Source organism: Saimiri boliviensis, chromosome 1 (assembly GCF_048565385.1).
Source record: "Saimiri boliviensis isolate mSaiBol1 chromosome 1, mSaiBol1.pri, whole genome shotgun sequence".
NCBI classification, from domain to species: Eukaryota; Metazoa; Chordata; class Mammalia; order Primates; family Cebidae; genus Saimiri; species Saimiri boliviensis.
In genome coordinates this window covers 175,292,027-175,541,183 of record NC_133449.1, presented here as the reverse complement: position 1 = coordinate 175,541,183, position 249,157 = coordinate 175,292,027, and the positions used below count along the sequence as shown (strand labels likewise).

General features: G+C 45.4%; 5 protein-coding genes and 1 non-coding gene across 16 annotated transcripts; 4 read left to right on the top strand and 2 right to left on the bottom strand.

Annotated features, from left to right (window-relative positions):
* The first annotated feature begins 14,927 nt into the window (after positions 1 to 14,927).
* On the top strand, positions 14,928 to 27,873 carry C1H5orf24 (chromosome 1 C5orf24 homolog). Of its 4 annotated transcripts, XM_039467300.2 has the most exons (3): positions 14,928 to 15,217; positions 23,083 to 23,512; positions 25,518 to 27,873. In XM_039467300.2, exons 2-3 carry the CDS (start codon positions 23,086 to 23,088, stop codon positions 25,637 to 25,639), a joined length of 549 nt encoding a protein of 182 aa, XP_039323234.1. In that variant the 5' UTR covers positions 14,928 to 15,217; positions 23,083 to 23,085; the 3' UTR covers positions 25,640 to 27,873. The 4 variants fall into 4 exon arrangements, with proteins under 4 accessions (XP_039323234.1, XP_039323147.1, XP_010336934.1 ...); XM_039467213.2 differs by having other exon boundaries at positions 14,931 to 15,217; positions 23,083 to 25,611; XM_010338632.3 differs by lacking the exon at positions 14,928 to 15,217 and adding an exon at positions 15,242 to 15,686 and having other exon boundaries at positions 23,083 to 25,611.
* Positions 27,874 to 48,889: 21,016 nt separating this feature from the next.
* Positions 48,890 to 71,623, top strand: TXNDC15 (thioredoxin domain containing 15). 4 transcript variants are annotated; one of them, XM_039467375.2, is made up of 5 exons: positions 48,890 to 49,114; positions 60,281 to 60,762; positions 66,109 to 66,272; positions 69,404 to 69,534; positions 70,916 to 71,623. In XM_039467375.2, the coding sequence occupies exons 1-5, from the start codon at positions 48,901 to 48,903 to the stop codon at positions 71,110 to 71,112; spliced, it is 1,188 nt and encodes a 395-aa protein (XP_039323309.2). In that variant the 5' UTR covers positions 48,890 to 48,900; the 3' UTR covers positions 71,113 to 71,623. The 4 variants fall into 4 exon arrangements, with proteins under 4 accessions (XP_039323309.2, XP_074237502.1, XP_074237511.1 ...); XM_074381401.1 differs by lacking the exon at positions 48,890 to 49,114 and adding an exon at positions 49,188 to 49,369; XM_074381410.1 differs by lacking the exon at positions 48,890 to 49,114 and adding an exon at positions 49,328 to 49,396.
* Positions 71,624 to 71,711: 88 nt separating this feature from the next.
* Positions 71,712 to 127,043, top strand: PCBD2 (pterin-4 alpha-carbinolamine dehydratase 2). Of its 2 annotated transcripts, XM_074381425.1 has the most exons (5): positions 71,712 to 76,290; positions 80,603 to 80,734; positions 114,690 to 114,812; positions 123,854 to 123,934; positions 125,328 to 127,043. In XM_074381425.1, exons 1-5 carry the CDS (start codon positions 76,207 to 76,209, stop codon positions 125,421 to 125,423), a joined length of 516 nt encoding a protein of 171 aa, XP_074237526.1. In that variant the 5' UTR covers positions 71,712 to 76,206; the 3' UTR covers positions 125,424 to 127,043. The 2 variants fall into 2 exon arrangements, with proteins under 2 accessions (XP_074237526.1, XP_039323312.1); XM_039467378.2 differs by lacking the exon at positions 114,690 to 114,812.
* On the bottom strand, positions 103,396 to 103,536 carry LOC120365407 (U4 spliceosomal RNA). Its single transcript, XR_005580352.1, has one exon. It is a non-coding gene; the product is annotated as a U4 spliceosomal RNA (small nuclear RNA).
* A 107-nt stretch (positions 127,044 to 127,150) lies between the features above and the next one.
* CATSPER3 (cation channel sperm associated 3) lies at positions 127,151 to 189,268 on the top strand. Of its 3 annotated transcripts, XM_074381397.1 has the most exons (8): positions 127,151 to 132,420; positions 134,244 to 134,397; positions 176,866 to 177,105; positions 179,198 to 179,380; positions 180,096 to 180,236; positions 180,615 to 180,734; positions 181,587 to 181,744; positions 182,703 to 189,268. In XM_074381397.1, the coding sequence occupies exons 1-8, from the start codon at positions 132,326 to 132,328 to the stop codon at positions 182,803 to 182,805; spliced, it is 1,194 nt and encodes a 397-aa protein (XP_074237498.1). In that variant the 5' UTR covers positions 127,151 to 132,325; the 3' UTR covers positions 182,806 to 189,268. The 3 variants fall into 3 exon arrangements, with proteins under 3 accessions (XP_074237498.1, XP_074237496.1, XP_010336924.2); XM_074381395.1 differs by lacking the exon at positions 127,151 to 132,420 and having other exon boundaries at positions 132,427 to 134,397; positions 188,577 to 189,268; XM_010338622.3 differs by lacking the exon at positions 127,151 to 132,420 and having other exon boundaries at positions 132,427 to 134,397.
* Positions 189,269 to 197,520: 8,252 nt separating this feature from the next.
* On the bottom strand, positions 197,521 to 209,477 carry PITX1 (paired like homeodomain 1). 2 transcript variants are annotated; one of them, XM_039472107.2, is made up of 4 exons: positions 209,312 to 209,477; positions 203,572 to 203,808; positions 201,132 to 201,349; positions 197,527 to 199,119 (listed from the first exon to the last, which is right to left on the bottom strand). In XM_039472107.2, the coding sequence occupies exons 2-4, from the start codon at positions 203,738 to 203,740 to the stop codon at positions 198,577 to 198,579; spliced, it is 930 nt and encodes a 309-aa protein (XP_039328041.2). In that variant the 5' UTR covers positions 203,741 to 203,808; positions 209,312 to 209,477; the 3' UTR covers positions 197,527 to 198,576. The 2 variants fall into 2 exon arrangements, with proteins under 2 accessions (XP_074237487.1, XP_039328041.2); XM_074381386.1 differs by lacking the exon at positions 209,312 to 209,477 and having other exon boundaries at positions 197,521 to 199,119; positions 203,572 to 204,168.
* Between the last annotated feature and the right edge of the window lie 39,680 nt (positions 209,478 to 249,157).

The window sequence follows — 249,157 nt, the reverse complement described above, 5'->3', positions numbered from 1 at the left end:
TTCTTTGCAAAGTCCCCACAATATTGATGGTTTCCCCTTTAAAAGTGCCTTGTGGTTTAGCTGCTATGTGTGTGTGAGTGCATACTTTAAAGTTACAGGACTGGTGAGGAATTTACTTTTGATTATTTTTCTTGAACTTGTTTTCTTCCAAATATGGCAGCAACTTATAGGAGTTCATTTTTTTTTCAAACTTAAGCCTTAAAGAAGAAATTCTAACTTTGCATTAACCGTGTTCTTTTGGGAAGAAAAAAAGTAAGTATGAAATAAAAAGGGAAGTTTAACCTTTTGGGGGAATTGGAACGCAACATTACTCTCACATGTTAGGATTACGTTAAAAGCTAGAATTTCAGAATTTAAAAAAAACTAATTATTTTTAATATATAGAAATACCTAGTTGTCCATGTTTTGAATATGAGTCTCTTGACAACTTTACATACTATGGAATAGGGGTTTGATGTGAAAAACATGTTCTTTCTACAGAAAAAGCTTTTCATTTGAACTTGGTAGTGATTAGATTTTTGACAGCCTGGCAATTCCAGGCACTTCTGTAGCACTTTTGGATGTTAAAAGTGTCCTTGGCCTTTATCCTTGAATTCCCAGGAGGCTCTCAGGTGCCTTCCAGCCAGTCCCAGATTCCTTGAAAGCAGCGTCTTTTCTCCGTGCCTTTGTCTAAGGGAGTCTTCTGGGAGCTGAGATTCCCAGAACTATACTGTTGACTTTGGGAAAAGAGTCTTCCTCATTCCCAAACCAGCGCTGGGCCCACATCTCTGTTACAGGATTTGGAAAGCTGGGCATGGTTGGATGCTTGGAAGCGTCAAAGAGAGCATAAGTTCCTCTGTAACTTTTTAATGGTCTAGTTTTGCTTCTAAAAATGTGTCTGGGGCCAGGCACCGTGGCTCACATCTGTAATCCCAGCACTTTGGGAGGCCAAGGCAGTTGGATCACCTGAGGTCAGGAGTTTGAGACCAGTCTGGCCAACATGGTGAAACTGTGTCTCTATTAAAACTAAAAAAAGCCAGGTGTGGTGATGTGCACTTGTAATCTCACCTACTCGGGTTGCTGAGACATGAGGATTGCTTGAACCCAGGAGGTGGAGGTTGCAGTGAGCCAAGATCATGCCACTCCAGCCTGGGCAACAGAAGACTGTCTCAAAAACAAACAAAAAAGTGTGTCTGGGGGTAGTAATCATTCTATGATATACACTTAAGTTTGAGAAATATTGGTAATCTTCACTTTTGCTCTTGGACTTTGACTGTCCATAATTAAAGATATGGTCTCCAAAGTGGGGTAAATGACAGTAATTAATTGAAATTACTTGAAAAACAGGAAGAGGCCAGGTGCAGTCGCTCACGCCTGTAATCCCAGAACTTTGGGAGGCCAAGGAGGGCGGATCACCTGAGGTCAGGAGTTCCAGACCAGCTTAGCCAACATGGAGAAACCCTGTCTCTACTAAAATACAAAATTAGCCAGGCATGGGGACAGACACCTATAATCCCAGCTACTTGGGAAGCTGAGGCAGGAGAATCACTTCAACCTGGGAAGGGTAGGTTGCAGTGAGCCGAGATCATCCCATTGCACTCCAGCCTGGGCAACAAGTGAAACTATGTCAAAAAAAAAAAAAAAGAGGCCAGGGTCGGTGGCTCACACCTGTAATCCCAGCACTTTGGGAGGCCAAGATGGGTGGGTCACTTGAGGTCAGGAGGTTGAGACTAGCCTGGCCAACATGGTGAGACCCAGTCTCTACTAAAAAAAAATACAAAAATTAGCAGGTCATGGTGTCACACGCCTGTAGTCCCAGCCACTTGGGAGGCCAAGACAGGAGAATCGCTTGGACCCAGAAAGTGGAGGTCACAGTGAGTCCAGATCATGCCACTGTGCTCCAGCATGGGTGACAGAGTAACTTCATCTCAAAAAAAAAAAAAAGAAAAGCAGGAAGAAAATTTTGAAGCTTTTTAAATTTTACTTTTAGAGACTGTCTCACTCTGTTGCCCAGGCTGGAGTGTAATGGCATGATCATAGCTCACAATAATCTCAAACTCCTGGGCTCAAGTGATCCTCCCTTTTCAACCTCCTGAATAGGTAAGTAGGGCTATACAGGTGTGTGCCACCATGACTGGCTGAGTTTTTATTTTTTGTAGTGATAGAGTCTTGCTCTATTGCCCAGGCTAATCTCAGACTCCTGGCCTCAGGCCATCTTACTGCCTCTACTGGGATTGCAGGCATGAGCCACCATACCTGGATCTATTTTTCTTTATTTTTTTTTTTTTTAAAGTTTCAGAATATTTATTTAAAACTAACCCATATGTGTTAAGTAAATATTTTTAAATGAAAGGTTTATTTTTCAAAACAAAAATAGCTTAGAAGACCGTTCATTTATTTATTTTTTAACATCCTGATGTCTGACTGGTCATTGAGAAGCTTATTTTTCTGTATATTTTTTTGAGAGACAGTTTCGCTCTTGTTGCCCAGGCTGGAATGTAATGGCACGATCTTGGCTCACTGCAACATCTGCCTCCCGGGTTCAAGAGATTCTCCTGCCTCAGCCTCCCAAGTAACTGGAATTACAGGCACCTGCCACCACACCTGGCTAATTCTTGTATTTTTAGTAGAGACAGGGTTTCACCATGTTGGCCAGGCTGGTCTCAAACTCCTGACCTCAGGTGATCCACCCACCTTGGCCTCCCAAAGTGCTGGGATTACAGGTGTGAGCCACTGCACTGGCCTTGGTTTCTTTTTAAATCTCATACTTTATTTAAAATTTTACTTTGTGTAAGTTTTTTATAATATGTTGCTACATAATATGTTGTTACAGTATTGATATAACAGTTCATATATATAATCATAAATACATATGTATATTGGGAGGGTACTTGAACAACCTTGGGCTTGCTTAAATGCTTTATCCATTTTTTTTATATAAAATTGGGATATAATACCTCTATCTTAGGATTGTTTTGAGCAGGCGTCCCCAAACTTTTTACATAGGGGACCAGTTCACTGTCCCTCAGACCGTTGGAGGGCCGCCACATACTGTGCTCCTCTCACTGACCACCAATGAAAGAGGTGCCCCTTCCTGAAGTGCGGTGGGGGGCTGGATAAATGGTCTCAGGGGGCTGCATGCGGCCCGCCCCTGCGGGCCGCAGTTTGGGGACACCTGGTTTTGAGGATGAGGTGAAATAACATACTTAAAGCATAAATACATTTAAAGCACATAAAAATAGTGCCTGGCATATGGTAAGCATTCAGTAAATGTTGGCTGGCACTATTATTATTAAAATGCACGAATGGGTAGATTTTCTTAAGGTCTGTGCTATACACTGAATGTTTATATTCTCCCCACCCAAATTCATTATGTTGAAACCTAATCCCCAATTTGATAGTATTTGAAGGCCTTTGGGGGGTGATTATGTCACGAGGGCTAGTGGGATTACTGCCCTTATAAAAGAGACTGCAGTGAACTCCCTTGCCGGTTGTGCATGTGAGAACATAGCAAAAAAACAGCTATCTGTGATAGACCGGGTGCGGTGGCTCACGCCTGTAATCCCAGCACTTTGGGAGGCCGAGGCGGGTGGATGGTGAGGTCAAGAGATTGAGACCATCCCGGTCAACATGGTGAAACCCCGTCTCTACTAATGGTGCAAAAAATTAGCTGAGCATGGTGGCGCGTGCCTGTAATCCCAGCTACTCCGGAAGCTGAGGCAGGAGAATTGCCTGAACCCAGGAGGCGGAGGTTGTGGTGAGCCGAGATCGCGCCATTGCACTCCAGCCTGGGTAACAAGAGCGAGACTCCGTCTCAAAAAAAAAAAAAAAAAAGAAAAAGAGATCGAGACCATCTGGTCAACATGGTGAAACCCCGTCTCTACTAAAAATACAAAAATTAGCTGGGCATGGTGGCGCATGCCTGTAGTCCCAGCTACTCAGGAGGCTTTGGCAGGAGAATTACTTGAACCCAGGAGGCAGAGGTTGCAGTGAGCTCAGATCGCGCCATTGCACTCCAGCCTGGGTCACAAGAGCAAAACTCTGTCTCAAAAAAAAAAAAAAGAAAGAAAAAACAGCTATCTGTGAACCAGAAAGCTGGCACTCTGCCAGACACCAGATTGACCAGTACTTTGACCTTGGACTTTCCAGCCTCCAGAATGGTGAGAAATAAAATTTTGTGTTTTGTAAGACATCCAGCCTGTTAATTTGTTACAGCAGCCCAAATGGGAAGTATTGATATGACGTATATTTAGCAGGGTCAACTGCTACTGATAAGTTAAAATCTAGAAAGCAAGATTCATTTTTTTCTATGTATAAGAAAGTATTTAAGAACACTTGGGCTGGGTGTAGTTGCTCACACCTGTAATCCTAGCACTTTGTGAGGCTGAGGCAGGAGGATTGCTTGAGCCCAGGAGTTCAAGACCAGTCTGATCAATACAGAGAGACCCTGTCTCTATTTTAAAAAAAAGAAAAGAACACTTTTACCCTCAATTGCAAGATCTTTAGAGGCAGCCAAATTCCATATCTGGACAAATATTCCTATTATTCACATTTATATACTCACTAATTCACTGGTGATCTGTCTCTGTGATGTTGCCTACCTGGGGCCAGGCTGAAGCTTTTGGAGAAGCAGTTGAAAAATATATTGAGTTCAAATCGTGTTTCAAGGTTGTATGCTTTTGTGGAAAAAATGTTGAGAGATAAGTCTAATAGTGTGACATTTCAAAGTGTATTCCAGCCTGTGTGTGGTGGCTCATGCCTATAATCCTGACACTTGTGGGAGGCTGATGCAGCCAGATCACCTGAGGTCAGGAGTTTGGGACCAGCCTGGCCAATATGGTGAAACCTTGTCTCTACTAAAAAATAGAAAAATTAGTGAGGTGTGGGGAACAAGGCTGGTCTCGAACTCCTGACCCTGAATGATCTGCCTGCCTCAGCCTCCCAAAGTACTAGAATTATAGTCATGAGCCACCACACCTGGCTTAGAGTAACTTAACCTTAAGAACAGGTAAGTGGCCAGGCATCGTGGCTCACGCATGTAATCCTGACATTTTGGGAGGCCGGAGCGGGCAGATCATGAGGTCGGGAAATGGAGACGGTCCTGGCTGATATGGTGAAACCTTGTCTCTACTAAAATACAAAACATTAGCCAGGCATGGTGGCATGTGTCTGTAGTCTCCAGCTACTTAAGGAGGCTGAGGCAGGGGAATGCTTGAACCTGGGAGGCGGAGGTTGTAGTGAGTCGAGATTGCGCAGCTGCACTCCAGCCTGGCAACAAAGCAAGAATCCATCTCAAAACAAAAAACAAAAAACAAAAAAAAAAAACAGAACAGGTAAATGATGTGGCCTTGGCAGCATCCTATTTATTTATTCATTCTTGAATTTTTTGAGTCCAGGTCTTGCTCTGTTGTCCAGGCTGGATTGAGTGCAGTGTCACGATCATGACTCATTGTAGCCCCAGACTCTTGAGCTCAAGTGGTCTTCCCACCTTATCTTCCCAAAATGCTGGAATTTCACAAATGAACTGTGCCTGGTTTATTTTTGGGGGGACAGAGTCTCTTGTCATTCAGGCTGGAGTACAGTGATGTGATTACAACTCACTCAGCCTCAAACTCCTGGCCTCAAATGATCCTCCCATGTCTGCATCCTAAGTAGCTGGGACCACAGGCATGTGTCACCATGATTGGCCTTTTTTGTTTTTGTTTCTGTTTTTGGTAGAGGCAGGGTCTCCCTATGTTGTCTAGGCTGACCTCCAATTCCTGGGCTCAAGCAGTCCTCCTGCTTTGGCCTCCCAAAGTGCTGGGATTACAGGTGTAAGCCATTATGCCTGTCTGAGAAGCTTATATGAGCCTTGGTACCTAGAGTTCTTATTGGCGCTCATCATGTAGACATGATTAATTAGCCATATGGCTGATTTCAGTTTCTAGTCCCTCAGGAGTTGGAGGTCAGCCTAGACAGGAGGTGGAGCTAGGAGAGCCCCTAGCAGAGGGACAGCGACAGGCCCAGGAGTACGAGAGCCTACTGAACATCAAGGTCAAGCTGGAGGCAGAGATTGCCACCTACCACCACCTGCTGGAAGATGGCAAAGACTTCAATCTTGGTGATGCCCCGGACAGCAGCAACTCCATGCAAACTATCCAAAAGACCACCACTCACTGGATAGTAGATGGCAAAGTGGTGTCAGGAGGCGGAGGTGGTAGTGGAGGTGGAGCTGATAACATGTGACCCAGCTCTTTCATACTAAATCACATTGTTAGACTATCTGGCGTGACCCAGGGCCCCAGGTATGCAAAAATAATATGAAGCATGACATTCCAAGGATTTAGAGATTGCCTGCAAGAAGCCAACAGTAAAGGCCAGACTGTTATTTGGGCAAGGTTAAATTATTTACACCTGTCCCTCTATATTGCAGAAGGGCCCAATTCCTCAATTTTTTTTTTGGATCATGTTATTTCTTCAGTTCTCTCTTAGATTTTCATCAGAGGTAAAAATAACATTTGTAGTTTCTAGTTACTACAGGTAGATCATGCTGTAGTAACAAAAATCTCAGTGATTTTTTTTTTTCAAGTTTATTTCTTTGTGCCGGGCGTGGTGGCTCATGCCTGTAATCCCAGTCCTTTGGGAGGCTGAGGCAGGCAGATCACCTGAGATCAGGAGTTCTGGTCAGCCTGGTCAGCATGGCGAAACCCCGTCTCTAACTAAAAATACAAAAAGCCAGGCATGGTGGCTCATACCTGTAGTCCCAGCTACTTGAGTGGCTGAGACATGAGAATCGCTTGAACCCGGGAGGTGGAAGTTGCAGTGAGACAACATCGCGCCACTGCACTCCGGCCTGGGTGACAGAGTGAGACTCTGTCTCAAAAAAGTTTATTTCTCATCTATGCTAAGTTATTGTCATGTGTTTTAAGAGGGGAAGCTCTACTGCCCTTTTATTTTTTCTTTTTTGATCTCTGAACTTTTTATTGGCCTCTGCTCCCCAAAGGGTACCCTGCTTCTGCTGGCTTAATGTCTCAGAACTTTGGTGGTGTTGGTTTCAGACACCACTTTGCCATCTACTATCCAGTGAGTGGTGGTCTTTTGGATAGTTTGCATGGAGTTGCTGCTGTCCGGGGCATCACCAAGATTGAAGTCTTTGCCATCTTCCAGCAGGTGGTGGTAGGTGGCGATCTCCACCTCCAGCTTGACCTTGATGTTCAGTAGGCTCTCGTACTCCTGGGCCTGTCGCTGTCCCTCTGCTAGGGGCTCTCCTAGCTCTGACTTCAGGTACGGCAGGATCCCATTGTGCTGCTCCATCTGCAGGGCATTGTAGGCCTCTATCTCCCTCAGGCTGTCCTCCAAGCTGGTCTTCAGATTTTTCATGGCGTTCCAGTTGATCTCCAAGGACTGGACTGTACATCTCAGCTCCGTGAGCATCATCTCAGCAGCTCCAACCTCGGCAGACTGTGGAGACCACTGTGGTGCTCTCCTCAATCTGCTGAGACCTAATACTTGTCCAGCTCCTCTTGGTTCTTCCAAGCCATCTCATCATTTTAGGCCCAGATGTCTGCCATGATCTTGGTGAGGTCCTGAGATCTGGGGGCATCCACCTCCACAGTCAATCACTCCGAAGCTGGCAATCTGGGCTTGTAGGCCTTTTACTTCCTGTTTGTGGTTCTTCATGAAAAGCAGCTCCTCTTTGAGAGCCTCGATCTCTGTCTCCAGCTGCAGCCAAGTGACATTGGTGTCATCAGTGACCTTTCAGAGCCCATGGATATTGCGCTCCACAGGCTGGCACATGGCCAGCTCTGTCTTATACTTGATTCTAATGTCATTAGCAGCAAGATGGGCATTGTCCACAGTATTTTCGAAGATCTGAGCCCTCAGGTCCTCGATGGTCTTGAAGTAATGGCTCCAGTCTCTGACCTGGGGTCCCTTCTTCTCCAGGTGCTAATGGATTTTGCTCTCTGGCTTTCGGTTCTCAGTCTCCAGGCTTCCCACTCTGTCCAGGTAGGAGGCCAGGTGGTCGTTCAGGCTTTGCATGGTCTTCTCCTTGTTCTGAATGCCTCCCATTCCTGCCAGACCCCTGGCTAGGTCCCAGACCCCATGCCGCCCTGGAAGCTGTTGGAGCGGGACACGGAGATCCAGGAACCAGAGCCCCGGGCACCTGCATAGACACTGGCAGCGCTGCTGGCGAGCCCAGTACCATAGCTGGGCACTTGGATAGAACCCAGGGACTGGCAGTTGGTGGAGAATATGGAGCAAGTGGTGAAGTTCATGCTGTCTAGGGAGGAGAGCAAGAGGACAGGACTCAGGCTTTGCCGACAACTACTTCACATCTTTCTAACCTCAGGATCCAGGATCCAGGATCCGGGATGGCAACTCTAACATCACAGTCCTAATGGCAAAGAAGAATCTTGGAGAATCTTGAATTTGGCAAGATTGGGCGTGCCTGAGTTTGGGGGAGGGGATGGCCGGAGAAGTACGGAGGATTTACATAGTGGAGATTAGTTACAATGTTTGTAATAGATGCAACTTGAGTTTTGTTCAACTTGAGTCTAAAAAACTAGGACAGTGGATAGACGTTAGTAGGAGGCTGACTGCTTTAATATGAGGTGAAACCGTAGAAGTTAGACCTGGCCCATGATAAGAGGAGCTGCCTAAAGGGCAGCACATTTCCTATTTAAAAAAATGAGTTGGCCAACTATTTCTTTCATAATGACTTTGTGAAGATAGTTTAGATTTTGTTGAAGAGCTATTTTGCATGGTTATAACATTTGTCTGCTCCATTGAATCTAAAGTCGGCCAGGCATGGTGGCTCACGCCTGTAATCCCAGCACTTTAGGAGGCTGAGGTAGGCAGATCACCTGAGGTCAGGAGTTCAAGGCCAGCCTGGCCAACATGGTGAAACCCTGTATCTACTAAAAATACAAAAATTAGCCAATCACAGTAGTGCACGCCTGTAGTCCCAGCTACTTGGGAGGCTGAGGAAGGAGAATCACTTGAACCCAGGGGTTGGAAGTTGCAGCGAGCCGAGATTTAGGGACAATCCAGTGACCCAGCCTGGGTGACAGAGCAAGACTCCATCTCAGGCCGGGCGCGGTGGCTCAAGCCTGTAATCCCAGCACTTTGGGAGGCCGAGGCGGGTGGATCACGAGGTCGAGAGATCGAGACCATTCTGGTCAACATGGTGAAACCCCGTCTCTACTAAAAATACAAAAAATTAGCTGGGCATGGTGGCACATGCCTGTAATCCCAGCTACTCAGGAGGCTGAGGCAGGAGAATTGCCTGAACCCAGGAGGCGGAGGTTGTGGTGAGCCGAGATCGCGCCATTGCACTCCAGCCTGGGTAACAAGAGCGAAACTCCGTCTCAAAAAAAAAAAAAAAAAAAGACTCCATCTCAAAAAATAAATAAAGTTGACCAGGCACAGTGGTTCATGCCTATAATCCCAGCACTTTGGGAGGCCAAGGCAGGTGGATTGCCTGAGCTTAGGAGTTCAAATCCAGCCTGGGCAACACGGTGAAGCCCTGTCTCTGCTAAAAATACAAAAATTAGCTGGGTATGGTGGCATGCACCTGTAGTCCCAGCCACTCAAGAGGCTGAGGCAGAAGAACTGCTTGAAACCGGGAGGCAGAGGTTGCAATGAGCCAAGATTGCACAACACTGCACTCCAGCCTGGGTGACAGAGCGAGACTGTCTAAAAAAAAAAAAAAAATTAAAGTCAACATATAGAGGGCCAGACGTGGTGGCTCACGCCTGTAATCCCAACACTTTGGGAGGCCGAGGAGGGTGGATCACGAGGTCAAGAGATTGAGACCATCTTGGCCAACATGGTGAAACCCCATCTCTACTAAAAATGCAAAAAATTAGCTGGACGTGGTGGCACATGCCTGTAATCCCAGCTACTTGGTAGGCTGAGGCAGGAGAATTGCTTGAACCCAGGAGGTGGAGGTTGTGGTGAGCCGAGAATGCGCCATTGCACTCCAGCCTGGGCAACAAGAGTGAAACTCCGTCTAAAAAAAAAAAAAAAAAAAAAGTCAACATATAGCATAAATGAGTTAGATGTTTCAGAGGGTGAGTAAACCTGAAATGGATCCTCTTTCTTGATCAAATACCCACTAGCTAGTGGTTCGCCAAATGGCTGGGGCTGTTTTAGTAAGGTCATCAGCTGATAGGACTGTGCAGTTTCATCTTGAGCAACAGTGAGACTGTCTTAATAAAGAATGTATGGGGATAAATATTCATCAGTATTCATCATTAGAGTTGAAGGGAATAACTGAGGAAGACTTGCAAAGGATTTGAGTTTTGAGTTTGGCTGTATCTCCCTCTAAAGAGAGTTAGGTAGAGATTTCTTGCTGATATTTCCTGGCTCAGACTGCTTCTGTGAAATATTTCCAGACTAAAGTGGTATTTAAAGCCCACTTCCAACCTCTCCTGGAGCATTTGGTGGGTAAAGTGGTTCCACCATTGTAAATGTATTTGCTGTTGTCTTCCCTGTAGCCACCACAGCTTCTACTCCACCAATTCATGTCTGGCACTTTCAAATCCAAACTCAAAACTCAAATCCTTTGCAGTTATTCCCTTTGACTCTAATGATGAATACTGAAGAATATTTATCCCCATAAATTTTTTTTTTTTTTTTTTTAATTTGAGACAGTCTCACTGTTGGCTAGACTGCAGTACAGTGGCCAATCTCAGCTCACTGCAACTTCCGCCTCTGGGGTTCAAGTGATTCTTGTACCTCAGCCTCCTGAGTAGCTGGGATTAGTGTGCACCATCACTCCCAGCTGATTTTTCTGTTTTTAGTAGAGACGAGGTTTTGCCACGTTGGCCAGGCTGGTCTGGAACTCCTGTCCTCAAGTAATCCGCTCGGATCAGCCTCCCGAAGTGCTGGGATTACAAATGTGAGCCACCATGCCTGGCCCTATTACCATGAATTCTTATTCAAGATTTCATGGGAATATTTATATTTGGTTATTTTCAAGAACAATATAACTTGTATGAGCTTAAAATCTTTTATGGAAAATGGTAAATTTTGAAAATAGAATAGTATAATGAACATCTAAGTAGTGTTGAATATTTTATTTTTTGTTTTTATTTTTTGAGACTGGGTCTTTGTCGTCTAGGCTGGAGTGCAGAGGCATGATCTTGGCTCATTGCAATACCTGCCTCCTGGGCTCAAGTGATCCTCCTGCCTCAGCCTACCAAGTAGTTGAGTGTTGAGGCACCTGCCACCATGCTTAGCTACCTTTTTTTGTATTTTTTGTAGAGACTGGATCTCACAATGTTGCTCAGGCTGATCTAAAGCTGCTGGGCTCAAGCAATCCTCCTGCCTCAGCCTACCAAGTAGCTGAGTGTACAGGCACCTGCCACCACGCCTAGCTACAATTTTTTGTATTTTTTGTAGAGACTGGATCTTACAATGTTGCCCAGGCTGGTGTCAAGCTGCTGGGCTCAAGCAATCCGCCTGCCTTGGCCTCCCAAAGTTCTGGGATTACAGGCATTAGCCACTGTGCCTGGCCATTGGTGGATATTTTGTTTTATTTTATTTTTGAGACAGAGTTTCATTCTGTCACCCAGACTGGAGTGCAGTTTCATGATCTCAGCTGAGATCTCAGGTGGATCACCTCCCAGGTTCAAGTATTCTCCTGCCTCAGCCTCCCAAATAGCTGGGATTACAGACATGCACCACCATGCCTGGCTAATTTTTTTTTATTTTTAGTAGAGATGGAGTTTCACCATTTTGGCCAGGCTGATCTTGAACTCTTGACTTCAGGTGATCCACCTGCCTTGGTCTCCCAAAGTGCTGGAATTATATGTGTCACTCTGCCTGGCCACTGATGAAAGTTAAAATAGTCCTATTAGCACCAGGCGCGGTGGCTCACATCTGTAATTCCAGCACTTTGGGAGGCCGAGGCGGGTGTATCACAAGGTCAAGAGATCGAGACCATCCTGGTCAACATGGTGAAACCCTGTCTCTACTAAAAATACAAAAAATTAGCTGGGCATGGTGGCGCGTGCCTGTAATCCCAGCTACTCAGGAGGCTGAGGCAGAAGAATTGCCAGAACCCAGGAGGCGGAGGTTGCGGTGAGCCGAGATTGTGCCATTGCACTCCAGCCTGGGTAACGAGCGAAACTCCATCTCCAAAAAAATTTTTTTAAAATTAAAAAAAAAAATAGTCCTATTAGCTTATTTAGTTTCACAGCCCTACGAGGAAGACATTATCTTAATTTCACACATATGGGAACTTTTGAAGGAGCAATGACTTGCCCAAAGTACCATGGGAGGCAAGTGGCAGAAAGGCATTTAAATTCAGGATTGTCTGACTTCCTCTGTTATTCTGGCTACCCCTCCATTGGGCCTCCAAATTACTTGACCTTGCTAGAATGAAAGTTTCTTTTTCCTTTTCTTTTTCTTTCTTTCTTTCTTTCTTTCTTTTTTTTTTTTTGCCGCAATCTCTCTCTGTCACCAGGTTGGAGTGCAGTGGTGCAATTTCAGCTCACTGCAACCTCCGCTTTCCAGGTTCAAGCAATTCTCCTGCCTCAGCCTCCTGAATAGCTAGGACTGCAGGTGTGCACCACCACACCCGGTTAATTTTTTTTATTTTTAGTGGAGATGGGGTTTAACCATGTTGGCTAGGATGGTCTTGATCTCTTGACCTCGTGATCCACCCACCTCGGCCTCCCAAAATGCTGGGATTGCAGGAGTGAGTCACTATGCCCAGCTGAAAGTTTCTTTTTCTTAGGTGTTTTTATGTACACATGTCATTTCAGACAAAAGTTTAGAGTTACAGATTTGGAATAGTCATTATATGGTATGGAAGTGCTGTGATACATTCTCAAATTCTACTACAAGAACAAAAAGACCCTGCTTAGAAAAAAACTTGTTTTTTGATAGGCTACTTAATATGCCTTAAAATCTGTGTACATATTTTAACTTTTCTTTTCTTTTCTTTTTTTGAGATGGAGTTTCACTCTTTTTACCCAGGCTGGAGTGCACCTCGACCTCCCAAAGTGCTGGGATTACAGGCTTGAGCCACCACACCCGGCCCATATTTTAACTTTTCTGTATTGCTATTTTCCTTTTATGTGTAAATAATACTAGCATAATCAGTCCTGTTTTTTTAAGCATTTTATTTTGTTTTTATTATTGTTTTTATCATACTAGTCCATTATTATTATTATTATTATTTTTGAGACGGAGTTTTGCTCTGTCTCCCAGGCTGGAGTGCAGTGGCTTAATCTTGACTCACTGCAACCTCCACCTCCCAGGTTTAAGCAATTCTCCTACCTCAACCTTCTGAATAGCTGGGATTACAGGTGCACGCCACTACGCCTGGCTAATTTTTAGTAGAGACAGGGTTTCACCATGTTGGTCAGGCTGGTCTTGAAATCCCGACCTTGTGATCCGCCGGCCTTGGCCTCCCAAAGTGCTGGGATTACAGGCATGAGCCACTGCTGCATTTTATTTGATTTTATTTTTTTGAAACAGGATCTCATTCTGTTGCCCATAGTGGAGTGCAGTGGCACAATCACAGCTTACTGAAACGTCAGTCTTCTGGGCTTAAGCAGTCCTTCCTCCTATCTTAGCCTCCCTAAGAGCTGGCCCTACAAGTACTCATCACCACACCCAGCTAATTGATTTTTTTGTAGAGACAGAATCTTTCCATATTGTCCAGGCTGGTCTCAAACTCCTGGCCTCCCTGCTTTGGCCTCCCAAAGTCCTAAGATTACAGATGTGAGTCCTTGCACATAGAATGATGTTTAGAATCAAGTTACGAAACTCTTGTCTGCCAAAAATATCCTACCTTCACAACCAGGGAATTCCACCTGAGCTTTGTGTCCAGAGTTTTTATTGGTGCTCATCAGGTAGGTTTGATCAACTGTTCACATGGCTGATCTGTCTCCAGTCCCTCAGTGGGTTGAATGAATGGACTTGCCTGTTTCGTGTGTTGTGTTTGATTTTCCTCCTGGCTTGTGTGTTTGTCCAGATAAGTTGTTGCTCCTCCTCTCTTTCCTACTGGCAGAGCAGTACCTAGCCCAGGGCTGTGCTTATGGTAGAACTCAGTACTGTGAATTGCCCATCCTCAAATAGCATTTTTTTTTTTTTTTGAGACGGACTTTTGCTCTTGTTACCCAGGCTGGAGTGCAATGGCACAATCTTGGCTCACCGCAACCTCCGCCTCCTGGGTTCAGGCAATTCTCCTGCCTCAGCCTCCTGAGTAGCTGGGATTACAGGCACGCGCCACCATGCGCAGCTAATTTTTTGTATTTTTAGTAGAGACGGGGTTTCACCATGTTGACCAGGATGGTCTCGATCTCTTGACCTGGTGATCCACCCGCCTCGGCCTCCCAAAGTGCTGGGATTACAGGCTTGAGCCACGGCGCCCGGCCAAATAGCCTTTATCACATGGAGGAAAAGGACAAGCACCCTCCTCTAGCCTCTTCCCACTGCTTAATAAAGTGTCTTCCTTTCAGTAGCTACCCTAATTTTGGATTGTCTCCATTCTGACATCTGGAAATTCACAGGAGATAGGAGTGAGGAAATGAATGCCTTCTAAGTGGGTTTGTGTGAAGTGACTGATACGTCAGATATCTCACAAGAAAAACATAATAGCGGTAGTTTGTTGTTCCTTTCCTGTGATGATGGGATAATGAATATGACAATCCTGTATTTTCACTATCACATGATCCTAGGCATGAGAGTCCTAACTCCAACTTGCATGAACTATTAGTTCTGTAAGAAATAGGGTCAATAGGAGTTCCAGCATCTCAGAATTAGGGTGAAACCCAATACAAGTAAGAAAGTGATTAATTTTCCTTTGGTGGGTCCCTCAACCCCAGCCATTGCAAACGGTCCACACCGGACCCCCAGCAGTGCAGGCCTAAGGCCACGACGCGCAAGCGCAGCCTGCTTGCCTGGCTCCCTCCCTAAACGTCGGCTGGAGATCGGGTCTCGCGATGCGTGTGTGCGTGTGCGTGCGCGGCCCTCGCGAGCTCGCGCACGCCGCCTCTCACACTACAGGGTGGTAGTGGCCTTTTCCTACTGCGTCCGGGGCAGGACTGTGCGCGACGGCCGCGACGGGAGCTGGGAGCCAGCGTCTGCCTTGCTGCCGCCCTCTCGGCTTGCCCCTCCACCTAGGCCCGTTCCCCGCACCGTGCAGAGGCGGCGGGCTGGGGAGGAAGCGGCGCCCCCGTGAGGTTCTCAGCCGCTGGGAAGCCCCTGGACGCGCCGAGGGGTCGGGCTGCAGGCGGCTGAGGTAGGTGGGCGCGCGCGGGCTGGTCACCCGGCGGTGAGCGGAGTCGGGCGGCGGCGAGAACGGCGGCTGGCTGGCGGGGGAGAAGAGGCCTTCGACCCGCGCCTGCTACGGGGCCCTAGCGTGGCCGGGAGCGAGAGGAGGGGCCTCGGACGTAGGCTGCTCTTCCCCGGTGTGGTGCCATTACTGGGGGACATTCCTCTTGCGGCGCGGGGAGGAGGCCCCCTTTCTTTTCTTTGAGGGGTCAGAATCCGCAGTCCGCCCTCCGCCTTTAAATAAAAGCCTGCCGGCTCGAGATTGGCATCGCGATGGAGTGCCCGTGGACTTCTCCGCTTGCGGAACTCCAGGCGACGGACAGCGGCTTAGGAATTTTGCTTTTTAGAGGGTACACAACCCTTTCTGTAGGGTGGCGTGCATCTTCCGCAGACTTGTTATTGCTGGTACGCTAATAGTCGCTTTCGGCACACAACAGGTAATACGTTCTAAACGCCCCGTTTCAAAATAAGGAGACTCCTTATTTGTGAGCCGTGGGGCACGATTAAGGAGTAGGAAGAAGACAAAGGAGGCCGTTATTTATGTGCCGTCCTATTATCAAAACTTTCCGTGGTGGGGCAGGGTGCGTGGCTACTGGCCTCTGCCGTATGGACTTTCAGAGTGATTGAGGTGAGTTGCAAATCCTCATTTAGAATTACGAAACGTATATGATTATACGTAATTGTTAGTCAAATGACCTGAAATAAATACCTGAGAATTATGTGATGTTTGATCTTTGGAGGAGAACAGAACTTGGGTTTCTTGAAAGGAAGCTTTCTCCATGTTTAGAAAGCTTCAGGGATGCTTTGTGAAGTTGCTAAAAATAGTTACTGTTCTTTATGTTGGCAGTAATGACTGCCACATTCAATAGAAGAGAAAGGAATTGTTCTATAAAGAGCAGCTCATTTTAGGGGTTAAACTTCAGGAGTTGAGAACAATAAAACAACTTCAGGGATAGCAAGTTTTAGCTTATACTTTAAAAATTCAAATTTAGTCACAGTCCAAATATACAGAAGCTCTTAGTTGACTCTTGTATATTCAGTGAACTATTTAAAAAGATGATCTTTAACCTTTGTTAGTCTACACAGCCTGTTCTATAACTCTTGGCTTCCATTCAGTCCACCGTGTCTAGAAATGTAGTATTCATTCTGACTCTTTTTTTTTTTTTTTTTTTTTTTGAGACGGAGTCTCACTCTTGTTTTCTAGGCTGGAATGCAGTAGCATGAGCTCGGTTCACTGCAGTCTCCACCTTTCAGGTTCAAGCTATTCTCGTGCTCCAGCCTCCTGGGTAGCTGGAATTACAGGCACCTGCCACCATGCCCGACTAATTTTTTTGATTTTTAGTAGAGATAGGGTTTCACTGTGTTTTCCAGGCCAAGCTGGTCTCGAACTCCTGGCGTCAAGTGATCCGCCCACATCTGTGTTTTTTTTTTTTTTTTTTTTTTTTGACTCTGCGGCCACAATACATTTTGGCTTTTAAGAAATGTGGCTTGCCAACTTTAAATGAAAGAATCTTTTGGCCTGGCATAGTAACTCACACCTGTAATCCCAGCACTTTGAGAGGCCCAGGCAGGTGGATCACCTGAGGTCTGGAGTTTGAGACCAGCCTGACCAACATGGAGCAACCCCGTCTCTACCAAAAATACGAAAATTAGCTGGGCATGGTGACACGTGCCGGTAATCCCAGCTGCTCAGGAAGCTGAGGCAGGAGACTTGCTTGAACTCAGGAGGTGGAGGTTTCAGTGAGCCAAGATCATGCCATTGAACTCCAGCCTGGGCAACAAGAGTGAAACTCCATTTCAAAAGAAAAAACAAAAACAAAAAACAAAACGAAAGAATAGTTTGCCCTGAGGTGTGGAGGAGGAAGGCATCATGGAGTACAGGGTTAAGCTCGTCTTATGCAAATACTTTTTTTTGTTGGAGGTGGCGGGGGCAGAGTTATGCTCTTGTTGCCCAGGCTGTGCAGCGACACGATCTCGGCTCACCGAAACCTCCACCTCCCAGGTTCAAGCGATTCTCCTGCCTCAACCTCCTGAGTGGCTGGGATAATAGGCATATTCTACCACACCCGGCTAATTTTGTATTTTTAGTAGAGATGGGGTTTCTCCATGTCAGGCTGGTCTCAAACTCCCAACCTTAGGTCATCCGCCCACCTCAGCTTCCCAAAGTGCTGGGATTACAGGCATGAGCCACCGTGCCCAGCCTGCAAATACTTTTTATATAAACATAAATATTCTGCATGTAAATATATAGTGATGGTTATGCACACAGGCTCTAATGGTTCTGATTCCCAACTTAATAAAATTGAAGTCAAAGTAGGAAAGGATTGGTTTTAGTTCTCTTTTTTTCTTTTTCTTTTTTTTTTTTAAATCATTTTCTTTAACACACATCTCTTTCTGTTTTTAGTTAATATTTATATGAGTAATTGTCATAGTTAATTTCTTGTTTGGCTTGTTTATGAATTATTGAGTAAGCAGAATACTGTACTGATTTCTTGGCAGTAACAGGGAAGGAATATACAGAACATGTAGAAGCCCTATGCTTTAGAAATGTTAAGTCAGTGTCTTTTTTTGATTTTTTTTTTTCCTTTTTTTTTGAGACAGAGTCTGGTTCTGTTGCCCAGGCTGGAGTGCAGTGGTATGATCTCCACTCACTGCAACCTCTGCCTCCCGGGTTCAAGCAGTTCTGCCTCAGCCTTCTGAGTAGCTGGGATTACAAATGCATGCCACCATGCCCAGCTAATTTTTGTATTTTTAATAGAGAAGGGGTTTCTCCATATTGGCCAGGCTGGTCTCGAACTCCTGACCGCAAGGACCCACCTGCCTTAGCCTCCCAAAGTGCTGGGATTACAGGCATGAGCTACCACACCCAGCCAAGTCAGTGTCTCATTATCTTTCCATTGGAATAAATAGCTTTACTCTTGTCCATTTGTTCTTAGAATAGTGTTTTGCATGGAGTTGGCCCTCAATAAATGTGAGCTACGTCAGACGGAGTTTTGCTCTTGTTGCCCATGCTGGAGTGCGGTGGCTCTTTTGCCCATGCTGGAGTGCAGTGGTATGATCTCAGCTCACCGCAACCTCTGCCTCCCAGGTTCAAGCGATTATCCTGCCTCCGCCTCCCGAGTAGCTGGGATTACAGGCATATGCCAACCATGCCTGGCTAATTTTCTGAATTTTTAGTAGAGACGGAGTTTCTTCTTGAATTCCTGGCATCAGGTGATCCACCGGCCTTGGCCTCCCAAAGTGCTGGGATTATAGGCGTGAGCCACTGTGCCGGGCCGCACATCTGACTTTTTCTGTGTTTTTTTTTTTTCTGAGACAGAGTCTTGCTGTCACTCAGGCTGGAATACAGTGGTACGATCTTTGCTTACTGCAGCCTCCACTTCCCTAGGTAAAAGCGATTCTCCTGCCTCAGCCTCCTGAATAGCTGGGATTACAGGCACATGCCACTACATCTGGCTAAATTTTTTATTTTTAGTAGAGACAGGGTTTCACCATGTTGGTCAGGGTTGTCTTGAACTCCGGACCTTGTGATCTGCCTGCCTCGGCCTCCCAAAGTGCTGGAATCACAAGCGTGAGCTACTGTGCCCAGCCAGTGTTATGTTTTTTCAGTGTGGACTGATACCTGAGTCAGAGATAGTGGCATTTTGCCTCTAAAAGCCTAACATAATGTAAGCTAAGACTGTATATCCTGAGTGCTGACAGATTATGAATGTCTCTGTGTGTGTGTGTGTGTGTGTGTGTGTGTGTATATATATATATTTTTTTTTTTTTTAATTTTTACTCTCCTGGTAACTCAGAACATTTTTTCTTTTTTAATTTCAGACAGAGTCCTGCTCTGTTGCCAAGGCTGGAGTTCAGTGGCCTGATCTCAGCTCACTGCAACCACTGCCTCCCGGGTTCAAGCCATTCTTCTGCCTCAGCCTCCTGAGTAGCTGGGACTACAGGCTCGAGCCACCATGCCCAGCTGATGTTTGTATTTTTTTTTTTTTTTTTTGAGACGGAGTTTCGCTCTTGTTACCCAGGCTGGAGTGCAATGGCACGATCTCGGCTCACCGCAACCTCTGCCTCCTGGGTTCAGGCAATTCTCCTGCCTCAGCCTCCTGAGTAGCTGGGATTACAGGCAGGCGCCACCATGCCCAGCTAATTTTTTGTATTTTTTAGTAGAGACGGGGTTTCACCATGTTGACCAGGATGGTCTCGATCTCTTGACCTTGTGATCCACCCGCCTCAGCCTCCCAAAGTGCTGGGAATACAGGCTTGAGCCACCGCGCCCGGCTGATGTTTGTATTTTTAGTAGATGTGGGGTTTCACCATATTGGCCAGGCTGGTCTCGAACTCCTGACCTCATGATCCGCCCCCCCCCCCCTTGGCCTCCCAAGTGCTGGGATTACAGGTGTGAGACACTGTGCCTGGCCAAAACATTTTTTTTTTTAAACAAAATTTTTGTCCGTTTTTGTATTTTTAGTAGAGAAAGGGTTTTACCATTTGGCCAGGCTGGTCTCAAACCCCTGACATCAGGTGATCTGCCCAGCTCCGCCTCTGAAGGTGTTGGGATTGTAGGCATGCGCCACTGTGCCTATTTTGGTTGTGTTTGCTAAATTCTAGAATTTGCTTTTCTTCCATTTGGAGATCAAATCTATTTGACTTTGCAGTCAGAAAGATTTTTGTGGATATTTGGTGAGGAAGAGGCTAAAACGGTGAATAAAAACTTAAGCAAGAATATTTTAAGTTCGGTCTTGTGTTTTCATTTTAGTATAGTAGAGTGATTCTCATGGTAAAAGGTGGATTTTCATCACCACCACCACTCCCGCGCCCCCACGAATATTTGGCAATGTCTGTAGAAATGTTTGATTGTCACATATTTTGGGGGAGGGAGAGAGGTATCGCTACTGACATCTAGTGGGTAGAAGCCAGAGATGCTACTAAATATGGTACAATGCAGTGGACAAATCACAAAAAAATTATCTGATCCAAATGACAGTGCTGCTATTGAAAAGCCATGATGTACTGCACTGTAAATTTTTGGTTCTGAAGTTGAGTTATCAAAAATCATATTTGGTTTAACCATTTCCTGATGTGTGACCCTGGCAGAATGCTTAATGTCTGTAAAATAGAGCTATAATATAATATTGTATGTTCCCTATAGGCTTGTATTGAGGATTAGATAATGTGCAAAGAACCAGGCTTATTACCTGGCACATACTAAATGCTAAAAAATAGCTAACTTTCAGTCAGTACTGTATTTGGAACTCATCTTGAACTTTGAGAGTCTCCTTTTTTCTCATCTGAAATTAGAATTTGAGCTAGTGAAGTGATACTGTAGTTCTTGTATTGGTAGGGAATGAGTGAAAAAGTCATTCCACTTAATATTTGTGTTTATCCCAGTCTTGTTTTATGTTCTCAAGTCTAAAAAGCTTCTGCCATAAACGAGTAGCTTTTCACTATAGATATTTTTCCATCAAGTTGAGACTTTAAACCAGCTTGCCAATAAGCTCTGTATCTGTTGATTTTCAGCAAATATTTCATAATTTAACAGAATTTGATTCTGTGACTTCATTCTCATTTCCTTTTGCCTTTATAGACTAAAGTAAGTTTACAGTGGTTTTGGCTAACGTTATTACCTGTTTGCAGCCTCTGGGAATAACTGTTTTCTTAATTGAGGTTTTGGTGCATTTTTACATTTATGAAGGGTGCACGTAAATATCTCTTAACAACTTGGGGCTAGCCCTTGATATACATTTGTGACTTTTTTTCTGAATACGAATTGGAACCCATATCTTTATTTCTCTTATCTGATCACAGCATAATATCGTAGTCACTATAAAACTCTCATTTCCTCTAAGTGATATGGCTATTTAGAGCCGGTTTGTTGTGGTGATGGTTTTAGTAAGTCCTTTATTTAAAAAAAAAATCACAGGGATGTCCTTACAGACAAAACAGAGACTTTGGCCCCTCCCCGCCCCATTTTAAGAGCAGGATTCTTGCTATGTTGCCCAGGCTGGATTCAAACTCCTGGGCTCAAGTGGTCCTCTCACCTCAGCCTCCCTAATAGCTGATGCCACCATGCATGGCTGGACTGTTGAAGAAGTCACAGGGCTTGTGTAAGGGAAGATGATCCACATTATAATCAAGGGAGAAAGCAATGTTGTACTTTCAACTTTTTTTTTCTTTTTTTTTTTTTTTTTTGAGACGGAGTCTCACTCTGTTGCTAGGCCAGAGTGCAATGGCATGATCTTGGCTCACTGTATCCTCCACCTCCTGGGTTCAAGCGGTTCTCTTGCCTCAGCCTCCCAAGCAGTTGGGACTATAGGCACCTGCCACTACGCCCAGCTATTTTGCATTTTTAAAAGTGGAGATGGGGTTTCACCATGTTGGCAAGGATGGTCTCGATCTCTTGACCTTGTGATCTGCCTGCCTCGGCCTCCTAAAGTGCTGGGATTACAAGTGTGAGCCACCGCACCTGGCCATACATTCAATTATTTGTCTTGATAAATATACCATAAAAATAGGAGGTATTGGCTAGGTGTGGTGGCTCACACCTATAATCCCAGCACTTTGGGAGGCTGAGGTGGGTAGATCATAAGGTCAGGCAATCGAAACCAGCCTGACCAACATGGTGAAACCCTATCTCTACTAAAAATACAAAAATTAGCCGGGTGTGGTGGCAGGTACCTGTAATCCCAGCTACTCAGGAGGCTGAGGCAGGAGAACCGTTTGAACCCGGGAGGCGGAGGTTACAGTGAGCCTAGATCATGACAGAACAAGACCTATCTCAAAAAAAAAAGAGATATTTTATTATGGTTGTTACCTATATTTTTGTGGTATAAGTCTTAAGCATTTGTATAATGAGTGAACATTATACAAATGCTGGGTGAAAGAGCAAGACTCCATTGCAAAAAAAAAAAAAGGTATTTTATGATGGTTGCTACCTATGTTTTTGTAGTATAAGTCTTAAGCATTTGTGTAATGTTCACTCATAATACAAATGCTGGGCGACAGAGCCAAGACCCCCATCTCAAAGGAAAAAAAAAAGGAGGTATTTTATTATGGTTGCTACCTGTATTTTTGTAGTGTAAGTCTTAAGCATTTGGGTAATGTTCACTCGTCTTAGCTGCTGGAAACCCTTGTTTACCTTTTGTATGGGTACTGTCTTCTGTTTTGATGGAGGATGTTTGAAGTGAGTCAGTACCTTGGGCCAAGAGATTGTGTTCTTTATACTTGATCTTAGCCAAAAGGCCAAGAAGTAGTTGAGATTGTGTTCATTGCTTGGCACATTCTGTCTTTTGTGAAGTGTAACATATACTCAGAGTTGTGCATAAATAATAAATTGCAATAATGATGGAGTGTCCATCTTGTGGAAACTGTGGTCAGTTCAGAAGTATACGTGTGAGAAATATAATAAAAGACCAACCGGAGGCATTCTAAAGAGTATCAGGCAAATGGAAAAAAAGAATTAGGTTCATAAGAGTTCTTGGCTTTGCTATTCTTTTGAGGTTTAGTAATCTTGAAGAGAAAAGCTCACAAAAGAGAACATTTGTTTTTGACTTACATGCTTTTCCAGTTCCTAATCAGAGAACATTATGGCTATGAAATCAGTATTATAATTGAGTTATCTTGTATGATGTTTGTCTCATGATTACATTGAGAACAAGAAGTATCCTTGAGTCTGCTGATGTGTGTTTGTTTATAAGTGGTCTGGAATCCTGCCTGTCAGCCTAATTTTAGGTAGTCTGCATAGTTGTTGGAAGACAGACTGTTTTCCCACTGAATGCTGCATACAGATATATATTTGTATATGTGTATTTATACATACTTGTCTTTTATTTTTGGTAGAAAATGATGCATCCTGTTGCCAGCAGTAATCCAGCTTTCTGTGGGCCTGGCAAGCCTTCCTGCCTAAATGAAGATGCCATGAGAGCTGCTGATCAGTTTGACATATATTCCTCCCAGCAAAGCAAATACAGCCACACAATCAGCCACAAACCAATGGTTTGTCAGAGGCAAGACCCACTAAATGAGTCACACTTGCAGACTACAAGTGGTAGAAGCATAGAAATAAAAGACGAACTAAAGAAAAAGAAGAATCTCAACCGATCCGGTAAGCGTGGCCGGCCTTCGGGAACCACCAAATCAGCAGGATACCGGACCAGCACAGGCAGACCCCTGGGAACCACCAAAGCGGCTGGATTTAAGACAAGTCCAGGCAGACCTTTGGGGACAACTAAAGCTGCGGGATACAAAGTCAGCCCAGGGAGACCTCCAGGTAGCATTAAAGCTCTATCCCGTCTTGCCGATCTTGGTTATGGCTGTGGCACTGCTGCTTTTCCTTACCCTGTGATGCATAGCAGAGCAGTTCATGGGGTAGAGGAAACTAGCAGTGAAGTCAAACCACCCAATGAATGAATGAGGCAGGAAAAGACGGCCAGGTTTAGAAGGAAGATTGTGAATAATCCCAAAGCTTGTTGGTTTTATTTTGATACACATAGTTTTATGGTGTGGGCTTTCCAAATTTGTTTTCCTATTTGGTTTTTTGGTCCTGCTTTAGCTCAGAAACTGCCATATGCTGACAAATGCACTCAGGGCATGAGCAGTGGCATTGTATTTGTACATAGGTTCAAGTGTAACACCTAACTAAATCATTTTTGCTTTTTCTTTAGAGTTATGATCATGTCTCATGTTTCATTACTACTTTGAGGCCATTCTAAATAGATGCTTTATGTGATAAACAACTGAAACCATTATACCTTTTAGTTTGTGAAGTAAGCCTACAATATAATAAAGATACTATCTAATGCAGTTTTAACTGATGGAGTAAAAGAGCAAACTAATGAATCAGGATTACTTCAGGTAATGGCTGTGTGAGTTTTTGTAACATTTATTTTCACAAGATGGGACACAGATATTTGTATGCTTTGGCATTTACATCCACTTCAAAGGTTCAGAAATTTATTTTTAATGTTCTAGGTTTAAGCAGCTTGTAATTTATTGATCTACATGGCATTAATTGATTTAACCATTATTCCTAAAATAATTTTTTAGTGTTTGCCTTTGAGCAGTTATAGGTTGTGTATTTTTTAATTGCCTATGAGCATATATACCAAACACTACAAACAATTCATATTTACAGAAAATTTAAACTATTTTATAAAAACTGCACATTACATTTTTGGTGAAATACAGTACATTCTGAGGATAGCATATTTCATGAAAAAGAAACATTCTCTAGGTTTGCATGTTGCTATAGTTGCTATATTTTGCCTTTCATATAGAAAGTTGTAAAGTATTATGTTTAAAAGCATTTATTGGCTGGGCATGGTGGCTCACCCTTGTAATCCCAGCACTTTGGGAGGCCAAGGTGGGCAGATCACTTGAGGTCGGGAGTTCAAAACCAGCCTGCCCAACATGGTGAAACCCCATCTCTACTAAAAATGCTAAAATTAGCTGGACATGGTGGCGGGCACCTGTAATCCAAGCTTCTTGGGAGGCTGAGGCAGGAGAATTGCTTAACCCCAGGAGGCAGAGGTTGCAGTGAGCTGAGATCACGCCACTGCACTCCAGTCTAGGCAACAGAGTGAGACTGTGTCTCAAAAAAAAAAAAATTTTTTTTATTAATGTTGCTCATTTATTTGGAATTTTTTTAGTTTTTCTCAGAAATTGTCCCATTGCATTAGCACTTACTGTGTTTTCAGGTTTATATCTACCAAAGGACACAAATTGAATGGTAGCCTGTAAAACTGGTATAAACAGAATGCATTTCCTGACCATCAGAACCAAAATATTAAAAAACATTAGGAATTCATCTATGCATGAAACATGTAAAAAGTATGTTGGTTAGTTTAATTAAAAATCTTATTCTGGCTCCAGTGAGACCATTTCATCCAAAATATTTTTTTCCCCCCAATAATGTTTGCTTTAGAAGCAAGATAGGAAGGAAAAATAAGTATTAACTAGTTGTGTATAGTAGGGACAGAGAATCTTTCTTCTTTTCTTTCTGAAAGTAATATTTCTTGTTACACATTTTATTTATTCTGAGTTCTAAATAAAATATTATAAACTTCAGACTTGAAAAAATTCCACTGAACTTTAAAGTTACAATGTTTGTATTTGGGATTTTAAATGCCTTTGAGATTAAAATGTAGAATTGCAGGACCCAAAAACCTTTAAAATACTTACAATTTTAAAAGGGCACATGTGTTTTTTTGGGCTTGCTCTCATTAATGCAAACTCTGATTGCAAATGGATGTCATGTTTCATACCTTTTTTGTCAGGAAAAAAGCAGCAAGCCTTCAGGTGTTCCAGTGATGCCCGACACAATGAGCTGGACTTTATGCTGCTCTTTACAGTCAGAGGTGTTGCATTATATGTGGGGACTATGTGCACTGGCATCTAAGACAGTGACCTCAAGAATATTAGCTTTGCACAAACGTAGAGAACGATGTTGGATCACTACATTATCAGTTATAACATTCTGGCAGCTAAATTGCTACAAGAGCTTCTTCTTGCAGAAACTTAAAATACAAGATTTTTAATAATTTACTCAGAAGAGTATAACTTCTGACACACACAAATGCTTGCCTCTTTATTCATATGTTTGTTACCTACTCTCCATATGTATCTGTCATTTAGCTGTTTCTCAAGATGATGTTTAGCAGTTGGCTGCTTAGAAATCTCTTTCAAGCCAGTTTCTAAAGACAGTTGTTTAATGTTCTGCCATAGAATAAGGCATACCATTGTCAAAGATTTGATTGTTGTGTTTTATAGTAAGTCCATTTGACATTTCCCTTTCAGTTTATTTTCCTTCCTTATTTTGTTATACATACTCTACCCTTTCTTCCCTGCCTTTCCTACATTCATTCCTCTTCCTCTGCCCTCCAGCACATCTACTTACTGGTGCTGTGCTGTGTGTCAGAAGATAAAACAGGTGTATTATTGTATAATGATTTTTTATACATGTTTATGAAATGGTGAGATCAACTAAAGGAGGCATGTTCATAACAGTGTTTATTATCAGGAGCTATGTCCCAGGAAAAAAAAGGGAGGGGCAAATGGTTATATGGAAATGGATAACATTGTTTAGAAAGCTGAACTTACTGTTCAACGGAGCGGTTACCTGGAGTATTAGATCTATGCACTGGTGAGCATCTCCTGATTCCACTTATTTTTCTCCCTGTGAACAGTTTACTGGTGCCATGCTGAAGAGAAAGACGTCTAAGTAATAACATGAATGAAGTCTTAAAGTTTAAATATTTTTACTGCTATATAACCTAAAGACTACATTGTACATCTTCTGTAACACTGTCTCTTGTTATGATACACACTGAAATAGCATGTTAAACAGTTGCCTATACTTTAATATAATCAGTTGGGGAAAACTGGCCTTTTCTTCCCCACTGTATGTTTGTTTCTTGAAAGGTAAATTGCTAATTTTATACTGTGTAATTCTGTTCTTCACAAAATAGGTTTCATTATTCTATATTTAAACAGTTGGTCAGAAAATGATCTGCAATTCAAGTAAGTTTGCATTACTTTTTTCTTTGAAAAGTATTTTAACATGCCTTATTTATCATATTAGCAAATAAGGAGCTAATAACATGAAATTTTCATTTTTGACAGCTATAACCTTGCATAACTAATATTTAGGATGATTTTGATACTATCTTTAGAGTTTTGCACTGGGTATTTATTGGCACAATGTATTGGAAGAAAATGAGTATCTGGTTTAAGTTTTAATATTTAGGGACATTTAAACAAGTCAGTGTTTCAATTAGACTAAAAATCTTTATATTTTTTATTTACTTTTTAAAAGAAACATCTGTCAGAGTAATATTGATTCCAAACTGATGTTTGTGTGAATTTACATGTCTATTTTCACGAACTAAGAATGGAGTTTCTTTGAGTTAAGGAGAAAAAATATATATATTTGGGTCAATTTATTAGGTTAAAGGTGACCCATTCAGTGTAAAAACAGACACTATGTGTGAGCTAAAGAAAAAAAAAGTAAATTTCTCCTTTATATTCTAAGACGCTTTAAAAGAACAATTCAGGGGATATCGATAACTGCTACTCTGTCAGTCATTGTCTGTATATGCAGTAAAATTTTGTGATCCCTTTATAGTAATATAAAGAATTCACAATGGCTTTTCAAAACAATTTTTTCCTTGGACATAAAGAATTTTGATGCTATTCTATTTTTATTTTTATTATAGCTTAACTGTATGCTGTTAAACTCTAGGATGTATCTGAATCTTTCCTTTTTTTCCCCATCCTCCTCCAAGTATATAAATCTGTGTTCTCACATATAATGTATTTAATTTTTGGAAAATTTATGCTATAGTAAATCAAGTGTGTGATTTAAAGTAATCAGATCACTTTGATTCTTTTAAGTTTTCACAATTTCTTTTTTCCACAGGTAATTTTGGAGAAAATAATTGACAATTAACTGATAATAAGCACGCTGTCCTCTGCTGTAAAAAGTCTGAATAGATACTGTGTATGTTTTTATGTCCATGAACTTGAGCTACTCGTGTGCAATTATGTGTATGGGAATGGAGTAGTGTTCATGATTCGTATCTACATCATCATATGGATGTATATTCATTAATAAAGTCATGACTTTGAAGCCAACTATGTTTACTATTTTGTTTTTAATTATGGTACTTTTCAAGTACTTAAGTGGTAAGTGGTAGACCTTTTTCGTGAATGTAGATCTTGTATTTTTCTTAGAATTTTGCTTGTTTTTTTTTTTTCTTTTTTAAGACAGGGTCTCCTGTTTCATCCAAATTGAAGTTCAGTGGCATGATCTTAGCTCACAGCAGCCTTAACCTTCTGGGCTCAAGCAGTCCTCCTGCCTTCCTACCTCAGCCTCCTGAGTAGTTGGCACTAGTACATTCCACCATGCCCAGCTAATTTTTTCGTTTTTGTAGAGATGGGGTCCCCTGTGTTGGCCAGGCTGGTCTCAAACTCCTGACCTTATGATTTGCTTGCCTCGGCCTCCCAAAGTGCTAGGATTACAGGCATGAGCCACTGTGCTCAGCCAGTAGTTTCCATTTATCATCTATAATTTTTTTTTGAGACAGGGTCTCACTCTGTTTCCCAGGCTGGAGTGCAGCGGTGTGATCACAGCTCACTGCAGCATCAACTTTCTGGGCTCAGGCAGTCTTCCCACCTCAGCCTCCCTGGTAGCTGGGACTACAGGTGCACGCCACCATGCCTGGCTAATGTTTTGTATTTTTTGGAGAGACGGGTTTTGCCACATTGCCCAGGCTGGTCCTGAACTCCTGGACTCAAGCTGTCTGTCCGCCTTGGCCTCTAAAATGCTGGGATTACAAGCATGAGTCACCATACCTGGCTTAGTAGTAGTGTTTTTGTACTCACTCTGAGATAGATAAATGTGACCATGGAAAACTGATACATTTCATCTCTGCGGCCATTCTTCTGTAAGAACTTAGGAGCTTTGAAGTAGCCTCTTAAAACAGTGACAGAAAAAAATCAGTCATTTAAAATTTTCTCTGTCATTTGTCTTTCTTGTGACTCTCTTAAATTTTTTTTTGCCAGGCACGGTGTCTCATGCCTGTAGTCCCAGCACTTTGGGAGGCCAAGTTGAGTGGATCATGAGCTCAGGAGTTCAAGACCAGCCTGGCCAAGATGGTAAAACCCTGTCTCTACTAAAAATACCAGAAAAATGGCCGGCTGTGGTGGCTCACACCTGTAATCCCAGCACTTTGGGAGGCTGAGGTGGGCGGATCACAAGGTCAGGAGATCAAGACCATCCTGGCCGACGTGTTGGTGAAACCCTGTCTCTTAAAAAAAAAAAAAATTAGCTGAGTGTGGTGGCGCATGCCTGTAGTCCCAGCTACTCAGAAGGCTGAGGCAGAAGAATTGCCTGAACCAGGAGGCAGAGGTTGCAGTGAGCTGAGATCACACCACTGCACTCCAGCCTGGGTGATAGATAGAGTGTGACACCATCTAAAAAAAAATTTTTTTTTCTCTGAAGATTTTTAGTCCATTCTGTTAGGTATTTATTTCCATATGGGCTTGGCACGTTTTTAAGTATGGAGTCTGCCCATTTTGTCTTTAATTTGCCTGGTGCTGGCTTGTGATAACTTAAGAAGCTGGTTTGTGATTTATTGTCTATCATTTGTCTTTTTCCTTGGGCTAGTTTGTAAAGTGGCAGCCACCCTCTAAGTTGCTATTTTAATTTTTACTTAACTTCTTGGTAATTTTGTTAATTTGCCTCAAATCACTTTCAGTTCTTTCTCATTAAGGAAGAATTTTTTTGGGCATTTGTGTAACTTTGATGATCAGTAGTTTTCATCCATATTGACTTTTGAAAGTGGTAACAGGTACATATGTAACCTAAGCATAGAGCTTGTTTGGTGAATCTTCGTCCTCATTACGTTTTTGGGACAACCACGCATGGATATGGTATGGGACATTATTCCTTTGGCCCAGACAGCTTTGTTGAGCCTGGCATCAATGCACACATCTGGAATTTCCAATCTCCTTCATATCTCAAGTGCCTGAGGGGCGTGCTGCTTGAAGCCCACTCTGTGGATGTGCTTGTGAATGTGGGTGGTGTATTCTCAGGTCACCACCTTGATTGCAGAACAGCCCTTCTCACCACCCTTGTTTGTGGGAGCTATTCTTGACAGAGTGGGGCCCAAGTTGGAAAAGCAAGGAAAGTATTTTGAAGTATATTTGAAATTTTCTAATTTCTATATGTGACCCTTGGTTGCTGCTAATGTTGTTTTCCATGTTACGGGAAATTTTATTCTATTAGATTAACACAGTGTTTTTGAATATCTTAAGTCTTCCATTTCACCTGCCTGTTTATACCCTGTGTAGCAGTTAGTCCTTACAGTAATAATAGTTATAACAAAGAGACCCCAAAATTGCTGAGTGTGGTGGTGCCTGCCTGTAGTCCTAGCCACTTAGGAGGCTGAGGTGGGAGGTCCCCTTGAGTCCAGGAGTTTGAGGATTCAGTGAGCTAAGATCACCACGGGACTCCAGCCTGGACACCAGACCAAGATCCCTTCTCTTAATTAAAAGAAATGCAGTGGCTCTGATAAACTTAGCATATTTCTCATACATCTGTCCTATGCTTTCCATGAAGTTTCCAAGGACCTAAGCCCACAGTGATGTTGCCAGTTTGAAAACATGGCTTCCAAGATTAGTTGCCTTCATTTTTGCCAGTCTGAAGTGAGGAGTTATGGAAGTCCAAGCCCTTTTAGGCAAATAAGGTGAAGCTACATATAGCTGCAAGAGGTGGTGGGAAGCATGGTTCCTACTTGAACAACCACCAGGTCCAGTTTTGTTTTGTTTTGAGACGGAGTTTCGCTCTTGTTGCCCAGGCTGCAGTGCAGTGGCATGATCTCAGCTCACCGAAACCTCTGTCTCCTGGGTTCAGGCGATTATCCTGCCTCAGCCTTCCAAGTAGCTGGAATTAGGCATGTACCACTATGCCTGGCTAATTTTGTATTTTTAGTAGAAATGGGGTTTTCTCCATGTTGGTCAGGCTGATCTCGAACTCCCGACCTCAGGTGATCTACCCACCTCAGCGTCCCTAAGTGCTGGGATTACAGGTGTGAGCCACCTCGCCCAGCCCCAGGTCCGGTTATTACTATGGAAGGAGAGAATGGTTTTAGTGGCAGTCTCTACCACATCTCTGTAGGTAAAGCTTTGTAGGTGGAGATTGGAGTGGAATGAAGCAGCACACAACTTACAGATTACATGAAACCAAATTGAGGTTTATGAAGCTAAATAATTACTAGTTACCTTTAACAAAAATTTTTAATTCACTAAAGATTTGAATATCATCTTTGAGCCAAGCACTATTTGGGGTAACTGTTCTGGGTACACTAGACTACTTCCTGGTTTATAGTCTAGTGAAAGGTTTGGACAAGTGAAGAGTTTATACAATATGAAAGGCCAGGTGCAATGGCTCACACCTGTAATTCTACCACTTTGGTAGGCCAAGGCAGGCAGATTGCTTGTTCCCAGGAGTTCAAGACGAGCCTGGGTGACATAGCAAAATCCCATCTCAACAAAAATCAGCCGGGCATGGCTTGTGCCTGTAGTCTCAGCTACTTGAGAGACTGAGATGGAAGGATCCCCTGAGCCTGGGAGGTTGGGGCTACAGTGAGCCCAGCTGTGATCGAACCAATGGACTCCAGCCTGGGTAACAGAATAAGACTCTGTCTCAAGAAACATACGTATATATGATTACTACTCTTTCTGGAGTAAGTGGGGGCTCTAACAATACCCACAAAGAAATAACATTTAAGCTAAGAGCTAAAGGATGCATAGAGATTGGTATGTGGAGAGAAGAGACTGTTAGAGAAAGGAAACACGCAAAAGCCTGGAAACCATGAGATTATTTCAGCAAGTAAATGTGTCTGGTGGGAGGTAGTAATGAACAAGGGGTGGGAAGGAGAGATGAAAGGGACTAGATTGTAGATGGGCCCTGAACATCAACCTGAAGAGTTTCTGATTTATTTTGAGGACAAATGGCAAGCCATTGGAAAAATTTAAATAAGGGCATGATGTGCTCTTACTTGTAGCTTAGGTTGGTTTGGAGGGGGTGCAGTCAGAGTCAGGCCCAGTAATAAAGTCTCATTTGGATGAGCTATTCTTGGGACAGTGAGGAAGAAAGAAGTGGACAAATTGTAATCTAAGATACATAGAAGTAATTCAACTTGGTGCCAGGAATAAACAGGAATCAAAGATGATGCCCAGTTTCTGACTTGAGTGGCAATATAGTATTAACTAGTGTAGGCAGCAGTGAGTATGCCTGCACACGTGCACAGAAGGTGAGGGGAGGTGGTTAGAAGTGTATCCAAACCAAATATGATAGGTTAAGATGACCCCTGCCAATATAAAGAGGTGATTTTTTTTCTAGTTTAGTGCAAAATCTACCCTTTATAGTTGAAAGTGGACATTATTTTTATAGCTGATGGAGGGTATGGGGCCAAAAGGAACTACTCTTGGACATAGAGATTCTGGTATATTTTAAGTAGAAACCCATTTTAAGGCCGAGGCAGGTGGATCACAAGGTCGAGAGATCGAGACCAACCTGGTCAACATGGTGAAACCCCGTCTCTACTAAAAATACAAAAAATTAGCTGGGCATGGTGGCGTGTGCCTGTAATCCCAGCTACTCAGGAGGCTGAGGCAGGAGAATTGCCTGAACCCAGGAGGCGGAGGTTGCGGTGAGCCGAGATCGTGCCATTGCACTCCAGCCTGGGTAACAAGAGCGAAACTCCGTCTCAAAAAAAAAAAAAGAAACCCATTTTAATTAATGATGATTTTCTGTGTTTTCAGTTGACTTAACAAATTCAACAAACCTTATAGTTTCTGAGCATCTGCTTTATAATGTGGCAGCTCCCATACCAAACAAGACATAAATATTCTCATGGAACTCATATTAGAAAACAAATGCCTTGACAGAGTGGGGACCTGTAAAAAAAAAAAAAAAAAGAAAAAGAACAAATGCCTTACTATGTAAAACTTATACCATGTAATGTCAATTTTTATCCAAACTCTGTTAGATATTTTAAACATGCTTTATCTCATAAATTAGCTAATGATTTTAGGTCATAGCAAATGAAACTACAGTCCATCTGCCTGTTCCTAAGCTTTAGGTGAATTTTTAGATGATTTTACCAAAACTGATTATTGTGTTTATTCTCTTTAAGCTCAGAAGTATCACATAAAACATTTAGTGGCTGGGCAAGGTGGCTCATGCCTGTAGTCCCAGCTACTCGGAAGGCTGAGGCAGGAGAATTGCTTGAACCCAGCAGGCAGAGTATGCAGTGAGCCGAGATAGTGCCACTGCACTCCAGCCTGGGTAACAGAGTGAAACTCCGTCTCAAAAAAAAGTCATTTAGAAATCATGATGATGGTGGCTTTTTTTTTTTTTTTTTTTTTTTTGAGACCGGGTCTCACTCTGTCACCCAGGCTGGAGTGCTGTGGCATGATCTCGGCTCACTTCACCCTCCGCCTCCTGGGCTCAAGCAATCTGCCCACCTCAGCCTCCCGAGTAGCTGGGACTATAGGCACACACCACCACACCCGGCTAATTCTTGTATTTTTTGGAGAGACGGGGTTTTCACCTCATTGCGCAGGATGGTCTTGAACTCCTGGACTCAAGTGATCTGCCTGCTTTGGCCTCCCACAGTGTTGGGATTACAGGTGTGAGCCACCTCAACCAGTTGATGGTGGCTTTTAAATCATGTTGGTAGCTACTTACATGTCTGGTGTACTTCCTCTGTCACATGATAAAAACAACTACAAAGTAGTATGCATCCTTAGTATGCCAGGTGCAGAATGAGTGATGACTGAAACAGATTATGATTTTTTTTTTTTTTTTTTTTTTTTGAGATGGAGTTTCGCTCTTGTTACCCAGGTTGGAGTGCAATGGCACGATCTCGGCTCACCACAACCTCCGCCTCCTGGGTTCAGGCAATTCTCCTGCCTCAGCCTCCTGAGTTGCTGGGATTACAGGCACGTGCCACCATGCCCAGCTAATTTTTTGTATTTTTAGTAGAGACGGGGTTTCACCATGTTGACCAGGATGGTCTCGATCTTTTGACCTCGTGATCCACCCGCCTCGGCCTCCCAAAGTGCTGGGATTACAGGCTTGAGCCACCGCGCCCGGCCAGATTATGACTTTTTAGAGTAACTGTAGGGCTGTCAGAAAAATACCAAAAAGAGTTTTTTTTTGTTTTTTTTTGAGACGGAGTTTCGCTCATGTTACCCAGGCTGGAGTGCAATGGTGCGATCTTGGCTCACCGCAACCTCCGCCTCCTGGGTTCAAGCAATTCTCCTGCCTCAGCCTCCCGAGTAGCTGGGACTACAGGCACGCGCCACCACGCCCAGCTAACTTTTGTATTTTTAGTAGAGATGGGGTTTCACCATGTTGACCAAGATTGTCTCAATCACTTGACCTCGTGATCCACCCACCTTGGCCTCCGAAAGTGCTGGGATTACAGGCGTGAGCCACTGCGCCCGGCCCCAAAAAGAGGTTTTTAATTTAAGTTGTGTTTTTAAAATTTTTTGGAAACTTCAAACATTTACGAAAAGTAAAAATAGAGTATAATGACCGTCTATGTGTCCATCACCAAATTTAGCAATTAAAAAGTTAAGACCTGGCCGGGTCTTAAAAAAAAAAAAAAAGTTAAGACCTTTCAGGAATATACCTGCTTTTGAAATAAAAGCCAGGAAAAAAGTTTTTAAAAATTTAAGACTTCTTATTTTTTTTCATGTATAGCCCCACCCACTCCCTGTCCCCCTCAGTTATTTTGAAGCAAATTCTCCAAGTCATATTTTATCCTAAAATGTTTTAGTACATATACCTGAAATAAAGACCTTTTTTCTTTTTCCTTTTTCCTTTTTTTTTTTTTTTTCTGAGATGGAGTCTCACTCTGTCCCTTAGGCTGGACTGCAGTGGCCCAATCTCAGCACACTGCAATTTCCGCCTCCCAGGTTCAAGCCTCGGCCTCCCAAACTGCTGGGATTTATAGGTGTGAGCCACCACACCTGGCCAAAATAAAGACTTTTTTTTTTTTTTTTTTTTTTTTTTGAGACGGGGTTTCGCTCTTGTTACCCAGGCTGGAGTGCAATGGCACGATCTCGGCTCACCGCAACCTCCGCCCCCTGGGTTCAAGCAATTCTCCTGCCTCAGCCTCCTGAGTAGCTGGGATTACAGGCACGCGCCACCATGCCCAGCTAATTTTTGTATTTTTAGTAGAGACGGGGTTTCACCATGTTGACCAGGATGGTCTCGATCTCTCGACCTCGTGATCCACCCGCCTCGGCCTCCCAAAGTGCTGGGATTACAGGCTTGAGCCACCGCGCCCGGCAATAAAGACTTTCTTAAAAGCAAAAGCACAGTATCATTATTACACTTTAAAAAATCAACAATGGGCTGGGCGTGGTGGCTCACGTCTGTAATCCCTGCACTTTGGGAGGCTGAGGCGGGTGGATCACGAAGTCAGGAGTTCAAGACCAACCTGGCCAATATGGTGAAACCCCATCTCTACTAAAAACACAAAAATTAGCTGAGCGTGGTAGCGGGTGCCTGTAATCCTATCTACTTGGGAAGCTGAGGCAGGAGAATCATTTGAACCCAGGAGGCAGAGGTTGCAGTGAGCTGAGATCACGCCATTGCATTCCAGCCTGGATGACAGAGTGAGACTGTCAAAAACAAAAAAAAAAAAAAAAAAAAAAAAAAAATCAACGCTGTTCTTAAGTAACAAGCATCTAGTGTTAAAATTGTCCCAATTGTTCCAGCATTTTAATAATTTAGTTATTTTTTTATTGAAGTATTATTTACAAATCATAATTTCACCTTTTTTTTTTTTTTTTTTTTTTTGTATGACAAAGTAATCTAGCACAATTTGGTGAAAAGCCTATTCTTTTTTTCCTTTTTTGTTTTGAGATGAAGTCTCACTCTGTCCCCCAGGCTGAAGTGCAGTGGCGCCATCTTGGCTCACTGAGTTGCCTCCCATGTTCAAGCAAGTCTCCTGCCTCAGCCTCTGGAGTAGCTGGGACTATAGGTGTGTGCCACCAGGCCTGGATAATTTTTGTATTTTTAGTAGAGATGGGCTTTCACTGTGTTGGCCAGCTTGGTTTTGAACTCCTGACCTCAGGTGATCCACCTGCTTTGGCCTCCCAGAGTGCTGGATTACAGGCATGAGCCACCGCACCCGGCTTATATAAATGTTTGAATCAGGATTCAAACATTGTCCTAAATTGCATTCAACTGATGTATCTCTTTAGTGTCTTGTATGATTTCATCTCTTATTCCTCCTTCATAATTTATTTGTTGAAGAAACTAGGTCATTTTACCCAAAATTCTGGATTTTGCTGATTGCATCGCTAGGGTTTTATTTTTATTTCTCTAACCTGTTTAGGTTCTGAAAACTGGTAATAAGATCTAGAAGTGTGCTTGGGCCGGGCGTGGTGGCTCAAGCCTGTAATCCCAGCACTTTGGGAGGCCGAGGCGGGTGGATCACGAGGTCAAGAGATCAAGACCATCTTGGTCAACATGGTGAAACCCCATCTCTATTAAAAATACAAAAAATTGGGCCGGGCGCGGTGGCTCAAGCCTGTAATCCCAGCACTTTGGGAGGCCGAGGCGGGTGGATCACGAGGTCAAGAGATCGAGACCATCCTGGTCAACATAGTGAAACCCCATCTCTACTAAAAATACAAAAAATTAGCTGGGCATGGTGGCGCGTGCCTGTAATCTCAGCAACTCAGGAGGCTGAGGCAGGAGAATTGCCTGAACCCAGGAGGCGGAGGTTGCAGTGAGCCAAGATCGTGCCATTGCACTCCAGCCTGGGTAAGGAGCGAAATTCCAACTCAAAAAAAAAAAAAAAAAAAAAAAAAAAAAAAAAAAAAAAAAAGATCTAGAAGTGTTGCTGAGATTCCAATTTAATTTTTTGGGCAAGAATCCGTCTTAGGTGGTGGTATGTACTTACTGTTGCATCATTTAGGTTACACATAACTGGTAATTTCTTATTGTAATATTAAATTTGATCTGTGGGTCTAGATTCTTAGCCTGACCCATCTGTTTAAAAATCCCTCATAAGGTTCCCCTTAATGATCTTAGTAGTCATTGATGATCTTGGCATAGTTCCATGTTTGTTATTGTTGCTGGTTTTTTTGAGACAGAGGTTCGCTCTGTTCCCCAGGCTGGAGTGCAGTGGTGCAATCTCGGCTCACTGCAACCTCCACCTCCTAGGTTCAAGTACTTTTTATGCCTCAGCCTCCCGAGTAGCTGAGACTAAAGGCACACACCACCATGCCCAACTAATTTTTGTATTTTTAGTAGAGATGGCGTTTCACCTTGTTGGCCAGGCTGGTCTTGAACTCCTAACCTCAAGTGATTTGCCTGTCTTGGCCTTCTAAAGTGCTGGGATTACAGGCATAAACAACCATGCCTGGCCACTCCATGTTTTCACCGGAGGTTACACTATAGCATATTATTTATAATTTAGCTCAAATACTTCTATAGAAAAAATTAGCTCATAAATTAGCTCAAATACTTCTATAGAAAAAATTTCCCCTCTTCAAATATTTGGTTACTCTGAGATATACTGTGCAGGAAAGACAAATGCCTGATTCCTTCCTTTTACCTACTAGCTTTCAGAATAATGAGTTGATCCTCCAGCATCTTCTAAAGGTGACTAATTAGTGTAAAACATTTTTTTTGTATTAGTATGAACTCATAGATGTTAACATATGCAGTGTATTTCAGGCTATTGAAATTTTTCATTTTTTTGCTCAAATTATCTCATCTTTGGTCAGTAGGAGCCAGTTTGGTTCCTCAGTCATTTTGAATGACCCTAGCACCCTGGTGTTCTTTTATTTATTTACTTATTTATTTAAGTTTTACATTTTGATATAAGATATCTTAGACTCCCAGATAGACCTTTTTTTTTTTTTTTTTTTTTTTTTTTTTTTTTTTTTTTTTTTTGAGATGCAGTCTCACTCTGTTGCTAGGCTGGAATGCAGTGGCATGATCTCAGCTCACTGCAACCTCTGACTCCCAGGTTCAAGTGATTCTCCTGTCTCAGCCTCCTGAGTAGCTGGGATTACAGGCATGCGCCACCACACCCAGCTAATTTTTGTGTTTTTAGTAGAGATGGGGTTTCATTATGTTGGCCAGGATGGTCTCAATCTCCTGACCTTGTGATCTGCCCTCCTCGGCTTCCCAAAATGCTGGTATTATGGGTGTGAGCCACCATGCCCACCCAGAAAGGCTTTTTGAGATAGCAAGACAAGTTAGGAGTTTAGGGAAGCAGTGTGCTTTTTCTTGAAATTTAGGGCATATGGTTTTTGGAAGAATGTCTTCATTTTCTAATATTAATATTTTATAAAATATTTAAACTGTTGGAAAGAATCCTTACAATGACACGATTATATTTTTATACCTTTTTGTAAACAAAGTATATATGAAGAAAGACAGGTGGGGTATGGAAGAAAAGCAAAGAGAGCAAAAAGGGTCTAGTTGGAAGTGCTCCATTGTTGGTGCTGTAAAGAAAAATCAGCACTGAGACAAAGGATCTCTCAGCAAAGCAATTTTTCTTTTTTTTGAAATGGAGTCTTGCTCTGTCGCCCAGGCTGGAGTGCAGTAGTGCAATCTGTGCCTCCTGGGTTCAAGCAATTATCTGCCTCAGCCTCCTGAGTAGCTGGGATTACAGGCACCCACCACCATGCCTGGCTAATTTTTGTATTTTTAGTAGAGACGGAGTTTCATCATCTTGGCCAGGCTGGTCTTGAACTCCTGACTTCGTGATTCACCCACCTTGGCCTCCCAAAGTGCTGGGATTACAGGCATGAGCCACTGTGCCTGGTCCCACCAAGCAATTTTTACTTTCTTACTTCCTGCATTGCAGGGAGGGTACCCTCACTAGATATCTTACCATGAGAGTACAACGAACAAAGGAAAAGCAGACATATTTATCCCTTACGCATTTGGGATTGTTCTTACTGCTGTGTCCGATCTTCATTGGCTAGAGCCAGACCTCACAATGTAAACTAAAACCTGACTGGCTAACAACTTAAAACTTTTCTAAACAGGTAAGAGGCATAGGCTGTGAGCTGGGATATGCCTGTGAGTGCCTCCAGCACAGATACCTTGGTTAAAGTACAAAGACAGAATATACTGCACGCCTATAAGCATGTCTAACAGCTGAATAGCATACGGTTTAACAAAGTTATTAGCACATTTATGATTTATTCTTTAACAAGAAAGGAAACTTTGAAGACGAAATTTTACTTCCCACATCCATTCAGTCTGAGTTCCATTCCTACTATATCTCTCATTCTAGGATATCCTTTAGGCAGCAGACTTGAGGGGTGTGAAATACTGCTAAGCATATTCTTTTTGTTTTCAGAATCCTACCCTGAACACAGACCTCTTACCGTTAACGTTTCCTGCTCTGATAAAGCAGCTTCTAAGCTTTTTTTCTCTCTCTCGTTTGCCTCTGCTACAGCACCTCACAACTGCCTTCCAGTGAGAACAGAAACAAAATTTGCATAAAGTTTTGTTCTTTTCATGACATCTGACAGAGTATGATTTTTCTTTCAATTTGCTTTTATGAAGCAAGATACTGTTAATCTAGCCTTTGTGACATGTTTGAACCCTGATTTTGAACAGAATGATAAGGCATTCTTCTAGGGTACTCCTGCCTGTTTCAGTAACCTATTTGGTTCATTTTCCTAATTTGATATTTATATTGCATATCTATTTTGTTCCTATGTTTACAGCAAAACACATTGGATCTGATTTTGAGTCCCTGCACAGTCACTCACTAGTTTATGAACTTTGTCAAGTTGCTCATTCTAAGCCTCCGAAGTGGACTTGTAGTGAAAATCATATGAGAATAATGAACATATGGGCAATTTGGCAGACTGAAAGTTTGGATTTGTGTTAAATTCAAGCTCTGACACTTCTTTGGGACCTTAGGCAAATTATTTAATCTTTTTCTTCATTTAAAAAATATGTAAAATCTATACCAGAGATAATGCAAGAATGATATGGGCTATATAACCAAATTAAAATACTTAACCCAGCACTTGTCGTATTTTATTATTATAATTTTAACTTTTGATAAAAATTCAGAAAGGTCTTCTAACATGAAAATATCTTAATAAAATGAAAATGGATGCTGAGTTTTTAATTTGTAAAATTTGCTCATTGATTTGGGCATATGGGTGCCTGTATTAGCAGACCACCAGGCAATATCACAAGATATTCCTTTTACCATTTTTTTTTTTTTTTAAGAGACGAGGTTTCACCATGTTGGTCAGGCAGATCTCGAACTCCTGACCTCAAGTGATCCACCCGCCTTGGCCTCCCAATGTGCTGGGATTACAGGCGTGAGCCACTGTGCCTGGCCTAAGATACTCCTTAACCTTCAAGTTATCTGCAGATGGGAATAAAGATGGAGCAGGGAAAGAAGAGGAATTTCCCTGCTCCTGATGCATTTTTCTTTTTTTTGAGATAGGGTCTTGTTCTGTCACCCAGACTGGAATGCAGTGTCACAATCACAACTCACTGCATCCTCTGTTTCCTGAGCTCAAGGGGTCCTCTTACCTGAGCCTTCCAACTAGCTCACACTACGAGCATACACCACCATGCCCAGCTGATTTTTAATTTTTTTGTAGAGACTGGATCTCTCTATGTTGCCCAGGCTGTTCAGAACTCCTGGGCTCAAGTGATCCTCCCATTTTGGTCTCCCAGAGTGCTGGGATTATAAGCACCCAGCCTGATGCATAGTTATTCTTACTTAGAATACTTTGCTGTATGGGTATGTCTAACACTTGAATGATTTTTACCTTCCTTCTTAAGAATTTCATGTGATGAAGCAATTTTATACTTTATTTCCTTTTTTGTTGCTGTTTTTTGAGACAGGGTTTCACTCCATCACCCAGGCTGGAGTGCAGTGGTGGTACCACAACTCACTACAGCCTCCACCTCCTGGGCTCAAGTGATCCTCCCATGTCAGCCTCTGAGTAGCTGGGACTACAGGCACAGGTACCACGCCTGGCCAATTTTATTTTTTGTAGAGATGGGGTCTCACTATGTTGCCAAGACTGGTCTTGAACTCCTGGGCACAAGTGATCCTCCTACCTCAGCCTTCCAAGGAGCTAGCATTACAGGCATGTGCCACCATATCTGGCTAATTTTTTTATTTTTATTAAAGGTACGGTTTCACCATGTTGGCTAGGCTAGTCTTGAACTCCTGACCTCAAGTGATTCACCTGCCTCAGCCCCCCAAAGTGCTGAGATTACAGGTGTGAGCCACCACACCTGGCCTGATGTCAGTTTTAATAGTTTTAATATTTTAAAGATGAGATTTGTGAATCAGTATCTCTAAATGCTATACAGAATACACCTTAGTCAGCACAGCTAAGTTGAATAACAATTTAGCTATTTCTTTATTGCTTGAGTTTTTGGTATTTCCTAAATAGAACTTCTCGTATCTCTTGTAAGCTCAAGTACTACCCACATAAAATTCAGTGAACTGACAAGGCAAGGAAGAACATATTAGGTAAGTAGTTAATTGACCATTAGGTAATCATCTTGGATAGGTATTTAAAAAAAAATATTTATAGCATCATCAGATGTTACTACAATAGGTATCCAAATGTGGTCAGCCAGCCCCCGGATTATTAGGTAAGATGGTTCCTAATGATCCTCACCTTGCATGTATGTCCTTATGTAGTCCCCTCCATCACTGTGTGTGGCTGATCCATATAATTGATATTACAAAAGTGATAATGTGTGATTTCTGAGGGTAGGACATAAAAGGCATTGCAGTTTCAGCATTCCTGTCTTGGATCACTGGTCTGGGGAAAGCCATCTGTCATATCAAGTGGACATAAAAATAGCTATATGGAGGGATTCAATGGTGAAGAAATGAGCCCTCCTGCCAACAGTCAGTGTCAACTTACATCTCAGAAGCAAATCTTCCTGCCCCAGTCAAGCTTTCAGATGACTGTAGCTGCAGCTAACATCTTGATTGCATCCTGATGAGATCCTAAGCCACAACTACCCAGCTAAGCCATTCCTGAATTCCTGATCCATATAAATGATGTGAGATAATAAATGATGATTGTTTCAAGACACCAAATTTGGAGGCAATTTATGCAGAAATGGATAACTAATACACCAATACATGTATACACCAGTCATAAATGACTTACACACTACCACACTCCAGCCTGGGTGGCAGAGAGAGACTCTCTATCTATCTATATACATACATATATATGTATATATATACACATACATATATACATATATGTATATATATGTGTGTGTGTGTGTGTGTGTGTGTATAAAATTGCATTTTAGGTTCTGGGGTACATGTAAAGAACATGCAGGATTGTTGCATAGGTACATATATGGCAATGTGGTTTGCTGCCTCCATCCCCATCACCTATATCTGGTATTTCTCCCCATGTTATCCCTCCCCAACTCCCTACAACCCACTTTCCCTCCCCTAGTCACCTCCAATAGACCTCAGTGTATGATGCTTCCCTCCCTGTGCCCATGTTTTCTCATTGTTCATGAGTGAGAACATGCGGTGTTTGATTTTCTGTTCTTGTGTCAGTTTGCTGAGAATGATGGTTTCCAGATTCATCCATGTCCCTACAAAGGACATGAACTCATCGTTTTTTATGGCTGCATGGTATTCCATGGTGTATATGTGCCACATTTTCCCTGTCCAGTCTATCATGGATGGGCATTTGGGTTGGTTCCAAATCTTTGCTATTGTAAACAGCACTGCAATGAACATACATGTGCATGTGTTCTTATAATAGAACGATTTATAATCCTTTGGATATATACCCAGTAATGGGATTGCTGGGTCAAATGGAATTTCTATTTCTAGGTCCTTGAGGAATCACCACACTGTCTTCCACAATGGTTGAACTAATTTATATTCCCACCAACAGTGTAAAAGTGTTCCTATTTCTCCACATCCTCTCCAGCATCTGTTGTCTCCAGACTTTTTTTGTCTCATAAAATGATTTGGGAAGGATTCCCTCTTTTTGGATTGTCTGGAATAGTTTCAGAAGGAATGGTACCAGCTCGTCTTTGTATGTCTGGTAGAATTCGGCTGTGAACCCATCTGGACCTGGGCTTTTTTTTGGTTGGTAAGCTATTAATTGCTGCCTCAACTTCAGACCTTGTTATTGGTCTATTCAGGGTTTTGACTTCTTCCTGGTTTAGGGTTGGGAGGGTGTAAGTGTCCGGGAATTTATCCATTTCTTCCAGGCTTACTGGTTTATGTGTATAGAGTTGTAGTAATTGCTGATGGTGGTTTGTATTTCTTTGGAATCTGTGGTGATATCCCTTTTATCTTTTTTTATTGCATCTATTTGATTTTTCTCTCTTTTCCTTTTTATTAATCTGGCTAGTGGTCTGTTTATTTTGTTGATCTTTTCCAAAAACCAGCTCCTGTATTTATTGATTTTTTTGAAGGGTTTTTTTGTGTCCCATCTCCTTCAGTTCTGCTCTGATCTTAGTTATTTCTTGTCTTCTGCTAGCTTTTGAGTTTTTTTGATCTTGCTCCTTTAGCTCTTTCAATTTTGAAGATAGGGTGTCAATTTTAGATCTTTCCTTGCTTCTCATGTGGGCATTTATTGCTATAATTTTCCTCTAGACACTGCTTTAAAAGTGTCCTAGAGATTCTGGTATGTTGAGTCTTCATTCTCATTGGTTTTGAAGAACATCTTTATTTCTGCCTTCATTTCATTGTTCATCCAGTCAACATTCAAGAGCCAGTTGTTCAGTTTCCATGAAGTTGTGTGGTTCTGAGTTAGTTTCTGAGTTCTGAGTTCTAATTTGATTGCACTGTGGTCTGAGAGACTGTTATGATTTCCTTTCTTTTGCATTTTCTGAGGAGTGATTTACTTCCAATCTTGTGGTCAGCTTTATAGTAGGTGTGATGTGGTGCTGAGAAGAATGTATATACTGTGGATTTGGGATGGAGAGTTTTGTAAATATCTATTAGGTTTGCTTGTTCCAGCTCTGAGTTCAAGTCCTGGATATCCTTGTTAATTTTCTGTCTCATTGATCTGTCTAATATTGACAGTGGAGTGTTAAAGTCTCCCACTATTATTCTGTGGGAGTCTAAGTCTCTTTGTAGGTCATTAAGAACTTGCTTTATGTAACTGGGTGCTCCTGTATTGGTCGCCTTTATATTTAGGATTGTTAGCTCTTCTTGTTGCATTGATTCTTTTGCCATTATGTAATGTCCTTCTTTGTCTCTTTTGATTTTTGTTGGTTTAAAGTCTGTTTTATCAGAAACTAGGATTGTAACTCCTGCTCTTTTTTTGCTCTATGTTTGCTTGGTAAATCTTCTTCCTTTCCTTTATTTTGAGTCTCTGTGTATCTTTGCAAGTGAGATGGGTCTCCTGAATACACCACACCAATGGATTTTTTTTTTTTTTTTTTTTTTTTTTTTTTTTTTTTTGAGACGGAGTTTTGCTCTTGTTACCCAGGCTGGAGTGCAATGGCGCGATCTCGGCTCACCGCAACCTCCACCTCCTGGGCTCAGGCACTTCTCCTGCCTCAGCCTCCTAAGTAGCTGGGATTACAGGCACGAGCCACCACGCCCAGCTAGTTTTTTGTATTTTTAGTAGAGATGGGGTTTCACCATGTTGACCAGGATGTTCTCGATCTCTCGACCTCGTGATCTACCCGCCTTGGCCTCCCAAAGTGCTGGGATTACAGGCTTGAGCCACCGCGCCTGGCATGGATCTTGACTTTTTATCCAATTTGCCAGTCTATGTCTTTTGATTGGGGCATTTAGCTTGTTTTCATTTAAGGTTAATATTGTTATGTGTGAATTTGATCCTGCCATTTTGGTGCTAGCTGGCTGTTTTGCCCATTAGTTGACACACTTTCTTCATTGTGTTAATGCTCTTTACCATTTGGTATGTTTTTGGAGTGGCTGGTACTGGTTGTTCCTTTCTATGTTTAGTGCTTCTTTCAGGAGCTCTTGTAAAGCAGGCCTCATGGTGATGAAATCTCTGAGCAATTGCTTGTTCATAAAGGCTTTTATTTCTCCTTCACTTATGAAGCTTACTTTGGCTGGATATGAAATTCTAGGTTGAAAGGTCTTTTCTTTAAGGTTGCTGAATATTGGCCCCCACTCTCTTCTTGCTTGTAGGGTTTCTGCCAAGAGATCCCCTGTAAGTCTGATGAGCTTCCCTTTGTGGGTAACCTTACCTTTCTCTCTGCCTGCCCTTAGCATTTTTTCCTTCATTTCTATCCTGGTGAATCTGATGATTATGTGCCTTGGGGTTGCTCTTCTTGAGGAATAGCTGTGGTGTTCTGTGTATTTCCTGGACTTGTATGGTGGCCTGCCTTGCTAGGTTGGGGAAGTTCCCCTGGATTATATCCCGAAGAGTGTTTTCCAGCCTGGATTCATTCTCTCTTGTCACATTCAGGTACGCCAATCAAATGTAGATTAGGTCTTTTCACATAATCCCATATTTCTTCAAGGCTTTGTTTGTTTCTTTTCACTCGTTTTTCTCTAATCTTGCCTTCTCGTTTTATTTGAGTTGATCTTCAATCTCTGATATCCTTTCTTCTGCTTGGTCGATTCAGCTATTTAAACTTGTGTATGCTTCATGAAGTTCTCGTGTTGTTTTTCAGCTCCATCAATTCATTTATATTCCTCTTTAAGCTGTTTATTCTTGTTAGCATTTCATCAAATCTTTTCTCAATGTTCTTAGTTTCTTTGCATTGGGTCAGAACATGTTCTTTTAGCTCAGAGAAGTTTCTTATTACCCATCTTCTGAAGTCTGTTTCTGTCAATTCATCAGACTCAGTCTCCATCCAGCCCTGTTCCCTTGCTGGTGAGGAGCTGTGATCCCTTGGAGGAGAATGGTTTTGAGTATTTTCATCCTTTTTGTGCTGGTTTCTTCCCATCTTTGTGGATTTATCTACCTGCGGTCTTTGTGGTTAGTGACTTTCAAATGGGGTCTCTGAGTGGACGTCCTTTTTGTTGCTAATGAAGTTATTTCTTTGTTTCTTAGTTTTCCTTCTAACAATCAGGCCCCTCTGCTGTAGGACTGCTGGAGGTCCACTCCAGACCCTGCTTGCCTGGGGATCACCTGCAGCAGTCTCTCATTTTTGCTGATAACTGCAATTCAGAGCTGTTCCTATTTGGCCATCTTGGATCCTCCTCGACTCTGTCTCTCTAAAAAACAAAACCAAAAAACCAACAAAACAGACTTAGACAAACCTAACATGAAGGACAAACTAAACACCAGGAGTACAGGTGTTTGGCTGTGTATAATAATTTCTTCCCCCCACCTTTTATTATTATCCCTTCCAGCAGGAAGCCATGGGGATAATTTCAATTACTATCATACTCTTGTATGAATAATCCCAGGCCATATGTTACTGCCAGATTTAATTTCAGCCAAAGGAAGAGAATAGTCAGCTTTTCTCCCCTCACCCACAGAAACTTGAAAGAAACCAGGACAATTGTGAAGGCAGTTTTCTCACTGAAAAGAAGTGCATGTGCCAGCTGGTGGTGAGACACTTAAATAAGGATTCTATCCTGTGGATTGCATTTGTTGTCATTAAAGGGGGTATATACAGTATCTTTTTTTTTTTTTTTTTTTTTTTTTGAGACGGAGTTTCACTCTTGTTACCCAGGCTGGAGTGCAATGGTGCGATCTTGGCTCACCGCAACCTCCGCCTCCTGGGTTCAGGCAATTCTCCTGCCTCAGCCTCCTGAGTAGCTGGGATTACAGGCACGTGCCACCATGCCCAGCTAATTTTTTTGTATTTTTAGTAGAGATGGGGTTTCACCATGTTGACCAGGATGGTCTCGATCTCTTGACCTTGTGATCCACCCGCCTCAGCCTCCCAAAGTGTTGGGATTACAGGCATGAGCCACCGCGCCCGGCTTACAGTATCTATTCAAAGATGCTCAAGCCTGTGATCCCAGCACTTTGGGAGGCCAAGGTAGGGGATCGCTTGAGCCCAGGAGTTTGAAACCAACCTGGGCAAAACAGTGAGACTTCATCTCTAGAAAAAAATTTAAAAAATGAGGTGGGAAGCTTACTTGAGTCCAAGGGGTTGAGGCTGCAATGAGCCATAACTGAGCAACTGCACCTGGGTGACAAAAAAAAAGGAAAGACAATTCTAACATTCAAATCCAGTTCTAACATCTGTAAGCATATCTGTCTAAACATGGAGCTAAAGTTAAAAACACAGGAAGGGAAAGGACATAATAAAAAGGAAGGAGCAGTAGTCACAGGGTATCCATGTTGGGAGTATCCAGATCAGCCTCTTTTTCATTAATCATAAATCCCCTTGGTGCTCTGTCCTGTTGGCTTTCATGCACCTTCAAACTATGTATGGGGGATGAGAAAGTTAAAGGAAAGGTTTGTTATTTCACTGTTAGGGGTGAGGGAGGTAGTTAGCCAAATGATGACTAGTGATAAACTCTAGAACCGTGGGCTCTTTCATCCATGTCCATTATCTCAGATCCTTCTGGACCCACAAGATGACACTTGAGGATCTAGTACAGCAAAACCATACCAACGAATTTAGAATAAAATAATCGGCTGGGAGCAGTGTCTCATGCCTGTAATCCTAGCACTTTGGGAGGCCGAGGTGGGCGGATCATTTGAGGTAGGAGTTCGAAACTAGCCTGACCAATATGGTGAAACCCTGTCTCTACTAAAAATACAAAATCAGCCAGGCGTGGTGGTGCATGTCTGTAATCCCAGCCACTCAGGAGGCTGAGACAGGAGAATCGCTTGAACCTAGGAGGTGGAGGTTCCAGTGAGCCAAGGTCGCGCCATTGCACTCCAGCCTGGGTGACAAACCGACACTGTGTCTCAAAAAAAAAAAAAAAGAATAAAATAATCATCCACAGGGTTAGATTAATGATGCATCTTTCTGGCCTAACAGTCTCTCTCTGATGGGCATAGAGATAAGGGGACTATGGCCACTCCCATCAGAATTGTATTACTCAATTAATAATGGCTACCACTTTGAAATGCTTCCTGTGCACCAGGGCACTGTGCTTATCACTTTACATCTCATTTCATCTATAAGATGCTATATTACTTCATCTCCATTTTATAGATGAAGACACTGAACTTTAAGTTACAAAACTTGCTGTGTACTACCACATGTGCTGAAGCTGGAATTCACCAAGTGGCCAAACAGCCCAGATTCCCCGACCATTGCTATGTTAACCAATAGATAGATGTATTTTAAATCAGTTTCTATTTTTTCAACCTCTTAGTTTTGAAAGTTGCACCCTGCACTGATTTAGCACTGGTGGCTGCTTAAAACTTGCCTTATTCCATTTTAGCAGGCCCTCCCCACCAAAGTACCCTAATTACTGGTGTCATCCTCTCTATTCCCCGAGAATTTTCTCTTACAGACTCCCACTCTGTGCGTTTGGTTGGGAATGCAGAGCCCTGTTCCTCGTCTCCCCATCTATGCTTTCTTCATTCTAAGCCCTTTCCTATCTACTTTATGCTCGAGGTGGCTTCTTCTCCCCCATTAGCCAGAGCCAATGGTGCTCATGGCCCCAACCATGCTCAAAGAGAACCAGATTGCCCTGCACGTGAATTAGTTAAAACTAACCTCTCTTGCCCTGAGTAGATTGGTAGGGTTTGGGTTGTCAGATGTCACAAAGTTACAGGATGATTAAAGGTAAGGCTTGTAGTAAAAATATGTGAAATTCAAACATAATTGGGTAGTTGGTATTCTATGTGGCAACCCTAGGTAGAAGAGCACGGGTAAGGCAAGATTAGAAGACTTGCACACTTAAATGTTTCTGCACCTCGATGGGACACTAGAACAGGAAAGCTCCTGGGCCTTTCTGGCAATGGGAATGAAGCGTCCAAAACTCCTTAGGCAGGCACAGTGATCCAAGTAGCCAAACCCTGACTTCCGCGGGAAGAAAGAAGGCCACGGGCCTCTGCCAGAGCCGTGCTCTGGACTCTGGGGTCAGCAGAGTTTAAAACGACCTGTAACGTCTGCCGTTTAGCTCCTAAAGCGGCCTCGAGTCCTGCGGCGACGGCCAGCGACCGGAGGCCGTCCGCCCGACTCCAAGATGGCGCTCGCCACAGCTGCCCGGTGTTAAGATGGCGGCGCGGGGCCGCGCCCGCGCTCCCACGCTCTCCACCCCACGGCCTTCCTCGGGCTGGCAGCACCACCCGCGTAGCCGTGCGCCGGTTTCTTTTCGGCCCTGGGCGGTGGTCCCGGCTGCCGGTCGACGACCGCCCCGCGTCATGCGGCTCCTAGGCTGGTGGCAAGTACTGCTGTGGGTGCTGGGGCTTCCCGTCCGCGGCGCAGAGGGTGAGTGGGGGCCGGGGCCAGGGGCGGCGCGTGACATGACTGGGCGAGCTGAGGTCCACCCGGGCGACGCTCTGGACCTGCGCGAAGGCCAGCGGTGCGCGCCCCGCCGCTTCTTGGCGTCTTCCCGGGAGCTTCTACCCGGGCGCGTCTCCCCGGCTTGTCTCCGCTCGTGGCCGGCGGGCGGGAGCCCGGGGGCCGTTGGGCCGCGTTCAGGCCGCCTTCAGCCGGTGGCCGGTCGCCTGGAGGGACCGTGCGGTGAGCGCTGCTGAGGCATACCCTCTGGTGATGAGCCATTTAATATTAATAATTATCATATCAAACACCGACATCTCTTGTGGCGGTATTAGGAACCAGGGCTTTATTTACACCATTATCCCATTTAATGCTCCCACATACCCTATCAGATCGGTTCCGTTTAGTGTCTCCATTGCACGGATGAAGATGCTGAGGCCCCGAGAGACTAAGCAACCTGCCTCCTTGTGCTTCTGATAAGTGGCAGAAGCCTGTTTCTCTGACGCCAAAGCCCACGCTGGAGTCCACGCCGCTGGACCACTGTCTTAAGGAGGCCACTCTTGGGCAGCTGCCTGCATGAAGGACGGATAAGAGAAAGTCGGGACACTCCCGGTAACCCCTAGCTTGTCGGTGGGGAAGGCAGCCACCCTGGAGGCATGACGAGGCTGGGGAGTGGAGGCCTTGCTTTCATTGCTCCTTCACCCCACTCCTCATAGTCCTCGTGAAGTCCAGACCCCTTGGCCTTGCTTGTCATTCAGACCTTAACAGGAGCAGGCAGGTATTTCTTTTTCCTGGGGTGTCCTGGATGGAGGCAGGACAGGAGGTGGTTGTGGAGAAGGTTGAGTCATAGTAACATGATTACCATGAATGAAAGCACTCACTGTATACTGGGTGCTGTGCTCAGTGCTTTACGAGGATCGTCTTTGGGAATCTTTACTGTTTTGTTTTTGTTTTTTAAGAGATGAGGTCTTGCTCTGTTGCCCAGGTTGGAGTGCAGTGGCATGATCTCGGCTCACTGTAATCTCCGCCTCCCGAGTTCAACAGATTCTCATGCCTCAGCCTCCCGAGAAGCTGGGAATACGGGTGTCTGCCACCATGCCCAGCTAATTTTTGTATTTTTAGTAGAGATGACGTTTCACCTTGTTGGCCAGGCTGGTTTTGAACTCCTGACCTCAAGTGATCCACCTGCCTCGGCCTCCTGAAGTGCTGAGATTATAGGCTTGAGTCACTGTGCCTGGCCTTACGTAATTTTAAAATGCATGTGCAGTAGATGTTATCGTTCTCCTTTTATAGAAGTAAACTGAGACTCAGAGCTAGTAAGTCCTTTGCCAAGGTCATATAGCCAGAAGTTGAGGAGCCTTGATTCAAGCCCATGTCTGCCTGACTTCAGAGCCCAGTGTATTTTCACTACACTGAACTGCCAGCCTCATAGAGGTGATGGCATGTGTTAGATATCTTCTGTTTCAGCCTCTCTACCCTATTCTGTACCTTGTGTGGCTGCCCTGTGTGGAATTAATACCAACTGCCCCACCGTCTGGCTTCTGTTGCATTGGCATGAGCGGAGAGTGAAGTCGGTATTGATTTTCTCCGATCCCTCCCTGAGAGGTTATTGCAGGCTGGCTTTGCCCTCAGTGGAAGGCACTGACTTCTAGAAAGCTGCTCTCTGTGTTACCCTTGATGTTTCAAGGTTCAGTGACTACTACTTTTCTCTCCGGACTTTAAGGTCTGTGAGTAGTAACTGGCTCCCCCTCTCCTGTTACAGGCCTTGGAGTTCCTTACCATTGCTTTTCATTTCTCTATACCCAGCCCACACATTGGTGGCTCTTGCATTAAAACTCTCAACTTGCCCAAGTGACATGGGCTGTTTTCTGGCAGAACCCTGGCTGATTCAGAGTTCAGCCTGGGTCTTTGGTCATCACGGTCAGGGCATGAATGGGGTAAAGACAGAAGAAACTTACCAGCTGATTTCTTCTCAGGGTAGCTGAAAATCTCAGGTGTTTTTTTTTTTTCCTGCAGACGATGCCACTGGCAGATTATGCTGCCTTCAGATGCTGAGAGCCTGAGAGACTAAGCAGCCTGGAGGCAGCAGTGCTACCCAGGTGTCTAGGAATGGAAGTAAACTCCTGGCTTCAGGACCCCTATGCCAGTCTTTCCTAGGCAGTCAGCTAGCAGATTCTTTTTTTTTTTTTGAGCTGCAATCTCACTCTGTCATGCAGGCTAGAGTGCAGTGGCATGACCTCGGCTCACCACAACGTTCGCCTCCTGGGTTCAAGTGATTCTCCTGCCTCAGCCTCCTGAGTAGCTTAGACTACAGGTGCCCACCACCATGTCTGGCTAATATTTGTATTTTTAGTAGAAACAGGGTTTCACCATATTGGCCAGGCTGGTCTCGAACTCCTATCCTTGTGATCCGCCTACCTTGGGCTCCCAAAGTGCTGGGATTACAGGCATGAGCCACTGCGCCCGGCCAGCTAGCAGATTCTTATTGAGCACTCATCATATGCTAAATGCTCTGCTGGGCACTGGGGATCCAGTGATGAGTCAGAGCAGCTGGCCTTTGGGGAAGGCAGCCACTAAATAACTACAAATTACTAAGAAAATTGCAAAACTGAGAAATGCATCAAGGAGAGTTCCAGGGCATTTTTGGGAGCTGTAATGGGAGACCTCCCACCCTGGTCTGAGGACCAGGGCATGTGTCCTTACAGAGGTGAAATTTAGTATGAGATCTGAATGAGGAGGATGAAGGATTAAGCAGGAGGAAGCTTCCCAGCAGAGAAACAGCCCCCAGGAAGGTGCTAAGGCAGGTAGGGTTAGGGGGAGTGTAATGATCAGGGACTAGAGGGATCTGATGGCACCAGGTGAGAGTGTAGACAGAAGCCACATTGCGGCCTGGTAGCTCAGCTACAGAATGCAGATGCATTCATAGGGCAGGGGAAGCCACTGGACGAGTTTTAGCAGGGGAGTGATATGATCAGATTTGCCTTTTGTCTTTCAGCTTCACTTGTATTGCTGTGAAGATCAGGGTCTGGAGGGGGGATGGCAGGCTGACCAGAGACACCAGTTAGGTGGCTACGCAATTGCCCAGATGAGAGTTGGCTGTGGCCTTGGCTGAGAAGTGTTAGTTGGGGTGAGGAAAGTGGATGGATTCTGGTTAAGAGGTGAGTTTTTTTTTTTGTTTGTTTGTTTTGTTTTTTTTTGAGGCGGAGTCTCTCTCTTGTCCCCCAGGCTGGAGTGCAGTGGCACAATCTCGGCTCACTGCAGCCTCCACATCCTGGGTTCAAACGATTCTCCTACCTCAACCTCCTGAGTAGCTGGGATTACAGGCATGTGCCACCATGCCTGGCTAATTTTTGCATTTTTTAGTAGAGATGGGGTTTCACCATGTTGGCCAGACTGGTCTTGAACTCCTGACTTAAAGTGATCCTCCCACTTTGGCCTCCCAAAGTGCTAGGTTTACAGGTGTGAGCCAGCTGGCCGGGCCTGCAGGTGAATTAATAGAACTTATTAATTCTATTTGCCTTTCTATCTCTTTTAATTGTAAACACCAGTCAACATTATCACCATCATCATTACAGGCATTTATAGAGTGCTTAACCTGGGGCAGGGACCATACACATCTTTTCTTATCTAATCTTCACAGTGTCGTTTTCTGCATCTTGGTGGTATTGTCTCCATTTGCTAAAGGATCACACAGCATTGCCTATGGAAAATATGGATTGCTGTCCCTCCAATCCCTGGCTGTTTTTGATCCCTCCTCATTTGGCTTCCCTGCCAGAAGCCATTGTGAAAACATCAGCAGCTGGTAGAGAGCCATCTGAGAAAAGCTGTAAGGGTGTGATGGTGCTGACCTAGGCTAGGGCTCTCTGGCAGAGTTGGCATAGTGCCCTCACACTTGTCTTTCAGGCAACATCTTTGCTGCCAGTGATGCAATAATTATCACTTTATGTATAGCTCAAACTGCAGTCTCTTACATTGCACTCTAGCCTGGGTGACAGGGTGAGACGCTGTCTCAAAAAAAAAAAAGTAGCTGGGCATGGTGCTGTGTGTCTCTAATCCTAGCTATTTGGGAGGCTGAAGCAGGAGAATTGCTTGAACCCAGGAGATGGAGGCTGCAACAGTGAGCTGAGATCGCGCCACTGCACTCCAGCCTGGGCAACAGAGCAAGACTCTGTCTCAAAAAAAAAAAAAAAAAAAAAAAAAAAAAAAGGCACATTACCATCGGAGGGTTCAATGGCTGTCACGTAGTATGACATTTTTATCTTCATGTGGAATAATTCAGTGTTTCTTTTCCTCCTAATTCCTAAATGAAAATGTTGGTACCTGAAGGCATAAGGTTTTTTTTGTTCCTGATCTGTACTGTGTACTTAAATATTTTTGCAAGGCACAGAGGGGTGGAGGGGACAACACTCTTGAACTTAAAATACCAGCTCCATGCACCATTTACACTCCCTTTTGATTTTCTGCAGGGGCTGAGGGTGATCAGAGAGAACCGGATTATAGTTTGTGCCCTGATTTTTTTTCTCTTGAGGTTCTTTGTTTTGGCATTCTTCATTTACTTATGGAACCTAGAATGTTAATTAGGTAGCAAGAGCAAATCTCTGTAGAACTGGGGTGTTTGAGAGTATGGTTAGACCCCAAACCTGGCATCCTTTCTTTTCCAGACTCTTAGCTTCTCTGGCTTCATTTCCTGCTCTCTTTTGTGGATGACACAGAGTACATGTGTGTGTTTTTTTTTCTTCTGATTATGGCGGCAATACATACTTATTAACCAAAGGCTACAAAAATAAAAGGCTACAGAAATACCACCAGTGTGATCCCACTCCCTTACGGAATTGGCAAAGCTCCCTTCCCAGGCACCCAGCACCTTCTCTGGATTGTAGTCACAGAAGTGCTTGACCTTCTAAAGACTTACCTTGCTGTCCAAGCCCTAAACTCTGCCTTATGTAACCTCCATTGCTACCTCTTCCTTCTTACCTGGTTTCTCTCTCTCTTCTTTTTTTGGAGACAGAGTCTTGCTTTGTTGCCCAGGCTGGAGTGCAGTGGTGCAGTTCTTGGCTAGCTGTAGCCTCCACCTCCTAGGTTCAAGTGATTCTCCTCCCTGAGCCTCCCAAGCAGCTGGGATTACAGGTGCATGCCACCATGCCCAGCTAATTTTTGTATTTTCATTACAGATCGGTTTTCACCATGTTGGCCAGGCTGGTGTTGAATTCCTGACCTCAGGTGATCCACCCTTCATGGCCTCCCAAAGTGCTTGGATTACAGGCATGAGCCACCGTGCCTGGCCCCTTCTTACTGGCTTCCTCATCAGCTTTATGTATCCTCAAATTCCTCCTATGTTCCAAATACCAAAATAGAAACCTCCCTTAGTCTTCCCTGCCTGTAGCAAATCTACCCTACCTTCTTTGCCCCCTTGATAGCTAGATTTTTGGAAAGAATTGCGTGTATTTATCCATGTAGTTACCGTTTTGGGCTCTCTGTTTCTTTATGTGGATCCATATTTCCATCTGTTAACATTTTTCTTCAGCCTGAAGGAGTTCCTTGAAGATTTTTGTCATGTGGGTTTGCTGGTAATGAATTCTTTCAGCTTTTGTATGTCTGAAGAAGTGAAGAAGTATTTATTTCACCTTTTCTTTTTCTTTTCTTTTTTTTTTTTTTTTTGAGATGGAGCCTCGCTCTGTAGCCCAGGCTGGAGTGCAGTGGCACTATCTTGGGTTACTGCAACCTCTGCCTCTGGAGTTCAAGCGATTCTCATGCCTTGGCCTCCCTAGTAGCTGGGATTACAGGTGTCTGCTACGGTGCCTGGCTAATTTTTATTTATTTTTTATTTTTAGTAGATATGGGGTTTCACCATGCTGGCCAGGCTGTTCTGGAATTCCTGACTTCAAGTGATCTGCCTGCCTTGGCCACCCAAAGTGTTGGGATTACAGGCGTGAGCCACCGTGCCCAGCCAAAAGAATTTTTTTTTGAGACAGAGTCTCACTCTGTTGCCCAGGCTAGATTGCAGTGGAGTGATGTCCTGGCTCACTGCAACCTGTGTCTCCTGGGTCCAAGAGATTCTCCTTCCTCGGCCTCTCAAGTAGCTGGAGTTACAGGTGTGTGCCAGCTTCATTTTTGAAAGATACTTTTTCTGTATACAGAATTCTAGATTTATAGGTTTTTTCTTCTCTGATGTCTAATTTGTCATTAATCTCATGCAGTGCAGTTTTTCATCTCAGACACTGTAGTTTTTGTAGTCAGAGATGTGGCTCTTGCTTGCTTTGTTTCCACTGAGAAACCTGTTGTTATCCTTTGTTCCTCTGTACATAATGTATCTTTTTTCCTCTGGTTGCTTTTAAGATTTTTTTGTCACGGGTTTTGAGCAATTTGATTGTGATATACTTTGGTGTAGTTCATTGAGTCTGTGGTTTGTTGAGCTTCTTGGATCTACGGATTTATAGTTTTCACCAAGTTTGGAAAGTTTTTGGATATGATTTCTTCACATATTTTTCTGTTCCTCCATTCTCTCCTCTTGCCACTACTCCAGTTATCTGTACATTAGGCCACTTGAAATTGTCCTACGGCCCACTGATGCTCTTAATTTCTTTCCATTCTTTTTTTTTTTCCTGTGTGTTTCATTTCGATAGGTTCCATTGCTGTCTTCAAGTTGAGTATTTTCTTCTGTATTGTCTAATTTGCCATTAATCTTCTGCAGTGCAGTTTTCATCTCAGACATTGTAGTTATTATAGTTTTCATCTTTAAAAGTACAATTTGGGCTAAGCGTGGTGGCTCATGCTTATAATCCCAGAACTTTGGGAGGCCAAGGAAGGCGGATCACTTGAGGCCAGGAATTCAAGACCAATCTGGGCAACATGGCAAAACCCTGTCTCTAGCAAAAATACAAATACAAAAAAAAAAAAACCAACAAAATAATTAGCTAGGTGCTCATGTCTGTAATCCCAGCTACTTGGGAGGCTGAAGTGGGAGAATCACTTGAATCCGGGAGGTGGTTGTGCCACTGTACTCTAGCTTGGATGACAGAGCAAGACACTGTCTCAAAAAGAAAAAAAAAAAAAGCCAGGCTCAGTGGCTCATGGCTGTAATCCCAGCACTTTGGGAGGCTGAGGCAGGAGGCTCACCTGAGGTCAGAAGTTTAAGACCAGCCTGGCCAACATGGCGAAAACCCATCTCTACTAAAAATACAAAAAATTAGCTGGGCGTGGTGGTAGGCTCCTGTAATCCCAGCTACTCTGGAGGCTAAGGCAGGAGAATTGCTTGAACCTGAGAGGTGGAGGCTGCAGTGAGCTGAGATCACACCACTGCACTCCAGCCTGGGTGATAGAGCAAGATTCAGTCTCAGAAAAAAAAAAAAAAAGGTATGATTTAATCGTTTTAATTTTTATTTATTTTTTTGAGACAGAGTCTCACTCATTCGCCCAGGCTGGAGTGCAATGGCTTAATATCGGCTCACTGCAACCTCTGACTCCCGGGTTGATTTGATGTTTTTAAATATCTTATATCTTGGTATTTACTTTACTTTTTGAATGTAATACAGTTATAATTATTGTTTTAATATCCTTATCTGCTAATTCTGACATAGGTACAAGTTTTGGGTTAGTGTTGCTTGATTGTTTATTCTCATTACATGTCCTATTTTCCTGCTGCTTTATATGTCTGATAATTTTTTTTGGGGGTGGGGGGACAGAGTCTTGCTCTATTGCCCAGGCTTCAGGGCAGTGGCACGATATTGGCTCACTGCAAACTCTGTGCCCTGAGTTCAAGTGATTCTCCTGCTTCAGCCTCCTGAGTAGCTGGGATTACAGGCGTGTGCTACCATGCCCCGCTAATTTTTGTATTTTTAGTAGAGACAGGGTTTCACCTATTGGCTAGGTTGATATTGAACTCCTGACCTTGTGATCTGCCCGCCTCAGCTTCCCAAAGGGCTGGGATTACAGGTGTGAGCCACCATGCCCGGTCATGTCTGATAATTTTTTATTGGATGCCAGACATGAATTTTACTTTGTTGAATGGTGGGTATTTTAGATTCCCTATTCTTTTTTTTTTTTTTTTTGAGTGGAGTTTCGGTCTTGTTTTCACAGGCTGGAGTGCAGTGGCATGCTCTCGGCTCACTGCAACCTCTACCTCCTGGGTTCAAACAATTCTGTTGTGTCAGCCCTCCGAGTAGCTGAGGTTATAGGCACCCGCCATCACGCATGGCTAATTTTTGTATTTTAGTAGAGATGGGGTTTTACCATGTTGGCCAGGCTAGTCCTGACCTCAGGTGATCCACCCACCTTGGCCTCCCAAGTGCTGGGATTACAGGCATGAGCCACCACACCTGCCCTTGCTGTATATATTCTTGAGCTTTGTTCTGGGGTACAATTAAGTTACTTGAAAACAGCTTGATTCTTTCAGGTTTTGCTTTTAAGCAAGCAAACTAGCTGTGTTTTCTTTAGAGTTAATTGTGTCTCGATACTGAGGCAGGTCCCTTTGTGTACTCTACTCAGTGCCTTGTGAATTATGAAGTTTTCCAGTCTAACTGGTAAGAAGAGGTACTGTTCCCTGCTCTGTGTGAAGTTGGATACTGTTCCTTCTCATCCTTTCTGGTAATTCTTTCTCTGGCATTGGGTAGTTTACTCCTAAGCATGTGCTGACCAGTACTCTGCTGTATACTTGAGGGGGGGCCTCTACAGATCTCTGGAGTCCCCGCTTATGTAGCTGTCTCATCTGCAGTATTCTGTCCTGCAAACTATGGCTTCTTTGTCTCCTTGGACTCTTAGTTCCATCTCTTCAACTGGGAGAGTCTGCTGGGCTCTGCCTGGATTTCCCCTCCCTGTGCCACAGAGGGAACACCCTCAAGGCAGTAAGTTGGAGTGTTGTAGGTTTCTCCTCATGTCAACTGTTGCTCCAACATCACTATCCTCTGGTACCTGATAACTAATTTCCTGAAACTGTTGTTTCATATATATTATCTGTTTATTTGGTTGTTTCAGTAGGGAAGGTAAATCTGGTTCCTGTTACTCCATCTTGGCCAGAAGCAGAATTCCCAGAGAATGTTTTTGAATCTCTGAATGAATCCACAGAGCTCTCTGGCCCCAGTGTGAGGTAGATCAGTAGGGTAACTGTAGTTTATAATAACCGATTGTATATTTCAAAGTAGCTAGAAGAGAAGAATTTGAATGATTCTAGCATGAAGAAAAGACAAATATTTAAGGTGATGGATATCCCAATTACACTTATCTGATCTTTACAAATTGCATGAATATATTGATTATCACATGTGCTCTGAATATCTGTTATGCATCAGCAACAACAAAAAGCTCTACAGGAATATTCTTTGAGATCTTATACACATGTGCATACCTTAGGAAGCCCCCAAATATTCCCAACTTTGAAGTCAGTTGGTCACTGACACTCCAGTGACATGCTGCTGGCACACAGAGCTCATCACACAGCCAGTGGTTCCCTAACCACATGGTGAGCTTTCCTGAGGGCTGCAGGCCTCATTGGTTTCTGCTGGTTGGTTCCTGGCATAAAGTCTGGCAGCTGGTGTTGAGCTGATAAGAGTTAGAGGGCAGGAGGCATCGCTACAGAGGTGAATGGAGATGGCTAAACAGATGTATGGGACTGCCTGGGACTCTTCCCTTATCTGAGCGTTGTGCCCAAGTCCCACCTTCTGGCTCCAAAGTGGGAGACAGTTCTTTTCTTTTTCCTCCTGCTGCTGCCTCTGTACTGCTGAGCCTGTCTCCCAGCAATCCCAAGGGCAGCAGCCCAAAGGTGGCAAGCAGGAGAGCAGAGTCCAGCTGTCAGAGGCCACCTCAAGAAGGAGCTGCTGTGTGGCTTGAGTAGTGTTCTTTAGGCAGTGTGGCTCAGCATCCCCGAGGTATGATGGCAGGGAGCCTACGGCTTGTTCTGGAGTGGCAGCCAGAAGACTTTGCTCCTAGACTTGGCTCTGCTGCTTACCAGCTGTCTGCCATCGGACACTCTGCTGAGCCTCTCTGTGCCTTGCTTGGTTACCTGTTCAGTGGGCTTGATAACCCTTGTCTTCCCCATCTCACAGAACTGTTACAGTGTATGCAAAGATGCTTTACCCTAGTAGAATCTTGCATAAAACCATTATCATTTTCTTAGAAATTATCAAACAAATGAAAATCTTATCAAAAAATGAAAGTTTTGGCCGGGCGCGGTGGCTCAAGCCTGTAATCCCAGCAGTTTGGGAGGCCGAGGCGGGTGGATCACGAGGTCGAGAGATCGAGACCATCCTGGTCAACATGGTGAAACCCCGTCTCTACTAAAGGTGCAAAAAATTAGCTGGGCATGGTGGCGTGTGCCTGTAATCCCAGCTACTTAGGAGGCTGAGGCAGGAGAATTGCCTGAGCCCAGGAGGCGGAGGTTGCGGTGAGCCGAGATCGCGCCATTGCACTCCAGCCTGGGTAACAAGAGCGAAACTCCGTCAAAAAAAAAAAAAAAAAAAAAAAAAAAAAAAAAAAAAAAAGAAAGTTTTTATTTTCTATTTTCCTAATTAGATGTCTGAACTGGAATGTTTTCGGTTATAATCTGCATGGCAAGCAGCAAGTTTAGGGCAGAGCTGTGTGTTTGTCTATTTATTTGACTTTTGTTACTATTTTTTTCTTTTTCTTTTTTACTTATTTTGCTAGTTACCTATCACCTGGATGTTTGTTTTATTTTTTGAGACAGAGTCTTTCTCTGTCACCCAGACTGGAGTGCAGTGGCATGATCTCAGCTCTCTGCAACCTCTGCCTCCTAGGTTCAAGCAATTCTCTTGCCTCAGCCTCCCTAGAAGCTGAGATTACAGGTGCCCACCACTATATCTGGCTAATTTTTATATTTTTAGTAGAGATGGAGGTTTTGCCATGTTGGCCAGGCTAGTCTCGAACTCCTGACCTCAAGTGATCTGCCTTGGCTTCCCAAAGTGCTGGGATTACAGGTGTGAACCATCACACCTGGCCCTATTTGACATTCATTAATCTATTAATAGTACCCGCTTGTGACCTTCCTAACCTGGGAGATGGTGAGTAGCTTTTTGGTAGTTTAATGAAAGGAGACCTTTTTGTCTCCAAGGGGAAAATTTCGCGTTGGAGGGGAACTGTAATTCTTGGCGTTCTTTTGTTTTGAAGTCAAATATGACTCAATGTGCTGGCATGTTTTGGTTGCAGAAGAAAGTGGTCACTTATGGTCGGAGGAGCAGCCAGCTCACCCTCTCCAGGTCGGGGCTGTGTACCTGGGTGAGGAGGAGCTCCCACATGACCCGATGGGCCAGGACAGGGCAGCAGAAGAGGCTGATGCGGTGCTGGGGCTGGATACCCAAGGCGATCACATGGTGATGCTGTCTGTGATTCCTGGGGAAGCTGAGGACAAAGTGAGTTCAGAGCCTAGTGGCGGCACCTGTAGCGCTGGAGGAGAGGCAGAGTCAAAGTGCAACCTCCGAGAGAGCCTTTTCTCTCTGGATAGTGCTGGAGCACACTTCCCTGATAGAGAAGAGGAGTATTACACGGAGCCAGAAGTGGCGGAATCCGACACAGCCCCGGCAGAGGACTCCAATAGCACTGAAAGTCTGAAATCCCCAAAAGTGAACTGTGAGGAGAGAAACGTTACGGGATTAGAAAATTTCACTCTGAAAATTTTAAATATGTCACAGGTAAGGAAAAAATATTTAGTGCTTTTCTCCTTTTCAGTACATTCATTTTATGATTAATACTCTATCAACTTTGAAATGGAAAGTCATAATCATTATCATATTGTAAGCGAGATGGCATGTAATAGCTGCTTCAGTGAACATTGACTTTGTCCTCTGTGATGTTTATAGGGAAAGGAGGAAATACAACTAGTGTTGATTACGCTCTTCAGGTGGCCTAAACCTAGTCTTCCTTGGGCCAATCCCACTACCAAACCTCATGATAAAAATCCCAGTGGATAGATAGTTGCTTGGCACCAAAATCATAGAATTTTTTTTTTTTTTTTTTTTTTTTTTGAGATGGAGTTTTGCTCTTGTCTCCTAGGCTGGAGTGCAGTGGCATGATCTTGGCTCACTGCAACCTCGGCCTCCTGAGTTCAAATGATTTTCCTGCCTCAGCCTCCTGAGAAGCTGGGATTACAGGCACTCGCCACTGCAAGTGGCTAATTTGTTATTTTAAATAGAAATGGGGTTTCACCATGCTGGCCAGGCTAGTCTTGAACTCCTGACTTTGGGTGTTTCACCCACTTTGGCCTCCCAAAGTGCTGGGATTACAGGTGTGAGCCACCATTGATAAAAAGTTTCTCTTTCATCAGTGACTGTGGGGTGGTTGAGAAAACAAAAGTGTAAGATGCATTCATGCTGCTTATTAAGAGAAGTAAATCCTGACTGAGAACTGTGATTGCTTGTCAATGAGGGCACAGCACCTGTAGTACATATAGCTCCTCCAAGGGCAGGGCTCAGTGCTGGCTCTGCATCCACTCCTGGGTCTAAGTTATGGATTAAACAGGTGGTGGGCCGGGCGCGGTGGCTTAAGCCTGTAATCCCAGCACTTTGGGAGGCCGAGGCGGGTGGATCACGAAGTCGAGAGATCGAGACCATCCTGGTCAACATGGTGAAACCCCGTCTCTACTAAAAATACAAAAAATTAGCTGGGCATGGTGGCGTGTGCCTGTAATCCCAGCTACTCAGGAGGCTGAGGCGGGAGAATTGCTTGAACCCAGGAGGCAGAGGTTGCGGTGAGCCGAGATCGCGCCATTGCACTCCAGCCTGGGTAACAAGAGCGAAACTCCGTCTCAAAAAAAAAAAAAAAAAAAAAAAAAAACAACAAAAACAGGTGGTGGTAGGAATGGTGTGCTCTTTTTTTTTTTTCTGAGACAGAAGTCTCACTCTTTTGGCCATGCTGGAGTGCAGTGGCATGATCTGGGTTTACTACAATCTCTGCCTCTCAGGTTCAAGTGATTCTTCTCTCTCAGCCCCCTGTATAGCTGGGATTGCAGGCACATGTTACCATGCCTGGCTAATTTTTGTATTTTTAGTGGAAATGGGGTTTTATCATGTAGGCCAGGTTGGTCTTGAACTCCCAACTGCAAGTGATTCACCCACCTTGGTCTCCCAAAGTGTTGGGATTACAGACGTGAGACATTGTGCCTAGCTAGGATGGTGTACTCTTAAATTGATCTAACCTTTGGCCAAATACATTGATATGACTGCTTAGTTCAGAGCTGAGATGATAGTTTGGATCTGAGATCATAGTCCTTTAATATTTCCATGTTAGATGGTTTGAGATGTATAGTTCAAAGGTGGGGACAATTGCCTGGACTCTGTGAGGACTTAGTACAGGCATACCTCAGAAACACTATGGATTTGGCTCCAGACCACTGTGATAAAGCAAATATCGCAGTGTAGCAAGTCACAGGAATTTTCTGGTTTCCCAGTGCATACAGAAGTTATAGTATATTGTAGTTTATTAAGTATGCAGTAGCAATATGTCTAAACAATGTATATACCTTAATTTAAAAATGCTTCATTGCTAAAAAATGCTAACAATCACCTGAGCCTTCAATGAGCTGTAATCTTTTTGCTGGTTGAGGGTCTTGCCTTGATGTTGATAGCTACTGACTGATTAGGATGGTAGTTTCTGAGAGTTGGGGTGGCTATGGCAATTTCTTTGAGACAGAGTATCACTCTGTCACCCAGGCTGGAATGCAGTGGTGAGACCATGGCTCACTACAGTCTTGATCTCCCAGGTTCAAGTGATCCTCCCAGCTCAGCCTCCCAAGTAGCTGGCACTACAGGCATGTGCCACCACACCTGGATAATAATAATAATTATTATTTTTCGTAGAGATGGTGTCTTACTGTATAGCATAGGCTGGTCTCAAAACTTCTAAGCTCAAGTGATCTTCCCGTCTTGGCCTCCCAAAGTATTGCAGTTAGAGGTGTGAACCACCACGCCTGGCCCACACAGTTTTTTTCTTTTTCTCTCTTTTTTTTTTTTTTTGAGATGGAGTCTCACTCTGTCACCCAGGTGGAGTGGAGTGGCATGATCTTGGCTTGCTACAACCTCTGTCTACCAGGTTCAAACTATTCTCCCACCTTAGCCTCCTGTTGAGTAACTGGGATGACAGGCGTACGCCACATGCGCAACTAATTTTTGTATTTGTAGTAGAGACAGAGTTTCACCATGGCCAGGCTGGCCTTGAACTCCTGACCTCAAGTGATCTGCCCACCTTGGCCTCCCAAAGTGCTGGGATTACAGGCATGAGCCACCATGGTCGGCCTTTGGTCCACAGTTTCTTAAGACAATGAAGTTTGGCACATTGATTCCTCCTTTCACAAAAGAATTCTCTGTAGCATGCAATGCTGTTTCACAGCATTTTACCCACAGTAGAACTTCTTTCAAAGTTGGAGTCAATTCTCTTAAACCCTGCTGCTGCATTATCAACTAAGTTTATGGAATATTCTAAATCCTTTGTTATCATTTCAACAATGTTCACAGCATCTTCACCAGACATGGATTCCATCTCAAAAAACTACCTTCTTTGCTTATCCATAAAAAGCAACTCCTCATCTCTTCAAGTTTTATCATGAGATTGTAACAATTCAGCCCTGTCTTCAGACTCCACTTCCAATTCTAGTTTTCTATTTCTACCACAGCTGCAGTTCTGTCCTCTACTGAAGTCCTGAACTCAAGTCATCCATGAGGGGTGGAGTCAGCTTCTTTCAAATGCCTGCTAATGTTGATATTTTGACCACCTCCCATGAATCACAAATATTTTTAAAGTAATCTAGAATGGCAGATCCTTTCCAGAAGGCTTTCAATTTATTTTGCCCAAATCCATCAGAGGAATTGCTGTCTATGACAACTGTAGCCTTATAAAATGTATTTCTTAAATAATAAGAGTTAAAAGTTGAAATCCCTCCTTGATCCATGGGCTGCAGCATGGATGCTGTGTTGGCAGGCCTGGAAACAACGTTCACCTCCTTGTGCTTCTCCACCAGAACACTTGGGTGATCAGGTGCATTGTCAATGAGTGTAACATTTCGAAAGGAATCTTCTTTTCTGAGCAGTAGGTCTCAACAGCGGGCCTAAAATACTCAGGAAACCGTGCTGTAAACAGATGTGCTGTCATCCAGGCTTTGTCATTCCTTTTCTAGAGCACAAAGTAAATTTAGCATAATTCTTAAACGCCCTAGGATCTTCAGAATGGTTAATGAGCCATGGGTATTGGCCCTGAGGTTGTGCATACCTGTAGTCCCAGTACTTTCAGAGGCCAAGGTGGGTGGATTGCTTAAACCTAGGGGTTCCAGACCAGCCTGGGGAACATGGCAAAACCCCATCTCTACAAAAAAATACAAAAATTTGCCAGGTGTGGTGGTGGGCACCAGCTACTTGGGAGGCTGAGGCAGCAGGATTGCTTGAGCCCAGGAGGTCGAGACTGCAGTGAGCCATGATTGTACCACTCTACTCCAGCCTGGGTGACGGAGTGAGACCTTGTCAAATAAATAAATATATAAGACACCAGTTGCATGGGCCTCTAAAAAGAGTCTGCCTGTCCTTCAGGCCAGGCATTGACATCTCCTGTCTAGCTATGAAAGTCCTAGAAGGTATCTTATTCCAATAGAAGGCTGTTTTATCTGTATGAAAATTGGTTGTTGAATATAGCCACCTTCATCAATTCTCTTAGCTAGATATTCTGGGTAAGCTGTTGCGGCTCTCTCTGTCTCTCTCTCTTTTTTCCATTCATCTTTGATGTTACTATGTTGCAGCTTCTTTTTCAGCACTTGCTGCCTCACCTTGCAGTTTTATATTCTAGAGACAGCTTCTTTCTTAAACCTCATGACCCAGCCCCAGCTAACTTCAGACTTTTCCTCTGCAGCTTCCTCACCTCTCTCAGCCTTTGTAGAATTGAAGAGAGTTAGAGCCTTGCTCTGGATTTAGGCTTTGGGTTAAATGTTGTGACTGGTTTGATCTTTTATCCAGAACATTAATTCTTTCTCCATATGAGCAATAAGGTTGTTTCACTTTCTTATCATTTGTGTAATCACTGGAGTAGCACTTATTTTTATTTTTAAGCATCAGAGTCACCACGCTGGATGGAGTAGCGTGCTAACTTCCTTTAAGAACTTTTCCTTTGCATTTGTGACTTGGCTGACCGGTGTAAGAGGCTTGGCTTTCAGCCTGTCTCCTGTGTTGGTATTCGACATGCCTTCCTCACTAAGCTTAATCATTTTTGGCTTTGATTTAAAGTGAGAGATGTGCAACTCTTCCTTTCACTTAAACAGTTAGAGGCCACTGTAGGGTTATTAATTCACCTAATTTTAATATTGTTGTGTCTCAGGGAGTGGAGAGGCCTGAGGAGAGGGAGAGATGGGGAACAGCTGGCCAGTGAAGCAGTCAGAACATAGACGTTTATCAATAAAGTTCACTGTCTTCTATGGGTGCAGTTTTTGGCGCCCCAAAACAATTACAATAGTAACATCAAAGATAAGAATCGTAGATTACCACAACAGATATAATAATAATGAAAAAGTCTGAAATATTGCAAGAATTACCAAAATGTGACACACACACAAAATGAGCACGTGCGGTTGGAAAAATGGTGCTACTTGCTCCACGCAGCATGGCCACAAACCTTCCATTTGCAAAAAATGCAATCTCTGCAAAGTGCAACCAAGTGAAATGCAGTAAAATGAGGTATGCCTGTATTTGAAATGATGAATTATGAAAAATATTAAAATAAACTTGCAATATTAGGAAAGTACAGAGGAAAGTTTAAAACTTTCTGCTTAATTCGGCAAGATTTTTAAAAAGCGAAAGGTTATAACTTGTCATTTGATCATACCTCTTTGCTGATTCCTGGATTCATATGGTTCAAAGTCCGAAAGGTTATTGCGGGTCCCTCCTCTCACTGCTCCCACCTACCCGTTCCTCTCTCTGGAGCAGAAGTGTGTCCTGTTTCTTGGATATTCTTTCAGAAAAATGTACATTTACTTCTGACTTTAATGCTTGTTTCTTTTACCACAGGACCTTATGGATTTTCTGAACCCAAACGGTAGCGACTGTACTCTAGTCCTGTTTTACACCCCGTGGTGCCGCTTTTCTGCCACTTTGGCCCCTCACTTTAATTCTCTGCCCCGGGCATTTCCAGCTCTTCACTTTTTGGCACTGGATGCATCTCAGCACAGCAGGTATCTTCCCTTGGTGGGGTTTACGTCCATCCTCCTGGCTGATGGTTGCAGCTATTTCGAGATCCAAATTAGATAAGTTAGAAGCAGAGGAGGGGGGCATGAACTTTGTCCTGGGATCAAAGGCAAGGCAAGAGTGAGTAGTGAGGATTGTCATACCCCTGAGAGAACTGGTGGCGTCACTTTGTGGAGGCCTCTTAAAGAAAGAGGGCTGTTCTTTGTGTGGTGGATTTAAAGGTGGCAGGTGATGGCACCTGATGGCAGGAGAGGGGCCAGAAGACTTTTGAGGGCCATGGCCAGACTGAATCAGCACAACTGGTATCACAGTAGCATATTCCTTTGTGACTTTACTGTGAGGGTTAAATCCCCATCCCAGGCAGCCTAATTCCCAGCAGCCCGGTTTTGTGTCTACTCAGGATTTTTCTTTCCTTTTCTTTTTCTTTTTGAGATGGAGTCTTGTCGCCCAGGCTAGAGTACAATGGCATCATCTCAGCTCACTGTAGCTTCTGCCTCCCAGGTTCAAGTGATTCTCCTGTCTCAGCCTCCTGAGTAACTGGGATTACAGGCATGTGCCACCATGCCTGGCTAATTTTTTTGTATTTTTTTAGTAGAGACAGGGTTTCACCATGTTGGTCAGGTTGGTCTCGAACTCCTGACCAATCTCAGAGTTGATCCACCCACCTTGGCCTCCCAAAGCGCTGGGATTACAGGGGTGAGCCACCGCTCCCAGTCTCCTTTTCTTTTTTTTTCCTTCTTTTCCCTTTCCCTCTTTCCTTCTTTCTTTCCTCCATACTTATTTTTGCAGTCATGTTCTGTAGTAGGCACTTGATCAAGTAATGAATTAATTTAGCTTTTTAACATGACATTTACCTTTGTTTTATATTTCTTACCATTCACTGGGTTTTTGTCCAGGCTGGCCTTGAACCTCTAGGCTCAAGCAATCCTCCTGACTTAACCTCCTGAGTAGCTGGGACTACAGGCACATGCCACCATGCTAGGCTTGTCTTTTTTTGTTTTTTTCCCAGAGTTTTCCTCTTTTTGGCCAGGCTGGAGTGCAATGGTGCAATCTTGGCTCACTGCAACCTCCACCTCCTGGGTTTAAGTGATTCTTCTGCTCAGCCTCCCAAGTAGCTGGGATTAAGGCACCCACTACCATGCCCAGCTAATTTTTTTTTTTTTTTTTTAAGAGATGGAGTCTCGCTCTGTTGCCCAGGCTGGAGTACAGTGGCATGATCTTGGCTCACTGCAACCTCCGCCTCCTGGGTTCTAGCAATTATCCTGCTTCAGTCTCCTGAGTAGCTGGGACTACAGGCACCGGCTGCTACACCCAGCTAATTTTTTGTATTTTAGTAGAGATGGGGTTTTACCATGTTGCCCAGGCTGGTCTTGAACTCCTGGGCTCAGTTGATCTGCCTGCCTTGGCATCCCAAAGTGCTGAGATTACAGGCGTGAGCCACTGTGCCTGGCCCAGGCTTGTCTTTTTTAAGTTTTTAGTAAAGTAAGCTACAGAGAACTTTGTTGAGATGGTCTATGTTTCTCGTAAGTGCTGTGATTGTGCCTGGGTTATAAACTGTTCTCTTCCAAGTCAGATGCCCCTTAGCAGGTCAGCCTCAACAAGGAGGTTGTGTGTGAATAAATCTAGAACATCTGAAAAATGGTCAGTTGGTGGTAAAGTAAAGTTGAGTAAACTTCTGTTACTTTGTCCTTGAGGCCAGGTGCAGAGGCTAACACCTGTAATCCCATCACTTAGGGAGGCCAAGGTGGTAGGATCACTTGAGTCCAAGAGTTAGAGACCAGCTTGGACAAACTGGCAGAACCCTATCTCTATAAAAAAATGCAAAAAATTGGCTGAGGATGGTGGCACCTGTGGTGTCCCAGCTACTTGGGCGGCTGAGGTGGAGGATTGCCTGAGCCCAGGAGGCCAAGGTCACAATGAGCCATGATCCTGCCACTGTACTCCAGCCTGGGCAACAGAGTGAGACCCTGTCTCAAAAAAAAAAAAAAAAAAAAAATGGTACTCCACCGATATTCAGTGTGGGACTACAACTGTAATCTGTTTACCTGAATCTGTTTATGAAGAAGGAAATTGTCTGACAAATTAATGATTTTCATATAGGTTTCTCAGTGATATCTAAGTGTCTGGGCCCAAGGGCGCAGACTGATTGGAAGGACAGATCACGTCAGTGTCCAGCTTTGGTGGGGCCTCCACTGCCTCTGGGCATACTTAGTGCTCTCTGGTTCTGGGTCTCACATTGTCCCTCCTGCCCCTTCAACTCCTTCCCCGACCTGCTTTCTTCTTTCTTTCCCTCAGCTCCATGTTGCACCTGGTCCGGTACCTTAATTATGGAGACTAAAGCTCTCGCTCTTATTACATGGGCTGGGACATGTTTGCTTCTTATGTTAATATTTAAGTTACAGCATGTGTACAAAAGAAAAAATTCTGGTTATACAATATTACTATTTTACTAATGTGCAAAACAGGCTTAGCGAGGTTAAATAATCTGCCCTGAGTTCACATTGGTTCAGTGGCAGAACTGAGGCTTAAACCCAGAGTGTTTTGACTCAGGAGTTTATCACCCTTAGTCTGTATTATGTAAAGGGGAAATAAGCCCGCATGGTCATATTACTTCCAAGCGAGTCATCCTGCCCTGATTGTGAACATCCCTGTGTGTTTGTTAGATCAGATTTACAGATCATATACTCCCTTGCACCAGCTTAGCAGACTAATTGCCTTCCATAAGTTGATCTTTTTTGAGGGACAGGGATGGGCATTCTGAAGAGTTGGAATTTTTTTCTGTCAAGTAAATTGACACAGTGTGCTTTGTCCAATGAATTAAGAGTTTTCTGGCCTGGTTTGTTTAGACAGGAATTTAACTAGTGGAATAATTGTGTCATGGGCAGATCCATATTGTAATTGAAAGCAACTCAGATTACAGAAAAGGAGTGCCCCCAGGCATGATCCATAAGCAAAGAGGTCAGAAACAAACAAGCCAAAAGTTTCAAGTATCAGAAGTCTCCTTAGGTCACATGCAACCTCCTCATTTATTTCTGTCCATTGTGATATGGGAATTGTATGCGAAAGCTCTCTATTAATAATAAATTCAGGTTTTCTGACTGACTTCTTTCTCTTGTAGCCTTTCTACCAGGTTTGGCACTGTAGCTGTTCCTAATATTTTGTTATTTCAAGGAGCTAAACCAATGGCTAGATTTAATCATACAGATCGAACATTGGAAACACTGAAAATCTTCATTTTTAATCAGACAGGTATGTGGAAGTAATGTGCTGAGGAAGAAGGTATTCTATTGCTGGGGGTCTGTGCCTTCTGCGGGTTCTGATCTGCTATAATCCTTAATTGAACGATTCAAGAGTGACTGAGTTGTAAAACTTCTCTTCTGATGAACTGTTAAATACCTCCCAATCAGTGTGAAGCTTAACATGAATAGGTAATTTTAATTATTATGGATATATATTTTTTCCTTTTTTTATTTTGAGGCAGAGTCTCACTCTGTTGCCCAGGCTGGAGGGGAGTGGCCTGATCTTGGCTCACTGCAGCCTCTGCCTCTTTGGTTCAAGTGATTCTCATGCCTCAGCCACCTGAATAGTTGGGATTATAAGTGTGCGCCACCTTGACCAGCTGATTTTTGTATTTTTAGTAAAGATGGGGTTTCACCATGTTGGCCAGGATGGTCTCGAACTCCTGGCCTCAAGTGATTCGCCTACCTCAGCCTCCCAAAGTGCTGGGATTACAGGTGTGAGCCACCATGCCCGGTCTATTATTGATACTTGATTGATTTATTGATTGAGACGGAGTCTTGCTCTGTCACCTGATTGTCATTTCAATTGATATATGGAGAGGGAGCCATTTTGTTCAATGCTCTAACCAAACCTAGAACACAAATCTTGGAGTCAAAGCATCTGTGGTAATCCCTGTTCCTAGTGATGGCTTGTTATGACAATTCTTTCACTAAATTATTAAAAGCATTTTGGGGCCAGGTGTGGTGGCTCACGCCTATAATCCTAGCACTTTGGGAGGCCGAGGTGGGCAGATCAGCTGAGGTCTGGTTTTCGAGACTAGCCTGGCCAACATGGCGAAACTCCATCTCTACTAAAAATACCAAAAAATTAGCTGGACATAATGGTGTGTGCCAGCTACTCGGGAGGCTGAGAATCACTTGAACCTAGGAGGTGGAGGTTGCAGTGAGCTGAGATCACGCCACTGCACTCCAGCCTGGGAGACAGAAAAAAAAGCATTTTGAATTTAGCATTGCTTAGCCCGTGGAAACATTCTGTAGATTCCTGAGAGGAGTTTTACTAGTTACTTACTGAACGTTGGTCTCAAAAGACACCAAAAGGCAACTCTTATAAATACATTGGCTAAGAAACTGCTGATGAGTTGACAGAAATTCTAGTGTTTTAGTTGTGAACAGCTGAATGGATTCCTGATCCTTTGATGTGGTCGGGGGAAAGGCAACTTATAAATTACACTGACAGGCAAGTGAAATCCATCCCAGATATTAATATGTATACTTGTGGCAGTGTTTAGTTTAGGACTGCATATCATTTTGCATACCATGCATAAAACTTGAGAAAAATCTGTGGCGGGTGCTTTTTCTGTCTGATTTGAAACCACTGATTTTTCTTTCAGGTATAGAAGCCAAGAAGAATGTGGTGGTAACTCAAGCCGACCAAATAGGCCCTCTTCCCAGCACTTTGATAAAAAGTGTGGACTGGTTGCTTGTATTTTCCTTATTCTTTTTAATTAGTTTTATTATGTATGCTACCATTCGAACTGAGAGTATTCGGTGGCTAATTCCAGGACAAGAGCAGGAACATGTGGAGTAGTGATGGACTGAAAGAAGTTGGAAAGAGGAACTTCACTCCTTCGTTTCAGAAATTAGTGCTGCAGTTTCATACATTTTCTCCAGTGAAGTGTTGACTTGAAACTTCAGTCCGATTAAAAGAATCATGCATTTGTTGAACTACTTAAAGTATAAAAAAATTATAAACTGGTGTTTTAACTAGTATTGCAATAAGCAAATGCAAAAATATTCAGTAGAGTGCACGATTCTTGTTTTTACTACGTGAATGTGATCCAGTTTGAAATGTGAAGATGTATTCTGGTAGAATAGTGAGTAGAATGACATGCTTACTATACAGAAGGCAAAAAGAGGACTCTCAGATTATAGTTTTAGGAAACCCTCGATTCCTTATATATGTTTAAGAAGGTTAGTTTTCTGTTTTTTTGCAACTTTTTTTTCCAGAGTCTATAGCAGGAAAGTATGTAACTAGAATTGGTTAGTGTGACCCCTCAAGTAGCAAGTGAAGGAAAATAAAAGACTCACATGCCTTGTTGTTTGTGATCTCTGCTTTCACTCAAAAAATATGAAGTGTTTTGTTTCTGGGTTAGGCAGATGTTAGGAGAAGGTAAATGCTGTAACTAAAGCTCAATTATTATCAGTTCTATGCTAATGTATGTATTTTAGTCATAGTTATCTAACCAGCATGCAGTAATTGAACCTAAAATGTTCCTAGCAGGCCGGGCATGGTGTCTGATACCTGTAATCCCAGCACTTGGGGAGGCTGAGGCAGAAGGATCACTTGAGGTTAAGAGTTCGAGACTGGCCTGGCCAACTTGGTGAAATCCTGTTTCTACTAAAAATACAAAAAATTAGCCGGGCATGGAGGTGGGTGCCTGTAATGCCAGCTACTCAGGAAGCTGAAGCAGGAGAATTGCTTGAACCCAGGAGGTGGAGGCTGCAGTGAGCCAAGATCATGACATTGCACTTCAGCCTGGGCAACAAGAGTGAAACTCTCGCTCTCAAAAAAAAAAAAAAAGTATAGACGTATAAAACACTGTTCTTGTCCACAAGTTGATTTTAGTCTAGTTCAAGACACATTTAGTAAAGAGACAACATGTAATTTAAACAAATTTTTGAAAACCTATTTCCAAAAGGTTCATTAAATTCAGATATGACAGCTAATTACCTCATACTTTTATACTAATCATTTCCCAGATTTTAAAGTAGTTGAATGTTTACTTCATAAGGCACCCTAAAGTCTATAGAAATAAAACTTCAGGCTGGGCATGATGGCTCACGCCTGTAATCCTAGCACTTTGGGAGGCTGAGATGGGTGGATCACCTCAGGTCAGGAGTTCCAGACCAGGCTGACCAACATGGTGAAACCCCACCTCTACTAAATACAAAAAAATTAGCCAGGTGTGGTGGCATACAATCCCAGCTACTTGGGAGGCTGAGGCAGAAGAATGACGAACCCAGGAGGCAGAGATTGCAGTGAGCCGAGATTGTACCATTGCACTCCAGCCTGGGCAACAAGAGCAAAAGTCGATCGCAAAAACGAACAAAACAAAACCAAAACCTCAGATGAGTCTCCTTCTTAGAGTGTTGTAATGAACGGGAGTTTGTAACTTTTATGTGTCATGTTGTGAATAGCTGTGGTTGGGGTGGTCACTGGCAGGAGGTCACTACTGTATCTCAGAATGGTACATTATTTCCATTTCACAAATGAGCACGCTGAGGCGTAGAGAGTTAGATAACTTGACCAGGTTACACAGATTGTAAGTTGAAGCTGGGATTTGAATTCACCTGTATACTTATAAAAACAATGTAAGGAAAACTCTGGTGAGTCCATCTCTTATAATAACTAACATTTAAGTAATTACTATAGAGTGCCAAGTACTGTTTTAGATGCTTTACTTAGACTATTTTGTTTAAATATCCTCATTTTAAAGAATAAACTGTCTGGGCACAGTAGCTCATGCCTATAATCTCAGCACTTTGAGAAGCTGAGGCTGGTGGATTGCTTGAGTCCCAGGAGTTCGAGATCAGCCTGGTTAACAAGGTGAAACCATGTCTTTATTAAAAATAGAAAAAAAATTAGCTGGGCAGGGTGGTGTGTCCCTGTAGTGCCAGCTACTTGAGGCACTGAGGTGGGAGAATCATCTGAGCCCAGGAGTTGAGGCTGCAGTGAGCTGTAATTGTGCCACTGTGCTCCAGCCTAGGCAATCAGAATGAGACAGTCTCAAACAAAAGAAAAATACCTGAGGCTGTCAATAATTTGCTCTCATTCATGCAGCTTCCAGTGACTGGACCAGGCTTTAAATTTACTCCAAAACATCTATGTGGGATGGCACCCTGCCCTGCCTCTGCACCATGGCCCAGCTACATGGGATTCTTCTGGAGGGAAATGTGGAGCAGAGATTCCCTGGAGAGGGGGTTGAAGCATACAGAAGAGGATCAGTCTCGAAATGCTGGTACTGTCAGGAGTGGGGACTCATGCCTGGAATCCTAGGATTGCTTCAGTGAGCTGTAATTGTGTCACTGCACTCCAGCCTGGGTGAGATAACGAGATCATGTCTCAAAACCCCAAAATCAGAAAAACAAAACAAAAACACGAGTAGTGTTGAGGGAAAGTGAAAAGGGGAAGGAAGTGATTGACCAGCTAAACAGCCTAAGTATGGCATCCACTACAGAGGATGTGGCCAGTAAATCTTTGCTAAAAGACTTAAATCCTATTAATTGTGGAGCTACACGTGTGGGCAGGCAATTCACAGCCTCTGTCAGTGGACATCATTTCCCTGGGCCCTAGCATCTGCTGTTGTTTTTTCGACTAGATATGAATGATCAAATTTATTTTTTTGAGATGGAGTTTTGCTCTTGTTGCCCAAGCTGTTGGGCAGTGGCCCGATCTCGGCTCACTACAACCTCCGCCTCCCAGGTTCAAGAGATTTTCCTGCCTCAGTTTCCTTAGTAGCTGGGACTACAGGCATGCACCACCATGCCTAATTTTTGTATTTTTTGTAGAGATGGGGGTTTCACCATGTTGCCCAGCCTCATCTCAAACGTTTGGGGTCAAGCGATCTGTCTGCTTCAGCCTCCTAAAGTACTGGGATTACAGGTGTGAGCCACCTCGCCTGGCCAGTAACTAGATCTGAGATGCCACAGTTTCATACGGCGGTATTAAGAAAGGAAAATGATGAAAGCAAATTTACTGAAAACAATGAAGGTTCACTTGTTAACTCACATCCACCAGTTCATTTTTCAGTTCTTTAATGGGAAAATCTGATTAGTTTTCATGATCATAAACTCAATGTAAATGTCAGAAGTACAACTTTTAATTCTTTAGTGACATTTGATCAGGATCCCCAGTGTGATTCCTCCCAAGTTTTGCTTTTGAAATGGTTACATCTTTTTTTTTTTTTGAGACAGTCTTGTTCTGTCGCCAGACTGGAGTGCAGTGGTGCGATCCTGGTTTACTGCAGCCTCCACCTCTCTGGTTCAAGCAATTCTCCTGCCTCAGTTTCCTCAGTAGCTGGGCTTACAGGTATGCACCACCACACCCAGCTAATTTTTGTATTTTTTGTAGAGATGGGGTTTCACCATTTTGTCCAGGCTAGTCTTGAACTCTTGGCGTCAACTGATCCACCTGCGTCATCCTTCCAAAGTGCTGGGATTAGAGGTGTATGCCACCGCACCGGCGAAATGGTTACATTTTGTCAAATGGGCACATGGGAAGAAGGTAGGTGAGGACAGAAGCCCATGAATTTTAGGCTGCTTTGAGGCAAAATGCTTTATTTTTTCTAGGTTCATATGTATGGACTGCTAACAACTGCTAAGCTGAAGTTAAATGGACTATTGTTCTTTAAAAAAAATATTTTGCTATATCCTCTGCTTATTAATTTGCTTAACCTTTTTTTTCTTTTGAGAAGGGTGAGGGACAGGGCATTTTGCTGTTGCTGGAATGCAGTGGTTCGATTTTGGCTCACTGCAGCCTCCCAGGCTCAAGCCATCCTCCCATCTCAGTCTCCTGGGTAGCTGGGACTACAGGCGTGCACTAGCACGCCTGGCTTATTTTTGTATTTTTAGTAGAGATGGGGTTTTGCCATGTTAGCCAGGCAGCTCTTGAATGCCTGGCCTTGTGATCCTCCTGCCTTGTCCTCCCAAAGTGCTGTGATTACAGGTATGAGCCACCAGGCCCAGCGTGCTTAAACTGTTTTTAGTTAAAAAGAATACAAATGAATAGTCTTAATACGCTTTAAAGGGTGATTTTCATAGTATGTCAATTACATCTCAAAAAAGAAAAGACAAAAAAAAGTGATTCCTCCCAAAAAATGATACAAGAGAAGATTCACCTAAATCTGTTCACAGCTGTCTGCAGAGTGCCTACTGTGTGCTGAGCCTGGGGATACAGGACACCGGCACGTTTGAGAGGGGATTACAGGCCGGGTTTCCACACCCTTTGGTCCAGGCAAATGTAGTTGAGCCACCTGGCTCAAGGACTTGGCAGCTGCGCGATGACTGAACAGAGCCTACGTTCGAACCCACGGCTGCAAGACTTACGATCCCCCGACGGGAACTGCCGTGGTTCATTGCCCCAGAGAGTGCTGAATGAAAACAGACGGGGTGGCTCCGGAGCACCCGCCGCTCTTGTGTCCCTGCCCAGGCTCGCGACATTCTCCCGTCCGCGCACACGGCGCGCAGCGCCGCCCAGCGGGGAGCCCAGCTCGGTGCCAGCGCCCGCGAAGCGGAGGCGGCCGGTGCCTGAAGGCGGGACAAGGTTCCTTCCCGCGCAGGGAGGACCGGAGGCAAGGCCAGCACGCGCCAGCCGGCCTGCGTCCCGGGCACAGACGCGACAGGCTGGCACCGGGCGGGGGCTGCGCGCGGCAACGCGGCCTGCGGCAGTGGGGAGCGCAGAGTCCACCTAGTGGCCAAGGGCTATGGCGACCGCTGAAGCTCCTGAGGGCCTTCGGGGTCCGCGCTGCGCCTCGCGGGACGGCTGGGCGCTGCCCGCACTGCCTTCGGCTCCGGGCCGGCCACGCAGGGAGACTACTGGGTGGCGGTAGCTGGGCGGGGCCGGGTCGGGGGCGGCTGTGGGCTGCAGGCAGGCAGTGCGCGGGGCAGCCCTCAGCGGACAGCCATGGCGGCTGCGCTCTGGGCGTGGGGGGCGACGCGGCGCGTGTTGTCGGAGCTCCGAGACCGGAGGCTGGGGCGTGCGGCCATGGTGAGTGTCGAGCGGCCGCGGGGGCGGGGGCTGGGGGGCAGCGCGAGGCCCGGCGGTGTCGGCTGAGGGGCCAGCGGGACTGGGGCGGCCGCGGCGTGGGCCGGGCCCTGGGGCTCGGGGGTTGGGTCACCGCGTCCCGGGACCGAGCACCTGCCCGGCTCGCCGCTCAGAGACCGGAGTGTCCGCAGCCTCCGCCACTTGCCTGTTGGCTTAATACGTCGGCCGAAACCTGCGAACTTAGCAACCGGAAACAAACGGGAACGAGTTTTGTTCAACCACAAAAGGCAGACGTGAAAAGTAGTTGCTGAACGATTCGGTGCTCGCTGCCGCTCGCGGTGCTGAGGACGGACGGCGCTGCGGGCCCGGCTCCCTACGGCGGCTTCCTGCTCGCGCTTCACTTCATGGGGAGCCCACTGAGGTTTCGGAGGAGTTATTAATAAATTGTGTTTTTTGGCGACATACTGGCTTTTCTTTCCTCTTCCAAGGGGCCTTCAGTCAGTTTTCCTGCTGTAGAAATTAACAGTTTAGGGTAAATAGGGGGAAAGTTTTAATATGCAGCACCACCTAGTGGGAAAATCATGTGTTAAACTCACCTTGTCCTTTTAAGTGGCCCTTTAACCACCCATTTCGGTTTGAAATGTTTGCTTTGTTTTGTTTTGTTGTTTTGAGACGGAGTCTCGCTGTGTCGCAGAGCCTGGAGTGCAGTGGCACGATGTTGGCTCCCTGCAACCCCCGCCTCCCATGTTTAAGCTATTCCTGCCTCAGCCTCCCGAGTAGCTGGGATTACAGGCGCCCACCACCATGCCCAGCTAATTTTTAAATTTTTAAATTTTTTAATTTTTTTTAAATTTTTAAATTTTTTAGTAGAGACAAGGTTTTGTCATGTTGGCAAGGCTGGTCTCGAACTCCTGACCTCAGATGATCCACCTGCCTCGGCCTCCCAAAATGCTGGGATTACAGGCGTGAGCCATCTCCTCTGGCCTGAACTTCTTCAATAGAAGAAATTTAAAATAGCTCGTAGACGGTGGAAGATTAGCACTCCGCAGCTTCCTGGCCACGAAGGGGAGAACACAAGTTGAATGCTTACTGTCATCTAGGCGTTTCTCCAGGCATACTCTGCCCCAGGTGATAGTGACCCATTAAGATTAGGGCGTTCTGGGAAGGAATGAATCAAAAGACTTGATTTGAGCTCTGCCACGTGCCAGGCTCAATGCTAGGTGTTCTCACATTCAATATCTGTAATCTAAGCGTTTCAAAAAATCTTGGCAGGTAGATATTATAATATCCCCACTGTAGACAGAAGGACCTCAGAATTCAGAAAAGCCATGTTCAGCATCCCACAGCTAAAAGTAACAAAACTAGGCCTTAGATCAAGTTTACTCTCTTCAAATCCTAGTCCCCCTTCACTCCCTGAACAAATTAAGCCCACCACAAGGGGTTCTGCTTGGAATGTGTCCTCATGGGGACCTTTGATGTTATGTTGATGAAGTGGCTCCATTTCTCAGTCCTGGGCATAGTGCCTGCTACTAGGCAGGTGTCTGTTGTGGGCATAAAGTGCGTACATTGATCTTAGTAGGGGATGTGGATGGTCCAGCACTCAGAGAAAACAGCTCGGAGTGTGTTCCACAGACACCAGGTGCCTGCTTCATTGCAGACAGCATGTTTAATGGTTTTCTTTGCAGCTACTCAATGTGGACACACATAATTCTGTTTCTTTTCCAGAATCCTCTTGAGTTGACAAAATAAGCGTTTAATAAGAATTTTAGATTTCTTATAATTGATATATGTGTAAGTGTTTCAGAACTGTCATTGAAAAACTGATGAATGGATATTTTGATTCTTAATAGCAAATGGTTTACTATTCACTATTTATTTATAACTTACTTTTCTTTCTTTCTTTTTTTTTTTTTTTTAAGGGACAGGGTCTCACTCTGTTACCCAGGCTGGAATGTAGTGGTGATCATATCTCACTGCAGCCTCGGACACCTGGTCTCAAGTGATCCTCCCACCTCAGCCTCCCAAGTAGCTGAAACTATGGATCTGCTCCACCACACCCGGCTAATTTTCAAAATTTTTTTGTAGAGCCGAGGTCTCACTGTGTTGCCTAGGCTGGTCTTGAACTCCTGGCCTCAAATGATCCTCCCACCTCAGCCTCCCAAAGTGCTAGAATTATAGATGGGAAACACTGTCCCTAGCCCTAGGAACCTAGTAAAAAAAAAAATTTTTTTTTAAATATGGAGCCTCACTCTGTTGCCCAGGCTGGATAGCTGGGATTATAGGCATGCACCACCATGCCCAGCTAACCTAGTAAGTGGTTTTTAGTAAAAAGCTTTTACATACTTTTGTTTAATTAAAAAGTATCCTCAGCCGGGCATGGTGGCTCGCACCTGTAATCCCAGCACTTTGGGAGGCTGAGGTGGGCAGATCCTTTGAGGTCAGGAGTTTGAAACCAGCCCAGCCAACATGGTGAAACCCTGTCTCTCCTAAAAATTAAAAAAATTAGCCAGGCCTGGTGGCATGTGCCTGTAATTACAGCTACTTGGGAGGCCGAGGCAGAAGAATGGCTTGAACCTGGGAGGCAGAGATGCAGTGAGCTGAGATCACACCACTGCACTCCACCCTGGGTGACAGAGCAAGACTTGGTCTCAGGAAAAAAAGTACTCTCATTCTTTCCTTTTGTTAGTTGTGGGGAAGAATAGCTGACCTAGCAAAGACTAGAAAGCTGGTTCCTTAGTATTTTTTTCTTCATCTTCATAGAATAAGTTGTCTAAAGGTAAAATCTTTTTGCTCTCTTAAAAAATTAGTGATAAAAGATTTTAGGATTTCTGAAGTGGGAGTGAGTTGTAGCTTAATGGCAGAGAATCTGGGGAACGCAGCTTAGCCCATAGTTGCCAGTTGCCCTTTGATGACAAGCCTTCACATTAGTTCATCTTTCTGGGTGACAGCCTCTCCCTCACCAGAGCCTATGGTAACTCTGCAAGTAGGTAAGGCAGGAAGTATTGCCTGGAATGAGAACTCAGCTTTCCTGACTTCCAGTAGAGTGTCCATCTCGTCTCTCTGGCCCCGATGTTTAAAGTTCTTTTGGTTAAAAAAACCAGTAGCATGGGAAGTGTGGGCCTGTTAACCAGCAGAACCTGGGTTTGTGAAAGTCTTCACCAGAGTGAGTAGAAACAGGGCAGACAGTGCACACAAGTGCTTCGGACTGGGCAGTTCTCTGGCCAAACTATGGAGTTTGTCTTACTGGCGCTCTGAAAAAGGGTTTCATAAACTCACTCCACTGAGGTCATGGCTTTTTACCTCAAGTCCAGAGGCTCTGTGGACCCCGAGAAGTTAGATAAAATCCTATGTAAATGCGCATTTGTTTTTTTGCCCTCTAGGTATGGGTTTTCATTAGATGTGACAGGAGATGGTAACTCCCCAGTCGTTAAAACCATTTTTCATTCTTTTGGTTCTCAAAAGACAGACCAAAGCAGGCTAGCTCTGTACAAATAAGCTCCCTCTATGATATGTTTCCTCTGGCCCCCTCACTGCTGCCTCAGACGTTACAATTCAGCTGCTCTGGCTTATTACAGATAGAACAGAGAGTAGTGAAGGCTACTGAGGTGATGTAGGGCCATCCAAAGAGCGATAGACCAGGAGTTTGGAGCCTTGAATTCTAATTCTGGTCCTGCCAGTAGACTTGCCACAAGTCCTGGAATGCTGCAGGGTCCAAGATGGCCAGTGGTAATAGTCAATCTTTGTTGTATCTGTAATAAACCACAGAAGGGCTGGGTGTGGTCACTCATGCCTGTAATTCCAGCACTTGGGAAGCTGAGACAGGTGGATCCCTTGAACTCAGGAGTTCGAGATGAGCCTGAGCAACATGGTGAAACCATGTCTCCACCAAAAATACTAAAAATTAGTTGGACGTGGTGGTGTGCCCCTGTAGTCCCAGTTACTCAGGAGGCTGAGGTGGGAGGATCACTTGGGCCCGGGAGGCAGAGGTTGCAGTGAGTTGTGATTGCACCACCATACTCCAGCCTGACTGACAGAGCAAGACCCTGCCTCAAAAAGCAAACCAACCAACCAGAGAAGCTGAATTGTGAAGTTTGAGGCAGCAGTAAGGGGGCCAGAGGTGACATATCATGGAGGCAGCTTATTTTTCACAGTGCTAGCCTTGCTTTGGTCTCTCTTGCGAGAACAAAAGAATGAAAGGTGGTTAGAATTTGTTGCCTTTCAGATTTTTCTATGACTCTGTTTAAGGTAAGGAGCCATAAGTTTGAGTTTGAGTAAACTTCTACATTTTCAGGTATGAAATGTGTTCTCTTCATAGTCATCAGGCACTCACAGATTGACGGCAGAGGAGAGGAACCAAGCTACACTTGCCCTTAAAGCAGCAGGATGGTCGGAATTAAGTGAGAGAGATGCCATCTACAAAGAGTTCTCCTTCCAAAATTTTAATCAGGTAATTGTTATAAATTCTTGCTAGAGCTATGGTCTATTTTTGTTAACTTAGGCTGTAACTTTTTTTTTTTTTGGATGGAGTTTCATTCTTGCCTAGGCTGGAGTGCAATGGCATGCATGATCTTGGCTCATTGCAACCTCCGCCTCCTGGGTTCAAGCAATTCTTCTGCCTCAGCCTCCCAAATAGCTGGGATTACAGGTATACGCCACCATGCCCGACTAATTTTTTGTATTTTTAGAAGAGATGGGGTTTCTCCATGTTGGTTAGGCTGGTCTTGAACTCCCAACCTCAGGTGATCCACCTGTCTCGGCCTCCCAAAGTGCTGGGATTACAGGTGTGAGCCACCACGCTCGGCCAATTTTTGTATTTTTAGGAGGCAGGGTTTTGCCATATTGGCCAGGCTGGTCTGGAACTCCTGACCTCAAATGATCCGCCCACCTCAGCCTCCCAAAGTGCTGGGATTACAGGCATGAGCCAGCGTGCCTGGCCTAGGCTGTAACTCTTTCTGATTCTCCCAGTTGTCTGGTTCCTTGTAGATCTAGGATTCAGCTCTTCCCTTCTTTAAGAATTCAGTGACAGAGTTACATCCTGTTGACAGTTGCCATCACCCACCTGGGCGATGTTTAGCTCTGGGGAAAGAGGGTGGTTTGTGTTATTTGGAAAACAAATTCTGAAACTACTATTGCTTTGATTTGGTGTTGGTTAGGATATTTAGGTTTCTTTTTTTTTTTTGAAATTTCAATAACAGCGAAAGACAGTGTAAGCTTTTTATTATTGATTGCTATTTTTTGAGACAGGGCCTTGCTCTGTTGCCCAGGCTGGAGTGCGGTGGTGTGACTGCGGCTCACTGCCACCTCGACCTCCTGGGCTCAGGTGATCCTCCCACCTCAGCCTCCTGAGTAGCTGGGACTATACGCGTGTGCCACACCCAGCTCATTTTTGTATTGTTTGGAGAGACAGGATCTGGCTATCTTGCCCAGACTGGTCTCAAATTCCTGGCCTCAAGCGATCTTCCTGCTTTAGCCCCCTAATGTGCCAGGCATATAGGTGCGAGCCACTGTGCCTAAGCTTAAGCTTTCTATATTTATCTGAAGGGGGCATGAATACTGGCTGAGGAAGATATACCTGCTTGACTTATTTTCCTTTACTTTTTCTGGGCTGTTGGTAATTTTTCTTTCTTCCTGCAGTTAAATTTCTAGCTCTAAATCATCTCCCAGGCTGCACCCTTTTCCCTCATTGGGTTATTTTTCTCCAGCCCAGTAGCCAGATCCTGAACCTTGTCTTAAAACCTGACCTCCCTCTTGGAGAGTCAGCTTTAGCAAGGTAACTGTTCCATTAGGGCCCCACCCTGTTTAGAGAGTCATCTCCCATGACTTTCCCTTCCCTTATTACTCCACTGCATTTATATAAGGTAAACGCTTTTGACTATGTTGTTTGTTCAGTTAGTTTGGTAATCCTTTGGACAGATTTATTGTTTTTATTTATATTGGGTGTCGGCATCTAGAAGTCAGAGACCATGTTTGCTTAAATAACTCTCTATTGTACCTAACACAGTTCTGGGTACAAACAGGCATTTGATAAATGCAGACATTGATTACAGTGTTTGCTGGTTTCTAGAAGGGTGTGTGAAGACCAGATTCGCACCAAAGAAACCCGCGGCGTGTTTTCCTAGTAAATGCTGTTGGCTCCGTTGAGTTGCATGCCCGATTCTGTTCTCTATCCATCTGGCTGCCAGCCTTCTGCTGTGAGTCCCCAACTCCTAAGGAAACCTGGACCAAGCAGACTCCCTGTCCCCGCTGCCCCACATGCTCGACAGCTCTTGTCAGGGGCTTAGCACGCTGCGGCTGGTGGCAGGGAATCCCATTGGTACAGTAAGCCTGTGTATAAGCTCTGGGTAGCATTTTCCAAGCTTATTAAAATTCTTACATGTGTACAGCTTGACTTCTTTAAACCTGGCCTAATTTATTGGGCTTGAACATGTGGCTTAAAGTACTTGAGTGGTGTTGCCTCAGGCCCTGCCCGTGAGTCAGTCCTCCAGCACCATTCTGACCTTGCGCTCAGGGTGACCTTCAGCAATGGTAGGGAAGCATACTGGATTGATTGTAACATTATTCACTGGGGCATTTAATTAAGTAGACTCTTTTCTCCATTCACCCAACTTTTAGGAAAAGAGGCAGATGAACCAGCACTGAGATCATATCTGGGGGTCATCAGTTTTCCTGCCAGGCCCCTATGACTTCTGCCTGTACCATGGCTGATGATGGTAACTGATATCCTGACAGTTATCAGTGCCCTCCAGCGAAGCACAACTCGGAACACACCTATAGTCGAACAGGTTGAGCTTCCTGCAGTGAGGGAGAAGGCACACCAAAGGGCACCATGAGGCGCCTCACGAGACGGTGTTGGGAAGCCAGGATAGGATCTGGGCTTGTAGTAGTGATTTGGGGACTTTGCTCTGGATTAGATGCTGTCCGGAAATGGGTACTTCTGTCATTGAGCATTTTAATAAATTATATCTATAGGGAGAGGAGATTAAAATGGTGCCAAAGCTGAAATTGAAGAAGAAGCAATAGTCACTCGTTAGCTGGGAGAGGAGGATGTTTGGTATTTTGTGGATTGTACAAAGTTCGTTTTGTCTGTGTTCAGATATTGCAGAGTGGTCTTGTTGTGGTCTTCATCCATCATGGTCAGAGTGGCCTTTTTTGATGTTGATGCTGATATTGAAAAGGAGAACACCAGGGACTGGCTGATAGTACCAGGCCAGCGTCCAGGGATTAGGAGTTGCTTTTCTCTTACTCACAACTGGTGAGTAGGGTAGTGACCCTCTGGCACCGACAGGTCCTCATTCATCTTTCATCTAGGACAGAAAAGCCATTTAAAAAAAAATTGTAACAACAGCATAACATTAAATAGGATGGTGTAAATAAAAAAAATTTCCAATCCCAACTACTTTTATTTTTCTCTGTTCTCTTTTGGTCTGTCTCCATGGGTATATTTGTTTTCCAAGTATGCCAGAGCATGCCAGTTATACATGTGGTTAAGTTTTATTTTATTTATTTATTTTTAGATGGGGTCTTGCTTTGTTGCCCAGACTGGAGTACAGTGGTGCGATCTTGGCTCATTGCAACTTCCACCTTCTGGGTTCAAGCGATTCTCCTGTCTCAGCCTCTCTAGTAAGCTATAGGCGCATGTCACCCAGCTACAGGTGCGCGCCACCACACCTGGCTAGTTTTTTGTATTTTTAGTAGAGACGGCATTTCACCATGTTAGCCAGGATGGTCTCAAGCTCCTGACCTTGTGATCCGCCCACCTTGGCCTCCCAAAGTGCTGGGATTAAAGGCGTGAGCCACCACACCCGACCACCATGTGGTTAAATTAAAAAAAAAATTAAGTTTATCATAAAACATTCATTAATTAAACAAAAATTTATTAAGCATTTTCTGTATACTACGTACTACTCTAACCTCATGTTGTTTCCATCCCAGTGGGAAGATAGACAATAAACAGATGAATAGGAAATGTAATTTCAGCTAGTGATGAGTACCATGGAGAATAAAGTAGGGTACTGGAATAGAGAGGGGTGGAGGCACTCTTGGAGGTGGAGTGGTCTGGAAAGGCCTTTCTGGGGAGGGGATCTCTGAAGCCTGACTAATGTGAAGGAGCTCAGCACGTGACGATCCAAGGGAAGAGCTTTCCAGATGGGGAGAACAGCAGGCACAGAGTTCCTGAAGCCGAATGACCTTGGCATGATTGAGCCAGAAGCAGAAGGCCAGTGTCCTGGAGTGGAGCAGGAGATGAGATGAGGGGAAGGGTCAGAGCATGGGGACCTTTTTGGCATGGTGAGGAGTTCAGATTTTATTCTGCAAAGGAAAGCTACTGGAGGATTTCAGGTGGAGAAGTGTCATTCTGTGGCTGTGTTCTAAAAAACCACCCTGCTGTTCTGCTGAGAATAGGTGGCAGGAAGGTCAGACTGGAAGCAGGCAGACTCTGTAGAACACTGTTGCAGACATCGAGGCCAGAGACGATGGGGGACTTACGGAGGCAGCAGTGGGGGTGGAGAGAAATGTCGGGTTCCTCATATTTTGAAAGCAGAATAATCTAGACTTGCTGAATGATTGGATATGGGGAAGGGGAGGGTCAAGGACAGCACCAAGGCTTTGGTTTAAGCTATAGAGTAAAGGGTAGTGCCACTGGTGCCATTCACCGAGCTGGGGAAGATGGGGTGCTCAGATGGATACAGATATTTGGAGATTACAAGTACAGATTTTTCAAGGGATTCTCCTAGCATAGGTGGATGAAGTAGCCATAGGTGTCAGTTGCTCTTAGCCTCCTCTTTCCACCCTTGGTGGCACAGTGTGTCATGGGTCGGTGGGCAATGTGTTGGTGACAGATGGTGACTCTGTGAGCAGATAGCATGGCAATGCTGGGACCCGAGGCAGGGAGTTTCCACACTCCGAGTGCTTGGATCCAGACAGGGTGGGGTTGGCATTTGTAAAGGAGCTTTGCTTTTTGCTGTTGTTGTTCCTGTAGACAGCAGGTGGGAGAGGTCTGCAAGCAACATGTAAACGTAAGTGTTTGGTAACTGCAGGGTGTCTGTGTTGAAAGAACAAAATGTCAGGTAGAAATGTGAGTGTGAGTGTCTCATAAAGATAGATTTTGTTATGTGTGACATGTATGGGATGAACTGGAAGCTTACAGAATCCGAGGAAATTTTAAGCTTAAAAGTAGGTGCAGAAAGTGAGGCTTTGGAACCCAGGAAATAGCTACTACAGGTGCCAGAAGGTGGAACCCTCCAGGAAAGGAGCCCAGCCAGCCAGGTGGCAATACCCCTGTCTGCCCCCAGAAGGCTGTCCCTGTTCTTTCACTGCTGAATACCTGGGCCACCCTTGTTCAGCATGGAAATAAGCTCAGGATCTGGAATGGCTAAGCGGCAGTGGCTGGGCGCCTGGGTGAATGATGAATTTTGCATGTAGGACATGAGGAGTTTCCAACGGGTGATTCAGGAGGATGGGACCGAGCTTTCTAAGAATCAGCTGTGGTTCCCTGCGGAGGAGCTCCTGGGGCCTGTGTGTGCTTTATTTGGTGGGCCTGCCCAGCAGGGCATTCAGTGATGTTGGATGGAATCATATGAACTGGTTGATATTTGGGGCAAGGTCCAGGCTTTATTTGTTCTGTATCTTGTTCGTCACCCTCACCTTTTGGTGGCTATGCTGCTGTCACTGAAGCTTTCTGAAGCTGGAGCAGGAGGGAAGAGGAGCCAACTAGGCACCGAGGCTGGGGTGGTGTTGCTCTCCACATCCTAGTAGGAGTAGCACCATATGTGACTTTGGGGTTTGTAAAATGTTTCTCTTCCTGTGCCCACAGAGACTCCTGCATAGAGCAATTCAAAGTTACTGTTGCTGCCTTACTTTATAAAAATGTTTTATTGAGGAATTTGATAATAGGCTTATGGTGAACATTTTGAAATGCTTAGTGAAGTCAAAGGCTTGATGACACCAGAAGAAAGACAACTGCTGATGAAAGTCTTAACAATCCTCCGCAGGATATTGGTGGAGGTCTCCATAGCTCTCATTGTGAACGAATTAGTTTGGGTTTGATTGTTCTTTGTTGTGCACATCAAAGTTATGAGTGAGTAATACATCTGTGTACTCTTGAAAGAGGATATTCTACCTGTGGAGGGAGGGTAGGGAACCAATCCCAAAGAGGATGCTTGTGGCATGGGCATCATGTAGGTTAGAAAATGTCATTTTGCGGCTGGGCATTGTGGCTCATCCCTGTAATCCCAGCACTTTGGGAGGCCGAGGCGGGCAGGTCACCTGAGGTCAGGGGTTCAATACCACTCTGGCCAAAATGGTGAAACCCCTTCTCTACTAAAAATAAAAAATAAAAAATTTGCTAGACACGGTGGCAGGCGCTTGTAATCTCAGCTACTTGGGAGGCGGAGGCAGGAGAATGGCTTGAACCTGGGAGGCAGAGGTTGCAGTGAGCCTAGATCATGGTACTGCACTCCAGCCTGGGTGACAGAGTGAGACTCCATCTCAAAAAGAAAAAAAGAAAATGTCATTTTGCATTTAAAGTATAAGCTAATGTTTATGTGTCTGGCACCAGGTAAAGTGAAAACTTGTATGGTTATACACACTAGTTTGCGTTTGACATGTGCCCATGATTGGCTTTGTAACCACAGTAGAATAGAAACCTGAGAAAGCATTCATAGTTTTCACTAGAATAGAGACACTCATATATTTTCGCAAACTTTACGTAAAATTTGAGAAGCTGATGAACATACCTGTGTAGTGTTCTTGTTAGTGTTCCCTTTGGAGTTCTTCCTGAGCAGGACCATGTTGATGCTCCCAGGAGGTGACTGGAACAGGAGTGCTGGTATCCACCAGGGTAGGGAAATAATAGCCTGAAATGTTATCATTTGGACTTTTGCTGCTGCTGTTTGTATGGTACAGTAGGTCTAGACCTGCTGTGTATTTGTAAAAGCACATGCAATAGATAGATGAGGAGAAATGCAAAACAGCTGTCAACAATGCAAATATAACACTGCGTTGCAGTGTGAAAATGCTGTGGTCCTTACACCGTCCTTTAATAAAAATAGGCTTTTAACGGCATCATTTTCTCTTAGTCGTGTAGTAAATCTTCTGTTTACAGAACTTAGCCTGAGTATTTTGTAAAAGTCAAGCAGCCAAGAAGTTTGATTTCCTCAACAGTCTTTGTCTTGCCTTTTTACAGATGGAGTAAAATCAGGTGTGTAAAAAATAAAAAAGCAGTTTGAGCTGACGTGAAAGGTATTTCAGATTTATGCTTTGCAGATGATATTGGTATGATTAATGCATTCATTGCTTTTTTTTATTGCTTTTCACAGATAATGTACGTGATGCATGGAAAATGTTGTGGGTTTAAATCTTTGCCAGGCTTAGACTGTGAATATCAACAGATGTTATCATATAAGTACCGTAATTATTACAAAATAAAAAATTTGTCATGAAATGCAGTGACATAAATTTCATTTATGTAAATTGCTTTCATTAGTATAAAACCTTAGTGTAGCTGTTAGGGTTTGTGAAGCACTTTAGATGAGATTAGCTTGGTATAAAGCGGTCACAAATGGGTTGCTTTAAATTTAACTGACAAGAAAATAACATTCAAAGCTTAGGAAATTACCGAGGCATTTGTTTTCAGCCTGCATTGCTGGTACTGCTTAAACAGGTTGACTATGAATTAATAACAATAGACTGCGGGCTCAATAATTGCAGAAAATAATTGAAAGGAGACCTTAAATAATCACTCAAAAATATTTTGGTCTTGCTCTTTTCCGTTCTGTTTCTGTTTTTCTTTGGTATGCCTGCCTACCACTTTACTACTGCCATTATCAACAATGTTCGGGTTTGCACAGCAGGAGTTTTGTCAATAGTTTGTGGTGCGTTAGGGCCCCGACACAGAACTTGCATTTAGATGTGTCAGAATACAAATAGTGGGTGCCTGATGGAGCAGCTGTAATGGCTGAGCAGCCACTGTGTTCTTAGCAAAGACAGTGCTGCCCTCATATTCCTGTGGCTGGGTAGCGGCCAGTTGCTCTCTGCCCTCAGGAGGGATTCGGTCTGGCAGTGTTGACAGGTGGCTGAGGTTCTTCTTCCCTGGCCCTGAGCTCTCTATGTTCTGCTCTTTTTCTTACATCCTTTCAAACAAAACAAAGCAGCAATATTCTCTCCCCTGTGTTGCAGATCATTACTATTATATTGCCCTTTTGATCTAGGTTAGAGTGGGGCATTCTGACTCATTTACTGAATTTTACAGAAGGACACTAAACCAGATTGAGATCATGGAATTACTTGTGGTCATACCGGGTCATGTAGCAGTTAGCAGATGCCAGACTCACATCCCTGGTTCCCACAGCAACATTTTTAGATCCTACTGTGACATAGAAAGGTTTTTTTTTTTTTTTTTTTTTTTTTTTTTTTTTTTTTTTAGATGAGATCCTGTTATCTGAGGACTACTTGCTGGATTAGTTTTCTCCCTTAAATGTGTTTTACTATACTTCCCAGAGGAAGGGAATATTTGCCAGCTGAAACAAACAAAGCTGTACTTGTTTGGGAGTAGCCCAGGTATCACTGTTGAGCAATCAAAGGTCATTTAATTGTATCGTTAAAATCAGTCCTATGAAAACAGCAAATGCTACTAATGACTCTGCTCGCATGCTGTCAGCCAACAGGGCAGGATGGAGGCTTGTTTTTTTTGAGGTGGAGTCTTGCTCTGTTGCCCAGGCTGGAGTGCAATGACGTGATCTCAGCTCACTGCAACCTCCACCTCCCAGGTTCAAGCAATTCTACTGCCTCAGCCTCCTGAGTAGCTGGGATTATAGGCACCTGCCACCAAGCCCAGCTAATTTTTTGTTTTTTTAGTAGAGATGGGGTTTCACCATGTTGGCCAGGCTGGTCTTGAGCTCCTGAGCTCAAGTGATCCGCCTGCTGTGGCCTCCCAAAGTGGTGGAATTACAGGCATGAGCCTGGCTGCTGAGGCTTTGTACTATATCATACATCAAACTGACTTCAAGTGCTCTGTTCTCGCCATTGGAACCCTTTCTGTGGACATGCACCAGGTGCGTGGAGCAGCCCCAGGGTGGCTGGGCCTGGAGTCACATCATGTGGTTCTGTCAGGATCAGTGTACCCAGCAAAGCTGTTGGGCTTACATCCCCTGAGGCGCAAGCACTACTCTGGATCCAAGTTGCGGAAGGAGGAAGATGCGACAGAAGGACCTGGTTTTGTTTTTGCCCAGAAGAGCTCCTAGTTGTGTCAGGCAGGTGGCTTATCTGAATTGTACAAGGTGGTTGATTTTTTTTAACTTGCCATGTTAGTCAGGTACTGAAATGTGAAGTGCTGTGCTAAGAAGCCAAAGGAGGTGCTCTTCAGGGCGGCTGCTGCCAGGAGAAGTGGAGTTTTGAGTTGGTTCTTGACGGTCCGAAATGTGGTTGTGAGGGAAGGCACTAAGGGAGGGGCTAGCAGGTGGCATAGGTCAAGGACAGGGAGAAAGAGGACACACCTTGTTTGCAGTGTGTGGGGAAAGGAAGGCCCTAAGGTGGGTTCAGTGAGCTGGGCTACAGCGTACAGGGAAGCTTCCTGGGGGAGCTTTCCCACCAGTGTAGGGTGTCTGAAAGCAAACTCTTGTCTCACTTTCCTTCATATGGCTTCTTCCTCTCGGTAGCTGCACCACTGTCCTCTCAAGCACCTAGACCTGAACCAGAAGAATTATCCTGGTGATTTTTTACCAAGAACTGGTCAGTCGCCCTGTAATCTTTCATAGGACTGTGCTGCTGGTCCATGTACAGCTGCCTTCCCGCTAGAGTTCTGGGAGGAGCTTCCTGGCCACATGTTACCTTTAGGCTCTCCCTGCTCCCACTGGCCTGCATGCCACTTGGTCGTGACCGAGTTAATCTCACTGCTTTCCTATTATGTTTTAGAGGGCGTGCTTCATCTTAGAGGTTTTCGAGGCTGCCCATGGCCCAGCCCTAAGCTCACCTCATGTTTACTCCTCTGCAAGAAGCTCTTTCTTCAGAGATGAGAACTGTAATGTACCTGAGAATTCACCCAGTCATCCCTTTCACTGAAGAACTGGGGAAAACAAGGCTCAGACATTGGGAGTACCTTGACCGAGCCCATGAAAATTAGTGGCCATGCTGGAATTGGAACCAAGGCCCTTTCCATCTCAGTTCAGTGTTTTTTTGTTTGTTTCTAGAGTTGGGGTTTTGCTCTGTCACCCAGGCTGGAATACAGGGGCATGATCATAGCCCACTGCAGCCTGGAACTCCTGGGCTTAAGCGATCCTCCTGCCTCAGTCTCCTGCATAGCTGGGATTACAGGTGTGAACCCCCCCACCCAGCTCTTCAGTTCAGTTCTTTTCTTCCTTTATTCAAACTGTTGTTCTCTCTCCCATGCCCCATCTCACCCTATCCTGCCCCTTCTGTTCACATCCTATCCATTTCTAGAAAGTTTTTCTTGATTTGTATGCACTTAACAATAAACAGTTATTGATCACTTACTATAGGCTAGATACTGTGCCAGACCCTGGGGTATAGCAGTTAACAAAGCAGGTACTGTCTGCATCGTCACAGAGTACACAGCGTAGTGAGGGAGGGAGAGCAAAGAAAAAAGTGAATATGTCGTTACAAGTTATGCTAAGTGCCAGGAAGAAAAATCTTAACAGGAAATGGTGAACACTTAAACTATGGGCCATTGCACTATGGGAAGGACTTTATGTGTATTCATTCATTTAATCCTTACAGAACCTTGTGAAATAGATTTCTCTAATTTTACAGAGGAGGAAACTGATACCTCGACTAAGTGACTTGCCCAAGGTCTCACGGCTAGTAAGTGTGGAGTCAGGATTGGATTCCAGGCAGTCCATATTGTTAGTGGCTCAGATACTGCCTCTGCATGAGAAAGGGGTGCTGTGAGAGAGAATGATGGAAAGACCTACTTCTCTTTGAGAAGCATGGTCAGGGAAGGCCTTGGTAAGGAAGCAATAAGCTGATGCATTAAAAAAGAGACCAATCAGATGACAGAGTAGTGGGGACAGAAGTTAAATCAGGGAGAGTAGTAAGGAGGCTGTTACGTCACTCCAGGTGAGAGAGCCTTACGGGGTGGACATAGCGGGAGATTGTGAATTGGAACAGTGACAGGAGAAGCGGAGATGTATAGAGATTGGAGCGTTAGGAGTTTACATGAGTAGAAACCAGTGGTAGCACACATAACTCTTACAGAAAATGCAGATATAAAGAGAATACCCAGGCTTCTCTGACTAGCGAGGAGTGTGATGGGTGGTAAGGAACAAGGGTGAAGGGTATCAAGAATGACTCCCAGATTTCAGGCCTGGAGGAAATAGGTGGCTGGAAGTGATATTTACTGAGCTGGGGAAGTGTGGGGGGAGAAGAACAGGTTTGGGATGCAGGGATCAAGATTTCTGGTTTGGACACTGTTATAAGGGAGTGCTGTGAGACATCCAAATGTCAACTTCCAGCAAATTTATGTCTGAAATAGAAACCCGGAGGTGAGGTCTGGGTTGGAGAATCATAGGTATGTATGGAAAAAAGCCAAGGTAATAGATGAGATAACTCAAGAAGAAATTACAGTGTGAGAAGAGAGGATGGCTCAGGAATCGGTCCATTTAGGGGTGAGTTAGAAGAGGAGGACCTGGCAAAGACAAGAAAGATTTGTTAGAGAAATGGAAAGAAGCTGCTGGCTCATGCCTGTAATCCCAGCATTTCGGGAGGCCAAGGGAGAAGAATTGCTTGAGGCCAAGAGTTTGAGGCTGCAGTGACCTATGATTGTGCCACTGCACTCCAACTTGGGTGATAGAGTGAGACCTTGTCTCAAAAAACAAACAAAAAACAACAAACAAACAAACAAATGAATAGAAAAGGAGAAAAATCAGGTCAGTGTTATATCACAGAATACAAAACAAGATGGTGTTTCAAAAGGAGGGAAGTATCAGTTCTGCTGAGACACCAAGTAAGATGAGGCCCAGAGGATGACCATCGGAGGAAGCAGCATGGAGGGTATCAGTGACTATAGTGTGGATCGTTTTGGTGGGTGGGGCGCAGGCCAACCTGGAGGGGAGGTGGCGCTCATATGCTTTATACAGATCCAGCAGTCTCAGATGTTAGTCTGTTGTGTTTCCTTCCGTGTAGAATTCACTCCTAGAGTTAACTTATACTTGTTTGTGGTGTTATTTCAGGCTTATTTTTTAAATTAAAAAAATTGTTTTTAAAGATGGGATCTTTCTTTGTCACCCAGGCTTGAGTACAGTGGTGGGATCGTAGCTCACTGCAGCCTCCAACTCCAGGGCTCAAGTGATCCTCCTGCCTCAGCCTCCCAAGTAGCTTGGACTACGGGCACATGCCACCATGCCTGGCTAATTTTTAAAACATTTTTTTGTAGAGGTAAGGTCTCACTATGTTGCCTAGGTTGGTCTTGAACTCCTGACCTCAACAATCCTCCCTCCCCAGCTTCCCGGCATGAGCCATTGCTCCTGGCCCAACCTTGTTTTGATATTAATTAAGCATCTTAGAGCTTTGATATGGGGCCTATTAATGTTAGAACTAGAAAGGAAGGGGGGACTGAGACCCAGGGTAATGTGGTTTGTTCAGGGTGACAGTGAACTAGTGGCAAAGTTAGGACAACACTATATGCAACTTAGATTATGAACAGGGTAATGTAACTGTTTACCTGTGTCTCCTCCAGCTAAGGTAAAAGCACCCTGAGAACAGAGACTTGGGTTGTGCCTGTGTACATCTCCCATAGTACCCAGCTCAGGGTTACCTAGTGTTATCCAGTTGTATTTTGAATGCATGAGGGCCCCTGATTTGGTTCACCATGGATGGTCCTAGTCAGTGCACTTATCCCTAGGCAAACATAGTGTTTCATCTTTCTGTCCCCTACAGGATGCATATAGTCCTTTCTCACCAGGGACGTTTCCTTTCCCTCATCTCCTTACTCCTAGGCATAGATGATTGCTAATGGTGATGAGCTTATCTGGCTTCTAAGTTGCTGTGTCCGAGAGATGAGAGAGGATGCCCTGTAGTGCCATACGGCACTTTGCAGAACAGCAGCATCGACTGTGCCTTTGTGCTGCATGCAGTATTGAGACATCAGGGAAGAAAATGGGCTCTCATGGTGTTGCTAGTCAGTTGCCTCCAATCATGAGAGACTAAGGCTGGCACTTAGTATTTTAGCACCACGGTTTCAGCCACCCACGACTGCAGCCACAGTCGGTTGAGAATATTGATGTTCTGAGGTCCTGTGGTAGATTCTTCTGAGACTCCACTGAATACCACACTGGGAGGCTGCCATAGGCCTGTTCCCTGGCATCCGTTAGGCATTCACTTCTGTTTCAAGACAATTCTTTAATCTCAAATTCTTTCTTTTTCTTTCCTTTTCTGTTACCACTGGTCCAGCATTCCTGGCCGATTTTTCTTTTTTCTAAATCATAACTTGGTGGTGTGCTGTGAAGAAAAGCTAAAATATATTGGCAATATTTTTGAGGAATTAATTTTAGAAGTTTGAATATAAGAGTGTTGCTTTAAGGTCATTCTGTACACAGGTAACTCTTAATATTGCATCATTACCTGAAATGCAGCCAGATCAGTTTTCTTTGTGACAGATCAGAGGACTACAAAGTATTTTATGAACTAATGAGTGTTTTGAGTGTCTACTGGGTGTTAGTAGCTCACTGTTAGGTGACCTATGAAATAACATAGGTTGTTTCATTGAAGCTTCCCAGCAGCCTTCTCAGGTTAGGTGTTAGCATCCCCATTTTGCTTATGGTGGAAAAGTCAGAAGTTAAAGAGCTTGCTCAAACTCAGAGGAAGTGGGCTGTGGAGCCATCATTCCAAGCCCAGATATCCCACCCCTAAGGTGACCCCTCTTCTCTTAATACAAGTCTGTATTTTGAAGGATTGTAGAATAACAAAGGATGTGGATTGCAGTCTGTTTAGGAATGCCTTTAGCGCTTTAAATGGACAACTCTGCTATTCAGAATTGAGTCTATTTCTGCTGTTTAGGAAGAAATGTTTATTTTGGAGTGCTTAAAGGAGGCTATGTGTTATTTGCATGTTTCGAAGAAGAAGATTGCCAGCTACTGATAGGAATTTGACTTGTCAATTGCTACATGGCTCCCTATACCCTACCCTGAAAGCATTAGTTTATAATACTGGATTGATCAATGATCAGTTCTAAGTCTGTTACAGATTGGAGTTTGGCTTCTGTCTAGAGGGGAAAGTCACTTCCAGATAGGTCTACAGAAAGTAGCTGAAACCTTTATTTGGAGAATTGGAACTCTGCGTAGAGAAGATAAACATCTAAGCCACTAACCATATAGCCATGGGTACAGATGTATAGAAGAGAGGGCCATTTGAATTCTGAGTTTCCTTTTAAAAATTTTAAAATTTCTTTTTATTATTTTTTAAGAGATGGAGTCTCTGTTTCTTAGGCTGGAGTGCAGTGACGTGATCATAGCTCACTATAGCCTCAAATTACTGGGCTCAAGCGGTCCTCCTACCTCAGCCTCCTGAATAGCTGGGACTATAGGTGCATGCCACACTGCCTGGCTAATTTTGTTTTTTTTGAGATAGAGTCTTGCTCTGTCACTCAGCCTGGAGTGTAGTGGTGCAATCTCAGTTAACTGCAACCTCCACCTCCTGGGTTCAAACGATTCTCTTGCCTAAGCCTCCTAAGTAGCTGGGATTACAGGCATGTGCCACCACGCCTGTCTAATTTTTATATTTTTAGTAGAGATGGTTTCACCATGTTGGCCAGGCTGGTCTTGAGCACCTGACCTCAAGTGATTCCCCTGCTTTGGCCTCCCAAAATCCTCCCTTTGGCTGATGTCAGCCACTGTGCCCAGCCCTGGCAAATTTTTAAATTTTACTTTTTTTTTTTTTTTTTTTTTTTGAGACACAGTCTCGCTCTGTTGCCCGGGCTGGAGTGTAGTAGTGTGATCTTGGCTCACTGCAACTTCTGCTGCCTCCCAGGTTTAAGTGTGTCTCCTGACTCAGCATCCTGAGTAGCTGGGATTACAGGCACCCAGCTAATTTTTGTATTTTTAGTAGAGATGAGGTTTGGGCAGGCTAGCCTCGAACTCCTGACTTTGTGATCCGCTTGCCTCGGCCTCCCAAAGTGCTGGGATTACAGGCTTGAGCCACTGCACCTGGCCTTAATTTTACTTTTTTAAGAGATGGAATCTTGCTATGTTGCCCAGGCTAGTCTTGAATTCCTGGCCTCAAGTTATCTTCCCACCTTGGCCTCCCAAAGTACTGGGATTATAGGCCAGAGTCACCATACCTGGCCAGTTCAGAGTTTCTTAAAGTATGATTCTGTTATGTAAGTTTGCGGGTGAGTCTCTTCCATATTTCTATGTGTTTAAAACTGCAAGCTTTGGCTGGGCGTGGTGACTCATGCCTGTAATCCTAGGGAGGCCGTGGCAGGTGGATCATCTGAGGTCAGGAGTTTGAGACCAGTCTGGCTGACATGGTGAAACTCCATCTCTACTAAAAATACAAAAATTAGCTGGGCATAGTGGCATGTGCCTGTAATTCCAGCTACCTGGGAGGCTGAAGCAGGAGAACTGCTGGAACCCAGGAGGCAGAGGCTGCAGTGAGCCAAGATTGCACCACTGCACTCCAGCCTGGGTGACAGAGTAAGACTCTGTCTCAAAAAAAAAAAAAAAAACCAAAAACCAAAAAAACAAAAACTGCAAGCTTTAAATGGAAGGGTTTAACATTTATAGGTTACTCATACTCTACAGATATCCACCAGGCCTCTCATTCTAATAGGAATGATACCCTCCTGTTAACATTTGTGTGGCATGTTTGGCTGGTAAATACATTTTAAAATATGATTTCATAATATCTTTATAATTTTGAAAACATAGAAAAGTATAAAGAAGAAAAATAGACCTTTCTGCTTTCTGAAAATCTTTCAGCTCACTTAAAAATGATGTCTGTGAATATGTATTTGTGTGAATGTGTATTTGTGTCAATGTGTTTGTGTGAATGTGTGAATGTGCATTTGTGTGAATATGTGTGTGAATGCGTGTGTGAATGTATGAATATATGTGAATGCATGTGTGTGAATGTATGTGTGAATGTGTGAATGTGTGTATGTGTGTGAATGTGTGTTTGCGTGTTTGCATTTGTGTGAATTCGTGCTTGTGTGAATGTGTGTTTGTGTGAATGTGTGTGAATGCATGTGAGTGAATGTGTGTGTGAATGTGTGTGAGTGTGTGTGAGTGTGTATGTGAATGTGTGTTTGTGTGAATGTGTATGTATGTGTATATGTTTGGGATCATAACGTAGATACTTTTTGCCAGTTGCTTTTCTCGTTTCATGAATAGTGCACATTTACACATCAGTAAAATATTTTGCCTCATGATTTTTTTTTTCTTTTTTGACACAAGATCTCACTGTGTCACCGAGGCTGGAGTGCATTGGCGCCATCTTGGCTCACTGCAGCCTCTGTCTTCTGGGCTCAGATGATCCTCCTACCTCAGCCTCCTGAGCAGCTGGGACTATAGGCGAGCGCCACCACACCTGGCTAATTTTGGTATTTTCTGTAGAGACTGGGTTTCACCATGTTGCCCAGGCTGGTCTCGAACTCCTGGGCTTAAGCAGTCCGCCCACCTTGGCCTCCCAAAGTTCTCGGATTGTAGGCATAAGCCACCGCACCTGGCTTATCACATGATTTTGAATGGTGGGAGATACAGAAATTATTCCATTGAACATAAAAGCCATATTTAATTTAGCCAATCCCTCTCTATGGTAACCAGCCTCACAGATGAGGCTTGTTAGCCCATCTTTTCTAAATGCTCGGCATTAATGCTGTCAGTTGGACACAAAAGTGTCAGGGAGCTGTACCAGGTGGTTCTTGCTAAAGATACTCAGGATCTCGATGCCCATTGAGATCAGGCATAGATCCAGTCACCTGTTAAAAAAGCAAATAGAAATCATCACCTAGATAGAATTGATCCATTGAAGCTAAAAAATCAAGCCCTTCAAGTGACTTGAGACAGCCAGAAGGAAAATGTGATGTTATAGGGCTTTGTAGCCACCATTCTCACAGCTTAGTGCAAAGTTATAGGATATATTTTCACAGAAATGTTTCTCTTTTAGAGAGTTTTTTCAGATAAAAAAGGCTTGTTTAATTCAGGAAGAGTTATTTCATAGGAAATTAAATCTTTGTAAATCCTCTGCCACATTTCCACACTTGCTAGTTCTCTGGCAAATGATGGCTTTCGAGTGGTTCAGGAAGGGTTTCTTGAAAGCAAACAGTTCCATGTTTTGGACGTATTTATGTTTTTATTTTTTAATTGGATAAGTGAGAGACATGTATTTTCCCTTTGTATTTGTCTCTGAGTGACGTTGCCAGTTCTGAAACTCAGAATAGTAATTAATTACTCGTAATGATTTTTTAAAAAAATTTCACATGGTGAAAATGTTTTCTTGGGCGTGGTGAATGACTTCAAAGCACTTTTACAACACAACCAGTGATGCTGGGTAGGCGTTGGAGAGTGGCTGCTGCTTAGAGATCAGTAATTGTTACATCATGGTTTGGTATGCTCAGTGGTATCTAATCAGGTCGTGTGCTTGGGAACCATGAAATAATTCTCTTTTCAAGTCTTAGTGCATCATTTTTTTTTGACATTGATCAAAGGTTGGAAAACTAGTATTATATTTGTAGCCAGGGTATTCATAACTGTCTTACATTCTTAATCTTTCGGCTATTTGGTTGAAATATATCTACGCCTCTTAAATATTGAAAGCATAATATCCTTTAACCTACAACTGCAGAGTTAAAATGAATTTTATGTGAAATATTTAGTTGTGGACCACATCTTCAGCTTTTTATATGCCACAGTGGTCTTGTTTTTTTCCCTTCCATTGTCTGATAGTGAGGTCATTTTCAGTCCTCTGAGAAATTCTATTCCCAGCCAGATGCGGCTCATATATTAAAAGTAGCACCTGTGGCTAATATCACAGCAGCTTACCATAAATTTACATGGTAACTAGGATTATATCTGTCAAGACTGTTAAAAAACATCTAGATTTAATTTGATTTCCAGTATTGTAGAAGCTATCCAACATTTTGCTTCATAACTATATTTTAAAAGTTAAAAATCACTCCATTGTTAAGTTTTATAGCACTCCTAGTGCCCATTAAGTTGATTTGTTCAATGGAGGTCAGAGTAAAGCAACTTGGCTACATTAAGATCGGAAACCAACCCATTTGTGACAAATTTAGTCCTTTCGTGTGAATCTTCTCAACGTTTCTGCACTGATTGGATTCAGGTGTAGCTTATGTCAGTAGCATTTAACCTCAAAAGAATGAACAATCTGATTGGGTTGTTGTAAATTATGAAGCATTTTGCTTTTGCTTGTTTAAATGTAACTGTTGACTCTGTTGCCCCTGCCTGACTGTGCCATTGCATATGCCTAACCACGAGGGGTGTGGGTTTGAAGACATCTCAGAAAATTGGGGTACATGCCCTCATCCCTTTCCCTCCTTTATGTGACCTTCCTAAACGCCTTTATTCCCCATTATCCTTTGAATCATCTCCCACATGTTACGATCTGCACACCTGCAGTTATAAAATTATTTTGGGGTGTCATTATATCATGTTGTTCACCAACTTTCCAGCATTTATGAATACAATAATGATTCACTGTAAATCAAAATAATTTACAAGTTACAGAGCATCTGCTCCTGCAAATAAGAATTGAATGATGAATTTCTTTGGTGTCCTCTCATTTGACATGGGTCCTTAAAACAAAACTGGTAACGTATTTCTCTGTATTTGTAAAATTTAGCTAGCAGTCCAGAATGGAATTAAAACATAAGTTCAACTTTCTGGAAATTTTGTGTTTTAAAGCATGTTAATAAATATGAACCAGTGAAGAAACAAGCAAAGTCTGTTTCCTCATTAGCAGTTGCGATTGGCTTGGCAGTCATCCTGCCTCTGAATGAGACAGTTGTCATGTTAAGTGTTGGCACTGAGGCAAGGGCAGCGTGCATAGCCCAGAGTGGAAATGCCCGCTCTAAGCTGGAACTCAGTGTGGAGGTTCTTTCTGCTCTGTTGATCTTTCTCGAGGGAGGTTATAAGCTTCTTTGGCCTGGGTCACACTAAGGAGGTGGAACAGCAACCAAGAATTATTATGCTGAATATGTTGTGGTGATAGAAAAAAGGTGATTAGAAATGAAGCTAAAATTATAATTTAGTTTGTTACCAAGTGTGATTAGTCACTTAACAAAATGAGAAAATACCATTAATAACTGATTTGGAACCTTGTAAAATATTTCTTAGTGAATTTTGATGTCTTCTTTGTGTACTAGGATGAGTTGAGTTCTGTGGGTGACTTGGGTGCCCTGGTTGTGACTCTGGCTTGCTGTGAAGGTTCCCCTGGGACATCCATGGAGAGGAAGGGTGAGAATGAGATGGCTGTGCTCCGCCCTGGCCTCTCGCACAGGTTTCTGGATTGCTTTCCCTCTGCTCCTTTATTCCTTAACAGCTCTCCATAATTGATCTTTCTGTCCTCCCCAGCCGGCACTGGATGCTCCTTGAGGGACAGGAACTATGACCAGGGCCAGAGCCCAGGACAGTGCTCGGTACAGAGCAGCAGATTGGTAACTGTGTATATCACATGCTTTCAGGAGCAGACTGTTGGGAAGATTCTGGGATTTCCAAACATGTTTAAGGTTTCAGATCCTGTGTGGAAAGCGGAAATGAAATTGATAATTCATTTTGCTGACCCTGATCCTTTTTCTCTTCAGTCATCCATTGCAGTATGATTTTGTTTTTAAAGGTATCAGTTGATGTTCTGAAGGGGACAGGATTCATGAAGTTGATGGTAATAAGGCTGCCTTGCCATGGAGCTACCTTTAAGATCCCCAAATTTAGCCTAAAAGGGCCCAGGAGCTGCATCTGTCCAACGGCCAAAGACAGAACCTGAAAAGGCTGATTTTGAGACTAGAAGACCTGTTTATTTTCAGGGAGAAGCATTATTTCTCTCTTCAACTTAGAGATGAATTAAATCCTAAAATGATCACTGAAGTACACAGTGCCAGCTTTTGTCACTCCTTAATGCCCTGTTACCTTAGGTGTAGGAAAAATGGCTATAATTTAAAACCAAATGAGCCAATTTTATAGCACTACATAGGTATAAAGTACTTTTGTTGCATTGACTTAAAAGACAATGTTTAGCTTGGTTCTTTCTTAATTAACATTCCATGTTGAAAAATGAAAACTGTGGTATTAACTTTATTTTTATTTAGAATTTTGTTTTAAGCTTTGTAAAATAGTGTTGTGTATTTGTTTTCTCAGATTTCAGATTATATCAGTAAAGCGTTTATTTCTTCTAATGAAATCCTTATTTAGCAAAATTTGGCTATTATGATAATACAGTTAGTATTGGATAAACACATATGTCCATTTTACATGAAAATTTTTTTTAATTCCTTCTATCCACAGATACATTTTTAAAAAATGCATGCAACTTTTCCTTTGCTAAATTAAATTTGAATTTTATTTGAGAAATCAGTAACTTTGGTGTTCTGAGACTAGGTTATAAATCTAATATTGCAGTGTTTTAGGACTATAATTAAGAATAGGTTCTGCTGGTAAATGTTGGGAAGAGGCAAAGAAGAAAGTTACAATACATTGCCTATTTACCAATTAACCATTACCTGCCAAAAGCACATCAGACTCACACAGCGGACATCCGCTAATCCAGCAGTTAGCTGTTCCGGGCTCTAATGCACACTGTTTTACACGTTAACGGTTTTGAAGTTCCAGGCCAAAGCTGACCTTTCACATGTGCTTCGTTCACAGTAGGAATCTCCACTCACTGCTTCCTGTCAGAATGGATTATGGTGACACAGCCCAGGGCCCACTTTGGCTGCAATTAAGTTTTTGATCAGAATTATTTTGTTCACAAACAATCACATTTGTTAAAATGTTACATCTGCCCTGAGAACCACTGGCAGACTCTCATTTTATCAGTGTGGTGCGAGTGTAATTCTTCATTTGTTTTTCATAAAGTGGCAAACCATCTTATACATGTTACTTAATGTTTTTTCTTTTGTTGGTTTCTGCCTTTCATTTCATTGGGTTTGGAAGGAAACTGTGTCTCGAAATTAGTTTGAAGCTGCTTGAAGACTTTGGGAGTTTGAATGGAATTGCTTTTGATGCAGAATAAAATTATCCAGTTGGGAGCCAAGACTCAACTATTATTTCCAAAAATTTTTAGCGGTGATTCTGTTTCTCACACGAGGAAGCGTTTTAGCCTTGTGAATGCGGGGTTTGAAGCTCTGCTTCTTGGTCTGCAGTGCCTGTAGCCTCCATGCCTACAATGTCGCTGCCTTTCAGTAATTATCATAAGGCATGTCTCCAGATCCGCCACTGTTGCCATCAACTTTGATGCCAGAAGTGAAACCAGTCCTGCTTCAGTAGACTTGCCTCTCATGCTTCTTTGCCTTCCTTTTAGAAGTCATTTTCTCACTAAGGAATGGCTGCAGAGAGACACTGAAGGAACCTTTTTTCTGAATGACCATTTTTTGTCTATAAAGTGATTTGGGTAACAGTGGAACTTGTGAGTTTTATAGCTGATGTTCACTATTTGCCGAGGGTGTCTTCTCACCCTTTTGTGACCTTCCTATTCTGGAGAAGAGTCTGTGTGCTTGGGAGCCTTATGTGTTGGGTGGGGTACTTTGGGAGCACAGGATTAGAGTTTGGATTAGAGTTTGACTTAGAATGGAAATTAACCTTTGACTTAATTGTGTGTGAGAGTGGAGGCTGGGAAGCTGGTGCCAGGGGATGGAGTTAGGAGGCTGTGAGGTTAGGAATGCTTGAATGCTGTCTGAGAGGTTTAGAAATTTTAATTACTTTTCAAAAACATGTATTTAGAATACTGTTAAAGGAATTTTTACCAGGTTTTAAAATATTGCATTAAAACTCAAACCATTTCCCATTTGTTTTGACGTAACTGCACTCATTTATTACTAACTCATAAAGTTACAAGGGGCAAAAGAAAGGTGTTATACCCAAAAACCTTTTTAGCTATAATTTTTTAAGCTTTTTAATAAAGCAGGGCCTAGCTGCACATTTAAAATCCAAAGACTACTTAAATGGGATAATGTAAGTACTGGCTGTATTAATATTACCTTCCTATTGTCAGATTTGTGAGCAGGCATAAATCTGTTTTCTTGAATCTATTATAATTGTGTTTTTTACTCTTTTAAAAATCATATTTGGAAGATACCTGACTATATTTAGTATTTAAAGGAAATATATTTAAAGGAAATACTGAATAGTATTGCATTTTAAAAGAAAACCCCAAGTAACCTTCTAAAAACAGGCATTCCTAAGTTTCTTTTACCTGTCATCATTCAGTACCGTCCTGTCTTCTTAAAAAGTGGCACACAGACAGAAGGTGGCCAGGCAGAATTTGTATCTTATTATAAGCTCCTGTTAATGTAGTCATTTTTTATTTTCAGGTTTTGATGTTTTGTTGATTTTTTTTTGAGATTCTCGTTTTTAGAAGTTGGTATTTATAACTTTTTAAGCTCATGTAATGCATATGGGACATCTGCTGGGCCATTGGAGGAATCTTCACTTTCAGAGGGTGTTTTTAGGGAAATCTGAGGCAGTCAAGAGAAAGAATGGTGCATAGGGCCCCTGTCTGTGCAAAAAACCAGAGGCTCCTAAAATCCTGTGTAGCATCTACCATGTACAGATAACCTCCAGGCTTAAAACTTTAAATGCATCTAAGGAAGGGACAGCCTTGTGCCTGCAGTAAACAGCAGCTTCACATGAAACAGCCAAGAAGGTTCAAAAATGCTCTTTCTGGAAAGACTGAGACAGACATCTGTGCCTTGGGGTCTGCCTCACAGTATATGAAACTGAAAGATAGATTGGACCCTTAACTACGTTAAAGTTTTACTGGAGCTTGTAAAAACACTTCTGAGGTCCCAAATAGGTCCTTTATGCCAGAGAGAGCACTCTAGATTCTTTCCCAACTACCATGAAAAACTAGCCCTCTCTTCCTTAACAATATGATTGCTGGCTTAAGGAGACCCCCACTCTGTAATACGAATTTTTTAATTTTTTTAATCAGTCTCTGTAGAGACTGTCAAAAATTGCCAATGCTGAGTATATTTCAAGTTGTCATGGCAGGATATTGGGAAAAGTTTTCAATTAGCAATAATAGCACCTCAGATAAACCTCATTGGCTACAATACCGCCACTGTGCAAAGCTGAAAAAATTTGCTTTAATCACCCGGAACATGGCACATTTCTCCTTATGTTGGCCATCAGGTCACACAGTGGGAAGAACTCCACCTATCATGGGTCCACCCGCTTCTTCCCATTGTGGGGAAGCTGAGGCTGAGAGGGAGCTCTCCCGGGTGAGAGAGCTAGACGTGGACTCAGGCATATCTTCCCTTCTCTATCTGTGGACTTTGACGCCACAGGACTGTTTGAGTAATTTTCTATCACATTCTGCATGGCCCAGAAAGATTTAAAGTTAAAGCGGAGCACCACTCTTATAAATAAAATGAATTCAAACTCTAACAATTGTAAGGCATGATTTTCCAAGCCTCCGAGATTTAGTAACTGCTGCCATCCCTGCCAGCGCCAACTCTGTTGGTCTCATGAGGCCTGGTTCTCTGGGTTGTACATTTCTTGTAGAACCACTCCAGTTTATTTCTGACCTTGTGCCCATACCCCATAGTCATGGTGCAGCGTATTTTTTTGCTTTTTTTAATAACCCTGGATGTGCAGCTTGTCATATTTCCTAAGGGTTCAATGAAGAATGTATCTCAGAACACCAGGGTAGGAATGGCTCCCAAGTTTGCACTGGGTGCTTGAGGTAAGATTAGGCAGACCCAGAGGGTAGTGGAGAATTTGACCTCATTATGAAACTCTTTAAATGCCATAATTTGGAAATCATAAGATAGGAGTTATTTCAGAGCAGTACTCTGCTCTCTAGGCACTAAAGACAGAAATGTATGAAGCTCTTTTGCATCTTGACTTCCCAGCCTCCTCACAACCCCTCGGTGAGTGGCCCTCTTCTGGACAAGTGCAGGGGCTGAGTGTGGAGGTTGAGTAGCATGTCCACAAAGACTTTGTGGTGAGAAGAAGTATTTTGAGCATAAGAACTTGGTTCCTGGCTGGACGTGGTGGCTCATGCCTGTAACCCCAGCACTTTAGGAGGCCAGGGTGAGTGGATCATGAGGTCAGGAGATTGAGACCATCCTGGCCAACATGGTGAAACCCTTTCTTTACTAAATACAACAATTACCTGGGTGTGGTGGCACATGCCTGTAATCCCAGCTACTCGGGAGGCTGAGGCAGGAGAATTGCTTGAACTAGGGAGTCAGAGGTTGCAGTGAGCCAAGATCATGCATTGCAATAGATCCAGCCTCAGCAATAGCTGTGTCTCAAAAAAAAACAAAAAACGAAAACAAAAACAAAAAAACAACTTGGTTCCTGAGAAGTCTGCTTTGAGGATCTTTTCACAGCACACACTGCCTGCAGCTTGGAGGGCTTGATGATGAGGTTCTTGCCATTTCAGTTTTGGTAGGTAGATTGTGTGTTCTGACAGGTTTAATTGTCATTGTTTTGGCTCACTAGACTGAATACCTGAATTAATTGGTTGCTTTAATAGGTGCTCAACTAAAGAGGACTTTATCATATTATCTAATGTTTCCACTGGGAGTTGAAGAAAGAAACTTTAAAAACCTCATTTATTATAAAACCATCAGATCTTGTAAAAACAAAACAAAATAAAACAAAAAAATCCTCATTTATTTCATAAATCCCCAAGTATAGAATTGCTCTTTTAATTTTGCCCCGGAAACTCTGCAATGTATGTTAGTAGAGTGTTTAAAGAATCTTTATATTCAGAAGGCCTGGCTTTAAAAGATATATTTGGCATATATGTCTCTCTTCTACATGAAACCATAAAGCGGTTTCTAAAAGAGACAGTTACTCGCTCTATGTGAGACTGTGAAGCTTCTAAAAATAGGTAAAGAAAACCATAGTGCCACATGGAGAATGAGTAGGATGTTTTAATGTTATACAGTGGTTCAGGATCCACAATTAAATGAATGTTATAACAATTTTGGAAAAAATGGCACAGGGAAAAAACTAATAATTTTTTCTTTTTCTGAAACCTGTTGTACTTTATCTCTTATAATTAAATTAAAAAAATAAAGATTATAGGAAACTTATTTTTGCTAAAATTTACTTTTAAGTGAAAGAAAAAAAGTGGAAAAAGTATAATCTGACATCAGGGACTTGACCTAAATATGCACACAAGGAGGCTGTGGAACTGGACATCCAGGACTTGAATTTGCATCCCAACCTCACTTTTTATGAGATGCATGACTCTGGGCAAGTCATTGAACCTCTCAGAGCCTCAGTTGTCTCCTCTGTAAAATAGGAATGATAAACCTGTTCCCAGGGTTGAGCGAGTGCCTGGTCCAGAGCAGTTATTTTTCAAATGCTTATATTTTCCCCTCCTCTTGTTCGTCCCTAGAACTGAACAATGAGAATCAGTAGTCAGAATAATGGCGCTGAGATACACTCGGATCCATGGTCAGCAAGAATCAAGTTAGGTTCAGAAGGTGCTACTTGATCAGAAAAGAAGCTACTCAGGTGTTGCCATGTAAATGATGATAATAAAAATTTATGATTAATACTGAAATAGAAAGTAATCAGAGATATCCTGTTCCTTTTGTATACTAGGATGATAATATTGTTATTAAAAAATTGAACATTACTGCATATGTAAGGGCACTGTGCTGTGTGATTGGTTCATGTCATCTCATCTTACTTAGCTGGGAAACGCTGCATAGCCAAGTCAGATAGCTTGCTAAAGGTCTGGGTTGAGAGAGAGCCCAGGTTTTGGATTCCTGGTCTGGTGCTGTTTCCATCATATTGCACTGTTTCTGATACAGTAAATGTATTTTTAAAATGTCCTATTCCTTTGCAAATCAAATAAATAAATAAATGAACTATAATTTATCAGTTTCCTTACTGATGGATCTTTAGAGTCTCTCTGTTGGTTTTTATTACTGTCAGTTCTATAACAAGCATCCTGTGTCTCCTTCTGCATAAGTGTAAGAGTTTCCATACGGTATAAATCCAGAAATGGAATTGCTGGGATAACTTCTGGTACACAGATTAATAAAAATGAAAAGCCAGGATTGTGAGAAGGTCTGGGCTTGATGGCATTCACATTACAGCCGAGGGACCGGCCCTTTGTCACCATGCACGAGGCCATAGTAACCCATGGCAACCTAAGCCTTTGTGACTTTGGAGCAGTGTCTGAAGCCTATTTTGAAGTGGTTTTGAAAACTGGGGATGGAAAAGAAAATAAAGAAAGAAAAAAGAAAAAAAAAAACAAAAAAGGAAACTGGGGATGGTATACATAAGGTGCAAAGATCATGGAAACATGAATTAGCAAGTGTGGCCTCAGTCTAGGTTACGAGAGCTTTAGGACAAAAAAGAATCACTTTTAAGGAAGAGTCACTGTTGATAGCACTAACTCAGAATGCCACCAGTACTGCAGATTTGTAATCTACTACCTTAAACTTTTACAAATGCTCATGGTGTCAAGTTCAGACCCAAGTTACTGAATGTCTATTGCCTGGAAAGGATCCTTTTATATTTTCCCTTTAATTTCCTGAATCAGAAGGCTCCAGTTGTGACAGAAATGTCACTACTTGCTGTCTCCATTCCTGTACAGAGACCCACGAGAGACTGAAAAATGGTGTTGGTCAAGTTGTCATAGGTTCTGTGCCTTCTGGGACCAGTAGGAATGCAGTGTGGACTGCAGTGGAGCTGGGGCTGGGGAGCAAACGCCTGGCCCACTAGTCGTTTCTCATCCACTTGTGTTGTAGTAATCTCATTGCTTTCAGTGGAGGGATCCTATTTTACACTGGCCATTATGGGCAAAGATAATTATGTATATTTGCCTGGGTAAGCAAATTGATAAACTTGTAACAAAGTGTATCAGACCATTTCTTTGGCAGGACCTACCAGAACAGTTTGTGAAGCAAAGCCGTTTCCAATGGAGCATGAAAAGCTTTGAAAAGTCTCAGCAACAGCAGAAAGCAATATTTGAAACCACCCTTAAAAAATTGTTTTCCTCTTCCCCAACCAAGTTTATAAAAATTTGGTCAGACAGGCGTTTTGTTTTGATTTAAAATATTTTCAGTGAATTGTTATCTGCCGAATGCACATGTGTTCCTGCACTTTTTCTTTCACAATTGAAACTTTAAACCCTTCCCTTAAGTTCCCCTAAAAACCTCCCTGTGCCTAATAAGGTTTTGCATATGTGAGGAGGGTGAAGGGATTTGGACCTTGGAGAAACCGTGCAATTTGAAATCTGACTATGCAGTTGTACACCAGAAATGCCATGTTGTGCTCTTTGTCTTTTTCTTCTACCGAGTTTCCTCACTCCTAAGAGGCATTAGTTAATATAGGCATTTCAGTTTGGTTAATCAGATCATGAATGCCTGTGAGCATGGCATGAGGCATGATTGAAGCAGTTATAAAAATTTGGCTCATAGTAAGCCCTGTAATTTGTTTTAAAGAATTACCTCTTCAGTGACATTAAAAAAACCCCCTAAAAACAACAACCAAAAGACTGTGGTTTATAACACCACACCTGGTCCAGATTGTACTGGCTGAATCCATATTTGCTTCGCTGTAAATGATTTCGAGGGTGGAATTCTTGTATTGTTTTCTATCTTATAAACCCTTGACATTGTACTGGTACCTGTGTGCTCACAAACCTCCTGACATGGGAAAGACCGGCTCAGCCTCCCACTGAAATGTAGGTTGGCTGCATTTATTCTGCATGTTCCTAGAATGAGGAAATGATATGACAATAAACAGAAATGCCCTTGCTGAAGAGAGAAGGGAAGCTGGTGTTTATCTGGTCAGGTGGTTTAGATTAGCTGTGATGCAGCTCTGTATTATGTTACTTTAAATCATTGTGTCCCAACAGGACATAAATTATGAAGATTGTTACAGTATGTTTCATCCTATGTAAGATCAACAAATTGGAATAATTTTTTATAGGAAAATCACAGTGCTTTTGGCAAGGCTATTGAAGCCTTTAATTTGACTTGAGTATGTCTCAAATATTATTGCTTAATATATAAAGTATGATTTGCATAAGGTATGAAATGGTAAACTTTTAAAAACAAAAGGGAGGAATTTCCCTGTAGCAGTTGCATCAAATGGCAGCACACTCCCGCTCCAGCAGTGTGCTTTTTTTTTTGTCCTGATGCTTTAGAGCCCATTGCATGACTTTCCTCTGATGGGATTGCAAATGAGCTGTGCAGTCTTTGCAAAGATGGAGCTTTGCTGTGTGCTGCCTGCCTGTCAGCCCTACCTGCACAGAGAAGGTGATTGCTCTGTGGTGGAACAGAATGGGAGCCTGCTCTGAGGAGGAGAAAACAAATGGTCTTGTTTATATATGCCCAGGAAAACAAGCCATTTTTCTTTCTTTCAGGTGTTGTGAATTACATATATTAAAAAAGCCAACCCCTCCAGAAACTTCCTAGATCAACAGCTGAAATTAAGGTAATTTATATAGAAATGCTGAAAAAATTGACGTAAGAATGTATTCTTTTACGTGTTTCCTCTCTTCACTGGTGTTTTCTGAGTTTCTGGCATAATTTGTGAATTTTTGACACAGAGACTTAAAATTTTTCATTTCTATTCAAGATGCAACTAAGTTTAGCCACACAGAACAAATTATCTAGATTTTAAAGAAGTGGCGTAAAATTACTTTATGTATGATACAAGCAAATTGGAACCTCTTCAGTGCCCAAAGAAGCACATTCTCTGTGCAAAGCACTCTGTGCATTTTTGTGAGACCTCCTCACACCCCATAGACATGTTCAGAAGGAGTAGAGCCTCAGATTTACAGACTAGTAGAGGCAAGAGAGGTTTAGGATTTGCTGAAGGCCATGAAATGAAACATAGCTAGGATTAGAAGTTTTCAGGATGTGATGATACCACCCACCAGACTTTGTCTTTAATACCGAAAATAGGGTAAGTGTTAAGCTTACTTTACTTTCTATGTGGCTATAAGCTCTGAGATTTTCTTTAATAAATAATTAAAATTACTATTAAATAAACAATATACTTAAATAAGATTGTTTAAAACACAAAAACAAAAAATCCCTACTTTCTGTCTGTAAGGGTAGGAATATTTCTCTTCTTAAGCCTACTCTTATAGGTTGGCTACTTAGAGAACCTTATAGGTTGGGTAGGCTTAAGGAGAGAAAAATAACAGGTTGAGGATAAATCCTGACTACATTTGTGGTTTTCTTCAGTTTGATATCTGAAGATTCTGACAGGTTCAGGGACTATTCCAAGTTTGCAACCTGTGTGTACCTTTTGAAACAAACAAATACAGACAACTTATGAGATGGTCTCTTTGCTGCGCTTCTTACTTGACATAGTTCTCTGAAACATGGCTCTGGCAGGCAAGAAGAAACACGGCTTCTTCCAGGGACACATTGCTGCCATCTATCACTACGGGTCCTCTGTGGAGTTACTAGGATGTCCAGTCAGGCGCCAGTATTTGGATGATGTACTATTTTTGAAGAAAATATTAGCAAATGTTGCAGAAACTGTGCTTTGAAAACTCCTAGAAGGGGAATTGCTTCCCAGTTTTAAAATAAGCAAAAGAAATAATAAACATGACTGGGCGTGGTGGCTCACGCCTGTAATCCCAGCACTTTGGGAGGCTGAGGCAGGGCAGATCACGAAGACCAGACTGGCCAACATGGTGAAACCCCATCTCTACTAAAAAATGCCAAAATTAGCTGGGCATGGTGGCTCATGCCTGTAATCCCAGCTACTTGGGAGGCTGAGGTAAGAGAATTGTTTGAACTGGGACCCAGGAGGCGGAGGTTGCAGTGAGCCGAGATTGCGCCACTGCACTCCAGCCTGGGCTACTGAGTGAGACACTATATCAAAAAAAATAAAAATAAAAAAAAACGGATAAACATGATTTTCATTAATGTGCAACTGCTTTAGACTATCAGATATTTTGTGATGTGAAATGGGATGATACTCTGTTTTACAAAATGTATACTGCTTATAGGAAATGTATTTACTGGCCAGGCGCAGTGGCTCATGCCTGTAATCCCAGCACTTTGGGAGGCTCAGGTGGGCGGATCACGCAGTGAAACCCTGTCTCTACTAAAATACAAAAAATTAGCTGGGCATGGTGGTGGGTGCCTGTAATCCCAGCTGCTGGGGAGGCTGAGGCAGGAGAATCACTTGAACCCAGGAGGCAGAGGTTGCAGCGAGCCGAGATTGTGCCACTGCACTCTATCCTGGGCAACAGAACGAGACTCTGTTTCCAAAAAAAAAAAAAAAAAAAAAAAAAAGGAAAGAAAAGGTATTTACTGTACCATTAAGCCAAACTTAGATGTTGCTTTGTTTTTTTTTGAGTCGCTGCAGCTGCCCCACAGATGATGAGGGAGTGGGCATTCTTTCTGCCCAGAGCGGTTGTTCTCTTCCTCCACCCTTTTGGTTACTGTTGTAGGATCTTGACTTTTAGTTTAATACATCCCAGTTTCAGCAGAAGCCCTTTTGCCTTTTCTCTCTCTCTCTTTAAAAGTAGATCCATAGTGGTTCTTTTTATTACAGTACTAGGGCAAGACAGTTTCATGTCATATGTAATCTGGAATTACGTAGTGTTAATAGTAGTTATATCTCTTTATAGGAGCCAGTTGATTATAAAGAAGAAAAGTTAGGGAGTAGACTATCATTTTGTATATCATTCAATTTTTTTTTTTTTTTTTTTTTTTTTTTTTTTTTTTTTTGAGATGGAGTTTCGCTTTTGTTACCCAGGCTAGAGTGCAGTGGTGCGATCTCGGCTCACTGCAACCTCTGCCTCCTGGATTCAAGTGATTATCCTGCCTCAGCCTTCTGAGTAGCTGGGATTACAGGTATGTGCCACCGTGCCTGGCTAATTCTGTATTTTTAGTAGAGATGGGGTTTCTCCATGTTGGTCAGACTGGTCTCGAACCCCTGACCTCAAGTGACCTGCCCACCTCTGCCTCCCAGAGTGCGGAGATTACAGGCATGAGCCACCACACCTGGCCTTAGTTTTTAAAAATGTATTTGGCCAGGTACTTTATGTCTCTTAGTGGTTTGGAAGCACAAAATTGAAGCCTATGGTCGTTTTTTAATATGAAGTTGAATTTTTATAATGATGACATTACCGAGGAGCTTAAATTCAGTTTTTAAAAGGATTGCTGAAACAAAACTAAACTTTGGTAGTCTTTGCAATACCTGTCACCTCCTAAGACTGTGAAAGCCAACAAATAAGGATTATCAGTAGATTAGGGAAGAAAACCTCCAACAGGACTTTCCTGAGGCAGCTGATTGGCAATAATGAACAGCCCCAGTGACTCACAAGTTATTTTGACACTAGGGAACTCTGGTAAGGGGCTTCTGTTTTAAAACCAGTGCTTCAGTGTGCTTTAGGAGAAAAGAATGGGTAAAAAGCTGGTGAAATGTGCTGATTCTGAGACAGCAAAACTGAAAGATTGCAAGAAATTGAAGAAAGAACTAATCAGACCGGGCAATTGGTCTGCCCAGTGGCAGCTAATGAAGATATAGGGAAATGAATTTAAACATAGGTGCAGAGGAATCTGGAAATGAGGAGCATCTTAGATACTCTTAGCTAGTGATCACCTTGGCCAGAATGTGTTTTTGGCATACATTAGCTCTGTGAACTCTATCTAGTTAGAGAACTTTCACTAAAAGTGGCACAGAAATGAAGGGCCCTTTGATAAACTCGTGTGTAGAGGTGTTTTTGTGGATGGAAACCCTGCCGCATGGAGAAGAGTGGATTTATATTAGCATACTCCTATCCAAGAGGAGTTTTCCTAGCCTGGGAATTCAGTAGAAATTTATTAATGTATTGATAAGTTCTAATTCTGCAAAAGAAAATTGTTTTGCTGCCTTATTTTTCCAGTTGGCTGTGTAGGATATTACGGTAATTGCCAAGAATGGTGACTTAAAACTTTTTTAAAAAAGCTCCAAAATGCTACAGTATGAACACAGCTTTTGAAAGCAATGTGTAGAAGTGAGTATGCTATCTCACAGGTGGTGACCTGTTCAGTGACATTTAAAAAATGTACTTAATACCACGAGCTAAGGGGAACTCACTTCGTCTGGGGCCTGGTAGAACAGGCGGCTTTTTCAGTAGCTTATGGACATTGTCTTCAGTGCCTGGAGAAGCCAGTTTTAATTTCATAGTTGGATATTCTTGGCCTGAGTTACTGGAAATGTTGAGCTCTGTGGCGGATCAACTAGATGGCAGGTAGACTAGTGGCTCAGGATTGGTGGGAGTTGTGTCTGCCCCCAGACACACAAGGGACTGCAGAGGGAATGGTCCTCAAAAGGCCTTTAGCCCTACTTCCTCAGGGAGACATGAGTCACCTGTTTGGCTGAGATGCTCGCTGACAGATTGCCAGTTCCACAAGGAAATCTTCCCATGCCGACACCCACTCAGAGAAACAGTGCTAAAGATGTTTCTGGTTTTCTGAGACTTGTAAAGGTGAATTTCTTTGGCCTTCAAATTGGTCTTCTGCTAGGTTTGGAAAGGAATTCTTCCTTTCCAGCCCACAGACACTATAATATCAAAGTGTTGTTGATGATGATAATAATCACTAGCATTAACCAAGTGCTTAATAGAGTGCCAGGCATACTGTAAAATATATTGCATGAATTAGCTACTTTTACGTATGGGGAAACTGAAGCTTATTTCAAAAGTTAAGTAACTTTTCTGAGGTCACATAGCTAGTGAATAGCAGAGCTAGGAATTGAACCCAATTGACCAGTGTGCTGAAAATATGTCTGACTGTCCAGAGGAAAAAAACATCTTCGATTGGATCTGTTCCTCACAATTTAGTTGAGAATATTCTTGTGTTGCCTACAAATTAAAATCTGACATTTCCTTTGTGGTGGCTAGAACAGTGAACAAGTGTTTTCCACGTGAAAGTCTTGGTGAGACATGTATCATGTTCTGTGGCAAAGAACGCCTTTCCTTGGTGCACTAGACAGTGTTTATGTGATTGATAAGTCACCAGCACCAGGGGAAGGTCCTGTCCTGTGACATGTGCGTGCTTGGCAATGATCTTGCCTTGCATTTTGCTTAATAATTTTCATTATTTTTAATTAAAGTTGAAGAAGTGCAGACTCTAGCTGAAATTAAGGTAGGTTGTGTTGCCGGAATCTGGTAATTACTTTAATTGATCACAAGATAGTTTCCTTGATCACCAATTAGAGTAAATTGCTGATCATGTTTCAAGACGTGAAGAAATGCCCAAACTGATTTATATAATAGTGTTTTCATTTCTAATCAGACATAAATATCATTTCCTTCCATAGCAATTGTGTTTTATAAAAGAAGGGTTATAGACCTACAAACATAATGACGATTCATAAACAATAGAGGTCTAATTCATTGAATTAGTAAAGGAAGTATTTAGAGGCTTAATGGAGATTGTACTGGGGAAATTACTTTGGAGTAGCTGGTGCTCATTTTCTTAGTAGGAGATATGTTCTTTTTTAGTGCATAATTAAAATAGTCTATAATCAAAATATAAAAGGCAGCTGATTTCAAGAATGTATATCAAAGAGAATTACTCTGAGTAATGAAAGATTTGTATTGTAAATATGTGCTAGAAGTCTTAGAACTTTAATAAATCATACATGTTATTTGACTGAAGGTGCATTTTAAATTCAGGGTGCTGTTAAACATTTCACAGATCGATGCAGGATTTTTGTCTTGGTTTTGTGAATCTGATAGTCTTTCATAGTTTCATGGAATAAAATGAAACAAAAGGAACTTTAAGAAACATTAAAGTTTCCAAAGAATACTTGATTTGGGGTTCATGGAAAAGTCTTTAATTGCTGATGGTTTGGAGATTTCCAAATGACAAACTTCATTGGTCCAATTTACTGTGATTGTAATGCTTACATTCCTTAAAATGGCAGAGTAACTTAAAAAGTCATACTTCATCATACATTCATTGACTTGTTCATAAAATGTTTGTAATTTGCAATGGAGAAAAGACTGAAACTATTATCAGCCATTATATGTTATTTGTTGGCCATATGTTTGTTTGAAATGGCCGTGGCTCAACAGAACATGGCTCATAGACAAACTATGCTGTAAATTGGCACTAAAAACCCACCTAAACAGGTAGGCATATGTTAAGAAGTTAACATGAGCCAAAATATTTTAATACAAACCAGGTTATGTACATTAAAGGATCCCAGCTCCCTTTACAGTGGGAACTTCATTTACATGGTTCGTTCATTATTTCCCGTGCAATTTTTTTTTTTTTCTTTTTTGAGATGGAGTTTCGCTGTTGTTACCCAGACTGGAGTGCAATGGCACGATCTCGGCTCACCGCAACCTCCATCTCTTGGGTTCAAGCAATTCTCCTGCCTCAGCCTCCCGAGTCGCTGGAATTACAGGTACGCACCACCATGCCCAGCTAATTTTTGTATTTTTAGTAGAGACGGGGTTTCACCTTGTTGACCAGGATGGTCTGGATCTCTTGACCTCGTGATCCACCCGCCTTGGCCTCCTGGGATTATAGACGTGAGCCACCGCGCCCGGCCCCAAACAAATTTTTAAAAAATAGATCAGGTATACACATGGTACAAATTCAAAAGGTACCAAATAATATAGTAAGTCTTCCTGTTCATGATTCTCAAGTATCCAGTTCCCACTCTCCACTCTCCTCATCATTCACCATTGCCCCCATCATTCTTGTATATCTTTCTAGAGATATTAATGCATGACAAGCATATAATTTCTTTTCTTTCCTTTTTGTGATTCATGAACTATTGTTATGTACTTTTTTTCCATTTAGTACTGTATCTTAGAGGTACTTCCATGTCAGCAGATAAATGGTTTCCTTGTTCTGCTGAATGGCTGCATAGTATTCCAGTGTATAAATGTACCATAATCTTTCCAAGCAGTTCCCTATTGATAGAGATTTTGCTTTTTCAAGTCTATAGCTATTACAGGCAGTACCACAGTGACCTTTGTTGTAATTTATGAGTGTGTCTACGGGACAAATTCCTAGAAGTATAATTGTTTGGTCTAAAGGCACGGACATTTTCAATTATGACAGATACTGTCAGATTGCCATCATCAATATAAGTTGATGATGATTATATCAACTTATATTCACCAGCAGTATATGAGAATACCTTTTCTTCTATATCTTCACTAACAGAATATTAGCAAATTTTTTGATTTTTGTCAAACTAATGGTGTAACTTAGTTTTAAATTTATGCTTACCATGATTGAGATTGAGCAGTTTGTATGTTTCAGAACCATTTGAATTTCTTTTCTTTTATCTGTATTATGACCTTTGCCCATTTGAAAATATACTGGGGCTGGGTGTGGTGGCTCACACCTATAATCCCAGCATGTTGGGAGGTCGAGGTGGGTGGATCACGAGGTCAGGAGTTCGAGACCAGCCTGGCCAATATGGTGAAACCCTGTCTCTACTAGAAATACAAAAATTAGCTGAGCATGGTGGCACATGCCTGTAGAGTCCCAGCTACTCTGGAGGCTGAGGCAGAAGAATTGCTTCTGGGAGGTGGAGGTTGCAGTTAGCCAAGATTGTTCCACTGCACTCTAGCCTGGGCGACAGAGTGAGACTCTGTCTCAGGAAAAAAAAAAAAAAATGCTGGGTGGTTGGTCTCCTTATTAATATGTAGGAGCTTTTTATATGCTAAGGAAGTATATGCTGCAAATACAATTTGTTGCTTGTTTTTTGATTTTGTATGTTGGATTTTATTACCATATGGAAATTTTTTTTTTGCCTATCTTTTTTCTGCAACACAAAAAATTTTAATGTAGTAAGATTTATCTATTTCTTAGTAGTAGTTAAAAGTTTTCTGCAAATAGAATTTATAAATTTCTTGTCAAGTTACTTTTAGATTGTTTTTCGGTGCTATTTAAAAATTTTTTCTTTTCTTTGGTATATTTTCTAATTGGTTGGTTGTAAAAGAAGGCTGTTGACTCTTTTTGGTCTTACTCTTTTTTTTTTTTTTTTTTTTGAGACGGAGTTTCGCTCTTGTTACCCAGGCTGGAGTGCAATGGCACGATCTCGGCTCACCGCAACCTCCGCCTCCTGGGTTCAAGCAATTCTCCTGCCTCAGCCTCCTGAGTAGCTGGGATTACAGGCACGCACCACCATGCCCAGCTAATGTTTTGTATTTTTAGTAGAGACAGGGTTTCACCATGTTGACCAGGATGGTCTCGATCTCTCGACCTCGTGATCCGCCCACCTCAGCCTCCCAAAGTGCTGGGATTACAGGCTTGAGCCACCCCACCCGGCTTGGTCTTATTCTTGACTTTAGTGGGAATTCTCATGTTTCCCTATAAAGAATGATGCTGAAAAAGGGATGCTGCCTTTGGACTGAGAATATATTCTATCATATTAAGGAAGGGTGCATCTATTCCTATCTATCAGCATTCCAGAGAATGTGTCAGTACTATTTCTACTTTTTGGAATTGATTGAGATTTTCTTTGTGAACTAGTATATGTTTAATTTCTGTGAATATTTGATAAGCACTTTAAAAGTGTTATTCTCAGTTTTCAGAGTTTAAAATATAGCAATTAGCTATACCTTTAAAGTTAGGTTTGTTTGTTTAATCTGTCATAAGTTAAGGGATGTAAGTTAGGCTAAGTGCAGTCACGCACGCCTGTAATATGGGCGGGCACTTACAGGTTTACTTACAGGTTTAGAGGCTGAGGTGGGAAGATTGCTTGAGGCCAGGAGTTCAAGACCAGACTGGGCAATATAACAATACCCCATTTCTACAAAAATTAGAAAAAAAATTAGCTAGGCATAATGGTGCTTGCCTGCAGTCTTAGCTACTTGGGAGGCTGAGATAGGATGGATCCCTTGAGCCCAGGAGTTCAAGGTTGCAGTAAGCTATATTTGTGCCACTGCATTCCAGCCTGGGAGACGGAGCAAGACCCTGTCTCTTTAAAAAATCAAAACAAAACAAAATGAATTGAAGTCTCCAACTATAAATGTTTCTATTTACATTTCCTACAGCTTCTGCCTTATTAAATGCCATGTTATTATTTGTAGTATATTCATAATTATTTAATCTTCATTGGTGGACGCAAATTTGTAAATGCAAATTACCCTTCTTCAGGGCTTTTAAATGTTTTGCCCTTAATTAGCCTGTCCAATATAATTTATTAAAAAGTTTTTTTTTTTGCATTTTTCTATATGCTTTTATTTTTAATGATTGAATTTTGCTTTGTGATCCAATGTGAAAGTTTTCTCTTTATTTTGATTGGTTGGATTTAGGTCCTTTACATTTATTGATTGGACAGATAGGTTTAGTCTTATAAAACATGGCAGAACAAAAATACTTTTTTCTTCCTTATTTTTTATTTTATTTTTTAGAGGCAGGGTTTCACCATGTTGGTCAGGCTGGTCTTGAACTCCTGACTTCAAGTGATCTGCCTTCCTCGGTCTCCCAAAGTGCTGGGATTACAGGTGTGAACCACAGCACCCAACTTCTTCCTTATTTTAAGTTATGATATGGACTCTGTTTTCTTTGTTTCATTTTAATTGTGTTTTTCTTTACTTAATTGGGAATGTTTATATTTTTATTTTGATTCTTGTGGATACTATTATAACTATATGTAGATATATAATTTGATAGTATCTTATGGATAATATAGTATATAGTACACCTATATATATTATATACCTATATAATTATATATACCTATATATATTATATACATATATGTGTACTATTATACCTATATATAGTATCTATAAGACCCTATAAAATTATATACCTATAATTTTACACAGAAAATATAGTCCTCTTATTTCTGGCTGGGCATTGTGGCTCACACCTGTAATCACAGCTCTTTGGGAGGCTGGGGCAAGTGGTCAGGATTTTGAGACCAGCTAGGCCAACATGGTGAAATCCTGTCTTTACTAAAAATACAAAAAAAAAAAAAAAAAAAATTGGGTGTGATGGCATGTGCCTATAATCCTATTTGGGAGGCTGAGGCAGGAGAACTGCTTGAACCTAGGAGGTAGAGATTGCAGTGAGTTGAGATTGTGCCACTGCATTCTAGCCTGAGCAACAGAGAGAGACTCCATCTCAGTAACAACAAAAAAAGAAAATACAGTCCTCTATTTCTTCAGATAGCATTTGTGGTCTCCTCACAAAGCAATATTGAAAGAATGTTTTTTCCTACTTTTCATTCACTATTTAATTTTAGTTTATATTGTTTTTCAGTTCTAGTGCTAATGTTTAATTAATTAATTAATCAGATACACAGTTTTGCTCTGTCACCCAGGTTGGTGTGCAGCTGGGTATGATCATAGCTCACTGCAGCCTCAGATCCCTGTGCTCAATGGATCCTGCCACCTCGGCCTCCCAAGTAGCTAGGACTACAGGTGCATGCCACCATGCCCGGCTAATTAAAAAATTTTTTTTTGTAGAGATGGGGTCTCATTATGTTTCCCAAGCTGGTCTTGAGCTTCTAGCCTTAAGCAATTCTTCCACCTTGGACTCCCAAAGCACTGGGATTACAGGCATGAACCACTGTGCCCAGTCTTAGTACTTAGGTTTTACACATTTAAATATACTTATGTCTCTAACTTGATCTTTCAGCTTTCAAAGATTTTGTTTTTTTATGTATCTTCCTCATGTTGTTCTTTCTCTTTTAAACTCCTTTAATAGTTTATAACATTTGCATTCCATTATGTAACTGTAATTCCCACAGTTGTTTTAAATGTATCCTTAGAGCTTAGCTGGGTATAAAATTATTGGTTTTCATCTTTCATTTTCTAAAGTTTCTGTAGGCATTGCTCCTCTGACTTGTAACGTTGAATGCTGATTTGTGACTGAAGTCAGCAGATTTTTTTTTTTTTTTTTTTTTTAGACAGGGTTTTGCTCTGTTGCCTAGGCTGGAGTGCAGTGGAGCAATCTTGGCTCACTGTAACCTCTGCCTCCCAGGTTCAAGCAGTTCCCCTACTTCAGCCTCCTAAGTAGCTGGGAATCCAGGCGTGTACCACCACCATCTGGCTAATTTTTGTGTTTTCAGTAGAGATGGGGTTTTACCATATTGGCCAGGCTGGTCTTAAATCCTGACCTCAAGTGATCCGCCCGCCTCTGCCTTCCAAAGTGCTGGGTTTACAGGCATGAGCCACCATGCCCAGCCAGATTCTTTTCATCCTTGTAGATGAATTGATCTATTTGATTATATTCCAAAAGGATTTTTTAATCTTCCAAGTTTAACTCTGCTAGAATATATATATATATAAATATATATATAAATGAAATAGAAATCAACAAGAGTTTAGAAGAACTAGAAAAGAATAAATGTATAGGATAAAGGAGAAAATATATGTATATATGTAAGATATATGTATATATATGTAAAAATATATAAATATATAATTATATTTATAATATAATAAATATATATATTATATAATATTTATAATATAATATATAAAAATATATAATGTAAAAATATATATATTATATAAATATATAAAAATATATATATTATATATATATGAGACTGAATTATTACAATTTACAGATTTAAACCCTTTATTTTTGGAAAACTTAATTTCTTTTTTTTTTCAGTTTTTATCCCCAAGTATTCTGTGTCATAGAAACTTTTCTTAAATTACACTCCAATTTTTGGGTTTCTGGATTTCGTTTTTCATTTTTTTGTTCAGTTAAGTAGCAACAATGATCTTTTTTTTTTTTTTTTTTTTTTTTTTTAAATAGATGGAATCTCACTCTGTTGCCAGGCTGGAGTGCAGTGGTGTGATCTGGGATTGCTGCAACCTCTGTCTCCTAGGTTCTAGTGATTCTCCTGCCTCAGCCTCCCAAGTAACTGGGACTACAGGTGCGCGCCACCATGCCCAGCTACTTTTTCTGTTTTTGTTAGAGACGGGGTTTTACCATGTTGGCCAAGAGGGTCTTGATCTCTTGACCTCAGGTGATCTGCCTGCCTCAGCCTCTCAAAGTGCTGGGATTACAGGCGTGAGCCACCGTGCCTGGCCAACAGTGATCTCTATGTTAGATCTCCTTTGTCCTATACATTTATTCTTTTCTAGTTCTTCTAAACTCTTACTGATTTCTATTTCATTTTGTCCATTTTCTGGGTCCTGTCCTCTTGGGTCTCTTACTGGGTTGTTAGTGGTGTCTATTCAGCTTTTGGCTGTTTCTAGCTTTCCTGACTTGTAGTTAGCTCAGAGCCTTATGATTTCAGCTGGAATCCTGGTAAGCAAGTAGCTAAGGCTGTAAAAGGAAATCTTTGAAAGAAGCAGCAGTTGCTTTTCAGCATCTGCTAAGTCAGGTGTTGGGCATTGTATCTTCTTCATTGTATTCCAGATAATCAAACTTTCAGTTTGAAGTTTGCCTTTTTTCTCTCTTATCCACTCATCTAAATTCCTTGGAGTAGTTCTTTAAGTTGAATGTGTATTTTGATAGATGTTTTTAATTTGTGGGTTTAAAAGTAAATATTTTGGGGATTGGTTGGTTCTGTTACATGGAAGAAGGATTATGGAGTTGTCTTTTTGCTTCCAGAGCAGATTGAGTATTCTTTTCTCTAGGGAAGAATTAGGAATAAATCCTGTGTAAATGGTTTATCAGGCTTTGTAGTATTCTGTTAAATGCAAATATTATGTGATAGTAGACGGGAGATATGCAGAGCTGAGGAAAATACAAATTTGAGGGTGTTTTGATGTGTCTAACAATTTTTTAATTGTATGTAGATGTGGTAGGTAGATGCTTTTCCTTTTATCAGTATGCCTCTTAGGCTGTGGGTGTGTTTCCTTTCAAGCCTTATATCTATGATGGGATAGATTTAGCTAGTGTACTGATGGCATGCCAGTGGTCAAAGATTTGAGGACCACTTTTAACTGTGTTCCAGTCATCTACTCAATCCACTTGGCTAATGGGAAAAGGCAAGGAATTCTAGGCATCACTTTAGACATTTTAGAATGACATGGTTCAAAGAACTTGTGGCCACAGGGTGTAAGAACTTGGGCATTGATTGTGCACACATAATTTCTTGCCGTTAAGCTGCTTTCCCCAGTCAGTGTGCATTAGGATGTTACCCCACAGTGTATTTTCTGCTTGTTTGGTATACATTTGCAAGTCTCTATTCATGACAACTGGAAAAAGGAAAGAGCCACTCTTCTGGGAGACAACAACTAGACTCTTAGATTCTCAAGTCCATGGAGAGCTTTTCACTGCTCATTGCATTTTGTAAGGTTTATCTTGCGTAGTTGGGCCAGAAGCAGAAGTGACAGCAGTATGTGCCATTATTCATTTTTTATTCTATACCAAGTGCTGTGCTAAGTACCTTTATATACGTATCTCATTGTTTATTAGAATGTAATCACATGACTTTTAAAATTGTTATCCCCATTTTACTTATAAGAAAACTGAGAGGGCCAGGCATGGTGGCTCACCCCTGTATTCCCAGCACTTTGGGAGACTGAGGCAGGCAGATCACTTCAGGCCAGGAGTTTGAGACCAGCCTGGCCAACATGGTAAAGCCCTGTCTATACTAAAAATATTAAAGTTTGCTGGACATGGTGGTGCGCTCCTGTAATCCCAGCTATTTGGGAGGCTGAGAAGAATCATTTGAACCTGGTAGACAAAGGCTGTGGTGAGCTGAGATCATCCCACTGCACTCCAGCCTGGGCAGCAGAGAGAGACTCTGTCTTAAAAAGAAAAAAGAAAACTGATACTCATGGTTATTGCATGATAATTAAGTGGTAGAGTCAGGATTTGAATCCAGGACTCCCTGGCTCAAAAGACCATGCCCTTAACAATTGTATTGCTGTCTATCAGTGATGTTGACTAGTCTTGTACATCTTCTAATGCCAAACAAGAATAAGGCATTATAGGCAGTGTAGAAATTCTCCTTATACGTTGTTTAATATGGGTTAACTCTATGTTTGAATTATTAGAACAGACTTTCATGGACGGGTATGGTGGCTACTTGGGAGGCTGAGGCAGGAGGATCCCTTGAGTGATCCCTTGAGCTCAGGAGGTTGAGGCTGCAGTGAGCTATGATTGCGCCTGTGAATAGCCACTGCATTCTGCCAGCCTGGGCTATATAGTGAGACCTTGTCTCTATAAAAACAAAAACGAGGCTTTCACACCTGGTTTATCCCTTCTTTTCACATAATCTAGAGAATTGGATTATGAAATCAGAAGGGCTGAGTGAATATTGTTTTTCCACAGATAATCTCATATGTTGTTGAATGGATTCTGCTTGAACTTCCTCCCTTTTCCTATACGGAAATCTTTAGGCCTTAAATGTCAACATGGAAATCTTTATCCCAAATAAAATTGGCTCCGAGAGAGGTACCATAGTGAATGATACAGAGTTATTTAAAATGGCATCTTCCGTATTTCTCACTGTAACTGGGAAATGCACACTTAGGTCATTTGGTGATGCAAAAAACATAGCTCAACTAACAATATATTGGTTTTTCTGGATGGGGTAATGAAGTTAAATATTTATTTAGGTGGGTGTAATGGGTATTGCCGTGTGAATTCTACTTAACTTTGTAATTAATGTGCCATTACCCTGAGTCTTACCAAGTATTTCTGCATTCTGGAACAATAGAGACACACTCTCCTATTGTTTGCAGTTACCCTCATAAAAAATTAAAAACAAAAAAATGAGTTGTTTTCCCTCTTCTCAAGACAAGTTTGCCTTCTGCTTAACAAAAGTGTTTCCACTCCCCCTGCGGTATGAAGACAGAGCCCCACGGTCCACACTTAGTCGTGTGCCTCGGTTTGCAGCCCTCTGCTCATTTCCTGGCTCGCCTTGCGCCCTGAGGTGGGTGCACTGTCACCTTGAAATGGCAGTGTGGGGCAGTAGCAGGAAGAACCCAAGCAGGCAAGCCGGGCTTCTGCTTCACTCTAAGTACCAGTAGTCTTTGATGTGGTCCTGTCCTGCCTGGGTGGTGAGATGAAGTTGTTCATTTCTCCTGGTGCTTTTGCTGAAGACACCCTCAGAAGACCTTTTTCCGTAGTCTTGTGGGTTGCCTTAGTTAGCAACCCAATCACTAAAAACAAAAGGAGCAGAGCTGCAAGAAGAGTGGCTCCTAATATTTGGAGCCAGGTAGTGAGACCCAGAGCACTGGGCTGAAGGGAAATTATTCCTGTGCTGTTTGGTAGAGTCTCATACTGAGGACAATTAAATAGTCCAGACGGGTCACTGGGTGAGACCAATTTCCTGGTTTGTTTACTCGAACCCGATAGTTTTTCACCATCCAGCAGTGGGTCACAGTCCTGCTGCACCATGCCCCCGGGCCTGCAGAGAGCAGTCCCTTCATACTGGATTTCCACCGGCTTCCCTAAGGATCCTTGCATGTCTTTATTTGGTTGAATTGCTCTGTTTTGTCTCTCAGGCTCAGGGTGGAGGACAATGTCAGTAATTACTCTTGACTTCATCTTATGCAGGCATTTGGCTTTATGTCCCGAGTTGCCCTACAAGCAGAGAAGATGAATCATCATCCAGAATGGTTCAATGTATATAACAAGGTAACTAAACTGCCTTATTTGGGAATCACTTTAATTATGGAGTTTAATAAACTTTTTTCCTTGTCATCTTGTGCAGCTAAATGTCACTGTGCTTAAGAAAGCCTTATCCTTTCTCTCAGAATCCCTGTGTATTATTGCAAATTAGTAACAAATTTTCAGGCCTGCTCCTAAGAACAATGAATAAGCTCTTTATTTTCATCCTTGTCTTTCTTCTAAAGCTAATATGCGAAAGTTGGGCCAAATGAGGCTCCTGAATTAAAACTGGAGTATCAGCCATGCTGATACATTTCAAAACTTAAGGTAAATTATTGAAAGAAATGGTAGCAACTCAGATAGATACAGCCTTATTTATATAGTTGAAATACATTTGCTCAAGAACTGTGCTTTGAAAACAGTTAAATTCAGTATGCTGTGTAGGAACTGACCTTATTTAAAACAAAGGGCAGACTAAAAAGTTTTGAGGGGCACAATGAGATGAACCTTGTTCCTCCAGAAGTGTCCTTGCCTTTATGGTCGTGCCATTTGGAATGTCTTACAATCTAGATTTCTATGAAGTCTTCTCTATGAAAATCTTTGAAAAAGAAGAATTTCACAATTCTCATGTGACTTATTAGAATAATTCAGAGCACCTTGATACCAGGTTACACTTTTCTTTCCTAGTTGCTTCTCTTTGCTTGCCGTTTTGCTTTTACTTTTTAATCAGTTCATCAAGAAACAGCATTCCATCCCTTACCCCCACTCCACTTCTTTAATTTGGAAATGTGCTTTTTTTTTTTTGAGATGGAGTCTGGCTCTGTTGCCCAGGCTGGAGTGCAGTGGTGCTCACTGAAACCTCTGCCACTACCACACCTGGGTAATTTTTAGTACAGATGGGGTTTCACCATGTTGGCCAGGCTGGTCTCAAACTCCTGAACTCAGGTGATTTGCCTGTCTTGGCCTCCCAAAGTGCTGGGATTACAGGTGTGAGCCACTGTGCCCAGCCAAAATGTGGTTTTTAAACATTCCTGCTAAGATACAACGTTTGATAGGTTGGTTTTTCTCAGTGGCCTAAAAATAGTTGGTGTAATTAAAGTAATGAGAGTTCAGGTGGAACCTCAGTCTCTTTTTATTTAAAGAAACAAGATTTGAGATTCTGGCAGCTGCGTTGCCGCTTGATGTGTGAAAACTTTTTATTTCAAGGTGACTGTTGAGCCAGGCCTGGTGTAGACTGTTTCCTGGAGTTCACCGGGGTTTGGAAATGTTTTGCTTATTCATAATGTAGTATTTTCTAAATCATTGAATCCCCCTATTCTCAAATATGAATGTTGAATAATAGACTGACTTCTGAACTACCAAAGGAAAATAACCTTGATTTGCTGCTCAGAGTTTTAAAAACTGCATTTCTTTTTCTTAGGTCCAGATAACGCTCACCTCCCATGACTGTGGTGAACTGACCAAAAAAGATGTGAAGCTGGCCAAGTTTATTGAAAAAGCAGCTGCTTCTGTGTGATTTCTTCCAAAATCCATGTAAAATCTTGTACATAGCTGCAATGTATAGTGAAGGAAATTTACGTGAACAAATTGAGTTGTCCTTAAGGCATCATATCTAGAGGCAAAAAAAGAAAAATAACAATTTAAGTTGTATAAATTTAGTTTGCCTTTGTATACTACATTTGGTAAAATCAATGCTTAAATACAAAATGATTTAAACTTGAACTGGAGGTATTTTTCATGCTGTCTAATCATATACCTAAGATAAAAGCCATTATATTAATATTCAAAAAGAGAAGTGGCATTCTTTTGTTTTTGAGACAGAGACTCACACTGTCACCCAGGCTGGAGTGCAATGGCTTGATCTCAGCTAACTGCAACCTCTGCCTCCCGGGTTCAAGTGGTTCTGCTGCCTCAGCCTCCTGAATAGATGGGACTACAGGCTCGTGCCACCACACCCAATTAGTTTTTGTATTTTTAATAGAGTCGGGGTTTTACCATCTTGGCCAGATGGTCTCAATCTCCTGACCTCATAATCCACCTGCTTCAGCCTCTCAAAGTGCTGGGATTACAGACATGAGCCACCGTGCCCAGCCAGAAGTGGCATTCTTAAATTCGAGAAATTGGGATGGAGAGTATTCAGACATTTTATAACCCAGAAATTCAAGCAATTTTGGTGACTTTACAAATGCTTTGTGTTGGAGAATAGTTGTAAGGTGGAAAAAGAATTATGAACTCTACAAATAGTGGGTTTTAGCTTCATATAACAATTCTTCTTTTGTTTTGTTTGAGATAGGGTCTCGCTCTGCCACCCAGGCTGGAGTGCAGTGGCGGGATCACGGTTCACTGCAGCCTTAACCTCCTGGGCTCAAGCAGTTCTCCCTCCTCAGTCTCCCGAGTAGCTGGGACTATAGGCAAGTGCCACCATGCCTGACTAATTTTTAAAGTTTTTGTAGAGATGGGGTCTCCCATGTTGCCTAGGCTGGCCTTGAACTCTAGGGCTCAAGCAAGCCTGCCACCTCTGCCTCCCAAAGTGCAGGGATTGCAGGTGTGAGCCATTATGCCCAGCCATTATAACAGGTTTGTTTGTTTTTTTGTTTTGTTTTTGACACGGAGTCTTATTCTATTGCCCAGGCAGGAGTGAGGTGGTGCCACCATGGCCTACTATAGCCTTGACCTCTCAGGTGCAAGTGATCCTCCCACCTCAGTATCCTGAGTAGCTGCAAGTACAGGCATGCACCACCACACCTGGCTTATTTTCTAAGCTTTTTTGTGGAGACAGGGTCTTATTATGCGGCCATGGCTGGTCTAGAACTTCTGGCCTCGAGTGATTCCCTTGCCTTGGCCTCCCAAAATGTTGGGATTACAGGCATCAACCACTGTGTCATATTTTTAAATTTTCATTTATTTATTTATTTTTAATAATTATACAAGATGGAGTCTCAACATGTTGCTCAGGCTGGTCTTGAACGCCTGGGCTCAAATGATCTTCCTGCCTTGGCCTCCCAAAATGCTGGAATTACAGGCGTGAGCCACTGAGCCTAGCCCCATAGCAATTTTTATGAAGCTAAAGTTGATTTGATTTTAGCTGCTGTTACTACTTAAGTAATTAATTAGATTAAACAAGTCATAAAAATTGCGTGAGCTATCTTGGTGTGTTTTCTTTACTTTTCTCTTTCAACAGAGAGTTGAAAGAAAGGACAAGTATCTTGTCTGTGGCTTCCAGGAATGAGTGGCAATACAAGATTTACTGTTACAGTAACCAACTCACCAGTTCGTTATTTGACTTACTGAGTTAAGGAGGAACTAAGGGTCATTTTTCCCCCATCGTTTGCATGTTGTGACTCCTGAACTGAGGGTCTACAGCCACTGAAGCTAGAAGCTACTTGGGTATTATTCAGTAGTGAGCTCTGCCTACTCCATATGTCACTGACGGATGTAAAAAGGAGTATCAGGTAATCTAATATTTAAAAACTGTAATAAGAATGTTCTTTGAAGGAATTCAGGAATGTACCACTAATGAGATTATGATGCAGATATATCCATCCAAGAAGCATTGTTAGTCCCTGGAAGCATCATGGTAGTGGAATTTAACAAAGATTGTCTTTGTAACCCACTTCTCTTTAGAGGCCAGAGAAATCATTCATTGTTACAACAAGCAAACCTTCCCTGCTCCATGTCATCCTTATCCCAAACCTGAGAAATGTACGGGAACATGGCACAGAGGCTGAGCTCTCTGAAGCCAGTTCCTGGCTAGTTTTGCTGGCCAGGGAGAGGCAGGTATGGTCAGTTGCCCTGTGGACATGCGGTGTGCAGGGAGAGGAAGTGGGAAAGAGCCACCCAGGCTCTCTGGGTGCCGGGGGATCCAGACCCTTAGCACTAGATCTTGTGTTCTTAGAATTCTTTCAAAGGAAAAGACAAAGCTGTATGTTTTTATAAGCTCTTTCCGATAGTATAGATTTGGGACTTTTATACTTTTTATTACCAAAGATTTTTAGTTAAGTGCTTGAATTTTCAATGTTAATTTTAAACAATTTGCTTTTGAGAATCATCACCTGGATTTACATGAATTTTTTAAGCATGAAAAAATTTAAACATATTCAAAAGTACATGAATAGTACATTGAAGCCTTATATATTGATTACCCAGATATAAACACTACCAAGATTTTGTCCTAGTTGCTTCATTTTCCCTGTTTCCGTCTTTGCTAAAGTATTTAAAAGCAAATCCCAGATAGCTTATCATTTCACCCCTATATCCTTCAGTAAGTATATTGAAAATATGGTCATTTTCTTGTATAAACCACAGTACCATTATTATACCTAACAAAATGATTCCTTGCTACACCTAATACCTAGGCAAAAATCAAATCGTACTGAAGGTCATGATCGTCTTTGGACAGTAGTTTGGTTCAAACCCAGGATCTATATGAAGCCCACTCATTGTATCTGGTTGTTGTGTCTCTTTAGTCTCTTGATCTGGGGCAAGCTCCTCTCCCTTCCCCATTTCCCCATGTAATTTATTTATTGTAAAAACTGGATCAGTTGTGCTGTAGAACATTTTGCCTTCTGGATTTGTTTGTTTGCTTCCTGTGGTGTCATTTAACTTGTTTTACCATACCCTACATGGAACCCTTTTCCTCTTTTGTGAGTGGAAGTCTGAGAGTCTAAACTTGATGGCTGTGTTAACACGTGTCATGTGTAGCACAGCGGAGAAAGCAGGATGTGGTTCATGAGACCTGATGAAGACCTGTGGTGAAGACCTGAGAATGAAGTTGCTAGATATCACCTATATGAGGGTATGACATAAGGTCTATGTTAAGGGTCCCTGCATCTGCTGGAAGTCAAAGACTTTACTATAGAATCAAAGATCCCATATCCGAAGTCCATGGAAATCCTCATGGTCGTCAATTCCGACAGAATGAAACACCAGACTTGCTTCGAGTAACTCACGTTTCAACTTAAAAGAGACACTGTCGCTGTTGGAGGCCCCAAGTTCCCGTCTCTTCCAAACTTTGCATGATGGCACTGGTTTCTCTCATGTGGTAAGCTTTGGCTTCCCTCTCTTTTCTTTCTAAATGAGTGCTGGAGAGGAGTTAAACAGACATGACCTATGACCCCATGCATGACTTCCACAGCTAGTAAACTGGGGCCAACATGGTTGACGATGTCCTTTTCTACAATGAAGTTAATGAAAGTTCTGAAAATAATAGTTACTTTCTGACATTGATAGAATTTAGGAAACCTTGGGACAAATAGCTTAAGCATGACTGTTTATGTTTTTGCTATAGACAAAAAGCAGCAACATGTACATTTTATTTGGACACAAGCCTGCCTCCATTAATGTATTGAACTATTGGACCAGTAGGGAGAGTAGGAGCACTCTGTACATTTTCTGATTCAGCATTTAGAAACATACTTAAAGTTGGACTCTGTAGCTTTCAGCTTTGCAAAGTTTTCTGTGAGACATCAGGAGCTGTAATAGGGTTTGGCCATCATATGTGAGCTTTGTGTTTCAATGCCAGTTACTCAGGACTAGTAAATGAATCACACCGTCCAGAGGATGTCAGAGTCACCGAGCTGCCGCGCCTGCCAATTGCTGACTCTCCCCGGCTATCTGTGGCTGACGTGGTACTACCCAGGTCACGCAGAGTGTGAGTTACTGCTGAAAGGGCACTGGGGATGGCCCTTGGGCTTCTCATCCCAGGATGCCTGCCCTGCCCACCAATCCATGAGAAGATAGGGATGATTTCAGTAGGCCCTGGATCACCTTGTCACCTCTGATTTCCTGTTGCTTTCCACTCACCCAGCTGGAGTTTCATTTCCAGACTAAAGTCTTCATCAGTAGCTTCAGAAACAGCATTCATCTGTGTGGTTGTGCTGATATAGTCCACCAAGAACAACTGGGCTCTTTGTTGCTTTGACTGGGCTACCTTCCCTCACCTCTCCAAGCGGCACGAAAGAATTCTTTACTTTTTACATCTCTTTTCTATTTTTCTGTGAAAGTATGCTTTGGTGCTTAAGGAGGGAAGTCACAAACGTGTACTGCTGAGTTTCATGGCGATGAAATCCTGCCATGCCTAGCTATGAGAGTGAGCACAGGGATCCTGATGCCATTATTTTTCATATTCATACAGCATATGCTTACTGAGGGCCTTCTGTGTACCCTAGGGGATTGGACACAGTGACATATCAGGGTAGGTGGAAACAGATGGAGAACTGATGTGGGCTCTCTTGGAGCAGCTGCCCCAGGAGCCTCCTGTGGATGGATGTTGGGCAGGAGCCCTGAAACATTAGGGGCATATAACTAAAGGATACAGCAGGAGTTATAGGAGAAGCTGATCCCTGAGAGAATGAATGTAAAGGGAGAAGATGGGGCTAAAGTTTGAATCATGGGGACATGAATCCCAGTGATTCTTAAAACTTTGCTGTTGATGATTTTAAATGGAAAAAATGAGTACATAAGATGTTATTTCCCAGTTCAGTTTATTGGTTGCCCATAAAAGTATTTTCCTACCACAAGTGGTCATATATACTTGTGGAACACCAGGGACAGCAGAGGCGATGTGGTGGTTACCTCCTTTTCTTATGGACCAAGAACTTTGTTGTCCAGGAAACTGATCAGTTTAGCCACTGAACATTTAGTACAACACAGGGCTACCCAGATGTCACTGTCTTGATTTCTCTTGAAAGCCAAAGGAGTTAGGAGAAGGTGAGTGAGGAAAATATATTAATCTTGAGAGTTGAATAGAGTAAAAATCCCTATCGCTTTTGTACTTAAAACATCCCTGCCTCATGGGCTCATTCTTTATATTCTGTCTAGGTGGTTTATATGTGCACATTCCATGCCTGCAGTTAGCCAACTCAGGATTTATGTAATATAATATCTCCTTTTTTTTTTTTTTAAGAGACGGGGTCTCATTCTTTCATGCAGGCTGGAGTGCAGTGATGTGATCACAGCTCATTATAACCTCCAACTCCTGGACTTAAGTGATCCTCCCACCTCAACCTCCCACAGGTGCATGCCACCACACCCACTTAATTTATTTTTATTTTTATTTTTTATAGAGACAGTCTCACTATGTTGCCCAGGCTTGTCTTGAACTCCAGGGCTCAAGCGATCCTCCTGCCTCAACCTCCCATGGCTAATTTCTCTTTTTTTTTGAGATGGAGTTTTGCTTTTGTTGCCCAGGCTGGAGTGCAGTGGTGTGATCTTGGCTCACTGCAATCTCCACCTCCTGGGTTCAAGTGATTCTTCTGTCTCAGCCTCCTGAGTAGCTGGGATTATAGGCACCTGCCACCATGCCTGGCTGATTTTTATGTATTTTTTAGTAGACACAGGGTTTCACCATGTTGGCCAGGCTAGTCTCGAACTACTGACCTCAGTTGATCTGCTTGCCTCTGCCTCCCAAAGTTCTGGGATTACAGGTGTGAGCCACCACACGCTGCCGCTAATTTTTATTTCTTACTTTTTTTTTTAGAGATGGGGGTCTCACTATGTTGCCCAGGCTGATCTCAAACTCCTGGTCTCAAGTGATCCTGCTATCTTAGCCTCCCAAGTTGCTGGGATTATAATTTTTCTTTTGTTCTAAGTCAAACCCATCACAGTCTTTTCTTGTCCTTCCAAGTGTTTCCAGTGGCTGGGCCCTGGATGTGCTCTCTTTTTCCTTAGAGCCCAGAGAACTTTTCTTTCCCTTCTTATATGATCCGTAACTTTTTCTAGCACATTACCAAGGGCCTGTATCAATCAGCTGGGGGCGCTTCTTGAAGGGAGGGCCTTTGTGTGGTCTGTTTCTAGTGACTTCCAGCTTTTTTTTTTTTTTTGAGACTGAGTTTCGTTCTTGTTACCCAGGCTGGAGTGCAATGGCGCGATCTCGGCTCACCGCAACCTCTGCCTCCTGGGTTCAGGCAATTCTCCTGCCTCAGCCTCCTGAGTAGCTGGGATTACAGGCACGTGCCACCATGCCCAGCTAATTTTTTTTTTTGTATTTTTAGTAGAGATGGGGTTTCACCATGTTGACCAGGATGGTCTCGATCTCTTGACCTTGTGATCCACCCGCCTCGGCCTCCCAAAGTGCTGGGATTACAGGCTTGAGCCACCGCGCCCGGCCGTGACTTCCAGCTTTAACCCAGAGCCTCATGATTCTGCATAACGTGGATGCCCATAGCCTTTTTGTTGAATGGAAGCACTCAGTCTCTTTGGGACAAGAGAATTCATGATAGACCAACTGGGGAGCTCCCCACTTCAGGGGCCTCAGACTGGTAAAGCAACAGAATGCCCAAGAGTGACCTCATAAAGCAAGGATTCCCTTTGTGGACCCTTCTCCGCTGCCTCTCAGAATCCAGATGCTAAGGAGAATCCCTAAGCAGAGATTTTCTGTTGGATGATAAAAGCAAGGAATGAAAGTTGGAAATTTGGCAAATGTCTCAACACAGTCACCAGAGCCTGTTGAAAGTCATTTCTAGTTCACTGGTTGCTAAATCGATGGAATTTTGCCCAGCATTCAAGAAATTTAAGTAAATATTCTCTATCTCTGTTACCTGTTAAGAAACGTGCAAGCAGAAGTGTGAGGGCAGGGTGTTGGTGTTCGCTCAGCCTCTTCCCTCAGACGCTTGTCTGCTTACCAAAATAAGTTGCATGTCCTTGACAATTTGGTTTCTGTGATCAACGAGGTTGGCATGCCCTGTAGACTTGAATGACCAGTTTAACTCAGTTTTGTCCTTTTCTATTAATGACTGTCAGATAATCTCAAGGCTTTTCTTTTCTTTTTTTTTTTTTTTTTTTGGTAGTAGATCCCATCTCAAATCAGATAGTGAAAATTATATATCTTAATATATTAGAAAAGTATATCTATTCTGACCGGGTACAGTGGCTCACACCTGCCGAGGTGGGCAGATCACTTGAGGTCAGGAGTTTGAGACTAGCCCTGGCCAACATGGCAAAACCCCATCTCTACTAAAAATACAAAAATTAGCCAGGAGTGGCGGTGTGCATCTGTAGTCCTAGCTACTTGGGAGGCTGAGTTAGGAGAGTCGCTTGGACCTGTGGGGGTGGAGGTTGCAGTGAGCTGAGATTGCACCACCCCCGCACTCCAGCCTGGGTGACAGAGTGAGACTCTGTCTCAAAAAAAAAGAATATCTATTCCATATTTTTAAACTATTATGAGAATGTATTCATTTGTAACATATAATGGGAAACAGTAATTTGCTCTTTGAGAAAAATTGCAAAGCACAGATAAATGGAAATAAACAGGAAAAAGAATTGTCTGTAACCTCACCATCCATAGACAAACACTGTTAACATTTTGGCATATTTCCTGCTGATTTTTTTTTTTTTACTCATTTTTGCACAGGTGAGATAATTTTGAACAGATAATTTTGTATCTTTGGTTTTTGTGTTTTGTTGCACACAAAACAAAACAAGATATAAAAATGGATTGTAAACACTTTTCTAAATCCTGAAAAATGCATAGACATATTTTAGTGCCTATATTTCAAGAGACGGACATACCACAAATATTTACCCAGTCCTTTTTGTTAAATGTTTAAATTGTTTTCAAGCTTCTCAGTACTGGAAATAATGCTGAGACATTTTTAGTTGAAGTTACTTCATTTCAGGTTGTATTCTCTTGGGTCAGAGAATGAATGGTTCTAAGGCTTTTCAAAAAAGCTGGTCAGTTTTCATGCCTCTGGCAGTTTTGGACAGTGCAAAATCATACTACACTCTTGCCAGCATTAGATCTTACCATGTTCAAGTCTTTGCTAATTTTATAAACAAAAATAATGGTGCATCTCCCTGACTAGTATTGCTATAGAACATGTCTGGCGAAGTTTATTGGTCTTTGGTATTTATTTCATGAATAGGTGTGTGCCCATTTTCTCTTGGGGTGTTCAGTTTTTTATTATTGATGTGAGCATGTGTATGGGTGATATCTTATGATTATCAATTTTGCTTAGTAGACTGGCAATATTTAGTCTTGCTCACACTGTGTTCCCAGTGCCTACTATATTGCTTGGTATGTAGTTGCCACTCAGTAAAGATTTGTTGAGTGAATAAAGGAAGATGACACTTTGTTTTGCTGGAGAAGGAGTGGTGACCATTCTTTTTCAGAGGTCCAGGGAAAGGGAACTGAGTAACTGAGTGGGGACAGAGTATCCATGATCATCATATGTATTTCAGGGGTCATTTATTCAACATTTCATTGCTATGTAAAAGTGTATGTACATTTATATTCACAGAAGGGAGAAAGCAGAGCCTTGTCCCTGCAAAAAGGTGTGTATTATGTGGGCATCCAGCTCTGTAGCGCCATAACCATACTTTATATTCAACTTTTTGACAGGCGGAAAGATGATGAGTTTCGGGCATTTGTGAAGAGAGTCACAATGAGCGATTTCTTTAAGATAATTATGATTAGTGCTGTCGGATCGAATGCCTTTTTTACGGCCTTGTGGACCAGTTATGAAATCAGGTACCGCTTGTTCAGACTTCTTGAGGTAAGCAGACAAAATGGATCAATTTTCTTTTTTTGAAAGATGCTTTATTTCTGGAAACATTATAAGATTTTAAAGGTATTTTATTTCCAGAAATTTTCTGTAGAATTCTAAAAATACTCTAAAATCTGGGAAGAGGGTGACAAGAGCAGCAGTGGTGACTTTTTTTTTTTTTTTTTTTTTTTTGAGATGGAGTCTCGCCCTGTTACCTAAGCTGGAGTGCAGTGGCGCTATCTTGGCTCAGGGAGCAACTTCTGCCTCCCGGGTTCAAGAGATTCTCCTGCATCAGCCTCCCAAGTAGTTTGGATTATAGATACACATCAGCACACCCAGGTAATTTTTGTATTTTTAGTAGAGATGGGGTCTTGCCATGTTGGCCAGGCTGGTCTTGAACTCCTGACTTCAAGTGATCCACCTGCCTTGGCCTCTCAAAGTGCTGGGATTACAGGCATGAGCCAGTGTGCCTGGTCAGTGACATGGTTTTTAAGTCTCCTTGAAATCTCCTCTCAAAAACAGAGCAAGCCTGGGCAACAAAGTGGGACCCCCATCTCTATTTAAAAAAACGTTGGGCATGGTGGTGCACACCTGTAGTCTCAGCTACTCTAGACACTGAGGTGGGAGAGCCTGGGAGTTTGAGGCTGCAGTGAACTATGATTGCACCACTGCACTCTAGCCTGGGCAACAGAGTGAGACCTTGTCGCAGCCAACCAGCCAACCAGCCAACCAGCCAACCAACCAACCAACCAACCAAAAAAACTGGATCAACTATATAGCAAAGCCAAGAACCCACAGGCACCTTTCGCAGCAAAACTAGTTAGTTTCCTTACTACAAGCCACAAGAGCTGCATTAGTATTAGCCTTGTGGGAGAAGAAACAGAGGGATGCTAGTATGTATTCATTAAAAATGTGATGGGCTGATGTGAGAACAGCATTTGATATCAAAAAGGGTATTGCCTTGTCCAATACTGGGCTAGATCAAGAGGTTCCTGGTAATTTTTGAAGGGGCTAGAGCAGCAGATGCTATGAACTTTTAAAGCTGACCAGCCAGAACTCTCTTTAAAGACAGGATCCCACAGATAGGATAAACATTGGAAATGGAATGAAAACAGCAGGTTGGAGATACAGAGATGAAGGAAGAGAAGGTTCAGATAAAATGGGAGGAGGGGAATGGAACCAGGGAACCTCAGAATTTTTTTAAACACAGCACAAAAGCAGAAGAATGAGCTCAGTGAGGTTAGAACCATACCATCTTCTAAAAGTTCAAGAAAACTAATTTTATGTAAAACAGCACAATAGAAAAGGATTGATGCTGCTATAGTTGTGTTTTTAGGGAAAAAAAAAAGGATTGCAATAAAGTCTCATACACAATTACTTTAAGAAAAAAGAGAGTAAGGGAGAGCGTAATACCCTTATACAGGTTGAGCATCCTGAATTTGAAAATCTGGAATCTGAAGTGCTCCAAAATTTAAAACATTCAGAGCACTACTGACATGACACTCAAAGGAAATGCTTACTGGAGCATTTTGTATTTCAGATTTTCAGATGTGAGTTGCTCCACCGGTAAAGAGAATGCAGATATTCCAAAATCTAAAAAATTTGAAATCTGAAACACTTCTGTTCCCAAGCATTTCAGATAAGAGATACTTAACCTGTAGACAATGAAAGCCCACCACAATGACATGCCTACAAAACAGGAAAGACTGTGGCATACGACTTTAAAACAAGCCACATATTTAAGAAAGTGATTTAAGATAGGAAAGAACAGAAGTGAAAAGACAAAACTCAGGAAAGAATTAGAAATGAAAAATTAAAAAAAAGTTCTTGCACTGCATGGATAAAAAATAAAAATTTCAAAAATGAAGACTAAAATAGACTAAGAGCAATTAATTGCAGCAGTTAATAGCTTAAGATAAATATAGGATTAAATGTAGGACATTTTTTAAGTCAATAAGAAATGAAGAGATGAAAAGGAGTCAAGAGAAAATGATGAACATTGAAGATGGAGAAGAAAAATCCAGGATAAGGACAAAATAGGAGCCCCTGAATTTGAAACAAAACAGAAACAAAGCAAAGGAACAAAACAGATGCTGAAATCTATCATCCACGAAAAGTTACCTGAAACTAAAGGCTTGAAACTATGTGTTGAAAGAGCACACATTGCATACCTGAGAATATGGACTTTGAACAATAAACACCAAAACATACTCTAGTAAAATTACTGGATTTTAAAGGATAAAGGGGGTTAAGGAAACTATCGGTATCAAGGCAGTGTGGCTTATAAGAAGACAGTTACTTATCATCAGACTTTGCTATGGTAAAATAATATGCCAAAAGAAAATAGAGTTACATATGTAAGATACTTAAAGAAAATGAGAACCAAGAGTTTTAGATCAGAAAAACTAACTTTCGAGTATCAAGGACACAAATTCATCAATATTCAAAAACTTGGGGAATATTGTTTCTATGAGCCCTTCCTCAGTAATTTACTAAATAATAAGTTTGAGCAAACCAAAATGACTAGAGAAGCATCAACGTTAGGACTGAAGATGAGCATTAAGTATGTAGTTATTTGTGGAACTGATATTAATTGTGCTTTAACAGAGAGAATATAGTATATAATGAATGTATCTTCTGACAGTGAAGATAGAGTATGACTAAAAAATGGGAGACAATGGGGAAAACCAATATAAAAAGTTTTAAAATAATTTTCAGTAATCAATTTAGTGGGAACACTATTAGTAGTGTTATTCTGAGACTTGTATGTGTGAAATACAAGATAGGACAATTGAGCAATTATGGGACAGTTTATTTCTGTCATCCCCTGTATTCTTAAGAACCAGGATACTCACGGAAGAGAGAACCAGAAACTTCTTTGATAAATAACCAATTCCAGGTCTAGGGCAGGAGGTATACCAGATGAGCCAGGATTATCTTGTCATAGACATAGCAAGGAAGCTATCAAAGACTACTGGGGCCATGTCAAAAGGCTTAGGAGACTATGTGAAGAGGTTCCTACTGACCAAAGATGGGACAGTTTGAGCTCCAATAATAATAATAATTACCATGTATTGAAACTCACCAAATAATCTATGAGTTTATAAGACACCCCAAAATAAACTGTCCACTTTTGGAGGATGATAAGGAACTAATCCTTTATCTTGATAATTACTAAATTAAGGGAGAGAATCAAGCATTACTGACCTTATGTGAACTGCAGTACTGAGTAAGCATACAGTAGGTGAGGGGAAACATCTTTTTATAGATGTGTCCCCCTTAATAAATAAAAAAGAAATGATGTAATATTACAGTTTTTCAATGCCCTAGGAAGTAATTGATCTAGGCACTGAGCATCCGTGGCTGCTACCATCATAAAAAGAGACAACCAGAATTTATGTGCCATCTATAAAAGAACAGCACCTCTAATCTTGCCCAGGAGATCAGGAAATATGGAGGACAGAGGGATATGCTGAGCTGTACCATGAGCGCAACTCAGCAAAATCCAGACTGGGAGATTTTACAAGTCAAGCTCCCCAGTTTCTTTAACAGGTAAATTGTAAGGGAAGAGAAAAGGAATAGGAGACTTAAAAGACACACCAGAATTTTAAAAATTTATAAAATGGCAAGACTACTTATTAGTTCTAGGGATACATACGTGGGTTTTTATCTATAAAGAAATGCAAGGAATTACTATAAAAATTTGGATAGTCATTAATTTTGGAGGGGGGGGGAAGTTGTAATTGGGATATGGGGTACATGAGGGGCTTCTGGGATGACAGAGTTCTACTTCTTGACCTAGGTGGTAGTTACAGGGATATTGGCCTTGAAATAATTTATTGAGCTATGTATTTGTTCATGTGGTTGTATATGTGTGTTTATTTTACAGTGAAAAGGTTAAAGATACACTCTTCGTATCTTTAAGATAAATTACAAATATCCTTCTTGGGGGTGAAAAGGTTAGCATAAACGTAGTATGGTATCAGAAGCAGTTGAGCTGATGGGATACTACAATTAATACTTAAAATGTGTCAGATCCACTTGGCACCACTTCTGTGAACATGTTAGTATGGCAGTGAATTCCACACCACGATTCCACAGAGACTGGTTATGGACTGTGGAACATCATGTTAAGTATAAGACTCAACAGGGGTCAGGGAAAGAGACAAATTGAGGAAACTGAATCCTCTGATTCCCCTCCTGAGGCCGTAAGGGTCACGAAGCATATGTCTTGGTTTAGGGGACCTGGTTTGCAAGCCTAGGGAATGTTCTGTGCCGTTCAGACTTTGGGATCATATAGATTTGGGTTCAGGCCCCAGCTTCCTACCTTATTCCTAACTGAGAATTTGGACAAGTTACTTAAGCTCTCTGTGGTTTGGCTGCAACATTTGTAAAATGATGTAATTAATACACAACTTACAGGGTGGTGGTACAGCCATTGAAAATAACATGTATGAAAGCCCCTGGTTAACTGAAACTGAGAAATTATTAACATTCCTGGGAAACCCACTGAAGGTGCTGGAAAAGACCTGAGAGAGCCCTGATTTCTCACCTCTGGCTAACCTTGAAGCTCTGCGCAAGCAGGAAATGAAGGCTGAAGCAGAGTTGTAGGTTGCTAGAGCATTGAACATGTTCCCCCACAGAGCCCCCTTGGCAAGAGGCTGACTGATTTCAGGCATGTAAGAAAATTTCTGTCCAATCATTAGTAGGGCATTAAACTGAACAGAAACCTTGGTGGCCACACATGACAAAGAATATAGACTTTACAGAATCAGTTCAGAAAAGTCAATTTAAAAAAGAAAAGAAGAAAGAACAACAACAAACCCTGGGGAAAGGGGAGGGTATAATTTTCAGAGTTGCAACATTATATTATGTAAAATGTTCAGTTTTCAGCAACAAAATCATGAGACATGCAAAGAAACAAGAGTGTATGGCTCATACACAAAGAGAAAAGCAGTTAATTGAAAATATCAGGCAGGTGCCCTGGCTCATACTTGTAATCCCAGTACTTTGGGAGGCCGAGGCAGGTAGATCACCTGAAGTCAGGAGTTTGAGGTCAGCATGGCCAACATGGTGAAATGCTGTCTTTACTAAAAATACGAAAATTAGCTGGGTGTGGTGGTGCATGCCTGTAATCTTAGCTACTTGGGAGGCTGAAGCATGAGTATCTCTTGAACCTGGAAGGCAGAGGTTGCAGTGAGCCAAGATCATGGCACTACACTCCAGCCTGGGTGACAGAGTGAAACTAAAAAAAAAAAAAAAATCCTCAAAGAAGCTCATTTGTTGAAATTATTAGATAAAAACTTTAAAATAGCTGACCAACTGTGGCTTGTGTCTATAATTCCATCATTTTGGGAGGCTAAAGCAGGAGGATTTTGCTTGAGCCCAGGAGTTCAAGACTAGCCTGTGCAACACAGGGAGACCCCTCCATCTCTGCAAAAAATTAAAAAATTAGCTGTTGCGGTAGTGCATGCTTGTGGTCCCAACTACTTGGGAGGCTGAGGTGGGAGGATTGCTTGAGCCCGAGAGGTTGAGGCTGCAGTGAGCTATGATCATGACACTATACTCCAGCTTACGTGACAGAGCAAGACCATCTCAAAACAACAACAGCAGCAACCAATCCCCCCAAACCCAGCTATTATAAATATGTTCAAGGAACTAAAGAAAACCATATCTAGCTGGGCGTGGTGGCTCACGCCTGTAATCCCAGCACTTTGGGAGGCCAAGGTGGGTGGATCACAAGGTCAAGAGATCAAGACCATCCTGGCCATGATGAAATCCCATCTCTACTAAAATACAAAAATTAGCTAAGTGTGGTGGCATGTACCTGTAATTCCAGCTACTCAGGAGGCTGAGGCAGGAGAATTGCTTGAACCCAGGAGGCAGAGGTTGCAGTGAGCTGAGATCACACCACTGCACTCCAGCCTGGCACCTGGCAAGAGAACAAGACTCTGTCTCAAAAAAAAAAAAAAAAAAAAAAAAAAGAGAAACCATATCTAAAGAATTAAAGGAAAATATGAGAATAGTGTCTAACCAGAGAATATGAATAAAGAGATATAAATGATTAAAAGTAGTTAAATAGAAATTATGTAGTTGAAAAGTACAATAATTGAAATGAAAAATTCAGTAGAGGAACTAATCAGAAGACTTGAGCTATTTGAAGAAAGAATCAACATTGAGATTCTCCTATCTAAAGAACAGGAAAAAAGAATGAATAAAAATATGAACAGAGACCTGTAGGACATCATCAAACATAAAAACATGCATGTCATATATGTCCCAGGAGGGGAGAGAAAGGGCAGAGAGAGTATGTGAAGAGACAATGAGCAGAAACTTCCCAAATTTGATGAAATCTGCACATCTAAGATCATCAATGAACTCCAAGTAGGATAAAAGAGATTCACACCTAGATATATCATATTCAAACTGTTGAAAGACAAAGACAAAAAGAGAATTTGAGCCCATCAACATATTACTGAGAAGAAATCCTCAGTAAGATTAACAGCTGATTTCTTACCAGAAACCATGGCAGCCAGAGGGAGTGGGATGTCATGAAGTGCTGCAAGAAAAAGAATATCAATCAAAAATTCTACATCTAGAAAAGCTATCCTTCAAAAATGAAAGAGGGGTGTGATATCAGTGAAAATGGCAGAGTAGGTAACTCCAATGTTTGTCTATCCAGAGAAATGTCTAAAAAAAGGAGTAAACCTGCCAGAACTCTGGAAAATAGCCAAAGGTCTACAGCAACCCAGTGAACACAGAATCAAGAAAGAAGAAACTTAAAAAATGCAGGAAAGCTTATTTTAAAAAAAGGAAAAAAAAATGCCTGGGCAACATAGTGAAAAACAAAACAAAACAAAAACAAAACAAAACAAAAAACAGGCATATGGGAAAACAAAACAAAACAAAACAAAACAAAACAAAACAAAACAAAACATAGGAAAAACAAAACAAAACAAAAAACAGGCATATGCCATGTGTCTATACTCCCAGCTACTCAGGAGGCTGAGACAGGAGGATTGTTTGAGCTCAGGAGGTCAAGGCTGTAGTGAGCCATGATTGCATCACTGCACTCCCACCTGGGTGACAAGAGTATGATCTTGTCTCTTTAAAAAAAAAAAATGGTCAGGCATGGTGGTTCATGCCTGTAATCCCAGCACTTTGGGAAGCTGAGGTGGGTGGATCACCCAAAGTTGGGAGTTTGAGACCAGCCTGACCAACATGGAGAAATCCCATCTTTACTAAAAATATGTGGTGGCACATACCTGTAATCCCAGCTACTTGGGAGGCTGAGGCAGGAGAATTGCTTGAACCCGGAAGATGGAGGTTGCAGTGAGGTGAGATCATGCTATTGCACTCTAGCCTGGGCAACAAGAGCAAAACTCTGTCTCAAAAAAAAAAAAAAAAAAAAAAAAAAAAAAAAAAATATATATATATATATATATATATATATATATATATATATATATATATCAGCATTTATATAAATAAATGCTGGTGAGGATGTGGAGAAAGGGGAACTCATCTACATTGTTGCCAGGAATGTAAATTAGTACAGCTGTTATGGACAACATTATGGAGGTTCCTCAAAAAATTAAAAATAGAATTACCATCTGATTCAACAATCTTACTACTGAGTATATAGCCAAAGAAAAGGAAATCTCTATATTGAAGAGATACCTGCAATCCCATGTTTATTATAGCACTGTTGAAAATAGCCAAAATACAGACTCAACCTAAGTGTTCATCAATGGATGAACGAATTTTAAAATGTGCCGTATTCTATTGTGAATAGAATTTATTTTAAATGGATTTAAAATAGTATTCACAATAAAATACTATTCATACATAATAAAGAACAAAATCCTGTCATTTACAGTAACATGGATGAACTTAGAAGACATTATGTTAAGTGTAATAAGCCAAGCACAGAAGAACAAATACCACATGATCTCACGCATGTGGAATCTGAAAAAGTTGACTCATAGAAGTAGTATATTGGTTCTTGCATTGCTATAAAGAAATACCTGGGACTGAGTAATTTATAAAGAAAAGAGGTTTTATTTTGGCTCATGGTTCTGCAGGCTGTACTGGAAGCATAGTACCAGCGTCTGCTTCTGGTGATGCTGGCACCAGATGCTTGGAAGGATTGCTTGAGCCTGAGTGATGATCTGTGATCACATCTTTGTGCTCCAGCCTGGGTGACAGAGCAAGACCCTATATCAAAACAACAACAACAACACCCCCAAAAAACCCAAGGAATGTTCTGTTGCCTCTGGAACCAAGGAGCAGGGTTTCACATTGGGAATGTAAGCTGGTGCAAGGGATGGGCTCTCAGGACCTTGGGGAGCTCCACCCCAGTGGCTTTGCAGGGTACACTTCCTGTGTCTGCTTTCATGGGTTGGAGTTGAGTGCTTGCAGCTTTCCCAGGCTCAGGAGGCAAGCTGCCCATGGCTCTATCACTCTTGGGTCTGGAGAGCAGTGGTTCCCTTCCCACAGCTCCACTAGGCAGTGCCCTAGTGGAGATTCTGTGTGGGGACTCCAGCCCCACATTTCCTCTTTACACTGCTTTAGTAAAGGTTCTCTGTGAGGACTCTGCCCCTGTAGCAGGCTTCTGTCTGGACCCCCGGGTTTTCTTATAAATCCTCTGAACGCTAGGAGAAAGCCACTAAACCTCCTTCGCTCTTGCATCCCCTAAGCCCACAGACTTAACACCATGTGGAAGTCACCAAAGCCTGCAGCAGCTTGTGCTCTCCAAAGTCATGGCCTTAGCAATATCTGGGGACCTTTGAGCTAAGACTGGAGCTGGAGCAGCCAGGATATGGGGAGCAGTGTCCCAGTGCTGCTCAGGGCAGCAGAGCCCTGGGCCTGGCCTTAGAAATCATTCAGTCCTCCTAGGCCCCTGGGCCTGTTATGAGAGGGGTTGCCTTGATCTGTGAAATGCCTTCAGGGCCTTTCCCCCATTGTCTTAGATATTAGCACTTGGATCCCTTTTAGTCATGCTAATCTCTCTAGCAAGTGTTTGCTTCATAGCCTGCTTGAATTCCTCTCCTGATAGGGCTTTCTCTGTCTCTGCCAAATGGCCAGTCTGCAAGTTGTCTAGACTTTTATACTGTGCTTCCCTTTTAAATATAAGTTCCAACTTTGCTCCCATATCTGATCATAGGCTGTTAGAAGCAGCAAGGACACATCTTGAGTTTTGCTGCTTAGAAATTTCTTCTGGTAGATTCCCTAAGTCATCACTCTTATTATGTTCAGCCTTTCACAAGGCCCTAGGATATGGAAACAAAAAATAAAAACCGGGCATGGTGCCATGTGTCTATAGTCCCAGCTACTCAGGGGGCTGAGGCAGGAGGATTGTTTGAGCTCAGGAGGTCAAGGCTGTAGTGAACCATGATTGCACCACTGTACTCTCACCTGGGTGACAGAATGAGAGCTTATCTCTTAAAAAAAAAAAATAGGGTCAGGCAGAGTGGTTCATGCCTGTAATCCCAGCACTTTGAGAAGCTGAGGCAGGTAGATCATCTGATGCAATGAAGTTCTTTGCTAAGGCATAACAAGGGTGATGTTTACAGTAGTTCTCAATAGATTCCACATTTTCATCTGAGACCTCAGCAGCCTGGGTTTCACTGTCCATATCTTTATCAGCATTTTGATCACAACTATTTAACCAGTCTCTAAGAGGTTCTAAACTTCTTAGAGAATCCTCACTTCTGAGACCTCCAAGCTCTTCCAAGCTCTGCCTGTTACCTTTTACCTGTTACCTAGTTCCAAAGCTGCTTCCACATTTTCAGGTATCTCTGTATCAGAACCACACTTCTGGTACCATTTTCCCATATCAGTTTTTGTGTTGCTATAAAGAAATACCTGAGGCTGGGTAATTTATAAAGAAAATAGATTATATTTTGGCTCATGGCTCTACAGACCATACAGGAAATGTGGTGCCAGTGTCTGCTTCTGGTGAGGGTCCCAGGAAGCTTAATGGTAGAAGGCAAAGGGGAGCCAGCATGTCACATGGTAAGAGAGGGAGCAGGGGTTGGGGGAACTGCCACACACTTTTAAACAACCAGATCTCATGTGAACTCAGAGTGAGAACTCAGTTATTATCAATGGAATGGTGCTAAACCATTCATGAAGGATCTGCTCCCATGATCCAGTCAACTCCTGCTAGGCCCCATCTCCAACACTGGGAACCACATTTCAGCATGAGATTTGGAGGAGATGAACATCCAAACCATATCATGTGAATAGTGGTGGCTAAAGGCTGGCAAGAGTAGGGGGCAAGGAGAGGGGGAGAGGTTGGTTAATGAGGTACAAAGTTACAGTTAGGAGGAGTTAATTTTGGTGTTCTGTGTAATAGGGTGATGATATTCACCAATATGCATTGTATACTACAAAATAGCTAGAAGAGAGGACTTTGAATGTTTTTATCACAAAAGTGTTCGAGGTGATGAATATGCTAATTACCCTGGTTTGACATTACACATTATGTATGTATTAAAACATCATACTGTACCCCATAAATACATACAATTATATGTCAATTGAAAACAAAAGTTAAAAAACAAAAACAAAATACAATCTATAAAAAGCTGATTGCAAACATTATACTTAATATTGAGAAACTCGCTGCCTTCCTACTAAGATCAGGAACAAGACGATATCTGCTTTCACCACTCCTATTTAACATCTTACTGGAAGTCATGGCTAATGCAATAAAACAAGAAAAAGAAATAAACATGTAAAGACTGGAAAGGAAGAAATAAAACTGTCTTTGTTCACATGTATGTTTTAAAAGTTAGGAAAGTTTTGCTATATTTTCATTTACCTTGTCCACTCCCGTCTCCAGTATGCTAGTGATCCTGAAGACAGTAACTCACATTCCTAAGATAGAATCCTGGTCCTTGGTTCCAGAGCAGACTTTATTTGTTTGTTTGTTGGGATGGGGTCTTGCTCTGTTGCCCAAGCTGGAGTGCAGAGGCATGATCACAGATCATTGCAGCCTCAGCCGCTTGGCCTCAAGCAGTCTTCCCACCTCAGCCTTCTGAGCAGCTGGTACCATAGGTATGCACCATCATGCCCAGCTAATTTTTGTACGATTTGTAGAGAGGGGGGTCTCGCTATGCTGCCCAGGCTGGTCTCAAACTCCTGAGCTCAAGTGATCCATCCACCTTGGATCTCCCAATAGTCACGAGCCACTGTACACTAGCCCAGACCTTGTTCTCAAAGAATTGTATTGGTCCATTTTGACCTGATAGCCAGTTGAAAACTGATGGACTTGACTGCTTTTGTTTCACCTAACTTGGAATTTTCTCAAGGCAGAAAGGTGGCTATGCAAAGGGAATTTCTTAAAAACATTAAGAGGCATATGAACAATCTATTGCTGCCTGGGGCAAAAAAAAAAAAAAAAAAAAAAGTTAAAGCAATGGACATATTGAAGTGTAGGTAGAAAGGCCTAGAAGGGAGATTCTTTGGATAAATAGGACATTGAGAGGCTTGTGTGTATATGGAGGGATTTAGAAAGCCCAGGGCAGGAAAAATGGTTCAAATAGACCTAAGATCTCAAGTTTTCACCTTTCGCTGATCTTTAGGCTCAGTAAAAACTAGAAGTTAAGGGTAATGTAGAGTTGTAAATGGTTTTCCTAAGCACTGAAAGAGTATCCCAACACAGAGCCAATCTAAAAAAAATAGGAGAACTTTTCTTTCTCCCTCCCTCCCTGGCTCCCTCCCTTCTTTCCCACCCTTCCCTCATTTTATTCTTTCTTTTTGAGACAAGGTCTCACTCTGTTGCCTGGGCTAGAGTGAAGTGACATGATCATAGCTCACTGCAGCCTCAAACTCCTGGACTCAAGGGATCCTCCTGTCTCAGCCTGCTGAGTAGCTAGGACTATAGACATATGTCACCATGCTCAGCTAATTTTTAAATTTTTTTTTTTATAGAGATGGGGTCTTACTATGTTGCCTAGGCTGGCCTTGAACTCCTGGCCTGAAGAGATCCTCCTGCCTTGGCTTCCCAAAGGGTTACAGGCATGAGCCACCATGCCTAGCCTGTCTTGCTTCCTTTCCTTTTTCTCTCCTCTTTTCTCCTTTCTTTCTTTCCCTCCCTACCCTTCCTCTCCCCCTCCCTCCCCTCCACCTCCCTTTTCCTTCTTTCCCCCTCTCCCTTCCTCCCTCCCTCCCTCCCCTCCCTTCCTCCCTCCTTCCCTCCCTCCTTTCTTCCTTTATCAGACAGGATGTCACGCTGTTGCCTGGGATGGGTGCAGTGACATGATCATAGGTCAGTCAACCTCAAAACCTTGGACTCAAGAGTTCCCCATGTCTCAGCTTCCTGAGTAGCTAGAACTACATGCATGTACCACCATGTCCAGCTAGTTAAAAAAAATTTTTTTTTTTAAGATACGGGATCTTGCTGTGTTGCCCAGGCTGGTCTCAAACTCCTGGCCTCAAGAGAGTCTCCTGCCTTGGCTTCCCAAAGCACTGGGATTACAGGAATGAGTCACAGTGCCTGGCCTTTTTCTCTCTGTCTCTCTCTCCTCTCCCTCACTCTCTTTTTCTTATTTCTGTTTATTTTTCCTTTCTCTTTTTCCTCTTTCCTCCCTTTCTTCTTTCTTTTCTTCTTCTCTCCATTTTCCCCCAAACCCTCCTTCTCTCCCCTTTATCCTTTCTTTCCTCTTTCCCTTTTTCTTTTGACACATTTAAGACAATCTCTGTTGGCCGGGCACAGAGGCTTATGTCTATAGTCCCAGCACTTTAGGAGGCCAAGGCAGTCAGATTACTTGAGGTCATGAGTTCTAGACCAGCCTGGCCAACATGGTGAAACCCTGTCTCTACTAAAAATACAAAAAAATTAGCCAGGCGTGGTGGCAGGTACCTGTAATCCCAGCTACTTGGGAGGCTGAGGCAGGAGAATCACTTGAACCTGGGAGTCAGAGGTCACAGTGAGCCAAGATTATGCCACTGACTCCAGTTTGGGCAACAGAGCAAGACTGTGCCTCAATAATAATAGTAATAATAATAATGAGGACAAACGAACAGAGCCTGTGAGAGCTGTGGGATACCATCAAACATACTAACACACACATAATAGGGGTTCCAGAAGGAGAGGAGAAAAAGAATGAGGCAGAATGAATATTTAAAGAAATAATGGCCCAAATTCCCAAGTTTTATGAGAGACATGAATATATACATCCAAAAATTCCAAGAAGGAGAAACGTAAAAATAGCCACACTAGGACACTTAATCAAAAGTGCTGCCTCACCCGGGAAGTATAACTGGCCAGAGGACGCCTCTTCTACCCAACAGAGGCCATCGGGGACTTAATCTGACCACTCTGCACTCCGGTTCACTGTTAAAAGCCAAAAATAAAGCAAGAATCTTGAAAGCTGCAAGAGATAAGCAAGTTGTTACATATAAGAAACCTCAATAAGATTAACAGCTGATTTCTCCTCAGAAACTATGGAAGCCAGAACCAGTGAAATGGCACATTTAAAATACTAAAAGAAGAAATACTGTCAATGAGAAATACTGTGTTCAGCAAAATTATCCTTCAAAAATAAAAATGGATATATAGACTTCGGGATAAAAAAAAAATGAGAAGGTTGTTACTAGTAAACCTGCCCTCAAAAAAAAAAAAATGATAAAAGTAGTTTTGTAGGTGGAAATGAAACAAGACAGTAACTTGAAGTAATACAAAGAAATAACTCAGGTAAGGCAACTGCATCAGTAAATACAAAAGCTAGTGGTGTATATTTTGGTTTCTAACTCTTTTTTTAAAATATGTGATTGAAAATGCCAATGCTGACTTGGAGGACTTCCGCCAAGATGGTCAAATAGGAACAGCTCCAGAGTGCAGTTCCCAGCAAGAGTGATGCAGAAGGCAAGTGATCTCTGCATTTCCAACTGAGGTACCAGGTTTATCTCAATGGGACTGGTTGTACAGTGGGTGTAGCCCAAGGAGGGCAAACTGAGGCAGGGTGGGGTGCTGCCTCACCCGGGAAGTACAACTGGTCAGAGGACACCTCTTCTACCCAACAGAGGCCATCAGGGATTTAATCTGACCACTCTGCACTCTGGTTCAGATACTGTGCTTCTCTCATGGTCTTTATAGCCTACAGACCAGGAGATTTTCACTGGGCTGACAAGTCATGGGTTACCAGCACAAATCTGAGCAGCTGTTTCAGCCAGTGCTGTGGGTTTTGGCTGGCACCTGGAATGCCTGTGAGACAGAGCTTCCCACTCCTCAGAATAAAAAGGGAGCTGAAGGCAGGGAGCCAAGTGATCTGGCTTTGTGGGTCCCACCCCCGTAAGGATCAGCAAACTGAAACCCTCTGGCTTGAGAGTTTTGCAGCCAGCACAGCAGTTTTTGATATTGACCTGGGACAATTGAGCCTGGTGCAGGGAAGGGTGTTCGCCATTGCCCAGGCAGTTCTAACCATACCTGTGTAAATAAAAGTGTGAGGAAGTTTACACAGCAGCTGGACTGAGAGCACGGCAGCTCAGCAGTGCCCCTGCAGGCAGACTGTGACTAGAATCTCTCCTTGCTGGGCAGGGCATCTCTGCAAAAAAGGCAGCAGCACATTAGGGACTTATAAATAAAACCCCACCTTCCCAGGACAGAGCACCTAGGAAGAGGGGTGGTTGTGAGTTCCACTGCAGCAGACTTAAATGTCCTTGCCAGCAGCTCTAAAGGGAGCAATGGAGATCCAAGCACAGCACTTGAGCTCTGATAAGGGACAGACCACCTCTTCAAGCAGCTCCCTGACCCCCATATATCCAAAAAAACACCTCATACAGGAGAGCTCTGGCTGACATCTGGCGGGTACCTTTTTGGGACGAAGCTACCAGAGGAAAGAACAGGTAGCAATCCTTGCTGTTCTGCAGCCCTTCCAGGTGATTTCTAGGCAAGCAGGGTCTAGAGTGGACCTCCAGCAGTCCTGCAGCAAAGGGGCCTGTTAGGAAAACTAAAAAAAAAAAAAAAAAAAAAAAAAAAAAAAAAAAAAAAGAGCTTCAACATAAACAGAAAGGATGTCCACTCAGAGACTCCATCTGAAAGTCATCAACTTCAATCACCAAAGGTAGAAAAATCCATGAAGATGGGAAGAAACCAGCACAAAAAGGATGAAATCACTGAAAACCAGAATGCCTCTTCTCCTCCAAGGGATCACAACTCCTCATCAGCAAGGGAACAAAACTGAATGGGGAGAAAGAGTTTGACGAACCTGACAGAAGGAGACTTCAGAAGGTGGGTAATAACAAACTTCTCTGAACAAAAGGAGCATGTTCTAACCCAATGCAAAGAAACAAAGAACCTTGAAAAAAGATTCGACAAAATGCTAACTAGAATAACCAGCTTAGAGAAGAACATAAATGACTTGATGGAGCTGAAAAACACAGCATGAGAACTTTGTGAAGCATACACAAGTTTCAATAGCCAAATCAATCAAGCAGGAGAAAGGATATCAGAGATTGAAGATCAACTCAATGAAATAAAACAAAAGGCAAGACTAGAGAAATAAGAGTGAAAAGAAATGAACAAAGCCTCCAAGAAATATGGGATTATGTGAAAAGACCTAATCTACATTTGATCGGTGTAATTGAATGTGATGGGGAGAATGAATCCGAGTTGGAAAACACTCTTCAGGATATTATCCGGAAGAACTTCCCCAACCTAGCAAGGCAGGCTAACATTCAAATGCAGGAAATACAGAGAACACCATAAAGATATTTCTCAAGCAGAGCAACCCTAAGGCACGTAATTGTCAGATTCACCAGGGTTGAAATGAAGGAAAAAATGCTAAGGGCACCCAGAGAGAAAGGTCAGGTTACCCACAAAGGGAAGCCTATCAGACTCACAGTGTGTCTCTCGGCAGAAACCCTACAAGCCAGAGGAGAGTGGGAGGCAATATTCAACATCCTTAAAGAAAAGAACTTTCAAACCAGAATTTCATATCCAGCCAAACTAAGCTTCATAAGCGAAGGAGAAATAAAATCCTTTATGAACAAGCAATTGCTGAGAGATTTTGTCACCACCAGGCCTGCCTTACAAGAGCTCCTGAAGGAAGCACTAAATATGGAAAGGAACAACCAGTACCAGCCACTGCAAAAATGTACCAAATGGTAGAGACCATTGACATAATGAAGAAACTGCATCAACTAATGGGCAAAACAAGCAGCTAGCATCAAAATGGCAGGATCAGATTCACACATAACAATATTAACTTTAAATGAAAACAAGTTAAATGCCCCAATCAAAAGACACAGACTGGCAAATTGGATAAAAAGTCAAGACCCATTGGTGTGGTGTATTCAGGAGACCCATCTCACATGCAAAGATACACAGAGACTCAAAATAAAGGAATGGAAGAAGATTTACTAAACAAACAGCAAATAAATGCAAGGGTTGCAATCCTAGTCTCTGATAAGACGGACTTTAAACCAACAAAGATCAAAAGAGACAAAGAAGGGCATTGCATAATGGTAAAAGGATCAATGCAACAAGAAGAAATAACTCTCCTAAATATATATACGCCCAATACAGGAGCACCCAGATACATAAAGCAAGTTCTTAACAACTTACAAAGAGGCTCAGACTCCCACACAATAATAGTGGGAGACTTTAACATTCCACTGTCAATATTAGATCAACAAGACAGAAAATCAACAAGGACACCCAGGACTTGAATGCAGATCTGAACCAAGCAGACTTTAAAGACATCTACAGAACTCTCCACCCCAAATCCACGGAATATACATTCTTCTCAGCACCACTTTGCACTTACTCTAAAATTGACCACATAATTGGAGGTAAATCACTCCTCAGCAAATGCAAAAGAATGGAAATCATAACAGTCTCTCAGACAGTGCAATCAAATTAGAACTCAGGATTAAGAAACACACCAAAAACTGCACAACTACATGGAAACTGAACAACCTTCTCCTGAATGACTACTGGATAAATAATGAAATGAAGACAGAAATAAAGATGTTTTTCGAAACCAATGAGAATGAAGACACAATGTACCAGAATCTCCAGGACACATTTAAAGCATTGTCTAGAGGAAAATTTATAGCACTAAATGCCTACCTGAGAAGTGAGGAAAGATCTAAAACTGACACCCTATCATCACAATAAACAAAACTAGAGGAGCAAGATAAAACAAATTCAAAAACTAGCAGAAGACAAGACATAACTAAGATCAGAGCAGAACCGAAAGAGAGAGAGAGAGACAGAAATCCCTTCAAAAAATCAATGAATCCAGAAGCTGTTTTTTTGAAAAGATCAACAAAATAGATAGAATGCTAGCCAGACTAATAAAAAAGAAAAGGGAGAAGAATAGATGCAATAAAAGATGATAAAGGGGATATTACCACCGATCCATAGGAATACAAGCTACCATCAGAGATTACTACAAACACCTCTATGCACATAAACCAGTAAATCTAGAAGAAATGGATAAATTCCTGGACACTTACACCCTCCTAAGACTAAACCAGAAAGAAGTTGGATCCCTGAATAGAGCAATAACAAGGTCTGAAGTTGAGGCAGCAATTAATAGCCTACCAACCAACAAAAGTCCAGGTCCAGATGGGTTTACAGCCAAATTTTACCAGATATACAAAGAGGAGCTGGTACCATTCCTTCAGAAACTATTCCAAACAATCCAAAAAAGAGGGAATCCTCCCTAATTCAATTTTGTGAGACCAATATTATCCTGATACCAAAACCTGGCAGAGACACAACTGAAAAAGAAAATTACAGGCCAATATCCCTGATGAACATCGATCCAAAAATCTTCAGTAAAATACTGGCAAACTGAATGTGACAGCACATCTAAGAGCTTATCCATCACAATCATGTAGGCTTCATCCCGGGGATGCAAGTCAGGTTCAACATACACAAATCTGTAAATGTAATCCATCACATAAACAGAACCAAAGACAAAAACCACGTGATTATCTCAATAGATGCAGAGAAGGCCTTCAAGAAAATTCAACAGCCCTCTATGCTAAAAACTCTCAATAAACTAGGTATCAGTGGAATGTATCTCAAAATAATAAAAGCTATTTGTGACAAGCCTACAGCCAATATTGTACTGAATGGGCAAAAACTGGAAGCACTCCCTTTGAAAACTGGCACTAGACAAGAGTGTCCTCTCTCAACATTCCTATTCAATGTAGTATTGGAAGTTTTAGCCAGAGCAATCAGGCAAGGAAAAGAGTATTCAGATACTTTGGAAAAGAAGATGTCAAATTGTCTATATTTGCAGATGACATGATTGTATATTTAGAAGACTCCATTGTCTCAGCCCAAAATCTCCTTAAGATGATAAGCAACTTCAGTAAAGTCTCAGGATACAAAATCAATGTGCAAAAATTACAAGCATTCCTATGCACGAATAGCAGACAAACAGCCAAATCATGAGCAAACTCTCATTCACAATTGCTACAAAGAGAATAAAAGACCTGGGAATACAACTAACAAGGAACATAAAGGACCTTTTCAAGGAGAACTACAAACCACTGCTCAAGAAAATAAGAGAGGACACAAACAGATGGAAAAACATTCCATGCTCACGGTTAGGAAGAATCAATATTGTGAAAATGGCCATACTGCCCAGAGTAATTTATAGATTCAGTGCTATCCTCATCAAGCTACCATTGACTTTCTTCATAGAACTGGAAAAAAATCACCTTAAATTTCATATGGAACGAAAAAAGAGCCCACATAGGCAAGACAATCCTTAGCAAAAACAACAATGCTGGAAGCATCACACTACCTGACTTCAAACTATACTACAAGTCTACAATAATCAAAACAGCATGGTTCTGGTACCAAAACAGAGATACAGACCAATGGAACAGAACAGAGGGCTCAGAAGTAATGCTACACATCTACAACCATCTGATCTTTGACAAACCTGACAAAAACAAGCAATGGGGAAAGGATTCCCTGTTTAATAAATGGTGTTGGGAAAACTGGCTAGCCATGTGCAGAAAACAGAAACTGGACCCCTTCCTTACCCTTATACAAAAATTAACTCCAGATGGATTAAAGATTTAAGCATAAGACTTAACACCATAAAAACCCTGGAAGAAAACCTAGGCAATATCATTCAGGATATAGGCATAGGCAAGAACTTCATGACTAAAATACCAAAAGCAATGGCAACAAAAGCCAAAATAGACAAATCAGATCTAATTAAACTTAAGAGCTTCTGCACAGCAAAAGAAACAGTCATTAGAGTGAACTGGCAACCAACAGAATGAGAAAAAATTTTTGCAAACTACCCATCTGACAAAGGGCTGGTATCCCGAATCTACAGAGAACTAAAACAAATTTACAAGAAAAAAACAACCCCATCAAAAAGTGGGTGAAGGATATGAACAGAAACTTTTCAAAAGAAGACATTTATGTGGCCAACAAACATATGGAAAAATACTCATTATCACTGGTCATTAGAGAAATTCAAAACCACATTGAGATACCATCTCATGCCAGTTAGAATGGCAATTATTAAAAAATCTGGGGACAACAGATGCTGGAGAGGATGTGGAAAAATAAGAATGCTTTTACACTGTTGGTGGGAGTGTAAATTAGTTCAACCATTGTGGAACTCAGTTGTGGCAATTCCTCAAGGATCTAGAAATAGAAATACCATTTGACCCAGCAATCCCATTACTGGGTATATACCCAAAGGATGATAAATCATTCTTATAAAGATTTATAAAGATGTGTCTTATTAAAAGATTTAAAGATGTGTCTTATTATAAAGACACATGCACACATATGTTCACTGTGGCACTGTTTACAATAGCAAAGACCTGGAACCAACTCAAATGTCCATCAATGATAGACTGGATAAAGAAAATGTGGCACATATACACTGTGACATACTATGCAGCCATACAAAATGATGAGTTCATGTCCTTTGCAGGAACATGGATGAATCTGGAAACCATCATTCTCAGCAAACTGATACAAGAACAGAAAACCAAACACTGCATGTCTTCACTCATAGGCAGGTGTTGAACAATGAGAACACATGGGCACAGGGAGGGAAGCATCACACACTGGGGTCTATTGAGGGGAAGGGGACTAGGGGAGAGATAGCAGTGGGTAGAGAGATGGGGGAGGGATAACCCTGGGAGAAATACCTAATGTAGGTGACAGGGGGATGGAGGCAGCAAACCACCATGGCATGTGTATACCTATGTAACAATCCTGCAAGATCTGCACATGTGCCCCATACCTTAAAGTTATGAAAAAGACACACAAAAATGCCAGTGTTATAGTTAATGGGTACACATATATAAAGGAACAGTTTATAATAACAAAACCATGAAGGGAGAGAGATGAAGTTGTATGGAGCAGAATTGTTATAAACTATTAAAGCTAAGGTTCAAAATAGATTGTTATAAGTTTAAGAGGTTAATTATAATCCAAAGGGTAAACACTAAGAGAATAACCAAAAAACTATACAGAAAAGTAAATGAGAAGGGAATCAAAATGGCATATTACAAAAAGATCAGATATATACACAAAAAGCAGTAATTGAGGAATTGCAGAATGAAAATATATGATACATAGAAAACAAATAGCAAAACAGCAGAAGTATTTTCTTTTTCTGTAATTAAATATAAATGGATTAAACTCCAAATAAAAGGCAGAGATTAACAGATTTTTAAAAACCCAATTATATATCAATTCATTGGCAAGATAAAATAATTTTTTCTCTAGTATGCAAGGAACATTCACCAGGATGGATTATATGTTAGACCATATAATAAATCTCAATAAATTAAAAATATACTGAAATCAAAGAAATCCTAAGCAAAAAGAAGAAAATCTGTAAGCATGGCATTATCCAACTTCAAATTATACCACAAGGCTATAGTATCCATAACAGCATGATACTGGCATAAAAGTAGATTCATAGGTGCAATGGGACAGAATAGAGAACCCAGAAATAAAGCCAAATACTGAACAACCAACCAATCTTGAAAGCCTACAAAAACATAAATTGGGAAAAGGACACTCTATTCAATAAATGGTGCAGGGAGAACTGGCTAGCCACATGCAGAAGAATGAAATCGGATCCCTGTCTCTCACCATATACAAAAATTAACTCAAGATGGAATAAAGACTTACGTCTAACACCTGAAACCATACAAATTTTAGAAGACAACTTGGGAAAAATATTTCTGGACATTTGCCTAGGTAAACAGTTTATGATTGAGACTCCAAAAGCAAATGCAACAAAATTAAAAAAAAAAAAAAAAGCAGTACCAAATGCAACTAAAAAGTTTCTGCAAAGGAAACAATCAGAGTAAGCAGACAACATACACAATTGGAGAAAATATTTGCAAATTATGCGTCTGACAAAGGACTAATATCCGAATCTACAAGGAATTTAAAAAGTCAGAAAAATCCCATTAAAAAGTGGCAAAGGATATGAATAGATATTTATCAAAAGAAGATATGCAAATGGCCAACAAACATTTGAAAAATGCTCCACATGACACTAATCAGCATGGAAATATAAATTAAAACCACGGTGAAATTCCACCTTGCCCCAACCAGAATAGCCATTATTAAGAAGTCAAAAATCAACATAGATGTTTGTGTGGACGTGGTGAAAAGGGGATGCTTATACGTATACTGCTGGTAGGAATGAAATTAGGAAAACCTCTATGGAAAACGGTATGGAGATTTCTCCAAGAACTGAAAGTGTATCTGCCATTCAATCCAGCAGTTCCACTACTGAGCATCTATCCAAAGCGAGGAAATAAAACCCACTTTATCAGATACCTGCATGAATTTTTTTTTTTTTTTTTTTTTTTTTTTCTGAGATGGAATCTGGCTCTGTTGCCCAGGCTGGAGTGCAGTGAGTGGCATGATCTCAGTTCTCTGCAACCTCCACTCTCAGGTTCAAGTGATTTTCCTGCCTCAGCTTCCCACATAGCTGTGGTTACAGGTATGAACCATCACGCCTGGCTAATTTTTGTATTTTTAGTAGAGACAGTGTTTCGCCATGTTGGCCAGGCTGGTCTTGAACTCCTGGCCTTGAGTGATCTGCCCACCTCGGCTTCCCAAAGTGCTGGGATTACAGGCATGAGTCATTGTGCCAGACCTACATGCCTATGTTTATTGCAGTGCAATTCACAGTTGTAAAGATATGGTATCAACCTAAGTGCCCATCAACCAGTGAGTGGATAAAGAAAATGTGGTTACATATACACCATGACATACTACTCAGCCATTAAAAAAGAACAAAATAATGTCTTTTGCAGCAACTTGGATGGAATTGGAGGGTATTACTCTAAGTGAAATAACTCGAATCGAAAACCAAATACTGCATATTCTCATAAGTAGGAGCTAAACTATGGGTATGCAAAGGCATACAGAGTGGTATAATGGACACTTGGGGTAGACAGTGGACTCAGAAGCAGGGAGGTTGGGAGGAAAAAAACTACCTATTGGGTACAGTGCACACCTACATGAGTGATGGGTACATCCAAGTAGTGTACATTGCACCCAATAAGTAGTCTAAAATTCTAGACTTCACTGCTGCAGTATTCACCCATGTAACCAAAAACCATGTGTACTCCTAAGAGTACTGAAATAGGCCGGGGGTAGTGGCTCACATCTGCAGTCCCAGCACTTTGAAAGGCCAAGCTGGGAGGATTGCTTCAGTCCAAAAGTTTGATATTAGCCTGGGCAACATAATGAGACCCCATATATTCAAACAAACAAACAAACAAACAAACAAAAGGAGTGGTGATGCATGCCTGTAGTCCTAGCTACTTTGGAGGCTGATGTGGGAGGGTCACTTGAGCCCAGGAAGTCAAGGGTGCAGTGAGCCATGACTATACCACTGCACTCCAGACTGGGTGATAGAGGAAGATCTTGTCTCAGACAAACAAACAAACAAAACCCCCCAAAACAATAAACAATTGAAATAGAAAAAATTTTTTTAAAAGAAACACACACACACAGCCATAGATATATATAACGAATTCTACCAGTCATTTAAAGAAATATAGATATACATAAAATTAGACAAAGTATCTTCACTGGCAACAATAAAATGGAACTAAAAATCAGTAACAGAGGAAAATACATTTTTCAAATATGTGTAAATTAAATAGCATGCCCCCCCTTTTTTTGAGACGAAGTTTCATTTTTGTTGCCCAGGCTGGAGTGCAATGGTGTGATCTTGGCTCACCGCAACTTCTGCCTCACAGGTTCAAGCAATTCTCCTGCCTCAGCCTCCTGAGTAGCTAGGATTACAGGCATGTGCCACCACGCCTGGCTAATTTTGTAATTTTAGTAGAGATGGGGTTTCTCCATGTTGTTCAGGCTGGTCTCAGACTCCCGACTTCAGGTGTTCTGCTTGTCTTGGCCTCCCAAAGTGCTGGGATTACAGTGTGAGCCACTGTGCCCGGCCTTAAACAGCATACTCTTAAACAACCAATGAATCTGAGAAGAAATCACAAGGGAAATTAGAAAATATGAGATGAAAATAAAAACACAATATAACAAAACCCTTAGGAGGCAGTGAAAACAGTGCTCAGAGGGAAATTTATACCTATAAATGCTTAATATTAGAAAAGAAGAAAGGTCTCCAATCAGTAATCTAACTTTATACCTTAAGGAACTAGAAAGAGAAAAGCAGATAAAGCCAGCAGAAGGAAGGAAATAAAAAAAGACTAGAGTGAGATAAACAAAACTTCAAGATAGAGGAATAACAGAGAAAACGAACAAAATCAAAAGCTGCTTCTTTAAAAAGATCAACAAATTGACAAGCCTTTAGCTATTGACTAAGAAAAATGAGACTCAAATTACATCAGAAATGAAATTTGGGACATTTAAAAATTTTTTATTTATTTTTATTTTTAAAAATTTATCTTTAAGTGCATACTATATCTGGCATTTCTCCCATGTTATCTCTCCCCACCCTCCCCCCCTGCCCACCTCCTGCTGTCTCTCCCCTACCCGCCCCCCCAACTGCCCCCAGTGTGTGATGCTCCTCTCCCTGAGTCCATGTTCTCACTGTTCAACACCCACCTATGAGTGAGGACATGCGGTATTTGGCTTTCTGTTCTTGTGTCAGTTTGCTGAGATTCTACTGAACTTGATAGAAGCAAAAAGGGTTATAGGAGAATACCAGAAGCAATTATTTGCCAACAAGTTAACTAATTTAAATGAAATGGACAGCACACAAATTGACTCAAGCAGAAATAGAAAACTGACCTATCAGAACAGATAACAAGAGATTTAATCAGTAATCATAAACTTCCCAACAAAGAAAATCTCAGGACCAGGTGGTTTCACATGTGAATTCTATCAGTCATTTAAGAAAAGATTAACACCAATTATTCCCAAACTCTACCAAAAAATAGAAGAGGGAAGACTTCTGAGCTCATCCATGAGACCAGCACAAAACATCACAAGAAAGGAAGACTATAGATAGATATTCTTTAAGAATGTAGATGCAAAAATTGTCATTGAGAGAGTAGCAAACTGGAGTCAGAAGCGTACTTATACACCGCCATCAAGTGGGATTTATCTCAGGAAGGCAAGCGTGATTCAAAATACAAAAATCAATCAATGTAATACACCAGTAGAATGAAGGAAAAAAAATCCACTTCAGTTAATGTAGAAAAAGCATTTGATGAAATCCAGCATTCTTTCATTATAAAAAAAAAAATTGTAAGCTATAAATAGAAAGGAAATTCCTTAACCTGATAAAGGCCATTTATGAAAAAACCCACAGTGAACTACAGACTTAACTGAGAAGATGATCTTCTGCCTAAGATTAGGAACAAGACTAATATAACTGCTTTCACCACGAGTTAACATTTTACTGAAAGTTCTAGCCAGAGTCATCAGGCAAAAAAAGAAAGAAAAGGCATCTAAATTGAAAAGGAAGGAGTAAAGCTATGGACATACCTCAGATATTGTGGATTCAGTTCCAGACCACCACAATAAAGTGAGTCACATGAATTTTTTTGTTTCCTGGTACATATAAAAGTTAAGTTTACATTATACTATAGTCTGTTAAGTGTGCAATAGCATTAGATCTAAAAAAAGTATATACATTAATTTAAAAAAATTTTATTGCTAAAAAATGCCAACAATCATCTGAGCCTTTAGTAAGATATGATCTTTTTACTGGTGGAGGGTCTTGCCTTGATGTTGCTGGCTGCTGACTGATCAGGGTGATGGTAGCTAAAGGCTGGAGTGTCATAGCAATTTCTTAAAAGAAGACAAGGATGTCTGCCACATCTATTGACTCTTCCTTTCATAAAAATTTTTTTCTGTAGCAGGTGATGCTGTTTGTTAGCATATTACCCACAGTAGAACGTCTTTCAATGTTGAAGCCAATCCTCTCACACCCTTCAACAACTTTCATAGCATCTTCACCAGGCATAGATTCCATCTCAAGAAACCAGTTTCTTTGCTCACTCATGAAAAGCAATTCCTCATCTCTTCAAGTTTCATCATGAGATTGCAGCAGTTTAGTCACATCTTCAGGTTCCACTTCTAATTCTGTTCACTTGCTATTTCCACAACATCTGCCATTACTTCCTCTTGTGAAATCTTAAACCCCTCAAAGTCACCTGTGAGGGTTGAAATCAACCTCTTCCAAATTCCTGTTCATACTGAATTTAAAAAAAAATTATTTTTATTTTTTTAAGAGACAGGATTTCACTAGGTTGGCCAGCCTGGTCTTGAACTCTTGACCTCAGGTGATCCACCCACCTCGGCCTCCCAAAGTTCTGGGATTACAGGCATGAGCCACCACACCTGGCCTCATGTTGATATTTTGATTTCCTTCTGTGAGTCCTGAATGTTCTTAATGGCATCTAGAATGATGAATTCTTTCCAGAAGGTTTTCAATTTACTTTACCCAGACCCATCCGAAGAATCACTGTCTATATCAGCTTTGGACTTATGACATGTATTTCTTAAATAATAAAAGTTAAAAGTTGAAATAACACCTTGATCAGAATAGGTGTTTTGTTAGTAGGCCTGAAAACAACTTCTTCATCTTTTTATATATGTCCACCAGAACTCTTCAGTGACCAGGTGCATTGTCAATGGGCAGTAATATTTTGAAAGGAAACTTTTTTTCTGAGCAATAGGTCTCAATGGTGAGCTTAAAATATTCCATGAACCTTGCTGTAAACAGATGTGCTGTCATCCTGGCTTTGTTGTTCCATTTCTAGAGCACAGGCAGAGTAGATTTAGCATCATTCTTAAGGGTTCTAGGATTTTTGGAATGGTCAATGAGCCTTGGCTTCAACTTAAAGTCACCAGCTGCATCAGCCCCTAACAAGAGGGTCGACCTGTCCACTGAAGTTTTGAAGCCAAGCCTTACTTTTCCTCTCTAGCTATGAAAGTCCTAGATGGTTTCTTCAGGTTTCTTTAGATATAAGGCTTTTTTGTCCTCTTTGTCTACATTGAAAATCTGTTGTTGAGTGTAGCCACCATCATCAATTCTGTTAGCTAGACCTTCTGGATAAAGTGTTGCAGCTTCTCTACAAGCACCTGCTGCTTCATGTTGTACTTTAATGTTCTGGAGATATGTTATTTTCTTTTTTTTTTTTTTTTTTTTTTTTGAGACGGAGTTTCGCTCTTGTTACCCAGGCTGGAGTGCAATGGCGCGATCTCGGCTCACCGCAACCTCCGCCTCCTGGGCTCAGGCAATTCTCCTGCCTCAGCCTCCTAAGTAGCTGGGATTACAGGCATGCACCACCACGCCCAGCTAGTTTTTTTTGTATTTTTAGTAGAGACGGGGTTTCACCATGTTGACCAGGATGGTCTTGATCTTTCGACCTCGTGATCCACCCGCCTTGGCCTCCCAAAGTGCTGGGATTACAGGCTTGAGCCACCGCGCCCGGCCTGTTATTTTCTTAAACCTCATGAACCAGCCTCTGCTAGCTTTTGACTTTTCTTTTGCAGCCTCCTCCTCTCTCTCAGACTTCAAACAATTGAAGAGGGTTAGGGCCTTGCTCTGGATTAGCCCTTGGTTTTAAGGAATGTTGTGGCTGGTTTGATCTGTCCAGACTGCTAAAACTTTCTCCATATGAGCAATAGAGCTGTTTTGCTTTCTTATCATTTATGTGTTTACTGGAATAGCACTTTTAATTTTCTCCAGGAACTTTTCCTTTCTCTTCCCAACTTGGCTAACTTTTTGGTGCAAGAGATCTAGGCTTTCAACATGCTTTCCTCACAAAGCTTAATTATTTCTAGCTTTTGATTTGAAGTGAAAGACTTGCAACTCTTCATCTCACTTGAACACTTAGAGATCATTGTAGGATTATTAACTGACCTAATTTCAATATTGCTATGTCTCAAGGAATAGGGAGGCCCAGGAGAGGGAGAGAGCGGGGGAATGGCTGGTCAGTGGAGTAGTCCAAACATGCACACTTATTGAGTTTACTGTTTTATATGGATCCAGTTTATGCCATCCCAAACAATTAAAATAGTGTGAACCCCGAACATCTGAGACAGGTCTCAGTAAATTTAGAAAGTTTACTTTGCCAGGGTTGAGGATGCATGCCCATGACACAGCCTCAGGAGGTCCTGACAACGTGAGCTCAAGGTGGTTAGAACACAGTTTGGTTTTGTACATTTTAGGGAGACATGAGACATCAATCAACATGTAAGGTGAACATTGGTTCGGTCTGGAAAGGTGGGACAACTCGCAGAGATGGGGGCTTCCAGGTCGTTGGTAGACAAGAGACAAATGGTTGCATTCTTTTGAGTTTCTCATTAGTCTCTCCAAAGAGGGCAATTAGATATGCATTTATCTCAGTGAGCAGAGGGGTTACTTTGAATAGAATGAGAGGCAGGTTTGCCCTAAGCCAATTCCCAGCTTGACTTCTCCTTTTAGTTTAGTGATTTTGGGGCCCCAAGATATTTTCCGTTCACAATAGTAACATCAAAGATCACTGATCATAGATCATTATAACAGATATAATAATAATGAAAAAGTTGGAAATATTGTGAGAATTACCAAAATATGACACAGAAACATGAAATGAGCACACGCTGCTGCAAAAATGTCACCAACAGACTTGGTTGATGTAGGGTTGCCACAAAAGTTAAATTTGTGAAAAACCTGCAGGATCTTCACAGGGCAGTAAAGTGAAGTGCAATAAAACAAGATATGCCTGTATCTCTATTTGCAGATGACTGGGTCTTATATATAGGAAATCCTAAAAGAATCCATATGCTCATGCACACAAAATAACTATTAGAGCTGTTAAACAAATTCAGCAAAGTTGCAAGATACAAGTTTAACAACAAAATCAATTGTATTTCTTTTTTTCTCTGTACTGTATTAACTGAAAAAAATCAGTTTTATTTGTATGCACTATCAATTAACAATCTGAAAAGGAAATTGAGAAAATTATCTTTACAAGAGCATCCAAAATAATAAAATACCTAGAAAAAAATTTAAGGTGATGAGAAATGAATACTGAAAATTACAAAACATTGCTGGAAGAAATTAAAGAAGATTTGGATAAATGAAAAGACATCCTGTGTTCGTGGAAGAGAAGACTTAATCTTGTTAAAATGGCAATACTTTTGAAAGCAGTCTATGGATGCAATGCAATTTCTGTCAAATTCCAATAGTTTTTTGTTGTTGTTGCAGAAATGGAAAAACAAATCTTCAAATTCATATGGATGTAAAGGGCCCCAAATAGCTAAGACAATATTGAAAATGAGGAACAAAGTTGGAGGACTCGCACTTTCTGACTTCAGAACTTACTACAAAGATATAGTAATCAAAACAATGTGGTACTAGCAATAGGATACGATAGACATATAGACTGAGGGAATAGAACTGAGAATCTAGAAATAAATTCAATTATCTATGGTCAATTGATTTTTTTGATAAGGCGGTCAAGACCATTCAATGGGGAAAGAATAGTAGTCTCTTCAACAGACAGTATTTGGACAATTTGGTATTCACATACAGAAGACTGAAATTTGAAACCTACCTCACACCATGTACAAAAAGAAACTCAATATGAATCAACAACTTAAATATAAGAACTAAAACTTTTAAAAGAAAACATAGGGGTAAATCTTCATGACCTTGGATTTGGTAATGGATTCTTACACATGATATTAAAAGCACAGGCAACAAAAGAAAAAACAGACAAATTGGATTTCATCAAATTAAAATATTAATGTATTTAAGGACACTATCAAGCAGGTGAAAAGAGGCTGAATATGGTGGTTCATGCCTGTAGTCCCAGCACTTTGGGAGACTGAGGTGGGAGGATCACGTGAGCCTTGAGTTTGAGACCAGTCTAGCAAAACCTTGTCTGCAAAAAATACAAAAATTAGCCAGGTGTGGTGGCGTGTGCCTATGATCCTAGCTACTTGGGAGGCTGAGGTGGGAGGATGACTCCCAGTGAGTCATGGTCATGCCACTACACTCCAGCCTGGGTGATAGAGCAAGACCCTGTTTTGAAAAAAAAAAAAGGTGAAAAGACAATCTGTAGAATGAGAGAAAATATTTGAAATTATATATCTGATAAAGGATTGATATCTAGAATATATAAAGAACTTCTACAACTTAACACCATCAACAAAACAAGCAACTCACTCTGAAAATGGGCAAAAGACTTAAATAGACATTCTCCAAAGTAAATATTACAAATGGCCAATAAGCACATGAAAAGATGTTTGACATCACTAGTCATTAGGGAAATGCAAATTCAAACCACAGTAAGATACAATTTCACACCTATTAGAATTGTTATTAATAAAAAGCAACAAAAAATGTGGCTGGGCGCAGTGGCTCACACCTATAATCCCAGCACTTTGGGAGGCTGAGGTGGGTGGATTATGAGGCCGGGAGTTCAAGACCAACATGGTGAAACCTCATCTCTACCAAAAATGCAAAAATTAGCTGGGTGTGGTGGCGGGCGCCTGTAATCACAGCTACTCAGGAAACTGAGGCAGGAGAATCACTTGAACCTGAGAGGCAGAGGTTGCAGTGAGAAGATGGTGCCACTGCACGTTAGCGTGGGTGACAAAGCAAGACTCTGTCTTAGAAACAAAAAAATAGCAACAATAACAAATGGACAATAACAAGTGTTGGTGAAGATGTAGAGAGATTAGAACTACTCTATATTGCTTGTAGGAATGTAAAAATGGAATAACTACTATGGAAAACAGTTTGGCAGTTCCTCAAAAAGTTAAACATAGTATTCCATGATCTAGTAGTTCCACTTCTGGGTATATACCCAAAAGATTGGAAAGTGGGCAGATACTTGTATTGTGCATACATGTTCATAGTCACATTATTCACAACAGGAAAAAGGTAGAAGCAGCCTAAATGCCCATCAACAGATGAATGGATAAACAAAATACAGTAGATGCATACCATGGTATATTATTCATCTTTAAAAAGGAATAGAATTCTGTTTAAATCAGAAACCAACACATGCCAGAAATAGAATTCTGCTATTCTATTCCATGTCCTACAGTGTGGAATGAACCTTAGGAACATTTCATGAAGTGAAATAAGCCAGACACGAAGGGACAAATATTGTATGGTTTCACCCACAGGAGATACCTAGAATAGGCAAATTCATACCATCAGAGAGTAGACTAGAGATAAGCTAGGGTTGTGGGGAGAGGGGAATGAGAACTTATTGCTTATTGGGTACAGAGCTTCCATTTGGGATGATGAAATCCTTCTGGAAATGGAAGCGATAGTTGTACAATATTGTGAATGTACTTAGTGCCACTGAATTGTACACCTTAAAATGGTTAAAAATGATACATGTAATGTGTATTTTACCACAATGAAAAGGTACAAAATACTCAAAACTAAAACCAAAAAACCACTGAATTCTACACTTAAAAACAGTGAATGTTATGGTATTTGAATTATATCTCAATATAAAAAATTAATGAGCTGAACTGTTGGGAAAAGAGCCACAGAATAACAACCAAAAACAGTAGAAAGAAGGAAATAGTAAAGATAAGAGCAGAAACTGATGAAAGAGAAAATGAAGCTTCAACAGACTATAGCTAGAAAGTATCAAGAAAGCCAAAAGTTAGATTTAGAAAACAATTATAAACTAAAGAACTTTCTTCATGAGATGATCAAGATAAATAGAAGCCCTAAATTATGTTAGAAATTAAAAAAGGAAGTACAGATACAGTAGATATCAGAAATCTAATAATTCTATGCCAATAAATTTGAAAACCTAGCTGAAATAGATAATTTTAAAAATTATAAAACTGATTCTCAAAAAGAAAGCAAAAACCTGAAATAAACATTATATATCCTTTAATGGCTATAAAACATTGACTTAGTTTAAAATTTCTCCTACCCAAAATAAACTAACCTGGACTATATGGTTTACCTTCATGGAAGATGTAATTATAAAGAAATAAAACTGTCCAGGCACAGTGGCTCATGCTTGTAATCCCAGCACTTTGGGAGGCCGAGGCGGGCAGATTATTTGAGGTCAGGAGTTCGAGACCAGCCTGGCCAAGATGATCAACCCTCGTCTCTACTAAAAATACAAAAATTAGCCAGGCATGGTGGTGGGCACCTGTAATCCCAGCTACCTGGGAAGCTGAGGCAAGAGAATCACTTTAACCCAGGAGGCGGAAGTTGTAGTGAGCTGAGACTGTGCCACTGTGCTCCAGCCTGGATGACAGAACAAGAGTCTACCTCAAAAAAAGCAAACAAGGCTGGGTGCAGTGGCTCATGCCTATAATCCCAGCGCACTTTGGGAGGCTGAGGCGGGCAGATCACTTGAGGTCAGGAGTTCAAGGTCAGCCTGGCCAACATGGTGAAACCCCATGTCTAATAAAAATACAAAAATTACCTGGGCTTGGTGGCGGGTGCCTGTAGACCCAGATACTTAGGAGGCTGAGGCATGAGAATTGCTTGAACCCGAGAGATGGAGGTTCCAGTGAGCCAAGATCGTGTCACTGTACTCCAGCCAGGGTGACAAAGTGAGACTCTGTCTCAAAAACAAAAACAAAAAACAAAACCCGAAACACACACACACACACACACACACACACACACACACACACCCCCCATAATACTCTTCCTGTGATTAGGTAAATTAATATACCAGCCCTGCCCACAGACAGTTCATCTTGTGAAGCTAATATAATCATTTTCATGCCAAAAGTAGACAAGGATGTTAAAAAAAAAGAAAGAAAGAAACATGTACCAATATCGTGAACTCAGATTAAAAAATTCTATACTCTTAGGAAGCCAAATACAAATATGTTTGAAAAATATACTGTTGCCAAGTTGGGTTTTCCAGGAATGCAAATATGGTTTAACATTAGGAAATTCTACACATTTTATTAATCAGCTTAAAATATTAAAGGAGCTATTTTTAAAAGAAACATTTTTCTGCATCAGTTCAAGTGATGCAGAAAAAGTTTATTATAAATGTTCTTTATGAAATAGAAACGTTAGCAAACTAGGAATATAATTTTTTTTTTGAGATGAAATCTCACCTGTTGCCCAGGCTAGAGTGCAGTGGCGTGATCTCAGCTCACTGCAACCTCTGCCTCCCGGGTTCAACCAATTCTTCTGCCTTACCCTCCCAAGTAGCTGGGACTACAGGCACATGCTGCCATGCCTAGTTAATTATTTTTTTAGTTTTTTTTTTTAAATTGCATTTTAGGTTTTGGGGTACATGTGAAGAACATGCAAGACTGTTGCATAGGTAGACACGTGGCAGTGTGATTTGCTGCCTTCCTCCCCTTCACCTATATCTGGCGTTTCTCCCCATGCTATCTCTTCCCACCTCCCCACCCCCCGTCCCTCCCCCATTTCCCCCCAACGGACCCCAGTGTGTAGTGCTCCCCCCACCGTGTCCATGTGTTCTCATTGTTCAATACCCGCCTATGAGTGAGAATATGCAGTGTTTGATTTTCTGCTCTTGTGTCAGTTTGCTGAGAATGATGGTTTCCAGGTTCATCCGTGTCCCTACCAAGGACACGAACGCATCGTTTTTGATGGCTGCATAGTATTCCATGGTGTATATGTGCCACATTTTCCCTGTCCAGTCTATCATCAGTGGGCATTTGAGTTGGTTCCGGGTCTTTGCTATTGTAAACAGTGCTGCAATGAACATTCGTGTGCATGTGTCCTTATAGTAGAATGATTTATAATCCTTTGGCTATATACCCAGTAATGGGATTGCTGGGTCAAATGGAATTTCTATTTCTAGGTCCTTGAGGAATTGCCACACTGTCTTCCACAATGGTTGAACTAATTTACACTCCCACCAACAGTGTAAAAGTGTTCCTGTTTCTCCACATCCTCTCCAGCATCTGTTGTCTCTAGATTTTTTAAATGATCACCATTCGAACTGGCATGAGATGGTATCTCAATGTGGTTTTGATTTGCATTTCTCTGATGACCAGTGGTGATGAGCATTTTTCATATGTTTGTTGGCCTCATGTATGTCTTCTTTTGTAAAGTGTTTTTTCATATCCTTCGCCCACTTTTGAATGGGTTTGTTTGTTATTTTCTTGTAAATCTGTTTTAGTTCTTTGTAAATTCTGGATATCAGCCCTTTGTCAGATGGGTAAACTGCAAAAATTTTTTCCCATTCTGTTGGTTGCCAATTCACTCTACTGACTGTTTCTTTTGCCGTGCAGAAACTGTGGTTTGATTAGGCCCCATTTGTCTATTTTGGCTTTTGTTGCCAATGCTTTTGTTGTTTTGGTCATGAAGTCCTTGCCTACACCTATGTTCTGAATAGTTTTGCCTAGATTTTCTTTTAGGGTTTTTATGGTGTTAGGTCTATGTTTAAGTCTTTAATCCATATGGAGTTAATTTTAGTGTAAGGTGTCAGGAAGGAATCCAGTTTCTGCTTTCTGCACATGGCTAGCCAGTTTTCCCAACACCATTTATTAAACAGGGAATCCTTTCCCCATTGCTTGTTTTTGTGAGGTTTGTCAAAGATCGGATAGTTGTAGATATGTTGTGTTGCCTCCGAGGCTTCTGTTCTGTTCCATTGGTCTGTATCTCTGTTTTGGTACCAGTACCATGCTGTTTTGATTACTGTAGCTTTGTAGTATAGTTTGAAGTCCGGTAGTGTGATGCCTCCTGCTTTGTTCTTTTTGCTTAGAATTGACTTGGCTATGCGGGCTCTCTTTTGGTTCCATATGAAGTTTAAGTTGTTTTTTTCCAGTTCTGTGAAGAAGGTCATTGGTAGCTTGATGGGGATAGCATTGAATCTGTAAATTACTTTGGGCAGTATGGCCATTTTCATGATATTGATTCTTCCTAACCATGAATATGGAATGTTTCTCCCTCCGTTTGTGTCCTCTCTTATTTCGTTGAGCAGTGGCTTGTAGTTCTCCTTGAAGAGGTCCTTTATGTTCCTTATTAGTTGTATTCCCAGGTATTTTATTCTCTTTGTAGCAATTGCGAATGGCAGTTTGTTCTTGATTTGGCTCTCTTTAAGTCTGTTATTGGTGTATAGGAATGCTTGTGATTTTTGCACATTGATTTTGTATCTTGAGACTTTGCTGAAGTTGCTTATCAGTTTCAGGAGATTTTGGGCTGAGACAATGGGGTCTTCTAGAGATACAATCATGTCATCTGCAAATAGAGACAATTTGACTTCCTCCTTTCCTATTTGAATACCCTTTATTTCTTTTTCTTGCCTGATTGCTCTGGCTAGAACTTCCAGTACTATATTGAATAGGAGTGGTGAGAGAGGGCATCCTTGTCTAGTGCCAGATTTCAAAGGGAATGCTTTCAGTTTTTGCCCATTCAGTATGATATTGGCTGTTGATTTGTCATAAATAGCTTTTATTATTTTGAGATATGTTCCATCAATACCTAGTTTATTGAGGAATTTTAGCATAAAGGGCTGTTGAATTTTGTCAAAGGCCTTCTCTGCATCAATTGAGATAATCACGTGGTTTTTGTCTTTGGTTCTGTTTATATGGTGAATTACGTTTATAGACTTGTGTATGTTGTACCAGCCTTGCATCCCTGGGATGAAGCCTACTTGATCATGGTGGATAAGCTTTTTGATGTGCTGTTGCAGTCGGCTTGCCAGTATTTTATTGAAGATTTTTGCATCTTTGTTCATCATGGATATTGGCCTGAAGTTTTCTTTTCTTTTTGAGTCTCTGCCAGGTTTTGGTATCAGGATGATGTTTGTCTCATAAAATGATTTGGGAAGGATTCCCTCTTTTTGGATTATTTGAAATAGTATCAGAAGAAATGGTACCAGCTCCTCTTTGTATGTCTGGTAGAATTTGGCTGTGAACCCATCTGGACCTGGGCTTTTTTGGGGTGGTAGGCTCTTAATTGCTGCCTCAACTTCAGACCTTGTTATTGGTCTATTCAGGGTTTCGACTTCTTCCTGGTTTAGGCTTGTGAGGAGGCAAATGTCCGGGAATTGATCAATTTCTTACAGGTTTACTAGTTTATGTGCATAGAGTTGTTTGTAATAATCTCTGATGATGGTTTGAGTTTCTGTGGAATCTGTGGTGATATCCCCTTTATCTTTTTTTATTGCATCAATTTGGTTATTCTCTCTTTTCTTTTTTATTAATCTGGCTAGCAGTCTATTTTGTTGATCTTTTTGAAAAACCAGCTCCTGGATTTATTGATTTTTTGAAGATTTTTTTGTGTGTGTGTCTCTTATCTCCTTCAGTTCTGCTCTGGTCTTAGTTATTTCTTGTCTTCTGCTAGGTTTTGAGTTTTTTTGATCTTGTTCCTCTAGCTCTTTCAATTTTGAAGATAGGGTGTCAATTTTAGATCTTTCCTTGCTTCTCATGTGGGCACTTATTGCTGTATATTTTCCTCTAGAGACTGCTTTAAATGTGTCCCAGAGATTCTGGTATGTTGTGTCTTTGTTCTCGTTGGTTTCAAAGAACATCTTTATTTCTGCCTTCATTTCATTGTTTATCCAGTCAACAATCAAGAGCCAGTTGTTCAGTTTCCATGAAGCTGTGTGATTTTGAGTTAGTTTCTGCAGTCTGAGTTCTAACTTGATTGTACTTTGGTCTGAGAGACTGTTTGTTATGATTTCCTTTCTTTTGCATTTGCTGAGGAGTTATTTGCTTCCAATTATGTGGTTAATTTTAGAGTAGGTGTGATGTGGTGCTGAGAAGAATGTATATTCTGTGTATTTGGGGTGGAGAGTTCTGCAAATGTCTATTAGGTTTGCTTGTTCCAGGTCTGAGTTCAAGTCCTGGATATCCTTATTAATTTTCTGTTTGGTTGATCTGTCCAATATTGACAATGAGGTGTTAAAGTCTCCCACTATTATTGTGTGGGAGTCTAAGTCTCTTTGTAAGTCATTAAGAACTTGCCTTATGTATCTGGGTGCTCCCGTGTTGGGTGCGTATATATTTAGGATTGTTAGATCTTCTTGTTGCATTGATCCTTTTACCATTTTGTAATGTCCTTCTTTGTCTCCTTTGATCTTTGTTGCTTTAAAGACTATTTTATCAGAGACAAGAATTGCAACTCCTGCTTTTTTTTTGCTCTCCATTTGCTTGGTACATCTTCCTCTATCCCTTTATTTTTAGCCTTTGTGCATCCTTCCATGTGAGATGGGTTTCCTAGATACAGCACACTGATGGGTTTTGGGCTTTTTATCCAATTTGCCAGTCTGTGTCTTTTGATTGGGGCATTTAATCCATTTACATTTAGGGTTAATATTGTTATGTGTGAATTAGATCCTGCCATTTTGATGCTAGCTGGCTGTTTTGTGCATTAGTTGATGCAGATTCTTGATTGTGTTGATGCTCTTTACCATTTGGTATGTTTTTGGAGTGGCTGGTACTGGTTGTTCCTTTATATGTGTAGAGCCTCTTTCAGGAGCTCTTGTAAAGCAGGCCTGGTGGTGATGAAATCTCTGAGTACTTGCTTGTTTGCAAAGGATTTTATTTTTCCTTCACTTATGAAGCTTAGTTGGGCTGGGTATGAGATTCTGGGTTGAAAGTTCTTTTCTTTAAGGATGTTGAATATTGGCCCCCAATCTCTTCTGGCTTGTAGGGTTTCTGCCGAGAGATCTGCTGTGAGTCTGATGGGCTTCCCTTTGTGGGTAACCCAACCTTTCTCCTTCATTTCAACCCTGGTGAATCTGATGATTATGTGCCTTGGGGTTGCTCTTCTTGAGGAATATCTTTGTGGTGTTCTTTGTATTTCCTGGACTTGAATATTGGCCTGCCTTGCTAGGTTGAGGAGGTTTTCCTGGATAATATCCTGAAGAGTAGTTTCTGGCTTGGATTCATTCTCTTGGTCACATTCAGGTACACCTATCAAACGTAGATTAGGTCTTTTCACATAGTCCTACATTTCTAGGAGTCTTTGTTCATTCCTTTTTACCCTTTTTTCTCTATTTTTGCCTTCTCATTTTATTTCATCAAATTGATCTTTGACCTCTGATATCCTTGCTTCTGCTTGGTCAATTTGGCTGTTGAAACTTGTGCATGCTTTGCGAAGTTCTCATGTTGTGTTTTTCAGCTCCATCAATTCACTTATATTCCTCTCTATGTTGTCCATTCTCATTAGCATTTCATCAAATCTTTTTCCAAGGTTCTTAGTTTCTTTGCATTGGGTTAGAACATGTTCTTTTAGCTCACAGAAGGTTCCTATTACCCATCTTCTGAAGTCTGATTCTGTCATTTCATCACACTCATTTTCCATGCAGCCTTGTTCCCTTTCTGGTGAGGAGTTGTGATCCCTTGTAGGAGGAGAGGTGTTCTGGTTTCAGGTGTTTTCATCCTTTTTGCGCTGGTTTTTTCCCGTCTTTATGGATTTATCCACCTGTTGTCTTTGTAGTTGCTGACTTTCAGATTGGGTCTCTGAGTGAACTTCCAGTTTGTGGATGAAGTTATTTCTGTTTCTTAGTTTTCCTTCTAACAGTCTGGCCCCTCTGCTGTAGGACTGCTGAGGTCCACTCCAGGCCCTGCTTGCCTGGGGATCACCTGCAGCAGCTGCAGAACAGTAAGTGTTGCTACCAGTTTCTTCTTCTGCTATCTTTGTCCCAGAAGGATGCTAGCCAAATGTCAGTCTGTTTGCTCCTTTATGAGGTGACTCTTTGGATATACGGGGGTCAGGGAGCTGCTTGAGGAGACAGTCTGTCCTTTATGGGAGCTCAAGTGCTGAGCTGTGAGCTCCGTTGTTCATTCAGAGCTGCTGGACAGGTACGTGTAGGTCTGCTGCAGCAGAACTCATAAACCGCTTTTTGTTCCCAGGTGCTCTGTCCCGGGGAGTTAGGGCTTTATTTATGAATTTCCGTTGTGCTGCTGCCTTTTTTTTTTTTTTTTTTTAGGGCTGCCCTGCCTAGCAAAGAGGCAGCCTAGTCACTGTCTGCCTGCAGAGGCTTTGCTGAGCTGCTGTGGGCTCCGCCAAGCTGCTGTGTGAACTTCCCTGCAGTCTTGTTTATATGGGTGTAGTTAGAACTGCCTTGGCAATGGTGGCCTACCTGTGTAATGGTGGACTCTCTCTGTAGTGGCAGGTTGCCTCAGCAATGGCGGGCTGCCTCAGCGATTGCGAACTGCCTCCGTAGTGGTGGACTGCCTCAGTAATGGTGGACGCCCCTCCCCCACAGAGCTGGACTGTCCCCAGTTCAGCTGTGCTTGCTATGAAACTCTCAACCCAGAGCGTTTTCAGTTACTGGTTTTTTTTTGTCGGTGTGGGACCAGCTGAGCCTGATCACCTGGCTCCCTGACTCAGAGTCTTTTTTTTTTTTCAGTTGAACGGTCGACTCTCTCCCAGGTGTTCCAGTCGCCTGTTGAAAAGGCGCCACGATCTATGTGATTTCCCGTGAGGCAACTCACTGCGCCGGCTCAAACAACCGTGCTGAGATTCCTGGCTGTTTTTTTGCCCAAGAATCTCCTGGCCTGGCTCCCTGTTTCAGTCCCCTTTTAAATCAGATGAATGGGTGATCTGCCTTCCCAGGGCTCCAATCGCCAGCTAAGAGGGCACCCAGACCAGTGTATTTTGTACGGAGAACCGCCACACCAGGGCACCGGCAAAACAGCCGCGCGGGCCAAAACAGTTGCACCAGTCAAAACAGCCACACTGGCGACCCATGGGGCTCCTCCGCCTGGGAATCTCCCGTTCTGTGGGTAATAAAAATCCGTTTGGAAATGTGGCGTCCACTCACCCTCTGTGCTTTCACTGGGAGCTGCAATCCTGAGCTGTTCCTATGGCCATCTTTCTCGCCTAGTTAATTTTTATGGGGTTTCACCATGTTGGCCAGGCTGGTCTCGAACTCCTGAGCTCAGGCAATCCACTTGCCTCGGCCTCCTGAAGTTCTGGAATTACAGACGTGAGCCACTGTGCACGACCTTGAATTTGTTTTTAACCTGATTAAGGATAGCCGTGAAAAACCTATATCAAAATTCACATTCAGTGGTGAAACTTTAGCAGTATTCTCTCTAAAGTAGTATTCCAGTTATTATTAATAAGGTTTGTATTAGAAAGTTAGCCAGTGCATAACACACACACAAAAGTTAAAAGCATTAAGGATTAGAGAGGTGTTTTTTAAAAAACTGTCATTATTCACAGGTGATATGATTCTTCATAGAAATCCTAAAAGAATATGGAAGCTTATTAATTAAATTAATATTAATAAGGTGAATAAATGATAAATTTTAAGCAGATTTGCTGGATATAGGACTAACAAATACAATTAATTAAATGCGATATGTCAGCAACAAAAAAGATAGCACTTACAACAACAAAAAGTAAAAAGCATTTAGAGGCAAATCTAAATTTGTGTAACCTTTAAGGAGAAAAATATAAAAATGTTTAAGGATCATTAAAGAAGACATAAAGAAATGGAGACAAGAGACCAGACTATGGATAGAAAGGCTCAGTTTCTTAAGGATGCAATCTCCCCAGTTAATCTGTAAAATTAATGCAATTCCAATAACAAATCTGGCAGGGATTTTTCTGTCTTCAAAAAGCTGATCCTGAAATTTACATAAAATTGACAAGGCATGGTGGTGCACACCTGTAATTCCAGCACTCCAGGACGCTGAGGCAGGCAGATCACCTGAGGTCAGCAGTTTGAGACCAGCCTGGCCAACGTGATGAAACCTCATCTGTACTAAAAATACAAAAATTAGCCAGGTATAGTGGCAGGTGCCTGTAATCCCAGCTTCATGGGAGGCTGAGGCAGGAGAATTGCTTGAACCTGGGAGACGGAGATTGCAATGAGCCGAGATCGCATCACTGCACTCCAGCCTGAGTGACAGAGCAAAACTCCATCTCCAAGAAAAAAATAAAAATAAAAACAATAGACTATATATAAAAAAGTGAAAAGTCAATGTGATAAGTCAGTGTGGGAAAAGATATTTATAACACATATAACAGGCAAAGCATTAGGATTCAAAATGTATAAAGGATGTCTTCCAGATCAATAAGAAAAAGACAAAACAGTCCAGCAGAAAATTTGGCAAAAGATTAGAAACAGGCAATTCATAATTTAAACATATAAAAAGTCCAACTTTAGTAGTAATTAATAAAATGAAAATTTAAAAATAGAATACTATTTCATATTAGTCAGATTGACAAAAATTAAGAAATCTGATAGAGTATTAGCAAGAATGTAGAAAAAGAGGAACATTGCTGATATGAAAGTAGATTGTTTCAGCAACTTCAGAAAACAATTTGCCAATATATAGTGAAATTAAGATGTTCATATCTTACAACACAGTAATTCCACTTGTAGGTATATATCTGAGAGATACTTCAGACATGTGTACAATAAAACATACATGAATCGTTTTGAGATCTCTCAAAAATGTAAATTAGTTCAGATCACTTCCTTGCTCAAAATCCTTCAAGGCTGAGATTAAAATTCAAAGTCCTCACCAGGCCTACAAGGCTTACCAGTTTGCTTCTCTACCTACCTTTCTGGCTCTGCTCTCCCTCTTTCTGTTCTAGCCATGATGAGTTTGCTGTTTCTTGAACAGCCTCTTTTTCACCCTAGGGCTCTTGGACTCACCATTCCTTCACTTCTTCAGTGTTCCCTAGTTTTTATTTTGGCTTGATTTCTGGCTTCATCGAGACCTCTGTTGACCACCTTTTCCTTCCCTCCCTCCCTCCCTTCCTGCCTGCCTGGTTCCTTCTTCCCTCCCTCCCTCCCTCACCTCATCTCCCTCCCTCCCTCCCTCCCGTCATCTATCTTCCTTCTTTCCTTCCTTCCTTCCTTTCTTCCTGTACATATTAAATGTACATATTTGGGGTACATGTGATAATTTGATACAGTCATGTAATCAAATGAGGATAATTGCCTTAAATATTTATCTTTTTTTCATTCTAGGAACATTTGAATTATTCTCTTCTAGTTATCTTGAAATGCACAATAGATTGGTGTTAACTATAGTCACCCCACTAATCTATCAAACATCAGGTCTCATTTCTTCTAAGTATGTTTTTGTAGCCATTAACAAACCTCTCTTCATCCCCTGCCCTTCCTGGCCTCTGGTAACCATGAATCTACTCTCTATCTTCATGAGATACACCTTTGTAGCTCCCACATATGATGAGAACATGTGATATTTGTTCTTCTGTGTTTGGTTGCTTCCATCTTTTCTAAAATAGCTGCCAGGACTGCCTCTTCTCCCCCAACCCTGCTAGTCCCTTTATCTCCTTTGGCTGGTTTATTTTCCTTCCTGCCTGACATTATATTCTACATACATTGTTCCAGCATTTATTTCTGTCTCTCCTACTAGACTGTGAGCCTGCCGGGGGCTGAACATTTTCTGTCTTACTCATTGTTGCATTTCCCAGTGTATAAAATTATGCTTGCTTGACACAGGGTGGGTGCTCAATCATAGCTCTTCCAATGAATGAATGAATTGATTTGCATAGTAGTCAAGATATGTTAATTTTGATGGGAAGGAAACACTTAGATGACACAAAGAGTACTTCTTGGTAAAGATAAAGCCATTAGAGTTATAGATGCTTGCAAAGAATTCGAAGAAGATTGGTTCATAAAGTGTAAAAGAATATTCTTTAGAAACAGTTTGAATATGTAGAACTAAGTTAATAGATTAAACATAAGTAGATATCTGAGTATTTCATCTATATTCCTAAAAGTTTGTATATTCAGGTTGATCAGAAAATTCTTGGGACTGTCCCTTGGGAAACCTTATATTCAGGTTGTCTGACATGTTGAGTTGCAGTACGCTGGAGCCTGTACAGTCATTCTGTCTGCCAGGCAGTCATTCCCAAGTACCCAGGGTCAGACCCAGCCCCAGGCATAGGGCCAGGGGGTAGCAAGGGCATAGAAGGGGAAGGGAGTCAGGCACACTGAGCGTCTGCTGTGTGCCAGGAACTCTGCCTGGGTTTCTCTCTCACGAGGGTGACTTAGGAGCACCCCTTCCTGGGCTCAGGCAAGGAGCAGGCCAGGACTCCAGGGCTGTTCAGCTCACTCTGACTTCTCCAGTCCTCATTGCCCCTGCAGTTATCGGAGTTCTTCTTTGTGTCCATCTGCACCTCTGAGTTGGCCATGAAGATCTACGTGGACTCCACTGGATACTGGAAGGATGGCTACAACATACTGGATGTGGTCATCTTCATCATTATGTTTCTCCCCTATATCTTCCGCAAGCTCCTGGGCAAACAGTTCATTTACCTGCACATCGCTGATGGCATACAGTCCCTGCGCATCCTCAAGCTTATCAGCTATAGCCGGGGCATCCGGGTGAGTGCGCTGGGGGTGCCGTGGTGCTGGGAGGGCAGGCTGTAGGCCCATCTGCCACCAAGACCCTGAGGAAATTTTGACTCTACTGCTATCTTCCAGTTATTGAGTCCAACATATGTGGCAGGTTGATCTTTACCAGCATTATCTCAATCTTAAAATAATTCTAAGAAAGGTATTCTTAGCTCCATTTACAGACGAAGAAATTGAGGCCCAAGGTCACCCAGCAGTGAAATGTCAGAGCTGAGATTTGAAAGGTGTGTCTGACTCCAGAGGCCGTCTGAACTTTTCCTTTCTCTCATGCTGCAAAGTGCAAAGATTTTCTTAAGTGACGCATCCTTTGATCTACATGCCCAGGAAGCCTTGGCTTTTTGGTGGTCGAGGCTACTAGCTGCTTTCCCCAAACAGCTGCGAGTCTGCTGCTGTCTTGCTGGGAATAGTCTCTGTGCTTCGTTAGGGTGGCTCCAGAAGGGCTACTCCTGCTGAGAAGTCTTCCTGGGTTGCTGAAAACCATGGTGTGACCAACACTCCCTTGACCCAGAAGGCTTCAGAATGAACCTCAGGGCTGCCCCCCTACCCTGATCCGTGCCCCAGGCACTTGTCCTGCACATAGTAGGTTTGCTTGGCTCTGCCCTAGGGGGAACTGGGCAGCTGTCTCCTAGGACTGATTTCTGCAGATTTCTGGACTGCACATGAAGAAAGCCTGCCTGGATTGCGCTTAAAGAACTTGGCCAAGGCCAGCTATCATGGGTCCTATATGGGGCTTCCAGGAGAGCATGGCTGTTCCTCTACTGCTGCTCTCAAGGTCGCTCAGCTTAGGCCTCAGGTGGCACCAGCTTGTGGGGTGGCCTGGAGGTGGGAGCCCAGCCAGGCCTCTCTGCAACCCTTCTGCACAGCCTTTGGGTTCTACTACCCTGTGTTCCTCCCTTCCCACTCAAAATGCAATCTGCAGACCACATCTTATCACAGCTTTTCTCATGAGGATTTACTGCTTTCATCTTAGTTGTCCTTGGGAAAGAAATCCTGCCTCCGTTTAGCGGGGAGGAAGGCTTAAAAAAAAAAATCTCAGCTCTTTTGCAATTAATCAAAAAATGTGAATTTTCTCTTCTCAAGGAGAGATGGAAGGCATCTGGCGTGCATTCATCCCTGCAGGCAGCGCCAGACTGTTCCGCATGCAGGGCAGCCCAGGGCCCTTGGACCGTCCCTGTTTCCCAGGTTACCCCAAACTGTCTAAATGGTACTGCCTTGTTTCCTAGCTCTAAGGACCTCCTTTCCTAGTACTAAACCAGTGAACAGTCTCTGTGCTCAGGGTCATTAGTGGCTGAAGGTGGTGGCATGGGGCAAAGGCCTTGAGAGTTGGTCCCAGCTCTGTCATTTTATCGGAGTGTGACCGTGGCCAAGACAGTTTGCTTCTGTGAGCCTCTGACCACTCGTTTTGAAATGGGAAGAATGATAACGCCTTCCTGCCTTGAGGTTATGTCTGTGAAATGTCTGAGTAGATGAACATCCATTGAGTGTCTACTGCATGCAAGACTCCAGAGCAGGAAGGCTGAATGATAAGGTGCTCCCTAGAAATGGGCAATGTAGTGGGGAGATAAGACAAATGCCCATTTCAACATGGGGCAGGACTGAGGTTACAAGACAGGGACCTACTTGTGAAGGCGGGGCTGACAATGACCAGGGACCCACGTTCCTCTCGGCCCTCTCTATTCTCACTCCCAGGGTGTTTCCCCTATTCCTCCTGGGCCTGGAGCAGAGAGCATTCAGGGCTGGCCGTCAGCTGAGAAGCATGAGCAGGATGCCCTGAGATGACCACACAGCCAGGTTGGGGTTCAAGTGGTGTGGTCACCTCAGACCTGAGAGAAGTGACTGAGGGTGTCACATGTTGGTAAAGCACTGTTAGATTGATCCAGCTCTCAATCTGGGCACAGTTCTGATTCACTTCATTAATTCATTAGTTCATTCATTCAGCCAACCAACTAACTGGCATGGCACCAGTTGCTGGGGACAGCTGTGAACTGGGCAGAATGGACCTCTGTCCCTGGAGCCTGCCCAGCCCGGCACCCTCACCTGCCACAGTGTCCCTGCCTTGCAGACGATGATCACTGCCGTGGGGCAGACAGTCTACACCGTGGCCTCGGTGCTCCTCCTGCTCTTCCTCCTCATGTACATCTTCGGTGTCTTGGGCTTCTGCCTATTTGGATCTCCAGACACGGGTGACTATGATAACTGGGGGAACCTGGCCGTGGCTTTCTTCACCCTCTTCAGCTTGGCCACGGTACTGTGTTTGGGAACAGTGGTGAGGACAGGGGCCTTGGGAAGGGATGGCCTGGGTGGTGTGAACGTGTGGACATGTGGGGCCTCACACGGGGCTTGCTTCGTGTCCAGGTGCTCTGCTGGGCCCAGGGAAGCTGAGGTATGTTCCCCATCACAGGCCAGCCCATCACATGGGCTCTGTCACTGTCTCTAGGCCTACGACTCCTTAGAGTGCTTCCACATGTCTCACAGGGTGATCAAACTTTTCAGAGTTCTCAAATGATAATTCATTTGGGTTAAGTTTAATTTATAAATGAAACCCATGTCACGTAGCCTTTTGAGGAACAGGTTGTCACAAATCCACCTAAAAGGAGCATGCAAAACCCAAATCTAGAACTCTAGATTTGAGTTTTGGACTCTGGAAAGAGTGGGGTCTTTTTAAAGGTGGGACTGGCAGAGAGGCAGTGAGTATCTTTCTGGGAAGGTTGGGAGGCCTAGAGAAAAGAGACCCTGAGGCATGTTGGTCAGTGGTATCCCCACCCAGGGGTGCTCTGTATTCCCAGGCCATCATGTATGTGCTGGAGCCAGTGGACTGGGAGGTGCTGAGGGACTGTCATGGAAGCAGAGCCACCCTCCTCCTCAGTGGGGCTGGGACTCCCCGAGCATAGGTGAAGGTGAAGAGGAGGCCTGTGCCGCTGGGCCCGGGGCCCTCAGCATACCCTGCCTTGCCTGAGCAGGTTGACGGCTGGACAGACCTGCAGAAGCAGTTGGACAATCGGTCTTTTGCTTTGAGCCGGGCATTCACCATAGTCTTCATCTTGCTCGCCGCTTTCATCTTCCTCAACATGTTCGTGGGTGTGATGATCATGCACACAGAGGTGAGGCCATGGCTGTGAGGATCAGCAGTCAGGGCAGGTGTGGCAGCTGGAGCTATGGGGCAGGTCTCCAGGGAGGACCTGGAGCTGTGTCTTTCCAGTGAAGTGGAGTAGAGGTGGCTGGATGGGCCTGTCCCTCACCCGGCCCAACCCTCCTCCCTGAGCCAGTGCATTTGCCTTGCTTGCTGCTGGTGGTCAGTAGGACGGTGGGGCTGAGGAAGCCTCTGCAGCTGCAGTTGGCAGCTTGAGTGGGGGCTAGTCCTGTGTGGGAGAAGTGCTCCTGCTGAGGACCTGAGCAGCAGTGCAAGGCTGCAGAAGAGGAAAGACTGGGTGTGGGCATGCAGCGAGAGCCCACAGTTGACCTCCATCTTCTGACTCTAGGACTCCATCAAAAAGTTTGAGCGAGAGCTGATGTTGGAGCGAAAGATGACAATCATGGAAGAGAAGCAGGTGATTCTGCAGCGGCAGCAGGAGGAGGTCAGCAGGCTGATGCACATGCAGGTGAGTGGCCCTCACAGGCAGGTGGACAGATGGGTGGACGGATCGTCAGGCTCATAGGATGACCAGGAGGAGGGGCTGTGAGGCCTGGGTAGAGAGCAGGTGGCCTCAGGCACCTGCAGCCTTAGGTAGGATAGCCGCCTTCCTCCCATATTTTATAGAATCAGCCTTGACTGTCGGCACTTCTGTGTTTCTCTGCACCTTTCGGAGTGTTGAGTGCTGTGATTATAATGTCTCCCGCTGTTGTGGGCAGAACTCCACTGCTGGGCCCTTTGGGGCCAGGCAGTGTGTGCTGAAGCTTCTTCCTGAGAGCTCATGGGTGCCAGGCAGCCATGGCCCCACGCCACTGAGTGGACAAGGATATGGAGGCCCTGATAGGGTGCCAAACAACCTTGGTTTTGTCACATCAGGCTGGAGATTGTCTGTCAAGCATGATGCAACCATGAGGGAGCAGGGTAAATTTTCCCTCTGAGCCTGAGTGCTCTGAGCCTCCCATGCTAAGCCTCGGGTGCTCTGCTGGGCCTTTCTCCCTTGGTGGGTGCATCCCTCCTTGGCCTCTTCTCTGGGGTGGAGACATGTGCCTGTCTTCACTCTGCCCAGGGTTTGTCCACGGCTGGGAGAGGCTGCGCTGAGCCTCACTTGGACTTCATGTGCTGCCTATCCTCAATGGTGGCCACCTCACTTGGGGGTCCGGGCTCAGAAGGGGTCAGGATGAACTTGAGACCAGGCTGAAGCTTCCTCCCAGGGCCAGGGTTAGGCCTCTGCCTGGGGCCCATCCTGGAGGGTCCCCATGTCTCTGTGCAGCTCGGCTGTCACCTCCTCATCACTGCTCTCTTATTATGCTTTCCTCTCTAGAAAAACGCTGACTGCAAAAGTTTCAGTGAGTTGGTGGAGAATTTTAAGAAGACCTTGCGCCACACTGACCCCATGGTCTTGGATGATTTTGGCACTAGCCTACCCTTCATCGATATCTACTTTTCCACTCTGGACTATCAGGACATGACTATCCACAAGTCAGTTCCAACCCCAGCCTTTCCTGGTCCCTGGGGCTTCCTCGAGGCCGGGCTGTGTCAGGTGCCCTGGGAGAGTGAGGGGGATGATGGCTGATGTGCTGATAGGCAGTGGGTGGGTAGAACTTGGCTTTCTTGGGGTACAGGATTCCATGTGTACATTCCATGGGCTGCTGTGTGGACAGGCCATGGCTGGGGGAAAATCTGCTCCTCCTGCCCCTGCCCAACCCATCTTGACTTGTATGTAAATGCCAGCTCCTTAAAGTCTCCAGGCCTCTCCTCACTAACCCCTTTACAGAGCACAGAGGAAAGACCACTGAGTGACCTCAGCTTCTGCCCTGGTTTTGCCACTACCTCCCTGTGTGGCCTTGAGCACTCCTCTGCCCCTTTCTCATCTGTCACAGGAGGGGCTGCTGTGCTGATTCAATGAAAACCGTGTATGTGAAGCTCTGAGCTTGACCTGGCCCAGGACTTGCGCTCAGTGCGGGTCAGCTGGGATTACGAGCAGCCGTTATTGAGCAGGAAGGATGTAAGAATCTGGCTGTGGGCGCCAGGGAGCCGCAGTGGGCTCTTCAGCGAGGACAGGTGTGATTAGTCCAGCTTTTCAATGAAAGCTGCCTGGAGGGCTTTAGAGCTAGGAGAAACAAAAAGGAAGGCGTTGGGGAATACCCACTTTTGACCCAACAGGGGGTCAGTCACTGTCTGGGCAACCCAAGACAGTTACTTCTCTCAGAGCCTAAGAATTTATTTCCAATGTGATATGGGAGGTAAAATCCCTTGCACCAGGGGGCCCCAGGCAGAGTGGCAGATCCAGGATTCCAACCCAGCCTGATCTGGCTGTGAGGTCCTTGCTCTTGTTTGACCGTACACCTGCACAGGTGCTAACGGGTGGTGAGTGAGGCCAGGGCGCTTGGAGCTGCCCCTGACCTCAGATCTTGTCTCCTCCTGCTCCATTTTTCAGGCTTCAAGAGCTGTACTATGAGATTGCGCATGTGCTGGGTCTGATGCTGGAAGACTTGCCCCAGAAGAAGCCCCAGTCCTTGGAAGAGGTGGATGAGAAGTAGCTAGGCATGGGGACACCCATGTGCCGAGGGCCTTGCAGACTGTGACAGGTCCCTATTAAACACAGGCTTTCTGAGTTGGCCTCTCCAGAGTGGCTGTGATTATGGCATTTCCCCACCTTTGAGAGTTAGGCCTGGATGGGTGCTCATGAGGTGTGCTTTCTCAGAGCCAGCCCCAGTCCCGCACCACAGGACCTGAGGACCTCAGAAGTAGGGTGAGGGAGGCTCAAGACTTGTCCTGGCCAGAGGCCACATCCGGGGAACATGCTGGCTCTAGGTTCCCTGGACCTACCAGCAAGGAACTGGGGAAGCTGCCTGAGGACCATAGACCAAGAGGGCCTCCAGCTGTCCCCCGAAGCACATGGTCCCCTTGAGCTGGTGTGGCCCTGCTGATCTGGGTGTGGGCGTTCTCATACTGACAGAGTCGCATCTTTCTCTGTAGACCCACTGCTACAGAGACCCCTCTTTGGAAGGCTACTCTCATTTCCCTTAGGCTCACCCCAAGGGGTGCAGCTAAGACTGGCAGGATTCTGTTGTGTGGGCTTGGAGCTCAATCTGGGGGAGTAGCCTTCTGGCAATGCCAGGGCACTTTGCACAGAGCCCGGGAAGGTGTGGCAGCATCAGTACTTTGGGCTGCTGCCTTGTATGGCTAGGTGCCATTTTCTCTGTCATTCCTGGCCAAATGACTACTAGGGCCACCAAGGTCCTGGCACTTGTCTGGCTTAGCCATGATGGAGCTGTCTGAAGGCCCCAGCAGTGCAGGGCAGTGCAGCACAGGTGATACTCTTTGCTCCAGACTGGCCAGACCAGAGGCCTGGCAGTGCCCACCCTACACCATTGCTGGGGAGTATGCCTGAGACCTGTCACCTTGGCAGTGCCACCTCAGACAGAGGGGGAGGTATGTTCTGTGACTGGCGCCTATAGCTGGGTGCAGAAAGGCCCCATACCCACACTGGGCATTCAGGTTAGCAGAAAATGCATGGGGTAGAGTGAAGAGCTATGTTGGGGGCTGGGGCTTCCATGACGAGAAACCCATGGTCTCACCCTGGCCCTCTTGGTGCTCATGGTTGTGTGGGGAAGACAGTCATCCCACCACTTTTCCTGAGGAAGTGACAATAATTGAATTCAGGGTCGGGGGTTGCATTGAGAGAATCAGGGCCACGTTGGGAATCATGAAAGCAGTGTGGAAGAAGGATGGCTCTTCAGGGTGAGACCTACTGAGGTGCTGTGGGGGAATCCTCTGAGGGCAGGAATTGCAGCCTGGCCACTTCCTGCACAGAGACAGCATTGTGTCCATGCCCTGAAGCTGGCCTGGGGTCCATAGGGTGTTTGTGCCCCTCTTGGCAGGGGGAGATGCTCTGGGTCTGACATGTGCAGGGATGACTCCAGGCTTCAGCTTCCACGGGTGCTCTTGTGGGTGCAGCCCCGTTAGCAGGGCAGACAGGCCCCAGCTGATGGCTCTCGTTCAGGACCAGGGCAAAGCAGACATTGCCAGCTGCTCACACAGGGTGTGCCAACATAGCCATGGGAACGCTAAAACATCCAGCTACTCTCATCAGGAATCATGGGAATTGCCCTAGGCATCTGAGAGTGAACAAAAGATTTGAAAATTGGCCTCAGTGGGGCAAGGTAGAAAGTGCCATGGTTTTGGAGTTGGGAGACTTGGGTTCCCTAATAGGGAGACCTTGGGCAAAGTGTCTGGTCTTTCAAGCCTCACCTGTTTCCTATGAGAAATGCAATGATAAAACTGATTGGCTACAAGGATCAAATCTCCATAGGCATGTGAGAAAAGAGGCAGTCAGCTCATGGTTCACCCTTCCTCACTGTCAGCCCTGCACCTCTGCTGGGGGCACCTACAGTGGGCTGTGCTGGTCAGGGGTTGAGAGGGGTGAGGTCATCAGGGTGGTGGTGGGGAAAGTATGGAGCTGAGAGCAGGATGCAGAGGTCAGGAACCTGCACAGGAGTATGATGCGTCCTGAGATGGAGCTGCTTCAGAATGGGCAAAAGGCACATCAGATCAGGAAGGCCTGGGTCCCATGCCTAGGAAGGCAGCCTTTGGGCACAGCCACCAGAGTGTGGTGTGGGAGGGTGCATAAGTCCATTCTGTGTTGCTATGAAGGAATACTGGAGGCTGGGCAATTGAAAAGAAAAGAGGTTTATTTGGCTCATGGTTCTGCAGCCTGACCAGGAGGCATGGCACCAGCACCTTCTTCTGGTGAGGCCTCAGGAAGCTGCTACTCGTGGCAGAAGGCAAAGCGAAGCCATGTGTCATGTGGTGAGAGAAGGAGAAAGAGAGAAGGGAGGCGGGCTGCCAGACTCTTCTAAACAACTAGCTCCCGTGTGAACTAACAGAGTGAGCTCTCACTCGTCACGGAGCGGGGGCACCAAGCCATTCATGAGGGAGCTGCCCCCATGATCCAACACCTCCCACTAGTCTCCACCTCCAACATTGGGGATCCCATTTCAACATGAGATTTGGAGTGGTGGACACACATCCAAATTATATCAGGAGGCAAGCTGCCTTTAAGGGCACAAGAAGAAGGCTTTTAGAGAGCAGAGAGCTGGTGGGGGCAGAGGTGACGTGCACGGGGCCGGCCCAGTGCTGCTGGCAGAGCAACCTGATGGATATTTGGCACAGAGTCCCAAAGCAGCATTTCTGTTTGGCTCTATTCGCCTGCAAAGCAAACACTGGCAGATTGGAATTCCCACTTGGGCTCTCACCAACTCAAACAGGCTTGGCCAAGACCTTTAATTGATTTGCTTGGGGCAGAAGTGGCTCTGCTTACCCACACCTGGCTGTGTAAAGCAAGACCCTCCTCACTCTCCCTGGACCCTGGGATCTAGTAGGGTTGACCCTGAATGGCTCCTTCATCTCCAGACTGCTAGTCTGATAGTTTGGGGGCCATAGGGGGAATGCAGAAGACCTGGGGCCGAGTCTTCTCCTGGTCATGCCCAAGCCCTCCCCCAGTTCTTGTGGGAAGGATCTGGAATTCAAGGCTGGAGGTGTTGGGAAGGTGGCCGGATTTTCTTTCTTTAAAACTGCTTTCTGATTCCACCAGCAGGAAGCAGGCCCTGTATTGTGGATATCCAGGCAGTGACTGAGAATGTGAATGCTCCTGTCTATTCCAATAGGCCCTAGAAGTCTGATTCTGAGATGCTGGAGACTGTGCCCCTTGAGGCTTTCTTTGAATCTTTAGGACACCTCCTAGAACAAACTGGCCTTCAACAGGTCAGGTCTGGCTCTCTGGGCATCTCCACCTGTGTCAGGCTTTGTCCCTGGCCCCACATGGGTCTGCTATGTTGTCCTACAGGCCCTCAAGAGAGAAGATGGTTCTGAATTCCTGACTAGGCAACTCAGAAAGAAGAGGTGGTTGTTCTGATTGTAGTCACAGGGGTTGGAAAGACAGAAAGGAGATAAACGTGATGGTGAAATCTGTCAACACAGTGGGCATCCCCACTCTCCCCCATACTGTGCCACAAAGAATTTTGTCTGTGTTTGGTCAGCCACAGGCTGCACCTGCCCCAGGTTCTATGTTTGACTTTACTGTAGCTCTCTGTGATGTGGCATTAGGGAATGGTGGAGAGCCCAGCCTACAGAGCTGGAGTGGAGGGAAAGAGGAGTATTTTTGCTTTCTCAGCCAGCTTCAGCATTCTCCTCCATGCTGGTTAATCAGGGTAATGGGCAAAACAGAGGGAAAGTTAAAACACCAGCAGGGCTGGACAGATACACAGCAGGGAGGCAGGACAAGGGAGGGACAAAGGAAGCAAAATCTGGGGGCGGGGAGCCTGGGAACTGTGGACAGCAGCTATGACACAGCTGGTGTGTGTGCCCTGGAGGGGACCAAGGAGAGGTTAACTGTCCTTGTGGGTCAACAACAGGACACCTATGGGTGTTCTCTGAGAGAGGCAAATGATGATTGGAATTATCTTAAAATTATTTTTGGTTGCTATACCTTTAAAAAATGAAGCCCCATGGATAGATTAGACCATGTGGAGTCTGGGTTATATTCAGGTTATATAAAAGATCACCCTGCATAATAGAGACCTATTGGGTTAACAGTGGGAAATGCTAAGAGGGCTTTCCATGGACTGAGCCCTTAGCTGCGATCAGGGGCCTCCAGGTGAAACATACCAGAAGGTGGTGGCACCAGGTATGATTGTTTTCTTCCAAAATGAAACTAAAGTATCAGAAGGGAAGTGTGGAAGAAGCCATAAGGGGATGAAGAGCCTATTTCAAAACTCTTGGGAAACTGCAGAGTGACTGGGACCTGTGTGAACTGGTGTTGGGACCGTGGTGGTGTCCTCACAGCAGCAGAACTTGGCATCTGGGGACCACTGCCGCTGACTTCCTCTCTCTCCAGTGCTACTTTGAGCCTGGGATCGGGGCCTGAGATAAAAAGAACTCTTTAAAACTTGAGACGGGAGCTGGGCATGGTGGCTCACACCTGTAATCCCAGCTGCTCAGGAGGCTGAGCTGGATCGCTTGAGGCTAGGAGTTTGAGACCAGTCAGGGCAACATAGTGAGACCCCATCTCTGCAATGTAAGAAAGAGAAAAAAGAAAAAAAAAACTTGACGCTGGCCCAGAGAAGGAGGGAACCAAACAGAGGTCAGGCTACAGTTTCAGTGGCATAGCCTGTTCTGCTTACTGACTGTGGAAATACTGCCTTCTGTTTTGCCAGTATTTCTGTTTATAAGATCTTTTTACATATATGACTTCAATCACCTAACAACGCATATTCCCATTAAACAAGTGGCAAAACTAAGGTTCAAAGAGATGATAGAACCTATCCAAGTTTGTACGACCAAGGGGGAAGAGCCAGGATTCACAACCAAATGTGTCTGGCTCTTTAGCCACTCTGCCATAGTGTCACCCAATGATCTTCTGAGGAATTGTCCCGCTTTATAAGTGGAAAAGCCAGCCCTCAGAGACACACTGGGCCAAGGTCATCATTAAAGGGCAGAGTCAGTATTTGAACACAGGTGCCTCTGCTCTACTGCCTCATAGCGACCTTGTTCTTTCTTGTTGAAGCAGCTATTTTTTCAACTTTAGAAACCAAGCCATGATTCCCTTCCAAGAGGGGCTTGACTCTGGGAGGAGGTGGGCGTGGTTGCTCAGATGGGCCTCAGCTGGCCATTGAGTTCACTGGCACCTTCTCAATCCTTGGTCCAGGCTCTGAAGTTGGCTGGCCCTGGGAGCCCTGGGAGCCTGGAGATTGGGAGGACGGCAGGAAGCAATCAGTGTGTGCAGAGAGGGTGGTGACTGCGGCAGCTAATCAGGAAATTACAGCCTGGGCAGAGAGAGAGGTTTGGCTTAGACGTCGCCTTTCCCTGGGTTCAGTGCAGCAGGCCCACATGGAGGCTTGGCTGAGGTCAGGATGTGCTGAGCAGGCATGAGTGGGTCACAGCAGGCAGGATGTGCCAGCTTGGTCAGTGTCCTGCAGAGCTGTCCAGACACCCCCAAGTCTGGCCTCTGAGGTGGCGACTTGCAGGCAGTTCCCTCTGCCTGCTCTTGCACCCACTCATAACTTGACCCACAGGAGTGGCAGCTGTGGGCACCTGGAGGGGGTGCCTTGAGAGGCTCTTGGCTGGAGCTTTTTATCTGACCCTTGCAAGGGCAGGTGGAAAAGGAGAGAAAACATTATCGGTGGGAAAAGCCAGCTGCAGAACTGTGCATATGCGACACAATCTGCATTAAAGTGAAAAAAAAAAGGAGAAATAAATAAAACAACACATATAAAGTGGCAGTGAGAGATTTTGTTTTTTTCTCTTTTAGGTGGCAAACATGAAAGACAAAACCTAGGATTGATTGCCCTGGATGTGGAGAATGGACACCCTTGTCCACTTTTGGCAATGCAAATAAGTGTGGCCTTCTCATGAGGCAATGTGGATTAGATTTCATATGTGTGTTTCTAGGGCCCAATCATTCTACTTCTTGAAATTATCCCAAGGAGCTCAATAAATGTCAAATGTACAGAGATGCATGGGTAAGGATGTTTACTGTGGCTTATGATAATAGGAAAGTAAGGAATCACCTAAATGCTCATCGGTGAGGAACTGGCTACGTTATTATGAATCCACAGTTGTGGCCATTAAAAGTAACGATTACTCAGTAAGAAAAGATGTTCCTGATACTGTATTGAGTGAAAAAAGTGGCTTTCTAGAGCAGCATGGGATGTGACATTCTTTATGTAACAGTGAGTGGGCATATAGAATGAATGAGCACATAGACACATATGTCTGATGAAGGATGTCTGCAGAGATATTCATAAAAATATTCATAGTGGTTTGGGGGATCTTGACTTTTGTCCGCACACTTTTTTGAATGTTTTGCATTTTAAGAATGAGTATGTATTTTATGATCAGGAAAAACAATAGTTTTTACCTTGAAAACATTGTATGTGCGTCTCTGTGGTAGGTGGAAGGGCATTCTCTGCAGAAGGAACCAAATGCACAAAGGAGAGAGGGCAGGAGCTCACTGAGGGCTTAGGGAGGGCCGAGAAGTCAGTGTGGCTGCAGCCTGTGCTGTGAGATGGGCGGTGGGGGGACTGGAGGTTGGGGCAGTAGGCTGGAGCCGGATCCTGAGGGCCTTACATGCTCAGCAGGGCAGTTTGGCTTTAAGGGATGGGAATAATGGTAAGTAAAGCATTGACCTGGCCAGATTTCATTCCCGCTGCCTCTCAGGGTGGCTGTATCCCCCTCACTTGGCATCTAAGGCCCCTCTATTCTCTCTAGTCTGTCTTTTCTTCCTCTTTCCATGCCTCCCAGGGATCCCCTTTGCCTGGCTCAGTCTCACCTCTACTCCTGCATACCTATCTGTTCTGTTAGAGGGGGCTGAGTACCAGGCCCCCTCTAACAGGAAGCCTACCCAGATTGTTCCCACTAGCCTTGATTTCTCCTTTCTCATACTCTCACCCTTGACCTTTCATACCGTAAATTGAATCAGACCTTAATGCCTCTACCCATAAATATTTCTAGCACCAGCTGAGGGGGACTATGGACTATAGGATCATCCCTAACACCTGGATGCCAGTGACCAGCCTGCCTGAGATATGCCAGCTTTAGAATCCGATGGAGGGAGGGAGGGGGAGGGCAGCAAAGAGACCCAGCAGTTATTATGTGCATATATGTCACAGGCACAGTGCCAAACACCACGTATAACTTTTCATATTTTCCCCACTTTACAGATGAGGAAACAAGCCCAGAGAAGTTCTGTGACAGTGAATAAGTGGTGGTGCTGTGAGTTAAACCCAGGCTCTGCCTAACTCCAAAATTTGTACTCTTAACCTCCATGATCTTGTCTCTGGCCCTTACCTCCCCACCCCACCCAAAGGTAGGCTGGGCTGGGTGGGCTGAGGCAGGGCCTTCCTAAGCTTTGCTGGCCAGAGCAGGAGGCTGGTGAAAGCCCAGGACTCAAGGGACTTCAGAGAGGGACATGAATCCCTTCACCCAAGGGAGAGCTCCTGACCTGATGGAGGATTGGGGCCGTGTAGCAACCGTGCTGTGGGCTTGGAAGTGCCACTACCCCCAAGGAAGCAAAGCAAGAGATTTCCCTGGGGGGTTGTCTGGAGGGGAGGGAGGCTGGACACGTTGATCAAGAAACAGCATCTTCACTCAGAAATCCTCCCGCAGTAGGAGGTCAGTGAGATGAAAACGAGTAGTTTTGTGCTCCTGAAGCAACAGCCCACTTGAAAGCAATATTTAATGGTCACATCCATGGTCTTTACCAACCCTGATAGGAAACCTGGAGAGATAGGCAGGTGGGGTCAATGTCTGCTTGACAGAGGGTTACTGGGGCTCTGTGAAGCAAGGTCATGCCCTGGAAAGAACCCAGCCCACAGGCCAGAATTTGGGCTCCTTGACCCCCCAAGGGGATCATGCCCTCTTCTAGGCCCCTCCACTAGCCTGGGCTCAGTGGATATCCCTGCATTGAGGAGCGGGGTAAGTCTCTGTGAGCCTGGGGGGCTGGGCGGGCCTCAGTAGCCCCACTGTGGGTTCTGTGGGAGAGTTGAGAGGCATTGGTGGAGTTAACGCAAAGCTTGGGAGAAGCCAGGGGTTCACTATGAATTGTGCGTGCCTGCATTCATTCTGGCCTTGGTGATGCAATAGGAATGCCAGCTTGGAGGATGGAGGAAGGATCCTTGGCCACGCCGTGCCTGGGGTGGGGTCTTTTGTATAAGGATATCCTTTATTGAGTTGCATTTACCCAGACAGGGAGAGAGGTGTGTGTGTGTGTGTATGCGCATGCGCGTCTGTGTGGGCATGTGTATGCACGAAGAGGCTGGAGTCTGGGTGGGGATGAGCAACCATCCCAGTGTGTCCTGGAAGGTTCCCAGATAGGCCACAGGAGGGAACAGTTTGGGGAAACCCTTGCTGGGCCCCACCACAGCCTGGCAGGCAGCGAAGTGGCCAGCCGCTTTGTGGCTGTGATGTCTTAGAGAGTTTGCCAAGCACTTTCTGTGAAGTCATTGGGATGTTAAACTCTTGGTTCAATTAAATGGGTTAATAAGTGTTGTCTGATTTTGATGAAGAATAATAATATAATGTGATAATAGCAATAATGGTGCTATTAGCTGTGATTATCACACGTGCCACACTGTCCCGGCACGGAGCGGGGTGCAGCTTGCATTCCCGCATGCTCAGGCTGCATTTTCCACTTATAAAACCCCATTCTTCAAAGCCTTTCCAGCCCAATGCCCGATATCCATTTTCAGGACAAATTACCAATGCTTAAAAAAATTGGTCCATTTTGCATGAAAGCCAAGTTCAAATTACTGTTACTTTCCCCTTTATGCTGAAAACTTAAAAAAAGGGTAGGGGTGGGAGCTGAGGGGGACACAGGGGACAGATAGAGGAGGAGAGGCAGAGGAGGGGGAAAGAGGGCAAACGGTGTATGGATGAAGAAGAAAAAAGTGAGCCTTCTTGTTTCAGTAAAAATGTATTTCTGGAAGGATGTTTCAGTTTACTCAGGCAGAAAAATTAGAAATGGTGTGCTTATTAAACAGGCTAAGTAAGCATGACTATTTTTAGTAGTGTAGTAAAACCTTGGTAGTTTGGACCTCTTTAATAAAGATTCCATGATCATGCGGGCTGGCAGGCACGCACACACTGTGTGTGTGTGTTGTGTGTGTCAAGGCAAGGTAGAGGGGCAGATCGGTTGCCGAATTGGAGGTTAGGGAGAGGGGAGGGTGAAAGAAGGGACAAAAGGGACAGGGAAGGACTCCCTCTTAGGAGAACCTGCTTCAAACACTGAACTCTTTTGCTTAGTAATCAAAGATCATTACAAATTCTTCTCACTGAACACTCTTATTGGCACCTACTTATTTGACATCTGTTCAAAGACGAATGTATTTGAAAGCAAAAATTTCATTTCTATAAAAATCTGTAAAGGTTTATTTGATAGCTGTCATACCGGCCCTCCTCCAATGAGGCTGCATCCCAGGTAGGTGATGACTGGCACCTCAGCAGGAGGACAGGGCGAGTGTGTAGAAGGCTACTCCCTGTCCTGTGGGTCACAGGGTTTTGTATTTTTAAAATAATGATTATTTTATTTCATCATTACAAAAGTGATAAATTGTCAGTGCAGAAAAACCTTGAAAGGGACAAATGTAAAAAATGCTCATTTTCTCCCCGTCAAAGGTAGCTGCTATTAACACTTTGTACACATCTATAAATTTCTCTGTGCATACGTAAGAACAAAAATGATACTGTGCTTAAGACGGTTTCATAGCTTGCCTTGTTTAGCTTTTTTGACAGAGAAGCTTGATTTAAAAACAGGGCAATGGCGAATCTATATTTAATTTTATGCTAAACTTACAAAGAAAAGCCATCCATCCCAGGTTGCTCTTTCCTGGCCACAAAGTAGATGCTTGATAAAGGAAGTGTCCTTAATGGAGTCCCATGGCTATGCTGCCTAGAAGGATGAAGAGTCAGGATGAGGGCCATGCAAGGGGTCCGCTATTGCTGGGCCTCCAAGGGGCTGCTGGCTGAAGAGGATTGTAGGGAAAGATTTGCCAAAGGGTGAACACAGCCCCCGGGCGTCCTGGGAACCAGCCTCCAAATGCCTCTCTGAGTAATGCAGGGCATAAACACTTTTTAAATAAAATTGAGGTAAAATATATATATATATATATAACATAAAATCTACCACTAACTTTTTTGTTTTTGAGACTGAGTTTTGCTCTTGTTTGTTGCCCAGGCTGGAGTGCAGAGGCATTATCTCAGCTTACTGCAACCTCCGTCTCCCGGGTTCAAGCGATTCTCCTGCCTTAGCCTCCCAAGTAGCTGAAATTACAGGCATGTGCCACCATGCTCGGCTAATTTTTTGTAGTTAGTAGAGACAGGGTTTCACCATGTTGGTCAGACCGGTCTCGAACCCCTACCTCAGGTGATCCACCCACCTCAGCCTCCCAAATTGCTGGGATTGCAGGCGTGAGCTACCGTGCCTGGCCCATCGTACTGTTTTCTGTAGTGACTATACCATTTTACATTCCCACAAGCAATGAACAAGGGTCCCAATTTTTCCACATCCTTGCCAACACTTGTTATTTTCTTTTATGATAATAGTCATCCTGATGGGCGTGAGGCAGTATCTCACTGTGGCTTTGCTTTGCATTTTCCTAATAACTAGTGATGTTGAGCTGCTTTTCATGTACTTATTGGCCACTTGTATATTTTGTTTGGAGAAATGTGTATTCAAGTCCTTTGCCCATTTTTAAATTTGGCTGTTTGGTTGTTTTTGCTGTTCAGAAACACTTACAAAAGCAGTGTCAAGAGCTGCCTGTGCTGAAAAGGAGTGAATGAGTGGCGGAAGAAGGAAAGACACGAGAGATGAGAGAAAGGAGTGCAGAGAGGGAGAAAGGGTCAAGATATGTTTTGTGGAGTGTGGGGGTGAGGGATGGCTATCCCTCAATTCTTTTATTCAGTAAATATTTATTGAGCATCTGCTATGTGCAGACACTTCTGAGGGGTTGCTGTCTATACCTGTTTGACTCAGTTCACCGTGCTGGCTCTCTGACTACACTGATTCTGTCCAGCTGCCAGGACCAGCCTCCAGGAGGCAGTGCTTATAGTCACAGCCCATGGACTCTGCAGTCAGGCTAGGGATTGAGTCCTTAAAGTGGTGTGGTACACCTTAGGACAGGTTACATGAGCTCTCTGATCTCCACATTCCCCTATAAAATGTAGCTAATAAAAGAAATGAAACATGTCAAGTGCAGCAGGGGACAACACAGAGTGAGACATGTGCCTCAGCCAGGCAGAGCAGCTTTGATCCTCTGTGGGGGCCATCCTGCCCTCTGCCTTCTACCTGCTCCACAAGCAGCTTCCTGTGCCCTGACCTGCTCCTCGGCAGCGGTCTGATTCAAGGAAAACAGCACCTCCAGCCAGGGCTCCAGCAGCCACGTCTCCTGAGTGCTCTGCAGCGGCTTGACAGGTAGATACCTGCCCTGGACAGTACCAGCCACTCGGGAGGCCAGACCCAGGAAACTGCAAAAGCAACGTTGGAGTGTGAAGAGTGGGGTTCCCCTGATGGGAGGGGCAAGGAGTCAGGGACCAGCAGGGGCTGGGAGGAGGCCTGGCAGGGGGGCTCCCCATCTCAGAAACAGGAAGCTTGTAATCTGGACTGACGTGGGAGCTTGGATTTCCTGATTGAGATTTCAGGGCTCTTTCTTCACCAAAAAGCTGCTTTGTGCTTCTGCCTGCCTCCACCCCAGGGCTTCCTCTATCGCTGCTACCTGTGCCCTCTGCTGTTCTCACATAGCCCGGAGCTCAGGAGGGCAAATCCTATGGCCCGGGGACTTTTCCGTCTCGGTCTGGGAGCCCAGCTGAGTCTAGCCTCTTGAAGAGAATTTTAATTTTTGATTTCCTTTCCCTCCTGAATACAAATGTGATTCATGTAAGGGTAGTGTCCAGCTCAGTGGGTGTGAGTGCAGGCCCTGGTCAGAGAGTCTGAGTTCAGGTGCTGCCTCTGCCCCACATTAGCTGTCTGTGCCATATTGGGCAAGTTACTGATTCCCTTCTGAGTTTCAGTTTCTTCCTGTGAAAAATAAGGACAACAAATCCCTCCCTCATGAAGTTGCTCCAAGGAGCTTGCTGGGGCCTGGTGCTCAGGAAGAGCCTGCTGTTAGCTTCTGATAACGTGATACGCAAACAAGAACAGGTGTCCAGGCATCCTCGTCCCATGGTGCATGGCGCCCCCAGAAGAGCATGCTGGGGTGAGCACCCTTGCTTCGCCCCCTGCCCTGCTCATCTCTCAGGGTGCTGACCGGGCTCTGCCTCTCGCTAGAGGCCCAGTGGGTGGCAGGAATTGGTTCATTTCCCAGGGCCTGGCCCATAGAAGATGGTGGGGAGATTGTACTACAGGAAAATAGGCTGGGTGACTGAGGGCCCAGAATCTAGGATAGTTCCTGGGGTGGAGTGGGGGTGTAGCCAGGAGCACTGTCAATCATGACTCACATTGAGGACGCCCTGCAGAGGCCAGGAGGGAAAGCAGAGCTGGGAAAACCCCAAATGACATCTAAAGTGACCTGTTGAGAAATTTTGACAGAGAAGTCCTATTAATGCAGAAAGGAGGCAACAGGACCTCAAGAAGAGAGCCAGGGCATTCCACTTTAATAAAATAATCATACCAGCCTCACAGGAATGTGTGCAGGTAAAGGGGCTCACGAATGAGGAGTGTACACCTAGCTTGGGGCCCACGGCCTTGTGTAGGTTCGGTCAGCATTAGCGCTTGCTACTGAACATGGGGATGGAGCCACCTCCCCAGAAGGGCCTTGCCTGACCACCTTGTTTAAAGCAAGACCCCATTTACTCTCATAGCACCCTGTTGTTTTTCTTCAGCCTAGGTTGTAATTACACACGTCTGTTTACTTGTCCAGCAGAGCGGGGGCTGTGTCTGTTTCCCCTGATCTATCCTAGCACTGAGAGCAGGGGCACAGTCAATGTTGAATGAATGGGGGTCCCCTCCCTCAGTCTTCAGGCAGAGCAGGCTAGGAATTCTGGCCCCCATCACCCCTCCCTTTTTTTTTTTTCCAGAAGATTGGGCTTTCAGAGCCCCCTATAGTCCCGAGCCCCCTTTGGAGATGACCTTGCAGCTGGAGCAGCCGGGAAGGGCTGGATGCTGTAGACTCTACCAGCCACAGAATAGCTGGGTGGGAACAGCTGGGAGGGGCCTGTGGCTGGGTCTTTCACTCACCTGCTTGGCCACAATCCTTGATGGATGATGGGGTCATTCTGGGACAATTTCTGCCCTTCTACCCATCTGCAGCTGTTTGGCCTGTAGCCCCACAGCTACACTGAATTACCACCTGAGACCTGTGTGGCTCCCCTCGCACCTGGTGCTAGACCTGACTTTCACCAGAGGCTTCCTTTTTGCTCCTCACTTTCCTCCAGCCTGCCTGCTTCTAGGTCTCCCCTGACTCCTGCCCTCAGCTGAGACCAGGGCCCTCTGGTCTTGGCAGATGTGTGAGGCTGAGGGAGGCCCTCTGAGTCCAGATGTGGTTGTGTTTATGTTTCCAGAGTGAGGGGTCGGAGCTCTGGACTGGAGCCGCTGGGGGAGGGGTGGTCTGGCTCCAGCCCCCTGCCCTATTCCACCCCACCCCCACTAGCCTGTGTATCTGGCCCTCTTCATCTCAGAGCTCCACACTCCAGGTCTCACAGCATCAGACCATCCTCCAGGGAGGACCTCTCTTCATTCCTCATCCGAAGGTGAGAAAACCAGTAGAAAGATGCCTGACTTTGGAATCTAAAGTCCTAGTGGCTCAGTGTGACCTTGGCCCAGCTACAGGGCCTTGGTTCCAGCTGTAAAATAGGGACAACACTCCTGACTTCAGAGGCTGTGTTGACCTGGCTTGAGAATGTGTGCACAGGGCTCTCCAGCTGTCAGCTCATGACTAAGCCTATGGCTGTGCCCCACTTCTAGCTAGGGCTTGCCTGGGTCCAGGGCAGTGCCAACCCCCATCATAAGGTGATTCTAAAGTAGAGTCTCAACCCCTCCTTCCTCCCCCACTGCAGCTGCAAACATTTTGTTTTGCCATTAGAAATGACTTACTTAAGGGAAGCAGAATTTTACAGGCAGTTTACAGGCTGGTCTTGTTCAGTAGTTTCCAAAAGCCAGGGGAGGGCGGAGGCGGCCGGCAGTCCCCACAAGTTGGGATGGATTGGAAGTGAGAAGTGAGTCCTGTGTGACGGACACTTTCTCCTACACAGCCGCACGCCCCTGGGTGGGCTCTCGGCACATTACGGGCAATAGGGATAAACGTCTCGCTAGACTCATAGATCCAGCCCCCTCAGTCCTCCTAGAACAGCCTGGCCCTGGCTCCAAGGAGGGAAGAGGGGCTGTTGCCGCACCCACAGGAAAAAAGGCAACCCCTGGTCTGAAGAGGCTCTCAGCAGCCCCCGCCCTAACGCTCCGGGCAAGCAAGAGCCCCATAGCACCCTGGGGCCGCGGAGGAAGGGGGTTCTCACTAAGGCGGCCCACGTACAACGCTGAGAGGCGCAGCTTAGCGGGTGCGCACCGGGTGGGCTAGCAACGCCAGACGGTGCTCTCAAGGGAGCCAGGCTGAGCAGGTCTCAGGAACGGTGATGGGGAAGAGGAGTTAGGGAAAACCTCGGCAGGGGCTGCCTCAGGGCCCCTCTCCTAGCCAAGGGCCCCGGGCTGTCACAGTTCCCTTTCTATCCGTTTCCCTTTTCAACCCAATGAAGCAGTCAGGGCTCAGCAGTGCTTAGCACGCTCGGACTATAGTTTTAATAGACGTACATGGACAAGTCGATATAGACAGATTTATAATTCTATACAGTCAGTCCGACATACACAGGGACGCTGTAAACAGGGGCATGGGCCGGAGAGCGGGTGTGCAAAGTGGGCGCAGGGCCTCAGGGCCGGGCCCCTCGCTCTGCCGGCTCGACTCTTGCACGGCGGGCGGTGAGGAGGGGGCTGTTCTCCTAGACAGGGGGCCACCTCCTAGCCCGGGAGCAGAGCAGAGGGGCTAGGCCTGCGGCTAAGCTCTGGGCTGGGGTGTTCTGAGACGAGCCTCCCCCTCCTCCCGGCAGGTCCGCACTGCCCGCTGCAGCTCCGTGGCCTTAATATAGGGCTCCAGGGCGCAGCGCCAGCGAGGCTCTACCAGGCGCGCCAGGGCCGTGTGTGGCTCCACGGAGTGCCCAGTCCTGGGCTGGGCACCGTTAACCCCGGCCCAACGCCCGCTCCAACGCGGATCCGACTCGAGCTAAGGCGCTCTCGGCCGGGGACCGCTCGGAGAGGGCATCTTGGTTTGTACGGGGTCGGGAAATCCCAGGCAAGTCCAAGCCCCGCACATCCAGTCCGCAGGCACTGCGGCTCAGTCGGGGCCCAGCGCGGCGGGGACCCGGGCTACGAGGGCGTCCTCCCCAGGCCGCTGGGCCTCGGCGCTCGCCTACGGTGCTGCGTCCCCTCTGCGGAGTGGGCCGCCGGGGCCAGTGGGAACACACACACACCACCCGCGCCATCCCGAGGGAAATTGCAACTCATCCATTTTTTCGCGGCACTTTTCTCCGACGTCTTTTTCCTTTGTTGTTGTTTTTTTTTTTTTTGTCTTTTTGGAGGGCAGAGTGGGGTCTGGAAAAGCAAACACAAAACCAACCCGGAGTGGGAAGTGGGAGGAGGGGGCTGCGCAGGCGCGTGGTCCGCGGCGCGGTGCGGCGTGGCGAGCCGCGGCGTGGGAGCCAGGGCTCTGCGTGCGTCCTCCGCGCCCGCGCCCTTCCCCGCGCCGGCAGCCAGCCCGCTTGGCGCGGCGGGGCGGTCAGCTGTTGTACTGGCACGCGTTGAGGCCCGAGGCCGGGCCCTGCAGGCCGCCGTAGCCGAACGATGAGTGCTGCTTGGACTTGAGCCGCAGGCTGGCTAGGCTCGAGTTGCACGTGTCCCGGTAGACGCTGTAGGGCGAGGCGGGGGTGCCGTACGGGCAGGCGCCCGGCGACATGGCCGAGTTGAGCGAGGAGCCGGTGAGGTTGTTGATGTTGTTGAGGCCCGAGTTGGGCATGCCAGGCACGGCGCCTGGGCCCATGCTGGACGGCATGGTCATGGAGGAGATGGAGCTGGGTGCCGAGAACATGGACTGCGACGACAGCGGGCTCATGGAGTTGAAGAAGGTGAAGCTCTTGGTGGAGAGCGGTGCTGGCGCCAGGCTCTTGGCGGCCCAGTTGTTGTAGGAGTAGCCGGCCGCGTACACGTCCTCATAGGGCTGCACCAGGCCGCTGAACTGCGGCACGTAGCCGCCCTTGCACAGATCCAGCTGCTGGTTACGCTCGCGCTTCCGCCACTTGGCTCGCCGGTTCTTGAACCAGACCTGGAGGAGGGGGCGGGAGAAGGGGTCAGGGCCGCCGAGGGCTGGGAGGGCCGGCAGGGCCCCCCTCCCCGCTGCCCCGAGCCCTCTGCCCCGCCCGCCTGCTGCCCTCCCAAAGTCGTTCCCCTCCTTCTACCGATTATTTCCGCTCCTCCATTCCCTCAACAATGGTTCCTTTCCTGTCCCCAGAAAATACTAGTTTTTTCCTTTTCCCGATCTTTATCTTCTTCCCCAAATTATATCCGTTTTCTTCTCCGAATACAGATTCTCGTTTATTTTAACAGATACTCGTTTTCTTTATTCCTGTCTCAACCAATTCACCTCTGCCTTCTCCCTGAAACGGATTTGCTTTATCTACTAAGTATTTCCATCTTTTTATTCTCCCTCAAATACAAAAGGTATTTTTCTTCCCTGAGACATAGGACTCTCCGACTCCCCCAATTCTTCGATCTATTTCATCGCTCAAATAGTTTGTTACCTTTATTGGCAATATTTGATATTTTCTTTTAGGCTCCAAATGTTTATTTTCGTTCGGTCCACCCCGCTATCTGAACCTCCTTCTTCTCCCTCAGTCTGTTTTCTTGTTTAGCCCCCATTTTTGATCCTTTTGAATTGTCCCCATATATTAGTTTTTTTTTCATTCTTTCCAAATATCTCACCTCCACGGTTCCCTTTAAACAGTTGATTATTTTTCTCAAATCTTGATCTTTTTGCTTATTATTTAATTTTTCCTGCCGCCTCAATATATGCCAAGTATGTTTCTCCAAATATTTAATTTTTCCAATTAAATCTTAAACATTCCCCAAACATTGAATTCCCCCCACCCCGCCCCATTCTTACTTGTTTCTTCTAATCTTCCTGCCCTTCCTTTTCTCCCCCTAAATTTGGTGAGAAGCTCCTGGTCCTCCGCATGCCCCCTGCCCTCTCGGATTTTCCTCCAGTTCTGAGCGGAGTTTCCCGAGCTACTTTGCCAGACCCCTGCATCTCAGCTTTCCCTAGTCCTCAGCACTGACACTACCTGATTCCACCCCCACCCCACCCCTACCACCATAAACCTGGGCAGGATTAGTGAGTTCAGGATTACTGAGTGCTGTGTCTTCACTCCGAGTCCCACTGGGCTGGCCAGCCTGCCTAGGGAGGGGTGCGGGCTGGGGTTATGGTAAGGAGTCTGTGGGCCAGGTGGGACTTTGGTCGGCTTGGGAGGTACTCCCAATATCTGATTAAATATTTGTGCCCCCAGGGAAGAAAGAAAGAATTCTCTTGCTACCCTGGCAGGAAAGCCTTGCTTTTACTGGAAACCAAATGGGTGAGAAGAGGGAGAATGCAGGTTGGCCTTGGGTCTGAGATGGTATATCCCAAAAGGGATTGGGAAGGCCGCTTGACCGTGGAGCCCCCCTCCCCCCCAACTGACGGGATACCTTCTGGAAAGGGCAGAAGGCAAAGGGTCCTACTGACCGCTGGGGATGGTGGAGAATCTCTTGAGCTTTTAGAGAATCTGCTTATGGGATGGACCACTGCTCCAGGAAGTTTTGAGAGCCCCAAACCCAGGCCCCTTTCAGGCTTCTCCGAGGCAGCCAGGCAGGACCTGCCTTTCCCTTTCGTTTTGGGGCAAAGGCCAGCAGCTCCTGAGGTCCCCAGAGGCAGGGAATCCACTGCCCAGTCTCTAGCCCAAGGTGTGCTGCTAACATCTGAGTGGGTCCTGGGCCCCACAGGGCATGGGGGATTCCCCTGGAGATACGGGTCTTTGGGTTGGGATTGCCTTAGTCTGAGAATCAGGTAGGGTGAGGGTCAGAGGGGTTGGACGGTGGGGGCGGCCTGGAGGCCTGGAGGCCTGGCAGACGCTTGGTGGGCCGGTGGGCTGGGGCCTAAAGTGGGGATCGGCAGTGGAGGGAGGGAGCGGGTCTGAATGGTAGGAGAGTGGAGGTTTGCCTGCGGGTCTAAGCTTTGGAAAGCTGCCGCGAAGGCGGCCGGCAGCCCTCTGCGCGGGTGCCCTTAGGCACTTGCCCCTTGCTCACCCGCACACGCGGCTCGGTGAGGTTGGTCCACACGGCGATCTCCTCCCTCATGCTCATGTCGGGATAGCGGTTCCTCTGGAACGTGGCCTCTAGCTCCTGCAACTGCTGGCTGGTGAAGTGCGTACGTTGCCGCCGCTGCTTTTTCTTCTTGGCTGGGTCCTCCGCGCCTCCCGCGCCACTGTCCTCGGGCCCCTTGGGTTCCCCGCCGCGCTCCTTCTCTGCAGCAGGCAGGACGGGGCGCAGGTCACCTGGGCTTACGCCCGGTTGCACCCCATCCCGGCTCCACCGAAGCGCCCGCCACCAGCGCCGGCGGTCTTCCCTCCCCTCTCCCTCCGGGGGCCCTGGGAACTGTCCCCACTGGAAAGCGCCCGCCAGGTGCTGGTCGTCAGTAGGCACCTCTCGTCTGGTGTGCTGCGGAGAAGAGCCCAAGTATCGGAGCCCGAGCCGCGGGCCTGGGTTTCTGGCTGGGCAGGGCCCGCACCCTTACTTAGCTCGGCTCAGAATGGCCCTGCTGCTGCTGTTCCAGCAAATGTACGCTTTTGTTTTGTTTGTTTTGCGACCTCTTAGGGGGTCTAAATCTGAGGGGGTTTCTACTTCTGTGAACTAGGATCAGATCCTTCCAGCCTAAAGCCCCTCCACTTTCTTCTTCTCAGGGATGGGTGGGAGCCCCACAGGGCAGGCACAGCACGGCCGGGTTCTCGGCCTTGCTTCCAGGCCTCCAGTCCCAAAGCCTAGAAAACCCCACCAACTGCCGCCCAGACAGACAGACTTTGTCTAGGTGACCTCGGGCTTTAGTCTGTCTCTCTTTGAAGCTACACAAAACACACGCAGTCATAGAAACATTGATACATAGAGAAAAAGAGTTTAAAAACAAAACAGAAGCCCAGAAAAGCTCACAGCTCTATGCCTAAAGACACGGAAAGGGCTACAAATTCTCAAAATCAGACAGGAAAAAACTGAACAAATGTAAATTAAGAAGCTAGAAAGCTTCATAAACGCACCCCTAACTAAATACAGAGCTGTAAGTGTATAAACTCCAGGCTGACAGAAGCATTTATTTCTCCAGGATTAAAAAAAAAAATGTACCGTTGTAGATAGATTTTTAACCCCTTCCCAATAAGGCCTTGTAGAGATAATTTTAAATCCCAGAGAAACACATTATAGTTAGATAATGTAAATTCCCCGAATAACACCACTGTAAATGGATTTTGCAAAAATTCTCGAGAAATGCGCCATTTTGGATTGACTTTTTAAAATCTCCGGAAGAATAATGCTGCCTGTAGTTATTTTACATTCCAGAGACCTACACGTCGTATATTAATTCTTTCAAAATCGAAAGATACAGTTAAAATTGTTAATTCATCCTTATAGATTTGGTTCAAAATAATCAATCTACGATTATATATCTCTCTAGGTTTTAAAAATAAAACCAAAGAACACGCTTAAAACTTTTGAAAACAAAAGTATAGTTCAGCGTTGACTGTGTTTTAACCAAGCAAACAGGACCTCTCAGAAAAATCACTTAGGGATGCAAAAGAGAAACAGATTAAGAAAGCGGAGAGAAACACTCAGCAGTGTGTTAAGAATTCAACGCGGAAGAGTCGCCTATGCCAGGGAGCTCTGAGCCCCTCGGGGACCCGGGCAGCTGTGCTGGGCAACGGATTCGCTGCTCCACTGCCGGAGCTGGTCACCCGCCTGCCCAGTTCGCTACTGGAAAAAAGCTCCAACTCGGACAAAAATCGCGGAGGGAGACGCGCTGGAGCCGGTGCCGGGGCCAGGGCCGGGGCCGGGCAGCTCCCGGCTCTGGCAGTGCACGTGGGCCGGGATCCCGAGATCCGGGTTCGGTCTGGCCTTACTGGGAGTCCAGCAGCGCCCCTTCGACCGCTGGTCCCCTGGCCCTCTCGCCCTTCCCGTCCTCTGTGTCTCCCTTTTACTTGATGACCCTTTCTCCCCCACAGTTTACCCTTCCCACCCGCCCCTTCTCTTCGGTCTCTTCCTCTTAGTTTGTCGCCTACTGTCAAGATGTTAGCCTCCCTCTCAGTCTCTCTAAGCGCGTTCTCTCGCTCATCACCCCCATTCCTTTCTGGGTCTGCTCCTCTCCCTTCGTCCAAGCCGCTCCTTAGCGCCCAGTTGCGCAAATCCAACTTTTTTCCCGTTCTATTTACTCCTGATCAAGAGGGGCGGTCAGTCCAACCCTCCAGCCGTAGGCTTGTGCATCTGCCAGTTTCTTGGTGCGTGGGGACCGCGTGGAGGTGCCTTCGTGTGTGCGTAAGTTTCCGCGTTCACCGTCAGGTCGAGAACGGGAAAAAGAAAGCTCCTGACGCTTCTGGGGCGGAGAGGGAGCTTGGTTGCACGGCGCGGGCTTCAGGCCCTGCTCCCAGCTTCCCGTGCCCCGCGCCCGGGAAGGCTCTGTGCGCGCCGCGCGGGGAACGGCGCTTACCTGGCAGCTCCGTGTCAGACGACTCGCTGGCAGAGTTCTCGAGCGGCTCGCGGGGGTCGGCGGGCCGGGCCAGGTGGAAGGCGGGTCCCATGTCATGGGGTGGTGGCGGCGGCGGCCGGAGCCCCTCCGGCAGCCGCTCCAGGCTCATGCCCCCTTTGAAGGCGTCCATGGAGGTGGGGACCGCGGCGGGCGCTCCAGGGGCCGGGGCTGGGCGCGCCCCGCCGCCCTGGCTGCGACCTGCGGGGACAAGAGCGCAGCGCCTAAGCGGCTGCCCTCCAGGGCTGCCGACGCCCGCAGCGACGCCGTACCCGCCCCATGGACCGCCCGGGGCTGCAGTGCCGGGCGGGCAAAGGCGGCGGCAGCTTCTAGCGACCGGGCGCCTGGCTCCGCGCTCCGGGCTGCGCTCCCGCCGCTCGGGCCTCAGTCGCCCCGCCGGCCCCGGCTCCGGCTCCGGCTCCGGCTCGCGATCCGGGGCCGGTTTCTAAGGCTCCGGACGGCGCCGGCAGAGTCTGTCTTAAAGCGACAGCGCGCACAGCCAGGTTCCAGCAGTCCCTGCGCCAGGGGTGCTGGGTGGGGTGGGCCTGGGTGGGAGGGGGCTGGGGAGGGAGGGAGGGAGCGAGCGAGGGAGCGCGGGCGGAATCCAGCCCCGAGTCACCCGCGCCGCCGCGCCCTCGCTGCCGCCCTCCCTCCCTCCCGGCCTCGCCCGCGCCCTCCCCCTTCGCAGCCACCTTCCCGCCGCCTCCCCGCCCCCCGCGGCCTCGCTGCGCCTCTCCCTCCTTCCCCGGTGACACACCGAGTTCTCCCTCGGCCTCACAAAAGAAACGCATCTGGCCTGCAAGTCCCGGGCGGCTCGTGCCCACCTCAGGCCCCAAATGACTTGTTTCGCCCAGAAGTCAACTCCCGTCTCGGCCGCTTCGAAGTCCCCAGCCCTGGCGAGAAAAGCTCAGGATGAGTGAATGTTTGCCGAGCAGGATCGCACCGAGCGGGCGCCTTCGAGCCAGCGCCGGGGCGGGGGCAGAGCCCGGGGCCCGCTGCGGCAGCTCCCAGCGGTGTCCTCGTCGAGGGGCCGCCTGCCCCTCCTCCTCCAGCCTCTTCTCCCGGGAACTCAGCCCGGCTGAGTGACAGCAGCCTGCACTCTAATGGGCCCCCGGATGCTGCCTCCTAATTAGCTTGGACCTTCTCCCCTAAGGCTGCTTCTCAGGCCTCCCTCTCTGCACCGCAGTCAATTTTCCGGGATTGGGATAGAAATGATGGCTTCTAATCAGACGAAACGTTTTTGCTGGCGCTCGGCGTTTGGAGAGTACAGAGGGAGGACCCCAGAAGCTCAGCCAGGCCCCAAAGCCTCTTCTACCTCTCCCCTTGTTTTGCACCTTACCCTTTGGCAAAATGGGCCAGGCCTGGCTGTGGTAGCCTTTGCCCTTCTTCAGGGTAGCTTTGGCCCAGCCTGGGGGACTGCGTCCTGGCTTCCCAGGGCTTCAGGTACAGGCCTGGTAGGCCAGGTGACTGCTGTCTCCCAACCCTGGGCCCGCAGCCGAGGAAGCCCTCAGTCTTCCAGGTTCTTTCCCACACAGTGGTGGCTGAGCTGCAGCTCCAGTGGGCCTTCGCTGGGCACAGGCAAAGACATTACTCTCCCACTCCCAAGGGATCCCCTCCTCAAGTCCTTGCGCGTAGGTGAAGTTTGTCGAAGGATTTTGCTCAACAATTGTTAGCTGGCCCTGAGACCACAGCGTCTTGAGCAAACAGGCTACAGCTGGGGTGGCAAGGCGCCGCCCTGACCTGCTCCTCTGACCACAGGCAGACCCCAGACTGCCCTCTGCCCCTCACCTGTGACCAGCTCCACCAGACACAGCAACCCAAGGGAGCAGCGCCAGGGAGATTGTCAGCCTGGGAAAGAAGCTCTGCCTTGCTCTCCAGGGAGGTGTCCAGTGTCCTTACCCCAAAACCCAGTACATCCTCACCTCCTGGGTGGGTGGCACTGACCGTGCAGGTATCAGTGTCTGGGGCAGTCTGCAGGCTCTGTCTTTGAGTCCTCAACTTACCCCTTCCCATCACAGGGAGACACCCAGGGTCAGGTTGAGCTCCTTGTGAGGGATGTTGGGGCCGGGGGTAGGCACACACGGTGGAACCAGGCCTGCCTTCCATTCCCTCCATGTTAGCCCCAGCCCCCCTTGCCCCCCAACTGTGAGGCAGGGAGACACAGCAGTTCCTTAGGGCCTGGGCCTTTCTGACTGTGCATCTGTGACCACAGGAGGCAGGGTCTGAGGCCAGAGGGAGGACACTTCCCAGGAGTTTGGGTTGGGGAGGCTCAGTGACTCCTGCCTTCTTCCAAGCTGAGATCTCCCTCCATGAAATGAGTCCTGGCCATGGGGAGGGGGACATGGGGAAGCCCAGTTGTGGAGCATTTGCCCTCAGCTCCACCTTTACCACGTTTCTTGGCTGAGTCTCCTGCAGCAGGAGGTCCCTCCTTTCAAGGAGATATTCAGGTGCCACAGCATGCTAGGGAGTGTCCCTTTACACACCATTCTCCCTTTAGCTGTCTTACTGCATAGAACAGCCTGCGTGCATACAGCATGGGGGCATGCACACACATACATCCTGTACGTCCATGCCGGCATGCTGTGCACACACATGCACTCACTGCACTATGGAAGTGCTGAGTTGAGGCGTATATTTGCTACTTGACATGAACGCCGCCTGGTAGGGGATAGGAGGTGTGTTCTAACCCTGCCACATGTCAGGCCAAGGTGGGAAGCACAGTGCATCTCTGAGCAGAGACTTAGAAATGAATGGTCTGTCTGTGGGCATCTGGAGGAGGCTGGGACTTACAGCCCCCTCATTTCCCGGAGGGACCAAAGTGACTCTTTGGGCTGTCCCCGGATGGGGACTGTTTTGTGACTCAGCAGCACTCACCGATTAGTCTGGGGCCTGTATCCTCACTGCTGGTGCATTTAATGCAGTTATTGAGCACCTGCTGTGTGCCCCTCTGGGCCCAAACCACTGGCAGAGCTCCAGGCAAGCACAATAGTCCCTTTATTTGGCAATCTCGATGCCTGCTGTGTGGATGGAAAAGTCCTCAGACTGTTTCAGGGGAAGCCCTGTATCCTCAGGGGACCTGAGACCCAAAGAGGGGATGGGGCTAGTGGGGCCTGCTAGGGGAATGTGTGTTCTACTTGGCCTGGGCCACACTGAGTGATCAAGGAGTGAGGAGGCAATTGATTGCGAGGAGGCTGTGGCCTGATCCTGGGCATTGGCTGGGGAAGCGACCTGGACATGCTCTCTGTTCTTCCCCAGCTACACTCTCTCACTGGTCATTGTCCCAGTCAAGATAGGGGCTTCTTGCACACTCACAGACACATCACACTCAAAGGACAGAAAACAGCACTCTTTCAGGAGTAAGAAGAGGCTTGGTGTTCCTCCAGCTGTGCTGTGTGATCTGTGTTCGCCTCACAGTCAAGGCTTGATCCGCCCTGTGCCTCAGTTCCCATGTCCAATATGGGACTCTGCCTGCTGCTTCAGCATCCAGCTCGCTTGCTGATGGGACACGAAGGGGGGAGGGAAAGGGGCTTAGTGGAGCTGGAACCACGTGTCCTATTCCCCACACCATCCCTGGCCACACAAAGTCAGCAATGATTCTGTGACTTTCAAGAATTTTGGAGTTTAGGGTCCTGGCTGGGCTGAGCGGAAGAGCCTGGGCTGTTGTGGAGTTGAAACAGTCAACAAGAGGACCCTTCCTGAAGCCGGGCTTACTAAAAGCAGCCTATGCCCAAGAATGGTTTGTAATGTAATTTGTGAAGGGTGGTTGGGATGCTCTTATGGAGAGGTATCTTTCTACCCACCCTTGGGGGCACCTGCCCTAATCCTTCCTTTGAGAATCAAGGCATTTTAGGAAAAAGGAAGGAATGTGCCATGGCCTGCTACCAGGGCTATCCATGACTCTCTGGGACATTCCAGCCCTAAGCCTCTTAGTCCGCGGAGACGTTCAAACTTGAAAACCCAGTTTTGGGAGTGTAGCCTAGACCACCTACCTCTTTCTGCCTGATCTAACACCCCCTCCCCAATAAAAGCTCTTGTTTCTTTGACTACAGCAATTACTGGATAAGCAGGGAGGAGGGTGCTCAGGTAGGGGCTGGAAAGACCTCACTGGCTCCTTTAGGCTTCCTGGGACCCCAGTCTGAGGCTTCCAGCCAATTGAGGATCCCCAGCCTGTTCTGGGGAGAGCCAGGATGTATTTGGGCAGGACTGCCACCAGTGAGGCACAGATGGGATTACAGAACTCAAGACTCTGTACTGTGGGCCAGTGGCTGGTAGGACAAAGGCTCTCCTGGGCCCATCTCTCACCTAATTCTACAGAAGCTTTCTAGTTCCTGAGAATGGCTGAGCTGTGGGGAAGAAGACTAGGAAGGAGGTAGCAGCTGATCACACAACCGGAGAGCAGACGGGCGGGTTATGATGCACCATAGCCTCCTCTTCCCAGCGGCTAGGTCTGTCTGGAGTCCCCTGCATCCTAGAGTCCAGACCGCCTGGTCTCCATGCCCCAGTCCACCTCTTTTCCATTCCCTGGCAGCGATGCAGGAATCCCAAAGCAGCCCCGTGAAAGGGCAGGGGGACAGCAAGTCTCCTGTGCTGCCCCGGCTACCTGTAGCTTTTGGCCTGACTACCCTAGACCTGAACCCTAGAACTGAATCCTCAGTGGACAGCAACCTGTGATTTCCTCCCTCTGGACCTGGTGGCTTTCAGAGGTCACAGCGATGTCCAGAGAATACACAAGTTTTTCAGAAAAGTGGACCAACTAGTTGTAGATTCAGGGAATTCCTAAATCGGAAAATCTTGGGACCCGGATTTCAGCCTGGAGTTCCCATGATTGCGATCCTGGCTTTGGGGCCCTGCCTTTGCCGCGGGAGAATAGGCTCCAATTTACGAAGCTGGTCAAATTCAGAAATCCGAGACCCGGTTCTTGAGAAGCGGCTGCGTGCTCTGGGACACTGCGTCAACAACCAAACCCGGGAGAAGCCGCGGGGATGTCTTTATTGGACGTTACGAAGGGAATTTGGGGTTTCTCTCATGGGAAGAAAAAGCCCGACTTGTGCCGGCGAGGGCAGGCCGCTGTGGGCTGGGGGCACCTCCGAGCGCTGAGACCGGACGTCGGGGTCCGGGGCGAAGAGAGCCAGGGCGCCGGCCGATGTCTGCTGCTTTTCTTTATCATTGCTGCCCGAACGAACGAACGAACGAACGAATGAAGCGGTTTCGTTTAGGAAAAATACCCTCTTGATGCGAAGCTACGGCCAAAGTCCCGGGCCACGCAGAGGGGCCAGCAGTTCCATGGGTGGTGGGGCCCTCCATCCCTGGACGCAGTGAGGAGCAGCGGGAGGCCCTCTCTCCTGCCCATTTCTCCTGGGGGTGGGGAGGCCCTGCGTCCTGCGCCGCCGCGATGGGCTGCCACGGGGTTGTGCCCTTTGCGGAGCCGTGGCCCGGGCCCCCGAGGCTGCTACCCGCTTGGGGTGCCTGGGGCCGAAGCGGAGGGTTGATCCCACCGGTTAGGTGACGACCACTATGATTGTGCCCTGGGCGCAAAAACCGGCTCCTGCCTCGAAGGCTCCTGACCTTCCGCGCCTTGCGCTGTCGCGTGCCGCCAGCTGGACCCACAAACGCCAGGAGCAAACTGCGCAGGACTCGGCCGGCCGCCACCTCCCTGCTCCCCTCCACCGCGGAGACCCTGCGCCCCTAACCCAGCGTCTCTTACCCCACCTGGGCAGCGCTGCGTCTGCCGCTCGTCTGCTCCGGGCTCGCCCGCCGCGGACTCTGGCTCAGATTTCGGCTCCTGCTGGGGCCCCAGATCCAGCTCTGGCTCTGGCTCTGGCTCTGGCTCTGCCAGTTGCTTCGGCCCCTGCTGGTTCGCTACATCCCAGCGCGCGAGACCGGGGCTGCCTTGGCTCGGCCCATTCCTCCCGCCGCCGCCGCCCGTCGCCCGCGGGGAAGGCGGGGACACCGGCCGGGAGGCGGGAGGGGGGGAGGGGAAGCTAGGCGCTCGCCTGGACCTGCGGGGAGGGGCAGCGCGCAGTCCCGCCGCCTAGGGGTCCCGGCCTCCCTCGGGGCGCAGGCTGGGGTCCGCGCGGCTGGCGGCTGGGTCTGGAGGCGGAGGAGCGCGCCCTCGGACCTCGGTGGAGGGGCCAGGCAGCGTGCGGATGAAGCCGCAGCGGGTCCCAGCCTGGCCCGGGCGCCCTTTCTCTCCCAGGGCTCAGTTTCCCACCTAACTCTTGAGCGGCTGGCCCTACTTCCGTTTAGACTGGGGCCGGTGGTCTAGTGGGGCGGGGGTTTGAGATTGGACCTTTCTCCTTTCTGCTCAGCCTGCGGGAGGGAGCTGGTTTTGCGTGTTGGCAGGGAGAGTCCGCTGCACAGAGCGTGGCATCCGGGGAGGTTGGAGGACAGACCCCAGGGTTTCTGTGTTTGGGGGTGGGGGTGCTAGGGAGGGGCGACCGTCCGACCTGCCCTGCTTCGGGAATTGCCTCCTTCCCTCTCTTAAGGGCCTGGGCTGGTGAGGAAAGGGGAGACTGACCTCTCGGGACAACCCCTGTGCTTGCACATCCCCCAGCGGCCACCCTGCTCCGGGTTTGCGAATGGTGACGCCTGCACCCCTGTGGCCCTGCAGGTCTGTTCCTGGCTGCCACTGGGAGACGGGCTAGATGGAAGAGAACTGGGAACCTGCCCTTCGCCCACCCTCGGGCCACAGGGCTCCCCAGCGTTGCCCCGCGGCTAGATAACCTTGTGCGCAAAGTCTCGTGGGGGAAACCAGTTGGCCGAACCTACTCTTGGTATCCTGAAGTGCCCAGTCTGAGCCTACTTGCTGCTGGGACTCTGGGATGGGACCACAGGGCAGGTCGGGCTGTGGCCTGTCACTCTCAGGAACTGGAGCGGCCGAGCCTGCCCTCCGACGGCCACGGGATCCAGAGCGACAGTTTTGGGCGCAAGGTGCCGGGAGATGGCAGAGCGGCAGCCGAGCCTGAATGTTTCATGAGGTGCAGTCAGAAGCGGCGCCTCCCTGCCTGGTTCTCGCCGACAGCTGCTGCGGGAGAGGCCGCGACCCGCGCCACCTTGGCGTCCTGCTAGTCCGTGCCTCCAGGGCCGCTTGGCCTGGAAACGTAGAGAGCCAGGACCCCTTCCACAACCTCCGAAACGGGAAGCCTGCCCGACCCAAGCTCACCGAGGCCTTGGCGTTCAGGCCCTGCCAGGTGGCCCCTGCACCCTGTCGTGCTGTTCCAGGGACTCCATACCCTCCTCTCAACCGTCAACAGCAGGAACCCCTCTTCAGTGTGTGTGTGAGCTCTGTGCACCCAGGGTTGCAAGTTAAGATAAGGAGTCCCTGGTGACCGGACTAGCGGACCTGGGCCTGGGGAAAGTGCAGTCTACCGACTTTGGACCCTGCGCTGTGGGGATTTTAGCTCCTACTTCTACCCGCTCCCACTGGCTGCTTTTTGTGTGAAAAAGACTTGTTGTTGGGTCCAGCCCTAGTGCTGCTAAGCCAAGGCGCATCCAACCTTGTTGCGGGAACCTTCCTTATACTCCAAGCAGCAGGGGCATCTTTGGGCATAAATGGAACCACTGGACCCTTACTATGGAGGGCTGCACAGGCACTCCTGGGGTGGCTTTTACTCTGGCGTCTGTAGCAGGAAATCACACCTTCCCCACTCCCTGCACGCTAGCAATTTTCCGAGTTTTGTTCCCATCTCGAGTGAGATTTTCTGCATGCTCTCATTCCCAGGCAGGGCCTCTGATGCCAAAACATGCTGCCTCCTGGCACCTGATGGCCTGCGCTGGAATCTTGTCAGTGGCTTTTACTAGTTGTGTGTGGCTTTGGCAAATAACATAATCTTTCTCAGCCTCAGCTTCCCCATATGTGAAATGTGAGAGTAAGAGTGCCTGCTTCTTTGGGAAATGTATGAGATGATGATGGTAAGGGGCTTGGTCCTGAGTCCTGTATATAGAGGGGCTGAATGCAAATGGTGACAGCTGCCAGGTTGCTCTTTAAGAGAGTTTGCTCTTATTTTCGTTTAGATACTTTCCTCACGGTGGTCATGTTAGCTGAGTCTAGCAGGGACAGGTTCCTTTGCTGGTTTAGTTTATCTGCCCTTATCCCCTGCTTAGCTGCTAGGAAGTTTTGGTCCAGGAAAGCTGGTCAGGCCAGTGGGTAGGGCACAACCAGGGACTGGAAGTCAGGAAGTTCTTAGTGAAACTTGCGGGGGATAAAACACACTTTTTATAATCTTACTTTCCCTTCTATAAAAAATATATATTTTGCAATTTCCCTTTAGTTTTGACATCTTGGGGAGCAGACATCTTGGCACAGTGGAATCAGGAATCAGAGAGAGAGGAAGTTTGGAGCAGGATTCACCAGGAACAGAAGTAGCAGTCTCTGTTCCTGAATATCACTTTAGCTCTCAGCTTCCAGGTGCCCCGTCAAAAAAGCTCAGCAGAATTGGCTAATGAGTTTTTTGTCTTTCAGTCCAAACTGATGTGCTTTCTCTAATAGAAATTTTTTTCCCTAGTGCAAAATCCTCTGATGAATTTGTCACATGGGTTCACATAATGGACAAATGTTTGCAGCCACTGTTATACGGAGGCCATAACACTTCTTCAGGCAGTGGTTTTTTGTTTGTTTGTTTGTTTTTTTGTTTTTTTAATCTTAATACCAAGTAAAAATAGGGAGAGTATTCTTTTCCTTCACAGCTCTAATTGCAACTATTGAAATGAAATATTTGTATAATGATAGATGAAAACCTGTTGCCCTTTCCAGTTGTAAGCTTCTTGAGAACAGGGCTGGGCCTTTCTTGGCAACAACTATAGGACCCTCCCCAGGGTGAGCAAGGGATTTGGTTATACTGATTGGCTGGGTGCAGTTTACGTGCCCACTCCTGCACCAATCAATTTGTGGGGAAAAGTGGCTCAGGCCTTTGGTTGGCCAGGGCCAGAGGCTCCACCCCAGAATCACTGTACTCCTCCAAGAATCCTGGCATCTATCTGGAACAAGTTCTCTGAGCTGGTGGAGGGAAAGGGTTGTTTCCTAAGAAGCCCCCTGCCCTGTGAAGTTTGTCAGGGAGCTCCTGATTGTATGGTAGCAAGTCCACTCCAACATGACAGGGAGGGATTGGCTTTGTCGGGAGACTCCGAAGTCCATCAGAATTGTTCCTGCACTCATCTGTGGGGAGAGGCGAAGCACTGCCAGAAAGTCGGAGGGGAGGCTTGGAGTCTTGACTACCTATAGGAATGGATTCGCAGAGCAAGGGAGGGAATGTATTTGTACTTCCTTTTTTCATCTGTGAGAGGGAGGAAGTTTGAGGCTTTAAAAGTAGAGAGGAACCCAAGAATCACGTAAGATATTAATGTATTTGAGCATTATTCTATTGCACTCTGCGATTATTGGTAGTCAAAGCAAAACGAGAAGCTATTTGGGCATCTCAAGTGTTTTTTTCCTTACAGTCCTGTCAGCATCTGCATGGAATACTGGACAGAACTCTAGCCTGAGACCCTCTTAGAATGGCCTCTCAGGTCCCAAAACAGGTACACAGCACCTGTTTTGTGCCTGTGATCGCAGAGATACAGAGACAGATGGCTCCTGTTCATTTGGGTTGAGTCAAGGAGGCAGACACAAATCCATAACATAGTTGGAGTGCAGTGCTGGAGGAAAGCTGCAGCCTGCTGTCGGAGGGTCTTGAGTGACACACTGAGGAGTTGGCTGTAACAGTTTTCCCACTACCTGGGGACCCCTCCATAGGAAAATATAATGTGTAAAGGCTCTGAGTTAAGATAAGCTGTGGTATACTTGATAATAAAGGAAGACAGTGTGGCTTCGTCATAGCACTGGGACAGGTGAGAAGGCAGGGCATGGGGGAAGAGGAAGTTGGAGAATCAAGTAGGAACCAGATCCCACAGGACTCCATAATCCTATATGAGGTGGGATATTATCCTGAAGGCAAACAGGAGCAGATGAAGGGCTTGAACAGTGAGAGACCTTGTCAGAGGTATGTATATCTTAGAAAGCCCACTCTGCCTAGAGACAGGAGGATGGATCTGAAGTGAGACGGAAGCAGATTATTGCAGCATCATTTGCTTAGCTGCTCAGCTGCTCCGTTTAGCCCCTCGTTTCTCCATCAGTCCATCTGCCTTTGTCCACTCATCCACCATGAATGCAAGAGGCCACAGCTTGGCATGGGAAATATGAAGGTGAGAAGTTGCGGCCCCTGCCTTTCTGGAGCTGCCCCCTCGAAGTCCTCAGTTTACCCATCTGTAGGCAAATCTCTCTCATGATCACAAGCTCTGCAGCCATTGCCTCGGCCTCCCTCCAGATGTCTGCCTGCTGCACAGGACACAGGGTGCTCAGCCACTGTCTCAGATAGACAATTCAGGGAGCCTGTGCAGTGAACAACCCTGTCAGAAGCTTTTAAAGTAATTGCCCCTGCCTGCACTGGCTGACTGGCTGACGGCAGCCTATTAGCCCTGAGTTGGAAATTCTGAATTGTTTCATGACAATTGAACACATGATTGGAGGCTGGGAGGGAGTTGCCTATGAAATATTTATGTTTCCTCAGTGTTGTGGGCTGCTCCCCCTTAGCCTGGGAACCCTGGATGTATGGGGCTAGTGGCTTCGAAGTGACCACGATTGTTGCTGGGGATCCTTGGGCCACCTCCAGGTGGGGAGGTGGGAGTGCGTTTTGTGCAGCTGTGAGGGTGGTTGGGGGCCAGCACTGCTATAGCCTCACTCTGAGCTGTGGACCATGGCACTGCAGTCTCACTCCAGTGCTAGAAGGGGGACAGAACCTGAGGACTTGAGATGCTCTATGTTTATGCATGGCCGAAATTCTCCCTGGTATTCAAGGCTGCTGGGAGTCAGACTGGGTGCGAGTATCAGTTCTGCCCCCTTAGCATTGTGAGCCTTGTTTTCTTAGCCATTCAATGAAGGATGCAGAGTTCTTGCCTTGCAGGGCTGTGAGGGACAGAGATGCCCATATGTGGAGGGCCTGGCCCTCAGCCACAGCTCATGAGACCATCCTGAGCAGCCCTTGGTAGATCCTAGGGTCAGGCCTAGCTATGGGAGCCCCTACTGGATCCCCAGGGCACTATGGTCTCCTTTCCTCTGCAGAGGCTTTGAAGTACTCTGTGTTTTTCCCTTCTCTGCAAATCTGAAATAAGTATTCATGCTATGAGGGTGTGTGGCGGCCTGGCAGGCATTTCTGGTGGGTGAGGTGCCCCAGAGTCTTGGTAAGTGACCCCACATGCCCAGCCCAGGCCTCTGCTCACTAGATGGAGGCTCTGCCACGGCAGAGGAAACTGGTGGGTGGTTCCCGCCTGGCTGCCTGACCTTGGAAGCTGCTCAGGGCAGCAGGAGAAGGACCCCTGCTGTTGGAGCCCTTGGCTTGCCAGCGCACTGGCCAGCCCAGTGAGAGCCCCACTTTCCTCACCCTGGCAGGTGGTATTTATTCATCTTGCAGATGAGGAAAATGGAGACCATACTTCAGTTGTTCTTTCAACAGGCAATTATTAAGTGCCCACTCTATGTGCTGGCATTAATCGGGGGGGGGTGGTGCTGGGGACTCAGGGGTGAGGGACAATGCTGGTGCAATCACTCACAGGGGATCAGATCCAAAGATGAATGCATCTTTAGAAGTGGGGCAGGTTTGGAGCCATGGGAGCACGGAACAAGGAGAGCAAACCTAACCTGGTGGTAAGGGCAGACTTCCTGGAGGAAGTGACCTGCCAGCTGAGCACTGAGCAGTGGTTTACCCTGAAGCTGGGGTGGGGACAGGTCCATAACAAAGCTAGTGAAGGACAGGTGCATCTGGATGTTCTTATCCAGCTGGGGCTAGATGCACAACACCCTGTGTGTCCTCCTGTCCCTGCTGCCATGAGGAACCTAAAGAGGCACCAGCGAATGTCTCTTTGGCTCCAGGGTGCTGGGTTTCTTGCCTGTGGGCCTCTCTGGGCTTTATTTTCTCACCTAAAAAAACAACAAGAAAGCAACAGGTCGCATTTTTCAGATGAAACTTGACTGAGATCCCTAAATAGAGGAATGCAGTGATGCCCTGGTTGCTATCTGCTTTCCCCTGTAACCCATTCTGGCTCAACAGACACCCCCGAGGAGCTCCAGGGCTTCCTGGGCCACAGTTTGCAAACCGTAGGAACTCCTTTAGGAGGCTTTCCAGCCCAGCCTCCCAGGGTCCTGGACCCCGGGGATAGCCAAGGCAGCCTCCCTCTTTATCCCTCATGGTCTTGTTCCTTGTTCCTTTTAAATGTCCTGTTAGCCATTTATGATTGATGTCATCAAGCATCTATTGAATACCTACTGGATGCCTGCAGAGGGGCTAACACTTTCTGAGCACCAGCTATGTGCTAGGTCCGAAGTAAGCTCATCGGATCAGGCTCTTTCCCCCTCACAACTGGCAATCAGCTCATTTTACATACAAGGAACTTAAACTGTAAGAGGCTTAGTGACATGGCTAAGGTCCCAAATAATAGTAATAACACCAGCTCATATAGATTAGGCACCCAGGTATGTGGCAGGCCTTGGCAAACATCTTCCTGTACATTAGCTCCTTTAGTTCTCAAAGCAAATCTGTAGAGTAGGGACTGTTGCCATCTCTAAGGATCAAATAAGTCAAGTTGCAGGGAGGAGAAAGCACTGCCTGGTGTCTGGGCTGTATCCGGGGCTACTCCCTCTCTCCTGCTTTTTGCCGGGGAGTCTGAGGCAGTGGCAGCCATGGCCTCCAGGATAATGTGCTCCCCTCTGTGTTTCTACTGCATATGCAGGGAAACTGAGGCCCAGAGACTCACCCTCCCTGGAATGTGTCTGCCCTCTGGGGCTCCATCTGGCACCGACCTGCATCTCTCTTCATTCTGGCACCCACTATGAAATGAGAACCTGGCATCTCCCCAGAGACCTTGCCTGTCTGGGGACTGTCTGCCTGTTTAGCAGTATTAATCAGGGCACGTTGACCTCAACTGTTTGGGCAGAACCATCCTGGGGAGTCCAGGACACAGGATGGGTCAGCCCCTCCCATGGAGGCTGGAGCTGGGGGTGCTCCTGTCTCCCCTTCCCTTGCCTCCTGGTGGATTCCATTTCACCTTTAGCTCCCCATCTCAAGCCTTGAGTCCCCCTCTCCAAGACTCCTCAAGTGCCTGTACTTAGGTGTGACTGTCTGAGTGACACAGGCCGGATGCTATTCTTACCTCGGGGGAATGCATGGTACTGAGGAACAATGGTGGCATTTCAGGCAGGGTGGAGGGATGCTGAACTTTTGGTGGGTAGATAGACTCCTACCTTGGTATACCTGCAGGGGGGCTTTGGGGCCACAGCGGATGGGGGTTCCCGGCCTTGGAGGGGAAACTTGTCTGTGCACAGAACCCAGATCTTTGCTGCATAGACAAACACAAAGTGAGGAGACGAGTCTTGACAAATGTTTGCCAAGTCCCTGGCTGGCTTGGGAGTCAGGAGTGAGCTTGTTTGGCAGAACAAAGGGGAAAGCAGCCTCCAAGGGGCCATAAATAGCAAGGAAAAGGGAGTGGCCTGGCCTGAAGGCTCCATAGGACCTTGTCTCCAGGCTTGTGTTCTCTGCCAAAGCCGCCATCATCCTCTCCCACGTGCTTTGAGCCAGCCGGCCAGAGCCTGGACCATGTTGGTGGCAACCTTCTCGCCCCACGAGCTGCATCTCCCTGGGAGTCCCTGGGTGCTGGGTTGCCTGAGGTGCCTGGTAGGCTGGGAGGTCAGTGTGACCTGTACATCCCAAGGTCCCTCTTCCTGCAGGAACCAGGAAGTGTGGCTAAAGTCAACAGTGGTAAAGTTTCCTAAGAGGCAGAGCTGGTCTAGCCCTGGGGCCTGAGAAGTTGTGACACCTGGATATACTCGGGCTGGGAGGGGTCCCAATACTCCCACCCCCAGAACTGGGGGGCTCAAGGGAATCTTGTTCTCTTTGCCCACAGTCCAGACAAATATGGCTGCCTACTTCTTCAAAGAAGGAGAGCAGGACAGGAGGTGGAGGGTGGCAAGACCAGACACTTTTTCTATTTGAGCCTCAGTTTCTTCAGCTGTAATATGGGATCCTCACCCTTGGCCAGCCAGCTCCAATTCCCCACCTTCTTACCCCCTGTGATTGTGAGCATCAGGTCAGGTACAGCATCAGAGGCTTCCTAGAGGAGGTACCTTTTGCACTGGGGCTCGAGGCCCTGGCAAGACTTCCTTCAGAGCCGGTGAGAGGGTGTTTTAGGAGAGTGCACAGCATAGGCACGCACACGGAGCTGGGGAAGGTGGGCAGTGTTTGGGGACCTGCAGGTTCAGTTCAGTGTGGCAGAGTCCAGAATGCTCATGGCAATGCCATGAGGTGCCTTTCCCATCCTCTGGGGACCGTCTTAGGCAAGGATGTCTGAGCTGGGAAACGGCTTGAACAGGGCTCTGCTCTAGGAAGGTGGGGAGGGAACAAGAGCTGGTCTGGATGAGAGGCCAGTGGAAGATACAAAAGGCCCCTGGCCTTCTCCTTTGGGCTGGGAAGGAGGTCTCCTGGCAGAGGGTGGGGAGGTCAAATTCCTGCTTTCACTCTGATGATCTGGCCTACTCAGCAAGGCTGGGCCACCTTTTTTTTTTCTGAGTGGAGGCCACCCTGACCCCCAGGCTCTGACCCCCATCAGGAATGTGGCCTGAGCTCTCCATGCCTCAGTCTGTCTCTCCTTGCTTCCCACTGATTCTCCATGCCCTGTATCCAGTATTCTTGAAGGCGCCCACTCCATGGGCCCTCAGGAAGGGGAGGGCTGGTTGGGAGACTCGGTAGAGAAAGTCCAAGTGCTTTCTCCATCCTGGGCTCTGTCACAGGCACACCCAGAATTATTGTGGCGCTATCACCAGATGTCCAGGCTTCCCCAGCTGTGTACCTCACTTTAGAGGCAAGCTTGGGGCTTCAGTGCCTAGGGCGGGAAGGACTTACCCCAGGCCAGGTACTTTCTTTCATTGCAGCAGCCTTGTGGGCTTCCCACCTGGCCAAGGGTTCATCTGGGCCTCTAGCATGCCAATGGAGAAGCCCTCTTTAGCCACCCACACCCTAGCCTACAAGACGGGGAAGAAGGGCTGTGAGTGTGTGTGGGAACTGCTTTATGGGCAGGCTGGTGACTGGCCCTCCCTCCTGGAGAATAGAGGAAGGGGCCTTTGTGGAGCTTGTTGCTGGGTTCTGGAGCCCACTGGGTTCCCTGCTTTTTGCTCAACACTTCTGTTTTGCCTTCCACTCTCTGGTGGGCCTGGGATGGGGCCGGGTGGTGGGAGAGTGGAAAGAGAGAAGCAAAGGTCCTCACTTTCCCAGCCACCTTCATTTAGGTGTGGACCCTTCCGCCAGCATGCCTGAGGCTAGATGTCTTGCATTCAGTCTCTGTTCCCAATTTTGATTTGATTTTTCCTTTATTGTATGTACTTAAGAAAAGGCCATTTCAAAGCCTTTTGGGAGGAAGTGGGTCTAAACATGTAAACATGATTAAATCATAAAAGGAACCACTTTTTTTTTTTTTTTTTTTTTTAAAGACATTTTGAAGAAATGTGAATAGTTTAAAAACGGGGCAAATGCTTGGCTTCCTGACAAGTACCTGAGTTTTTACAGCAGTTTTATTCTTGATGGCCAAAAGCTGGAAACAACTGAGATGTCCTAAAATAGGAGAATGGTTAAGCAAACTGGTGCATCCATACTGTGGAACACTACCCAGAAATAAAACGGAACCAACTGTTGATTCCTTTTGGCTGTGTCTCAAGGGCATTGTGCTGAGTGAAAAAAAGCCAACCTCAAAAGGACACATACTGTCTGATTTCATTATGCGACACCCTCGAAAAGATGAACATTTCAATGTGGAAAACAGATTGGTGGTTGCCAGGAGCTGGGGCTGGTGGGATGAGAGGGCGTGAGTGTGCCTGTCAGGAGAGCAGTGGGGAGATCTTGGTGTTGATGGGGTGATTCAGTGTCTGGATTTTGCTGGTGATCTCATGAGTTTACATATGTGATAAAATGACATGGAACTGAATGCACACTTTATACCAGTCAATTTCCTGATTTGGGTATTGTGCTAATGAGATGTAGCCACCAGGGGAAACTGGGCGAATCTATATTATTTTAGGTAAGGAAATATGGGGCAACTTCTGTGAATATATATTATTTCAAAATAAAACGTTTAAAAATGTAAATAAGTAGGCAGTTTGAGGTCCTCCTTGGAGGGCGGCAGGCTTGCCCTCATGGCACACCAGGAGCTGCCTGGGAACCTGGGAAAGGCAGGAGGGTGAGGGGCAAGGAGCAGGGCGATGGAAGAGGGAGATCAAGAGTGGCGTGGCAGCGGGAGAGCCCCAGAGTCTCAATGGAGCCCATCCCGGTGTGGCTGCTGGGACCACGGGAGCTGGAGAGTGGGCACAGAGGTCCCGAACTGTGCCCTTGAGGAGGAGGCATGTGGGGTTTGCCTGCAAGGGTTCTGACAACTTGGGGACAGCGAGGGCTCACAGAGGCACAGAGCTCAGAGGTACACTAGGGGTGTCTGTGCGAGGTGCCAGGTGGCCCAGCAGCAGCTGCTCGCGCCCAGGTCCAGAACGGCGCGTCGCAGAGCAGAGCCCGCTGTGCCACCGGCGACCCGTGGAGCCCCGGGCTGCACTCAGGCGTCTGGCCGCAGCCTCGCGGTTGCCAGAAGCGCCAGCGCCAACGCCAGCGCCAGCGCCAGCGCGAGCCGGCAGTGAGTGCGATGATCCAGCCACTTGGGGCGGCTGTGATTTACCCCAAGACCGGTTCCCTGGAGTTCACACAGCTGATACCTCAGGCGAACATCCCCGCCCCCCGCCCGGGGGCTCTCTGGCCTCTTCACCAGCCACCAAGACGCTCCCCTCTGTTGTGATCCAAAAGGAGTTCCCCCAAAGCGATGTACATGATGTGCCTGCCTTGTCCCACACCTTCACCAGGCCCAGACTCCAGATCAGCACCTTCAACTTGAGACTGTGCCTGCTCAGCCTACATTCAAGGTTCTTGATAACTGGATGCTGGTCCACCATTTTTGTGCATCCTCTGCTGCCCCTTCCCAGCCACCTCTGCCTCCTCTCCGTGGGACTCACCAAGGACCCAGTACCAGCCTGACTGCAGGGAATGGCTTTCTTCTCTTCCTTCTTTTCCTTTGGGCAAACTCCTATTCACCCGTTCAGACCCTGCCCAGATACTCCTCTTCTGAGAAGACTTCTCCAGCCTCCCTTCCTGACCATGATTATATCTACTCTCCTGTTCCCTTGGCACTGTTCTGGAGTTTTGTACTGAGCATATCCTGTCTTTGCAGGCTTATTTTTGGTCACAGTCTTTTTTGGGAGGCAGGATTGTGCCTTTCTCCACCTCTGAAGCACTCTCCTTTCCCCCGAGCACAATGACATGTTAGAAGCCTAGTATGGTTGCCACACATGTTGGGCAGGGGCTGGGGCCACCATCATTCAGATGAGGCTGGCATGAACGTTTCAGGCTTCCAGGGCCCAGCCAAGTTTGGGAAAACAAGTGGTGAGTTCTGGCCTCTTGGCTACTTTGTCAGGTCATCCAATGCAATGCTCCTATTTGCTGAGTAACTTCTGTGTGTCCTGTTGTGCAAGGTTAAGGACTGTTGCATGGGCCATTTTACAGATGAGAAAACCTGAGGCCTAGAGGGAGTTCCTGCCACAGGAGGAATTGGGATTCAGGCCTAGGTCGGCTGATGTAAGAGCTTCCTGCCCTGGTGCTTTCAGCCTTTTCACCATCCTGGCAAGTTCAGGGAATTGGGGAGGGCAGAGTCCTAGCTCCAGCCTGGGTGTGACCCCAGACCCATCTGCCCAACTTCAGTGGGCTTTGGGACAAAGGCTCCAGAGTGTCCTGACAGGGGCTGCTAAGTGGTATCACGAGAACCTCAGACCCAGGCCCAGCCCTGATTTTGTTTTCATGTGGCATGGGCTCAGTCAGGACTTCTAGGAGGGTTTGGATCTGCAGATTTATTGCTGTGCTCAGGAATTTCTTGTCCACTTCAGACGTGGATGTCTGGGGGATGGCTGCCTGGGCTGGGAGTAAAACTGGGGTTATCTTGATCTCCAGATGAGGTGGTATCTGCTTGTGGAGTTGCTGGGAAAGGCTCTTTGCCTTGGATCTTGTTCATGCTCTCCTTCCGGCCCCTGATAAAGAGTCCCAAACACAGGGCCGTAAAGGTGGCCATAAAAATGGAGAAGAAATGCTGGCGCAGCTGGCTTATCAAAGTGCATCGCGACGCCCGCCAGGTCTCCCTACTTCAAGTTTATTTCTCCTCCTCTGCTTTCTCTCAGAAGGTGTCTCGTAAACAGCTAAGAGGGTCATTTATAAATGTCTTCTGCCTTTCCTTCTCAGCGCAGGCGCTGCCGCCTTGCTCTCTTCCTGCCTCCAGGTATGTGGATGGTGAAGAGATGGTCCAGGCACGGAGCTGGGTGACCTTTTTCTCTCTGCTTCCAGGTGCCAGCTGAGATGAGACATGGAAGCTGGAGGGATCTGGCATCCCCGGGAGGTGTGAGGCTCCCAAAGGTGAGTGACATCGACCCTGGTCTTGCCAGTATCCTCCCGTCATATTGGTGGGGGCGTGGTGTGGGCTGACCTCTGAGGAGGGGGCACCTTGCCATGGGCTGGCCTCCGTGGTTAACCCACATCACAGAATCAATCCTGTGGCATAAGAGCTGAACAGACTTTAGAGATTGCCTTGTGCAGGTCTCTTATTATTCTGGTGATGCCCAGGGGTGGTGGGGGGACACTTTCCTGAAGTAGAACCAGAGGCAGAATTCGAATCTCTTGCCTCCTGACTGGGTGCAAGAAGCGCAGCCTCATAGCCATGACAGCAATAATCCCTCCTGCTTGCGGAGCGTGTTTCGGGATGTGGAAGACTTTGATGGCTCCCATTTTTTCTGATCTTTGCAGTGACTCCTTGAGCAAAACACGTGATTCCCATTTTACAGATAAGAGGAACTGGTGCTCTGGGCAAAACACGTGATTCCCATTTTACAGATAAGAGGAACTGATGCTCATAGGTGCTGGGTGCCTCGGGCTGGCTTGCAGTTAACAGCTGTGTTCACTCTTCGCCCTTTCCATTCTTGACAGAGTTTTTCTTGTGGGGTTTCTTCTCACTCATTTTCAAGAGTGGCTCATGAGACATAATCTAAACAGCCCTCCACTCCCTAGTCCTCCTACCTAACCTCCTGAACTGTCAAGCCCACAGCTTCATAGTCATGAGACGAAGCAGGGTGGGGGTACTTCCCTGGGTGTTGGTCCCACTTCTTCGGGGTTGTTTGGGAATCCTAACAGGTGAGAGGCTCTTGGCTGGGTTGGGCAAAGCTCCTCAAATGGTGAGAAGCACCGGGGACTTGAGGTCCTGGCTGAGAGGGCCCCAGATTTTGAAGATAGGTGGGTGGGGTGCTCAGAATGGGTATGGGAGGGGCCCTGGCTGTGGGAGCATGAACCTTGCCTGAGTCCCTGTCTCTCTGTCAGCACCCAGTTCTTGGCAGGCAGCAGGCACTCGGGAAATGCAAACTGTACAAATTAGCCCAGCCTCAGTGGCCATGGTAACTGTACCTGCCTTGACCATAGAGTGGCTTCCTTTCTTTTATAGTGCTTTTTGTTAAAAGGTATCTATGTATTATATCATATCTATTTAGAACCTCCCCACATGCCCCACCCAAGTCAGGTAAGATTGTTTTCACACCGGCTGCTTTTCAACTCAGCAGGACTTGGTTTTGCTCTGGGCGCATCCATCTCTTGCGCGAGGTGGGAACTCGTTCTGCATTTCTGCACTTCCAGAGCTGATTCCTTCATGCAGGCCAATTTCACTTGTGGATAGGCCTCCAAAAATAAGTCCTCTGTGATTTCGGTGGATAGGTTCTCCCTTCGTTCAGGAGCAAACAGAGGCTTCACATGGTCTGGCGACTTTGCTGGGTTGCGCAGAGAGCTAGCTGCAGAGCCAAGGTTATGATCCTGGCCTCAGTGTCTCTCTTTGCCCCTCATTTCTTGTTCTTTCCCAGGATAACTTCCTGAATGGTTAGAGGATGTGCAGGTTTCTGTGGTGGCAACCCTTGTGAGGCCAGGCAGGGGAGGCCCTTATGTCTGCCTGGTGCCTGTAATATATTTGAATTATCTCCGCAGATGAGCCCTGATATAGCAAACAGTCTAGAGTAAACCTCAGCTTGAAGACAAATACAATTGACACTGGGCTTGAGTGGTTCAAAGGTTATTGGCACAAAGCTGTCGGCTTTGTTTAGCCAAGGGGCTGTATTTATGATGGGTGATACCCAGTGCCATCCATAACTTGCCGGCAAGAGAGGCTGACGTCGGACCAGAGACAGCTTATTTACACTGAGCCTGGAGTTTAGTTTCTCTGCTGGGACATGCAAAGGCAATTCGATTCTTGGCCAAGTTGCTTTATGGTTTGCTGGCTTAGGTCTGGTGTCATAATTTGGGTTATCAGTTAACCTTGCGCCCCTCAAGGGGGAGGGATAGCACCCCTCAAGGGGGTCATTTCCTGGGTGTGTGTATAGCAGGGTGAACTGGGGGAAAGGCAGAGGGGCAGGAGAGGTCCTTGGGGCTGTTCAAAGAACCTGATCAATGGGTTTCACACTGACCCCTAATTTAAGCCCCGCATACACTAGAGTAGCAGCACCTCTGAGTCCCTGGGGCCTGGGACTTGATTCCTACCTGTATCTCTTGGATGCTGTGGCTAGTTTTGGCAAAAGGAACCATGGGGCAGACTTGCACTGAAGAGATGCATGTGGCTGCAGTGCTAGACAGGCAGGCTCTATAGACACTGGATTCCTTGGGAGAGAAATTATCCCAGGAACGAGCAAGCTGTGGCTGTAAGGAGCCATGGCCAGTGCTGGCAGAGGTGTGTGGTTTGGCATTTTGGAGAGCAGCAGGCAATCTGTTTCAGGGCCTTACAATCCACTTCTCTTGGTGGCCCATTCATTCCACTGGCTAGAATCCATCCCGAGGAAGTCATTATAGATGGGGACAAAGATTCATGCATCTGGATGTTCACTGCTGTGTTATTTATGATAGCAAAAATAGGAACAAGTTAAATGTCAACAGTAGGAAATTTTTATTACATTAATGATGGCATCTCAATGAAATGGACTACTGTAAGTTGACTCAATTAATGTGTATAAAGAATGTTTTGTGATTTGCCAAAATGATGCTAAGTACAGGAGAGAAATATTTTATAAATTGTCTGTAAAGTATGGTTTCTGTTGTATAAAACAATCTATGAAGGAGAGAAAAACAGCAGAATGTAAGTGAGTTAGCGCAGATGGTGGGATTCTGATTAATTCCCTGACCTCTTCATGGAATATATTTTCAATTTCTACTAGAGGTACATATTACTTTTCAGCCTCAGGAAATATTATTGAATAAATAAACAAAAATCAAACTTTATACTTCTTTGGTTATCCTGACCCTTCTCCAGGCCTCAGTTTCCCTGGACCTAAGAGGAGATGCTGGGCTAATCTTGTTCTGCCCTGGCTTGAGTCCTGGGCTGGGAGGAATGATCCTCTGAGCCAGTGCTGGCAACCTGCCCGTGATCACCATGTCCTGGGTCTAATGGGCCACCTAATTTTAGTGCGTGCTGGGGCAGCTGCCTAAGTGTGGCCCCAGCTGCCAGGCAGACAGTCAGGGTGGTGTTGGCAGCATCGGCAACCTCTCACCAGCCAGGCTGGTGAGATCAGAGCACAGCTTGGGACCTGGCTGGGTAAGTCACAGAGCTATGGGGGGATTCTCAAGTGTCCATGACACAGAACATCATAACCTGCATTCAGAAGGAAATCCACTAGCCCGGGATCCTTGGATTGAGCGGATGGGAAGAGGGTGCCTTTGGGGAGTGAGGGAGAGGAAAGGCCTGCATGCTTTAAGTGCTGAGTGTCATTTTGCTGGAATTCCAGAAGTCACTCTGCTATCAGGGCTCCCAATTTATGGCTTGAACTTGTCTCTGAGTCCAATTTCATCTGTCAACTGGGGACTTGCAAGGAGACATGAACATTTCCCTGAAAGGTCTTGACTGAGGGCATCTTCTGAGAGTAGACAGATATGGACACTGTGTCCTTTGCTAGAATAGCTGGGAGTGTTAGGTCTTCAGGGGTGTGAGCTTGAGAACAGCTTTACCAGGAAGATGGTCAAGGGCGAATGGAGAGCAGGGCTCGGTTGGCGAGGAAAGACGGGAATACAACTCTGGCCTCCTCCTGATCTCCTACCTTCAGCTTTGTGTCACTTGCTTTGCAAGTCAAGCCATCTTTCTAAACCTAGCTCTTATTTGTTGCCCTCACCCCCGCCCCTGTCCTGGCTCTGCAGAGGCCTTGAATAAAGTTAAGATCCCTGAATGTGGCATTCAAGATCTTTGCCTAACTTGACCTCAACCTATTTTCCTGCTTTTTTGCTCACATACTCCCTACTCTAGCTAAACCACATCCTGTTGCTTCTGTATTCTTGAACACACCATACATTCTCATTTCCCTTAGGCTGAAATTTTCTTCTTTGACTCTACCTCAGTTTAGTCACTATTTATGGAACACCTACTACAGCACTGGGCAAGACTCACTTGATAAACTCCTATTCAACCCTCAAGACCCAAATGTCTTTTGGTCTGACATGCCCTCATCAGCATGACCTCTCAGGTCATCCCATCTCTACTGATGATGATGTTTTATATCCCATATTCTTGGAGTGTTTCGTCTGCTTTTCCCACTGGGCCTTGGTAACTTTCCTCTGTGCTCCTGGTGCAAGGCATAATTTTCTGTAAATAGCTGTTGGGTGTCGTCATACAGAGAAGAGTCATTAGAGAATGCCAACAGAGCAAGTGAAAGGATCTATTCCCTGGAGTTGTAAGGACATGGGATAATGATAGCAAATAGTGTCAGTTTACACTTACCAAGCACGTACCATGTGCCAGGCACTGTACCAGCTGCTTTCCATGCGTTAATGCATCTAGTCCTCCTCAGACCAAGAGATTGGTGTGGCTACCCCTTCATGTTACAGACAAGGAAACTGAGGCACAGGTAAGTTAAGTCACTCATTCAGGCTCATGCAGCTGGTAAGCAGATGAACTGGGATTTGAACCTATGCAGCTGGGCTCTGAAACTTGCACAGTATTTCTTCTGTTCTACCAGGCACAACAGTGATATTTGCCCCCTGGGAAGTAAAGGGTAGCCCCATACCTGGTGGGTCCTGGTGCGGATGGTTGTTGACGGCACAGAGCGTGGTGCCCGGATGGTCGGGGATGCCCTCAGGGGGCAAGGGCTTTCCTGGATCTATGACATGCCTGATGACATGCCGAGGCATATTTTTACATCTCCTTACCTTACACCACTGCCTGCCATGCAGGGGATGGAGTCCCCTCTCCTTTGCCTCTCTGCAATGTGCATTCATTTTACATGCAGTTATGATGCACTTACTGCCTAGGCACTCGGGGAGTAGTGGCCCCTTCCCCGGCGGAGCATGGTCTCGTCAATGGGCATGGCTTCCACGTTATTCCTACATTTCAGGTCTGGCACAGATCCCAGGTGATGCCGACCCCTGCTTGCATTTTGCATTTATCTCAAGCTCTGGTGTGGCCTGGGGCGTTTCTGAGGACCCCCCACACCTTCCCCCACCTTCGTTTTTTTTTTTTTTTTTGAGACGGAGTTTCGCTCTTGTTACCCAGGCTGGAGTGCAATGGCGCGATCTTGGCTCACCGCAACCTCCGCCTCCTGGGTTCAAGCAATTCTCTTGCCTCAACCTCCTGAGTAACTGGGATTACAGGCACGCGCCACCATGCCCAGCTAATTTTTGTATTTTTAGTAGAGATGGGGTTTCACCATGTTGACCAGGATGGTCTTGATCTCTTGACCTTGTGATCCACCCTTCTTGGCCTCCCAAGGTGCTGGGTGGGATTAGCCTTCCCCCACCTTCTATCTGTCCAGGGCTCTGTTGTGCCGTGTCTGGAGAATGTATTTAATACTATGGAGGAAGTCGAAGCTGGGGGCAGTGATCCTTTAAAAGCTGACTGAGTAGTTGGGAGCTCTTCAGGAGGAGAGGGGCCTGTCTATTTCTGAGACCCATCGTGGACTTTATCTATGCTCAGTTTTTGGTGTCTGCTTCCCTACTGGAGCCAGAGTGGAGTGGAGATGCCTTAAGATGAAGGAGATGGAGATGGCCATGGGCTTTGTATTTGTTTGCTGGAGCTGCCATAGCAAAGTACTAACAACCGGGTGCTTAAAACAACAGAAACGTATTCTCCCACATCGTGGGGGCTGAAAGTCCAAAATCAGGGCTGGCGCTTTTCTGGAGGCTCTGTGGGGGCATTGTTCCATCCCTCTCTCCTGGCTTCTGGTGACGGCCGGCAACCCTTGGTTTTCCTTGACTGTGGATGTGCCACGCCAGTCCGTCCTTCGTCATGTGGCATCCTCCTTGTGCCTGTGTCCGAATCTCCCTTTTCTCATAAGGATGCCAGTCATATTGCATTAGGGGCTCACCTTACCCCCGGATGACCTCATCTTAACCAATTATATCTGCAGTGACCCTATTTTCAATTAAGTTCACAGTCTGAGGTCCTGGGGGGTTCAGACTTCAACATGTCTTTGGGGACACAGTTTGGCCCTCGACAGACTCCCTGGGTACTGCTCTGTGTGATTGCTGGGATTGTGGCTCAGTTGCCCTGGTTCTCTTGAGGGGAGCCCAGGGAAGCAGGTGTGGATGTCCAGGCCACCCAGGCTTCAGCAGAAGGGTTTCCTGGCCTGGCCTCACAGCTCTGGGAGGGCCTTGGGAGAGACACGGATGATCAAAGATGGTCGAGGGGGCCAGGGGAGCAGCTGAGTCTCCGAGTGCCTCTTTTGCCTCTCCTCTTAGAAATGAAAATGGCATCTGTGCAGGAATCCTTTTAAGGGATGAAAGCAGTTTTAAAAAAGACATTAATCTCCTCACTTCCTTCTGATGGTTGGAGATGAATGACAAGCCTGGTAATTGAAGATGGTGGGGCTGATAACTCCGCAGTAGCCTCGGGAGGGATGTCGTGGGCTGTGAATCACTGCACAGACCGAGCGCCTCCCTGATGGTATCTCCCAGGCCCTCGCAGCCTCTTGCTGGCCTGTGAAGATGCACACGCATGTGACGGCTTGAGTTGCCTGGTTGTTAGGGTGCGGGACGCGGCTTCCCGGCCCAGGGAATTTTTTGAGGGGAGCAGCTGCTGCAGTGAGCAGCAGAATTGAGCACCTTTTATGCATGGGCACCTGCTAGGTGCGGGAGGGTGGGGGTGAGAGTGCCTGAGCATAGCAGGTGTTGATGTCTGTGGAATGGGAGCATGAAATGCTCGGGGTTAGTGCCTCAGATGCTTAGACAAGCCACACGTGGCTCTTTTCATCGTCCCTGACAGCAGCCTTCCTAGCATTCTCAGAAGGACAAGCCTCTCCCAGCTCATGGGGACCCACTGCCCAGGACGCTGCTGGTGAGTGTTGGTTCCTGGGTGATACTTGGCCTTTCTGTTGTGCATGCTCATGCCCATGCTTGTGCAAGTACACTCAGATCCCCTACTCTGGGCTGAACCTGAGGGCTGTGTGAGGATGCAGGCAGCAGAGAGTGCAGAGGAAGCCAAGGAGGGACTTACAGTGCAGGGGAGCTCCTGATGGGCCCATCATTGGCCCTGATGGGTCAGTGTTGCTAGCAACTAGGATAGGTCCAGCCCTAAGCTGGGCTAGGTCTGAGCAGAGCAGAGATGAGTGAGAGGCCTTTCTACTCCATTATTTCCCCACAGCACTTCTGGGAGCAGCTGTGTGTGTGTGTGTGTGTGTGTGTGTGTGTGTGTGTGTGTCTGTGTCTGTGTGTGTCCCAGAAAGTGCAGCTCTCTCAGATGGGCTGTGTCCTGTAGACAGTGTGCTGAGAGGCTGGGGAAGTGATTTGGTGCTGTAGTGTGTGTGTGTGTGTGTGTGTGTGTGTGTGTGTGTAGATAAGGGTATTGACTAATTCATTTACTCATTCATTCATGTGTTCATTCTAAGGTGCCAGTCACCATGTTTAATTCTGGGGTTTCAAGGTGGGGACAAAACGGACATGGTCCCACCCTATGGGAGCTCACAGCTTGTAGAGGGAGCAGACATGAATCCAGCAATTGCACGAATAGACACAAAAAGACTGATGCTGCATGGGGACGGCACTCTCTGCTGAGTTCTGCCACTAGTTTGTGACTTGCCCCTTCATGCCAGGGTATTCACACTTTTCGCTGATCTGGAGACCGCTTTGCTGAAGTGAACGCTTGTCTGCACACGGCAGAACAGCTGGGTGTTCCTGACCCCCCATTCACTTACCCTTCAAACCACCTCCCCAAGTCCCCGGTGGCCCCAGGGTTCTGGGAGCACAGTTTGGACATGATGGCTCTAGGCACTGGGGGGCTAGCAAAAAAGCCTTGCAGCTTTCAGAACAGCAGCAGCAGGGCAGTGAGAAATTGACATTGTTCTTGCAGGATGATGCACCCAGAAGAGTGGCCTGAGGGGGGCTGTGGCAGCAAAGGAAGGCTGTGTCATCCAGATGGATGAATGGGTCTGGGTCCAGCCTGGGGCCATATAGGAGGAGACTGAGTGGCTGATGGGGGCAGGCTCTGCTATGGAGAGGGGGCCTTCCCAGGGGCTCCTGGTGATGAGGTAGGGCCAGGGCTATCCATGAGCTTGGGCCAGTCTCAGCATGGACTCTTGGCCCGTACTCAGAGAGCAGGCTGTGTCAGTCACAGAGCTGAGCTCCTTAAGCAATGTCCAAGGGTAGGCTCTTCCATGAAGAAGCCTGGAGAAGGGGAGGGCAGGGTGGCTCAAGTCTCTGGGGCAGTGTTAGTTTTCTGTTGCTGCTGAAGCACATTACCACACACTAAGGAACTTTAAATCAACCTGCATTTATTATCTCACAATTCCGTTAGTCAAAAGCTGGACGTGGTCTCCCTGCTAAGATCAAGGCCTCGGCAAGTCTATGTTCCACCTGGAGGCTCTAGGGAAGATCCTGCTTTCTTGACCTTTCTAGCTTCCAGAGGCCGCTTGCATTCCGTGGCTCCTGACCCCTTTCTTCACCTTCAAAGCCAGCCTCGCTGCATTTCTCGGACAGCCCCTTCCATTGTTGCTTCTCCCTCTGACCATAGTTGGGGAATGCTCTCCACTTTTAGGGACCCATATGATTACATTGGGCCCTCCCAGGTAATGCAAGATAATTTCCCCATCTCAAGACCCCCAAACTTAATCACATTTGCAAAGATCCCTTTTGCCATGGAAGGTACATCATTGCAGGTTCTGGGGACTGGGTCGTGGGCATCTTTGCCTGGGGTGGGTGGGGAGCCTTCTGCCTGGGATTCTTGGTAGTCAGAATGTGCATGTGACTCTTATTTGGCTTTGAAGGCAAGCGGTCCCCCAAGACTCAAACCTACAGAAACCATGCCCCCTAGCTAGAACTGGGTGCGGAGGACCCTTCTCTGCAGGCCACTTCTGGTGAGGCCGGTCCCTCCTTGACCTGCCCTAGCCCCTGGGCGGGGCTCCTTCTCAGGCTTTCTCAGCAGCATGCCTCAGCTTGGGGCTGCATTCCTGGTGTGGGAGGGAGCTGAGATGATATGGGCACACCGAGTATCCCCATGGGGCACCGTGGCTTCTGGGGACCCAGGAAGGGGACCCATTTCGTCTTCCTTTCTTTCTTCCTTCCTTCCCATTTCTCTCTCCTTCCTTCCTCTCTTCCCTCCTTCCTTCTCTCCCTCCCTCCCTTCCTCTCTCCCTCCCTCCCTTCCTCCCTCCTTCCTTCCTCCCTTCCTTCCTTCCCTCCCTCCCTCCCTCTCTCCCTCCCTCCCTTCCTCCCTCCTTCCTTCCCTCCCTCCTTCCTTCCTCCCTCCCTTCCTTCCTTCCTCTCTCTTTCTTTCTCTTTCTTTTCTTGACAGTCTTGCTCTGTCATCCAGGCTGGAGTACAGTGGCACGATCTCAGCTCATGGCAACCTCCGCCTTCCGGGTTCAAGGGATTCTCCTGCCTCAGCCTCCTGAGTAGCTGGGATTACAGGCACCTGCTACCACAGCCAGCTAATTTTTGTATTTTTAGTAGAGATGGGGCTTCACCATGTTGGCCAGGCTGGTCTCAAACTCCTGACCCCAAGTGATCCACTCACCTCAACCTCTCTGTTGGGATTACAGGCGTAAGCCACCATTTCTGAGTGAGGAGCTGGGGCTGAGCAACTGGGAAGCATGGGTACCCCAGGGTATGTCTCCTCCCTGTGCCACTCCCAGATGCTGGCAGGCTCCCACTGACCTCTGTGTACCTCCTTCTCCAGGAAGGCCCCTCAGGGTGGGTGCTGACCTTCTCTGGGAGCCCTCACTCAGGGGCTGTGGCGTGTTGACCCATGACACTGCTGTGGGGTTGTGGAGGCTTCTCCAGTGCAGAGGATGGGCTGGGGGAGTGCCCCGGACTCAGTGGCCTTCCCAGCAGTGCCACAGAAGCCACACTGGAGCCTGAGGTGAAGGAAACACCTTCTACGGATCCTGTCTTTATTTAACATTTTGGTATTTTATTCATCATAGATTCCTGCATTAATTCGAGTTTGACAAATACTCTGTGGAAATACTGTTTATCTTCATTCCTGAGTTTTTGGCTCCCTTAGCTTTTGTGCTTCACTTGCTCACCCTGGTCCTGGCCCCTCTCCCAGGACAGAGCAGGGACTCTCCAGGCCCCGGAGCTGACTCTGGCCTCTAGTCCTCTGTCCAGAGAAGGAAGGCGAGAAGGAGGGGGGTGTTCAGGAGAGGACAGGCTGGTGACACAGCCGTCTTGGTTTCTCATGGGATCTGCCACAGTGACCGGCAGGTGTGAGCTGGGCTGGGCTGAGCAGGCCCTGGGGGCAGGGGCTTTTCCTAGGTCTTCCCGTCCGGCTCCAAGTGAATCCTCCTGCTCCTCGTGGTGTTGGAGGCCCTGCCTTGGAACATCTGGCTGCCTGGGACTCAAGACACCTCCCTGCTGGGGTGGGGAGAGGCCGAGGGGCATGGCTGTGCGGGCTGAGGACAGGAGAGGAGGCTCTCTGAGCCCGGGACCCCGGCAGCTGTGTGTGTCTCTGGGTGGCCAGGGGCCATGTCGTTCTGGGTGTCTGACTGCAAGCCGTGTTGGCAGGGCCTGGGCTCCTGGGCCTGATGCTCGGCATGCTGTCAGCACTCAGCAAATAATAAATAATAATAATATCTCCAGCATGTTTGGGAGCTCGAGGAGGGAGGGAACACAGAACACATGTGTTCCGTCTCATGGTGGGCGCCGGGAAGCCGAAGTCTGCTCTTCGCTTCTCTTTGGCTGGAGTTTGGGGGGAGCCACACCCCGTCCACCTAGCTACAGCTTGGGACAGGGGAGGGCAAGCCGGGAGCTGGGGCTTGTGCCTCTGGGAACGGGGCGAGGGGGTCCTGGGGAGGGTTGCCTGGGGAGGTGTCCTTGAGCTGCCATTTAGAAAGAGTGTGGACTGTCCTCAGATGTCCTCTGGGATTTGGATAGTTGGACTTGGACTGAAATCCCGGATCTCCCCCTTCAGACAAGTCACTTGGCCTCTCTGAGCCCCTCGGCTTTCTCATTTATGAAAATGGGAGGTTATAGCAACTGCTAGAGTGACGCGAATGGTTAGCGCTGCTGGCGGCATGGCTTGGGCAGCAGTGCCGCTGGTCCTTGGTGTGAGGCCTGAGCTTGATCCCGTGGAGAAAGACCGTGAGGAGCAGGACTGTGTAGGTGGCTGACACTAGCACCGGGTCTGGAAGGGCGGGAGGGGTGTGGTTCTGCACACCAAGCAAGTAGCTCCATTGCAGCTGACACCCATTACTGTTTGTTGATTGACTGTGGGACCCAGGAGCTTTCACGGAGCAGGGGATGGAGGTTGAGTGCTTAGTGCCAAAGCCCTCTGGGGACTTGGTGGCTCAGTGGGAGTCTCCTGGGAGACTCCTGCACTTGGGGGCTCAGCACCCACATCTTGGGCTGCAGCTCCTAGGCTGGGGAATGGAGCTCCTAGCTGCAGATGGGAATGCTGCTGGGCTGACAGAGCAGAGGCTTGGGACGTGCCCAGCACTGCCCTGGTGCCCCTGTCTCTCCCTGGCCTGCTTCCTCACCAGGCTGGAGAGGGGCCGGAGACTCATGGTAGGAGCACAGGTGCTGCTTTCTATCCAGTGGGGCCGAGTCTTCCCCACCTGCTCGGCCACAAAGAGCCCCAGGCAGCTCCGAGAGGGCACCCTACTGTGCTCCTGATTCTGACTCTGCGGCTCTCTCTGGGTGAGGGAGACTCGAGGAGCAGATGTGCAGAGGTCCTTGAGAGGTGGCCCCTCTTGAATGCGGAGGCTGCGGGCCTGTGCAGCCTCCCGTGAGAGGACTGTCTCCCACAGCCCCCTTTCCAGGGCCCTGTGGCTCCCTTTCTTCACTCCTGGGTCTCCAAGTGGGCGTTGCCCCTACTTACCATGAGCCCCCTGTCTCCTGTCCAGAGGGTCTGGCTCCTCCCGGGTGGGCCAGCGAGGCCTAGACGGCCACCTTTGCCTGGCTCAGGGTGGTGCCACAGGGGTTGTGCCACTTGTCAAATGCTGTTGTTTAATTTTCTTCACTCAGACTCTGCTTGTTCCAACACCCTGCAATGACACGGGTGTTAACCGAGCACCAGGGACTATAATTATCGGGGGTTGAGAGACAAGAATCTCCTGGTGGTGCAGCAGCTGCAGGCAGGAGCTGCAGCTTGATCTGTCCCCGGAGAGGAGCTGCTCCAGCCTGGCTCGTGTCTGAGGAGCCGCCGGGGTTCACACCCTTCACCCCCGCATTTATCTGCAGCCCCGCAGGGATTGCGCACTTTAGGGGTCATGCTCGACCTCTGTTGGTGGGGCAGACAAGGGCCGTGATTTGTATGGAGTGTGGCTGGCTTTGCTCCTGAGTGCCAAGGTCCCTCTTGTAGTCTTGCAGATGTGCAAAGGCTTCCGCCCTGAAGGGAAGGGCAGCTGTGGCTGCATGAGTGCCCAGGAGCGGGGCTGCAGGGTGCCCACCACCGGTCAGGGCGCTTTGCTCAGCATAGGTGCAGTGTCTTGCATTGAGTCAGGAATCATTTCCCTGGAGTCTGGTAGGACTGACCAGATGCAACAGCCAGGATTTTGGCTACAAAGTTGGGGTCAACTGGTCACATGCAATGGTTGTTTAAAAAACACCAGTGTGGCCGGGCGCGGTGGCTCAAGCCTGTAATCCCAGCACTTTGGGAGGCCGAGGCGGGTGGATCACGAGGTCAAGAGATCGAGACCATCCTGGTCAACATGATGAAACCCCGTCTCTACCAAAAATACGAAAAACTAGCTGGGCATGGTGGCGTGTGCCTGTAATCCCAGCTACTCAGGAGGCTGAGGCAGGAGAATTGCCTGAACCCAGGAGGCGGAGGTTGCGGTGAGCCGAGATCGCGCCATTGCACTCCAGCCTGGGTAACAAGAGTGAAACTCCGTCTCAAAAAAAAAAAAAAACAAAAACAAACAAAAAGAAACCAGTGAAGGCCACCTCCAGATGTACAAACAGGCATTCAGTGTCTTGGTTGATCTAGGTGGCTGGGTGCTCTCCTGGGGCTGGGTCCCCATTTTAAGAGGCACAGGAGAGCCTGGTGCTGTGAGGATTGGGTACCTCATTATGTTGGGGGTGGTGCCCTCAGAGCTGGGGATGATCTGGGAGGGGTTGCTCACCTGGGTTTAGGTGTGGGAAGAACACGTGTGAAGAGGTGGGAGCACATGGTTGGGCTCAGCTTTGGGGAGGAAGGTTTGGGCTCAGCTGCTGACTGTCGAATGACCTAGAATGGAGAGGGTTGGGTTGTTGGGGACTGACTCCTGGTCATTGGGGATTTTGGCAGGCAGATGTAAGGTAGTTGCTGTTGACATGTGGGGAGATGATTTCTGTCTGAGGAGGGGCTTGGGTGAGATCTCTTACCCTGAGTGAAGGGTCTCTAGCCCTGAGGTCTCTAGCCGTGGCTCTGCCACTAACTGGCACCTGCTCTCTGGGGAGTCTCTCCCCTCTCTGTGTCTCCGTGTCCCTTCCTGGGACAGGATCTAAGGGCCTGATTCCTCCTGGATTTTTCCCGTGGACCATATGAGGGGCATGGGGAGTGGGGAGCAGATGGGGGCCTTCTTTGTGTCTTGGATGCAGCCATAGGATGCAGGCACAGCAAGCCAGGGTGCTGCAGAGGTATGCAGGTCGGTATTTCTGCATGGAGCACTTTCTCCTAGGGCTTCTGTGGCCATAGGAATGTGACCATCCCATGCATGTCTGTGCTCTTGGGGCTGGTGTTGGGACGTAAGAATATGGGAGCCATCTGAGGTTGCTGGGCTGGGGGAGGTTGAGGCCCTCACTGGAGCCTTCTCCTGGCCCAACTCCCATGAGCACTGGCATTGGCTGAGCACACAGTAGGCCCTTCCTTGGTCAGCACATTCAGTGGGCTCTACCAGGAGCATAGCCCCAGCTGCCAACCGAGTGACTCTATTTTCTGGGAGCCAAAGATGGGTTTCCGGAAGGTCCACTGGCCTTCTGGGCTTGCTCCAGGGCAAAGGGATGGGGTCTGGGGAGAAAGGAGAAATTGGAGCTCACCAGGAGCATCAAAGGGCTGGTGCAAGGTTTATTGGGGCCTTTACTGCCCTAGTTTTCATTATTTACACCCTGTTGGTTCTAGGAGCTCCCGTTAACCGTGTAATAAATATAAAAATATTTTACAGGCCAGTGAAAATTCCACAGCAAAAATAACTCTATAAAGAGGGATTTCGCCCTGCTCTGCCCGCTGCCGAATTCTGTGTGGCATTCTTCTAAGCCTGTTGGCTGGCAGCAGGGCAATGAGGTGGCAGGGTTCCCCAGTCACGGTGGGGGGCATGGGCTGGGTGTTTAATTAGCCCCCTTACCAGCCTGTGAATAAGCTGCTCCTCCTAGGCTGAGGCTGCCAGCTCTCCCAGGCGGGAGTGTGTGAGCGTGGGCTGCAGTTGGGCCTGGGTCTCAAGTTGGGCCGTGGAGGTCTGCGAACCAGCAGCAGGGAGGAAGGGTAGAGGCTGGAGCTGCTCTCCTGGCACCTCCCGGTCCTTGCTGGGCAGTATGAGGTGTGGCCAAGGGGGTGGGAAGGAAGGGTGGGGTTGGAAGACATTGCAGAGCAGTGATTTGGAGCAAGGGCTCCAGGGTCAGACTGCCGGGGTTCCAGTCCCACCTGTACCACTTAGTAGCTGTGTGACCTTGGGCAGATGACTTGCTCTTTCTGTGCCTGATTCCTCCTTTGTGAAATCCCATCTCACTTGATTGCTTTGAAGCTGCTCCAACCTGGGATGATCCCTCTGCCTTGGGACTCTGGGTCCTTCTCCCACAGACTTTGGCCAATCCTGTTGGCATCTCCGAGACCCCTAAACTGCTACCGTTTGGAGCTGGATGATTCGAACAGACTCTCAAACATGACTGGTCTCACCCCCTGCTTTCTGTGCCTTTCTTTCTTCTGCTCATCCTGACTCTCAAGAGAAGCCAAGTGGGGACTGCGGAGGCCTGGGAATGGAGTGGCAAACTGCAGAGGCGGCATCTGCATCCCCTGTGGGCATGGTGGGGGAGGACTGCAGAGTGCCAGCCTGCCTATGGTCACCCCATGCAGACCAGTGGCCTTAGCACAGGCCCTTCGCTGGAGGAGTGGGAGTGCTGGTCAGGGAGGCTGATGTGAAAGCCAGCATCCACCGGCCTGGGCATGCGCCAGGCTCTGCTTTCCATACACCAACCCCAGGAGGCAGGTGTCACTGCGGTTCCCATCTTAGAGATGGGTCTGCCGCTGCCAGGGAGGCCTAGCAGGGAAGTGGTGGGAATGGAGGAAGCCAGGGTGGTCTCACCACCGGGCTGCCCTGCCCACCTCCAGGTGGGGTGGAAGTTCTGTGTGTTGACAGTGCAGTGCCATGCTGCCCTCCAGTGCTCTGTCCTTCCCAGCGTGGCCAGGGTTCCTTGACCCATCCTCCCTCAGGGCTCAGTCTCTTCCTTGCTTTGCTTTCCTGAAGAAAGTGCCTTGGAAAACTAGCCGTGAAAGGGATGTTGTTACAGAAATCTGACATCTGCTGTAAACCTATAGAGATGGCAAATCATTCCTAAATGTTGGTTCTTAATTTTAGCCACAGATTTAGTCTCCCATTAATAAAAAGGAGGCTCAGAGCTCAAGTCCAAATGTGTGTTCTGAGCAGGCTGCTCTGCTGCATGGCCGCTTCCTCCCTTAGAGGTGGGGCGACAGGGGACAAGTCACAGATGAGGAAACAGAGGCTGAAGAGGTTATTTGATCACTAACATCGCAGTGGCAGGAGCAATGGTTTGCTGCAATCTCTGGTGGATGAGTGCATTAGATGGTTCTGGGGCTGCCTGGGCTCTCCTGGTGGCCTGGACCACAGGGAACAGGTTAGTTCCAGAGAGTTCCCCTCCCTGCCAGCATGGCCGGCAGTGTGGGTGTTGGAGTTTGGGGCACTGAGAAGTACAAACTGTGTGGCCCTGGTAAGTCTCTGCCTCTCAGGCTTGGTGTGTCCACCACAGCCTGGGGGATTTGATGGGGGTGCCCACCAGGCCCTGACCCCCGTGACAGACAGCACAGATGCAGTTCTGGAACCTCAGCAGGCCTGGGAATGCAGAGAGGGCCTCAAGGCTGCCGGGTTGGCGGGCGCATCAGAGGCGGCATGGGTGAGGGCCTCCAGCAGGGTTTTAGGAGCTGGGGGGTCTAAGTCCCCTCAATGTGGGGGTTCTCCCTTCTTTCTTCAGGGTCCCGTCATTAGTCCAGAAGCCTCTTGCTCAAATTTGCAGTTTAGGCCCTGCTGCTGTCCGTCCTTGAGGCAGGAGGGTGCGCCGGCCCAGTGTGTTTCGCGGGCACAGGGCAGGGGATGGTAGGACGTGTGACTGACTCTGTCTTGCTGTCCTCCTGGCTTGATCTGCTCTTCAGGGCAGGGCAGGGGCCAGGCTGGAGAGCCTCCCCCTTGGCAGATCCTTCTTTGACTCTTCTGGCCTGCGGAGCTCTTTCCCTTCTGCCGGCATATGCTTTCGGAGCCATCTACCCAGGTATAAAAAACTGTTTCTGCTGCTGTGAGCAAACCAGGCCAAACCCTTGAAGGCTGGGATCCCTGTCTTTCCCTCTAGACCCGTGGGCTGGGATGAGGGGGTATTATAGAGCACTGGGGTGAACTTGCCCAAATGAAACACCCCAGTCCACAGTACAACAGCCTTTGCCCAACCCCTCGGCCTGGAGCCAGCGCACCTCGACAGAGGTGTCTCTTTGAGGCTTGCTGCTTAACCTCTTTAGGAGTCGACCACGGGTTTTTCCAGATGTGGGTTGGGAGGGCCATGGTCCTGCTGAGGGGGCTGGGGATCCAGGGGGTCAGCATAGGGTGAGAGCCAGCCTCATCGGGTGTGTGCTCTGCCTCAACCTGCTCAGGCTGTCAGGGGAAACAGGTGTGATCCCCCAGCCCTGCTGGGCATTGGGACCTCAGCTTTTCAGAGGGGGCCTCCTGTGGCTCAGCCCCGTCCAGTGGAGAGGGTGACCATATCTATTCCCCAACAGTCCGGTTCCCCATTGCGTTTCCAGAAAAAGGTTTTGCACCCTCCTAGAGGATGCTGGGGCAAGGCTATGGCTCTGCAGAGTGGAGATTTCCAGGCCAAAGCCAGTGGCTTACTCTGCCCAGATGACCTGGCCCTGGCTGTGGGGAGCACGGCAGTGTGAGTGGCGGCAGCCACCTTCTGGGGCCATGCCCACCATGCAGAGAAGGCCTGCGTGGGGCAAGAGTGTCACAGGAGCTGGTGGAGCTTCTTCACATTGCTGGAAGGCCACCACTGCTGCAAGGTGTTCTGGTTGGAGAATCAGAATTTCACACAGGTCATGGCTGCTGAACACCCACCAATTTCATTTGTCTCTTGTAGGGGCTGCAGAGGGGCTCTCGGCTCTGGGTGTTGCTTGCAGCAGCCTCTCTGCTTTGAAGATGCAGACTTAGCCTCCTTGTCCCCGGCAGGCAGTCTTTAATCCCTCCTTTGTGTCGTCACTGGTTGGGGTGAGAGTTCATGAAGGAAGAGAGTACGCGGGCTATGTAATTAAGTCGCATGCTTGGCACAGAGACCTGGTTTTAATGCACGTATCTCATTTGCTGGCTTTTCCAGGCCTTTGTCCCCAGCCGGGGCCCGTGGACTAATTACAAGGTGTGGGGCTCCGCGGCGGTTCAGTGGCCCGGCTGGTGGTGCTGAGTCGGACCTGCTCTCAGGCTCTGTGCTGGGTGTGCTGCAAGGGGACATTGCCAACCTGCTGGAGGTGGCCTCAGTGATAGCTCTGCGATGACCGGGTCATCGTTGGGGGAGATGTCTGAATCCTCCCAAGCACTGTCACGTTGGGCTGGCTTCTGAGGTGGGCTGCAGCAACCCACGGAGAAGAAAAAAGGGCAGAATGGGGAACGGCGCTCCTGCCCGGGCTCTGCAGTCGGGGTGAGGAAGCACATTTGGGAGGTGGACTCTCTCCGTTGGTCATGGTGTGCTTCCTAGAAGAGCTAGGAAGCTCTTGCTGTCAGACACACCTGTGAGCCTCTCTGTTTGGGGCTTTGTGGTCCCGCTCCTGCTCCTGATCTTTGGACTGTGGAGGGGACTCTGTTTTTCCCCAGAGGCAGATACAGAGGTTGCACATGAGACTCACCATCAACAGTGTATCATGGACGAGGAGCCCACCACGTCCAAGCCCTAGGTGTGTGCATTACAGTAATGAAGCGCACACCCCCACCAGCTTTACGGATGGGTGTGGATATGCTGCCCACATTTGTCACATACAGGGAGCCCCAGCGTGTGAGCATACAGTGCAAGAAGAGCAGCTCTGGGGGGCCTGACTTTGGTTCTTAGTGAGAATGTTCGTCACCACATGTATTGTACTTCACGTCACCTGCTGTTTTACTTGCCTTAGATTTAGCATAAATTTGAGGGCTTGGTTTGCCTGACTAATTTCTTCAGAAATAGCATCCACCTTCCTGGCCCAGAAGCCTCACAGCCGTAATCTCAGCAGTTTTAGAGGCCGAGGCAGATGAATCATGAGGTCAGGAGTTGGAGACCAGCCTGGCCAACATGGTGAAACTCTGTCTCTACTAAAAATACAAAAAATTAGCTGCGCATGGTGGTGGGCACCTGTAATCCCAGCTACTCAAGAGGCCAAGGCAGGAGAATCGCTTGCACCCGGGAAGCAGAGGTTTAGATGAGCCGAGATCACGCCACTGCACTCCAGCCTGGGCGACAGAGTGACTCCATCAAAAACAAAAAACAAAAAAACAAAAACATCCACCACATTTTGAATATTTTTTTTTCTCTGAGTTGTCCCAGTAAACAGGAGGTATTCAGCGTGCCTGGATGGAGGAAGCTAGTAAATGCTGCATGGAGTTGCCAGCAACAGCTTTGCCATTGGCGTTTCCTCTCCAGAAAAGCGGTGAAGTGAATAACAGCTAACATTACTGAGAGCCAGACTGGGCCAGGCTCTCTTCTGGGCCCTTCATGTCTGTTATTTTAATCATCAGTCAACATCTTGAGGTAGGGCATATTAGGAAACCTGTGTATAGGTGAGGAAATTGAGGTACAGAGAGGGTGACGTGTCTCATATCACATGGCGAGGAGGTGATGGTCCAGGATTGGGAAGGGGGCTGTCAGCTGCCAGACCCTCTCCTGTTTCCACCAGGAAGGGCTGACCAGCATCCTCACCTGGGGACCTTGGTTACCCAGGGCCACAGAGGGAGTGTGCAGGGGCAGACTCTGGCCCCCTTGGCCAGGATGGGTGTTGTGGCTCCAGTGAGGGAAGCCCAAGCCGAGTCCTCTCTACCCTGTAATCCACCTGACCACCAGACCCAGCTTTCCTTCCCTGTCCCCTGGCTGCATGCCTTCAGCAATATCAGGTGCAGCAGGACTCCGAAGAAGCCCTGAGAGTGGAGACTAACTCTCTTTTAAAACCGTGAGCTCCCAACCTCAATCCAGCAAGGGAGCGGTTGGACCTCCAACCTGCAGAAGGTATCCCTGTTTATGGAAGGGCCGGTGAGCTGTCCCCATGCCAGATGACAGGCATTGGTGGTGTTGTGGGGAGGCCCTGTGACCTGTCAGTCACACAGTGAGCTGCTGCATGTGTCTCAGAGAAGAGCTGCCACAGACACAGGGCAGGTCCCACCAGAGAGCCACGTGAATTCTGGGTCCCACATGGGTGAAGTGAGCGCCTCTGCTGAAGCAGGCAGGCTCTGGGATCTGTGGTCTGTGTGGGGACCCTGGCCTCGCTAAGCCAGGTACGAGATCTTTTTCCAGCTGTCTGCTCCACAGGACCCAGCCCAGGGCTGCCATGGTGCCTCAGTGGATGCTTATTCCAAATGCTTATTTTGGAGTTCAATGAAAAACAAATGGCGGACCACCCTGCTCTTGCACAGTGGCCAAGTTCTCAGTGCCCTTTGATGGGCAGACCCCCTTCATCCTCACAGTGGTACAGCAAGAGCACCCCACTTCACACATCCTTGCCAGCCTACTCTGTCCCTCTGGCCTCTGTACCTTTGCACATTGTGGTTCCCTCTGCCTGGCCTGTCTCTGTACCCCTACCCCTTGGCCTGGCCTGCCTAAACCTACTTGGCCTTCAGCTGCTTGCAACAGGATGTCTCTCCTTCAGGGGCTTTCTCTGGTCCCCACAAGCCTGGGGCAGCGGGAGAGGGGTCTCAAGGAAGCAATGATCACACTGTTGCAAAATGGGCAAACAGGTAGTTCTACCTTACCTCCCTCAGCGACGAGGACGGTCTTGTCCTTACTGTCATGTCCCCAGCATGTCATATGATAATAATGAGTGACAGCAACAATAATGATGACAAGAAGTGCTCGGTAGACGTCAGCTTGTGCCGGCACTGTGCGCAGCACTGGAAGATGTTTACTTATTATTTCTCGCATCAGCCCTGCAAGGCAGCTACTCTTCTTATTGCCATCTGGCACGTGCGACACAGGCATAAAGTGTCTAGCCTGCCACATACTAGCAAGCAGAGGGCCTGGGACCTGAGCCCGGGCAGTCTGTCCAGGCTGCCCTTACGCTAGGCCAGACTGCATCTCCTGGGTGCTCCAGAGTATGTCATCTGCATGTCCTCATATCTAGTCATTTTGTCTTTTTGTCGCCCTCTTCACATGAGGGCCAAGGCTAAAGGGGGAAAGGCTTGGCAGAGGGCATGTGATGGTAGAAACAGTGGGGGTCTCCAGCCCGCATTGGACCACATGCTCTTTGAAGGTGGGGACTTGGACCACTTTGTCCTTCTATGTGTCACTGGCTCTTGGCTTGGAGCCTGGGACATAGAAGGTGCTCATTCCTTGTGCATGACATCCAGGAGTTTTCCATTTCCCTGGCAGTGACATCCCTAAATCTCACACCAGGAACACCTGCAGAGAGGTGTGTGAGGTGATGGCTGTGGGGGGTGGGCTTGGCAGGCAGGGACAGCAGTATGGAGGTGTGAGGCAGAGGGAGGACCACCGTGGGATACACCCACGATCCTGTCATTGGCCTCCTGGGGGTGACTCTGCCCCTCAGATGGGGCTCTGAATTCACCTTGGTCTGAGAGCAGTGCTGTCTGGGAACACCTGCGGGGATCTGGGGCTGGAGACTTCCAGGCAGCCCCCCACAGGAAAGGAGGTGCCTGTCTCAGAAGGTGAGGCTTTGTTTTCCCTGCACCCTGGAGTGAGCTCCTCCTCGGCTGAGCAAACATGGGCTCTGTAGGTGGTAGCACGGTGGTATGGCCTTTTGTTGGGCACACCTGGCTCAAACATCTCGCGGGCTGGGAGTGACTCTGTCAGTCCCTCCTCTCTGCATAGCAGCACGGAGTCGTTCTGAACATTCTCGTTTGGACTCTGACAGCTGTGTCAGCTGCTGGCCTCACTCACAGGCAAAAGGCACGTCAAAAGTAAGGTTTAAACCTGTTGCTTGCTGCCGCCTTCCTGCCTGGCTGGGTCCCGCTGCCCTGGCCCCAGCTGCACGTCTGTCCTCTGCCTGCCTTAGTGCCAACATCCAAGGCCCAGCTCACCATGTTTCACCACAGCCCCTAGACACAAAATAACACCTCGTACTCCACACACTCTCCTCCAGAGCCCTTTATAAACAGGCGTTAAAGAATTAGAATCACCGGGTTAAGTCAGTAATAGCTGCCCTGGGTGGCGCGGGGAGGCACACTGACCACAGCGAGCTTGGACCGCCTCATCGTTTGTGTCAGCAGCAAGCCAGAAAAAGGGCAGATCAAAGGTTGCTTTCATTGGCCCTCGAGCCCAGAACTGAGAAATCCGTAATTGAGCTGTTCAATAAAATTATTCTCAATAATTCTCTTTTGGGCTAATAAGTCACGTCATCTTCTGAAAACTCAAGCCTCGTTCACCTCAGGCTTGTTATTAAAATAATAATTGGAGGTATTGCCTCCTCTTTGTAAACTAGCAGCACAATGGCTGCTAAATAGAAAAGAGAACTGTAATTTATTTTAAGATTCAGGGATTTTGTATTTGCAAATAGGCAGCAATTATGAAATGAATACTGTAATTATAACCACTCTGGAAAGATGAATGAGGTGGTAACTAGCTGAGATGTGTTTTCTGGTTAGAAAGTATATTATCTGAGTTCTGAGCAAACTCTGCTGGGCTTCCTGTCCCTGGGTTTTTGGGCGCTGAATCAGAGGGTGATTAAAAGCCTGGGAAAGCTCCCTCTCCCCTGATTTGCTGAGGGAGCAATGCTGGCCTTTCTCAGATGAGCGGGCTGTTCTCTTAGAAGTCAAACTGGGCGAGGGGTTCAGGCGGGAAGACTTATGGCCAAAGCCAGAGAGGGGAAGTTGCCTGCTCTGCCCTCCTCTTCTTTTGTCACGGGTGACAGGGGTGAGTGGCCTGTCCCTGGCGGCGTCGAGCTGGCTGAGCTGCGTCCTTGAGCTGCGCAGAGCTGCCCCTCATTTGGTGTCTTCTCTGGGCTCTGCCAGATCAGACCCCTTGCTGGAGATTCATGCGCCAGAAAGTGTGACCCTTCCTCCCTATTTCCCTTTTGGGGACATAATCTGGAACCCATGATTAGCTCCCTCAAAATCATTTGTCTTTATCTGGTGATGTATTTTTCCAAGAAACATTTCTACTGTTTGACTTTCTGTAGGGCATCCTTAAAAACATCTCAAGACTTGCTGGATGTCTGAAGGTCTCTCTGGGTTCCTGGCAGGTGATCTGATGCCAGAAGGTTTGACATCTGACCTGTCTGGAGGAACTCAGAGGCAGAAAATAGGACCCAGCGTTATAATTCACAGGTCTTGACCTGGACCCAACCTCAGGATCCTGTGGCTCTTTTAGTAGCTATCTCGATTGAAGCCACGGTTTAAATATTTGAGAAAAATAAGACTCAACACAAGTGTGAAGTGAAAAGGATGTTGCTACCCTGATTAAGAAATAAAAGTAAAGGAACTGGCAAAAATAACATTCCTTACTAGATGGTCAGCTCCTTGAGTTTAGGATGTGTCTGCTTTGTTCATTGCTGTTTGCCCAGCTCCAGGAACAGTATCTGGCTCAGAGAGATGCTCAATAAATAGGAAAAACCATCCTCAGGAATAGCTGGGTTTGCTTGAACTCCTTCCTGTTAGATTGAGAAGTACGTCCTGGATTTGTGGTTAGGGCCCAAGCTCTCCTGGAATACCCTTCCTCTTTGGAGAAGGAAAAAGCGCCTGTGCTTACCAGGTGGACTTCTCAGTTCTATTGCCTGGGAGATCGAGGAAGCAATCCTCCTGATTTTTCAGGGAACTGATTTGGTGAGGATCATGTTGTGGGTTGTTCTTTAACACTTCCCAGTCTCTTTGAGTGGCGCTGGCATTGGCGGCCCAGTGTGAATGTTAGCTGGGGTTTCCGCCTTAGTCAGGTATGTCTAAATGTGTATTTGTTTATGTACACTAATAGCAAAGATCAATATCTTCTGATAATTTAAATCATACATTTTTTTTTGAGAGACGAAGTCTTGCTCTGTTGCCCAGGCTGGAGTACAGTGCTGTGATCTCGGCTCACTAAAGCATACATTTTAAGAGTACCATAACAGGGAATGTTGTACTGTTTGCTCATCTGAGATCAGGTCAAATATGTAACTAAGTGCATGTCGCTCATTTTCAGGGATGCAAATGGGGTTTGTGTGTTTTCCACTGATGTGTTAAGCCAGAGCACTGGATACAAGGCAGCTGGGTCTCTTGAATACAGAATGGGGCTGTGTGTGTGTGCATTTGAACCCTTCTTGGTCCATGGAACTTTTGTTCTGAGGCTGCAGATTGGTATGTCTGTATTTCTTCTTTAAAATGGACTTCTAGAGAAGAATTCCTAACTGGGGGTTAAATAACTGATTTGGCATTGGTTGGGACAGGCCTGGTCTTCTGTGGGTGTGGCTGACCCTTGGCATGGACATGGGAGTCTCTGAGAGGCTTTGAGTGAGCCTCCTCTACCCTCATGCTGACCAGCTACTGACCCTGGGTTCTTAGGGTCTCACTGGCCCATCAGTTCTGGGAGCAGAGATCAAGGTCATCAAGCTTTTTGCAAGTCTCGCTCTGGGCTGACGTGAGTGAGCCTATTAACCCAGGGCTCTATAGACCCTATGATGAGCCTATAGACCCAGGGCTCTCTCCTCTCCGGGGCAGACGTGCTGCCAGAGCAGAGGAGTTGTTTCTGAACCCCCAAGCTGTGACTGGGCTGAATGATGAAAATAAACACACACATCCTCTCAGTCACCCAGCTCTTTTCTTCTCCATGTGAGTGCTCAGGGTTTCATCATCACTAACATGTCTATTGTGGGTCCGATAAATGGGAAAGAGGCATTAACAGGCTGCAAGGGCTCATGGTGACAGAAGCTGCCTGCAAAATGCACAGCGGGTTCGGGCTGGGGTGAGTCACCGCCAGCCTGGGAAATGCACTGGTGATGATGGATGGCTGGGGTGCTCGGATGCGCCCCTGACAGTATTTGCACAAACAGGGAACTCAAACGAAAGGGGTTTTTGAAGAGCTTATATAAGTCAGTTGGCAATGAACAGAGACCCAGCTGTGTGGCATGACAGGACAGGGCTTTGCGTTCCTGTTCAGAAACAGGTGACTTTCAGAACCAGTTTGCCTGTGTCAGGACTTGAAATGGTTTGCTCTGCGCTTCTATTGTCATAACCCCCCCTTTTCTCTTTGCCTTTCTCTTTGTAAAAACTTTCTTTGCAAAGGGATTCTCATAACTGGGACAGTAGGGCTACTGTTGCTTCCAGCAGCTGCCCAAGGGGTTTGCTTTTCTTTGGGATTCTGACTTCCTTGAAAGATGCGTCAGGGAGGGAGCAGCAGGTGTGTGTGGCTGGGCGCTCTGAGAGGTGGTGGAAGGAAGGGGCAGAGGTGGAGGGGCATTGCTGGAAACATACCTTACCACATTCCTGGGGTCGCCTCCGGTGTCTTTACTGGCTCTGGGGCGTGGAATGGACACAGAACAACCTCACAGCCACACAACACTTTGCCAGACCCTGGCATGTAGTAGGCATCTCATTTGCTCCTTCCATCAGCCCTACTGCAAGGTAGGCAGGGCAGGGGTTGGCATTCATAAAGATAACAGAGTCAGGCAGGGGTTGGCCCTTGCAAGGTCCCCAGCAGGCCAGTGAGGGGGAAGCCTGGAACACTGATACAATGCATTTCAGTCCCATTCCCTGCTGCCACGGTCACAGCTGCTCCAGCCCTCTGTCCTACTGGCCTTCTGGAGGTGCAATGAGCCGGCATGTAGGGCCTTCTGAGATGTGGAGCCTATAGTTTGAGACCACATCCAAGTATGGACCACACCCCATTGTGAAAGCTTGGGCGCCAGTCCCTTACTCCCCTGGTGCTGTGGGTCAAGCTGATACTCATCCAGACCTCATCACATTGCACCATTGATTCTTTTGATCACTATTGAGATTATGAAAACCGTTAGCTACAGAGGCAGCCTCTCCTCCAAGATTTTGTTCTAGATTTATCATTTATTTATAAGAAAAAAGGTTTTTACTTATTATAAAGTAGTACATGGTTATTGTAGAAAGGCAGGAAATATGAAGAAAAATATTCTAATGATCTCACCACCTTTGTATGTAAAACAAAGTGGGATCATGCTAATTACATAACTTGTTTTTTTTTTTTTTTCAGATGGAGTCTCGCTGTGTCACCCAGGCAGGCTGGAGTGCGGTGGCACAATCTCAGGTCACTGCAACCTCTGCCTCCCAGGTTCAAGCAATTCTCCTGCCTCAGCCTCCTGAGTAGCTGGGATTACAGGCATGTGCCGCCATGCTCAGCTGATTTTTATGCTTTTAATAGAGATGGGGTTTCACCACGTTGGCCAGGCTGGTCTTCAACTCCTGACCTCAGGTGATCCACCTTTGAACTCCTGACCTCACATGATCAGCCAGCTTCAGCCTCCCAAAATGCTGGGATTACAGGTGTGAGCCACTGCTCCGTCAAATTATGTAAGATTTTTATAACTCCAATTTTCCTCTTATTTTATTGCGAATGCCTGTGACTGAATAGTCCTAAACAACATCCTTTCTAGGGCTGCAGATCATCTCCTCATCGGCTGGAACCAAGGCTGCTTGTAACTTCTGTTTTCCTCGACACTGGCAATGAACAACCTCATGGCCAAATCTGCTCACATGTATTCTTTATCAAATATTTATTGAGTGTGAGGCATGTTTTCCATGGGATAAATTCCTGCAGGTGAATTTGGTGGGCAAAGTCATGTGTTTTTAAAGTAACCAAATTCATGGTTAAAAAGTTTTAACAGTACAGAAGGGAATATATTGAGAACTTGAAGACTCCTCCAACCTCTGCTCTCTAAAATAACCACTGCTAATTTCTTAGGTATCCTTCCAGAAGTTGTGTGTGTGTATGCGTGTGTGTATGTGTGTAACTTTTAAGGATACATTGATTTATAACTTTCATAACAGTATGAACAGTGATTTTTCTATTTAATAAAGTATCCTGGGCAACTTCCCACATTAGCGTGGCAGCTTCAAGATATAGCTGTATCAGCCTCTTATCAATGGACTCTTTAAAAAATTACAAAGCATTTTAAAAAATTTATTTTGAGATGGAGTCTCGCTTTGTGCAGCATTGCGATCTCGGCTCACTGCAACCTCCATCTCCTGGGTGTAAAGGATTCTCTGGTCTCAGCCTCCCAGGTAGCTGAAACTACAGATGCACGCCACCATGGCTGGCTAATTTTTGTATTTTTAGTAGAGACGGGGTTTGGCTATGTTGGTCGGGCTGGTCTCGAACTCCTGACCTCAGGTGATCTGCTCACCTTGGCCTCCCAAAGTGCTGGGATTATAGGCATGAGCCACCTGCCCGGACACAAAGCATTTTTTAAATGCTTCAGGGGGCGTCCTTATGTCTTGGTGTAGTTGCACACCAGAACTGGAGAAATGCTATGAGCAGAATTTTTGATTTGGAGAGTTATGTCCATTCATAGTTTTTGTAGCCATTGCTAAATCAGTGTGTACGTTTTAAGCTGTCATATGTGTCAGGGGATTATTTTACAGAAAGGCTCTATCTATTTACCCCCTTACCAGCAGAGTGTGAGAATATCTCTTTCCCCCCATCTTTCACTA

Bases quoted from the DNA above. Each gene is read 5' to 3' on its own strand.
- C1H5orf24 (XM_039467213.2), top strand. From the start codon at position 23,086: ATGATGCATCCTGTTGCCAGCAGTAATCCAGCTTTCTGTGGGCCTGGC.
- TXNDC15 (XM_039467375.2), top strand. From the start codon at position 48,901: ATGGCGGCGCGGGGCCGCGCCCGCGCTCCCACGCTCTCCACCCCACGG. The intron at 66,273-69,403 runs GTATCTTCCCTT...TTTCTCTTGTAG, and splicing joins GATGCATCTCAGCACAGCAG to CCTTTCTACCAGGTTTGGCA. The intron at 69,535-70,915 runs GTATGTGGAAGT...TTTTTCTTTCAG, and splicing joins CTTCATTTTTAATCAGACAG to GTATAGAAGCCAAGAAGAAT.
- PCBD2 (XM_074381425.1), top strand. From the start codon at position 76,207: ATGGCGGCTGCGCTCTGGGCGTGGGGGGCGACGCGGCGCGTGTTGTCG. The intron at 76,291-80,602 runs GTGAGTGTCGAG...TTCTCTTCATAG, and splicing joins GGCTGGGGCGTGCGGCCATG to TCATCAGGCACTCACAGATT. The intron at 80,735-114,689 runs GTAATTGTTATA...TTCTTTTTTGAG, and splicing joins CCTTCCAAAATTTTAATCAG to ATGGAGTTTCGCTGTTGTTA.
- CATSPER3 (XM_010338622.3), top strand. From the start codon at position 134,062: ATGATCATCATATGTATTTCAGGGGTCATTTATTCAACATTTCATTGC. The intron at 134,398-176,865 runs GTAAGCAGACAA...TTGCCCCTGCAG, and splicing joins GCTTGTTCAGACTTCTTGAG to TTATCGGAGTTCTTCTTTGT. The intron at 181,745-182,702 runs GTCAGTTCCAAC...TCCATTTTTCAG, and splicing joins CAGGACATGACTATCCACAA to GCTTCAAGAGCTGTACTATG.
- PITX1 (XM_039472107.2), bottom strand. From the start codon at position 203,740: ATGGACGCCTTCAAAGGGGGCATGAGCCTGGAGCGGCTGCCGGAGGGG. The intron at 201,350-203,571 runs GTAAGCGCCGTT...TGCCTGCTGCAG, and splicing joins GTCTGACACGGAGCTGCCAG to AGAAGGAGCGCGGCGGGGAA. The intron at 199,120-201,131 runs GTGAGCAAGGGG...CCCCTCCTCCAG, and splicing joins TCACCGAGCCGCGTGTGCGG to GTCTGGTTCAAGAACCGGCG.